The sequence below is a fragment of the Myotis daubentonii genome, chromosome X (genome assembly GCF_963259705.1).
Source record: "Myotis daubentonii chromosome X, mMyoDau2.1, whole genome shotgun sequence".
NCBI lineage: Eukaryota > Metazoa > Chordata > Mammalia > Chiroptera > Vespertilionidae > Myotis > Myotis daubentonii.
In genome coordinates this window covers 107792842-108081199 of record NC_081861.1, presented here as the reverse complement: position 1 = coordinate 108081199, position 288358 = coordinate 107792842, and the positions used below count along the sequence as shown (strand labels likewise).

At 37.4% G+C, this 288358-nt stretch overlaps 2 protein-coding genes across 10 annotated transcripts; one reads left to right on the top strand and one right to left on the bottom strand.

The window, feature by feature from the left end:
* The first annotated feature begins 120180 nt into the window (after positions 1-120180).
* On the top strand, positions 120181-191582 carry POF1B (POF1B actin binding protein). 3 transcript variants are annotated; one of them, XM_059679111.1, is made up of 17 exons: positions 120183-120600; positions 135482-135556; positions 137814-137894; positions 146311-146412; positions 151666-151848; positions 161950-162080; positions 165953-165980; positions 167501-167575; positions 173513-173605; positions 174437-174550; positions 175617-175769; positions 176160-176279; positions 177567-177695; positions 178528-178610; positions 186243-186357; positions 189439-189876; positions 190120-191582. In XM_059679111.1, exons 1-16 carry the CDS (start codon positions 120316-120318, stop codon positions 189442-189444), a joined length of 1773 nt encoding a protein of 590 aa, XP_059535094.1. In that variant the 5' UTR covers positions 120183-120315; the 3' UTR covers positions 189445-189876; positions 190120-191582. The 3 variants fall into 3 exon arrangements, with proteins under 3 accessions (XP_059535093.1, XP_059535094.1, XP_059535095.1); XM_059679112.1 differs by lacking the exon at positions 137814-137894; XM_059679110.1 differs by lacking the exons at positions 189439-189876; positions 190120-191582 and having other exon boundaries at positions 120181-120600; positions 186243-186387.
* A 3840-nt stretch (positions 191583-195422) lies between these two features.
* On the bottom strand, positions 195423-237454 carry ZNF711 (zinc finger protein 711). Of its 7 annotated transcripts, none has more exons than XM_059679104.1 (9): positions 235590-235716; positions 234441-234700; positions 233974-234081; positions 223456-224007; positions 204324-204476; positions 203505-203642; positions 199919-199960; positions 198593-198736; positions 195423-198097 (listed from the first exon to the last, which is right to left on the bottom strand). In XM_059679104.1, the coding sequence occupies exons 3-9, from the start codon at positions 234053-234055 to the stop codon at positions 196920-196922; spliced, it is 2289 nt and encodes a 762-aa protein (XP_059535087.1). In that variant the 5' UTR covers positions 234056-234081; positions 234441-234700; positions 235590-235716; the 3' UTR covers positions 195423-196919. The 7 variants fall into 7 exon arrangements, with proteins under 7 accessions (XP_059535087.1, XP_059535086.1, XP_059535092.1 ...); XM_059679103.1 differs by having other exon boundaries at positions 234446-234700; XM_059679109.1 differs by having other exon boundaries at positions 199919-199957; positions 234446-234700.
* Between the last annotated feature and the right edge of the window lie 50904 nt (positions 237455-288358).

Sequence of the window (288358 nt, the reverse complement as noted above, 5' to 3'; positions counted from 1 at the left end):
GAGGCTTTGTTCAAAACAGTTTATCTTTGGAAAGCATTACTAAAATTTCCAATCTAATGTTGCAAATTTATTTAACTAAAAATGAAAAAACAAAGTTCTCAGAGTTAACAAATAACTCTGAAAAGCTCTAACTCCCTATAGTGGCTGCTCTTCATGACCTTTCAATACTGAGATCATCTGACATCACTAGAGTGAGACAGTAATTTGGCATGATGTCCAAATAGTTAATGGTAAAAATAAATTATGGGTGGAAAAATAGAAAATCATGTTTTTGAGACCATTCCACTAAAGTAATCTACAAATTGCTTAAGCATAAAAATTCTTGAAAAAAATAACATAAAGTTTACTAGAATATATATGTAGACAAAAAGGGGCCAAATGCTAACCTGACTAGCTCAGGAAAGGCCTTTATAATGGCCTTGCAAACTTAGAGACCTAGAGTAACCACAAAGGATGGTCTGAAATTAAACTTTTAAATTAAAAAGCAGTCTATGGTGGGTAGTCATGTCTTAGGCTGGTATATTCTGAGCCTATTGTCTTTTTGTATCTACAATAACATACTTTTGGAATGTCAGGGTAACTTGTAACTTCCCCTTTTTAGGACCCCTCAATTTGTGTTATAAAGTCATTCATATGTTTGTGTTTCACATGCTGTAAACATAATTAAGGAATCATTTAAAACAACTGGCCCATTATTTCCCATTTTAAGTACTTCCAATATAAGCAATCACCAGGAAGTCATTAGACTGTATATCTACATATTTAAAATCTCTGTTTGCACAATAAAGTGTAATAGACTAGAAAACTTGATGTGCCTGTTTTGAGAATATGACTGGAACAAAGTGTCTAGTTTTCAAACCATCTACTCTTAATTATGAAAGTATTGTTTTAAATTCACTTTAGAAGAAAAATCAAAGGTCTAATGAGGTGATTTACTCATATATGCTAATAACAATGGCTGCTAACATACTGTCATGTGATCATAACAAACAAAAAACCTTCTTGAAGTTGCTTCTACCTTTAACTATTTTTCAGTAAAAGTATCACAATACTGGGCTTCAGATAACTCCATTTAATCCCTATGTTTGATTTTAACATCTGTATAATTGATTGGCCACAATGTAACAGAAACAGCACCTACCAAAAACATCCAAGAAGAAGGGCAATTCTTATTATGACAGAAACATCGAGTCTTCTTGAATTCAGAAACAGATACAGCAAGACAGAAAAAAAAACCAATAGAATATAAATATTGGTCATTAACTGAGACAATGTCTGCATCATAATACTCATTCAGTCTTCTTCATTGGGAATAGTGGTTTGGGGTATTCTTATCTAGTGTTGAGCAAACTGATGCCATGTGTTTTATTTTATTACAGCTTCAGAATCATTAAAATAACATGGCCAGGTGTTATCATAAGGATAGAAATAATTCATGAAAAAGAAAACATTTATGTGCATTATCTTTTTTTATTCTCAGCATGATTCCCTAAAGTTTGGCTTTCTGTCTTCCCTTTATGGATAAAAGAAACAAACCAACAACAACAACAAAAAGAAACTGAGTGGGGGGTGGACAGGCAATTGGGTGATAAGGACACATATGTAATACCTTAATCAATAAGGGGAAAAAAATTTAAAAAGAAACTGAGGCTCAAAGAGAATAGGGGACTAGTTTGAGAGCTATATTTCAAGCTTAGTTTTCCTAACACCAAGTCTAAGACTTTGTTCTTTATCCAGCAGCTTTGTCTTCATATCCCATTATTGATGTTAACTTCCTTAAATCACCTAGTCCCTTTGAATGTATTGTTTTCCAACTGAAAAATTTGTCATGGGGTATGGAAAATAAGGATTGAATCTCAGTGGTTCAAATCTGTGAACCAAGGATTCTTTGGGTAGAAGTGGAGGAGAACTCAAAAAATATTGCAAGGAGTACATAAATTCATATGCCAGTTGAACATAGTCTTTACAGTACATAAATAACATATATTGTACATATGTGTATATAAATGCTGCTGAGATTAATAAAATACACATGCAGCCAAAACTGATATTAAATTCATTGTAGGTTTTGTTATTATGTATTTTCTCAAAATGGCTACTAAAAGTGCTACTATTATCTTGAGAGTGCCACCATATTTTGCAATGTTGAAATGATCTGTATATGGGAAAAATTGGAAATCTCTAATCTAGATTATTTAGAAAACACCTTTGAGCTTGAAAATTCTATAAAATTATTGTTCAAACTAGGTCTTACTCAGTTATAAGGACAAAATAGGACTTTAAATATATATATTTTTATTGATTTCAGATAGGAAGGGAGAGAGAGAGAGAAACATTGATTGGCTGCCTCCTGCATGCCCCCCACCGGGGGTCAAACCCACAACACGGGCATGTGCTCCTAATGGAATAGAACACGTGACCCTTCAGTCTACAGGCCGATGCTCTATCCACTGAGCCAAAGCAGTGGTCGGCAAACTCATTAGTCAACAGAGCCAAATATCAACAGTACTTCTTCAAAATAGACTCGCCCAGGCCGAAAACCGACTTCAGCGCATGGGCCACGAAGTTTCAATCCCACTGTACGCGCACCCACACGTGGTATTTTGTGAAAGAGCCGAGCCACACTCAGGGGGCCAAAGAGCCACATGTGGCTCGTGAGCCACAGTTTGCCGACCACGGATAGGGCCAGAATAGGACTTATTGATTGTGATCCATCTAGCTGTGCAATGATTGACTCATAGTACAATTGATCTGATTAATAACCTAAAACCAGCTTGAGTATGTTTTCATTGAAGAAACTAATCAAGGAAGGTTGCGAGATTTGATAGAGTAGTGGTTTCTAAAAGGAATATATCATTATCTTTATAAATCTCATATACATTTATTATCTTTTGATTTTGAGTTGTGGGTAGGATAAAACCAGTCAACTATATTGGTACTAGCCTTTGAGGGGCTTATAGGAGATCTTTACTATTCTACTGCCCTTATCCTTTTAAAAATATGTCAAGAATATGACCAATTCTTATAACCTACTCTGGTCCATATTAACATAATCTCTTGCCTGTAATAATAAAACACTTTCCAAATGGATTTCCTTTCTTCTGCTAATGTTCCTACTACAGTATATTCTTTAAAAAAAAAATTTATTTCACTGTTGACAGTATTACATATGTCTTCCACTTTCTCCTTTTTGTCCCTCTCCACCCAACCCCCACCCCACTCCAGGCCTTCCCCTGGCTGTCCATGGGTTATGCATATATACATAAATGTTCTTTGGTTAAGTGCTTCTTGTCCCCTCACCTCCGATGCCTTATCCACTGAGATATGTTATTCTGTTTCATGCATCTATTCTATGCTCAACACAAAAGCCAGATTAATCTCTTTAAAACAAATCAGATCATGCCATTCTCCTTCACAACTCTTCAGTAATGTCTCCTACCATTCAAAGTAAAATCAGTCTTTCAAGCAGTCAAATACCCCTTTTCTGCTACATTTCTGTTGTATTACTCTCTCCCTCTACTTGGTTCTTACATTTCAGCTGTGCCTGCCTCTATTTCTGGAACTAAAGTTTCCAGGAGATACTTGTTACTTTGTGCTACTGGTTTTCTATGGCTACCCTGCAGTAAGTTATAGTGGTCTGAACAGGTGAGGGCACTTGTTAAGTGCAGCAGCTCATATCTCAGGGCTGGGCATTAATACTTTGATAAGAAGTTCTATTTGCTATGGATTCATTATAAATGAATATAACTTATCAGGTAAATAAGTAGTGGTAAAATTAACTAACAAGGCTCCCCTGTTTGTTTCATCTAGTATTTCCCAGATACCTTTGACTTTTATGTTTTATATTGATTTTTATCATTTTATGATTTGAAGGTCACAACTACTCTTAAAATCAGGAAAAATTGACAGACATAATGAATAACACAGGTCTTAATTTTGTGCTTGGATATTACACATTGTTCAAACTGGTGTGTATAATAGTTAGGAACAGGTTACAACAGGCACTTAATTATTTGCCATACAAACACATTACCAGGGCAGTTTCTGTAGGCACAGCTCCAGTAGCAACGTGAGTTCATGCTAAATCATACTACAACACAGTGAAGTGTGAGAAAGAAACTCCTAAACAAATTTTTTCATTAACATTTTTGCTATCATCATGTGCATACTAAAATAGAGATATCAGTCATTCTCCAAGTTCATGACTCTTATCTCAGAGAGGAATTATCTGGTATTCAAATGTCAAATCAGCTATACCTCTCCAATCATGCATTGTACAGAGTACCGTCCATAAACCAATCAACAAAATGTAATTTAACATAAAATAAAAAAGAACTGAGAAGGAGTGGCTGGTAAACAAGAACATATGTAACGATACAACTTTGAGAAACCTGTTTTTACGTGAGACTTGATTTGAATCATCAAAGCTCAGCTATACTTAAGGGGGAAAAAAGCAGTGGCAGTAGATGATGAGAAAAGGCTTGGGTAGGGAGTGAGCCAGCTTGAATATTATGATTACATTCTTGTGACTCTTTGTTCAGGAATGGATTTATTGGGCGTAAATCATTTAAGAGGGATATTTTATATAACTTCCTCAGAGCCAGTTGCTAGGACAAAAGAAAGGAAAGAAGGAAGGAACAAAGAGAGGGAAGGAGGGAGAAATAAAGAAGAGAAAGAGGAAGGGAAGAAAAGAAAGAAGGAGGCAGAGGAAAATAAGTAATATTTATTTTCTGTTTAATGCTAAGTGCTCACACATTTTCACTTAAGTGCTCATAATAACCCAACAAGGTAGGAACTATTCCTTTATTTTGAGAAGGGGAAACTAAGGTTGTAAAAGGATAAGGTCTTGCAGATTTTAAGTAGCTCTGTCAGAATTCAATCCTAGGTTTGTCTGACTCCATACTCATGTGATAATTCTAGTGTGTCACACTTCTGTGATAACACTAACACAGAAATTTGGTTTGCAAGCCATGGTCCATGTGGGTCCCACAGGTGTTCCACATGCTAACTTATACTATTAATTAAAATAATATGACAATGCCTATTCTCTAGTTCCTGTTGTGAATTCAGAATTTCTATTTTTAATAAATATGCAGACATAACCTCATTGCATCTCATGAAAAGTAGAGCTTTCCCCAATTCTGGGAAAATTTGGCTGAGTTTTTTCTAGAAAAGCAGGAACAAGTGGAGTAGTTGGTCCATAAAGTCCTTTGCATCATCAAAAGGGCGAATGGACTGAAAATATTTTAGAACAACTTATGCATATGTATTTTTTGCTCTTTTTAAATTTTAAGTACAGTTGGTATACAATATTATATCAGTTATATTAGTTTCAGGTATGCAATATAGTGATTTGACAATTTTACACCTTACAATGTGATTACCCCATTAATTCCAATAATCCTCTATCACCGTGCAACTTATCACAATACAGTGGGACCTTGACTTACGAGTGTCCCGACTAACGAGTTTTTCCGAGATACGAGCTGTCTCTCAGCCGATTTTTTGCTTTGAGTTGACAGAGTAATTTGAGTTAACGAGCTCCTTAACGAGCTGCGTCACGGAACAAATTAAACTCGTAAGTCAAGGCCCCACTGTATTATTGACTATAGTCCCCTTCCCCTTTTCACCATACATCCCCTCATTGCCTTACCCTCTAGCCAGGTGTATTTTAAAACTAAATAAAGGGGGTCATTTTGAGCTTTGTAAGTATTTTGGGGTGGTTTTTTTTGGGGGGGTGCATTTTGTTTTCTTAGAAATGAGAGCATTTTCTAACTTGGAAGCCACAATGTTCTTGGCCCATCATGACATTGGGTACCATTAACTAAGTTTTGTGCTTCTAAATTGCTTTTGTTTTTAAGAATTTCTTGATACTCTTATAACCTGCCTTCAACTTTGATCTTTACTCTTTCTGTTTGTCAGGTGCACACAGGATTATCTTTTTCAGCCTTCTGTCACCAACCTCTATTACTTGGTGGCCATGTACTTGGAAAAAAGGCCACATGATCTTTCTGGCTCCACTCAATGTTTAAGGATACCCTGCTTCCTTTGCTTGCATCCCGTAAACTATTTCCCTCATCCTATTTACTGCAGCAAATGTCTCCTTGTTTTATCTCCCGGTGAAACTCTTCCTATCCAAATGGTCTGTGATTGGCTGCCTTTCAAATCTTTCTCCCTCTCGTCTTTAAATAATGGGGCTAAGTTATACCCAAAGCTTGCCCTAGAGACTATTTCCTAAGCACCTTGCAAAAATACCAAATAAAAATACCATTTTAAAAGAGGCATATTTTTTATTTTAGAATGTAAGCTCCTCAAGAGCAAGGACAATGTTTTCTTGTATGTTCTATTGTACCTAGTGCACTGTAAATGCTCAATAAATATTGATGATGTGAGGCAGTGAATCTTGATGATAAGGGGGAGAAATCGAAATCCCAAATACTGTTTTGTTGCTTGTTTTATTATGACTTCAGATTAATTGGGAACTATCAGCCCTTTGGACAATTGTCCTAAATATTACATTCAAATAAAAGTGCAATGGAGAAAAAAAGAAAAAGAAAGAGAAACGAGTGCACATGTACCACTGAAGTTGTATAATTTGACAATGAGACAAGCTTCAAAATTATAATTTTGGATCGTAGCACTGTTTTGAAAATAAATAGTCATAGTTTATTGATTGACTCCTGGGTTTGCTGCCAGATTTTCTTTCATTATTTTTTTCTGTATTGATCTTGTAACAACTAAAAACAAATAAAACATGCACATGGAAATCCAAACTATAGCAAATGTATATAATGTTTCTTTCAGGGATGATGGAAATGTTCTAGAGTTAGATTGTGGTGATGATTGCATAACTCTGTAAATTTAATAAAACTTATTTACTCACACACTTAAAATAAGCAAGTTTGTGGTATGTAAATTGTATTTTAATAAAGCTATATTAAAATGGATTAAGTGTAAGAAATCCAAATTATACAAGACTACAGAGTAAAAAATAAAAGGTAACATTTAAGATTAATTAAATTGAGATCCTTAAGATCAATTATCTACTATATACTTGGTAATATTCTAAGTGTTTCACAGGTATTATCTCAATTTATACTCATCTCAATCTTATGAGGAACGTGGTATTAGTGACATCTGCATTTTACACATGAAGCAACTGAGGCAAAAGGATTAAATACTTTCCCAAGATCACATGACCAGCAAGTTTTGAAGCCAGCATATGTAATCCAGGTAGTTTGATTTCAAGCACCTTGCTCTTAACATCTCTAATGTTAATTAAATTCTAGACAATTTTAAGACCCAGCCTTTGTGCCTCTGCCTTGGTGCAGCCATCTCCAGGGACCCCTTTTGCATTAGTACTCAATATCACACAGTTTTGTTTTTAGCTTGTTTCATATATTTGTGTGTCATTTTAACCAGCTAGACTAATTGAAGACAAAAAGAATACAAATAAGTCATTCTTTTTTTCTTTTTCATTAAATTCATTGGGGTATAAGTCATTCCTTTGTATCCTCCACAGTGCTTAGCTTACAGCCAAATATGTGACTAATAAATACATGCTTATTAACTGACCCTTTAGAAAAATTTACTATTATGAATATACAATCTATCTATACAATAACAGTAAAGAAGAGACTTGAGGCAATTTTGTATATATCTTACGCCAAAAGCTCAGCAATTGAGGGATTAGAACATTTAATTTGAGCACCAATATTAATAGTGACATTAACTTGTATACATATATGCATAACCCATGGAGATAGACAATAGGATGGTGAAGGCCTGGGGCAGGGGGTGGGGGCAGGCTAGAAGAGGACAATGAGTGGGGGGAAAAGGGGACATATGTAATACTTTCAACAATAAAGATTTTTAAAAACTAGTGACACTGATTAAACTCATTAGATAATTGCTCTCTTATACTTTGAGAAAAATATTTCTGGTATCAATACAACATATATATTGTGCCCACTTCATGAAGGATATACAGGGTGTCCCCAAAAATATATACAAACACTTTGAATAATTATAAAAGTGGTGTTTATCAAAGTACTAGAGGCCTGGTGCATGCCTTTGTGCACCAGTGGGGTCCCTCAGCCTGGCCTGCACCCTCTCACAATCCGGGACCTCTCGGGGGGATGTTGGAGAGCAAGTATCAGCCTGATCCCCACAGGCCAGGCTGGGGATGTAGTAGTTCGCAAAGTGGCAGGTGGCCCAAGAGGACCCCAAGCCCAGCCCAGGTGCTGCGAAGCTCCCGCCTGCCGCTGCAGTCCCTAGGTAAGCTCCTTGAGCTGTGTTCCCGCTGTGGGAGCACACTAACCACCAGGGGGAAGCTCCTGCGTTGAGTGTCTGCCACCTGGTGGTCAGTGCACATCATAGCAACCGGTCAAACGGTCAACCAGTCGAACAGTTGACCAGTCACTTAGGGTTTTATAGATATAGCTATTTCATTTTCAAAATTGAGCTATCAGCTGTTAAAGTGTGTATACATTTTGGGGGACATCTTGTATATGTTTAAGCCTTTAATATCCCACTGTTCTTCTTGATCCAAATGAGATGATGGAGTAATTGAAACAGCCTCCTATGGAGGTTCTCTTGGTACTTCATTGACTGAGAAATTAAAATAAACATTTCTTATACAGAATTTCTCTGAAAAATTAAACAAAAGTTTTATAATGAGGTTGCAGTGCAAGAAATTCTGTGTAAAAATAAGAAAATATGTAAACATGTCCCTTGCTCTTTGGAAGTTATTATTATTTTTAAGATTCAAAAGTTTTCTAACATGGATGGAAAAGATAAACATCCCATTTTTAGCAATAGCTACTACTGGGGAGTGGATTGGGATAGGGATGGGCAGGTCTAACAGACCTGCCTCTTTTTACTGCATATGCTTCTGTAGTGTTTAAATTGTGTGTAGTAAAAATGTGTTCATGCATTATTTGTGTAACCTTGAAAAATAAACCAATCATTTCAAATAAAAGGAAACTTTTTAGCTTTCTGATTGCTATTTTAAGTGGTGACAGTTTTTGATAAAAAGTAGTTAGAAGGTATTGCTAAAAAAAAAAAAAAAAGTGAAGAGAAACCCAGTATGTAAATCTCTCTCTTTCTTCTTCAAACACCCTTTCTTCTTCTCAGCCCCTCCCCTCATATTATCCATACTTTGGGAAAATGGAATCAAGACAGATTTTGCAAAACAGATGGCTGGCTGGTTAAAGAGCTGAGGTTTTCAATTGACCAAAAGTTTAAGTGATTATTGTCCTACTATTTATTTATTTTTGAGCTTGAAAAAGAGGTGTTTAAATAAATTAAAGTTTGCAGTCAGAAAAGGAATCAGAATGTTTTTCAAGTAAAAATTTAAAAAACATTTTAGTTTTGTTTCCTGACAATAAAAAAGAAGAATAGGCAGAGAATCTGTACTATCAGAGTAATAAAGATGCCAAATTCCTATAATTTCCATTTTCAAACATATTTACTCATAGTAATTGGTCTTCTTTGCTTGAACTATTTTCATGGACAGGTATAAATTGCCATTTTCTAGCACTTAGTGAATAATTTCCATGTAGTTTTGTAAGAACTCCTCACTTCAAGACTTATTATGTTGCATTAGGGCATAAAGCCAACTTGAGGCTCCAAGTTGATTATTTTCAGATGTTCTTTCCAAAAAAGTGATGTAGCCAGGACCAAGAAAAAAACAAAATAAACAAGACCATCCTTATTGTAGCAAAGCTAGCTGTGCAATTCTAATTTCCCTTGTGCTAAATAAGTTGAACAAGCAATTCTGTTTTATTTGCTTTCTAGAAATGAAAGATATAAGCTGTCATTCCCTTTCCCCCTCATCCCCACTTTGCTTATGACCTGCCCATAAAGGAAATCATGACAAATATAGGCTTTGTTTGTCAGGATCTTAGATGTGACCTTTAATCATGCTTTATAAAAAACATCAGGGCTCCTAGCTCAGGAAACTTACTTTAAATATTATTTTGCATAAATTTAAAAGTACAAGAAATAGCAATCACATAATAGCCATGTAAAACAATACAACTAAATGCAAATATAGGCCATTGTAGCCCACATTGAATCATTCAATATACCTTGAAACCAATCCACATAATGACATCCTGGATTAGGAAAGTTAGAAACCCAGCTAACTTTGCTGAAGGGAGAAAAAGAGCAGGCACACTCACCTCTCCAGACAAGAAGGATGCAATATACTAAGACTTTGTAGCTATTCCCTGACTTGGAAGAACACTGAATTAAAAGCAAAACACAAGAACAACAATGAATAAAATCTGTGTCCCCAAAGATGTCCTTTTCTTTTGAATACCCATGTCTCACCTAAGTCCCACTCAAATTTATAATGGAAATCACATACATTATGTCTCTTCTGAAGATATTGCCAATGTTCTTTTGCTCTCTCTGATTAATTCAAACAAAGCACACATTGTGAACAAACATCTACTAGAATCCCTGACTTTTAAGGACTCCGCTACTTTGTCTCTCAGGCTCCAGTAAAACTGGAATAATCAAATGGGTTCCCCCTTTCATTCTTCCTTCCTTCCTCCTTCCTTTCCTTCATTCTTTCTGTCCTTCCTTCCTCATTCTTTTCTTTCTTCTTTCTTTTATGCATATAACAAGTAATTATTAAATACTTATTATGCATCAAGTACTGGCTGGGTGACAGTATGTGAATCAGACCAAGCCCCAGTATTCCAGGAACTCTCAATGTATGGGGGCATCCAGAGTAAATCTATAATTATGATACAATGTGATAAGTACCAAAATAGGTGAAATATGAAATGTTCTATAAGCATGAAAATTATACTTATCCAAAATCAGAGAAAAAGAATAAAGTTAACACCCCCTGGATAAATATGACCTAGTCTATATTTTACTGTATGCTAAAATCCTTTCTGAGTTTATTAAATGAATGTCTCTGTTTAGCTACAGAATGGAAAATTAATTTGGGGAGGGGCAAACTGTAAGAAGAGGGACATGTTAAAAGATTGTTGCAATAGTCCATGTAAGAAATAATGGCACTTGATTTAAGGTAATAACAACTGGTATAAAAAGAGACTAATAAATTGAAGACTTTTAAGAAGATAGAATCAATCTTATTCAGCAGTTAATGAAATGTAGGATATGAGGGAGAAGGATGAATCAAAGATGAATCCAGATTGTGAATTGGGCAATGAGATAGGCGGTGTTTGTATTTGCTGAGACAGGGAACACAGAAGAATTGAGAGTGAGAATGGAGATGAATTCAAGTATGAATGTATTTTACTTGAGATGGCTGAGAAACATCCAGGCAAAATGTTTGGTAAGCAACTGGATATTTAGTCTGGAATCTAGGAGAACTATCTGGGATAATTGATAGAGATTTGAGAGCTATCAATGCAGATAGTTTTTCAATAATGAGAGTATATGAGATAATCTAGAAACGATATGTACAGTAAGAAAAGAAGACCCAGGATACCAACATGGTCCCAAATCACAGACTTGCCAATTTACAGAGATGGCACATCAACCATAATGTATATGTTTTTCTGAATGCTTATGAAGTTATTTATCCATTCATTCAATGAGCATTTATCAAGTACCTACTATGGGCTATACATAAACAAATATAAAAAATACACTTGCTGTCATCATTACAGAACTCATGGGTACTGAGAAAGTGAAAACAAAAGCTGTCATGAAGGTGCCCATTTGCCTTCAACAAAAGTACTTGACAAATATCCACAAATGACCATTTTTAATTAATTAATTTATTTATTTATTATTATGTTTTTATACTCACCTAAGGATATGTTCATTGGTTTTTAGAGAGAGGGAGGGAGGGAGAGAGAGAGAAAGAGAGAGAGAGAGAGAAATATTGATGTGAGAGAGAAACATCAGTCAGTTGCCTCTTGTACGGCCCTGGTGGGGAATTGAACCGTCAACCTAGGTTTGTGCCCTGACTGGGAGTCGAACCCACAACTTTTCATTGCACAAGATGATGCTCCAACCAACTGAGCAAATAATCCTTTAAAAAAAGAAAATCAAATGTTGTAATCCAATTATTTTATCATAATTAGTAAAGAAAACGAAAAAAAATAGTTTGTCACATTGCTTTCAGAAATTTCATGATATAATCCTTTGTAAAAGACAAAATTTTAAACAGGTTTTATATCAGAACAAGTGGAAAAAATGAAACCTAGCTCTGCTCTGGCCTTGCATCAAATTGCTTATGGCTCCACTCATTGCATCCTTCAGTACTCATCCACACTGATTAAGCACTATTCCCCAAGAAGTTTTCTGGGACCATCCTACACAATGATGATGATAATCATAATTTAGTCTTCAATTGAGAATCATATTAACCAAATCTAAAAACCACTTCATGCTGACCTAAACTATGTTTAGAAAAATTTTGTCTTTTTTTATTATTAACTACAGTGTATACTGTTAGAGCTAAAAGACAAGATTATAACTGGAAAATATTGTCAGCAATATTCAATACATGGTTTAGTATTTTTATATATTTTTTAAATTTATAGTAAACCAGTAAATACACAGTTTACTCTAATTTACCACAAATGAACATAAATATTACATTGACCTTTAATTATAAAACTTGTTCTACTATAACGTAGTATAAGCAGGGCCTTAACTTAATAATAGGTACACATTGTTGTTGACTCAGACACTTTAGTGTAAGAATTTTGGTACTTTTGTTTTGCTCCTTAATCATTTCATAGACAAATTTTATCCTAAAAGGGAGGGGGAACAAATGCAATAAACAATGCTTTACAATAAGTTCTCTATAAAAATCTTATATGGATACTTATAAAAGAAAAAAGAAAGTTTCTGAAGATGCAACTTCCTATACTTGTGCTTACACTGAAGTGTTAAAATTATGACACATTCTCAATGTTCCCAGTTGTTGCCTCTACTCAATCTTTTTCAGGCACTCTCATCATGAAATACCCTTGACAATTGGACCATGTTTATATTTTAATCAGAAAATCCATGGTGAGTAAAGGAGCATCTAGTGGAGACTCCAAAGCTAAGAAAATGTGGTAGGGCTTTTTGTAATTCACTTTTTGGTGTTTTAGTGGAGAGATGAGGGGAAAAATGATCCTTGGGTAGAGGTAATAGCTCAGGTATTTTAAATGTCACAGTATGAGCTTTACTGAGCTGGCAGAAATGCCACCTGTAATTCTCATAATCACAGAAGAAGCAGTAATTAATTATTTCACAATGCTTGATACAGACACACCCTTAATGTCCTTGTTTTCTCTACTCCATCTCATTTCCTAATAAGGTCTAAGCAGGAAGCTCTGCATGTGGATGTCCATTGATTGGGTTCTGAAGAAAGTTGAAGTCTATTTGGACAAAATTATGATGCACACAACTTTTGTGTTAGAATTCATAGCCTGTTCTTTCCCTCTTGGAATACAGTCATGAAATAATGACTTGTTACAGAAGACTTCTAGAAAATGTAATGGTGTGAGCCAAAGGAGTAATTCTCAGGTGCTAATAATTCAGTGTATGGTGGCAAACAGCTAGAAAGAATGTATTCTGGGTAGGTACGTCACTGAAATGACATTCCCTGAGTCACTCATATTTCCTATTATAGATATTACCTGGGCACTTTTCAGCCCTTTTTAAAATATTTTTGAACTATTATAGCATTTGGTCTCTCCTTTTCTCAACCCTTCTGGTTCCACTCAGGAGATGCTTCAGCCACAATTATTCTCTCTCTCTCCCTATGATTTTCCTGAGGATCTAGCTAGCAAGAAAGTCCACATTTGCCCTCTGTAGCTCTCTAGTTCTGTTAGAGACCTCACCACATGAACCTAGGGAGTCCTTTATATTCATAGCGTAGGTACCACAGAAATAGCTACTATATTGATGAGGTCTTTTTGCTTCCCAAGGTCTTCACCTCATGCCACAATTACTGTGAGGTAAACAGCATTATCATAGTTGTTCCAGTGAAAGAAATTCAAGTTGAAAAACCAATGGGTCATCGATGGAACACAGAAAAGACTTGGGAGTCTCTTAATTCTCTCTAGTATGAAGCCCATGTTAAATAGTTTCTCAGCTTCAGTAAAGTTTCTCAACTTTAATCAAGAGGGTATTGAGTGTTCTATTTTATTTATTTATTTATTTTTGTAAAATTATATTTTATTGATTTTTTACAGAGAGGAAGGGAGAAAGATAGAGAGTTAGAAACATCGATGAGAGAGAAACATCAATCAGCTGCCTCCTGCACATTCCCTACTGGAGATGTGCCCGCAACCAAGGTACATGCCCTTGACCGGAATCGAACCGGGGACCTTTCAGTCTGCAGGTCGACGCTCTATCCACTGAGCCAAACCGGTTACGGCGAGTGTTCTATTTTAATACTTACATGGATATGTTCATAATTTAAGTCGTCATTGATTTTACTTTCCATTATAGTTCCCAAGACTGAAACACTGGTAGGGCAAAAATGTTTGTTTCTGATAACATTTAAAATTGCCCTAATTTCATAATTGCCAAAATTTTTATTACAGATGAAGAGTAGACAATTAACTATATTTTCTTTTCCCCACTGCAATACTAATTTCAATTACCAGCCTAAATTAAAATTCTAAATATCTTGGAGAAATTATCTAATTCAATGCAGTTTTATAATAATTTATTCGGCTTTTTTCTCGATTTGCAGAACTTTCAAATTACCGTGGTTTCCATAAATGGCATATGTTATTGTGATTCCTCCTTTCAGTTCATTTACTTCTTCAAATATTGTCATTTTTAGACTGTTTATTAGCAAATAACTAACACAAAGAAAGAAGGCCACTTCTGATTGAAAAGTTTGTTTTAAACATTACAGTGTCATTGACTCAGAATCTGTTCATTTATAGAGTCCTTTCAAAGCCACATAATTTCAGTAACCAGAATTAAAAAAATTGATCTCAATTAGAGAAATAATACTCAGAACCCAAAGTATAAGCCTTGGGGAGCAAAGATGGCTGTACTTTCACAGGAGGTTGAATGCCCTCCCAGCCACGGACTGGATTTACAGTTAAAATACAGCACAGTCAGCTTGGAAAAACAAGACTAATTGGACATATTTTGACTAAGGAGCAATGAAGAAACACATAGATACTGGTAAGAGAGGGGGAGTCACGGAAACAGGGAGCCCCCCAGAGCCAGTGCTCAGCTGGGAGACCAGTAGGATATTGGCTGCAAAGCTCCCTCCCCGTGGGAGTGTGGACTGGCGTCCAAACGCAAGGATTTCAAAACCTGAGCAGTGGAGACTGAAAGGAGAAACCGCGCCTTGTCAGGCAGAGGGATCCAAGGGAACAGTTTGCATGGGAGGTGAAGTCCCTTACCTTCCCAGTGAAAGAATGCACCTAATGGCAGAAGCCCAGGCAGCAGATATTCACTCAGGGAGCTGACTGCTAGAAAGGCTGTACTGCAGAGTGTGGCTCCGGAATAGAAAGGGACCCTCTGCTTCCCTGCATTGTACAGAGCCCCAGGAAGCATCTAACCTGTGTAGCATGGGGGGAAAAGAAAGAGAGCCCTCCTGTCTTCAGAGAGAGACTGGAGTTTCCAGCAGATCAGAGCACGGATTTATGACCTGCACTGAAGTGAGCTGGCTTCCAGAGCAGAGCTGGGAATCTCTGCCCCAGCTTTACTGAGATCAGCTGTACAGATCTGTGTGGGGCTGACTTTGTAATTCCCCCTGCTTGGACTTGGAGACACAAGGACTCTGGGTCCTCACAAAGCAGGTTTTCTGCTGGTTCCTTTCTGAATATGTTTTTTAATCTTTGGACAGCCTGTATTGAGGAGACAAACCAGCTAAAGCTGGGCTTTGTGTCTGCAACGTGGAGAGGCAGAACCTAGAATCTTTTTTGAGTTAAACCAGCCAGAACTGGGAAAGGAGAGGTGGAGCATATGTAACTCTCCTGCAGGCTAGGAGCACCGCCTCCAACAGGAAAGGGGTTGGACCAGCTCTCTGAAGCCCCAGATAGTGCACGCGCGCGTGCGCACACACACACACACACACACACACACACACACACACACACACAGTTCAGTGGGGGGAGGGAGAACAGCTCATTCCAAGAGTAAGACTCTCAGGAATGATTGATGATTGTTTGGGACCGGGAAGCAGACGACAGGCTCCTGGGAGTCTCTTTTAAACAATCCCACTAAGTCCAGGCCAGCTGAAATGGCTCACACAGAAAAAACAGCAGGTTGTATCCAACATGAACCTGCATCAGGACATTTTAGGGTTAACTAGATTGGTGGATATGGTAGAGACTGAGAAGTTGGCTTTGTAGCAGAGTTTAATTGACCCTCAATGCCTGACAGCAAAATCTCTAAACTACGCTATCCTGCATCTGCTCTAAAGACTCTCTTTGAAGGTACTGGAGAAAATCCAGGCAACCATGTGGAGCAGGTGGAATAGCTAATGATGGAGGCTGTAGGCAGAGAACCTCAGATGGGCCAGCTACAAAAGGACACCCAGAGCCAAACTTGGACAGCTCCTGACGTTGGCTTACACAAAAGTTTCTCTAAGGAGGCCTGAAATCATCATACAAAACGGTGAGGCCCAGTGGAACTTCACTTGACTGGCTTTGGTTGTTGTGGTTTTATTGTTGTTTCTTCACTTCTTAATTATTTTTTCTATTTTTGTTTTGTTTTGCTTTGCTTTGCTTTGCTTGCTTTTATTATTGTTGTGTGTTTTTTGTCCCATTTTCAATATTTTCTTGTTCTCTGCATTGTTGCTCTGATATTATTATTATTAAAATGGTTAAGTTTATTGCTTTTCTCCTTGTTTCCTCTATATCTCTTATTAGCCTCCTTCCTTAATCTATCTTTTTTCTTTTTTCCCCTTTTCTTTTTCATCCTTTCTTTTGCTTTACTTTTCTCTCTCTTCTTGATACAATTGCATTTTTTTCTTTCTCTGACTTCTTATCCTTTTTTTTAACCTTTTTTGTATTCCTACACTTACTCTTATTTTTTGCTCTTCCCTTTTACTTTTCAGAATCTTTTGCCTGTCCCTTTTATCTCCCAGTAGCTTTCATATTTATTATTATTATTATTATTACTATTAGCAATAATATCTTCTTTCTCTTTTTTTACCTTAGTATTTGTGTTCTATCTTCTCTTTCCTAATTCTCTTTTCTCTTTGGTTCTTTCATTGTGCTTTTCAGGATATGTTGATTATTCCAGTTTGTTTCCTGTTGGTTAGGTTTTGTTTTGTTTTAACCTGTCAGCACCTATACAACAGCTCATATGACGTGGTGGTGGCTGAGCCTCAGAGTTAACCAGCCTGAAAGGAGAGTACTCCCATGAACAAGACAACAGCAATCTAGACCCAATCACAACAGAAAAGTTCAAATAACCCACAAAAAGAACATGCCTAGAATACAAAGCTCAGAAGTACAAGGAAAATATACATTTAGGTCCCATTAGACATTCATAACAAAAGCCTGCCCCACAAGACTGGGAGTCATAGCAAATATATATAATACATAGATACAAGCACAGAAAGACAACTAAAATTGGGAGGCAAAAAAACAACCCCCAAATTAAAGAAAAGTAGGAATTGTCAGAAAAAGACCTAGAAGAGATGGAGACAAGCAAGTTATCAGACAGATTGCAAAGTAATGGTTATAAAGATGCTCAAGGAACTTAGTAAGAATTACAAGAAATGTAATGGGAACTTCCAGGAACTTAATGGAATTAAAAGGAACTTAGTGAAAGCTATATGAGCACAAAAAATATATATAGATATTATGAATAAGAACCAAGCAAGAAAGAAGAAAACTATATTTGACATTAAGAATAGATTAGGAGGAAATAAAAGCAGGCTTGATGAAGCAGAGGATTGAACAAGTAATTAGAAGACAAGAAAGAAAAAAAACCACCACTCAATCTGAGCAGCAATAAAAATACTTAAAAAAACATGAGGACAGTTTAAGGAAACTTTGGAACAACATGAAATGAAACATTTGCATCATAGGGGTACCAGAGGAAAAAGAAAGTGAGCAAGGGATAGAGAACCTATTGAATGACAGAAAACTTCCCTAAGCTGGTGAAAGAAAAAGCCACAGAAGTTCAGGAAGCAGAGAGGGTACCAATGAAGGGGAACACAAAGAGACCCACTCCAAGACACATCAAAATTAAAATGGCAAACATTCGCTTTGGTGGTTCAGTGGTAGAATTCTTGCCTCCCTAAAATGGCAAACATTAAGGACAAAGGGAATTTTAATGGCTGCAAGAGAAAGAGAGACTCAGTAACCTACACAGGAGTTCCCATAAGGCTATCAGCTGATTTCTCATTAAGCCAGAAGAGAATGACATGAAGTATTCAAAGTAATGGAAATCAAGGAATTGAAACCAATAATACTCTATTCAGTTGGGTTATCATTCAAAATATATGGTGAAATAAAAAAAATAATAGACAAAAAAAGGCTAAAGGAGTTTATTACTACTAAACAAGCATTGCAAGAAATGTTAAAGAGACTGCTATAATAAGAAGAAATATATATAAAAACATAACCATAAAGAATAAAAGTGGTGCCCTGACTGGTTTGGCTCAGTGGATAGAGCATCAGCCTGCAGACTGAAAGGTCCCAGGTTCAATTCCAGTCAGGGGCATGTGCCTTGGTTGGGGGCACATCCCCAGTAGGGGGTTGCAGGAGGCAGCTGATCAATGTTTCTTTCTCATCAGTGTTTCTAACTCTCTATCCCTCTCCCTTTCTCTCTGTAAAAAATCAATAAAGTATATTTTAGAAAAAGAATAAAAGTGGCAATGAATATGTGCCTATCAATAATAATCTTAAATGTAAATGGATTAAATACTCCAATCAAAAGACATAGGGTAGCTGAAGAATAAGAAAACATGAGCCATATACTAGTATATGATGTCTACAAAAGACCCACCTCAGAAAAACATGATGCACACAGGATGAAAGTCAAGGGATGGAAAAAGTTTTCCATGAAAATGGAAATGAAAAAAAATCTGGGGGAGCAATACTTATTTCTGAGAACATAGACTTTAAAAAAGGCCATAACAAGGAAAAAAAAAAAGGCCATTACATAATACTAAAGGGATCAATCCAAGAAGAGGTCATAACCATGGTAAACACCTATGCAAACAATATTAGAGCACCTAAATATATAAAAAAGCTCTTGGAGGAATTTAAGAGAGAGATCAACAGCAATACAGTCATGGTAGGGTAATTTAACATCACATTGACATCACTGGGTAGATCTTCCAGACAAAAAATCAACAAGAAAACAGAGACCACAAACAACATACTAGATCAGATGCATATAACTGACATTTATAGAACATTCCACCTCAAAGCTTCAGAATATAGTTTTCTGAGGTGAACAAGGGACATTCTCAATGATAGACCACATGTTAGCACACAAAATAAGTCTCCACAAGTTCCAAAGACAAGAAGAAAAAAATAAAATGCACCCAAAGGATTCAAATCATATCAAACATCTTTGCAGATCACAATGGCATGAAACTAGAAATCAACCTCAATAAAAACATTCAAAAACATTCAAACACATGAAAGCTAAACAGTATGTTACTAAACAATAAAAGGGTTACCAATGAAACTTAAAAAAATAGAAATAAAAATACTTTATGGAAAAAAATGAAAATGAACACACAACAACCCAAAACATGGGACAGAGCAAAAGCTGTGAGGGAAGTTATAGTATTACAGGCCTACCTCAAGAATCAAGAAAAAACTCTAATGAACTATCTAACACTACAAATAAAATAATGAGAAAAAGAACAAGAAAAACTGAGAGTATGTAGAAGGAAGGAAATAATAAGGATCAGGGCAGAAATAAATGATATGGAGATGAAAATAAAATACAAAAGATCAATGAATCCAAGAGCTGATTTTTTGAAAAGATAAACAAGATTGATGAACACATAGCCAGATTAATTAAGAGACAAAGAGAGAGGACCCAAATAAATAAAATCAGATGCAAAAGAGGTGAGGTAACAACTGATACCACAGACTTACAAAGGACTGTAAGAAACTATTATGCTCAACTATATGCCAACAAGCTGGACAAACTGGACAAAATGGACAAATTCCTAGAAAAATACAATCTTCCAGAACTGAATCAGGAAGAATCAGAAAACCTGAATAGGTCAATAACAATTGGAGAAATTTAAGCAGTAGTAAAAAAAAATATTCCCAGTAAATAAAGCCTTGGTCTTGATGGCTTCACCAGGGAGTTTCACCAAATATTCAAAGAACTAACACCCATACTCCTCAAACTATTCCATAAAATCCAAGAGCAAGGAACATTTCCAAGCTCTTTTTACAAGGCCAGTGTTATCCTAATTCCAAACACAGATAAAGACTCTACAAAAAGAAAAAAATTACAGGCCAATTTCCTTGAGTAACATAGCTACTAAAATCCTCAACAAAATATTAGCAAATTGGATCCAGCAATATATTAAAAAGATCATACACCATGACCAAGTGGGATTTATTCCAAGGATGCAAGGTTGGTGCAATATTCACAAATCAATAACTGTGATACATCACATAAGCAAAATTAAAAGACAAAAACCACATGATCATATCAATAGACACAGAAAAAGCATTCGGCAAATTCCAATAAAATTTTTGATAAAATCTCTCAGCAAAGTGGGAAAAGAGGGATCACACCTCAACATAATAAAGGCCATATATGACAAACCTACAACCAATGTAATTCTCAAGGGGCAAAAACTATAAGCATTCCCCCTAAGAACAGGAACAAGACAGGGATGTCAATTTTCACCACGCTTATTCGACATAGTACTGGAAGTCTTAACCATAGCAGTCAGACAAGAAGAAAAAAAGAAAATTTGAAAGGAGGAAGTAAAATTGTCATTATTTGCAGATGACATGATGGTATAAATAGAAAACCCTAAAGACGCCACCAAAATACTACTAGATTTAATAAATGAATTTGGCAGTGTAACAGGACACAAAATTAGCTCCCAAAAATTGATGGCATTTTTATACACCAATAATGATCTCTCAGAAAGAGAAACCAAAAGAAAACAATGATTTTAACATTGCAACAAAAAATTAAGATACTTAGGCGTAAACTTAATCAAGGAGGTAAAAGACCTGTACTCAGAAAACTCCAGGACATTGAAAAATGGAGGAATATATAAACAAGTGGAAAAATGTACCATGTTCATGTATTGGTAGAATTAACATCTTTAAAATGTCCATTCTACCTGAAGAAATCTATAGATTCAATGCAATCCCTATGAAAATACCAATGGTATATTTCACAGATCTAGAACAAATGGTCCAAAAACTCATATGGAATCAAAAAAGATCATGAATAGCTACAGCAGAACATAGTTGGAAAGATCACAATATTGGATATCAACTTATACTATAAAACCACTGTAATCAAACCAGTCTGGTACTGGCACAAGAACCGGCATAGAGGTCAAAGGATCAGAACAGTGAACCTGTAAGTCAACTGAAGCAATTATGCTCAATTAATATTTGACAAGGGAGGCAAGAGTATACAATAGAGTAAAGATAGTCTCTTAAGTATATGGAGGTGTAATAATTGGGCAGGTACATGCAAAAGAATGACACTAGACCACCAACTTACCCCATACACAAGAATAAATTCAAAATGGATAAAAGAGTTCAATGTAAGTCATGAAACTATAAACATCCTATAATAATATGTAGGCAGCAAAATATTAGAATTTAGCATAGTTTTCACAGATATATTTCCTAGGGCAAAGAAAACTAAGGAAAAAATTAAAAAATACGACTGCATCAAACTAAAAAGCTTCTGCACAGCAAAAGAAACCAACATCAAATTGAAAAGGGAACCCACTGCATGGGAGAACATTTTTGCCAATTATACATCTGATAAGGGATTAATCTCTAAAATATATAAGGTACTCATACATCTCAACAAAAGTAAAATAAACAGTGCAATTAAAAATGGGCAGAGGACCTAAATAGATACTTCTACAAATGAGACATGCAGATGGCCAAGAGACATATGAAAAATGCTCAATGTCACTAAATATCAGAGAGATGCAAATTAAATTGACAATAAGGTACCATCCCACACCTGCCGGAATGGTTATCATCAATAAATCAATGAACGACAAATGCTGGCAAAGATGTGGAGAAAAATAAAGCCTCATATACATTGCTGGTGTGAATACAGATTGGTGCAGCCACTACAGGAAACAGTGTGGGAACTGCCACTTGATGCCGTGATCCCACATGTCGAAATATATCCTAAGAAGGCAGAAACACCAATCAGAAAGAATATATGCACCCCTATGTTCATAGCAAAATTTACAATAGCTAAGATCTGAAAACATCCTAAGTGCCTATCAGTAGATGAATAGATTTTTAAAAAGCTGTGGTATAAGCCAGTCAGATAATGACAAGTATCCCATGACCTCACTTATATGGGGAACCTAATGGACAAAATAAATGGATGAACAGAATAGATCCACAAACATAGAAGCATAGAACAGACTGTGTAATTTCAGTGGGAAGGCAGGGGAAGGTGGGAAGGTAGGAAGAGATCAATCAGAGAACTTATATGCATAACCCATAGACACAGATAATGGGAGGTAAAGGCCAGGGTCAAGGGGTGGAGGTGGGTTACAAGAGGCCAATGAGGGTGGGAATGGGATCTATGTAATACTTTCAACAATAAAGATTTTTTAAACATCTGTGACACTTTTACATGATGGAATATTATGCAGCTGTAAAAAAGGATCTCTTACCATTTGAGACAGCATGGAGAGACCTAAAGAGTTTCATGATAAACGAATTAAGCTAATCAGAGAAAGAAAATATCACATGATCTAACTTATATGTGGAATCTAATGAGCAAAATAAACTGAAAAATAGGATAGAGCAGATGGTGTGGAGGCATGGAACAGACTGAGAAATATCAGAAGAAAGGTGGGGGGTGGTAAGAGATTGACCAAAGTTTTTGTATGCATATATGCAAAGCCCATAGAGAAACAATACTCTGGGGGAGGCCTTAGGAGGGGGCTGGAGCAGTTGAGAGTGTCAATAGGAGAAAAAAGGGTAAATTTATAGTACTTTCAACAATAAAGTCTAAAAAAGAAAAATAAATAAATAGCATTGAGCATCATGGTGACAAAAAGTATGTCTTAATTTGTAAATTGCTTATTGAATGTAACAAGCATATAGAGATCCAACTTTGTTACACTTTATTGTTCCTATTGTTCCAATAATGTAAATAGAGCTAGATAACACTGTAATCATAACAATGTTATAAATGTCCAAGTTATGAATGATTATATGAGTAACTTTTTAATGACTTCGCTTCTTTTGGAGAGAATGTTTTCATTATTCAATAGCAACAAACTTCTAGAGATTACTTTTTAAGAATATAGGACTTGGGACAAATTCCATCACATAAAGCAATTCTGTGTAGGCCAAAATAGTATGTTACCATAGCAGTGAATATGGTTATTAATGTAAAACATATGGCTTGGAAAAAAAACTGCATTTCACAGTAAATTAGAGCTACATCAAGGATTTGAGAGGTCTAATTATTTCTCAGTAGCCTGTCTTCACTCTAATCACAACAATAATAGGATGAAGCTGAGCTCATGTTGTATAAAAATAAATTTCTTTAAAAAACCTATTTTTGGAGAGTCAAGATGGCAGCCAGCAGGGCAGCGGTGAGGGAGAGAGTGTGAGTGAGGGAGGGAGTGAGAGGGGAGTTTGTGGATGTGTGGGTTGTATGTGTGAGTGAGGGACAGTTGGATACTGCAGGAGTCTCTGGGGCTGGCAAACCAGGCTCTTGTAGATGGAAAGCCCCTGCTAATGCTGGCAGCACTCCCAGGGCTGCTGGCTCTGGCACAGAAGCCATGAGATCTTGAAAGGGAGAGCTGCAGTGACTGGGATCCTAGCCTCACCACCACCCAGACTGGCCTCAGACACCATATTGGAACCTACAGCCACTCAGGCCAAAAAAATTACTACCTCATCTGCAGACCCACAGACACCAGGACTGTAGCCTCCTTGAGTCTCAGAGTGCAATCCTCTCCCACCAAACTGCAGCATCAGCCACACACACCATGAGTCCTGGCACCTGGACCCACCAGTGACATTCAGGGTGTATGACTTTATCACCCAACTGCCACTTAGGTCATGGGCCCCATGCATCCCAGTGCATGGGCCCCCTGGTGAATCTCAGAGTGCACGATCCTCCTGCCAAGCCCGCCGCTTCAGCCACAGGCCCCGCAGGACTCCACGCCTTTATCCTTCTCTGAGAGCAAAAATGGAGAGACAAAGTAACAACCCCCAAAGGAAAGAAAAGGAGGAATTGTCAGAAAATGTGCTGAATGAAATAGAGGCATGTAATACATCAGAAAAGGAATTCAGAGTAAGGGTCATACAGTTCATAAATTGGCTGGATAAAAAAATTAACAACTTATGTAGAAAATCAAGAATTATATAGCTACAATAAAAAACACAATGGAAGCTTGAACACTAGACTAGAAGTGGAAACTGAATTAGTGAGTTAGAAGACAAGGCAAAGAAACACACCCAATCTGAACAGCAATTGGAGAAAAATATTACAAAGCAGGAGGAGAGGCAGAGGAGCTTTGGGACAACATGAAATGAAGTAACATACATATAATAGGGCTGCCAGAACTACAAAAAGAGGAGCAAAGTTTAGAAAACCTATTTTAAGTAATAATGAAAGAAAATTTCCCTGACTTGGGGAAGAAAAAGTCACACAAGCACAGAGAGTTCCAAACAAGATGAACCTTAAAAGACCCACACCAAATACATCATAATTACAATGGCAAACATTAACAACAAAGAGAGGATCTTAAAAGCTGAGAGAGAGAGAGAGAGAGAGAGAGAGAGAGAGAGACCTACAAGGGGTCTCCCATTAGATTATCAAATGATTTCTCAACAGAAACACATCAGGCCACAAGGAAATGGGATAAAGTATACAAAATGATGCAAAGCAAGGAATTGAATTTGAGAATACTCTATATAGGAAGGCTATCATTCAAAATTAATGGGGAAATCAGGAACTTCACAGACAAAAAAAAAGAGCCTCAAGGAGTGTATCACTACCAAGCCAACAATGGAAGAAATGCTAATGGGACTGTTGTACAAAGAAGAAATAGATTAGGAAGAAGGAACACAGGCATAAATAATAAAAATAGCAAGAAACAGCTATCTATCAATAATAACCTTAAGTATAAATGGACTAAATGCTCCAATCAAAAGACACTGAGTCACTGAATGGATAAGAGAACATGACCCATATATATGCTGTCTACAAGAGACCCACCTAAGAACAAGGGACTCACACTGACTGAAAGTGAAGGTGTGGGAAAATATTTTTCATGAAAATAGAAATGAAAAAATATTAAGGTAGCAATATTTATATCTGACCAAATAGACATCAAAGTGAAGGCCATAACAAGAGATAAGGAAGGCCACTTCATAATATTAAAGGGATCAATACAACAAGAGGATATAACCCTGGTAAACATATATGCACCCAATGCAGGAGCACCCAAATACATACAAAAATTGTGGAAGATATCAAAGGAGAGGTTGACAACAATACAATCATAGTAGGGGACCACTGACATCACTGGATAAATCCTCTAGATAAGAAATCAACAAAGAAACAGCAATCCTAAATGATTCACAGATCATATGGACTTAATTGACATCTTCAGAACATTTCACCCCAAAGCTAGGGAATATACATTCTTCTCATGTGCGCATGGGAAATTTTCAAAGATAGGCCACATATTGGGACACAGGCAAAGTATTTTCATTATCAAACATCATCTCAGACCACAATGACATAATACTAGAAATCAACTACAATAAAACAAACAAACAAACAAAAAACTTCAAACACTTGGGGACAAAATAGTATGCTAATAAATAATGACTGGATTACCAAAGAGATCAAAGAAGAAATTAAAAACATCCTGGAAACAAATGACAATGAAAGCACAACAATCCAAAGTCTATGAGACACAGTGAAAGCAGTCCTGAGAGGTAAGTTCATAGCTCTACAGGCCTACCTCAAAATAACAAAAAAAAGGTAACAAATTATATAACTCTTCAACTTAAAGAATTAGAAAGAGAGCAACAAGGAAGGACCACAGTGAGGAGAAGGAAGGACATAATAAAGAGCAAAGGGGAAATAAACGACATAGAGACCAAAAAAAAAAAAATAGCAAAAAAACAAACAATACAAAACATCAATAAAACCAAGAGGTGGTTCTTTGAAAGGATAAACAAGGTTGATGAACCTCTAGCCAGGCTCATAAAGAAGCAAACAGAGGGGACCCAATTAAACAAAATCAGAAATGAAAGAGGCAAAATAACAACAGACCCCACAGAAATACAAAGAATTGTAAAAAATACTATGAACAACTCTATTCCAACAAACTGGTCAACCTAGAAGAAATGGACATATTCCTAGAAAAAATATGACCTTCTAAAACTCAATCAACTGAATAGGCCAATAACTATGGAGGAAATTGAAGCAGCCATCAAAAAACTTCCAGCAAACAAAAGCCCTGGGGCAGACAGCTTCACAGGGGAGTTTTACCAAACATTCAAAGAAAAAATAACACCAATCCTCCTCATATTACTCCAAAAAATTAAAAAGAAAGGCACCCTTCCAAGCTCATTCTATGAATCCAGCATTACCTTAATACCAAAATGAGATAAAGACACTACAAAGAAAGAGAATTTTAGGCTAATTTCTCTAATGAACATAGATGCTGGAATCCTCAACAAAATTCTAGCAAATTGGATCCAGCACTACATTAGGAAGATCATACACCATGACCAAGTGGAATTTATTCTGAGGATGCAAGTATGGTACAATATCTACAAATCAATAAACATGATACATCACATAAAGAAACTGAGAGATAAAAATCACATAATATCAGTTGATGCAGAAAAAAACATTGAAAAAATCCAACACCCTTTCTTGATAAAAACTCTCAGTAAAGTGGGAATAGAGGGATCATAACTCAACATAATAAAAGCCTTATATGACAAACTTACAGCCAACATAATATTTACTGAGAAAACTAAAACCATTTTTCCTAAGAACAGGATCAAGACATGGATGCCCACTCTTAGCACTCCTGTTTGACATAGTACTGGAAGTGCTAGCCATAGCGATCAGATAAGAAGAAATAAAAGGCATCCAAATTGGAAAAGTAGAAGTAAAACTGTCATTATTTGCATATGACATGGTTTTGTACATAGAAAACTCAAAAGACTCCATCAAGGAGCTTCTAGGCCTAAGAAATAAATTTGGCAAGGTAGCAGAATACGAAATTAACACCTAGACATCTATGCCTTTTTATACAACAATAATGAACTCAGAGAAAGAGAAACTTTTAAGAAAACCATTTTCCATTGCAACCAAAAAATTAAGATACCTAGGAATAAACTTACCTAAGGAGGTAAAAGACCTGTACTCAGAAAAAACACAGGACATTGAAAAAAGAAATAGAGAAAGACATAAACAAATGCAAGAACATACCATGATCATGGATTGGTAGACTCAACATCATTAACATGTCCATACTAATGAAAGCAATCTATAGGTTCAGTGCAATCCCCATTAAAATACCAATGGCATATTCCATAGACCTAGAAAAAACTTTCCAAAAATTCATATGGAATAAAAATTTTAAAAAAAGACCCCGAATAGCCACAGCAATCCTGAGAAAGAAGAACAAAGTTGGAGGGATAATAATACCAGATATCAAGCCATGCTACAGTGCCACTATTCCCAAAACAGCCTGGTACTGGCACAGGAATAGACATATAGACCAATGGAACTGAACAGATAACCCAGAAATTGATGCAAGCCATTATGGTCAATTAATACTTGACAAAGGAGGCAAGAGCATAAAATGGAGTCAAGACAGTCTCTTCAATAAATGGTGTTGGGAAAATTGGACAAATACATGCAAAAAAAAAGAAAGAAAAGAAAAGAAAGAAAGAAACTAGACCATCAACTTACACCATACACAAAAATAAACTCAAAATGGATAAAGCACTTAAAAATGAGACGGGAAACCATAAAAATATCAGACATATGTCGTAACAATATCTTTACCAATATAGCTCTTAGGACAAAGGAAACTAAGGAGAAAATAAGCAAATGGTACTACATCAAAATAAAAAGCTTGCACAAAAAAAGAAACCATTAAGAAAACAACAAGAAAGCCCACTGTTTGGGAGAACATATTGGTCAATGTTATCTCTGATAAGGGCCTAATCTCCAAAAATTTTATTTATTTATTTTACTTTTTTTCTTTATTGGATAAGGTATTACATATGTGTCCTTATCTCCCCATTTCCCCCTACCCCCCACTCATGCCCTCACCCCCTGGTGTCTGTGTCCATTTGTTAAGCTTATTGCATGCATCACCCTTTGGTTGATCTCTCCCCCTTACCCCCACCCTCCCCTACCTTCCCTCTGAGTTTTGACAGTCTCTTTCTCTGGATCTGTTTATGTTCATCAATTTATGTTGCTCATTATATTCCACAAATAAGTGAGATCATATGATATTTATCTTTCTCTGATTGGTTTATTTCACTTAGCATAATGCTCTCCAGTTCCATCCATGCTGTTGCAAATGGTAAGAATTCCTTCATTTTTACAACAGCATAGTATTCCATTGTGTAGATGTACCACAGTTTTTTAATCCATTCATCTTCTGATGGGCACTTAGGCTGTTTCCAGATCTTAGCTATGGTAAATTGTGCTGCTATGAACATAGGGGTACATATATTCTTTCTGATTGGTGTTTCTAGATTTTTAGGATATAATCCTAGAAGAGGGATCACTGGGTCAAATGGAAGTTCCATTTTCAGTTTTTTGAGGAAACTCCATACTGTTCTCCACAGTGGCTGCACCAGTCTGCATCCCCACCAGCAGTGCACTAGGGTTCCTTTTTCTCCACATCCTCTCCAGCACTTGTCATTTGTTGATTTGTTGATAGCCATTCTGACAGGAGTTAGATGGTATGGCATTGTTGTTTGATTTTCATCTCTCAAATAATTAGTGACTTTGAGCATGTTTAGATGTCTCTTGACCTTCCTTATGTCCTCTTTTGAAAAGTATCTGTTTAGTCCGTTGCCCCTTTTTTGATTGGGTTTTTTATCTTCCTTTTGTTAAGTTGTATGAGTTCCCTGTAAATGTTGAAGATTAAACCCTTATCGGTGATAACATTGGCAAATATGTTTTCCAATGCAGTGGGCTTTCTTGTTGTTTTGTTGATGGTTTATTTTGGTGTACAAAAGCTTTTTATTTTGATGTAGTTCCATTTGTTTATTTTTTCTTTAGTTCCCATTGCCCTAGGAGCTGTATTGGTGAAGCTATTGCTTTGGCATATGTCTGAGATTTTGCTGCTTGTGGATTCCTCTAAGATTTTTATGATTTCCCATCTTATATGTAAGTCTTTTATTCATTTTCAATTTATTTTTGTGTATGGTGTAAGTTGGTGGTCTAGTTTCATTTTTTGCATACACCTGTCCAATTTTCCCAACACCATTTATTGAAGAGACTGTCTTGACTCCATTGTATGTTCTTGCCTCCTTTGTCAAATATTAATTAAGCATAGTGATTTGGGTATATTTCTGGGTTCTCTCTTCTATTCCATTGGTATGTATGTCTGTTCTTGTGCCAGTACCAGGCAGTTTTGAGAACAGTGGCTTTGTAATACAGCTTGATATCTGGTATTGAAACCCCTTCTACTTTGTTCTTCTTTCTCAGGATGGCTGCAGCTATTTGTTTTTTGTTTGTTTGTTTGTTTGTTTAATTCCAGATGAATTTTTGGAGTGCTTTTTCTAGATCTGTGAAATATGCTGTTGGTATTTAAATGGGTAGTGCATTGAATCAATACATTGCTTTTGGTAGTATGGATATTTTAGTGATGTAGATTCTACCAATCCATGAGCACGGTATGTTCTTCCATCTGTTTATGTTTTCCTCTATCTCTTTTTTCAGTTTACTGTAGCTTTCTGAGTACAGATCTTTTACCCTCCTTAGTTAAGTTTATTCCTAGGTATCTTTTTTGTGGTGTAATGGTAAATTGGATTGTTTTTTTAATCCCTCTTTCTGTAAATTCACTATTGGTACATAAAAATGCCATAGATTTCTTGTCGTTAATATTGTCTCCTTTTATATTGCCAAATTTTTTATTAAGCCTAATAATTTTTTATGGAGTCTTTAGGGTTTTCTATGTATAGTATGATGTCATCTGTGAATAATGACAGTTTTACATCTTCTTTTCTAATTTGGGTACCTTTTATTTCTTCTTCTTGTCTAATTGCTATGGCTAGCACTTCCAGTGCTATGTTGAACAGGAGTGGTGAAAGTGGGCATCCCTGTCTCATTCTTGTTCTTAGGTGAAATGGTTTTAGTTTTTCCCCATTGAGTTTAATATTGGCTGTAGGTTTTTCATATAAGGCTTTATTATATCGCGTTATGATCCCTCTATTCTCACTTTGCTGAGGGTTTTTATCAAGAAAATGTGTTGAATTTTGTCAAATGATTTTTCTGCATCATTTGATATGACTGTGATTTTTATCCCTCAATTTGCTTATGTGATGTATCACATTTATTTAATTGTGGATATTGTACCATCCTTGAATCCCCAGAATAAATCCTACTTGGTTATGGAGTATGGTTTTTCTAGATTTGCTAGAATTTTGTTGAGGATTTTGGCATCTATGTACATGAGGGATATTGGCCTGTAATTCTCTTTCTTTGTGTTGTCTTTATCTGGTTTTGGGATTAGGGTAATGCTAGCTTCATAGAAAGAGCTTGGGAGTGTGCCTTTCTCTCAAATTTTTTGAAATAGTCTGAGGAGGATAGGTTTTATTTGCTCTTTGAGTGTTTGGTAAAACTCCCTTGTGAAGTAGACTGGCCCTGGGATTTTGATTGCTGGAAGCTTTTTGGTTACTACTTCAATTTCCTTCATAGTTTTCAGCCTATTGAGATTTTTAGATTCTTCCTGATTGAGTTTTGGAAGGTCACATTTTTCTAGAAATATGTCCATTTCCTCTAGGTTGTCTAGTTTGTTGGAATAGAGTTGTTCATAGTATTGTTTTTTAACAATACTTTGTATTTCTGTGGGGTCTGTTGTTATTTTGCCTCTTTCATTTTTGCCTAATCTCCAAAATTTACAGGGAACTCATACAACTTAACAAAAGGAAAATAAACAATGTAATGGAAAAATGGGCAAAGGACTTAAATAGACACTTTTCTAAAGTGGACATAGAGAAGGTCAAGAGACATGAAAATATGCTCAAAGTCACTAATCATCTGCGAGATTGCAAATCAAAATGACAATAAGATGCTATCTCACACCTGTCAGAATGGCTATCATCAACAAATGACAAGTGATGGCGAGGATGTAGTGAAAAAGGGACCCTCGTGCACTGCTTGTGGGAATGCAGACTGGTGCAGTCACTGTGGCAAACAGTATGCCGTGGGCAAACTACGGCCCGCGGGCCGGATCCGGCCCGTTTGAAATGAATAAAACTAAAAAAAAAAAAAGACCGTACCCTTTTATGTAATGATGTTTACTTTGAATTTATATTAGTTCACACAAACACTCCATCCATGCTTTTGTTCCGGCCCTCCGGTACAGTTTAAGAACCCATTGTGGCCCTCAAGTCAAAAAGTTTGCCCACCCTTGGATAGAGTCTCCTCAAAAATTTAAAAATGGAACTCCCATTTGACCCAGTAATCCCACTGATAGGAATATATCCCAAGAGTTCAGAAACACCAATCAGAAAGGATATATGCATCCCTATTTTCATAGCAGCACAATTTACTATAGCTAATATTTGGAAACAGCCTAAGTGCCCATCTGCAGATGAATGGATCAAAAAATTGTGGTACATCTACATAATTAAATACTACACTGCTGTAAAAAAGAAGGAACTCTTATTATCTACAACAGCTTGGATGGACATGGAGAGCATTTGCTTAGCAAAATAAGCCAGTTGGAGAAAGACAAATATCACATGATCTCACCCATTGTGGAATATAATTAGCATCATAAACTTATGAACAAAAGTAGATCCAGGAACAGAGAAGCATTGAACAGACTGTGAAACTTCAGAGGGAAGGTAGGGAAGGGGGGGTTAAGAGATCAACCAAAGGACTTGTATGCATGCATATAAGTATAACCAATAATCACAGACTCTAAGGGGATATGGGCATGTTCTGGGGGATGGGGGTGGCCAGGCAGAGGTCAAAGGAGGAAAAAGAAGACATATGAAATACTATATGTAATATTTTAAACGATAATGAATTTTTTAAAAACCTATTTTTTTCCTAGAGGAAGTAAACAGATTCCTCTATATGCCATGGTCCACAATTCCATCATGTCATGACTGAAAAAACTGCAATACACTAGAAAGACATTTCCCTCCGAGCTCATCCACAAAATTTCTCTTCTGTTTTTCACTTTTTTCTTATATTGCAGTGATAATTTAGATATCACCACAATTGATCAGTTATCTAGTAAACATTAGAGCTCATTCTGGGGGAAAGGAAGGAAAAATAAACAAGCAAGCAAAGACTGAACTTCCTGTAAAATTTTATCTTTCAACTAAAGGCCCAGTGCACAGATACGTGCACTGGTGGCATCACTCAGCATGGCCTGTGGGGATCTGGCCAAAACTGGCAGTCCAATGCTGCATGCCCCTCCTGCCTGCCACTCTTGCCTACCGCTCCTGCTCATCCTGGCCCATTTTGCCTGCCACTGCCTCTGCTCAGTAGGCTCGCTGCCACTCTGCTGTGGTCTCCAGGCTGCGGTGGCCAGCCATGAGCCCTGTGTCTGGCACCTGTAGGTTAGCTGAGTTACGCTCCTGCTGTGGGAGAACACTGACCACCAGGGGGCATCTCCTGCATTGAGCCTCTGCCTCCTAGTGGTCAGTGCATGTCATAGCGACCAGTCAACCTGTTGTTCAGTCAGGTAGGCTTTTATATATATAGATAATCACTTGGGCTTTTATCTATATCTATATCTACATATCAATATATATCTATATATATCTATATATAAATACTGATATATATCTACATATATATATCAATCTATATATATATATATACATATCTATCTATATCTATCTACAGATATGTAAATCTGTAGATAGATATAGATAGCTATGTATAGCTATATATAGATAACTCTAAGTAAAATCTTCAATATTGATCATTTAAGATAAAAAATATATCCTCAGACTATACCAGGGATTGTAATTGGTTTACTAATTCTATTACACACACACACACCACAACTATCATAGTATTATTGTGTAGTCCAGTGAGAATGAAAGGGAAAAATTATTTTCAATCTATATTTAGTGCATATTTTTTCAACTTCAGGGGACACACACAAAATAACTGAAAATTTGATAAAAATGAAATAAAAGTCACAGGTTGATAGAATTATTTTAATGTGCATTCAAAGTTTCCTTGTTCATGTTACAAGTTAAACTCTTATAATTTATATTCTGGGGAGATCATACAGTGAGGCTTCTGCTACTCCCCCAATCTTCAAAAGCAACAAGCCAAAGCCAGCGGCTCACAATGTAAAGTATGAGTGCACCCTATCTCCACCCCAATTTTCCCATCTCCATTTTCCCATGGTGCTCTCCTCTACTCATTTTTTCTGCAATTTGAAGTGGGCTTAAGTGCTCTCATGAATAATCCCCTTGCAGAACCCTCAATACTGCCATGTTTCATACTTTTAACAAGGAGACTAAGTAGGGGGAAGGGCATTCTATTCAACATCATAAACCCTGTGTTTTAAGCCTGCTTTGATTGGAAAAAATACTCTTCATTTTTTCTCCTCTGTAGCTAGTTTTGATAATTACTATGTTTTTTTCAGGCTAACATTCCATGATTCATCAGTGCTTATTTGTCTCATTTACTTACTGTTGTTTTATTTCCAGGTTTCCCTTTTTTTCCTCCTCATAAAGCTACATTAAACAATGTGATATAAAGAATTAGAAGCCCACTTAGGTGCTTAATTATGAAGTAAGCAGGACTCATATTCTGAATAAATGAATCTGCAAAACAGACAATTGCTCTGCAGAGTAAAATAATACCATCATCTCAATTAATGACCTTTAATTCAGACACTCTTGATTAAATAACTCATAAAACCAACACACACTTACAAATATGAATTACAACAGCTAACAAATGTAGTGAGAATCTATTTCTTAGAAAACAAACGAACAAATAATTGACACTTGTCATACATAAGACTGTCCCAGGACAATTTTTATTCAATATGCTTTTTATTTCATGTCAGAAAAGAATTGAAGTGTTAAAGACAGGGTAGCTGTCATAAGTGGCTGGTATAGGGGACACTCCAGGTATCTTGTTGATGATGGTGATAGCAACTATCATTTACTGAGCAAGTATTTTTCACTAAGCAAGTGTTAGTGTACCATGTATATGGGATTATCCATATTTGACAGATAAGGAAACTAAAGCTCAAGAAGACTAAATAAAGTTACTGAAAGTTATAAAACTAGTAAGTAGTTGCTGCAGTTCTGGGAAATAGTAATGTGCTATTTCTGGTCTATATCTGCCATGACCTTCGGGCGGGTTCAGGATCTAAAGGAGTCTCCGACGCACAAATGAAAATGCTATACAAGAAATATGAATTTAGAAGGCATGGGAGTCAGGTGGAGATCTCTTTCTTGAGGCACACAGACTTCTGGCCTGGTCCGCTATTTATTTACTTGAATACACATTTGCCCTTTAGCAATGCATACAGACACATCAAAGGTAAAGTGTGGTAAACAGTAAAAGGATTATCAGGTTAGGGAATTGCCTTGAGCCACCACTATCTCAACAGACTAGGTGCTTAGAGTCAGCCCTGCTAACACCCAAGGTCCATCGGCCTTCCGTGTTCCTTGGTGCACTCTTGTGACAGTATCGGCAAGTGGTGGCTTCCCGCATATATCTTCTGAGACTCAGAGTAGGGGATACACAGGAACATAAATCAGTTCATTGTTCCTGAGGAATCTTTTTCATGCCCCTTATTTTTCTCTCTGAACATCCTTTATGTTATGAAGGTCCTCCATTTTGAGAGTTTTCTAGTAGGAGTCTGTGTGAACCTTTACACTCCATCCCTTCTATCACTTTTTATGTCTCTTTGACTATCCCCCTCTGTAAACATGTTTCTTTGTCTCTCCTAGTCTCTCTCTCTCTCTCTCTCTCTCTCTCTCTCTCTCTCTCTCTCTCCCTCTCTCTCTCTCTCTCTCTCCTCTCTCTCTCTCCATATTTCTCTCTAAGTAGGAGAGAGAACTTGAAGTCACTATGCTGAAAAGATAAATAAATGTGGAACCTATCATTAACTAGCCTCTAAACCCAGTGGGAAACATCTGTGGACATGCAGCTGTGTTTAAAAGTCATAAAAGTGGAGAGTAGAATGGTGGTTGTTAGGGGTTAGATGTGGGGGAAATAAGGAGATGTTAGTCAAAGGGTACAAGGTTTTAGTTATGTAGGATGAATAAATTTGGGATCTAATGTACACTGTGGTGACTATTCTTAATAATGCTGTATAGTATGCTTGAAATTTGGTAAAAAAGTAGATCTTAATTTTTCTCACCACAAAAAAGGTAACTATGTGATGTGATGTATATAGTATGTTAGTTAGGTTAGTTGTGGTAATCATTTCCCAGTATATATGTGAATACACTGTATACCAAAACATCATATTGTACACATTAAATACATACAATTTTTATTTGTCAATTATACCTCAATAAGTCTTGGAAAATAAGTAAAAACAAAGAAATAAAAAAGTGCTCAGGGAAAAGCCTTTCTGAAGAGGTAACAACTGAGCAGAAATATGAAAGAAAACAGCAACAAGCTATGCAACGGTCTGAGAAGATAGCATTCACAACATACAGGAATGCTGGGGTCCAACCCCAGCAGGTCCAGGGGTCCCCAAAGGTGTGGATGGAGTCGGCGAAGAAGGAATGACACGGAGACAGCGTTCAGATGATCAGCAGCCTAGCCAGGATCTCTAGCCAAGTTCTGGTCAGGATCTCCAGCCAGGTTCTGTGTCCATGTTCTCTTGCTAGGTTCTCCAGCCAGGTTCTCCAGGTCCTCCAGCCAGGTTCTGTAGCCATGTTCCCTCGCTAGGTTCTCCATCCAGGTTCTCCAGCCAGGTTCTGTAGCCATGTTCCCTCGCTAGGTTCTCCAGCCAGATTCTGTCCAGGTTCTCCAGCCAGGTTCAGTCACCAGGTTCTAGTCAGGTTCTTTTGCCATGTTCTATCCAGGTTCTGTCTCTAGGTTCTTCAGCCAGGTTCAGTCACCAGGTTCTAGTCAGGTTCTCTTGCCATGTTATATCCAGGTTCTGTAGCCAGGTTCTGTCTCTAGGTTCTCCAGCCAGGTTCTCTCGCTAGGTTCTGTCGCCAGTTTCTTTTGCCATGTTCTCTCCAGCGAAGTTCTTCTGTCTCTAGGTTCTGTGTAGGTTCTGTGTCTAGGTTCTGTGTCTAGGTTCTGTGTCCTGTTGTCTTGTTACATCTGTATTTATACCAGTTGATTCCAATCCTATCAATCTCTATTCCAAAGGTTAGGGCATTTCTTATCTCCATTCCAGGGAGTAAAGATTATGTAGCTTAAGCATGATTGTTCATAGTGAAAGTGATTAATTACCCGCCTGGCACTTAGTTAAGGGGTTTTATTCCCTCCCTAACTTCAGGGGAAAATCCCTACCTGGGGAAACAACCTTTCTCAGAGAGGTGACCTTGGTTAAAACACATAGGGCCAAGAAGGTGAGCAAACATATTAAGAACAGTATGCCATATATGCCAGGTCCCTTGAAACAGCAAGGATGGACCGGCTCCTGGCACAGGAAAGCAAGTGTAAAGAATCTGAATCAAAGAATGAGTTTTTGTGTTCTTGGAAAAGTAGTAACACAGTGGTGGTTGGAAAAGAGTGAGTGGAGGGAAGAGTAACAGGAAAATAGGTCAGAGAGGGTTGTAAGCCCTGGTAAATGAATTTGAAACTTATTCTCAGTGCAGTGGGAAACCATTGGATTATTTAAAGAAGGAGGTTGTCATGATGATATGGGTTGTTTTGTTTTGTTTTTTTTAAATGTATTTTATTGATTTTTTTTTTTTTTTACAGAGAGGAAGGGAGAGAGATAGAGAGAAACATCGATGAGAGAGAAATCAATCAGCTGCCTCCTGCACATCTCCCACTGGGGATGTGCCTGCAACCCAGGTACATGCCCTTGACCGGAATCGAACCTGAGACCTTTTAGTCCACAGGCAGACGCTCCATCCACTGAGCCAAACTGGTTTCGGCAATGATGATATGGGGTTTTTAAAGATCAATCTAATTGCTATGAACTGGATAGTTTGTAGGGGTCAAGAGTAGAAACAAGGAGACCAATGAAAGGCTACTGGAGGTTAAGTAGGCAAAAGTTCATAGTGGCTTGGACTGGGAATATAATAGTGGAGATGGTAAAAAATATTTTGATTTTGGATAAATTTTGAAGGTAAAACTGACATGTCTTGTTGATGGATTGGACCAAGTGTATGAAGAAAAGATAAGGGTCAAAAATGACTCAATTTTTTTTTACTCTAGCAGTTGAGTAAATAGTCACATTTATTGACATAGGAAATACTAAGGGAGGAGCCTTTTGGGATGGGGAGACTTAAATGTTCTATTTTGGCCATACCAAGTTTAAGTTGCCTTCAAGCATAGCTTTCATAGGCAGTTGAATATATGAGTCTGGGGGCCAGAGAGTGAGGCAGGGCCCATGATACATTAATTAAGCAACCCCGCTGTGATAAAATTGAGATAAGAACCATACTAAAAAATCTATACTAATAAAAGGGTAATATGCTAATTAGACTGGGAGACCTTCCTGGAGACTGGCCAGGGAGGGCAGTTGGGGGCTGAAAGGGTGAGGGCTATGCCCTCCATCTTGCCCCAGGGTGAGGGCTACGCCCTCCATCTTGCCCCAGGGAAAGGGCTACGCCGTCCATTTTTTTTGGCAGCAGCCTTAACCATGTGCTCGGCAAGGAGCTTCTCCCCGAAGCCCAAGCCTCTGCTAGCCACACCTAGGATTTCTTTAAACTAACCAATGACAATCAAGGGAAGTGCACGCCATAGATACGACCACATCCTGTGTAACAAGACACCAACTTGCGCCCGGCCAATTGGCAGGGCCCACAGTCCTTTCTCCTCCCCTTACTCCAACACCCCTATAAAACCTCTCTCCACACAGAGCTAGCTCTTTCTGCTGCTTGCCGCTGCGTCAGTGAGTGTGGTCGGGGAGCCAAGCTAGCTCGAATAAAGACTCTGCTTTTGCATCAGACTCAGCTGGCTCCCTGTTGGTCTTTTGGGGATCCTGAAAGCTGGGCATAACAGGGGCCATGAGGCTGTCTGGGGAGGGCAGTTGGGGGCCATGAGGCCATCAGGGGAAGGCAATTGGCAGGGGAGGGCCGTTGGGGGTGATCAGTGGGGGGGGGCAGTTGGGGGCAAGCAGGTCGGCAGGCAGAGTGGTTAGGGGTGATTGGGCAGGCAGGAAGGTGAACAGTTAGGAGCTAGCAGTCCCAAAATGCAAGAGGGATATCCGACTGCCGATTTAGGCCCAATTAGGCCAAAACCGGCAGTTGGACATCCCCTGAGGGGTCCCAGATTGGAGAGGGTGAAGGCTGGGCTGAGGGACCCCGCCCCATGCATGAATTTCATGCACTGGGCCACTAGTATAGTAATAAAAGGTTTCTTGACCAATCAAGAAACCTATAATGGAATTTGTAATATAGTACAACATATGTCTGCAGGGCAAACTTAGGAATGTTTATGAATAAAAATGTTTGTACAAGTGATTATAATTTATTCAAAGGTAACATATTGCCAACATACCTAAGGGGGTTAAAAAATAAACCTTTACTTGAGAATAAGGTGGAGGTACTACAGCATTTCCTGAAAGGTCTGGGAAAGTAGGATTAATGAAAAGTCATTAAATAAATAAATAAAATATATAGAAGCAAAAAAAGGAAAGGCATGATTTTTTTCCTCTTGACAAAGATTTTAAAACTAGGACTGTATTGGGCATATTTAATTTAAATATTTTCTATTTAATATTTTTAAGATTATTAAGATTATTAAAAATATTGGAGTCATTTTTTACCCTTATCTTTTCTTCATACCCTTAGTCCAATCCATCACCAAGACATGTCAAAAAAGAAGTGAGTGGTGCATTTAGTATTTATTAATGTACTTGTCATTCTAATTTCACTGCCATTGTTAGGGGAAAAAATTAGAAATTTAGAAAACAGGTAGCTCACACAGTCCTATTGCAATTATCCAGATTCACAATAAGCTAACTCAGGAAACTGGAACAATAAAGCTTGTCATTCATTCAGTCAAGCACATGAGATCATGGAACCAAAAAAGAAGCACAGCTTGAGCAAGAGGTTGGGAACTGGTTGGGAACTACACCAATTAGATGGAGCATGATTTCCCAATAAGCCAGTGGTTCTCAACCTTGGCTGCACATTAGAATCACCTGGGAGTCTTTTTAAAATCCTGATTTCTGGGCCTCATCCTCTGGAAAATCTGTTTCTTTGTTACTAATGTTGTGGCCCCACTCCATAACAAAGAAACAGAATTTCCGGAGGATGAGGCCCAGAAATCAGGATTTTAAAAAGATTCCCAGGTGATTCTAATGTGCAGCCAAGGTTGAGAACCACTGGCATAAGCACTGTTCCACAGTTTTTCTTAAAAGTGGCTTCAGCTACAACTTAACCATTTCCTGTGAGAAGCAAATTTGTTTCTTTTTTTAAAAATTTCTTTATTGGTTAAGGTATTACAAATGTGTCCTCATTTAACATTGCCTCTTTCTCATGTCATGATGCAGATAAATATGAGCATACACGAAAATATCTTTAGCACACATAATGATAATAAAGTATACAAGAAAGTGCTTTGGTGTGTTGAAATCAAAATATACAACTTCTTGGAATTTACAGATGCCTGAGGGTAACAGATGCATTTCAAGAGATTAAGACGGAAAAATGTTGCAGTGCCTCTACACCAGGGGCTGTTTTTTCCTTGAGGGAAGGGTGGTAAGGGTAGGTATAAAAGCTTGAGAATTCTTATCATAACACCAGGCACCCCTAATCTGTTTCTTTGATAACCATCATGACTCAGTAGTCCTGGCTTAGTCTTTAGCTCCTATTTTAAATAACAAGGTTCAGAAGTCTTAACATTGTGCAGGTGGGAAAGTCAATGAAAATGGAAAACTTCTTAGGATGACTGCAAATAGCTGCAATTTAACTCTATGCTTTTTCTTTTAATTTTCTTCTTTTTTTCACTTTTTGGCTTGGAAAAAGAGTGCAGATAAAACAACATGAAGAATGTGGATATATGCATTAGGAAAAGGTTTTGGAGAGGTTAATCCTATGGGAAGGATTAAAAAAATCCTGCAAAAAGATTATTTCATATAAGTTTGAAAAGCATTTTCTGCAGCTTTAAGTCCTTGAGGAAAAGCACAATATTTTTTTAAAAAGTAGAAACTCATAGGCACTTGCTATTGTTTTCTGATATTTTGAGATAATCTTATCACCTAACTTCTCATTCTGTTTTCATTGTTTGCTGGTATTATTAAATGGCAAGGTAACAGGCATATGGATGGCCCAGAATTTAACATGTTTGCAAAGATCTGTTTAGGGTGTTTTTTTGAGAAACCAGGGTCCTGGATTTTATGCAGGTTGTCGCAGCACAAAAAAAAAGTGGAAAAAAATGGCCATTTAAACAGTTAAACTTCCAATATTACTTCATTTTCTGCCATTCTCCAGGCAGTGTCCTTGGTTCTGTGCTCCTATTGGTTCCTCAGCAGAGGTTGCTGCTGCTTACAGTAACAACCTTATTCATCTTGTATCTCCAGCTTTTACTAGTAAGACAGAGTTTTGCCTTGAGCAAGTGTTTTACTACTTGTCTTGAGTCCTACTTCATGCCAGAAATTTTTCTAGGTGCTATGAGATAAAACAGGGGATAAGAAAAATCATGTTTCCCAAAAGCATAAATTCCAGGTGGAGGGTGGAGCAGGAGAGATGAACAAACAAAGTATCTGTTAGTGATAAGTGTTATAAGGAAAATAATGCAGGAAATTGAGGTAGAGAAAGACAGACCCTTATAATTTTAAGGATATAGTTAAGGAAAGGGCCTCTCTGAGGAGAAATTTTGGCATAGACTTGAATGAAGTAAGGGGAGGAGTCATTAAGACATCTGCAAAGATTGTAGTAAGGCTGCATTATAGGTGATGGAGCAAGTCCAAAGGTTCAAAAGCCCTAAAGCATACTTACTGTGTGTGCACTTAGAACAGCGAGAAGCCCAGTGTAGCTGAAACACAATGAAGATAGGAGAAGTGCTAGGTGGTAAGGTTAAAAAAGTTGGGGCCTGATCATGTAAGGACATATACATAAGTAAGTGTAGTGGGAAGCCAATGGAATATTCATTTTGAGAAAAGGAGAGAGGGAACATGATCTCATCTAATTTATAGTCTTGTTACTGGGGAGATGATGAGAACTTGGTTCCTGTTTTCTTGAGGGAAAGATTTCAATCAAGAGACAAAGTATAGGAAAGCAAGCGAGAATTTACTGGTCCCAGCAAAGACACACTTAGGTCAGTGAATCAAGGAAGAGAACAGAAGCAACAGGAGAGCCTAGGCTGGGCTGCTTTGGCTCACTGGGAAGTTAGAGAATAGGGGGCCTTGGAGACAGGTTCCAGGGTGTTAGCCTGGGACCAGCTGCCGCTGCCCCTTGCTCCCCTGGTTGCAAGTCTCATGGGGTACCTTAGAAGTTAGGAGATACATGCCTGTGGGGGGAGGAGAAGTGGAAAGGAAGGGCAAGGGCATGCTCCATTAAGGGAGAGTTCCCTGGGACTTAGCTGCCACTACCCATTGCTCCATCTAATTGACCCCCCTCCACCCTCTCCCCCAGTGCAAGTCTCCTGGAGTCCTTTAGATCAGCGGTCACCAAGCGCTGCAGACCACCAGTTGGCAACCGCTGCTTTAAATGTTAGGGGATACATGCCTGTTGGGGAAAGAGAGGGGCATGGGAATGGCACAGGCATGCTCCCTGGAGAAAGATTGTGCTGGGACCTTCATTTTCAGGACTTTTAAAGGCTTTTAGGGGATGTCTTAGAGGTGGATCAATAGAATATTTACCAGCTTTATGCTGCTATACCAAAATGAGATCTATTCTCTTAATTTGTCTGTCCTTGGGTGTGGTTGGCAAATGGCACTAACTGGATTTCTGTTATCTGTCTCCATGAATAGAGTGATTTAAGCTACTTACCCTCTGGTTGGGGAGGAGGAGTGCAAATCATTTACTCTTAAGTACCCTTGTTTTGGGGAAGATGGGATTTACTAGGTGGCTGCAAACTGCTGTTTAACTGTCTGTCTTAGTTTCCCAATTCTACTTGTCCTGGAATTTTCCTACCTTCCTACTGTTCTATAACAGTCTGGGTTGGAAGATGGGGAGTAGGCATAAAGGGAATCCCAGAGATCAAGTAGAAAGTCAGTGAAAAAATGGATGGTGGCTTGGACTAAGTGGTTGTTCTATTGGTGGGGTGTCCTCTATGTCTCCACCTGTTGCTGGTGGAAGTGGGCTGTTGAGATGTCACAAGAAAAGTAATTTTCTGAGGCTTGCATGGGACAATGATATTTATTTGCATGGAATCAAAACCCTGAGTTTCCAAGGTCCCATATCCCTCTGTCCCACCAAGGAAAAAGTCCAGCTCTGTCTTCAGCACAGCTAGGATAAAGCCATTGCCCAGAATTCCAGTTCCATGTTTGCACAGTACAGTTCAGCATCTAGCTAGCATAGCTTGTGTTCCCAGGTATAGTCTACTACATGTGGGGTCTGTATGGCCATGAGTGATGCAGTTTCTTGGACCACATAGCTATGGAGAGAACATGGGTGAGTGCAAAGAAGCAGGACCAAAGCCAGATGAAAAAGAGATAATTCTTTGTCTGGGGATTTTAACCTGAGATTCCATGCACTTGTAGTGGTTCCACCTTCTCTAGTCAATCCATGGTTTCCTGGTTAGACTGACAGGCAAGTATTTTCCCTCATCATCCTGACTTTACTGCACATGTGCTATCTCCCCTTTATTAGATCTTTTCCTCCAGTGATCTGCAGGGAATGAACTCATGGTCCTTGAGGACTGCAAAGTTGCAGCTTCCTGGTGAATCTGCCCAAATGACATGCCTACAATGTCTGGCCTTTCCTTTGCTTTCTTCTTAGTATTAATAACTAGCTAATTATAATGGTAACAGTTTCACTGGAATTGGTGAGAAATGGTCTGATGTGAGATATATTTTGAAGGTTATCAACATCTACCAAGATTTTACTATTCTTTATTTCCCAAATTTCCTTATTATCCCCACATCTGCTTATAAAACTACTAGGGGCCTGGTGCACAAAGATTCGTGCACTGGGGGAGAGGGTGGAGGGGGGTCTCTCAGCCTGACCCGCACCCTCTCCAATCTAGGAGCCCTCAGGGGAGCCCTCTCCAATCCGAGAGTTTCTGTCTGTCTTTGCAATCGTATGAGCGAATTGTCTGAGACCCCCAACCCAGTTTGTTTTGTTGCTCACAGAATAATAGAGGCATTTTTTTTTCTTTGCTCCATTGGTGGAGATTTTCTGGAAGTTTTAAGATATCTTCCCTTTAATTTTTCCTAGACACTCTGATTTTACTTATGTCTCTCACCTTTACTTTCCCTCCATCCCCAACAGCAACAGTAACTTGCTCCAGGTTCACTTTGCTCTAGTGTCTGAGATCCATCTGCCACCAGAACTATGATTCCCAGCATTCCTGGTGCTCCCTGTGCTCTGGGCTTCCACTTCCAGTCCTGGGGCTGCCATCAGAACTACGATTCCCAACATTCCTGGTGCTCCCCGGGCATTGGGTTTTCCCTGAGGGAGCCACTTCCCCCCAAGGGAGCTACTGAGGGAGCGACCGAGGGAGCCACGTCCCACCAAGCTGCCAGCTCTCCCACTCTGCTCTGTGTATTCAAATTACCCACCATCTTTGTTGGGTTAATTTACATACTCGCTCCTCATTGGCTGCTGGGTGTGGCTTGAGCGTAGTGGAGGGATAGTTAATTTGCATGTTTCTCTTTTATTATATAGGATGGTCTTATCTTTGCCTGGGAATATATGACTGCTGAAATATTAGACTTTATTATCCCACTTTCTGAATACAATAACCTATAATCATTTCTATTCTCTCCTTCACTTCCTTATGCTGCACTCATATTTCACCTTATGAATATTTCTGATCTTTTGACTACATAGCTTTCTATCAGATTACCAGACCCCTTTGATCTTTCCTTCTTCCATCAATCAGCCTGGACTACATTATCCACCATCTTATTTACTATCTGATATCCATCCACAAGACTGTTCCTTCTATTTACCTCTCCTTTCAAGTCACCCAGAAACTCCCCACCTACAGTCTCAGCAAACTATCTCACCTCCTTCACAAGGGATCAATCTAGAATCTCTAAACATGTCATTCTATACTGATAAACTTATCTGCACCCATATCCATTTCTCCCTGTTTTGCATTTTCCTGTTACCTATTCTTGTTCCAGTACAAAGAACTCCTTTGCTTGTGCTCTGTATATTATCTTCTCCCATTTCAATGTCTATCACATATTCCCTCCCTCAAGGTTTCTCAAAGAGGTCCTCCCTCAATCCTCTATTCTCTCTATCAAGCATATAATATCTTACTTTCTATATAACCATTGTGTGGAAATAATAGTTTAAATTCACCACTGTTCACTCTTCAACCTCCTTTGATTTGGTGTCCTCTTATCACTCCACTGAAATTTATTTTGCTAGGGTCACAATAGGCCTTCCAATTGCCTAACTGAAGGGACTAATTTTAGTTTAAATTAAAAATAAAAACCATACTTCCTTTGTCTAGCATACAAGGCCTTTGGTGATGTGGCCCCTATTTACATTTCTAGGATCATCTCCCTATCTCCCTCTACACATACTTTTCTCCAGCCATGTTCAATGATTTTCAATTCAAGAGTACAATAATTTTGAGGGGCCTAACACTTTTATGCAATGTTTTTCTTTACTGGAAATGTCTTGTTTACCTGATAAAATTTTGATTCAAGACTAGACTTGTCTGGCCAGTGTTGCTCAGTGGATGAACCTATGAACCAGGAGGTCATGGTTCAATTCCAGGTCAGGGCACATGCCCTGGTTATGGGCTCAATCCCCAGTAGAGGGCATGCAGGAGGCAGTTAATAGATGATTCTCTCTCATTATTGATGATTCCATCTCTCTCCGTCTCCCTTCCTCTCTGAAATAATAAAAATTTATATATATATATATATGATTAGACCTAAATTAATAACCAGATGACACCTTATCAGATCTCCCTTGGCAAAGATGAACACATCCAATTCATATATAGCACTAATCGCATCGCTGTAATATTTCATTTACAAGTCTTTTTCCCCCTTCAGATTGTGAGATCCTGAGGGTAAGGAGGAAGCAACATTCTAATTCTCTTTATATCTTTATTTCCTCAGAACTTAGAACAACATATATTTGATGTTTAGTATATAGTGATGAATATTAATTTTTATCAATAAACATTTACTCAGGATCTAAAATTCTCAGGCACTAGGTAAGTGTAAGTCAAACAGAGTTTATGACATGGTTTTGGCCCTCAAGCAGCTTCCAATCTAGTGAAGGTAACAGAATTAATAAAAATAAATGTAAATATATAAAAATAAGGGTATCCTACATTAACTGCCAAGTGGGTGATAAAGTCAAGTGCTATGGGACTATAAATGAAGAAAGACTGTGAAGAAGGAAGAAGTAGCCTGGGCTTGATAGTCTCAGAAAGCTTGAATTTGGTCCCAAAAGACTGACAGAATTTTGTCCAATAGAGTAAAGAAATAGCTTCTTTCGACAAAATACATGGAATAAACGATGATGCCAAGGCAGGGATGCATGTGCTGTGTTCAGGGAACTAGGAATAGAAATATCCGATAAGAGTGGAAAGTTCAAGGCATAGTTCTACTACTTTCTCACTATGTGATCTTGAGCTTCTTAACTACAAGTAAAAGGGATTATTATGTTACCTACCTTATAAGGCTGTTAGGAAAACAAATAAGTAAGTAAATAAATAAGTGTGTGTGGGGGGTGTGAGTGTGTACATATGTGTCTCTGAACAACAGTAAGCACTAAACAAGTACCTGTGTTATTATTATTATTAGGGAAGAAGGAGAGATAAGGGAATATAGATTGAAGCCAAATTCTAGATGGCTCTAAATGCTAGAGTGGTTCTTATTTTATCCCCTAGTTCAGTGGTCGGCAAACTCATTAGTCAACAGAGCCAAATATCAACAGTACAATGGTTGAAATTTCTTTTGAGAGCCAAATTTTTTAAACTTAAACTATATAGGTAGGTACATTGTTATTAACTTAATTAGGGTACTCCTAAGCTGGCCTTTGCTAAAAATGTCCTCAATCTGATTGAGGTACATTCGCTGAGGTCGACCCCTTCCAACTCTCCCATCCACACTCGTTTTGTATACTTGTTTCGTCTATCTACTTTCATTCATCCTCTCTACATGTCCACCCTCCACTTCTTCTAATGCCACTTCTTCAAAATAGACATGCCCAGCCTGAAAACCAACTTCTGCACATGGGCCACGAAGTTTCAATTTCACTGTACATACATGCCCACACGTGGTATTTTGTGGAAGAGTCACACTCAAGGGGCCAAAGAGCCGCATGTGGCTCGGGAGCTTCGGTTTGCCGACCACTGCCCTAGTTCATGGAACACTCTCCTTTGAGCAGGAGAGTGTCCCATATAAAATATTGTTTTAGAAAAATTGATGTGAGAGTGTTATATAGGATAGATTTAGAGGTAGAAAGATTACCATATTTTTCCATGTATAAGACGGCCCTCACTTTTCCAATCAAAAATTAAGAAATCAATGTTTTAAACATAAAACAGAACACATTTTTATTTAGTAATTACCACAGGTAATGTTTACATGCCAATACTATGATATTATGCAGCACATCACTTTATTCAGCCTCTGTTGCATCACTGCTCTCTTCTTCATCACTATTAGTTCCAGACATATCAATTTCTTCAACTTTTGTTGTATCACTGCTGTCTTCTGAGTTGCTGTCTCTATATGTGAGATCATCTCATAAACTGGTGGCATTTTCTGAGCTGACTTTGTCTGTGTTCTCATGGTCAACCCTTCTCTCCTCATGAAATTGAAGCACCTTTTTGCCTTTCCTGTAAAATCAACAAATGTTCATTTCACTTTCAAACATTCTTGCCTGACATTGAATAAGCTTGGTTGACACACATAAGTCACTCTGGCTCTGCTCCATAATCCAAGTCTTAAGCCTCTGCTCCAAGTTTGCTCATTTTGCTGGTTTTCCTCTTAAGGCTTACTTCTTTTTTTGACATCTTAAGGAGTTGTTCTTCCTGTTTTCTCTACTGTATGATTATTTGCTCAGTGGGAGGAGGTCCAAATTGCCTCTTTGCAGCTCTCTTTCCATGCTCTTTTGCATAGCTGGTTACATTCAGTTTGAATTTTGCAGAGTAAGACAATCACTTACCAGTATTTATCTTTTTATTTTTTTGACATCTTTATGGGCTCTGAATGCTCTGGTCCCTGTTGCATCTGTGCACTCTCCACCTCCACCTCCAATTACAGTATCATCTGATGTCAGTAACCATAAGGCTAGTGATTGGAGGAAGCCTGTTTGACAAGGTATGGATAACTATGCACCTGCATGGCTCCCTCCTCGGCTGACTTTCGTGTATAAGACACCCCTCGATTTTCAGTCTAACAATTTTAGAAAAAAAAATAGCATCTTATACATGGAAAAATATGGTAAGTAGTACAATCTCTGATATTTCTTGTAGCAATATTTTTTCTGATATATCTCATTGGGCAAGGGAAACAAAAGAAAAATAAACAAATGAGACTACATCAAACTAAGATAACTTGCTTCTTCAAAATCATGTAATCATTGATTTGGAACAAACCTTGGACGTTCACTAGAGTTTATCAGAGTGATGGCCCATAGTATGGATCCTTCAATTACTTGTTTCATGATGGACTTAATAAATGAATGAATGCATAAATACACCTAGTGCAAGAACCCTTCTACAGAGTTTCCTGCCAGGTGGTCTTCCAGCCTCTGCCCGAACACTTCAAGTGACAAGAAACTCACCAACACCTGAGTAATCCATTTCAACTTTGAATAATTCTAATTATTAGAAAGTTTGGCCTAAGAGAACTAAAATGAATCTCCTTGTGGCTTTCACCTTTTTATGACTCCTCTTGGTAATGCTTGGAGTCATGACGAGTAAATCTAATTCTTCTTTACTATCCCTTAATATTTTGGAATACTACTATTATCTCAGCTTCCCCACTCTGAGTTGTCTCCAGTCATATTGGCTCCAATATTTCTACCTTCTGTAGTATACTCCATATGGACATACTTTTCCAGACTTCAGATTTGACACAAGTAAAGTAAGACTTGCATATTTTTGTTAACAATAATAATAACTAGTGTATCAAGTGTTTATATTTAACCTAGTGTTAAGCATTTCACATGGATTTTTCTCATTTAATACTTGCAATAATCCTATGAGAAAGTATTATTATTATTATCATTATTATTATTATTACCCTGATTTTACAGATCTAGATGCTAGGCTTTTACTAATGCCCCCTATTCACTGTTTTTGTTGTGTTTTATTTTGTTGCATTAGTTAATTTAAAGGATTCTTGTGATCAATAAAATTATAAATCTTTTCCTGATTAATTGCTGTAAATTCTCTGATTTTCTAAACTAAACGTAGAACTTTATATGTGTACGTATTACATTTCTTATCAGTTTCATACTGTTTTTTTCCTCTTCATTTTTTTTCTGGATGGGATGCATTTTTTTCTAGCATTTTTATAAAATTATATTTTGATCTAGGTAAACATTTAATGTCTTTTGTAATATTAATTTATCATTGAGAATGTTAACTACCTTTGCCAGCTTTGTTTCTTTTCTATGCATGATAAATTTGCCTCTGCATCTTTATCCAAATAATAATAATAAAAAAAGCTAAAGAGAATATGTCATAAACAGAGCTCTGTAGCACATTTAGTAAGTCTTTCAAGAATAACCCAAATCAACACTGCATGAGTTCACTTTTAAAATACACATAACTACTATTCAGCTTTCATTTTATCTTATTGACTAGGACATTATGAGAAACTTTGTAAAATGACTTGTTGAGAATAAGATATACTATATCTGGGACATTCCCTTTTCTACCTCATCAAGAAAGGATATGAGACTCATTTGATGTGACTTGTTACCAATAGGCCTTTGCTGTCTTCTAGATCTCTTCTGAGCATGAATAAATCATCGATAATATTATATTATTGTATCTTTTAAAGGATCAAGATTAAATTTATTGGTTGATATTTCCCAGAATCTAACTCCAGTCCTTTGGCATTTTTACAGATTTTTATGATTTGCTCAAAATTATTGATGCTGGTTCAGCAACCCAATCAGTAAATTGTATTTAATTTATCTGAATTTAAGTATTATATCTACAAAAGGAGGCCTAATGATATCTTGCTATTGTTCCCTGTCTCTTAGGTTTCTTTGCTTTCTTTACTTCAAAGATATAGTCTGATTTTTTTTTATATGAACACCCTAGTTGTCATTCTGTCCTGTCTTATTTCTCACTGGGTAAGACAAATAATTTGTCATTGGCAATTATCTAAACAAAAATAGATTCTAAACTAGAATGTTCTCAAGATGAGAGCAATTTTTTTGGTATTTAGTGGCATCATCTCTCAGTTTTATTTGCAATTAAGATAAAATAAAGCTAATGTCATCTAATCACATAAACACATTAAACAAATGTGATTCTGTAAACCATTGTAAAGCAAAATCTACTATGCTTACAAGGGAGGAAAATATTGAGTAGGGGGAAGTCACCAAAGTAAAAAGTCAGACACCAAAACTATATGAAGTAAATCTATTAAAATAACAAAAGAGTCTCAAAAGCAAGCAAGAAAAAACTGAGAGACTCAATAAAGATCTTATAGTTGATGATGAATGGACACTAGAAGGAGCAACTGTCTAAAGAATTAAGAGTGAAAAATAATTGAAATATTAAACATTTCAGAAATCAAAATGATGGATTTAAACCCTAGCCAGTTTGGCTAAGTGGATAGAACATCGGCCTGCAGACTGAATGGTACCAAGTTTGATTCCAGTCAAGGGCACATACTTTGGTTGCAGGCTCTAGCCCCTGTCAAGGCATGTGCAGGAGGCAACCATTTGATGTGTCTCTCTCATATCAATGATTCTCTCTCTCTCTGTCTCTCCCTCTCTCTTTGACTCTCACTCTAAATATCAATGGAAAAATATCTTCAGGTGAGGATTAACAAATGAACAAACATAATGATGGATTTAAGAACAGTGGAAGTGAAAATTTAAAGGAATCAAAAGAAATCAGAAGTTAATTCTTGGACATGCAATTTCCACAGTAGTAACACTAGCATTATTTCTCCCTATAATCTCCTTCTTTAAATTCTAGTGATGAATAATTTCCTGTATTTGCAAATGATTTTATTTATCTTATAAAATTAATTCATCTGCAAAAGAGTCACAATCAAATAATAATGTGGTAAGATTAATGAGTGTGTCATATGATTTAATGACAGGAGCATAAAGAAGTATATGGTGAGGAGAGAAACCAAGATGGCGGCATAGGTAAACACTGGAGTTTGCTGCCTCGAACAACCACTTCAAAAATACAACTAAAAGACGGAAAGGACATCATCCAGAACCACAGGAAGGCTGGCTGAGTGGAAATTCTACAACTAGAAGGAAAGAGAAAAGCATACTGAGACTCAGAGGAGGCACAGTGCGGAAGTAAAATACTGAGGCACAGAGGCACACATGGAACAGGCTGGTGGCTGAGGGCGCAGTTGTCGTTTTCAATCAGAAGGGAGTCTCAGGCTCTGAGCTCCAGTTCCAGGAGAGTCTCTGGGGACCCGGACTCATATGGGAGAAGCGGGACTGTCTGGCATTGGTCAGAACTCGAGGGCAGCTTTCTCTCGGAGGGGCTTGCAGCAATTACTGGGACATTGAGAAGCGGAGCCTCTGAGGGCAGCCATAACTGCTAGCCCCACCCTGTTGATCCCGTGGGACCTGCCCTGCCCATGCCCTGCAGGGAGGCTTTTGCTGGATAGCCTAAGGCAGAGGCTAGATTAGCACCTCCCTAGAGATCCAGGAGCCAGGAAACCCAGAAGTCAGAGTGGGACCATTCAGTTTGCAGCTCCATGGAAACATAAAGGACACACTCAGGGGGCAGACTCAGTGAGCACCAAAGCCCCATTGAAGCAAGTCTTGCTCCGGAGGGGTGTATCCAGCACAGAAGTTCTCCAATTGCAGACACAGCTGATTCTCACAGCCAATTGGCCTGGAGGTCAATTCCTCCCAGTGATACCTACAACAATCAAGGCTTAACTACAACAAGACCATGCACAAAGACCACAAGGGGGTGTACCAAGAGTGTCCTCCTCAGGTAATTGGGGAGGTTGAACTACTGGGCCCTAGAGGACACTCAGCACAGAAAAACACTTTATCAACACAGGGAAGCCTAAAAAATGCAGAGACAAAGAAAAAGGACACAAAAGACAGATATGGAGGAAAGCAAACTACTGGATATAGAGTTCAAAACCACACTTTTAAGGTTTTTCAAGAATTTTCTAGAAACTGCCGATAAACTTAATGAGACCTACAAGAAATCTAATGAGACCCTCGAGGTTGTGATAAAGAACCAACTAGAAACTAAGCATACACCGACTGAAATAAAGAATATTATACAGACTCCAACAGCAGACCAGAGGAGCGCAAGAATCAAGTCAAAGATTTGAAATGCAAAGAAGCAAAAAACACCCAACCGGAAAAGCAAAATGAAAAAAGAATCCGAAAATTTGAAGATAGTGTAAGGAGCCTCTGGGACAGCTTCAAGCGTACCAACATCAGAATTATAGGGGTGCCAGAAGAAGATGAGAGAGAGCAAGATATTGAAAACCTATTTGAAGAAATAATGACAGAAAACTTCCCCCACCTGGTCAAAGAAATAGACTTACAAGTCCAGGAAGCGCAGAGAACCCCAAACAAAAGGAATCCAAAGAGGACCACACCAAGACACATCATAATTAAAATGCCAAGAGCAAAAGACAAAGAGATAATCTTAAAAGCAGCAAGAGAAAGAAAGTCAGTTACCTACAAGGGAATACCCATATGACTGCCAGCGGATTTCTCAACAGAAACTTTGCAGGCCAGAAGGGAGTGGCAAGAAATATTCAAAGTGATGAATGCCAAGAACCTACAACCAAGATTACTTTATCCAGCAAAGCTATCATTCAGAATTGAAGGTCAGATAAAGAGCTTCACAAATAAGGAAAAGCTAAAGGAGTTCATCACCACCAAACCAGGATTATATGAAATGCTGAAAGGTATCCTTTAAGAAGAGGAAGAAGAATAAAAAGGTAAAGATACAAATTATGAACAACAAATATGCATCTATCAACAAGTGAATCTAAGAATCAAGTGAATGAATAATCTGATGAGCAGAATGAACTGTTGATTATAATAGAACAGGGATATAGAAAGGGAATGGACTGACTATTCTTGGGGGGGAAAGGGGTGAGGGGGATACGGGAAGAGACTGGACAAAAATCGTGCACCTATGGATGAGGACAGTGGGTGGGGAGTGAGGGCGGAGGGTGGGGTGGGAACTGGAAGGAGGGGAGTTATGGGGGGGAAAAAGAGTAACAATTGCAATAATCTGAACAATAAAGATTTAATTTTAAAAAAAAGTTAATCTGAAAAAAAAGGCTCAAGTAGTACATCACCACCAAGCCTGTGTTACAAGAAATGCTAAAGAGACTGCTATAATCAGAAGAAGTAATAGAGACAGAAAACTAGGCATACAGAATTAAAATGGCAATAAATAAGTACCTATCAATAATAACCTTAAATGTAAATAGATTAAATGCTCCAATGAAAATACATAAGTTAGCTGAATGGATACAAAAACATGACCCAACTATAAACTCTCTATAAGAGACCCACCTCAGAACAAAAGACACACACAGGATGAGAGTGAAGGGATGGAAAAAATTTTTCCATGCAAATGGAAAAGAAAAAAAACTGGAATAGCAATACTCATATCTGGCAAAATAGACTTCAAAATTAAGGCCTTATCAAGAGACAACAAAGGTCACTATATAATACTAAAGGGATTGATCCAACAAGAGGATATAACCCTGGTAAACATGTATGCACCCAATATAAGGGCACCTAAATATATAAAAGATTCTAGAGGACTTTAAGGAAGATATCAACCACAATAGAATCTTAGAAGGAAACATTAACTTTGCACTAACTTCACTGGATAAATCTTTAAGACTAAAACTTAACAAGGAAAGAGTGACTCTAAAAGAAACACTGGATCCAATGGATTTAATTGACATTTATAGAACCTTTTACTCCAAACCTCTAGAACAGCAGTTCTCAACCTGTGGGTCGCGACCCCTTTGGGGGTCGAACGTCCCTTTCAGAGGGGTCGCCTAAGACCATCAGAAAACACATATATAATTACATATTGTTTTTGTGATTAATCACTATGCTTTAATTATGTTCAATTTGTATCAATGAAAATACATCCTGCATAACAGATATTTACATTATGATTCATAACAGAAGCAAAATTATAGTTATGAAGTAGCAATGAAAATAATTTTATGGTTGGGGATCACCACAACATGAGGAACTGTATTAAAGGGTCGTGGCATTAGGAAGGTTGAGAACCACTGCTCTAGAATATATATTTTCAAATGCACATGGCTCATTTCACATAGATAGACCACATGTTAAGACACAAAACAAGTCTCTACGAGTTCAAGAAGATTGACATCATATCAAGCATCCTCTCAGATCACAGTGGAATAAAATTAGAAATCAGCTACAGTAAATACACCAAAAACATTCAAACACATGGAGACAAAATAGCATATTATTTAACAATGAATGGGTTACCAATGAGATCAAGAGAGATATAAAAAAAAACTTCCTAGAAACAAATTAAAATGAACACACAACCCAAAATGTCTGGGACACAGCAAAAGCAGTCCGGAGAGGGAATTTCATAGCCCTACAAGCCTACCTAAAAAAATAATAAAATAAAATAAATTATTTAACCCTACAACTTAGAGAACTACAAAAAGAACAACAAGAAAATCCTAGAGTAACTAGATGGAAGTAAATAATAAAGATTAGAGCAGAAATAAGTGACATAGAGACTAAAAAGTCAATACAAAAAAATCAATGAAACAAAGAGCTGGTTCTTTGGAAGGATAAACAAAATTGATGAACCATTATCCAGACTCATCAAGAAACAAAGAGAGAGGACCAAAATAAATAAAATAAAAAACAAAAGCAAAGAAGTAACCATTAACACCACAGAAATACAAAGGATTATAAGGAAATAATATGAACAACTATATGCCAAAAGCTGGACAATGTCGATGAAATGGGCAAATTCCTAGAAATATACAATCTCCAAACTGAATCAGGAGGAATCAGAAAACCTGAATAAGCCAATAACAACTGCAAAATAGAAGCAGTAATAATAATAATTTTAAAAAAAACCTCCCAGCAACAAAAGCCTAGGTCCGGATGACTTCACAGGTGAGTTTTACCAAATATTCAAAGAGAACTATGACCTATACTCCTCAAACTTTCCAAAAAATCCAAGAGGAATGAACACTTCCAACTTCTTTTTATAAGGCCGGCTTTATCCGAATTACAAAACCAGATAAAGACATTACAAAGAAAGAGAATTACAGGTGAATGTCCCTGATGAACATAGATGCTATAATCCTCAACAAGATATTCATAAATTGGATCCAGCAATATATTAAAAAGATCATAAACCATGACCAAGTGGAATTTACCAATATTCCAGGGATGCAAGGATGGTACAATATTTGCAAATCAATAAACATGACACATTACATAAAAAAAATTGAAAGACAAATCACATGATTATATCAATAGATGCAGAAAAAGCATTTGACAAAATCCCATTTTTGTTAAAAACTCTTAGCAAATTGGGATTAGATGGAGAGTACTTCAACATGATAAAGGTCATCAATGACAAACCTACAGTGAGTATCATATTCAATGGGCAAAAACTAAAATCATTTTCCTCAAGAACAGAAACAAGACAGGATGCCTGCTTTCACCACTCTTATTCAACATAGTATTTGAGTCCTAGCCACATCATTCAGACAAGAAGTGGAAGGCATCCAAATTAAAAGGAGGAAGTAAAATTCTCATTATTCACAGATGACATGATATTGTACATAGAAAACCCTAAAGACCACCAAAAATCTACTAGATTTAATAAATGAATTTGGTAATGTAGTAGGATAAAAAATCAACACCCAAAAATCGATACTTTTTTATACACCAATAATAAAGTCTCAGAAAGAGAAACTAAATAAGCAATCCCATTTACTATTGAAACAAAAAAATAAAATAAAATAGTTAGGAATAAACTTAACCAAGGAGGTAAAAGACTTGTATTTGGAAAATTACAGGACATTGAAAAAAGAGATAGAAAAAAAGATTGAAACAAGTGGAAGAATATACTGTGTTCATGGATTGGTAGAATCAGCATCATTAAAATGTCCATACTACCAAGGCAATCTACAGATTCAATGCAATCCTTATTAAAATGCTAACAGCGTATTTCACAGATCTAGAACAAATGCTCAAAAAAATTTTATGGAACCTAAAAAGACCCCCAATAGCCACAGCAATCTTGAGAAAGAAGAACAAAGTTGGAGGAATCACAATACAGACAGTTCTCAGGTTAGGTCAGACTCAACATATGACGTTTTGTGGTTACGTTGGCATCTCCCATTTACAGCATTTATAAAAAAAAAAAAAAGTTCTGTCATTTCAACATATGTACATATGTGCTTTATGTTTTTTATTATTTATTTACCACAAGTAAAGGTCAGGAATTGTTATCTTTTTTTGTTTTATTTTACTGTTTCACTTCATTACTGCTATGTATGTGCTCCATATGCGTGACGTAGGTACTTATGTGGGTGGGTTCTGACCTATGTCAAAAATCACACTATATCGTGCCGTAGGAACAGATCTCTGACATAACCCGAGGACCTACTGTATCAGATTTCAAGATATACTACAAAGCCACCGTAATCAAAACTTCCTGGTACTGGCACAAGAACAGGCATATTGATCAATGGAATAGAACAGAGAACCCAGAAATCGACCCAAGCCATTATGCTCATTTAATATTTGACAAAGGAGGCAAGATCATACAATGGAGTCAAGACAGTCTCTTCAATAAATGGTGTTGGGAAAATTGGGCAGATACATGCGAAAAAATGAAGGTAGACCACCAACTCACACCATACACAAAAATAAACTCAAAATGAATAAAGGACTTAAACGTAAGACGGGAAACCATAAAAATACTAGAGGAATCCACAGACAGCAAAATCTCAGACATATGCCGAAGTAATTTCTTCACTGATAAAGCTCCTAGGGCAATGGAAATGAAAGAGAATATAAACAAATGGGACTACATCAAAATAAAAAGCTTTTGCACAGCAAAAGAAACCATCAACAAAACAAAATAGAGCCCTCTGTATAGGAGAACATATTTGGCAATGATACATCTGATAAAGGGTTCATATCTAAATTATATGTGGAACTCACACAACTTAACAGAAAGAAGACAAACAATCCAATTTAAATGTGGGAAAAGGTCCTAAATAGACAATTTTCTGAGGAGGACATACAGTTGGCCAAGACACATAAGAAAAAATGCTCAAAGTCACTGATCATCAGAGAGATGCAAATTAAAATGACAATGAGCAATCACATCACATCTGTCAGAATGGCTACCTTCAATAAAACAACAAATGACAAGTGCTGGCAAGGATGTGGAGAAAAGGGAACCCTAGTACACTGCTGGTGGGAATGAATACTGTTGCAGACATTATGGAAAGTGTATGGAGCTTCCTCAAAAAATTAAATATGCAACTGCCATTTGACTTAGTGATCCCACTTCTAGGAATATACCCTAAGAAACCCAAAACACTGATCAGAAAGAATGTATGCAACTCTATGTTCATAGCAGCACAATTTACAAAAGCTAAGATCTGAAAACAGCCCAAGTGTCCATCAGTAGATGAGTGGATAAAAAAGCCGTGGTACATTTATACCATGGAATGTTGTGCAGCAGTAGAAAAGGAGACTCTCTTATCCTTTGAGACAGCATTGGGAGACCTTGAGAGTATCATTCTAAGTGAAATAGGTTAGTCAGTGAAAGACAATTATCAAATGATCTCACTCATATGTGGAATCTACTAGTAAGATACAGAAACATGGAAATATGGAAAAGAACACAGAATCTCGGAAGGAAGAGGGGAGAGGGTGATTGGGTGGGTGGGACCTCATATGCATATATGCATGGCCCAGGGATATAGACAATGGGATATTGAGGGCCTTGGGTGGGGGGCGAGGGCACGTTGGCAGTGGTCAATGGGAGAAAAAGGGGGGCCTATGTAATACTTTCAATAATCAAGAAATATTTTTTTAAAAAATAACAGTTTTAAAAAAAGAAACAGACTTTTGAGTGTTTAAAATTGACAGCTGGCTGATGGGCAGAGATGGAAGACAGGGATACAAAAGTGTACCAAACCAGCCCTGGGCCCAAGGCAGCTAACAAACCTACTCTAAATGGAAGATTGGTCCCTCCTTGTATCCAAGGCTTGTGGAGACAGACACAAGAGGTGGACCAGTGGATCATTTGAACTTTCAAGAAGGGTGCTAAAGCCAAAAGATAGTGCCTGATAGTGGCCAGCATCTAAGTACCGAACAGGAAACCCAGAATTAGCAGACAGAACAGAAGAGTAGAGTCCTACTCCAGCTTATATGTGCCATTAGACTCTGGTGAAATGATCATTTCACTTTTATTTTTTGTTGCATCTTTTTCTTCCTCTCTTCTAATATTTTCTCCTGTTTTACTTCTCCTTTCTCCTTTTTAGTTGTTCTCTTTCCTTTCTTTTTCCCCCATTTTATAATTAATCTTCTTTATCTATCTGCTGTATTGCTTGGTTATTACTCTAGTCTCTGTTGTTTTGTTCATATCTAATTTTCATCTTCCTTGACCCTACTCAATTTCCCTCTTTTCTTTGTTTTCACAACTCAATTTTTAATTTTTTTCTCTCTTCTCTTTCTCTTTTCTTCTCCTAATTTCTTAACTTGTTTCACTTCCTAAATTTAGGCCTATCTGCTCTGTCTTCTATTCTCCTTTTCAAATTTTTTTTTATCGTCTTCTCATTTCTTTTCTCCCTACTTTAATCTAAACCATGGTCCTTCCCCTATTTTTCTAATTTTTTATTCTTATTTTCTTTATTTAAGCTCTGCATCTACAGATTCTGTCCTCCCTCCATTCTGGGTATTTTTTGTTTGTGCTTTTTAGTTTATTTGTTCATTTGTTTGCTTTGTTGTGTTTCCCCCCATATTGTTTTTTCTTTTTTTCTAACATTCTTGCTTTCTTTTCTCTTTCCCAATTCTCTTTTCTCTGGTGGTCAATTTTGTTGGGGCTATAGGGGTCTTGTGTACATTCTTGTTTTGCTCCTTCTGGGTCATGTTTTGTCTTGTTGTATTTTATGCTGTATGGTCAGCACTTCCAAAATGGCTAGCACGGTGTGGTCAGGAGTGAGCCACATAATCAGCCACCATGAGAGAAGATTCCATCCATGAATGGGACAATTTTATTTAAGACCCAACTACAACAGGAGAACACAAATATCTCAAGTACGGGGCCTTCCTAGAACACCCAGCCCAGGAGACATGAGAGACTGAATTGCTAGGCCCCATGAAACATCTAATACATAAAACCAACACAAAAATCTGGTAAGTGTAGCAGTTTGATAGAATATAGAGAAATAAATACAAAGGAACAGCAATAATGGGGAGACAAAGAACAACACCCAAATGAAAGAAAAGGAGGAATTATCAGAAAAGGAACTAAATGAAAGGGAGGCAAGTAATTTGTCATTGAAATAATTCAAGGTAATGGTTATAAGGATGCTCAAACATCTGAATGAGAATTACAATAAACTCAATGAGAATTAAAAGGAGCTAAATGAGAAATGCACCAACATGAATAAGAATCAAAAGGAAATGAAGAGTGACATGGCTGCAATAAAGAAAACTATGGAAGGTTTCAACAGTAGACTAGAAGAAGCTGAGGATTAAATTAGCGAAATAGAAGACAAGATAGAAAGAAACACCCACACAGAGCAGCAACTGGAAAAAATTATTTTGCAAGAGGAGAGCGTAAGGTAGCTTTGGGACAACATGAAACAAAACAACATCCACATAATAGGGGTACCAGAAGGAAAGGAACCTGAGCAAGGAATAGAAAACCTATTTGAAGAAATAATGACAAAACTTCCTAACTTAGAGAGAAAAAATTCAGACAAGTGCAGGAAGCACAGAGTCCCAATCAAGATGAACCCAAAAATACCTACAGCAAGACACATCATAAGTAAATTGGCAAACATAAAAGACACAGAAAGAATATTAAAGACTGCAAGGAAGACACAGCAAGTTACCTACAAGGGATTTACCATTAGACTATCAACTGATTTCCCAATAGAAACACATCAGGCCAGAAGGGAATAGAATGAAGTATACAAAGTGATAAAAAGCAAAGTACTGAATCCAAGAATATTCTACCCACAAAGGCTATCATTCAAAATTTAAGGTGAAATCAGGAACTTTGCACACAAAAAAAGGCTAAAGGAGTTTATTACCAAGCAAGCAATGCTAAAAACACTAAAGGGGCTGCTATAAAAAGAAGAAATAGAGGTCCCTCCTACTTTGTTCTCCTCTCTCCGGATTGCTGCAGCTATTCAGGGTGTTTTTTTACTCCGGTTGAATTTTTGGAGAGTTCGTTCTAGATCTGTGAAATATGCAGTTGGTATTTTAATGGAGAGTGCATTGAATCTATACATTGCTTTGGGTAGTATGGACATTTTAATGATGTTGATTCTACCAATCCATGAACACGGTATGTTCTTCCATCTGTTTATGTCTTCCTCTATCTCTTTTTTCAGTTTCCTGTAGTTTTCTGAGTACAGGTCTTTTACCTCCTTAGTTAAACTTATTCTTAGGTATCTTAATTTTTTTGTGCAACGGTAAATGGGATTGTTTTTTTAATCTCTATATCTGTAGGTTCACTATTGGTGTATAAAAATGCTGTAGATTCATTGGCATTAATTTTATATCCTGCTATCAAGCTGTATTACAAAGCCACTGTCCTCAAAACTGCCTGGTACTGGCACAGGAACAGACATTTAGACTAATGGAATAGAATGGATAAGCCAGAAATCAACCCAAACCACTATGCTTAATTAATATTTGACAAAGGAGTTAAGAACATACAATGGAGTCAAGACAGTCTCTTCAATAAATGGTGTTGGGAAAATTGGACAGATACATGCAAAACAAAAAATGAAATTAGACCACCAACTGACACCATACACAAAAATAAACTAAAAATGGATAAAGGACTTAAACACAAGATGGAAAAACCATAAAAATATTAGAGGAATACACAGGCAGCAATATCTCAGACCTATGCTGAAGCAATATCTTCACTGATACAGCTCCTAGGGCAATGGAAACTAAAGAGAAAATAAACAAATGGGACTACATCAAAATAAAAAGCTTCTGTATAGCAAAAGAAACCATCCACAAAACAACAAGAAAGCCCACCGCATGGGAAAACATATTTTCCAATGTTATCACCAATAAGAGTTTAATCTCCAACATTTACAGGGAACTCATACAACTTAAAAAAATAAAGATAAACAAACCAATCAAAAAATGGGCAACGGACCTAAATAGATACTTTTCAAAAGAGGACATAAGGAAGGCCAAGAGACATATGAAAACATGCTCAAAGTCACTAATCATCCAAGAGATGCAAATCAAAATGACAATGAGATACCATCTCACACCTGTCAGAATGGCTATCATCAACAAATCAACAAATGACAAGTGCTGGAGAGGATGTGGAGAAAAAGGAACCCTAGTGCACTGCTGGTGGGAATGCATACTGGTGCAGCCACTGTGGAGAACAGTATGGAGTTTCCTCAAAAAACTAAAAATGGAACTCCCATTTGACCCAGTGATCCCACTTCTAGGGATATATCCCAAGAATCTAGAACAGCCGTGAGCAAACTACGGCCCACGGGCCAGATCCGGCCAGTTTGAAATGAATAAAACTATTGAAAAAAAAGACTGTACCCTTTTATGTAATGATGTTTACTTTGAATTTATATTAGTTCACACAAACACTCCATCCATGCTTTTGTTCCAGCCCTCCGGTCCAGTTTGGCCTTCGAGTCAAAAAGTTTGCCCACCCCTGATCTAGAAACACCAATCAGAAAGAATATATGCACCCCTATGTTCGTAGCAGCACAATTTACCATAGCTAAGATTTGAAAACAGCCTAAGTACCCATCAGAAGATGAATGGATTAAAAAACTATGGCACATCTACACAATGGAATACAACACTGTGGTAAAAAAGTAGGAATTCTTACCATTTGCAACAGAATGAATGGAACTGGAGAGCATTATGCTAAGCAAAATAAGCCAGTCAGAGAAAGATAAATATCACATGATCTCATTCATTTGTGGAATATAATGAACAACATAAATTGATGAACAAAAACAGATCCAGAGAAAGAGACCGTCAAACCTCAGAGGGAAGGTAAGGGAGGGTGGAGGTAAGGGGAAGAGATCAACCAAAGGACTTGTATTCATGCATATAAGCCTAACTAATGGACACAGACACCAGGGGCTGAGGTCATGAGTGGGGGGGGGGGCGGGAAGGGGGATAAGGACACATATATAATATCTTTATCAATAAAGAAATAAAAGAAGAAATAGAAAGGGAAGAAAGAACACAGGCATAAAGAATAAAAATGGCCACAAATAAGTACCTATACATAATAACCTTAAACATAAATGGATTTAATGCTTCAATCAGAAGACATAGGGTAACTGACTGGATAGGAAAGCATAATCCATATATATATTGTGGAGAGCGGCTACAGTGTTTGGACAGGTTCAAGCCTCTGACTAATGAGAAGGCACAGTCCTTTCATGGCAAAGTCATGTGCAAGTCCCAGTTTGGAGGGCAAAGCCCTCCCAGCACAATTATAGCCAGAGGCTATAGTTGTAAGCTTGAACCCATGGTCCGAATACGTGGTCCTGTGTGTCTGAGTAATGTGGGCTTGCTACAGTTCACATGCATGTAATTGAGTAGATTACAACATTGTTAACATCTTGACCATGCCCTTACTTTACCTCAAGGAATCTGGCTATAAAATAAAGACTTGGCTTGTGGGCGCTGTCGCCGTCTCTCCATCAGAGACCCAGCTTTCATTCTCTTGTCTGTCTTTTCTAAATCCTTCACTGCCCCCACTCAGGTTCACTCTTGGCCATGCTGGCGTGGCACAATATATGCTGTCTACAAGACACTTTGAAGTCTGTTTTTTCAGATATGAGTACTGCTATCCCAGCATTTTTTTCATTTCCATTTTCCTGGAAAATTTTTTCTTAACCTTTCACTTTCATTCTGTGTGAGTGCTTTATTACAAGGTGGGTCTCTTGTAGATAATATATATATGTGTCATATTCTCTTATTCTTTCTGCTACCCAATGTCTTTTAATTGGAGCATTTAAGCCATTTACATTTAAGGTAATTATTGATAGGTACTTTTATATTGCCATTACTTTTTTAAAATTTTTAATTGTTTAAAGTATAACACAAGTCTCCTTTTTTTGCCCATTGACCTTCCCCAGCCACCCCAACCCTCCAGCACATGCCCTCACCCCCCTACTACTGTCTATGCCCATTGGTTATACTCATATGAATGCATAAAAATCCACTGGTAGATCTCTTACCCCACCCCCCAGCCTTCCCTCATAGGTTGGACAGTCTGTTCAATTCTTCTATGAGTATGGTTCTATTTTGGGTCATCAGTCTATGTTGTTCATTGTATTCCACAAATGAGTAAGATCATGTGATATTTATCTTTCTCTGACTGGCTTATTTCACATAATGCTCTTCAGTTCCATCCATGCTGTTTCAAATGGTAAGAATTCCTTCTTTCTTACAGCAGCGTAGTATTCCATTGTGTAGATGTACCACAGTTTTTTAATCCACTCATCTGCTGATGGGCACTTAGGCTGTTTCCAAGTCTTAGCTATTTTAAATTGTGCTGCTATGAATGTAGGGGTGCATATATCCTTTCTGATTGGTGTTTCTGTTTTCTTAGGATATACTAGTATTCCTAAAACTTGGATTAGGGGTCAAATGGAAGTTCCATTTTTTATTTTTTGAGAAAACTCCATACTGTTCTCCACAGTGACTGCACCAGTCTGTATTCCCACCAGCAGTGCACTAGGGTTCCTTTTTCTCCACATCCTCTCCAGCACTTGTCATTTGTTGATTTGTTGATGATAGCCATTCTGACAGGTGTGAGATGGTACCTTATTGTCATTTTGATTTGCATCTCTCAGATGATTAGTGACTTTGAGCATGTTTTCGTAGGTCTCTTGGCCTTCATTATTTCTTCTTTCAAAAAGTATCTATTTAGGTCCGTTCCCCATTTTTTGATTGGGTTGTTTGTCTTCCTTTTGTTAAGTTGTATGGATTCCCTGTAAATGTTGGAGATTAAACCCTTATTGGTGATAACATTGGCAAATATGTTTTCCCATGCAGTGGGCTTTCTTGTTGTTTTGTTGATTGTTTCTTTTGCTGTGCAGAGCTTTTTTTTTTGATATAACCCCATTTGTTTATTTTCTCCTTAGTTTCCATTGTCCCAAGAGCTGTATTGGTGAAGATATTGCTATAGCATATGTCTGATATTTTGCTGCCCCTGGAGTCTTCTAAGATTTTTATGGTTTCCCGTCTAACATTTAAGTCCTTTATCCATTTTTAGTTTATTTTTCTGTATTGTATAAGTTAGTGGTCTACTTTTGGGGGGGGGGTTTGCATGTATCTATCTAATTTTCCCACACATATATTGAAGAGCCTGTCTTGACTCCATTGTATGCTCTTGCCTCCTTTGTCAAATATTAAATGAGCATAATGGCTTGGGTTGATTCCTGGGCTCTCTGTTCTGTTCCATTGATCTATATGTCTGCTCTTGTGCCAATACCAGTCAGTTTTGAGAACAGTGGCTTTGCATTATAGCTTGATATCTGGTATTGTGATTCCTTCAACTTTGCTGTTCTTTCTCAAGATTGCTGCAGCTATTCAGGATCTTTTTTTATTCCTAATGATATTGTGCAGTGTTTCTTCTAGGTCTTCAAATTATGCCATTAGTATTTTAATGGGATAGCATTAAATCTGTAGGTTGCTTTGGTAGTATAGACATTTTAATGATGCTGATTCTACCAAGTCATGTACACAGTATATTCTTCCATTTGTTTATATCTTCCTCTCTCTCTTTTTTCAGTGTCTTATAGTTTTCTGAGTATAGGCCCTTTACCTCTTCGGTAAAATCTGTTCCTAGATATCTTAATTTTTTGTTGCAATGGTAAATGGGATTGTTTTTTTAATTTATCTTTCTGTGAGTTCATTACCTATAATAAAAGCGTAATATGCTAATTAGACCAGATAGCCAAACAACCTTCTGAACGTCATTCCGGATGTCCTTCCAGATGAAGATGTGGTGGGGGGCTAAAGCAGAGGCAGTTAGGAGAGATCAGGCAGGCAGACGTGCAGTTATGGGCAAACGGGCTGGCAGGCAGAGTGGTTAGAGGTTATCAGGTGGGCAGGCAGAGTGCTTAGAGGTGATTCAGCAGGCAGGCGAGTGGTTAGGGACAATCAGGCAGGTAGGCGAGTGGTTAAAGGCAAACAGGCAGGCGGGCAGGTGAGCAGTTAGGAGCCAGTGGTCCCAGATTGCGAGAGGGATGTCTGACTGCTGGTTTAGGCCCAATCCCGCGGCTGTTGGATACCCTCAAGGGGTCCCGGATTGCGAGAGAATGCAGGCTGGGCTGAGAGACACCTCCCATGCATGAATTTTGTGCTCTGGGCCTCTAGTTGGTGTATAAAAAAGCCATAGATTTCTTGGTGTTAATTTTGTATCCTGCTACATTTCTGAATTCATTTATTAAGCCTAGTAGTTTTTTGATGGAGTCTTTAGGGTTTTCTATGTACATTTATTGCCATTCTTATTCTTCATGCCTGTTTTCTTCTCTTCCTTTTTCTTATTCTTACTATAGTCCCTTTAGCATTTTTTGCAGTGCTGGTTTGGTGGCAATAAATTCTTTTAGCTTTTTTTGTATGAGAAGCTCTTTTTTTATATATAATTAAATCTTTATTGTTCAGATTATTACATTTGTTACTCTTTTTTCCCCCCCATAACTCCCCTCCTTCCAGTTCCCACCCCACCCTCCGCCCTCACTCCCCACACACTGTCCTCATCCATAGGTGCACGATTTTTGTCCAGTCTCTTCCTGCATCTCCCACACCCCTTTCCCCCCCAAGAATAGTCAGTTCATTCCCTTTCTATGTCCCTGATTCTATTATGATCACCAGATTATTTATTCACTTGATTCTTAGATTCACTTGTTGATAGATGGATGTTTGTTGTTCATAATTTGTATCTTTACCTTTTTCTTCTTCTTCCTCTTCTTAAAGGATACCTTTCAGCATTTCATATAATACTGGTTTGGTGGTGATGAACTCCTTTAGCTTTTCCTTATCTGTGAAGCTCTTTATCTAACCTTCAGTTCTCTCTTGCTGCTTTTAAGATTCTCTCTTTGTCTTTTGCTCTTGGCATTTTAATTATGATGTGTCTTGGTGTGGTCCTCTTTGGATTCCTTTTGTTTGGGGTTCTCTGCGCCTCCTGGACTTGTAAGTCTATTTCTTTCACCAGGTAGGGGAAGTTTTCTGTCAGTATTTCTTCAAATAGGTTTTCAATATCTTGCTCTCTCTCATCTTCTGGCACCCCTATAATTCTGATGTTTGTACGCTTGAAGCTGTCCCAGAGGCTCCTTACACTATCTTCAAATTTTCGGATTCTTTTTTCATTTTGCTTTTCCGGTTGGGTGTTTTTTGCTTCTTCGTATTTCAAATCTTTGACTTGATTCTTGCGCTCCTCTGCCTCTCAGAGTCCCAGCAACCGCTGCAAATCACGGAGAGAAAGCTGCCCTCTCATTCCAACCGATGCCAGAGAGTCCCGCTTCTCCCGTTTGAGTCTGGGTCCCTAGAGACTCGCCCAGAACTGGAGCTCAGGGCCTGAGCTTCCCTCCTGATTGAAAATGACAACCGTGCCCTCAGCCACCAGCCCGCTCTGTGCGCACCTCTGCACCTTTGTATTTTCTGCACTGCGCCTCCTCTGAGCCTCAGTATGCTGTTCTCTTTCCTTCTAGTTGAAGAATTTCCCCTCAGCCAGCTTTCCTGTGGTTCTGGGTGATGTCCGTTCCATCTTTTAGTTGTATTTTTGAAGTGGTTGTTCGAGGCAGCAAACTCTGGTATTTACCTCTGCCGCCATCTTGGTTCTCTCCTCCTGTGTAGGTTCTGTGTCTAGGTTCTGTGGCCAGTTTCTATGTCTAGGTTCTGTCAAGAAGCTCTTTATTTCACCTTAGATTTTGAATGATAGCCTTGTGGATAGAGGAGTCTTGGGTTCAGTACCTTGGTATTTATTACTTTGTATACCTCATGCCTCTCCCTTATGGTCTGAAGTGTCTCTATTGAGAAGTCAGGTGACAGTCTAATGGGAGCCCTCTTGTAGGTTACTTTTTGTGTTTCTCTCACAGCCTTTATGTTTCTTTCCTTTTTAAATGTTTGCTGTTTCAAATAAAATGTACCTTGGTGTGGGTCTTTTGGAATTCATTTTCGTTGGAACTTTCTGTGTATCCTGAATTTTATTGATTTTTTCTTTCACCAGATTAGGAAAAATTTCTGCCATTATTAATTCAAATAGATTTTCTATTCCTTTCTCAGATTCTGCTCTTTCTGGCACCCCTATAATGTGAATGTTGTTATATTTCATGTTATCCCAAAGCTCCCTTAGACTCTCCTCCTGCTTTTTATTTTATTTTTCCACTTGCTGTTCTGAAGGGATGTTTTTTCTACCTTGTCTTCCAAATCACTGATTTGGTTCTCAGCTTCTTCTAATCTACTGTTGAATCCTTCCAGGGTATTCTTTATTTCAGTTATGTCATTCCTCATTTCCAATTGATTCTTATTTAGGGTTTCCACCTCTCTTTTCATGTTGGTGTAGCTTTCATTAAGCCCCTTATAATTCTAATTAGGTTGTTTATAGTTCTCACTGAATTTTTTTAACGCCCTATTATTCTGAAATCTTTATCTGACAAATTGTTTACCTCCATTTCATTTAGTTTGTTTTCTGGTGATTCCTTATTTTCTTTCATTTTGGAGGTTGTTTCATTTTCTCCCCATTTTTGCTATCCTTTTTTTTGTTTATATGTATTAGATCAAACTGCTATGCCTCCTAGATTTTGTGGGGTGGTCTTATGTATTAAGTGTTTTGTGGGACTCAGTGGTGCAGTCTCTTAGACATCCTGAGCTGGGTGCTCTAGAATAACCCTTTATGTGAGTTTTCTGGGTTCTCCTGTTTTAGTTGGGTCTTGAATGTTATTGCCCCACTCATGATGGAGTCTCCTCTCAGGCTGGCTATGTGGCTTACCCTGACCACATAGTGTGAGCTGTTGTGGAGGTGGTGACAGAAAAGAACAGAATACAACACAACAAAACATGAAACAGAATAATTAAAACAAAAACATACACAAGACCCCTACAGCATCAACAGAAGCAATCACCAGAGAAGAGAGAATTAGGAAAGAGAAAAGAGAGCAAGAATGATAGAAAAAAGAAAGAAAATATATGAGGACAAAACAAAACAACAAACAAGCAACTAAAAAGCACAAAGCAAAAAAACAATGAAAATGTGGGGAGAAGGAATATGTAGATGAAGAACTGAAATAAATAAAATAAGAATGAAGACTTAGGGCAGTAGTTCTCAACCTTCCTAATGCCACGACCTTTTAATACAGTTCCTCATGTTGTGGTGACCCCAATTTCATTATTACAAATTGAACATAATTAAAGCATAGTGATTAATCACAAAAACAATATGTAATTATATATGTGTTTTCTGATGGTCTTAGGCAACCCCTGTGAAAGGGTCATTTGTCCCCCAAAGGGGTCGTGACTCACAGGTTGAGAACTGCTTACTTAGGGGAATAGGGAAAGGAAAATGGTTTAAAATAAAGGAAAAAATGAAATGAAAAAAAATGGAAAGGAAAATAGAGGCGAAATCAGATAGATCTAAAATAAGAAAAGTAAAGATGAGATATAGAAAAGCGTGAAAGAAAGGTGAAAACCATTAATAGTTAATCAAAGAAAAAAGAATTGAGGATAAGGGAAGAGGAAGATTAGATATATAAATGAAACACTAGAGACTAGAATAATAAATCAATAAAGCAGATAGATAAAAAAATAAATTGAAAAGGGTAAAAAAGTAAGGAAAAATAAAAAAGTAAAGCAAAGCAAAAAGGGAATAAAGAAGAGAAAATTATAAAAAAGTGAAGTGGTATTTGTTTCAGCAGTTTAGTGCCCCATGAAGGCTCCCTTTGGATTCTACTCTTCTGTCTGCAAATTCTGGGCTTCCTATGAGGTATTTAGGTGCTAACTGTTAGGTTACGTGGCTCAGTAGGCGGCGCAAGAAATAGAGTCCAGTGAATCAGAAAAGAAAGGAAAGGAAAAGGTTTATTCTGCGTCCCCGGGAGACCCATGTACCCCCAGGACAGGGCACGTGGATTCATGCCAACAGGGAGGGGGGCGCTTTTTTTATACTGCAGTTGGGTGAGGGGCGGGGACATGAGCTGAGGAATTCTCTGCCGCAGGGGATGGGCGGGGCTATTCAGAAGAAGTCCCTATCTGTGTGGGGGTATGTGGATTCAGGGAGAAGAAGCTGGTATCTGTGTCTGGCACGTTGATCTGTGAGAAATTCCAGGGGAAGTTCATTATTTCATCACATGCCTGCATGCATCCGAACCTGGGCTCTCTCCGACCTAACACTAACCACTGTCAGGAACTATCCTTTGGCTTTTAGCTGTTTGTTTGAACCTCTAAGTGATTCACTGATCCACTGTTTGTGTCTGTCTCCACAGGACTTGGTTGCAAGTAGCTGGGTATAATCTGCTCTGTAGAGTAGCTTTGTTAGCACCATGGATCCCAGGGCTGTGTCAGAAAACTTCCCCTGTTCTCTGGGCTCTGCCTTTGCCTGCTAACCAGCTTCAATCTCAATCACTCAAGGACTTTAGGTGGGGGAGGTGCTGTTTAGCTTTTAGGGTGGGTGTGTTTCCTGGAACAGAGCTAATCTCTGTGAATCACCCAAAATATTACTCTGCCCTGGGCTCAACAGAGATCCTTGTATGGAGACCAGTTGTGTGGGCTAGAAACTTGGAGGTTTATCCGCTCTCTCATGTGTGTAAAGTACCAGTCTGGTTCCCATGATAGTGGGGGTGAACTGCCCCTCCTCCAATCCAGTCAGTGAGGCTCCTGAGACTGTTCTAACTGGTAGGCTTGGCCTCTGTTTTTGTTTCCTCTGAAAAGGTCAAAATGCAGGGTGTGGCCTCAGGGCTCCTGAGGGTGGGACAAGCTGTATTACCTAGGGGAGGGTTTTTTTGTTTTGTTTTGTTTTTTCTTTTACTGCCCTGTGGCTGCTGGGAGCAGCTAGCTGGTCTCAGCTCTGGTGCTCTGGGCTGTGGAGACCAGCTCTGGTGCTCTGGGCTGTGGAGTTCCAGGCCTCTATCTTCTGAATAGCTGGGAGCTCCCTCCTCACTCTCGGCTAGACCTGCCACCCCTGGAACCTGGGTCAGCTCCTTTCACAAGCTCACCCTTTCTACCAGTCTCCAGGTGTTTTTTCTCCTTCCTTGATATAAGTCTCCTCCTCAGATGGACCTCAGTTGGTAATTCCAGGTGAATGTTCTCCAACTTAGTTGTATTTCCAATCTGGCCCTGGGTGGGGCTTCACAGCAGGTCTGCCTATTCACCTAACATTTTTCTCCTTCCTCTGAGACAGTGGTTCTCAACCTTGGCTGCACATTAGAATCACCTGGGAGTCTTTTTAAAATCCTGATTTCTGGGCCTCATCCTCTGGAAATTCTGTTTCTTTGTTACTAATGTTGTGGCCCCATTCCATAACAAAGAAACAAAATTTCCGGAGGGTGAGGCCCAGAAATCAGGATTTTAAAAAGACTCCCAGGTGATTCTTAATGTGCAGCCAAGGTTGAGAACCACTGCATAGTCTGAGGTGTTTTATATGCATTCATAAATCTCAAGTACCCACTTTCACAGGTGGTTCCCACCACTCTGTCTGCCATTCCTACTCTAGTTTCTTGGTCACTTGAAGCTTCTATATAATATACCTTTCTTGACTATCAATACTTTTCCATTGTTCCTTATACCTCATTTTAAATGTAGCTGCTGCTTCTATTATTTATCTCCTTTAATCTCCCAACAATTCTTTGAGATACATACTTTTGTTATTTTCATTTTGAACCTGAAAACATAAGACAGAGTAGGGAATGAGGGAGGATGACTGGCATTACCTCAGAGTTTACTTAACAGTTATTGTTCTGAACTTTTTACATATGTTCTTAATGACCTTTAGAAACTTTCTAATACTACACAATTAGAAGATTGTAAGGCCAAACTTTGAACTCATGTACTCTGATTTTAGATTTGAGAATCACTATGTAGGCTGTGATTCTGGCAGCTATCAAGACAACAACAGTGGAAAGGCAGCCAAAGTATTAATAACTTTAACAAACATCAAAATGCCCACATATACCGAGCCCTGTGATCTGGCCCTCCTTTCCTGATCTGGAACCATTCATTCTGCACACTGTGAGCCAGAGCCCAGGCACTGGGGACAAAATGACAGGTCTGCCCTCAGGGAGTTCCCCAGCATGCCCTGCTCTCCATTGTTCTCCTCACTCGGGTAACACGGGACACATCTTTCCAGACACTATCATTTCTCTCTTCCAAATAAGAATTACTTCACTAGAACAGTCACACTAACACATGAATCTCCCCTCTCCCCACCTGAACAAGAGAAATGAGAAACAGACACAATTTTAAATGCATATGTACATATGTGTGTTTCTTATGCACCCCCTACTTACCAGCTATTTCACATACATTATCTCACCTCATCGTCACAACAACAATCCTGCAAGGTGGAGCCATCCCAAGGACATAGAGGAGAGAAAGCTAGAGGCTCACTCAGAGATGGAGCTGGTTTGAACCAAAGCTGTCTGCCTACAGAGTATATGCTCCTTTTACAGCCCCAGGCTGCCTCTTAGCTCAGCTGCCGCCCTGCTAGCTCTGGCCCCCTCCTTCGCCTCGATTTGTTCTTTCACATATTTAGATTCCCTGCATTCTTCCTGTTTGTGTGGTCCCAGAGGAGGCCAACCTCTCCCAGACCAGTGACAGCAGCAGCAGCAACATCCTAGGCTAGTGGTTCTCAACCTTGGCTGCACATTAGAATCACCTGGGAATCTTTTTAAAATCCTGATTTCTGGGCCTCATCCTGTCCTAGGCACTTCCTCCGACTCTCTGATTAGCTTGTCTTAATTACACCCAGGCTGGAGCAGTTCCGGGGCTGCTGCAAAGCAAGCAGGCTCACTGGTCCGTCTTAAAAAAAAAAAATGCCCACATAATTTGTGACCACATCTCAAACTGGAGGTTGTTGATCTGCTGAGTTATTAATTTATTAGAGGCCCAGTGCATGAAATTCGTGCACAGGTAGGGGGTCCTAGGCCTGGCTGGCGATCAGGGCTAATCAGGCCTTTCGGCTGCTGGTTGGGGCCTTCCTTCCCCAGCTGCCAGCTGCCAGCCAGGGCCTTTCTTCATTCTGTGTCACCCCCTGGTGGTCAGCACACATCATAGCAAGCTATCGGTCTCCCAGTCGAACTCCTGCAGGGACAATTTGCATATTAAGCTTTTATATAGAGAGATTAGTGGGTAAAAAGTTACTTTTTTATAATTTGTATAATTCCTATGACTCCAAACATTAAACGATATAAGCTGAAAAATTTTCAAGTGTAGAGTTACTAATACAGTGTAAGTCTATATTTTCTGTATAAAGTTCTATTAGTGAGCTATTCACAGTTACTAATCAATATGTAAGCTCTTAGTAGAATGAATACTTTGAAATTGAGAGTAAGAAATATCCTGTAGCATATGGTTGAAGAAAGAATAGTCACCAAGACCTTTAGCAGGAAAGAGCAATAAAAATTTTATTCAAATATTGGTAATGGCATAATCTCCTTTTAGGACCTGGCCCCTTTTTTATTATTCTTTAATTAGTACTTTTTCCTTTTGGTTAGCATATTGTTGCATAAATTAGTTTAAGGCCATAGGCCTTAAAAAAAAAAGGCAAAAAAAGACCATAGGCCTTAAAAGTTTGTTGACATTTTATATGAAAAGCAAGCAAGTTTCAGTTACTCTTGTCATATATTTACTTTATGGGGAAATATGTCAAATATAGTATAATATTGCTTGGGAAAAGGTTGGTTGAACCTACTTTATGAAACAGTGATCTGAACTTAAGTATAAATTCTACTTTTGAAATATAAGAGTATATTTGATTCTTAGCAACATAATATAAAAAGACTGTATAAAAAGACATAATATAAAAAGAATTTTGCATACCCAGCCAATATAAAATTTATGATTACACTCAGCCTGAGGGGAAAAAATGAATACTGTGGCTTGCTCTCTCTTTGGTGGCCTGTGATTGTTTTTTTGTGGATATACTTACTGAGATCCACTGGAAGGATTACTGTTTTTCTCCTGACTGGACCAACTTAACAAGGCAGACCCAATTCCAGGCCAAACTGAAGAATCCTATAATGATGTCCAACCTCCTTTTCTGCTCTCTGAATATGTTTTACCCTTCTTGAGATGTGAGGAATTAGCATCTTTTCTTTTGGGCTAAGTGAAATTATAGTTTGCTTTTATTTTACTAATACAGTGTAAGTCTATATTTTCTGTATAAAGATCCATTAGTGAACTATTCACAGTTTTGCAGGACTCTGATTTCTAATTTTCATCCATTACCTAGAAAAATATCTGGCACAAAGTTGAATACCCTCAGTATATATTTACTGCTTGGCTTGATCAGTGAATATATATTTAATTGAAAGACTACTTTGAGCTAAGCCTTGGAAGAAGCCTTATGGAAGAGTCAAGAGAAAATAATGACTGGATCCATTTTGTAAAGGAATTTAAAAACTAACTTGTGCAGAACGAAATTGATACAATTTCAAATAATTTATTGAAAACTATCCAAAAACAGCATATAATTACAGTAGCCATGCCTTATTCTCTGGGTGTATGTTACAAGACCCCGAGTGGATGCCTGAAACTGTGGATGGTACCAAATCCTACATACAGTTTTGGCAAAAGTAGGTTTACAGTTGTGAATAGTTGAAACACAGATTATTCTTGTATTATTATTTCTTAATTCTTATTTATTTGTATTGAAACTATAAACCTGATTTTGCCCACCTCTGTATATTATGTTTTTTCCTGTACACACATATCTATAATAATGTTTAACTTATAAATTAAATACTAGTATGCTGGGGTCCAACCCCAGCAGGTCCAGGGGTCCCCAAAGGTGTGGACGGAGTCAGCAAAGAAGGAATGACACAGAGGCAGCGTTCAGTTGATCAGCAGCCTAGCCAGGATCTCTAGCCAAGTTCTGGTCAGGATCTCCGGCAAAGTTCTGGCTAGGATCTCCAGCCAGGTTCTGTGTCCATGTTCTCTTGCTAGGTTCTGTCTCTAGGTTCTGTCCAGGTTCTCCAGCCAGGTTCAGTCACCAGGTTCTAGTCAGGTTCTCTTGCCATGTTCTATCCAGGTTCTGTAGCCAGGTTCTGTCTCTAGGTTCTCCAGCCAGGTTCTCTTGCTAGGTTCTGTCTCTAGGTTCTGTGGCCAGTTTCTGTCCAGGATCTTTTGCCGTGTTCTCTCCAGCGAAGTTCTTCTGTCTCTAGGTTCTGTGTCTAGGTTCTGTGTCCTGTTGTCTTGTTACATCTGTATTTATACCAGTTGATTCCAATCCTATCAATCTCTATTCCAAAGGTTAGGGCATTTCTTATCTCCATTCCAGGGAGTAAAGATTATGTAGCTTAAGCATGATTGTTCATAGTTAAAGTGATTAATTACCCGCCTGGCACTTAGTTAAGGGGTTTTATTCCCTCCCTAACTTGGGAAAATCCCTACCTGGGGAAACAACCTTTCTCAGAGAGGTGACCTTGGTTAAAACACATAGTGCCAAGAAGGTGAGAAAACATATTAAGAACAGTATGCCATATATGCCAGGTCCCTTGAAACAGCAAGGATGGACCGGCTCACAGCACTAGTATAGTAAGAGATTAGCAATAACTGATAATAAAATATAACTATTATAACAATGTATTATAATAAAATTCAGGTAGATGTTGTTTTCTCTCTCAAAATAACTTATTGTACTATATTCATATTTTCAATCAAAGGAAGCACTTTATGGCTTGTCTTTGGCATATCTGAATTGCCAGAATCACTACTTTTGAGCTTTGGGACCATTATTAATTAAAATAACGGTATCATATATAGTATAAATACACTGGATAAAGGGATGATTCATGCCCCATGAGGGATGGACTGGAACAGCTTGAGATTTCATGTATCAAGTAATTAAAAATTTATGAATTGTTTATTTCTGGATTTTTTTTCCTTTATTGATTAAGATATTACAAATGTGTCATTATCCCCCCATTGTCCCCATACCCCCACTCATGCCCTCATCCTCCGGTGTCTGTATCCATTGGTTATGCTTATATGCATGCATACAAGTCCTTTGGAATTTTTTATTTAATATTTTTGGACTGTGATTGTCCATGAGTAACTGAAACCATGGAAAATAAAATCACTGATAAGGGGAGACTACTACAGGTGTAAAGTTAAATTTCACAAGCTAAATGTTCTAAGTGTTTACATAGAGCTTTAAGTTGCTTTTGAGTAAATGGAACATTAAATTATTCATATTACCAATGAATTAAATATATTTACATATTCACATAAACATTACACCAGGCTAAATTTTGCCACTTTAACTGAAGTTCAGTCAATATTTTTACTTTAACAGATAATGAACCAGCTCTTCTCTGGATCAGTTGGAAATGTGAATATGAACATATAAAAATGATTATAAATTATTTTAAAAGAAACATAGCTTATAACTTGCAATTTTATAGCCATTAAATATAGCTGTAAATTATAAAATACTTTATATAGGATTTGATTTAGTGACTAGATTTTTAAAAGAGAGTTTTAAATTATCATAGCCAATGTTTGAAAGGTAGTTAGTGCTATTAAATATGCCTTTGTTATTTGAGGGTAACTTAATCTTGTCAAAAATGTATTCACATTATTACTTTGCATAGAAAAATATTACCTCCATAAACATCAAGAAACTAAACTTAAAGGCAATTTCCCCCAAATGTCTAAATTTTATCAGTGAACAAAGCAAACAAAAATGTTATGTCCTCACAGAGCTTATATTCTAGCATGTAAGGTTCATGAGATTTCAACTAAATTTAAAAATGAAGTGAGGATGGGAAACATTTCCTTTACCCAAAGACAATAGCCTTTTAAATGGCCATGCTACAAACTAATTTAGTAAGATATCTTAGGCCTTATATTGCAAAAGAATACAAGACAGAAATATTCATTCCTAATTTCCTATCACTCTTTTATTCTCTTTGTCTCTGTACATACACTGTATTTCATTGTGTGTGTGTGTGTGTGTGTGTGTGTGTATTGTGTGTATTTGGGGGTCATAAAAGGAATGGATAGTTTTTGTATCCCCTTGTTTCTTAAAATTCTTTGTCTCTTTTTAATTTGTTTCTGTCTGTCTCTTAATCAATTGTATGTCTCTCAACAAGGAGGTTGCTACTTTACTAAGATCACCCAATTCATAAGACAAAGTCCAGGTATCAAGACTCTAAATCATTGGATATTTTCATTATACCACAATGTTTCACATTTGTCTCTTTTTTTAAAAAGCTAGGAATCCAATTTTAGCTAATATGGACTAAACACACAGCAGTCATTTTATCTTATACATGCAACAATAAAACATTTTTTAAAGTCTCTTAGGCAAATCATGTGCTGAACAGAGGCAGAATTCTAATATGGCTCTCCAAGATTTCTAGCCTCTGAAGTAGACATACTTTCCATCAGTTATTCAATCTAAATATAATCAAAGTGATGTTGTGAAGGTGTTTTGCAGATGTACTAATGTCCCAAATCAGCTCACCTTAAGATAGAGAGATTATTTGCATAGATCTGATATAATCAGGTGAGCCCTTAAAAAACAAAGTTTTGTCTGAAAGCCGGAGATATTACCAGTTGCAATGATTAATGACCGCCAGCTCTGGAACTGAGTAATCAGTAAATACCACAACCCTGAAAGAACACACCGGGGAAAACTGATGAATATTCTGCTGAAACCCTCCCCTAAGATTCCCACCTGAGAGAGAGAGAAAAACCCTCAAGACAAAAATCCCAGCAAATGCTTTCCCTCCTGGGAGCATGCCTTTCCCTTCCTCCACTTCATCCCCCACAGGCAAGCATCTCCTAAATTCTATGGGACCCTATTAGACTTGCAACCAGAAGATCTATGGGCATATCTAAGGCCTCCTTTTCCATAATTCACAGTAAACTAAAGCAGCCCCACCTTGATTGAATTTCTTTCCTATAACATTTTTAGAAAACCAAAGCAGCCCGGCCCAGCCCAGGCTTTCCTATTGCTTCTATGCTAAATCCTTCCTTGTTTCACTATCCCCAGTTTTAATAAATGTACCCTCAAAGTAAAAAAAGGAAACAAAAAGCTAAACATTTGGTGGAGGAGGGTTTGTGTTCTATTGCTGACCTGAAGATGGAAGAGCCACTTGGCAATAAATGCAGACTACATCTGGGACCTCAGAGCTGTCCTTGGCTGGCAGCCAGAAAGGAAATGGAGACCTCATTCCTAAACCACAAAGATCTGAATCCTGCCAACAAGAATAAACTTGGAAGTGGATTGTCCCTCAGAGCCTCCAGACTAGGACTCAGTCCAACTGAAATTTTGTGATACTCAGAGCAGAGAACTCTGTCATGCCATACCAGATTTATGACCTACAAAATTGTGACCTAATAAATGAGTACTGTTTTAAGATGCTAAATTTTGGTAATTTCATATGCAGTAATAGAAAATCAGTATACAATGTGTTAGTTTGCCATGGCTGTTATAACCAAGTACCACAGACTGAATGGTTTAAACCAGTGGTCGGCAAACTCATTAGTCAACAGAGCCAAATATCAACAGTACAACGATTAAAATTTCTTTTGAGAGCCAAATTTTTTAAACTTAAACTATATAGGTAGGTACATTGTTATTAACTTAATTAGGGTACTCCTAAGGCTTAGGAAGAGCCACACTCAAGGGGACAAAGAGCCGCATGTGGCTCGCGAGCCCCAGTTTGCCGACCACGGGTTTAAACAAAAGAAAGTTACTTTTTTCACAATTCCAGAGGGTCAAAGTCTAAAATCACAGTATTAGTTTGGGATGATTTCTTATGAGGCCTTTCTCCTTGGTTTTTAGATGGTTTCCTTTTAACGGTTTTCACATGATCTTCCCTCTGTATATGTCTGTGACCTAATCTCCTCTTTTTATAAGGCTACTGGTCATATTGGATTATGTCAATTTAATTTAGTCACCTCTTCAAAGACTCTAACTTCAAATATAGTCTCATTGTGAGGTACTAAGTGTTAACATTGCAACATTTGGATTTAGAGGTAATGACACAATTCAGTCTATAACACATGGGGAGACTAGTTAGTAGATTTTTGTGGTAGTCCAGAAGAGAAATAACAGTGACTTGGACAAGAACAATAGAGTTGGAGATAGTAGTAAATTAATTCAAAAAAATTTTAAATGAATTACTTACAGGGCTTGCTGATAGATTATATGTGGACTATGAAAGAAAAACAGGGGGAGATATCTGTAATACTCTCAGCAATAAAGATTAAAAAATGTTGCTTTCCTGAGCAATTGTAAGGAAGAAATGTAGTAGTATTTGTGCTGGAGGAGACTGAAGCAGGTAAAGGATTCTTCAAAAAGAAATTAAGGTTTTATTTTGGTTATCTTCAGTTTGAGCTTCCTATTAGGCCAGGTGGGGATGCCAAGTAGACAGTGAAAATATGAGTATGGAACTCAGAGGAAAGGCTACAGATATAAAGTTGAAGTTTCTTGGCATTAAGATGGTATTAAGGCCATGGGACTAGAAAGGAGAAGGGAGTTGGTTTTTCTTTAAAGCATAAAACATGAAATGTCAATGTTATTACAAAATAATAAATGAACACTATATTTTTGTTTGATCCAGCAAGTAACCTATTTAAAAGATACCAGTAGAGTTCATTATTATCCTAAGTTAGAAAGAAGTTTTCAGATTTCTTTATAATATTCAATAGCCATAATAAGAAATCCATGGGCTGAAAAGTTCAGTGGAGTGGGAGTTGGGAAGGGGATTAGAGGAGGTACAATCAAATAAAGATAATATTGATGTCAAAGTACCAGGTACTTGAAAGTAAGGCTAAGGAGTTCAACTTGATTATGCAGAAGAATGGTGATACTAGAGAGCTTTGAGCATACTCCTTGCAAATAAAAATGATGTTTTGAAAAGATAAATCTGGTGCTAGTACAATGGATGGTTGGGAAGAGTGAAGGTAGGAGTGTGGGAGACATGAATTTAGAGGTAGAGAGACCAATTTAAGGTTATTATAGGAATTCATGCAGCATTATCAGACAACAAAGATTCAAAGAGTCAAAAAGAGAGATACTATATTTTTCTTTGTTAAAAAAGTATTTAGTCCAAAACAGAGTAGGTTCTTAAAAAAATACTAAATTTCTGCCCTCTATCTTTGGCCACATCTCCAATAATTAGGCCTGTGAGATACAAATTAAATACTTCCTTTAAGATTGGAGTAAGATAAAAAAAAATTGAATCTCTACCAGTATGTCAGTATGTGTTGTAACCAGGGTTGGATATGAGACAAGCAATTAACAATCTTGAAATATGCCTTAGTAAGGTATCCCTGAGACAATTTCCTTTGTGGACTCTGTACCTCCTGAAGTAAATGTTACTGCATAATGTCATTTTATTTATTTGTTTGTCAGACTCATCCATAAATTAATTGAAGCTATAGTCCTTAGATATAAAATTCATTAAGGCAACTTGATTGTAATACAGAAATTTGAATTTAAGTACCAATACTAAGTTTGAAATATGTTTATGGTTTGCCATTGGCTATCCTATATAATAAAGAGGGAATATGCAAATTGACCATCACTCTGCCACAAAGATGGCTGCACCCACAGCAGAGGCCAAGTTCCTGTAACGAGGCTTAACGAGCAATCAGCAGGGACCTGAGGCTGCGCCCTCCCTGCCCCCATAGGGCTTGACAGGGGACCTCAGGCGACGTCCCCCACCTGGCAGGGCTTGACATGGGACCTCAGGCCACGCTCCCTGCCCCAGCGCCAGGCCAGAGGACCTTAGGCCGTGCCCCCTACCAGGCAGGGCTTGATGGGGGACCTGAGGCTGCACTCCCTGCCCTGGCACTGGGCCAGGGGACCTGAAGCCATGCCCTCGGCCTGGAGGGGCTTGACAGGGGACCTCAAGGTGCTCTCCCCGACCCCAGTGCTGGGCCAGGGGACACAGGCTGCTCTGTTCCCCTCGCTCTGGGCCAGGGGACCTCAGGCCATGCCCCCCACCCAGTGAGGCTTGACAGGGGACCTGAGGCTGTGTCCCCCTTCTGGTGGGGTTTGATGGGGGACCTGAGGCTGTACCCCCCATCGGGCACTGGGCAGGGGAACCTGAGGCTGCGCCCCCCCGCCCAGCAGAACTTGACAGGGCACCTCAGGCCATGCCCCCCGCTTAGCAGGGCTTGACAGGGGATCTCAGACCAAGTCCCCCACCTGATGGGGCTTTACGGGGGAACTCCAGGCATGCCCCCTGCCTTGGCCTGGGCTGGGGGACCTCAGGCTATGCCCACCACCTGGCAGGGCTTGATAAGGGTGGGACCAGCCAGGTCTGGATCTAGCCCAATGGGGGGCGGCCAGGTCTGGGTCTTGCACAATTTTGAGTCTCATGTGGGTGGGCAGGGACTTGACTCTCAGTCCCGTGATGTACCCCAGACTCTGACAGGAGGAAGATTTTCATATACTTTTTACTAATTTTCTTTCATCTCTGACACTTCTATTATAGAGAAAGGGCAAATAGCAATATTAAAATATTTCCTCTAATCCCCTCTTAATGTGCACAAATTTTGTGCACCGGGCCACTAGTGTAATATAAAAGGTACATATATATAACATAATGCTGATAAATAATGTGCATAGCAAAGTTGGGATATATATATATATATATATATATTAATAAAAGACAAAGATGCTAATTGACCATGTCTTTGCTATGCCCTAAGCCACACCCACCAGCCAATCAGAGTGACTATATGCAAATTAACCCAACCAAGATGGCAGCCAGCAGCCACAGAGCTGGAGCAAGCAGGAGGCTTAGTTGCCCCGGCGATGGAGGAAGCCAAGCTTCCCTCCTGCCGTGAGCCGGCTGTGGCCTCCACTCATGGCAACAAAATTTCAATTATAGAAGACAAATAAATCCCAGATACCTGCTTCCAGCCAGCCTCCACTGGGAGCTTGGGTGGCAAACAGCCATTAGCCCCTCACCCAGGCTGGCCACACCCTCATGGGGTGAGGGTCCCCCTGAGGGGCTTAGCCAGCCTGAAAACAGTCATCAGCCCCTCACCCAGATGGCCAGGCACCCCAGCAGAACCCCCCACCCTCAAGCGGCTGTGGCCAGCCTGCAAACAGCCATCAACCCCTCACCAGGCTGGCCAGGAACCCCAGCGGGGATCCCCACCCTGAAGGGGCCATGGCCAGCCTGAAAACAGCCATCAGCCACTCACCCAAGCTGGCCACACCCTCATAGGGTGAGGGCCCCTGCTGGGGGGCTTGGCCAGCCTGCAAACAGCAATGAGCCCCTCACTCGGGCTGGACAGGCACCCCAGCGGGGACCCCCACCCTGAAGGGGCTGTGGCCAGCCTGCAAACAGCCATCAGCCCCTCACCCAGGCTGGACAGTTACTCCTATATAATAAAAGGTTATTATGCAAATTGACCCTAACAGCAGATCTACTGGGAATGACTGGTCACTACGACACACACTGACCACCAAGGGGCAGATGCTCAATGCAGGAGCTGCCTCCTGGTGGTCAGTGCGCTCCCACAGGGGGAGCTCTGCTCAGCCACAAGCCAGGCTGATGGCTGCCAGTACAACGGTGGTAGTGGGAGCCTCTCCCGCCTCCTCAGCAGTGCTAAGGATGTCCAACTGCAGCTTAGGCCTGCTCCCCGCTGGCAAGTGGGCATCCCCCGAGGGATCTCAGGCTGCCAGAGGGATGTCTGACTGCCAGCTTAGGCCCAATCCCCCAGGGAGCAGGCCTACGCCAGCAGGTGGTCATCCTCCGAGGGGTCCCAGACTGCAAGAGGGCACAGGCCGGGCAGAGGGATGCTCCCCCCCCCCCGAGTGCACAAAATTTTGTGCACCAGGTCTCTAATATATATAGGCCTTCCCTTCCCTTGGCTGCTGGCACCAGTTTTCCTCTGGAACCCGGGACCCAGGCCTTCGCTCTGGCTGGACTCCGGCCAGAGCCCCCCACAGCCGTCAGGCTTCGCGGCTCAGCTGATCCCAGGGGCGTGAGTGGCTCCACTGATCCTGGGGGTGTGAGGCCTCGCGGCTCTGCTGATCCCAGGGGCGTGAGTGGCTCCACTGATCCTGGGGGTGTGAGGCCTCACTGCTTGGCCAGCTTCAGGTACGTTTGGCTTCGCTCCACCACTTGGAGTCTACATATGCAAATTAACTGCCATCTTTGTTGGAGGTTAATTTGCATATCACCCTGATTAGCCAATGGGAAGTGTAGCGAAGTTATGGTCAATTACCCTTTTTGTCTTTTATTAGATAGGGTATATATAATTTTAGAGGATAGTGGTTATTTCAATGATTTTTTAAAAATATATTTTATTGATTTTTTTACAGAGAGGAAGGGAGAGAGATAGAGAGTTAGAAACATCGATGAGAGAGAAACATCGATCAGCTGCCTCCTGCACATCTCCTACTGGGGATATGCCCGCAACCCAGGTACATGCCCTTGACCGGAATCAAACCTGGGACCTTTCAGTCCGCAGACCGACGCTCTATCCACTGAGCCAAACCGGTTTCGGCTATTTTAATGATTTTTATATTGCTACCTTTATTGATGTTATTAATCATGTCCTTTATTATTTGTATTTCTTCTCTTGGTAAATAGTATGTTCCTTCATCTACATATCTACTGGGATCTCAGATTAGGATTCTTTTTTTTGATTTCTTTAACAATTTGTAATCAGAATGCTAACATTTTCATATTTATTTCTCCAAAATTCCTCTTACATCTTATATTAATATTTTGAATACATATATATTACACAATTGTTTTAGCTTCTGTATTAAAGAATACAAAACAAGGTATGTGGGCTAATTTTATTCAGGCTGCCAAGCCTCTTGGTGTCTGTCCACACTCATTAAAAGTCAGTAAGAGTCAAAACTTGACCTGGTGACCCTGTAAAGTCAAGGGTCCAGGTCAGTCTGAAGCAACAGATCATAAATCTAGTTGGGCTACTACTATATCCCTAGTGGAGATTCCATTCTTCCCCCAACTACTTATCAAAGCTCTCAAATACCTTGGAAACTCTCAGGCTATCAGACCATCTCCACCATTCTTTCCCAATCCTACCTGGAGCACTGAGGACCACCCCATTGTCCCCCTCTGCTTGGTTCCCCATCCCACAACAGGCCTTCACCACCCTACTTTCTGTGTTCATATTTAAGATCTTTGGTGAATCTCTTCCCACCCCTTCTCTCCCCTTCTCTCTGAGAATCATTAGTCTGCTCCATGTTTCCATGCCTCTGATTCAATTTTATTCACCAGTTTGTTTTAGTCATTAGATTTATTATTTGTTTATTTTGATTAGATAGATATGTATTTATTGCCATTTTATTGTTCATATTTTTTATCTTGTTTTCTTCTTCTTCTTCTTACTCTTTTTAAAGAATACCCTTCAGCCGAAACCGGTTTGGCTTAGTGGATAGAGCGTCGGCCTGAGGACTGAAAGGTCCCGGGTTCGATTCCGGTCAAGGGCATGTACCTGGGTTGTGTGCACATCCCCAGTAGGAGATGTGCAGGAGGCGGCTGATCAATGTTTCTCTCTCATCGATGTTTCTAACTCTCTATCTCTCTCCCTTTCTCTCTGTAAAAAATCAATAAAATATTTTTTTTTTTTAAAAAAAGAATACCCTTCAACATTTCATGTAATACTTGTTTGGTGGTGATGAACTCTAGCTTTTTCTTGCCTTGCTATTCATCACTTTGGATATTTCTTGCCATTCCCTTCTGGCCTGCAAAGTTTCTGTTGAGAAAATAGCTTGACAGTCATATGGATGCTCTCTTGTAGGTAACTGCTTTTCTCTTGTTGCTTTTAAGATTCTCTCTTTGACTTTAGCCCTTAGCATTTTAATTATGTTGTGTCTTGGTGTGGGCCTCTTTGTGTTCCTCTTGTTTGGGACTTTCTGTGCTCCCTAGTCTTGTAAGTCTATTTCTTTCACCAGGTAGGGGAAGTTTTCTATGATTATTTCTTCAAATAGATTTTCAATATCTTGATCCTTCTCTTCTCCTTCTGACATCCCCATAATGCGAATGTTGGTACACTTGAAGTTGTCCCAGGGGCTCCTTACACTATCTTCATATTTTTGGATTCTTTTTTTTCTTTTTGCTCCTCTGATTAGGCATTTTTTGCTTCCTCATAATCCAAATCATTGATTTGATTCTCAGAATCCTCTACTCTACTGTGGAATCCCTATAAATTATTCTTTATTCAGTTAGTGTATGCTTAATTTTTGACTGGTCCTTTTTCATGTCTTAGTCCCACTAAGAACCTTGAAAGTCTCATAAAGATCCTTGAGTAACCTTATAATCATGGTTTTAAACTCTGTATCCAGTAGTTAGCTTGTTTCCATTTCTTTCACTACTGACATGTTTCTTTGTCTTACATTTTGGCTGCTTCCCTGTGTTTGTTTCCATGTACTAGATAGAGCTTCTATGTCTCCTGGGATTGGGTGAGTGGCCTTCTATAGTAGGTGTTCTGTAGGGCCCAGTGGCTCAGCCTCCCCAGTCACCTGAACTGGGCACTCTAGGTGTGCCCCTGTGTGGGCTATGTGCAGTCTTGTAGTTGAGTCTTGATTGCTATTGTCATCTCTGTGAGGAATTGACCTCCAAGCCAATTGGTTGTGAAGACCAACTTCAACTACAGTGGGATTATTGCTGTGCAGGAAACACCCCTATGGAGCAGGACTTGCTTCAGTGGAGCTTTGTTGCTCACTGAATCTGCCCCTTGAGTGTGTTGCTTATGGATGTGTAGAGTTGTAATCTGTTATGGTCTGAAGCTGTCCACTGGGTGCACTGGCTCTAGGGCCTCCAGGGAGGTTCAAAGTCAACCACTGTCTGGGGTCCCCCACAGGATCTACAGAGGGATCTGAAGATTGGTGCTATTTGTATTGGGCTTGGAGGTGCCCACGTGAGGCCCAGCTGTGAAGCAAGGCAGGCTGGTGCCAAGTCTTAGGCCTTTTATTGGTAGGTTTGGAGCATGCTGACACCAGCTTCAGCTTGTTTGAGAGATTTTAGCAAACTCTGAAGCCTGAGCAAGGACAGGCCATTCATATGGAAAAGCTGCTGCAAAAAGCTTGGATGGGGCTTCAAGTTCAGTGGTGCAGGTGTCTCAGGGAATTACCACAGTGGAGCAAACAGTGTGGGCCATGCTGATGGAAACTCAGATATGGCTGCCAGTCAGGCCTGTAACAAGGGAGGTCCCAGCCCAGGAATAATGACCCCTGCAAGCACCCCCGCTTGGGAGAAAGCTGCCCCCAAGTTCTTGCCTGGATGCCAGACAATCCAGTTCCTCCTCATGTGTGTCTGGGTTAGAGGAATTGAATCTTAATAAGTTCATGGTCTGGCCCTTTAAAAGGAACATCTGGGTCTCCAGTAGCTTTCATGTCACTCTGCTAAAATTCCTGCTGGTGTTTACAGCCCATAGTTATGGAGACTTCTCTTCCTAGCTCTGGGACCCTGGTCTGGGGCTCTGGTGTGGATCTGGGACCCCTTGCTTCTCACAGGCAGCCTCCGCAAAGACGATCTCCCTCCCAATTAAAAAGATGGCACCCCTCCATGTTGGACCAGCCCATTCTGTGCCTCCACCCATCCTATCAGTCTCAATGTGCTTTTTTCTTTACTTCTCTAGTTATAGAACTTCCATTCCACCAGCTTTCAGGCAGTTCTGGATGATGGTTGTTCTGTATTTTAGTTGCAATTTTGATGTGGTTGTTGTGGGAGGTGTTGAGGGCAGGTGTTTACCTATGCCACCATCTTGGTTCTCCTTTCATTGTTGTAATTATTTCTCCTAGCTTTTATCAGACAACTGCACAATGTTTATTGCTTCTATGAAATTTAAACAACTTGTATAGTTGCAATTTTTCATTGTGCAGTTTTTCCTTTGTAATTGGGTCGTTTTCTGCTCTGTAATACCTGTTTCAATAGTTCTACTCAATTTAATAATTTACTTTTATTCTTTAAATTTTTAATTTTTTTATTTTTTAAAATATATTTTTTATTGATTTCAGAGAGGAAGGGAGAGGGAGAGAGATAGAAACAACAATGATGATAGAGAATCACCAATTGGCTGCCGCCTGCATACCCCACACTGGGGGCCGAGTCCACACCCCGGGCATGTGCCCTTGGCCGGAATCGAACCGGGAACCTTCAGTCCGCAGGGAGACGCTCTATCCACTGAGCCAATCCAGGCAGAGCTAATATTTTTATTTTTAAACAAAATCTTATTTATGAAACAACAGTACTACTTAATATTTTAGGCTTAATAGTTTTTATTTATAAGCATCCATTGGATTCGTTTTATTCACTGTTTTCAAAGATTTTGATGCATATAATTTCATTTAAGTTATACATTTAGTATGATAACGGATATTGAAAATGCAACTATAACTAGGGATTATGTTGCAACATTCCTTAAAATAGATAAAAGCATACAGACCTTCAATGTTCAACAATATGGAGATTGCTTTATAATGCTTCCATAAATTGGAATATTATATAGCTTTTTATAAGAGTGAAAATTTTTAATATGCTACTGATATAAAAAGTTGCCTATGATAAATTATTTGAAGGAGAGCACATTAAATGTTTGTATATGCATATATATACATGTACTTATAAAGATTAGATGATAATAGATGATAGATAGATAGATAGATAGATAGATAGATAGATAGATAGATAAAACACATAATACACTCAAAACTGCTAACATTGTTTACCTATGGAAAGTGAGTTTGGGGAAAGATCACAACGATTTCAGTTTTATTTTATACCTACTGTATCATTTGCATTTTCTAAATAAGTGTGCATTGTTCTGGTAGTTTAATAAGTAAATATTAAGATAGAATGGAAGGGATGAAGAAAAAGGAAGGAAGGAAGGGAGGAAGGAAGGAAGGAAGGAAGGAAGGAAGGAAGGAAGGAAGGAAGGAAGGAAGAAAGGGAGGAAGGGAGGAAGGAAGGGAAAAAAGAAGGGAGGTACAAATAGAAGCAGATGCAGTCATATCATGTGGAAACATCTGGAAATTTAATCACTAGCTTCTCAATTTTGGAGAGTCAATAGCTGAAATAATCACCCAACTCATTCAATGCTATTTGCTGAACATCAAACATTTGAGAACCTCTTGAACATGGTAACATAGAATGAGATGGTGTTTAGGCTCCTTCCAAACTTGAGATTTTATTATCCTAACTACCAGTAGTTTGCTAAGAGATATAGAAGTAGAATAAAAATTCAGTCTTCAAGAAACTATCAAGCATTTATAGAGTAGTTAATATTTTCTTACAATCCTTTGTATTTATTTTTTGGTGTCAGTTTGAGTTAATTTTTTTCATATATGGGGATAAACAGTACACTAGTTTTACTCTTTTACGTGTGGCTTTCTAATTTTTCCAACACCATTTATTGAAGAGGCTTTCTTTTCTTCATTGTATGTTTTAGCTCATTTATTGAAGATTATTGGTCAAATACATGTGGGTTTATTTCTGGGATCTCAATTCCATTCCATTGGTTTGTGTGCCTGTTTTTCTGCCAATACCATGGTGTTTGTTTATTGATGCTTTGCAGAATAATTTGAAGTCAGGAAGTGTGATACCACTGGCTTTATTCTTAGTATTGTCTTTGTTATTCAGGGTCTTTTGTGCTTCCATACAAATCTGATCATTTTTTCTTCTATTTCCTTAAAATATGACACTGGGATTTTTATGGGAATTGGATTAAATCTGCATATTGCTTTGAGTAATATAAACATTTTAACTATATTGATTGTTACAATCCATAACCACGGAATATCTTTTGATTTCATTGTGTCTTTTTAAAACTCTTTTAATAAAGCTTTGTAGTATTTGGTATATAGGTCCTTCACATCAAATAATAATGTCAAGTTTATTCCTAGGTATTTTGTTGTTGTTGTTGTAATAACAAAAAAAGTGTTTTTTTTCATTTCTTTTTCTGAAATTGCACTGTTAGTATATCTGAATGCAGTGGATTTTTGTACATTGAATTTGTAACTTGCAACTTTACTGCGTTTATTGTTTCTTATAGTATTCTGGTGAAGTCTCTAGCATTTTTAGTAAAAGCAATCTTGTCATCTGCAAAAATAACAACTTTCAAAAATAATTCTTAATTGTTGAAAGTATTTTATATGTCCCCTTCCCCCCCCCCCCCCGCTTCCAGCCTGCCCCTGCCCCCGCCCCCTGCCACAGGCCTTGACCACCTCATTGTCTGTGCCCATGGACCATGCATATATGCATATGAGGTCCTTGGTTGATTACCTCCCACCCGCCAACCCTCCCTTGCCTTCGCTCTGAGATAATGCATTCGGCTCCACGTTTCCATGTTTTTGGATCCACTCTGTTCTTCAGTCTATTTTGTTATTTAGATTCTACATATGAGTGAGATCCTGTGACACTTGTCTTTCTCTGACTGACTTATTTCACTTAGCACGATACTCTCCAGGTCCTTCCATGCTTTCTGGGCCTCATCCTCCGGAAATTATGTTTCTTTGTTATGGGGTGGGGCCACAACATTAGTAACAAAGAAACAGAATTTCCAGAGGATGAGGCCCAGAAATCAGGATTTTAAAAAGATTCCCAGGTGATTCTAATGTGCAGCCAAGGTTGAGAACCACTGTGGTAGAGACTTGTTTTGCATCCTAGCAAGTGGTTATCTTTGAGAATGACCCACGTGTACTTGAGAATAATTTATATTCTGCAGCTTTGGGGTGAAATGTTCTATAAATGTAAATTAAATACATCTGATCTAGTATATCATTTGGAGTCTCTGTTTCCTTATTAATTTTTGGTCTGGAAGATTTATCCAGTGAAGTCAGCAGGATGTTAACATTTTCTACTATGTTTTGTTGTTGCTCTCTCCCTTAAAGTTCTCCACAATTTTTTAATATATTTAAGTGCTCCTATATTGGGTGCATATAGGTTTACCATGGTTATAGCCTCTTGTTGGATCGAGCCCTTTAGTATTATGTAGTTAACTTTATTGTCGTTTGTGATGGCCTTCATTTTGAAGTCTATTTGTCAGAGATGAGTATAGCTACCCCAGATTTTTCTTTTTTTGTTTCCATTTGCATGAAAAAAATTTTCCCATCCCTTTTCACTCATTCTGTGTGAATCTTTTGTTCTTAGGTGGGCCTCTTATAGACAGTATATATTTCGGTCATGTTTTTGTATCCATTTAGCTACCCTTTGTCTTTTGATTGGAACATTTAATCCATTTACATTTAAGGTTATTATTGTTAAGTACTTATTTATTTCCAATTTTAATCTTTTTATGAGTGTTCCTCTCTTGTCTTTATTTCATCTTCTTCTTACACCAGCCTCTATGGCATTTCTTTCAGTGCTTATTTGGTGGTAATGAACTCTTTAAGCCTTTTTTTCTTTGTGAAGCTATTTATTTCACCTTCAATGCTGAATGATAACCTTGCTAGATAGACTAGTCTTGGATTTAGTGCCTTGCTTTTCATTATTTGTATACTTCATGCTACTCCTTTATGTCCTGAAGAATTTCTATGAGAACAAAGATGACAGTATAATGGAATTTCCCTTGTAGGTAACATTCTGTCTCTCTCTTTTTCCCTTTAAGATTCTTTCTTTGTCTTTAAGGTTTGCCATTTTCATTATTATGTGTCTAGTTGTAGGTTGTTTTGAGTTCATGTTGATTGGGAATCTCTATGTTTCCTGAACTTGAGTGATTTTTTCCCTTCACCATGTTTGTGAAGTTTTCTGTCATTATTTCTTCAAACAGGTTCTCTATTCCTTGCTTGGATTCTTCCCCTTTAGGGTTCCTGTTGGGGGCCAGATGTAAGCTGGCAAGGTCCTTGCACCTGAAGGGGCTAGCAAGGCTGGGACTCTTACCCACACAATTTTCCCAGACTTGTTTGGATGGCGGTTATCAGAATAAGAGCAACCTTTGTAGAATGAGAACAGCCTTTCATAGTTTACCAAGAAGTCTGTAACTATTTACTGAGATATGCTGTACTGAGAACTTGTCCTTCTGCTGTGTCTCTCCCTTAGAGATTAAGAGGAACAAAGAATACATTCCTCTTGACAGACCTCCTATTCAGTGTGTTATGTATAAATAGGATTGTGTGGCTAATAAAGTTGCTTCAGTTCCCCGAGAACTGGAGTCCTCCCTATCCCGCTTTCCTGTCTTTCTTTTCTCAATTCCCACCTGCCTGCCTCAGCCCAGCTCAACCTGTCAGGCTGGCCCTGACAGGTTCCTTATGATGCAGATGTTGTTATGTTTCATGTTGTCACATAGTTCCCTTAAACCAGTGGTTCTCAACCTTTCTAATGCCGTGACCCTTTAACACAGTTCCGCATGTTGTGGTGACCCCCCAATCATAAAATTATTTTCATTGCTACTGCATAACTGTAATTTTGCTACTGTTATGAATCATAATGTAAATATCTGATATGCAGGATGTATTTTCATTGTTACAAATTGAACATAATTAAAGCATAGTGATTAATCACAAAAACAATATGTAGTGGCTAGGGGACTGTCTAGGACGGGGGGAAAAATGGACACATATGTAATACCCTTTGTAATACTTTAAGCAATAAAAAAGAAAAAAACAACGACGAGAAAACCTACTGTGTGGGAAAACATATTTGCCAATGTCATATCTGATAAAGGCCTAATCTCCAAAATTTATAGGGAACTCATACAACTTAACAAAAGGAAGATAAACAATCCAATCAAAAAATGGGCAAAGGACCTAAATAGACACCTTTCAAAAGAGGACATTCAGAAAGCCAAGAGACATATGAAAACATGCTCAAAGTCACTAATCATCTGAGAGATGCAAATCAAAACAACAATGAGGTACCATCTCACACCTGTCAGACTGGCTATCATCAACAAATCAACAAACGACAAGTGCTGGAGAGGATGTGGAGAAAAAGGAACACTTGTGCACTGCTGGTGGGAATGCAGACTGGTGCAGCCACTATGGAAGACAGTATGGAGTTTCCTCAAAAAACTGAAAATGGAACTCCCATTTGACCCTGTGATCCCACTTCTAGGAATATATCCCAAGAAATCAGAAACACCAATCAGAAAGGATATATGCACCCCTATATTCATAGCAGCACAATTCACCATAGCTAAGATCTGGAAACAGCCTAAGTGCCCATCAGTAGATGAATGGATTAGAAAACTGTGGTACATCTACACGATGGAATACTATGCTGCTCTAAAAAGGAAGGAACTCTTACCATTTGCAACGGCATGGATGGAACTGGAGAGCATTATGCTAAGTGAAATAAGCCAGTCAATGAAGGAAAAATACCACATGATCTCACTCATTCATGGATAATAGAGACCATTATAAACTTTTGAACAATAATAGATACAGAGGCAGAGCTGCCTCAAACAGATTGTCAAACTGCAGCAGGAAGGCCGGGGAGGGTGGGGGTGCAGGAGGTAGGGGGGTAAGAGATCAACCAAAGGACTTGTATGCATGCATATAAGCATAACCAATGGACATAAGACACTGGGGGATAGGGGAGACTAGGGGACTGTCTAGGGCGGGGGGGGAAATGGACACATATGTAATACCCTTTGTATTACTTTAAGCAATAAAAAAATCCCAATATGTAATTATATATGTGTTTTCCAATGGTCTTAGGCCACCCTTATGAAAGGGTTGTTTGAGCCCCAAAGGGGTTGTGACCCACAGGTTGAGAACCGCTGCCTTAAACTATCTTCTTGCTTTTTAAATTTTTTCTCCAACTGTTGTTCTAATTGGGTGTCTATTTCTACTATGCCTTCTAGTTCAGCTTCTTCCAATCTACTGTTGATTCCTTACAGGGTATTTTATATTTTAACTATGCATTTTTTATTTCTGATCGCTTCTTTTTCATGGTTTCTACATCTTTTTTCATGCTTATGAAGTTTTCACTAAATTCTTTATCATTATTATTAAGTTCCTTGTAGTTCTCACTAAGTTGTTTGAGCATCCATATGGCCATTAATTTGAATTCTATATCTGATAAATTACTTGCCACTGCTTCATTTATTTCCTTTTCTGGTCATTCCTCCATTTCTTTCATTTCACTGTTGTTTCTTTGTCTCCCCATGTTTGCAGATCTTCTGGGATGCTGGGTCAGGCATGCAAGTTTGTGGTGGCTGGTCCTCCCCCGCTGGGAGCATTGGGACCTAGTGTTGGTACCAGGCATTCCTGCTTGTAGCAGCAATGGTGGAGCCTACTGGTTGCAGTAGAGAGGCTGGTCATCTGGCACCACTGGGTCAGGTATGCTGAGTGGCTGCAGAAAGTCCATGCACCTCCGGGGACTTTAGGTCACATCTGTACAGTTGGGCACAAAGCATCTAGGCCAGTCCTACAGGGCGCCTGGTCAGGCAAGCCAGGTTGCAACCATAAATCTGTGCATCTGGGCCACTGAGTCAAGGCAGTGGGGCCAAGTGTCCCTTCTCCATATCAAGGTCAGGCACAACATATCAAAGTGGCAGGGCTGGGTGTGCCATGTCAAGCCCAGTTGTGCCATGTTAAGAAGGCAGGGCCATTTATCCAAAGGCTCTGGTTCAGCCTCGCCAGGTCATGGTGTCAGGCCTATGCTTCCAGGGGTGTCAGGTTACAGCAGTGGAGCAGTGCACACTTATCTGTAGTCCGAAGGTGCTGGGTCATGGCCAATTCCCACAGCCTTCTCCTGAGGATGTCCATGTAGATCCTCCACTCACCAATCTCAAGCAGTGCTGGGGTCCAACCCCAGCATGTCCAGGGATTCCCAAAGGTGTAGACGGAGTCGGCGAAGAAGGAATGACATGAAGACAGCGTTCAGTTGATCAGCAGCCTAGCCAGGATCGCTAGCCAGGATCTCCAGCCAAGTTCTGTGTCCATGTTCTCTTGCTAGGTTCTGTCTCTAGGTTCTGTGTCCTGTTTTCTTGTTACATCTGTATTTATACCAGTTGATTCCAATCCTATCAATCTCTATTCCAAAGGTTAGGGCGTTTCTAATCTCCATTCCAGGGAGTAAAGATTATGTAGCTTAAGCGTGATTGTTCGTAGCTAAAGTGATTAACTACCCGCCTGGCACTTAGTTAAGGGGTTTTATTCCCTCCCTAACTTCAGGGGAAAATCCCTACCTGGGGAAACAACCTTTCTCAGAGAGGTGACCTTGGTTAAAACACATAGTGTCAAGAAGGTGAGCAAACATATTAAGAACAGTATGCTATATATGCCAGGTCCCTTGAAACAGCAAGGATGGACCGGCTCCCGGCAATGCATTACGTGCGTCACCACAATGGACCCAGAGAAGCTCCTTGTCCCATCGTTCCAAAGACTTAGAGTTGTCCCGATGACAGAAAAGTGGAAAAAAAGAAGAAAAGAAAGTCTATGCAAGGGACTGAGGTGCCAACATGGGGTCAGCTGAAGAATTAACAACTGAGGCCCAACAGATGGTAGAAAAGCAAGAAGTGGAAGCTACTCTCTCAGCCAAGTCCGAGGACTCTTGAGTAAATCAGCAAAAGAAACTTTCATTTAGCAGAAACTCACTTATTTCATCAAATGGACTTACTTACAGGAGCCTGGAAGGAATCTGATGTACTTTTAACCTGGGGGAGAGGAGGTGCATGTATATTTCCACAGGATGCAGACTCACCTGTGTGGATTCCAGACCATCTCTAATCCGACCTTATGTCACACCACCCTCCGTCTCCGCCTCATCCTCCTCCTCCCCAGTATTATCCATATCAGCCAACCCAGAGGGCACAGCTGACTCCTCCCCGGACACCGACACCACCATCAAGCACGGCCCTGATGGACCCTTTGATGCAGCCCTTCAACTCGCTGATGCTTTGGGAAGCGCATCACCAATGATGCCGCCTGTAGCCAGATCAACAAGGACAACCAAACCCCCTACTTGAGGACAGCTGAAATCCCTTGACTGAAGAGGCCAGCAACCTTCTACAGGAACAAGGCTCCTTGTGCACTCCATTCACTGTGTTTATAGCTATGCTCGCTATCATTGCTTGTCAGTCTTCTTCCGAGTCTTAAACAACCCAATCCAAGAGGTGGCCGCTGATTTACATGCGCTATCATTTAAAAAAATGAAAAAGGGGGAATTTGCCGGGAGCTGGTCCATCCTTCCTGCTTGACACAGTCGCTGCAGGGAAGAAACATTTGCACAGCATATGTTTCAAGGGACCTGGCATATATGGCATACTGTTCTTAATATGTTTGCTCACCTTCTTGACACTATGTGTTTTAACCAAGGTCACCTCTCTGAGAAAGGTTGTTTCCCCAGGTAGGGATTTTCCCCTGAAGTTAGGGAGGGAATAAAACCCCTTAACTAAGTGCCAGGCGGGTAGTTAATCACTTTAGCTACGAACAATCACGCTTAAGCTACATAATCTTTACTCCCTGGAATGGAGATTAGAAACGCCCTAACCTTTGGAATAGAGATTGATAGGATTGGAATCAACTGGTATAAATACAGATGTAACAAGACAACAGGACACAGAACCTAGACACAGAACCTACACAGAACCTAGAGACAGAAGAACTTTGCTGGAGAGAACATGGCAAAAGATCCTGGACAGAAACTGGAGACAGAACCTAGTGAGAGAACATGGCAAAAGATCCTGGACAGAAACTGGCCACAGAACCTAGAGACAGAACCTAGCGAGAGAACATGGCAAAAGATCCTGGACAGAAACTGGCCACAGAACCTGGAGACAGAACCTAGCGAGAGAACCTGGCTGGAGAACCTGGACAGAACCTGGCTGGAGAACCTAGCAAGGGAACATGGCTACAGAACCTGGCTGGAGAACCTGGAGAACCTGGAGAACCTGGCTGGAGAACCTAGCAAGAGAACATGGACACAGAACCTGGCTGGAGATCCTAACCAGAAATTCACTGGAGATCCTGACCAGAACTTGGCTAGAGATCCTGGCTAGGCTGCTGATCAACTGAACGCTGTCTCCGCCGTGTCATTCTTTCTTCGCTGACTCCGTCCACACCTTTGGGGACCCCTGGACCTGCTGGGCTTGGACCCCAGCAAAGCAGTGAGAAGCATCCAGCCCAGCAGTGTGTGACAGTAGCCAGCTGTTCCTCCATCAGTGGTACCCAAACAGCCTGCTTGCAGTTCCCACACTAACCCAGATGTTCACCCACACTCACATCCATGCACACTCTGCCTCCCGCATACTCACCGCCTCACACTCTCACCCCCACTCCAGTTTTGCCCACTACCATGTTGTCCTCCCACCTTCCTATCTAGGAAGCTCTTTGTTTTTCCTTCAATTTTAAATGATAACATTGCTGGGTAAAATAGTCTTGGTTGTAGGTGCTTGCTTTTCATCACTTTGTATTACATGCTAATATCTCCTGGCCTGAAATCTCCTGTTAAGAAACCAGCTGACAGTCTTATGGGAGCTCCCTTGTAGATAACTAATTGTCTTTCTCCTGCAGATTTTGAGATTCTCTTTGTTTTTAAACTTTGCTCTTTTATTTATGATGTGTCTTAGTGTCACCTCTTTGGATTCCTGTTTTTGGCATTCTCAGCACTTCCTGGACTTGTGTGTTGTTTTCCTTCACCAGGTTAAGGAAGTTTTTAGTCATTATTTCTTCAAGTAGGTTCTCCTAGCACCCCTATAATATAGATGTTAAACTTCATGTTGTCCCATAGGTCCCTTAAACTATCCTCATTCAATTTTCTTTTTGCTGCTCTGATTATATTTTTTTCTACCTTGTCTTCCAAATTGTTGATTTGATCCTCTGCTTCATGCAACCTAGTTTTTATGCTTTCCACAGTGTGGGGTGAGAGGAAGGCCAGAGAGTGGGGCATTGGTTTTCCCCCAGGGTGATGCCACATAAAGGGAAGTGTTCCATCCAAGAAAGATGGTGTCTACAGTATAGGAGAATAATAATTCAGTACAGGGATCATAGCGGCTATCCCCCAGCTCCCTCCCCAGAGCCACAACCCCAGATCCTCCTCAGGCAACTATCGTCCACTCTGCTCTCCCCTCACTGGAACCCAGGGTGAGTGACTTCAAACAAAATTTTGTGCATTGGCCTTTTAAGAGAGTGTCTGTGTCTGCAGCAGACTGTCTCTCAGTGGCAGACAGAAACCCCAGAATGGGGTTTCACAGCAGAATGTTATGTGGGTACCTATTCCTGGCTCTGGTCCTCTAGGTTGGGGAGCCAGGCTTGGGGTTTAGGCCCCACACTTCTCCATAATCTCAGCTGCTGCCCGTTGGAGTAGAGCCAGCCCTTTTTTCTCACATGTCTGCCCTTCTTATCAGCCTCAATGTGGCTTCTTCTGTAAATCCTCATTATAAGACTCCTCTTCAACTAGTTTTCAGTTGGTTATTCAGGATGACTGTTCTTTAATTTAGTTGTAATTCCAGTTTGGTCCTGAGAAGAGATAAGTATAGCTTCCGTGTACTCTGTTGCCATATTGAAATCCCCTAGTTATTTCTAATTTGTTGCAAGATTACTTACACTGAAACAAATGAGAATTTTCATGTTTTGTGTTTGTTTTTATTTTATTTTTAATTTACCTTTATTGTTTAAAGTATTACAGCTGCTCCCTCTTATTCCCCCATTGACCCCCCCCCACATCCCCCAGGTCTTCACCACACTGTTGTCTATATGCATGTATTATGTATATATGCATATAAGTTCTTTGGTTAATCTCTTTCCAGCCCCCACCTTCCCTCTGAGATTCACCAGTCTGTTCCATGCTTCTATGTCTCTGGATCTATTTTGTTTACCAGTTTATTTTTGTTCATTAGATTCCACATATAAGTAAGATCATGCAATACTTGTCTTTCTCTGACTGGCTTATTTCACTTAGTGTAATACTTTCCAGGTCCCTCCATTCGGTCTCGAAGGATAAGAGACCCTTCTTCTTTACAGCTGCATAGTATTCCATTTCATAGATATACCACTTATTTTTATCCAATCTTTTTTGGATTAATGGAACAGAACAGAGAACCTAGAAACTGACCCAAGCTTTGCACACAATTAATATTTGACAAAGAAGGCAAGAGTGTACAATGGAGTAAAGACAATCTCTTCAATATATGGTGTTGAGAAAATTGGACGGGAACATGCAAAAAGCTGAATCTAGACCACCAACTTATACCATACACAAGAATAAATTAAAAATGGATTAAAGACTTACATGTAAGTTGTGAAACCATAAATATCCTAGAAGAAATTATAGGCAGCAAAATTTCAGACATCTCTTGTAGCAATATGTTTGTGTTTGTTTTTAAATGGGAGAAAATTGAAATATAGTCATGGTTGTTCTACTTACAAGTTACTTATTTCCCCTAAAGAAAGGCATTAACAAACATCAATATACTTGTATAGTGACACAAATGCACATTTAGTAGGACTTGAAGAAAGATCTTGAAAGGACAGAGAAACAAGGAAAATGACCTCCCAATGACTTCACCTTATTCTCAGAGTAAATGATAACTACCTGATAATAGATACCAATTTCTTTGGCTATAACTTTTTAATAATTCATGGCCTGACAGTTAATGCTAATCCTCCCTTTCAAGAAAGTCTTATGAAAATATTCTCCAAAGAGACTGATTTATTCCCAAATGTACCATCAAGAAGTCAGAGTTCCAGTGCTAATGCTATCTGGATTTTTAAAAATAGTTCATTAGTATTTTTAGTTGTAATATAGTAAAATTAACTTCTCTATTGGTTTAATGTTCTATGAGTTAATGCACACAGGCATTCTTGTAATTGTCACCACTGATAGGACAAAGAACAATTCCAATATCTCAAAGAATTCCCTCATGCTGTCCCCTTTATATTCATACCCTCTTCCCAGTACTAATCCATTGCATTTATTATCCTTGTAAATTTTTGTCTTTTCCAAAAATTCATAAATGGAATAATATAATATGTATCATTTTGGGTCCAAATTCTTTTACTAGTAAAATTAAGTGTCATTCATGTTGTTACATATTCAAAATTTATTCCTTTTTACTGTTGAATAGTACTGCATTATACAGATGTACAACAGTTGAAGGGCGTCTGGGCTATTTCCAGTTTATGGCACTTATGAATAAAATTGTAATAAATATATTTGCATGCATGCTTTTTTGTTAACACAAGCTACAATTTCTCTAGAATAAATACCTAGAAGTGCGATTAATAGGTCTCACAGTAAGTGTGTATTTAATTCTTCTATTTTCTAGAAGAGATTGTATAGAAAATATATGAATTTTTCCATAAATGCTTGGTGGAATTCAGCATTTTTCTTTTTGGAAGGTTTACTATTATGGATTCTAGTTCTTTTATAGATACAGGGTTAATTGGTTTGTCTATTTAAAGTTGGATGAGTTCTAGTATTTTGTGGTTTTCAAGGAATTGACACATTTCATCCAATTTGGAGAATGTATATGCATAAGAGTTGTTCATAGGATACTTCATTATCTTACTAATGTCTGTGGAGTCGGTAGTGATATCTCCTCATTCATTCATGATTTTGGTTATTTGTACTTTCTTCTTTCTTCATCTTGTTAGAGAATTACCAATTTTATTGATTTTTTTTCAAAGAACCATCTGATTTTATTGATTTTATCTATTTTTTGTTCTTAATCCATTGATTTCACTTATTATTTATGATTCCCTTTCTTCTGTTTACTTTGGGCAAATATATTAACATATATTATAATGTTATATATATATAACATTAAATTATTCCCTATATATTTTTTTCTACATTAGAACACAGATATCTAGAACATAATAATAGGATTTTACCTTTTAACTAAGCTTTTACACCATAGCCAAGCTTTTTAAATTATAAATGACTGCTTTACAATCAAGCTTCATTCTACCTTCTTGTTAAGTTGCTTGAGCCTTCTCTGTGACTATGTCATCTGGAATTTTCCCGCTTCTGTTGCCTCATATAATACTTTATACTATAATCTGATTTCTATGTGCAAAACCTTGGCTAGCCTGTTCTTCCTTTATCCCTAATAAAACCTAGAGCATAATGTTAAGAATTGCTATTTATTTTGTAGCTACTAGGTACCAGGCATTATGCTAAACAATTTACATGCATTTAATCTAATCTACACAAGTCCCTGTTAGTAGTTATCCATTTCATTAAAAATAACAGGAGCCCAGAGAACATGATTTGCCAGCCCATCCATAGAGCTAATATGTGGTAGAGCCCAAATTTAAATTCAAGCCTGCCGGATTGCAAAGCTACATTCAACACCATACTATTTAGCCTTCTGGCATACTCTAATATTCTCCTTTTATTAAAATAAAATTATTTTGTTTTTAATATTAGAATAACTTTCGTACCTATTACTAATGTACAACTACATAGTTTGTTCTTATACTAACTTCTCCATATATGTATAAATGTTTGACTTTTACCCAGGGTTGTAGCTGAAATCTACTTACTCATATAATTTAAAGACATACTCCTGAGATGCTTACAATTTTTTACCCAATACATTGGAAGTCTTGTTTCTCTGTTACTACCATCTTCCTCTTTTGTCCAAGTCTGCCTCCAACATACTGGTATAATTCAGGATTTTCAAACCTTAGTGTACATCAGAATCACCAGGAGGGCTTGTTAAACAGATTGTTGGGCCTCATCCCCCAGAGTTTCTGACTCAGTAAATCTGGCGGGAGGCCCAAGAATTTGCATTTTTTAAAACTTCCCAGGTGAATCTGATGCTTCTGGTTCAGGGACCTCATTTTGAGTATCACTGGTATGTGATATGGCTGATTAAATGGTCTTTGGTATGTTTTTTTAAAATATGTGTTATAATTGAACAATATTTTATTTTTATTTATTTATTTTTAAGAGAGAAGGAGAGAAATATCAATGTGAGAGAGAAACACCGATCAGTTGCCTCCCACACACACCCTGACCAGGGATGGAACCTGCAACCTGGGTATGTGCCCTGACCTGGAATCAAATCTTCTACCTTTTGGTGTATGAGACAATCTTCCAACCAACTGAGGCACACTGGCCAGGACGGTCTTTGGTATGTTCATATTATATTGGTAGAATAATAAAGTAGATATAAATTCCCACTTACTTTATGAGTTTAATTTAACGCATATGAAGGAAAAAAGTATAAAGATGAAAATAAAATCTGAAGAACATAAGTCACTGAAGTTATTCCACATTCCATCACCAACAAAACTTTAAAATCTACACATTATTGACCCATTCAGGAGGTCACAGTGTACATCATTTTATGAAAAGATATAAACAGTTTTGTCAATAAAACTACCTCTCAAATTATATTCAACCAAGAATTTATTAAACTCATTTGGTCACAAAACATTTCTTTCTATGTAGAATACACTGTGAACTAGTGTTATTCAGCACACACTTTGAGAAAAGCTATTCAAAATAATATTTTTACAGGAAAGGTCAGGCATCCCTGGGGATCTACCAGAATCATAGAGACTAGGCGCCTGTTCAATTACATTCAAATAATACCGAGGAGTTGTTTACTCTTCCCACAATCTAGGTCTGGTTTCCTCTAGTATGGCTCTTGGAACATTGGATTTATTTCTGAGCAAAATTATGCCACAGGTAAAATTTACATAATGGCAGACACAAAAACAAAGGGGATACCAAAGGTCTTTCCACGGATCACCTAACTCTATTCTAAGTATGTGTAGCATCAGGCACCTGATAATCTCATATAAAGTTATTGGGTTTTTTGTTTGTTAATAATCGCCTGAGGATATTTTTTTGGTGATTTAGAGAGGGACTGGAAGGGAGAGGGAATTACAAAGAGACAGACACATTGATTGGTTGCCTCCTGCACACACCCAGACTGGGGATCGAACCTGCAACTGAGGTACATGCCCTTGACCTAAGTCGAACCTGGGATGCTTCAGTCCACAGGTCAATGCTCTATCCACTGAGCAAAACCATCTAGGGCGTGATATAAACTTTTGACTTGAATTGATGTCAGACTAAACTGTTTTAAACTTTGCCATTTATTTCGTTTTAAAAATCAAGACAATATTTTTTCATATCTGATATTCTGAAACATTGCCCAGTCTAAAGTTTCCCAACAGCAGTTAAGCAAGCTCAACTTTAAGTTCTGTCAGAAGACTGGAATGGAGTTCTGCTGGATCAAGTAACTTGGACCTGTTTAGTAAGACATGGGTGCTTTTATACAATCATCTCACCACCATAGACTCCATTCCCTCTGACCAATGCTTGTTGACCCTTTCTGTATGAACATGCCCCTCATTTATCATAGCGAAGGCAGAAATAGAAAGACCTGAGTAATCAGTTTATCCTTTGCCATTATACCATTAGCCTCAAGGAGTGAAACAGGGCTAGAGATATATTTGAGCATCATCCCATAAAACAAGAGGTGGAGTATAGGATTAGATATAGACATAAAAACTCCACTGCTCACAAAACAAAACATAAAAACAAGCAAATAAAAATCTCTGCTGCTGATGCTGATGAAATTCATTTGTTCTTACATTTATAATTACTTATATTGTTTAATATTCTAAGACAGTTCTGTACATCATCTTTGATAAATTAATTACTGATCTGTTTACCTTAATGGTACCTTAATGGTTTTAGGTAAGTAAGCTTTTCAAAATCCCAGGCCTATAGCCTCAAGGGACATTCATATTTGCTTTTCAAAGCCTACTATTTCACAAAAATCATGTCACACCATCTGTAAATAATATATTTAAAAATATTATATCTGGATTGTGCCTTACAATTAGCAAGCATTTTCACATTTGATCCCATAAAAAATTTTATGAGGTTGGTAAAGACTTTTTCAGATGGCCATAAAAAGAGTTTAGTCAAAATGCAAATCACTTTTTTTGTTTTTTTATTATCAATATGTATACAGCAGACATTCCTGATCCTTATTGCATCCCTTAATCCAACCATCAACATGAGAAGTTTCATATTCTGCTTTATTTATGTCTTTAGTTATTTGACTTTTTTACTATTTTTTCAATTATGGCTTACATTCAATATTATTTTGGGTTAGTTTCATATACAACATAGTGGTTAGGAAAGGCTGTAGTAATCAAAACACCATGGCACTTGCATAAAAAGGGACAGAGTAGAGAGTCCAGAAATAAACCCACATCTTTATAGTAAATTAATATTTTACAAAAGAGGCAAGAGCATACATTGGTGTCAAGACCGACTAATCAATAAATGGTGATGGGAAAATTGGACAGATACAAGCAAAAAAAAAAAAGAAACTAGACCACCTTCTTACACCATACACAAGAATAAACTTAAAATGGATTAAAGACAAATATTAAACTAGAAACAATAAAACTCCTAAAAGAAAACATAGGTAGTAAAATTTAGAATATTTCTTAGTCATATTTTTAGTCATATTCTTCTTGGGCAAGGGAAACAAAAGAAAAAGTAAACAAATGGAGCTACATCAACAAAGTATTTTTACACAGCAAAGAAATCCATCAACAAAACAAAAAGACAACTCAATAAATGGGAAAGATGTTTGTCAATGGTACATTTGAAAAGGGGTTAATATCCAAAATTTATAAAGAACTCATTCAACTCAACATCAAAAAAAACAATCTAGATATGGGCAGATGACCTGAATAGACATTTCTCCAAAAAGGACTTACAAATAGCTAATAGACATATGAAAAAAAATGTAAATTTAAAGCCACAATGAGATATCACCTCATACTTGTCAGAATGGCTATCATCAATAAATCAACAAACAACAAGTGCTGGTGAGGATGTGGAGAACAGGGAACCCTGATGCACTATTAATGGGAGCGCAGATTGATGTAGCCACTGTGGAAATGGTTATTTGAATTTTTAACAAATGAATTATGTTACAATCAGAAACAATAAAGATTTTAAAAATCTATTAGGACTGAATTAGCTTTTCAAGGGATATCACTTCTAAGGGGAAATACAATTTATTATCATTAATAAGTTTTTTTGGGTACTGAACACAAAATATCTATATTACTGAGTGAAACAAAGTAAGTGCCAGAAATGTAATTAAGGATTCTCTGAACAAATCTGGAGCTAAGAATAAGGATTCAATTCTTACTATCCCAGTCACCAACATTGGAGGGGTAACATCGTGAAGTTGGCAGAATGCACACTGTCAATCTATTGTTGTTGTTTGTGTAAAGTAGAAAACAGGAGAAGTACCATTATAAAATAGTCAAATCTATTTATTCATAAAAATAGGAGAGCATTAACATAATCTGTATATAGGAGAAATAAAACAATTAGAGATGCAGATCATTGAAGGCACACATGTATTTTCAGAGAGGAAGCAGAAACTTTGGTGAGAATGATTGATAAAACTCTCTGAGGTTAGTACGGTTGTCAACACATGCTTCATAGTTACATGTAGTGTAACTTGCAGTTAATGCCTAATCTCATTTCTTATATACTTTATGAGCTCCAAGCTCTCTCTCTTTCTTTCTCTCCAACCCTTCCCTGCTCCAGCAATTGGGAATAGTGATAGATCAAGTTCAAGATTTAGATGAGGATGTCAGTTTCACACAATTTTTGCCCAAATGCATCTAGGTGGCTGCCTTCAAAATACAATATAGCAAAGAAATATGGAGGAAAGGTGTGGTCACCTTTTAATGGATGAAGAAATTTTTAATCTTCATTTTAGTCTCTTTATTTATTAGGTCACCTCTTAGTTGCAGAATGTGTATGTGTTCATATGTTGTTGTGTGTGTGTGTTTTTAAAATACATATTTTATTGATTTTTTACAGAGAGGAAGGGAGAGGGATAGAGAGTTAAAACATCAATGAGAGAGAAACATCGATCAGCTGCTTCCTGCACTCATCCTACTGGGGATGTGCCCGCAACCAAGGTACATGCCCTTGACCAGAATCAAACCTGGGACCTTTCAGTCCACAGGCCGATGCTCTATCCGCTGAGCCAAACCAGTTAGGGCTGGTGTGTGTTTTAAATTAAGAGTTCAACAATTAGAGCTAACTGGATGACCCCATTTAACACTTATACCCTGGTCACACATAAAACTTATTTAAAATGCTACTGCTAATGATATTCAAAATTTATTGATTTAATATTTTGCCAGGCTGTTTGGCATTAAATGTGTTTCTAATTAAGTTTTCATTGATTACTGAGGAACAACATTAAAATAAAGATTACATTTGGAATCTCAGCACATGACACACAAATTTAAATGGAAATATATAATAAATTATTTAAAAGAGTTTTTAAGGTCGATTTTCAGCATTTTTGACACTTCTGTACATAAAACATCCAAATATTCCTTTTAATGTAACTCATGAGGTAGCAGTTCAAAACTGTTTTTTTTTAATTATTCCATCTAGAAGACTTATTAGATGACCAGAAATAAGCTACAATAAAAACAATTTTAAAAAGTCAAACACTTAGAAGCTGAATAGCATACTATTAAATAATGATTGGGTTACCAAAGAGTTCAAAGAAGGAATTAAAAACATCCTGGAAATGAATGACAATGAAAACACAACAATCCAAAATCTATGGGACACAGTGAAAGCAGTCCTGAGAGGGAAGTTCATAGCTCTACAGCCTACATTAAAAAAATGGTAATAAATTATGTAAATCTACAACTTAAAGAATTAGAAAGAGGGCAATAAGAAAAGCCCAGAGTGAGTGGAAGGAAGTAGATAATAAAGAGCAGAGCAGAAATAAATGACATAGAGACCAAAAAAATAATACAAAAGATCAATGAAACCAAGAGGTGGCTCTTTGAAAGGATAAATGAGATTGATCAATCTCTAGCCAGGCTCACCAAGTATCAAAGAGAGAGGACCCAAATAAACCAAATCACAAATGAAAGAGGCGAAATAACAACAGACCCCACAGAAATACAAAGAATTGTAAAAAAAAAAAAATACTATGAACAACTCTATTCCAACAAACTAGACAACCTAGAAGAAATGGACATATTACTAGAAAAATGTGACCTTCCATAATTCAATCAGGAAGAATTTAAAAATCTCAATAGGCTGATAACTATGGAGGATATTGAAGCAGTCATCAAAAAGTTTCCAGCAAACAAAATCCCAGGGCCAGACAACTTCACAGGAGAGTTTTACCAAACATTCAAAGAGTAACTAAAACCTATCCTCCTCAGACTATTTCAAAAAATTTGAGAGGAAGGCACACTTCCAAGCTCTTTCTATGAAGCCAGCATTACCCTAATCCCAAAACCAGATAAAGACAACACAAAGAAAGAGAATTACAGGCCAATATCCCTCATGAACATAGATTCCAAAATCCTCAACAAAATTCTAGCAAATCAGATCCAGCAGTACAATAGAAAAATCATACACCATGACCAAGTAAGATTTATCTTGGGGATACAAGGATGGTTCAATATCTGCAAATCAATAAATGTGATAAATCACATAAACACATTGAGAGATAAAAATCACATAGTCATATCAATTAACAGAAAAAGCACTTGACAAAATTCAACACCCTTTATTTTATTTTTTACCATTGTTCAAAACTTTCATTTTTTTAAATTTAATTTTATTTTTTATTATTTTTATTTTTAATTGTTTTTTGCTTAAAGTATTACAAAGGGTATTACATAAGTCTCCTTATTTCCCCCACCCTTGACAATCCCCTGGCCTCCCCTACCCCCCAGTGTCTTATGTCCATTGGTTATGCTTATATGCATGCATATAAGTCCTTCGGTTGATCTCTTACCACCCCTCTTCTGCCCCCCTACTCTCCCCGGCCTTCCTGCTGCAGTTTGACAATCTGTTTGAGGCAGCTCTGCCTCTGTATCTATTTTTGTTCATAAGTTTATAATGGTCTTTATTATCCATGAATGAGTGAGTTCATATGGTATTTTTCCTTCATTGACTGGCTTATTTCACTTAGCATAATGCTCTCCAGTTCCATCCATGCCGTTGCAAATGGTAAGAGTTCCTTCCTTTTTACAGCAGCATAGTATTCCATCGTGTAGATGTACCACAGTTTTTTAATCCATTCATCTACTGGTGGGCACTTAGGCTGTTTCCAGATCTTAGCTATTGTGAATTGTGCTGCTATGAACATAGGGGTGCATATATCCTTTCTGACTGGTGTTTCTGGTTTCTTGGGATATATTCCTAGAAGTGGGATCACAGGGTCAAATGGGAGTTCCATTTTCAGTTTTTTGAGGAAACTCCATACTGTCTTCCATAGTGGCTGCACCAGTCTGCATTCCCACCAGTAGTGCACAAGTCAACAACCTTTCTTGATAAAAACCCTCAGCAAAGTGGGAATAGAGGGATTATACCTCAACATCATAAAAGCCTTATATGACAAACATACAGCCAACATCATAATCAATGGGCAAAAACTAATATCATTTCACCTAAGAACAGGAACAAGACAGGGATGCCCATGCTCACCACTCCTGGTCAACATAATACTGGACATGCTAGCCATAGCAACTAGACAAGAAGAAGAAATAAAAGGTATCCAAATTGAAAAGAAGTAAAACTGTCCTTATTTGCAGATGTCATGATACTGTGCATAGAAAACCTTAAAGACTCAATCAAAAAATTAATAGACTTAATAAATGAATTCAACAATGTAGCAAGATACAAAATTAATGCCCAGAAATCTATGGCATTTTTATACACCAATAATGGACTGACATAAAGAGAGATTAAAAAAAAATCCACTTACCAGTGAACCAAAAGAAATGAAGAAACCTAGGAATAAACTTAACTAAGGAGGTAAAAGACCTGTACTCAGAAAACTACAGGACATTGAAAAAAGAGATAAAGAAAGACATAAACAGATGGAAGAACATATCATGTTCAGGGATTGGTAGAAACAACATCATTAAAATGTCCATACTACCCAAAGCAATCTATAGATTCAATGCACTCCCCATTAAAATACCAAAGGCATATTTCACAGACCTAGAACAAACTCTCCAAAAATTCATATGGAATAAAAAAAGACCCCAAATAGCTGCAGCAATCCTGAAAAAGAACAAAGTAAGAGGGATCTCAATACCAGATATCAAGCTACATTACAAAGCCACTGTCCTCAAAACTGCCTGGTACTGGCATAAGAACAGACATATAGTAGTAGACCAATGGAATAGAACAGAGAACCCAGAAACTGACCCAAATCACTATGCTCAATTAATATTTGACAAAGGAGGCAAGAGAATACAATGGAGTTAAGACAATCTCTTCAATATATGGTGCTGGGAAAATTGGACAGATACATACAAAAAAATGAAACTAGACCACCAACTTACTCCATACACAAAAATAAACTCAAAATGGATAAAGGGTTTAAACATAAGATGGGAAACCATAAAAATCTTAGAGGAATCCACAGGCAGCAAAATCTCAGACATATGCCAAAGCAATATCTTCACTGATACAGCTCCTAGGGCAATGGAAACTAAAGAGAAAATAAACAAATGGGATTACATCAAAATAAAAAGTTTCTGCACATCATAAGAAACCATCAACAAAACAACAAAAAAGCCCACTGCATGGGAGAACATATTTGCAAATGTTATCTTAGATAAGAGTTTAATTTCCAACATTTACAGGCAACTCATACAACTTAACAAAAGGAAGATAAACAATCCAAAAAAAAATGGGCAACTGACCTAAATAGATACTTTTCAAAAGAAGGCATACAGAAGGCCAAGAGACATATGAAAACATGCTCAGAGTCACTAATCATCCAAGAGATGCAAATCAAAATGACAATGAGGTACCATCTCACACCTGTCAGAATGGCTATCATCAACAAATCAACAAACGACAAGTGTTGGTGAGGATGCGGAGAAAAGGAAACCCTAGTACTTTGCTAATGAGAATGTTGACTGGTGCAGCCACTGTGGAAAACAGTATGGAGTTTCCTCAAAAAATTAAAAATGGAACTGCCATTTGATCCAGTGATCCCACTTCTAGGAATATATTCTAAGAAACTCAAAACACCAATCAGAAAGAATATATGCACCCCTATGTTAATAGCAGCACAATTTACAATAGCTAAGATTTGGAAACAGCCTAAGTGCCCATCAGCAGATGAGTGGCTTAGAAAACTGGTACATCTACACAATGGAATACTAAGCTGCTGTAAAAAGGAAGGAACTCCTACCATTTGCAACAGCATGGATGGACCTGGAGAGCATTATGCTAAGCGAAATAAGCCAGTTGGAGAAAGATAAATATCACATGATCTCACTCATTTGTGGAATATAATGAACAACATAAACTGATGAACAAAAACAGATCCAGAGATAGAGAAGCATTGATCAGTCCATCAAACCTCAGAAGGAAGGCAGGGAAGGGTGGGGGGAATGGGAGAGATCAACCAAAGGACTTGTATCCATGCATATAAGTCTGACCAATGGATACGGACATGGGGGGGGTGAGGGTACAAACTGGGAGTGGGGGGCATTAGGGGATAAGGACTCATATGTAATACCTTGACAAATAAAGAATAAAAATATAATTATCTAGCAGTATAATATAGATAAGAGCTTAGACTCTAAAATGAGGTGCCCTATTTTCAAATCTCAGACCTATCACTTACTCATTGTCTAACTTCGGGAAGTTTTCAACCTTTCTGTGTCTGTGCCTCAGTTCTATAACCAGACAACCAATGGGTCTGGGCTGCCTGTTATTACTTGAGAAAATTAAGCAGAGACAGGATTGAATCATATATGAGCATTCACTCAAATAATGCTATCAGTATGGAAGAGTAGCAGGTCATCCACAAAAACCTGATCTGCCTCTCCACATAAGCCAGGTGCTTATATTGGGTAGAAGGCAAGAGAGAGCAAGAATTACAGGCATGGGAAAGTAGGCAAGGTATAATGGTTACAGGTTACAGGCCATGCAGCCTGGGAGGGCGTGGGGAGTTGCAGAGGGCAGATGCCTCCGGGACTAGATTGTTTAGCCACAGGTTGTAAATCTTTCCATAAGGGTAGGCAGTTCTCTGGAAAGGAGGATGGACTGCATTCCGATGTAAGCTCCATGTCCCAGGTCATACAACTCTCAGACAGTTTAGAATGTGCTTTCTGTAATCAAAACAAAACCATCACGGTTAACAGCATGATTAATATTTCTTATAATTATAGCTAGTCCCCAATATTTTATTTCTGCCCCTAACAGTTCCTCACCTATAAAACCTCATAAAGTTGATAGGATGACAGAAAATCCATGTAAAACTTCTTTTACAGTACTTAGGGATAGTAAGTGACCAGCAGTGAATCACTATCTTTTGTTCACCCAGCAGATAAAAGCTGATGAGCCAGCTTCATGATATTCACCTCCTCTCCAAAATGGTGGTGGTAAGCTAGATTCAATAGTGTATATACACACAACAAAGCTACCTCTTTCGGAAGATACACTCAGTGGGTACTGTAGTGTTTAGTGATGCTGAAGTATCTTGTGAGGCAAGATATGGTGGGTAAGTAGGCATTATGATTGTAATTTCAAGTACTAATGAATGTAAGTGCTGGGCACATTTATTTTTTTTACTTTAAAAAATATTTTTTATTGTTGATAGTATTACAGTTGTCTCCCATTTTCCCCCCTTATCTCCTCCTCCAGGTTTCTTTTGCTCCAGTCTTCACCCGCCTATTGCATTGTCCATGGGCTATGCATATAATTATGTAAGTTCTTTGGTTTATATCTTCTCATTCCCACATTTCCACATAGAGTTATGTCAGTTTGTTCCAAGCCTCCGTGCTTCATATCTTATTTTGTTGGTCAATTCATTTTGTTCACTAGATTCCACAAATAAGTGAGATTATGTAATATTTGTCTTTCTCAGATTGGCTTATTTCACTTAGCATAATATTCTCCAGGTCCATCCATGCTGTCCCAAAGAGTAAGAGATCCCTCTTTTTTACAGCTGCATAGTATTCCACTGTGTAAATGTCCTACAGTTTTGTATCCATTGATCTATTGATGGACACTTGGGCTGTTTTCAAATCTTAGTTATTCTAAATAACACTGCTGTGAACATAGGGGTACATGCATTCTTTCTAATTGTTGTTTTGGGAGGCTTTATTATATATTCCCAGAAGTGGGGTCACTGGGTCAAATGGAAATTCCATTTTTAACTTTTTGAGGAAACTCCATACTGTTTTCCATAGTGGCTGGACCAGTCTGCATTCCCACCAGCAGTGCACAAGTGTTCCCTTTTCTCTACATCCTCACCAGCACTTGTTGTTTGTTGATTTTTTAATGATAGCCATTCTGACAGGTATGAGGTGATATCGCATTGTGGCTTTAATTTGCATTTCTCTGATGATAAGTGACTAAGCATTTTTTCATGTCTTCTGGCCATTTGTATGTCCTCTTTGAAGAAATGTCTATTGAGGTCTTCTGCCTATTTTTTAATTGGATTGTTTGTGCTCCTTTTGGTGAGTTGTATGACTACTTTATATATTTTGGATATTAATCCTTATCAGGTGTATCATTGGCAAATATCTTCTCCCATAAAGTGGGCTCCCTTTTCATTTTGATGGTGGTTTCTTTTGCTATGCAGAAGCTTTTTATTTTTATGTAGTACCATTTGTTTATTTTCTCCTTAGTTTCCTTTGCTCTGGAGATATATTAACAAAAATTCTTCTATGTGAGATGTCTGAGATTTTACTGCCTATGTTTTCTTCTAAGATTTTTATGGTTTCATGCCTTACATTTAAGTATTTTATTCATTTTGAATTTATTCTTGTGTATGGTGTAAGTTGGTGGTCTAGTTGTATTTTCTTTTTTTTTTTTTTTGCATGCGTCAGTCCAGTTTTCCCAACACCATTTGTTGAAGAGAATGTCTTTACTGCATTGTATGTTCTTGCCCGCTTTGTCAAATATTAATTGATCATAATGGTGTGGGTCAATTTCTGGGGTCTTTGTTCTGATCCATTGGTCTATATGCTTATTCTTGTGCCAGTACCAGGCTGTTTTGCTTATAATGGCTTCATAGTATAGTTTCATATCTGGTATAGTGATTCTTCCAACTTTGTTCTTCTTTCTCAGGATTGCTGCAGCTATTTGGGGTACTGTATGTTTTCATATACATTTTTGGAGTATTTGTTCTAGTTCTGCGAGGTATGCTGTTGGTATTTTAACAAGGATTTCATTGAATCTATAGATTGCTTTAGGTAGTATGGACATTTTAATGATGTTAATTCTACCAATACATGAACATGGTATACATGTCCATATGTTTGTATCTTCATTTCTTTATTCAAGGTCCTATAATTTTCCAAGTATAGGTCTTTTACCTCCTTCATTAAGTTTATTCCTAAGTATCTTATTTTTTGTCGCTGTTGCAATGGTAAATGGAATTTTATTTTTAGTTTCTCTTTCTCAGAGATCATTGTTGGTGTATAAAAATACAATCAACCTTGTTTATCTTTTCAAAGAACCAACTCTTGAGTTTATTGATCTTTTGTACTTTTTTATTTTTGTCTCTATGTCATTTATTTCTGCTCTGATCTTTATTATTTCCTTCCTTCTACCTCATCTGGGCTTTATTTTTTTCTGTTCTCTTTTAATTTCATTTAGTTGTATGGTTAGATAGTTTATCAGTGTTTCTTCTTGCTTCTTGAGGTAGGCCTGTAATGTTATGAACTTCCCTTGCAGGACTGTGTTCACTGTGTCCTATGGGTTTTGGGTGATTGTGTGTTCATTTATTTCCAGGAAGTTTTTAATTTCTTGCTTGATCTCATTGGTATCCCATTCATTGTTTAATAACATGCTATTTAGCCTCCAAGTATTTGAGTGTTATTGAGTTTTTTATTGTAGTTGATTTATATCTTCATACCATTGTGATCTGAGAAAATGCTTGGTATTATATCAATCTTCTTGAATTTGCATAGACTTGTTTTGTGTCCCAACATGCAGTTTATCTTTGAGAATGTCCCATGGGCACTTGAGAAGAATGTATATTCTGTTGCTTTGGGGTGAAATATTCTGTAAATATAGGTTAGATCCATCTGATCTAGTGTGTCTTTTAAGGCCTCCATTTCCTTGTTGATTATTTCTCTGGAAGATCTATCCAATGATGTCAGTGGGGTGTTAAAGTTCCCTACTATGATTGTATTGCAGTCAGTCTTTCCCGTAAAGCTAATCAAGAGAATTTTTATGTACTTGAGTGTTCCTATATTGGATATAATGTATATATGTTTACAAGGGTAAACTTTTCATATTAAATTATTCCCTTTAGGATTATGTAGTGGCCTTCTTTTTGTCTCATTATGGCCTTTGTTTTGAAGTCTATTTTGTCAGCTATGAGTATTGCTACCACAGTTTTTCTTTCCTTCCCATTTGCATGGAGTATTTTTTCCATCCCCTCACTTTCAGTCTGTGTATCTTTTGTTCTGATGTGGGTCTCTTGTAGACAGCATATATATATGGGGCTTGTTTTCTTATCCACTCAGTCACCCTATCTCTTTTGAGTGGAGCATTCAATCTATTTACATTTAAGGTTATTATTGACTAATGGCCTGGTGCACGACATTCATGCACATTAAAAGGGGATTAATTAGAGGAAATATTTTTTTAAATATATTTTATTGATTTTTTACAGAGAGGAAGGGAGAGGGATAGAGAGTTAGAAACATTGATGAGAGAGAAACATTGATCGGCTGCCCCCTGCACACCCCCTACTGGGGATGTGCCCACAACCAAGGTACATGCCCTTGACCAGAATCGAACCCGGGACCCTTCAGTCTGCAGGCCGATGCTCTATCCACTGAGCCAAATCAGTTAGGGCAAGGCAATATTTTAATATTGCTATTTGCCCTTTCTCTATAATAGAAATGTCAGAGATGAAAGAAAATTAGTAAAATGTATATGAAAATCTTCCTCCTGTCAGAGTCCGGGGCACACTATGGGACCCAGACTCAAGTCCCCGCCCACCCACGTGCGCCTCAAAATCACGCAAGACTCAGACCTGGTCGTGCCCCCCCTATTGGGCGAGATCCAGACCCAGCTGGTCCCATCCTTGTGAAGCCCTACCAGGAAGGGGGTGCAGCCTCAGGTCCCCTGGCCCAGCACTTGGGTGGGGGGCATGGCCTGAGGTCCCCATCAAGCCCTGCTGGGTGGGGAACATGGCCTGAGTTCCCCTGGCCTTGTGCCAGGGTGTGGGGCATTGCCTGAGGTCCTCTGTCAAGCCCCATGGGGTTGGGGGTGCATAGCCTCAGGTCCCTGCTAATTGCTCATTAAGGCTCATTACTGAACTCCACCTCCACTGTGGGTGCAGCATCTTGTGTTGCGGAAACCCTGCCTCTACTGTGTGTGCCTCCATCTTTGTGGCAGAGTGACAGTCAATTTGCATATTCCCTTTTTATTATATAGGATAGGTATTTATTGGAATTTTTATTTTCTTTATACCTGTCATCCTCTCTCTTTCCTTCTCTCCATCTTACCACAGCCCCTTTGGCATTTCTTGCAGTGCTGGTTTGGTGGTAATAAACTCCTTTAGCCTTTTTTTTTTAAGGAAAAACTCTTTATATCTCCTTTAATTTTTAATCATAACTTTACTGGATAGAGTTGTCTTGGATTCTATCCCTTGCTTTTTATTACTTTGTATACTTCATATCATGCCCTTCTGATCTGAAGTGTTTCTATAGAGAAGTCAGCAGACGTTCTTTTTTTTTTAAATTAAATCTTTATTGTTCAGATTATTACATTAGTTACTCTTTTTTCCCACCATAACTCCCCTCCACCCAGTTCCCACCCCACCCTCCGCCCTCACTCCCCACCCACTGTCCTCATCCATAGGTGCACAATTATTGTCCAATCTCTTCCCTCACCCCACACCCCTTCCCCCCCCCCAAGAATAGTCCATTCCCTTTCTATGTCCCTGATTCTATTACAATCACCAGTTCATACTGTTCATCAGATTATTTATTCCCTTGATTTTTAGATTCACTTGTTAATAGATGTGTATTTGTTGTTCATAATTTGTATCTTTACCTTTTTCTTCTTCTTCCTCTTCTTAAAGGATACCTTTCAGCATTTCATATAATACTGATTTGGTGGTGATGAACTCCTTTAGCTTTTTCTTATCTGTGAAGCTCTTTATGTGGCCTTCACTTCTGAATGATAGTTTTGCTGGATAAAGTAGTCTTGGTTGTAGGTTCTTGGTATTCATCACTTTGAATATTTCTTGCCACTCCCTTCTGGCCTGCAACGTTTCTGTTGAGAAATCAGCTGACAGTCGTATGGGTATTCCCTTGTAGGTAACTGATTTTCTTTCTCTTGCTGCTTTTAGGATTCTCTCTTTGTCTTTTGCTCTTGGAATTTTAATTATGATGTGTCTTGGTGTGGTCCTCTTTGGATTCCTTTTGTTTGGGGTTCTCTGTGCTTCCTGGACTTGTAAGTCTATTTCTTTCACCAGGTAGGGGAAGTTTTCTGTCATTATTTCTTCAAATAGGTTTTCAATATCTTGCTCTCTCTCTTCTTCTGGCACCCCTATAATTCTGATGTTGGTACGCTTGAAGCTGTCCCAGAGGCTCCTTACACTATCTTCGTATTTGCGGATTCTCTTTTCATTTTGCTTTTCCGGTTGGGTGTTTTTTGTTTCTTCGTATTTCAAATCTTTGACTTGATTCTTGCGATCCTCTGGTCTGTTGTTGGGAGTCTGTATAATGTTCTTTATTTCAGTCAGTGTATGCTTAATTTCTAATTGATCCTTTATCACAACATCGAGGGTCTCATTAGATTTCTTGAGGATCTCACTACATTTATCGGCGGTCTCATCAGTCTTCTTGAAGATCTCACTACATTTATTGGCAGTTTCACCAGTCTTTTCGAGGGCCTTATTAAGTTTATCGGCGGCTTCTAGAAAGTTCTTTAAAGACCTTAAAAGTGTGGTTTTGAACTCTATATACAGCAGTTTGCTTTCCTCCAGTTCTGTCGTTTGTGTCCTGTTTCTTTGTCTCGGCATTTTTTATGCTTCGCTGTGTCGATAGAGTTCCTTTCTGTGCTAAGTGTCCCAATTACCTGAGGTAGACACTCTTGGTGTACCCCCTTGTGGGCTTTGTGCACAGTCTGTTGTAATTAAGCCTTGATTGTTGTAGTTATCACTGTGAGGAATTGACCTCCAGGCCAATTGGCTGTGAGAATCAGCTGTGTCTGCAGTGGGAGAATTTCTGTGCTGGAGACACAGAAATTCTGGGGCTAGACTTGCTTCAATGGGGCTTTGGTGCTCACTGAGTCTTCCCCCTGAGTGTGTCTTTTACGGTTCCACAGAGCTGCAAACTGGATGGTCCCACTCTGACCTCTGGGTTTCCTGGCTCTTGGATCTATAGGAAGGTGCTAATCTAGCCTTTGCCTGAGGCTATCCAGCAAAAGTCTCCCTTCAGGGCTTGGGCGGAGCGGGTCCCACGGGATTAACAGGGCAGGGTGAGCAATTATGGCTGCTTTCAGTCTTGCCCTCAGAGGCTCTTCTTCTCAGTGTCCCAGTAATTGCTGCAAGCCCCACGGAGAGAAAGCTGCCCTAGGTTTCTGAGTGATGCCAGACAGTCCCGCTTCTCCCGTATGAGTCTGGGTCCCTAGAGACTCGCCCGGAGCTGGAGCTCAGAGTCTGAGACTCCCTCCCGATTGAAAACAACAACCACGCCCTCAGCCGCCAGCCCGCTCCGCATGCACTCCGCACCTTAGTATTTTACTTCAGCACTGCGCCTCCTCTGAGTCTCGGTATGTTTTACTCTTTCCTCCTAGTTGTAGAACTTCCACTCAGCCATCCTTCCTGTGGTTCTGGATGATGTCCATTCCGTCTTTTAGTTGTATTTTTGAAGTGGTTGTTCGAGGCATCAAACTCCGGTGTTTAACTATGCTGCCATCTTGGTTTCTCTCAGCTGACTTTCTAATGGAAGCTCCTTTGTAGGTAATGTTTTGTCTCCATCCCTTGCTGCCTTTAAGGTTCTTTCTTTGCTTTTAATGTTTGCCATTTTAATTGAAATGTGTCTAGGTGTGGCTCTATTTGGCTATATCTTGATTGGGACTCTCTGTCTCCTGAACTTGTGTGACATTTTCCTTCACCAGGTTGGTGGAAGTTTTCTGTCATTATTTCTTTAAATAGGTTCTCTGTTCCTTGCTCACCTGGTTCTCATTTTGATATTCCTATAATGAAGATATTGTTAAGTTTCATGTTGTCCCAGAGCTCCCTTAAGCTATCTTCCTGCTTTTTTATTCTTTTTTTCTTTTTTTAAAAAAATATATTTTATTGAATTTTTACAGAGAGGAAGGGAGAGAGATAGAGAGCTAGAAACATCGATGAGAGAGAAACATCGATCAGCTGCCTCCTGCACACTCCCCACTGGGGATGTGCCCGCAGCCAAGGTACATGCCCCAGACCGGAGTCGAACCTGGGACCCTTGAGTCCGCAGGCTGACACTCTATCCACTGAGCCAAACCGGTTAGGGCATTATTCTTTTTTTCTATTCGCTGCTCTAATTACGTATTTGTTTCTACCTTGTCTTCCCAATTGCTGATCTGATCTGCTTCATCCAGTCTACTTTTAATTCCTTCCACTGTGTTCTCAATGTCAGATATATTATTCTTCATTTATATCTGGTTCTGGTACATGGTTGCTACTTCCTTTTTCATGCTGCTATAGTTCCCACTGAGTTCCTTATAATTCGTACTAAGCTCCTTAAACACCTTTAGAACCATTACTTTGAACTCTATAGCTGATAGTTTGCTTGCCTACATTTCATTTTATTCTTTTCCTGGAGATTCCTTTTTGTTTCATGTGGGGGTTGTTTCTTTGTCTCCCTATCTTAGCTGTCTCTTTGTATTTTCTCCCATGTATTAGATAGAACTGTTATGCCTCTCAGTCTTTGTGGGATGGTCTTATGCAGAAAGTGTCTTGAGGGATCCAGTGGTGCAATCTCTTTGATCTCCTGAACTTGGTACTCTAGGAATGCCCCTTGTGTGTGTTTTTGGGCTCTCCTTTTGTAATTGGGGCTTGACTGTTGATGTCCCATTCATGGGAGGGATTTCCCCTCCAACTTGATGCCAACTACAGGCTCAACCCCAACGTCATTGTGCCAGCTGACAGAATGACAGAACAGAAGACACAACAGGACCAAACAAAAAAACACCATGAAAATTAAACTATGCAATGCAATAAGAACAGGAAAGACTAAGAAGGAAAAAGAAGAAAAAGCAAAGCAAAGATAAAATAAAAGAATACTAAAAGACATGTGATCAAAGACTAAGAGGGGATATAAAGAAAAAGGGAGAAAGGAGAAGAAGAAGAAATGGCTATATGGAAGCAAGGAGGAAGCCAAAAGAACTAGTATAAGAAGAAAAAAGAAAAGGAACATAAAATAAATGAAATAATAATAATTAATTTAAAATGCAGTAATAAGGGATACATTAAGATGTTGATAGGAAAAGTAAAATGGAAAAAAGAGAAAAATAAAATAAGAAAAATTAATAATAACAATAAGAATACACAAAAGTACAATAGAATCAAAGGAAAGAAATTAGAGATATGTAAGAAGAAAGAGAAATAAGGAAAAAACCACACAACAAAAACAAAATAAATCTACTCACACACACACAAAAACAAAACCACACACAGACAGTCAAAAATCTTTGGGTCTGCTATTTGTGGAGCTCACTGGATTTTTCTCTGATGTTATTGAATCTGGTCCCTTGGTGTGTCTATCCTGGGCCTCCTCAGAGCTTCTCTGGTGCAGGTAAATTGGAGTCACTGTCCCTTTCTGGCCCTGGGCCACCTTATTGAGGTCTGAGAGTTTGAAGCCCCTAGTAGTCCAGCTGGCAGGGACTCCTTAGCCCAGAGGTTGCGTCTGCCTCAAGTGTCACGTCTTGATTGTCCTTGTTCTGAGCTTACTTCCTTGTCCCATGGAGCTGGGCTCTGTCTGGGTATCCTGGTCTTGGCTGGGATGGTTTGATCAGACTCATGTTGGGGGTGGTGCCAGTAGCTTGTAGCGGGGGTGGGCAGGCTCTTCCTCTTTTTCTAATGCCTCAACTATGCCTGGTTTGCTGGCACCTCCTCTCTGTCACCTGCAGGGGCACAGATTTCCTGCCCCAGCTGTTCCTTCTTGCCTGAGGTTACTGCAAATTGGGTCAGAAGCAGCTGTTTTGTCAGCGGGAAAGAGGAGATCTTCTCTGAATTCCAGGTGGGCAGGGCTGATCCTCCTTCCTGGACCTACTGTCCAGCCCCCTTTCTGTTCACCATCAAGAAATAGAGGGCACCCCAGGTTCAATGTTGGGTGTGTCATGAGCTTAGTGTTGGCTCCCGTGTAGTCTGGCCCTGAGCTCAGTTACGTGGCCCTTCCCACAGGTCAGAGGAGCTTCCCAGGTTGCATGATGGTGGGGTGTTAGCACTACTCTATCCAGGGACTCCAGCCTCAGGCTTCCACTGCTGCACCGACTCTGCAATTTCCACAGCCAGTGCCCTTGAGGCCTCCTCTCTCATTCTCAGGCACTCCCGTCTCACCTACAGATCTGCAGCCTCTTCAGTCTCCTCAGGTCTCAATTCTAGTAGGTCCAAGTCAGGGGAGGCTACATCCACCTCCTAGCCTTCAGCACAGGTCCTGCCTCTGAGCCTTGGCGGTGGAACTGAGCAGCTCTAGGGCAGCGGGGGCAGCACAATAGCAGTGGCAGTGGGTGAGTACATGGCAGGGACGAGAGTCCTGCCAGGTCAGTGGAAGTCACACAGCGGTGGCATAAAGTCCAGGATAAGTCCCTGTTGGGCACATGTGTTCAGGCTGGGTGCATGCCAGGCCTGCAGAGGTTCTGCCGATGTCTGCAGCTGGTGTGGTCAGGGTCTGGGTTGTCAGTGCTGAGCATATCAGGTAATCAACCCTCAGGACTTGCCGAACCCTTAACTAGGTATTTTGAAAGTAATCAAACTCAGTGTTTCCTAGGGAACAAATACAATTGAGGTACATTATTTTGTAAAAAAAAAAAAATGCAAAAGAATAAATCTAAATCCTAAAATGCAAAACATTTGTGAAATTGTTAGATTTTTTTTTAATAATATATAGAGACACTGATTTTTTTATATATATATTTTATTGATTTTTTACAGAGAGGAAGGGAGAGAGATAGAGAGTTAGAAACATCGATGAGAGAGAAACATCGATCAGCTGCCTCCTGCACACTCCCCACTGGGATGTGCCCACAACCCAGGTACATGCCCTTGACCGGAATCGAACCTGGGACCTTTCAGTCCGCAGGCCCACGCTCTATCCACTGAGCCAAACCGGTTTCAGCTTGTTAGATTTTTTTACCACTCCCCATGTATAAACAGACAATCATTTAGACAAATCTACTTCAATGTAAGTTAGAAAGTCATACTAGGCTCGGAGCAAGATAAACAGGTCCATAAATTACAAAGAGTTGCCAGATGGAGACCCCATAGTAATCTCCCTTAACTGCAATTATCAGTTGGATTTTACAAAGAATCCAAATTTATATGCGAATTAGCATGTCCCTAGGCTAACACCATATTTAGGTCTGGGACTTTAATGACAATAATCACACCTTTGCTAAGCTTCAAAAGAACCAGGTCAAAGTCACTTCAGTGTCATGTTTGTGACTTTTTATTCTCTAATAACTTTTGGCATGGGCATGTCTTTGTCTGCCTATTTACAGTTAAAGTGAATTTCCAAGCCTGTGGACTTGGCAGCTCTGGCTTCAGACCTAAAATTCCACATTTCTGTTCTTCCAGATTCCCTTATCTACTGGGCAGCCTTGTAACTATCTCCATGGCAATGCAGGGCCTCTCCTGGCAGGTAAACCTGTCTGGTGAATCCGCCCATCAGAGGCGTGTCAGTACCATTTCCTGGAGCAATCTCACAGGGTGGCTCCACTTTCCATTAGTGTTCAAATACTTTGCTGCCTCCTCTGCAGCTGCCAGACCTGCTCCTGCTGCTGCTGCTCAGGTAATTCTCATTTCCCCCTGGCACCACTATAGACAGAGGTGGTTGGTAAAAGGCTTGTACATGTACCTGCCTGTCTGCCTTCCTATCCTTTCCTTTCATGATCTCTCTGTCTCTCTCCTTCTCTGTTTTGTTCCTTAGGGAGAACATCTGGTGTGTACCTTACTGACCACCGAAAAGATGATGAGTTCAAGCTATTGGAACGAGATGAACAGCAGCAGCTGTGGGATTCAGCAACTCCCAGAGGTGCTGCAGTGCCAGCCTCAGCATTACCACTGCTACCATCAGTCAAGTCAAGCCCAGCAGCCTCCAGAAAAAAATGTAGTGTATGAGCGAGTGAGGACCTACAGTGGACCCATGAATAAGGTGGCTCAAGCCTTGGATCCCATCGGCTCCCGGGAAGTGCTCTCCCCTCTCAAAACTTCTTCATCCTACCAAAATTTGGTTTGGAGCGACCATTCCCAGGTACCACAAAGACAGCTGTCAGGCTAGTAAGAGAGGGGCAATCTTGAACCTCATTTCTTTTTTTAAAAAATTAAGTTCTTTATTGTTTAATGTATTACATAAGTCTTCTTTTCCCCCGCATTGACCTCTCCCCGGCCGCCCCAAACCCCCAGTACATTCCCTTACCCCCCATCCCATCTGTGTCCATTGGTTATGCTCATACGCATGCATACAAGTCCTTTGTCATTTCTTTTCTTTCTGTTTCTCTGCCTCTGTTATAAAGAATGTTATCTCTCAGTGGAATACAGATACATATTCAATGTACAGTAAGTCAAAATTTCATCTCTTGGCTATTCTTTCATTTACTCATGCCTGTGGTTGTTTGTAATCAGTTCCCGTAATTTTTATAATTTAACTAGAGCATAGGATGGCTCGTATTTTGTTGCATTTGATTGGAATATCTGATCTGAGGTAGTCTTTTGCTCCTGCCACAAAGCAATCCTCAACTTGAATACGATAATTTTTACAGAACATTTTTTTGTTAATTAACTTCATAACAGAAATAAATAGATTTTTTGTATCAAATATAATGGCTCAGGGTCAATGGCATGTATTGTGTGACAAGCAAATATTTGTGTTCAGCAAATAGTATGCTGTTCTAGGATAAATGACAGGCACAAAAACCTGTTTGAATTGCCATATGTGTTTCATATTCTGGAAATGACACATTTCTCTTGCATAGCTAAGGTGAATAATTTATGAATATTGGTAAAAGAGTATTGAAAGAGTGGATATCGGATAAGGAAGGCAAGATGTAAACAATTGCTTATCTGAAAACTAAAAAGAGTGGAACTCTAAGACACCCTTTAAAATTAAATAAATGTGTTTGTAAAGGGGTTATTTTAGCATCAAGATCTGTACTAATAATCATGCCAATGAATGTAAAGGAACATTGCAAGACTATATAAAATTAACAGCTCTATGTTTTCATTCTTTGACCTTCTTTACATTAAATTTTCATGTTTTTAAACTTTCTGGAAACTTCTGTCCAAACTGAAATTATGTTTTTCAAGATACAATTTGTACTGTAAAGAGCTCAAAAAGAAAGAGAGATAAAAGAATACAACCATTGGGATATTATCCTATGTTGCATTATCATACCAATCTGGAATAATATGAATTATTTTCCCTAAAACCTCAATTTCTTGTCAAATTGCTAGAAAAGGCAAGATGAATTAATAGATAAAAATTAAAAAGCTGAAATTTGGCAAATCATAAATATTGACTACAGAATTTTTAGGAATGCATTTTATGGTATGCTCTTTAGTTCAACTTACCTTTGTAATAATCCTGGGACCAATTTAAAGTCAGATATAAAGCAACATTTCTCAAGTATATAATAAAACTATTTTTAAATAATTTTAGAGAAAATATAAATAACTCAACAACTACAGAGGCTACAATATTACTCTTTTCTTTTACCTCTAATTTACTTTGAGAGGAAAATGTGAAGAAAAACCCATGATCTACTGTTGGTAATTTCTTAGTTGAGAAAAACTCCACCTATGTTGAATTCAAAGGGGAGAAAAATATAAAGTTTAAAAATACTAGTGTATATAAGTGATAATAATGCAAATGTACATTCCAATCATCTATATTAGATGCTAATTAACAACTAAGTGGGTGTCACCTGTGTTTTTAAGTAGCCTCAAAACAATGAGGTCAAAGACAACAGTTACCATTATCATAAGAATGCTAAAACCACCCTATCTGTCATAGTTATTTAAACAATTAACCTCTTTTCTTGTCAAATTGCTAGAAAAAGCAAGATAAATAGGTAAAAAATTAAAAAGCTGAAATTTGATAAATTATGAATATTGACTACAGAACTTGAGGAGTACATTTTATTGTATGCTCTTTAGTTCAACTTACCTTTGTAATAATCCTGGGACCAAGCTGGCCGAGCTTTTTACAAGTCTTTCCTTCTTCTTACCTGATATTTGTTTAAGTGATGATTAGGAGACTATCTTCATCCAGAAATGTAGTTCTCCATAGGGGGCTCTATAAGAAACCCTAGGGACCAAAAATATGGCCACAGAAACTAGGATAAGAGATTTGAATGGATGTTGTAAAGCCTGAAGTTATTTGCAATTGAAAGGAAAGAAAAGTAAGGGCTGGATGAAAATGATCCAGGTGAAATTTTAGATATGTGGTAAACAACAACAACAAAAAGTAGCTTCATTCCCTTAGTGAAACAAAGAAGAGAGAAAATTTGACCAAAACATTTAAAATTGAGTTAGATATCAAAGGGGATTAACAACGCCACTAAAAGATAATTTGTCAAAAAACTTTTAGATAGTTGCCACAAAGAATGTGACTAGGAAGCTTTTCTATTTTATTTTTTTCTCCCTATTTATTGGAAGGATGGCATTGTGTAAAGTAGAACCTCAATTTGATTTGAAATTACCTTCATGCTAACAAAAAGGTTAAGATATAACTGGGTAAGATATGGTGATAGCTTTGTTATGCATTATGCCAAGCACAAGCAAGCAGGACATATTATACAAAATTCTTTTTTGTTTGTCTTATGTTTTAATAAAGTCTCTTAATATGCTATGTTTCAGAGACATTTTGAGTTGGTATGTGGCAATTATTCTGCTGCTAGAATTTGTGACCATATCACCTAGAGAAATGGTTGGACATCATAAATTCAATTAAACTTTTACTTTAATTGTTTTTAGCATTTTGGTGTTTGGATGACATTCAGAGAATTCATATGATTTTTTTAAAATACATAATTGCCAGTAGTAAAATATGTTCTTTTTTGAGAAATCAAAATTGATGCTACTCTGCTTCCTGAATCTTAATTTTAGCTTATATTTTGAATTTTAGTTTTAACCAAATGTTTTTTGCAGCACTTTAGTATTTTCTATATCTGGCTTTTTAGTATATGTTTTTTCTCTATCGCCTTCTTGTGCACTAAAATGATGTTTATAGATGTAAATGTATTTTCAATTTCTCCAGATATATGTTGCTTTCTTTTTTGCCAATAACTGATCAGCTATATTTTATGATTCTCTTGGTTATTATTTTGTCTGATTGATAGAGTGTTCCTCAGAGAAATTTTAATATAGAAACCAGTTGCTGGTGAAATATTCAAAATTGATGATAGAATTAAATTACCAGGTTTATTTATATGAACAGGTAAAATCAATCACAAGTGAAATAAAGGTCATAGATGCATTTAAAACTGAATATGATACTGTGAATAAATGTATTTCTAAAAAACACATAAAACAAAATAAAAAGCTTCACGGCTCAACCTTTCTAAAAGCTTAAATATTAATCTACCATTACAACTCAAAATTACATACTGTCTCAAATGAGTAGCATTGATGTTAATTACTCACTAGACATGTATTTTTCCATTCCATTAATTTAATTTTTCATGAAGTTCAAGGAATTTTCCATGTATTCAGAGGAGCTCTGTGGTGTGAGAGAGAAATAGATGAAAATATGTTTTTAATGCCAGTTATTCATTGAACAGATATTTATTAAGTGTCTATTATATAGAAAGCACTGTGATTATTGGGATAAATACCACTTGCTATCTAGGGAGAGGCCATATTACAAACAGATATACAGGACCTAGATTTAGGTATTCCATATATCTATATTTCGTTTTTAAATTTTATTTTGTGTTTTGGCCATCTCTCATTTTATTGAATACACCAAATTTGGGTGAAAGAAGGAACCTCTTAATGTATGTGTTATATGGATTACCATTCTTTTGAATTTGAAACTTGCAAACAAATTTAACTCTAGAGAGCGGCCCAGGGGAGAATGGATGTTTATAAATGGTTTCTGCTCTCAGTAATTATTCAGCTGGGATTATCTTTGTTACATTATTTTTTTCCCTTTTCTTTTGTTACAAAGATTGTGAATAGCTCCCTTATTGTGCCAGGATTTCTATAGACTATCAGAAATTTTTTCTGTTCTGTGGGGAGGGACATGGTGCTTTGATAAATTGTTGTTCAAGGGCGTGGTTTATTCAAAGGTGTGGTCACTAAAGTGAATGATTGTTCAGGGAAGTAGGTTGCCTGCAAAAGGAATGAGGTCATAGGATAAAGAGGCACACATTTTCAACCTTGGTCATCCCCTTTGTGTTTACAATTAAATTAAGCCATACAAATTGTGAGTGTACCTAATTGTTGGATGAAATTGTCCATGCCAGCTGTCTTTGCCTTTTGTTTAAGGGAGGTCTGATAAATTTCTGGGCCTGTTTTCAGTCAATGGCACTCACACAAGCTGTTAGTGTGTGTGTGTGTGTGTGTGTGTGTGTGTGTGTGTCAAGGTAGGGGACTTGAGACAAGGGGAAGGGGGTGAACTTGTCCTTTAACTGTCTTGATCCAAATTTTCTTTCTTGATAATTCATGGTAAAACAACTAGGGTATCTGTCATGCTTTTAAACCCCATTTAAAAGTGAAAACATTTCTAAACTAGTCTATTTGAGCTAACTTTTTCTTCATACCAGCAGCTATTTCAATAGTGATAATTTTTGACTTCCAGTAGAGCATATATACTTCTCATTTTTTTAAAGACAAAAATCACGTACTGCAAAAAGACTGTATACTGTATTTTCTGTCCTAGTTTCCTGTAGGAAAATAAGAGAAAATATATTGGAATGAGTCTCTTAAATGAGAATTGCTATTGGAAGAAAGGGATGAGGGGAAGTAGTTCTATTACTAGTACATTCTAGTAATTTTTATCACTTTCTTTACATGAGAACAGAATCAGACTTTAATTAAGGAAGTGTTTGTTTCATCTACAGACAGATCATTGTACTTTACAAGTTTCTTCCTGTACAAAGTTCAGAATAACATCTCAACAATAACCTAAGGCAGGTGTTTAACCACATCACTGGCTTTGAAAGATTCTAACAAAATATCTCCCATACTATTCTGGGAATTTATGCAAATGGAAGTTTACCTTGGCCAATTTTTTCAGCATAAATGTCAGGTGGCTTTTAAACATATTGCCTATTTGGAAACTGTTCAGCCTAGGATGTCCCTATTATTACTTTCAGTGATTCTCAGTCATTAGGACTGATAGTAGCATCCACAAGGGTCCCATGACTTTCTTCTTCAAACATTATATTATTTACTAGTTTCCAAGTAAAGTTTTAAAACTTAAATTAGACAACATGAAAACGTTCCATGTTCATTTCAATAAGCTTCCAAATATTTAGAGAACCAAATCCAGCACTATGTATGTAATTTCCTCTGTTTATTACCTGATTCTCATTCCTAGCCATCTCACCATCCCTCCTGCATCTATTGCACCAAGGTCTTTAACTCTTAGATCAGAGTTATCAATAGGAAAATGAAAACTAAAAGTTATTTACTGAAGAGGTTCATATTTTGCAGAGACTAAAGATCAGTCACAGATAACATTGTGTGTAGAAAATGCCCATACAAGTGAATCTACGTGGAATGTGTCTCTGGAGAGTTGCAAATAATAAATGTTCAGTGGTGACTTTGACAGAAGCAAACTATGACACTCGGCCAGGGGTCCTCAAACTTTTTAAACAGGGGGCCAGTTCACTGTCCCTCAGACCGTTGGAGGGCCAGACTATAGTTTTAAAAAAACCTATGAACAAATTCCTATGCACATTGCACATATCTTATTTTGAAGTAAAAAAACAAAACAGGAACAAATACAATATTTGTATTTGCATGTGGCCCGCGGGACGTAGTTTGAGGACCCCTCTGATCAGTGCTAGAGCCCAGTGTAATGGCTAAGAGTGTAGGCTTAGGTTTTAAACTTTTTGGGTTTAATTCCTGGTTCGAGGGCTATATGCCTCAGTTGCCTTATCTATAATATGGGGAATTAACATCTAACTCATAGGTTTGTTGTTAGAGGCAAATGCAATAATGTACGGTGAATAACACACAGCACACTGCCCTGACACATAGTAAGTGTTAATGCTGCATTACCTAGAATAAATTACTTGACTTCTCGGGGCCTCAGTGTTCTCATTTGTAAAGTGAGGACAATAATACCTTCCTTCAGAGGTGTAGTGAATATTGAATAAGATAACATGCGAAGGTGTCCAACACAATGACTGGCACAGATTTGGCACTCAATAATTTTTTCCATTGGTATTATTATCTTATAAAATGTATCCTAAAGCCCCTACCTGCACAGACAAAATAAGTTAATAAACTTAATGACTAGACTATAAAGTTAGAGTTTCTTTCACACTGGAAAGATGAGGCAAACACATATGCTTGAAAAGCTTATTACGGCTCTACTAGCTAAGAAAGACTAATAAGGAAAAGCATTAAAGCAATTTCTAAAATTCATGGTATATGATCAAAAGACTATAACAGTAGGAATATATTTATAATATTTACTGGCATATCCTTTAGAAAGAGTAATTTGGAAGTTCTCATACTCTTAGAGTCTTAGAACTTGAGCTTCAATATTTGAAATAGAGTTTTTTCATGTTATTTTTTCTTTTTTCCTTTTTAAATCGTAGTGACACTGAGCATGAAAGCTTGCTTGCAGTCTGCCTCTTACCTAATGTTTTCTGTATAAATGGACTCCCAATAGGATAGAATGTGACTATTTACATTTAAATTAATTAGCATCAAATAAATTTAAATAGGCATTCAGTTCCTCAGTGGCACTGGCTACATTTTGAGTGCTCAACAACCACATATGGCTAGTTGGATAGTACAGTTAAAGACAATTACAGAGAGGCCTACTGGAAATGGCAGATCTATATATTCAAGCTGCTCATTTAAATATAAAAATGCCTCTAAGATCATCACATTCAAAGAAATTCATGATGGTACAAATGTGTGATCAAAGTGATGCCAATTTACATAATCAGCTATAGTGGGCTCATAGGAATGAAACAAAAAATGAAGGTACACATTATCAAAGTATAAGTTTAGAGTGACTATTTCAGTACAGGAAGAATTAACTTAATAAACCTTCAATAAAAAGAACTTGAGTGAAAGATTTTCATGTATGTATGCATATATCTATACTTTTGTCTGTCTGTGAATTTTTCCCTGAACCTCATTTTTTGACAGAGCAAATGGTTAAAAAGAGGAATAAGATGAAAAATATCTCCTCTTAAAAATGCATCTTCTTTTCTTTTGGGACTATGAACTGTGTTTCATAGTCTCTCTGAAACTGCCTATCTCCCTTAACCTACTGAATTTTTAAACTTCAGTAAAAGTTCAAATATCATAACCATTTTTAAAAGATGAGATAATCAAGGCACAGAGATGTTATATGACTTGCTCAAGTTCATACAACTAGTGTATAGTAGATCTAGGATTTAAATCTAGCAGTCTATCTCCAGATCTGTACTTGTAACCACAACAGTATACTGTGTATTCCTTGTCTACACATTTGACTTTTATTTATGTTACACAGTCTCCAATATCTGATTCCCATTTATACTTTGGGGTCATTTTCTTATAGGTGCTCCCATTATGAATCACTTAAAATCTTTTGGGACATAAGCTTGGGCATAAATAAATAATGTAAATGAACATTTCAATTCTTTAAAAATATTATGTTATTTACCAAGAAGGCAGATATTATTGTTGCTGTTCAGGGTTTTTATATTATTCTCATACATTTTATTGATTACTAGAGGCCCGGTGCATGAAATTCATGCAGGGGGGGGGTGTCCCTCAGCCCAGCCTGCACCCTCTCCAATCAGGGACCCCTTGAGGGATGTCTGAGATCGGGCCTAAACCATCAGTTTCCCTCTCACAATCCCTCTCACAATCCGGGACTGCTGGCTCCCATCCACTGGTCTGCCTGCCTGCCTGATTGCCCCTAAGTGCTTCTGCCTGCCAGTATGATCACCCCCTAACCACTCCCCTGATGACCTGATCGGTGCCTAACTGCTCCCCTGCTGGCCCTATTGCCCCCAACTGCCCTCTCTTGCTGGCCCTATTGCCCCCAACTTCCCTCCCCTGCAGGCCTGGGTCCCCCCCAGCTGCCCTCCCCTTGATGTTAAAGGACCTCCTTAGGATAGTCCCATCCTATTTTTATAGTCCTCTCTCACAGTACTCAACTCCTCCTACCTGATGTTCCAGACACACTATATTACTCTCAGTTTCATAAATAAACTGATGATTTTGCTTCCTTCCTACCCACCCCACTTTGTTCACTCTATCCCTCACTCTGGCAACATTCACTCTTCCCTCATATTTCTGCTGGAATTCTACCTATCCCTCAAAATCCATCTGGAAAGCCGTATACTTTAAGATATCTTCTCCAGCCCTGAATCTTCTTACCCTCTCCTCAATGCAATATTGCACTTCCAAATTTATTCCAGATGTGGTCTTCATCTTAAAGCGAGTATCACTTTTAATCATTTAACTATATGTACTTATATCAAGTATTATAATTTCTGTTGTCTTTCTTCCCCCAATCATGATCTGTTGAGAGTTGAGATTTTTTAAAAATCAAAACACAAACACAAATCAAAATAAATGTTTGGAAGAATAGAATGAAAATTTTGCCTCTCCACTTGTTCTCCTCCCTTCTCCGCTCGCCCCCTGTCTTTGTGATTAAGGCTTGCAAAAATGTATGAATGTGGCTGTCAGCACTGGCTTTAATAAAGATATATGACAAGGATTATTTGTGGGTTTCACTCTTCGATTCCCTCTTTTTGAACTGAAAATGGGTAGTAGGACACAAATTGTCTTTTTATAAAAGTAAACAACACATTAAACGTAAGGAGCTATTTTAAAAGTCAATTAGTATTCTATTCTGGTTCTCATGTTCCTTTAAGCAACTGGATTTCACTTGTTTATTTTTTATTTATATTTTCCCTATGGACAAATATTTATGATTACTTCTTTTATCAATGCTTTAAAGGGTTAGTGATTCTGATCTCTCATTATGTCATTTCCCTGGGATTTGCTGTGATACTTCCTGTAAACAAATTAGCTTGAAGGTGTTAATTAATTTGCTTAGAAAGGCAGTCCCTCTACCTCCCCTGCTACTGAAATTCTAAGTAAAGTGTTTTTATTTATTGAATTTTAACTGGGTTATTCTGTAATTGATTTAGTTATGTGCTCCAAAATTCCCTCATAAAACTACTAATAATGTTCAGTACTTGTCCACACACCAAAATACATTTAGAACTTTCCAAGGAAATATTTTTGTCCTCAAACATATTATTTACCCATTTCTCTTCTAACACAGGCTTCAGCTTGATGCATAGATTCCTGCATAAATTATTTTAAAATCTTTACAAATGTAGTTACATCTAAGAATAGTTCTCTAGAAAACTATCTCTTAGCTCTCAGAACTTCCATAGTAAGTTCTTATAGTTCTTTTTTATCTCTTCCAATACCATTACGTAAGAAATATTGAACAAATAACTTTGTTGCACATGTAACCAATCCAGTAAAAATAATGCCTTATATAAATAGATGGTACATTTTATTTTTCAAAATTCTTTTACATACATTTTTACTCACTAGAACTCCAAATATTAAGTAGAAAAAGCATTATTACAGACACTGTACAAATTGTACAGTATTCAAATAAAAATATGCATTGTGTGTTATTTCTCTTGGACAAATAAAGGAATCAAGGCTCAAATAGCTCAAAATAAATTTTCCAAGTCATACCAGCTGGTTAATGAATGCCCTGGGTGTAGAAACTAGTTCTTGATATTTCTACTGTATCAGCTATCTCACTTAACCTACTTACTAAAGTATTTTCAGTTTAAACAAGTTTATATTTATTGATTTCAGCAAATCATTTGATGATTACCCTTACTGTATATTTTTTCCATTCCAATGTTCCATTATCAGGACAGAAAGTATAAAAAATATATTAGAGGACAAAAATAGTTTCTGATCTGATTTTATTGGTCCTGCCCTGAAATAATCATGCTATTTAGAGAGTATGTGCTGTTTTTAATATTTTAAAGGAGCATGTGCTAAGTCTTTAAGGTGTGAAGGAAAATAACACCTCTCCAGCTCCTGTTTTCCTTCATTTCTCCACTGCACTGAGCTACTCAAAAGTTCTCTCACTGAAGTAAATAACAGGGAAACTTGCTCCTTTTCCATTTAATATGATTTTCTAACTCTGAAAAACAGCTGTTTTAGCAAATAGAATAAAGATAGTATTGTGACTAGCTGTGATTTAGGGTATATCAAGGTATGGACAATTATCTCGAGTGACATAATGAAATTATCCCCCAAAGCATACTGATTTCAATCCACTTTGATCTTAGAATTAATAATTCCATATGTAGTTTATACAAGGAGGAAGAGCAGGAGAAAGAGGAGCAAAAGGAGGAAGAGGGATGCTACAACTTTCCCAAAGCTGAAAATTGTTACTTTAGGCAGTATGGGAAAAGAAGACCTGAATTTTATACTAAAGCTGAGCCCACCTAATTACAAACAAAATTATTTTTCACTATACCTCTACCCAAAAAAAGTTGACAACAAGACAATATTTATGTATTTAGCAAATCTGAGGCACAGGAATAAATGGCTGAATACTATGCTGAATATTTGATTAAAAAGGTAGGGCCTTACTTGAAAAATTGAAGGACTTAAGTAATATGAGTACTAAGTAAAAATTTTCTTTTTAGTTTAGAGGCTTCAGAGTACACACTATAAATATATGGCACAGTTTATAGAAATCTATTTGATTTCTAGAAGTTTAAATTATTTAATCAGAGCCATTCTCTCACACAGTCACTTTTGGGTGGCTCTCTTGTTTTCAGGCACCCAAAAATTGCCTTTGACAGTAAATAATAAAAAGGACAAATATCTACCCCCCCTATTATAAGGACTAGTCAAATTTAAGAGTAGAATTATGTTCTATAACTTGAAAAGCAGAAAATATAATGACATATGCTATATATGTGGTAAAGTATAGTAATTAAGAGCGTGAGTTCTGGAGTCATGGTACTTAATTTTCAGCTCCAGCACCTTAGTATTAACTGTGTGATCTTCATTTGGTTACTTAACCAATCTCTCTCTAACTTTATTCATATGTAAAATAAGGGTATAGTAGAATCCTCCTCATGGGGTTGTTTTGAATATTAAGATAATCTGTGTAGCTCTAGCTGGTTTGGCTCAGTGGATAGAGTGTCGGCCTGAGGACTGAAGGGTCCTGGGTTTGATTCTAGTCAAGGGCACATGCCCAGGTTGGGGACTCAAACCTCAGTGAGGGGCATGCAGGAGGCAGCCAGTCAATGATTCGCTCTTATCATTGTTTCTAGCTCTCTCTCTCTCACTCCCTTCCTCTCTGAAATCAATAAAAATATATTTAAAAAAAGACAATCTGTGTAACATATTTGTCACAGAAAGCTTTTAATAGGTGATAGTTATCATCATCAAAAGAAAAGACTGACAAGTTTAAAGGATTTGAAATTGTTTTGTCTCTATGGAAAAATATGTTGGGAATGATCTCCTATCTTCACAGAATATTAGAAATACAAAGGAGAGTTTAAGATCCTCTAATCCACACTAGCACACACCTACATACCATTTCTCACACGAGGAAACTGAAGCTCAGGGAGATGATGTGAGTTGTTTGATGTCACACAGTTATCTAGTAATATAACTAGAAGTAGAACCCAGGGCTCCTGACTCCATGTATAGGTCTCTTTCCACTATATTATGGTAGTAATCACCACTCACCCCTTCCCCAAATTTTAATTATTTTGTTAATTTAATAAAAGGCACCCCAGGGGCTGTGTCACAGAGAGCATAAGAACAGAAGATGTAACTATTTTTTTTAATTTAATGACTTCAACATGAAGGATTTAGGTAAGCTATATACAGATCAGGGACACTTAAAATTAAACACTGAACAGGTTATCAAGAGGGCAAGTTAAACTCCTATTCCTGGGGTGCCTTTAAAACTAAGGCATCCTCTTCATTCACATTTTTATCAATTCCTATGGAATGGGTAATAGTTATTTGAGGGATGACTTGCTGCATTTCTGCCTAGAGCTAGATACCACTGGAGTGCCTTCCATTATCAAGATAATGTACATTTTGGACATTTACTCAGACCATCAAACCTAATTCTGTAGATTTCCAGGGAAAAGAGTTTTCTTTAGCAAGTCTTTCTGGAATTAATAAACTTTATATTCAGATTGCTTTTCCACCTTATAACCAGCCTAATACTACTACAGTTTTTCACCCTGATCAGTATCATATATCTTAATGTTCTTTGAGGCATATCAAGCTACCACCTTAATATTTTGCTTTTTGTAGCTACCCCATTTGTTCTGTTTGTTTTTTTTTTAATGAGGATTGCAAGCCATATTTGCCTAGATCAATTCTAATAATAGACTCAAAATAATTAAGTTATAATCTTAATTAATAATTAATAATGTCTTAATTATTTAAGAATTAATGTGTCAGCTTTCTAAATATAAGAAATTTGGATACTTTATTTTAGGATCAGACTAGTTTTTGTGCAAATGTACCAATTCCCCTTTTAAATATTTGCTACCTTAGCAGCTGAATAAAGTAACCCTGCCTATACTATGATAAATAAATGTCCTAAAGCTATGATATATATATATATAGATAGATAGATATAGATATGGATATTGATAGAGATATGTATGTGGGGGGTTTTGTGTGTAGGCCTACTTGTGTTAATTTCTGAAAATTTATAAAACTTCACAGCACACTCTTTTATCTTAAAAGCTAGCTCACTTGGCCAATAAGTTCCGTTCTGTTTAATGTCCTGATGTCATCAGATTTGAATTGGTTAAAAAGAGGGGGAAATAACTACCATTTATAAACCTTGTACCAGGTGTCAAGCAGTGTCCACAAACTGTCTTCTTGAAGTGATCCCAGTATTAGTAGCCCTGGCCAGAAAAACCTAAGAGCTGCGGAAAAGCATCCTCCAGACATGAATACTTTTATGCATTGCTAGTGGATGTGTATGAGTATAGCCATTTGGGAATTGAATTGGGCAGTATCTGTTAAAACAAACAGTACACATACTCTGTGCCCCAGGAATACCACTTCTTTGTGGTATTTAAGAGAAATAATCACACTGCACAAGAATTCTCATTGCAGTATAGAAAAACCCAGAAATAATTTAAATTTTGGTAAATAAGGTAACAAACAAACATTATAGAACATTATGTATTAATTTAAAATAATGACTTGAAACATATTTAATCTATAATACAAGAGATATATTGTTTGTATTGTTTGGTTAATGTTTCAGAATAATAAATGAATAAATGCTATATATATATATATATATATATATATATATATATATATATATATATATATATCTGACAATGATGGTTACTTTTGGGTAAGGGATTTTGATGCAGGGAGCATGGTTAAGGGACGGTCTTTGACTTCATGGAAAAAGATCTGTATACCATTTTATGTTACAATGTGTCTATGTACTATTGCATAACTTAAAAGCACCCCTTTTTCCCCTTATCTCTCAGAAGCTGCTTTTGTTAGATCTGAGAGCCAAACCCACCTGAACTTAGTTGTATTTGTAACCATTTTCCCAAACCGAAGAACATGTACCTGCTTGGTCTGCTATCTTAAATTTTCTGCCTTTTAAAGCATTTTCCTCAGCAACCAGCAGGAAATCTGGAAACACATTCAAAGGCTTCCTTGTAACATTAAGCTCGAATTTTGGTCTTGATATAACAGGGGGAGGGAGAATGAAAATGTTACAAGTTGAACCAAAGGAAAAGAAAAAGAAAAACCATGGTGTGCAGGACATTTGGCAGATTGAGTAAATGTATGTATCTGGGTTTTTGTTTTGTTTTGTTTTTTGGTTTGTTTTTTTTTTAAATATATTTTATTGATTTTTTTACAGATAGGAAGGGAGAGGGATAGCGAGTTAGAAACATCCATGAGAGAGAAACACCGATTCAGCTGCCTCTTGCACTCTTCCTACTGGGGATGTGCCCGCAACCCAGGTACATTCCCTTGACCGGAATCGAACCTGGGACCCTTGAGTCCGCAGGCCAACTCTCTATCCGCTGAGCCAAACCAGCTAGGGCTATGCATGTATCTGTTTTAAGAAGAGCATGTCACACCTATATTATTGTACTTCCATATAAGTCTGTCAGTATTTCCTCTGTAAGTCCATATTCTGATATTCAATAGCTTCCTTGTTCAAAAAAATACTTTTATCATTATAGGAATATATCCTGGAGTTGTGTCAATTGTTGTAAATTATAGTAATATATAAAGAGATTAAGTAATACTATCAACTCTTTGCAACTCTTAAGAAAGCTATGCACCTTTGTTGATTTGAGAAAAAATCAAGAATGTTGAGATAATCAATAGAGTGACTTTTATCTACTCATTAATAAAATAATACTCTCACTTTCATGGATTGTTTTTAAACATCAGAACCTACTCTTTGAAATTAAACCAGACGCAGACCAAATAAAGCATAATTAAGGGTCAGCTGGAAGGAATCTATGGGGAGTAGTCTTAGTTGAGTTTGCAAAGGGAATTTCCTATATTGGTTTGAGAATTTTTACATTTAACATTTTTTATTGATAAATTTTGCATATTGTTATTTTCAGACATAGTATACATTGGGATGTATATTAACAGAGATAAAAAAAGAAAAAAGAATGCAACCTAAAAATACAAGAAGAATGCATTATCATGAAAGCACTGTTGAAATTATTTTCTTATTAGGTTACGTGTAAAGTTGACAAACGAATTCAGTAATGTGCTCTTTGGATAGATAGACATCATCTAGGAAAGCATAACATTCTTATTACTGATAAATTGGGTTATCATAAAAATAAAGAAAATAATGCATTCAAATGACATAAATCAGTAACAATTTTTGAACTCCTTTTTGTTTCTCTCAACAGGAACTCCATTCTCCAACTCTGAAAATATCTACTTGTACCCCAAGCACTCTACACATGACCCCAACTACTGAGCAGGTAAAAGATTTTATAGATTAGATTTTATTATTTTCTTTTAATGTAAGCCTTGCTCATATGCTTAAACAATCTTTAGACCCTCAAGGGTTTTACGCATTCAAAAATGCCAGGGACATAAAACTAGAAAGGGAATTCTCACATATGAGCATTAGTTCAGCCCATCAAAGAATGTGAAGCAAGTGCTAAAATAATTGCTGTGAATTGGGATTTATCAGTTTCATTGTCTACTCAATCTAATTGCTTTTAGTTTGAGTGTAGTTTATTTTTAGCCAAGGATCTCCTTATGATTATGTATATTTTAAGGGTCCTTGATTTGAGCACAAAAGAAGTTCACAGATCTTGGATTGATTGAGGACCTAACTGTGTGAATGTTAGTACTATGAGTTTACATTCAGAGAGAATAACTTATGCGGTCAGAACTAACCCTTCTCAAAAGTGTGTGCTTTAAAAGGCACACAAGGATCTAGATTCCTTAGTATGTATGACCTAATATCCATTTTTAAGATTATTCTTGAGCCTAAGCATTAGATCTTTAAAAGACACAATAATAATAATACTGAAATGCCATATTAACATATATGTGTTTAATGAGCTAGTCACCATATCTCAAAAAGTAGATTCTAAGAACATAAAATATAAAACATCCAAATTGTGTTACTACATAGTAGGGGAGTATAAAGTGTATGGGATTTTGAGGATAAGAGAAAGATGAGGTTTCAGGGTGTGAACTTGGACAGTATAGGCACAGATGTACAAAAACTGGTCCCTAGAATTTGGGTACAGTAAGGAAAAGGTGATATTATGTAGAACAAAAAAGATTATCAAAGAAAAGTTTGCCTACCTCATCCCAATTTGGCCTAACTTGGAACTAGGTCATTTGGAGTTATGCTTAGTGCCAAGTATGTACCAAATATTGTACAAAGATGAATTAGACACCATTATTATTCTCAAAGAGCTCACAGACTAACCTGGGTCATATACATGACAAAACACAAGACAGGGGTATAAAGGCTATAACTGAATTTAAAATGGAGTCTTATGGGACCACCAAGATATAATTACCTCAGAAAAGTGGGTCCACTTAAATCATAGTGCTGTTCACTATACTTAAATCCTGTCAGAAAATTGCATTCACTGATATTTCTCATAATAAAAGGACTTTAAAATTGGGGTTACTGTATGTTTTATTTCTGACAATAAAAATATGTTTATTATAGAATTGTGGCACTATAAAAGAATATGAAGAAGAAAAAAATAAAACTCCTTCATGATCTCCTCCCTTACCTAGAGATACTACTCTTAGTATTTTGTTTCCTTCCATTCAAATAAAAAATTGTGATCATGCCATATATGCAATTTTATATCTTCATTTTCACGTAACCTTATATAATATTGTGAGCTTTTTTCATGTAAATTTTCATTACTCAAGGTGGTTATTTTGATGGCTACATAGTTTTGCCTACATGTGATTATTTAATCTTTCCCTTCACCATAGGAAAGTGCTCCTGCTACTGCACCCTATCAACATTATTATTTTAAAAATTTCTCCAGTTAAAACATGGTGTTCTTTTGTTATGTTTATGGATTCCTAGTTTGGTTGAATACTTTTGTTATTTAATAACCATTTGCTTTTCTTCTATTATATGCTGTTTGCTCATTTTTCTATTAGTGTGAAGATTTTCTTGTTACTGAGGTATAAAATCTCTCATTGTATTAATAATATTTACTCTTTTTCCTTCAAAACTTTGCAAATTACTTTGTTTTAGTATTTTGTCTTCCTTTTAATGTTATTTATGGCCCTCCCCACCACTACACTGAAGATTTAAGTGTTTAAGTACACATACACACACACACATACACAGTTTTCTCTTTGCATCTCCTTCCATTTTTAAAAAAAATATAGGTTGTCCTTTTCAAACAGATATAATTAATAAATGTTATGCTATATTTTTCAAATCATGTGGAAGCATTTATAATGCAATAAATATTTTGAAACTCTCATAAAATATAATTTAGAAGGTGTGATGAATTTACCATGAAATTAGTATAATAGAAATACCTAGCACAGTGCTCAGCACATAAAATATGCTTTCATACATGTTTTTGAGACTGAAATTAACGACAACACTAAGTCAGATGTCATTATTTATGCAAATGACTAAAACTTTTACTCTGAAAATTGCTCCCTGTTATTATTGATGGCTCCAAGGTCACTAAATAACTATAATTATATGCATTTTTTATCTTTTCTTCACAGGAACTTCATTCTCCAATAGTAAAAGTCACTACATATCCACAGACCACTATTAGGAGATATATAGTACAAAATCCTGAACAGGTAATCGATGTCACACAAAAATCTTGTCCCAACCTATAATTCCTTAGATGTGTGAGTCAGTTACCATATCCCTAAAATCAGTTGTTGGACTTTCTTCTGGTTATAAAGTTAATTCTTAATCACCATAATTCTAGACAATCATGTGCCCATACATTCTGACTCAGAGCTGTAAGAGTTCCAAGAATTATATAAATCATTGGGTTATAAAATCTACTTCATAGCCCCACCCCTGTGCCACAAAGGATTTCTGTGCACTTTGAACCAAAGAAAAAGGGACAAAGTTCTTTCATAAGCTTCATATAAAAGCTATCAGTTGTGCCCTAGCTAGTTTGGCTCAGTGGATAGAGAATTGGTCTGCGGACTGAAGGGTCCCAGGTTCAATTCTGGCCAAGGGCACATGCTCAGGTTGCAGGCTCAATTCCCAGTGGGGGGCATGCAGGAGACAGCCAATCAATGATTCTCTCTCATCATTGTTTCTATCTCTCTCTCCTTCTTCCTTCCTCTCTGAAATCAATATATATATACAGCTATCAGTTGTTATATCACAGGTTGGAGTATTTAGTATATTTAAATATGCCATTGAGATATGGGTTAGAAGAAGGAAATGAAAAGTTCAAAAGTGTCCCCATGCCTTTGTTGCATATAGTGTATGAACTTTTGTTCCCATTGATGGGCTGTTGAAAACTGCATAATTATATAAAACATATGACCTTATATTTTACAAACTAGGATATTGTTACCTATTTTGAGGATAAAATTAAGAAAACTTTCCCCCCGCAGTAATAAGCCTTCCTCAAACACACCACACACACACACACACACACACACACACACACACACACACACACACCTGCTCGCACACGTGCAGCCAGACATGGCCCTTCTTTAGCTGCAACAGGAGGTTTTCCTATTGGGTTACAAATACAAGAGTTTCACAAATAGAAACAGTGTGGCACAGATAGTAACACAGCTGTTCTTTGCTTTGCTCTTTATTATATCTCTTCATTATTGCAGAAAACAACCCTTCCCTTTTTCACAAAATAAATTTGATCACTTGCTTCAGCTGTGGTAAGCAAAGGGTTAAATTAGGTCAACACACTTGGTACTATTCTAGGTAGATGAGGAGGGTGTACTATTCTTTTGTTTGTATCAATCTCCCATCTTCTTTATTTTTAAATCACTTTCTCATATTTCTTTAGCCAGGGAGGCTGGTGTGTGTGTGTGTGTGTGTGTGTGTGTGTGTGTGTGTGTGTGTGTGTGTGTGTGTGAAAGAGAGAGAGAGAGAGAGAGAGAGAGAGAGAGAGAGAGAGAGAGAGAGAGAGAACCTGTGAGCATGCATTCTCTGTCTTGGGGGTGATTGTTTCAAGTATTTGCTTGAGTTTCCATAAATATCAAAAGAGAACTGCTTGCTTCTTCTTTTGCAGAATCAAAAGCAACAAATATGAAAATTGTGTCAGGGAGGAGGCCATAAGGATGGCGTGGAAGATGAGAGTGTGCCTCTTTTGCACACAAACTAGAGAATGTGTATATTAGGATGCATATTTTATTTGATAACTCTGGCTTTCAAATAAATAATTCTAAATAGTGCTTTTTTTCATAATGTGAGAATTGCTGTTAGGATATGTCCACAGAGAGATTTAAAAAATGAAATCATTTGAATTCCACCCACTTTGCCAGCACTTCTTATGTGACTTCAAAAAAAATTATCTTTATTGTTGAAAGTATTAAAGATGCCCCCTTTGTTTTTTCCCCCATTGACCCCTTCCACCTTGCACCCGCCCCTTCACCACACTGTTGCCTGTGTCCATGGGTTACGCATCTAGGCATATAAATTCCCTGTTTAATCTCTCCCCCCACCTACTCATCCCTGCCTCCCCTCTGAGATTCATCAGTCTGTTCCATGCTTCAATGTATCTGGATCTATTTTGTTCATCAGTTTATTTTGTTCATTAGATTCCACATATGAGTGAGATCATGTGATACTTATCTTTCTCTGGCTCTTATGTGACTTTGGATAAATTATTTAGTTAATGGGGAAAAGGAAGAATGAATATTTATTTGAAATATATTCCTTGCTAGGCAATTTACATATTTTATCCCATTTAATTCTAAAAAGGTGAGAAAACAGAAGCACAGATAAATTAGAAGGATGTATTCAAGTGTGTAACATATTTGTAACATTGCACTTGCTTATTATTATGGCTATGTTCAACTACAAAGAAGCAAATAATTTCTTTGCGAGAAGAGGCTATAGAGGGTTAAAGAAAAATAATAATTTAATGCTTTTACCTATTTCCATTATTGAGAAATAAAACGAATTTCAATCTGATGCTTTGTAAACAAAAATAATCTAACCGGTTTTACAGAGCAGTTGAAAATCCTGTCTAGATATATTCTGCATTTTATTTATCTAAGTGTATGCCTTTTTGTTTGTTCTTTTAAATTTCCCCAGGAATAGATTCTGTCTTAATTACAATATTTATAGTAAGCTGAGCCTTCTAAGTGGCAACTTTATCCTCTTTCACCTCCCAGTTTCTCTAATCTTTACTTATCCTCCCTGTAATTAAACTGATGCCATTTCACTTTCCTCAATATGATTTCCTTCAAATTCTGATGAGCTGTTTTATTTTTGGTTGTTCCTGACTTTCTTTACTCTTCATTTATTGTCATTTTAGTCAAAGTATTTATACATTACGATATATAACTTGACCCAGAAATCAGAGAAGTATTTGTTGCTTTAAGTAGTCAGAGTCCTGTTGATATTACTCAGTTTCATTAATTTTCCAGTGTGGAGATCCTCCTGTGGGGAGGGTACTGCACAGCCTTCAGATAAAAAAGGGAAATAAGACATGGTTCCCAAACCAATGTAGTTTACAATTGTTTTCAGGAAGGGAAATAAGATATAGCCACAAACATCTATGTAAAATACATGGTGAGGTGCATGATAGATGCCATGAAAGAAATACTGATGAAGTCTTATTGAAGTTTAAAGGTTGGAGATAACATATTTATTTAGGGGGGGTGGAATTAGGGAAGGATTTATTGTGGTATTTAAGGCATTTTTACAATTAACACTGTTTTTAGTATTATTTTACTAATAAGGGAACTAAAGCTTAAATAAGTATAACTTGCTCAGTTTTTTTTGTTTGTTTTTTGTGGGTTTTTTGTTTGTTTTGTTTTGTTTTTCTCTAAATCTATCACTCGTTATCTTTTTCACAGTTATTCTGGGAGTAGTTTTGATAAGATCTGATGACTTATATTGGATATAGGGTTAAAAGAAGAACAGTCAAACATGATCATAAGCTTTTCAATTTTAGATACTGGGAGTATGGTAGCCAATTAAAAAGATGAAGAAGTTAGGGGAGAAGAAGCTGGTTTGGGAAAGTGGAAGATTTGATATTTGTTTGAACCAGTGGCATTTGAGGGGAATGGAACAGAAGATGCTCAACAGACAGTTAAAAATGACTTGGAGAAAGGTCCCATTTGAGATAGAGACTATGGTAGTTATTCCTCTTAAAATTATTATTATTGTGACTGTGGGAATGGGTGAGATAACTAAGGGGTAATGGAGAGGGTTGAGGTTATAATCTTGAGAAATTCCTACTTCAAGGGACTAGAAGGAAGGAACCATTTACACAAGCAGAGTATCTGCCACAGAGGGAGTGAACACAGAGTAACTGAAACAAGTTTAGAAAGGAGGTGATCATCTGTCTAAAGTGACAAAAAGGTCAAGGAGAAGGATGCTTAAGAATAGAGTTTGACCATTAACAACGCAGTGGTGATATTTGAGAGAGCATTTTTGGTATACCCATGGAGGCAAAATCCAGATGCAATAAGTTAATGGGTGAATAGATCAAGAAGCAGGGGAAGAAGTAAGTGAGGATTATTATTCCACAAAAGGTATTGGTCATAGGAAGAAGAGAGGAGATAGTAGCTAAAGAAGAAAACAGAATTATGAGAGATTTGTAGACAGATGGAAAGAACCAGTTCATACGGAAGACTAAAAGACTAAATGGGGACGACTGGGATAAGATTCTGGAAGAAACATGAGAAGATAGGATTCCAGGTACAGATAGAGAAGTGAGTTTGAGGGAGGGGGGGAAGAGGAGTATGTCTTTCTCTATAATGAGAGGAAAATGAGTGAATCTCATTGGATAGATTATCTTGGTTTTCTCAATAAGTAAAAGGAAAATGAGGGATCATGAGCATAGAGGATTGAGGAAAATTAAAATATTTTAACCATAATTATAGATAATTTGAGAAATGCAAGTATGACCATGAAGATTAGGAGGGTCTCTTAAATTTAGATGAATTTGTATTGAGCTTAATCAGCCAATCTTTTTTTTTTTCTCTCTCCAGCAAGGTTTCATGACCTTGGAACAGTAAAGTAGGTGTTGGGGATTATGGACTTTGTTAGATGTGAGAACTATTGTCAAAGGTCTTAAAAGTAACAATTATAATTATAAGATCAGGCATCTTTGAAAACACCTACTAATTTTTAGGGTGTATCTGGCTCCAATTCAAATGTACAGATAGAAAAAAATAAGATGACAAAACAGTAAAACTGTCCAGTAGCACATTTATGAGAAATCTATGACTTTAAATTTATTTTGTTAACCTGTTTCACTCGGAATGATGTGTTCATAGTATCATTTGGTTTTACCTTCTTTTCAATTTGGGGAAAATAATAGTCCCTTAAATTTGAAAGTATTTTTTTTTCAAATTTAAAATAATGGCATTTAAAATAATAATGCCCACACTTATTTCAGAGAGAATCAACACTGTCACCACCTAAACCTTTTTTCTTCTTGAAAATAATGGTTCAACATTTACTAGTACAGTAAACTTTAATTCACATAGAACATTTCATTATTTTTGCTATATTTGTTTTTTGCCTCTTAGAAGATGCATATATCCTTAAGATAAAGGTTCAGCTCATCCCTTCTCATCCAATCATCTGTTCATTTGCTATGTGGTATTCAGGATGGATAAAGTCCCTGTACTCAATAGGTCTACTTTAGTATATTTTTTAACTTGGTATCCTAGAAAAGTTTTAACAAGATTCTCATAAATTATTTTAAATCAGTATGGATTTTAAATATTATATTACTACTAGAGGCCAGGTGCACGAATTTGTGCACCAGTGGAGTCCCTCAGCCTGGCCTGAGGGATTGGGTCAAAACCAGCTCTTCGACATCCCCCAAGGGGTCCTGGATTGTGAGAAGGTGCAGGCCAGGCCGAGGGACCCCACCAGTGCACAATTGGGGCCAGGGAGAGATGCAAGAGGTTGGCCAGCTGGAAGAGACGGCGGGAGGGCACCAAGGCACGTCCGGCCCCATCTTGCTCAGTCCCAATTGGCTGGAGCCCAGCAGCAAGCTAACCTACTGGTCAGAGCATCTGCCTCTTAGTGGTCAGTGCATGTCATAGTGGCTGGTCGACTGGTCAACTGTCTGTTCCCTGGTCGTCAGTGCATGTCATAGCAAGTGGTTGAGCTGCCTTAGCTTATCATTAGCATATTACGCTTTGATTGGTTGAACAGCTGACTGGATGACCGGACACTTAGCATATTAGGCTTTTATTATATAGGATATTATTAAAAACTATGTCATTTGTATATTAAAATTATGGATGAAAGGTTCTTTAAAATATATTATTTTGCTTGATATAAAGTTCCCTGCATTATTATCCCTATGAGCCTCAGAGAAGGAAAATTACTTGTGCAAGTTTCCACAGCAAGCATGTAGTATATACAGGAATGCATACAGGTTTTATGACTCCATAATTTTTCCCATTACACTTGCTGCCACTAATTTTAGTCCAAATTCAATCCTTTGCAATTCTCACCTGTTGAGTTTCTGAATCTTTTATACCTTCATTCACCTTCCCACTGTTTCCTTTTTTAGTTGTATATTAAATTTGTTGGGGTGACATTAGTTAATAAGATTATATAGGTTTCAGGTGTACATTTCTATGATACATGGTCTGTATAGTGCATTCTCTTCTCTTGATTTTATGACATTTTTCTTTTCTGATTCTCATACTCCTTAAGACTTGTCTAGTTCTGTGTTTGAGCTCCACTTACCTTTTCAACAATGGCATGCTTTTACTAGAACTTATAAGCATATGATTCTGAAATCCAAAACTGTAGCCATGAGATCCTTATTCAGTTCCAGACATGTTTTCAACTGTGTGCTGGACATCTATATCTGAATGCCCATCTGCACATTTTTGTAAGAGTCTTTTTGCTAGTTCTTTGCAATAATTTAACACATGCTTAAGTGTTTACTATGTACTATATACCTTATTAAGTGCTATGAGAAACAAAACCATGAATCAAACCTGGATTCTTGGGAGCATATAAAACTCAAAATGTCTCAACTTTTTTTGTGGGTTTTTTTTTTGTCATCACTGATCATATCATATATTCCTCATGTTCAAGATCTCAGAGTCATCTTAGAAAAGTACTGTCCTTAATGATTTAGGACAATCTGCTAACTGTTCTCCTCACATGTATCCTTTCCTTTCTCCAATTACTCTTCCCAAAGTTCACTGCACACCTAAGCTTCTCACCTCTTACTACTTGCAGAACCAAGCCCCATCTGCCAAGTATGTTCCCTGTATGTAGGGAATATGTTGTATGTAACTTACACTTTTCCAATATTGGTGCCTTGACTTATTTTGTTTTCTTCACTTAGAATACTATTTCTTCCATTTCTTCATATTCAAAGCATAACTTAACTTTCTCTCAAATGCCATCTGATCAAAGTAATGTACCGACCATTGCTAAATGAAATTCCATTTTGTCTCCTGAATTCCATCCCATAAGTTATTTCTCTGTACCTTTTACACTTACGACTTTCTACCTTGTATTATAGATATTTATGTTCATATATTATCTAGACCAGAGATTAGAAAAACTTTTCTGTTAAGGGCCATATAGTAAATATTTTAGGTTTTTCTGGCCACATAGGGTCTCAGTCCTTCCTTTTATTTACAGGCCTTTAAAAATCTAAATACCATTCTTAGCTTGAAGACATCACAAAAATAGGCTGCTGGTTATAGTTTGATAAATTCTGATCAACATTTAATGCTCCTGGTAATAATCTAAGTATGATTCATGCTTTATAACACTGAGCAAAGTATATTGAGCATAGTAACCTTTTAAACATGCTACAATGATTGCAAGTAACTACCCAAAAGGTGTTGTTGTTTTTTCAAAAACAAACAAGTATAAAATAGCTTCTAGGGAATTTATCTAAATATATCCATCTTTACATTTAGTAACTCATCAGCTAGTCAATTTTAATTACTTATATGCTTTTCAACCAAAGTATCCCAGGTCATTTAGTTCAAGCACTCTTTATTCAAACATGAATATAAGAAGTATATATAGCTTTGTGTTCAAAAGTGTCTTGTGTTCTCAACAACCAGTGTTTTAGTTCTATTATTCTAAACTATATTACAATAGCAGACTGCAAAAATGCTAGAACCTTTTGTTGATTTTGAAATGGTCCTAAATATGTTAACTAGTAACAACCTTGGCCAATCCCTTTCTAAACTGTTCCTGTGTCCCAAAACAGATCAATGCAATTTTTGGTTTGTAACAAAACAACTCCAACTCCCCATCTACAAGTTAAAGACTCATGAAAACCAAAAGAAGGGAAAGGAATATATATAGTGCATGTTACATTTATTTTAGACTCCAGATATAATTTCAATAGCTCTTTCCTGGTTTCTTTCATATCTTGAACATGTCACCAGCCTTTATTTCACTGGCTGACATCTTCTAAGATAATACTACATCAATTTAGTTGATTATATGGAGATACAGTGGCTCTTAAAACCTTTACTCTGTTCTCAGTATTCAAAACATATTGTACTGAGAGCCTTAGCTTTGATTATCATCTCAAATAAGAACTGTACACTTCAAGGGTACCCAGATTGAGTTCCAGGAAAAGAAATTATGTAATATAGTTCTACCTACTTTGTGGCTCAGTGGTGATGAATTATGTTTATTTTGCATTTCTCTAATAATACTTTTACGGGGAGTGAAACCTGCCCGAGAACCAAATTTAAATGAGGTTGACCTCATGCCTGTCTACTTCAGAGAAAACTCTGAGAAAATTATACCTTGCCTTAGGAACAGAAACAAATTCTCTTTTCCACCCCTTTATAATTTCCCCAAAACACTGTGTTAGGCCTCGTTAAATGTAGTAGGAGAGATCCAGATTTTCTGTTTGAGAAAATAGGCTATCTTTATTACTATTTCTTTACATCTCTCAGACTTTATTGAAATATCTCTTCCTATAGTCTGCCACTACCTCAGAGTTTATTAAAGACTGTATATTTACTTAAGTTAATGTTTCCCTGAAAAGGTACCTTTCAAAGCACAACACAGTTTTTATTGTCTTTATAGGAACCACTGTCTCCATTCCTAAGAGGAGGCCATTTCTTCCCAGGAAACAATGTTATTTATGAAAAAACAATAAGAAAAGTGGAGAAGCTAAATATGGATCAGGTATGTAAAATTTGTTTTAAGGCTTATTTTGTAAGTATATACTTTTGAATTATGAATACTTTAGTAGAGCTTAAATGACATTCAAATGTCAAGTGCTAGACAAGACCTCTGAGTCATAATACTATCTTATTATGTCTGCAGCACTTCATATCATCCTTAACACTTTCATATCCATTTCCTCATGTGAAATATTATTGTCCCTGTTATACTGAATGGGAAACTGAAGTAAAGATATGTCAATTCACATAGACAATTAATGGTAGAATCTGAACATAATATAAATATCCCATGCTTTGTATGTTTCTTTTAAACTGGTCTCACAAAAATCACAATTTAAAACATTATAATTTTATTTTAATTCATTTAACATAAAATGTTAAATTACTATATATGAAAAATATTGTATACTATAAAAGTTCTAGAAAACGAAAGCTTCAAGTCACACTTTTAAAATTCCATTGAACTTAATAAGTACAGCAAGCATGTCAAACTCGCAGTCTGTGGGCCACATGCAGCCCACAACGAATATTTTTGCAGCCCAGCCAATATAATGGTAAGAAACGTTTTAATAAAAATTTTGTAACTTAATTTTTATAATATCCTGTTATACATAATTATTAATAACGGACTACAACATTCACTAATGATTACTATAATCATGTTGCATTTATTTCCTTTACGTGCTTTACGTGCAGGCACATCATTTCTCTCCACTAATACTAGAATATTTTAGCAGCCAATTGTCACATCTACAGTCTTGGACTGACTTGTTTGGTGTGCACAACAGGAAATATTTCACTTTCGTAGAACAAGAAAAATAGGTTTTTTGCATTATGCTTATTAATTTGTGCAGTTATTCAGTGTCTGGTAAGTTAATGTTCAAGAAAAAATATTAATTTTTATTTGAATGTTCTATTATTTTATGTTAACAATGACTCACTTATTTCAGCCCTTTGTATTCAACATGTCTCTATCGAAATAAACCTACGTTTCTATGAAAATTGAAACTTTTGTTTTTTTGCGGCCCACATACCGTAAACTTAAACCTTGTTTACTTAGCCCGTGTTAGTCTTGGAGTATGACATGCTTGAAGTACAGGGTACAAAACTGCAGCTCTGAAGGCCCAGTCCTTCAAAGCAGAGTTGTTACTGTAACCTGCAGAGGTTTCCACATGACCTGTTTGGTGGATTCAAGCATGCCCAGCCCACACAAAGCCTGAGACTTATCTCCTGGACATTCTTGAACTAGACAGTGTGTTAATTTCTTAAGGTTGCTGTAACAAACTACCAAACTCTGGATGGCTGAAAACAACAGAAATTTATTTTGTCACAGTTCTGAAGGTTAGAGTTAGGGTATCTCAGTGTCGGCAGGGCCATGCTCCCTTTGAAAACTTTAGAGAAGAAACTCTTCCATGGCTATCTTCTAGTTTCTGGAGGTAAGGGTTCCTACACTTACAGATGCATAACTTTAATCCTTGACCCTTAAGCGGCATCTTCATATCCTTTTCCCTTTGTGCATGTCTGTCCCTTCATATGAGGCACTAGTCATGTTGAAGTAGGACTTATCCTAATGACTTCACTTTAACTTGATTATACCTCTGTTTCTTAATAAGGTCACATTCTGAGGTACTGGGGATTAAGACTTTAGCATTTCTTTTAGGGGGAGCAAGGGGCACAATTCAGCCAAAAAATAGGCAGTTAAATAATACTGAATTAATTTCAATCACAACATATTTTTTCATATAGGAATGAAAGATTAAAATATACTAAATTTTCCTTTGTAATTTTCTTGGTATGAGAAAATTATTTTTCTGAGCATTTCTGGGCAGTTGTTACCATATTTATAGAAACTAATGTATATTACTTAGATGTTGCCCAATAAAAAATAAATAGGGTAAACTCATATTTATAGGCATCCAAATCTTTAAGATTCTGGGGTGCTTGTAAAACTGTATGTAGTCTGAAGGGTACAGTACACATATCTTCCAAAGAACAAGCAAAATATTTCTGAACATTATGATTCCAAATAGAAAAATTTCATCAACTATGTCAGTTCTTCAATGGGCACTTTCCTCAAGCTATCAAATTATATCATTTTTCCTTTATCGAGCTGAACTGCCAAAATAATAAGTTTAGCACATTTTCAACAGCAAGGAATGGTTGAGGCACATCATTTCATGATGCTTCCAACTTCTTGTTTCAAAGAGAATAAATAAACGTTTTCTAAATTTTTGTCCCTAGAGGAAAGAATTGAACACCCTGTACATTATTATTGCTTTGCATCTGGATTAATTAAAGAAGAACCCCTTTAAGAGAACACTGCCACTACTTACTATTAACTTATATATTTACATTTCTATTTCCACTTTTCTCATGAATGACTTAACTGATTTGGGAGTTTTGGAGCTACCATGGAGATTTCCCAAGGTAAAAGGAGCCATTCATATAGGATAAACTACAATTGCTTTGTTGTAGTTGAATTTCCTCAGTGATAGAAATACAGTGAGATGATCTGGATAAAGCCAGAATCTGTACAAACCTGTTTAGTATGACATGAGACTAATTCAAATAAGATTAGCTCTTAGGCGATGGGACCTGTCCAAGAAAGAGGTCTTTGCATTAGAAGGCTGTTAAAATGGTACCAGTTGCAAGATATTATCCAATTCATATGAATTGTACTCTATATTTTTTCTCTATCAATGAAGACAAAATATATGATAAATCAAAAGTGTTTGATCTCTTGCAGGTTAAAAACTCAGCTTATAGTATGCTTCAAAAGTATGAGAATATCTTGCTTTGGAACAACAATTTTAGTAGTCATGTGTGAGAATTGAAAACTGAGTACCTGCTAAGACTTCAGTGGTTCTAGTGAGTGGGTACGAGGCCAAATAGGTTCAGGGAAACCACAAAGCACCCCAAATGGAGAGACTATTCCCATTCTATTCAAGAGGCAATGGATACTTTAATAAAGGAAGATGAGTGAGAAATTAGTTTTGTTTTCTTTATTATTCTTTATTGATATGTCCTTTCAAAGTGTTTCCTAACTTGTTTTTTTGAAGAAATACATTATATTTTTTTCAGGAGAAATTCTATTTCAGTAGTGTATGAGCTTCCCACTGTGTGAAAGTTTTCTCAGAGTTCAGACTTTCACTGACTTTATCCTAATCCAATGTGTGAAGGTATTTTGTAACATTAAAGAACAGATAATACATTTACCCCCTGAATTTGTGTAAGAGTTCCTGATTAGTATACAGCCAGACTTCTAAACTGTAGACATCTTAGTGCTTGTATGTTTGTAAAGTAAGTCATATTGGAAAAGAGCCTATAGAAAATGATTCTATGAACTGATTCTATGATCTTTAGTATCTATATGTCTACCAATTCAGTTTCTGTTTGTAAAATGTGTTTCTTTAAATATTTTTCTTTCTTTCAAAATACTTTTTCTATACATGAAATGATAATTAATACACATAGCTAAAAACATCAAGGCATAAAATGTATTAAGAGGCACAAAAAAGTATAAAAAGAGAATAAAAATGCATACAGTGAATAAATAGCCTATCTATCCTGATTCTCTTGTCCCTCAGTTCATCTTCTCAGGCAGTCACTCTTAAAAGTGTTTTTGCTCTGTGCATTTCAAAGCCATCATATATATTTTTAAATATACATATATGTACATTTTTAAAAATGTTATACAAAGGGAGCATACTATATTGATTCTTATGCATCTTGCTTTTTCCATTTAACATAGTTTAAAATTGTTTCATACAAAAACTGAAGATCTGAAGTGTTTTATTAATACAAGTCAGCTTTCCACAGTCAAAGAAAATAGGGCACTCAATTTATACTTTTGCAGTTAATTGTATGTGCATGAATATATTACTATAAGTCAAAAAGTATTATTTTTTTCTTTGAAAATTGGCTTTCAGGTGCCTGTTATCAAAGTAGAACATTAACAAAAAAAGTGCAGGAAATTCAAATAAACCTGAAAGCCCTCAAACTGAAATAACCAAATATCTTTTTTATTCTGTGCTCTATACTTATGAGGAGGAAAAACCCTCCATGACAAATGAACAAGCAGATAGCAAAGATTTAATTAAAAAACAAGTTACAGAACATATTAATGGCAGTAAAAATTTAGCTTAATGTTCTAAAAGAACTCTGATATAGAAATCATGAGTTCCAGTCCCAATTTTGCCACTGATTAGTTGTGTAATTTTAAGATAATCATCCATTAGTTCATTTATTCTTCATAACAACCCAATGCGACACATATTGTTTCCACTTTTACAAAGGAGGAAACTGAGGCTAATAAAGATTGCATATGCAGTTTCTCAAGATCACACAGTAAGTAATAAAATCAGACTTAGAAGACATATTTTCTGGATCTGAATTTTCAGTCACTGTTTTTGAATATTTTTTCTTAATTCATACTCAGTTTTCATAAGCGTAAGAACTTTCTCCACCTCCACTGTGATTCCTAACATTGAAAATCACTACATTATATTATTTTCTAATTTTATAATTCATCTACAGCTTCAGAATTATAGTATTATTAGGTAATTAGGTGCTGAAGTATCTGTTGAATCATCAAAAAAGAGGACTTAATATTAATATTCATTATAGTTTTAGTGATAACTATTAGTGGAATATTAATTTAATCAGAACATTCAAGTCCCTGACCCATTTAGGTAAGTATTTGGATGGTCACAGCCACTTGATCAAATAAAAATAGAATTCAATAAAATTTCCCCCAATGGAATACTTTAAATTTGATGAAAGTAAACAAAATAGAAACAGATCCATAGGCACAAAGGGAAGGAGTGTTGGGGAACTGAGTGATAAAGGTGAAGAGATTATGCCAAAAAAAAAAAAACGCAACAATCTCATAGACACAGACAGCAGTATGGTGATTGCCAGAGAGAAGTGGGGGAGGGGGGAGGGAGAGGTTGAAGGTTTAATGGAGGGATAAGTGGCGACAGAAGGAGACTTGACTTGTGATGGTGAACACACAATATACAGATGATGTATTATAGAATTGTATACCTAAAACCTATATAATTGTATTAACCAATGTTACCTCAATAGATTCAATAAAATTTAAAAAAGAAAAGAAACAGAAAAAATCACTTAGTAAAGCTACAAATCCTAGGGCTTCAAATATCTTGTGAAAGAAAATTTTAAAATAGTTTCAGTTGGGTTTTTCTTGATCAGTAATTTTTATTCTCAATGACTCTTTTGGTATGTGTTTTAGGAATTCTATCCTCAGGTTCAGTGCCATCATCACATTGTCCAACAGCCCCAGATCATCCACTCTCCTCATTGTCAACAATCCCATTCTAGCCAGCAAATCCAAACTATCACAGGAGGTGACTCAACATCTACAAGCATTGGAAATGACCTTTGCCATGGTGAATCAAGCCATGTACATGAACAGGTAAGTTCAATTAACTGATACCTTACAAAATTGAAATAATACCCTTAAACACTTCTCACTCTGTACAAGTACCCATATTAAATTTTCATCAAAATATTGAAAAGTTATGTAACTAGGATTTGTAATTTGTTACAGTATTTTAAAAACTAAATTTCCTTTTCCTCTCAGAACACAAAATATTTCAGGTCTATTAATGAACTAAATCTATGAAGGAATCATGAATTGATTAATAAATTCCTGATTTATAGCTGATCCTCAGGTCTAAATTGGGTCTAATGGTTGTAAAACCATTAAATATTTTTAAACATTAAATACTTTCATGAGATATGGTACTTAAATGAACAGTGATTTGCAAATGATATTATTGAAGATTATTATAATGGTCTCATTTCACAGGCTGGTAATTACTTCCTATATGTCTTCTTTGAAAATATGGTATATTAAGTCAAGTTAAAATGTATATAATTTATTGTATATTACATAAACAAAATATAAACTAAAATGTAGTTTCTAAGCATTAATCTCTTGTGATATAATTGCCAGTGACTAATTTATGTTCTGAAAACTTTGGAATCTTGTAAACATCTGTTATGCAAGTGTTAAAGGAAAAAAGATTTTCTTGTATCTTGGTAAAGTTAACAACAGGAACAATGAATAATCAACATCATTTGTATGTTTTCAGATGTCTTTTCTAGTAAAGAATAACTTGCTCAAATTGACCCTTTCATAGGCAACTCTTAGTAAAAGACAAAAGGAGAAAAATAAGAAAAAATAAAGGAACCTGTCCACATAAGAATTTGATTGATTTATATTAAATATACATGATATTACTTCTAAGGGCTGTGAATTTGAAATATGCACTTTATCTGTATTTGTCAAAAAGAACCACAAATAATTTAAAAATCCACCATTTTCAATCTATAAAGCCTTAGAATGATATTTTCTCTGAACCATCTTATTAGATTAAGTCACTTGAAATATAGCTAAATCTTGTAATTTGCTTCAGTTTCTTCATTTTAAAATAAAGATTTTACATCACTCATTTCTTAAAGGCTGTTCTAAGAATAAATTATGTTTTGTATGCTAAGCACTTACCATAGTTGAGTGCTATTGGAAAGTACTTAACAAAATAGTAGTTCTTAGTTTTTAGTAGCAATTATTATTTATAAACATTAAATCTTCATGCCAGGTCCTATGAAAAATACTAAAGTGGGTAAAGCATTGTCACATTTATTATAAGTGTTTACTATCTAATATGGAAATGACAAACTTAAAACATAACACAAAACTAAGTGTCTTCTGTCATAACAGAGGAACAAGTAATGTGCTTTGAGAACAGAAGAGAGAAGAAATTAATTTCAGCTGGAAGGTCAAGGAAAGCTTTGTTGAGGAGGCAGGAATTGAACTGGGCTTTGAAGAGTGAGCCAATTTTTGTATATGGTATTGTGGTGTGGCATAGAGTTGACATCCTAAGAGGGAATTACCTGAAAAAAGTTATAGGTTTGGGAATTTACATTTTGGGCTTCAGGAATAGGTTTACAGTTAGTGGTTTGGTTTGTATGGAAAGGAAGACAGAATGAGGAGTACTAGATCATGGGGCTCAAATGTTAAGTTTAAAATGTTGAACTTTATTTGGTAGGCAGTGCAGAGTGAGTGAAGGTTATTAAGTAGGAAAATACTGATAGGTGTGCTTTAGGAGGTTAATCCTAGCAGCTTTGTACAAGACAGATTGGCATACTGATTAATTTTATTCTCACAGTGATCAGATGAAGGTGTCATAACAATAGGTAGGGAGTGAGGGACAATTATCAGAGATGGGAATAACATGCTAGGATTAAGAATCTTGACTAGTGGCAATGGTGATGCTATATTCTTTCATTAGCTCAGTACAACTAATAATATATTTGACCAGACCAGATATTGTCTATTTAAAAAAATGGGTAGAGTTGGGTAACTAATATATTACTTTCTATTTTATTATTCATACTTCAGTTTGAGATTTGTCAAATGCTGGTGGCTTTTTTGTATATATAACATTTTTCTAGTTTTTCAATAGCTTCTGATGATAAAGTTGAAGTGCTGTTGAAAATAGAACAGTGCCCTGGGAATCTTAGATGTGGTAATTCTACTTGTATGGGGTTACATAGGATTGGATACATTCTTGGTCAGAGTGAAGAGTAACCTGACTGTGCAAATCCCATGGACAAGGGATGACAGGGAGTGAGTTGTCTCACCTAGGTTCCTTGGTGTTTATATGTCTCTTCCACCTGGCAGAAGTCTCTTTAAAGAGTAATAGAGCAGAAGTAAGTTGGGCTTTTTAAAAATATACATATTTTATTGATTTTTTACAGAGAGGAAGGGAGAGGGATAGACAGGTAGAATAATCGATGAGAGAGAAACACCAATCAGCTGCACACCCCCTACTGGGGATGTGCCCGCAACCAAGGTACATGCCCTTGACCAGAATAGAACCTGGGACCCTTCAGTCCACAGGCTGACGCTCTATCCACTGAGCCAAACTAGTCAGGGCAAGTTGGGCCTTTTTAAAACTAAAGGTGGGCCCATTTTTAGTTTGTGTTTAGAGTTCAATTGTAAGTGGAGGTAGCATAATAAGGTGGGAAAAATATAGCCTTTAAATTCAATTATTTAGGCTTATAAAAGCCTGTGCTGTATGATCTGAGGTGTTTGATTTAACTGAAGTAACTGACTTAACTGAACTGAACCTCAGTTTCCCCATCTATAAAAGAGGTAGAATCATACTTAATGTGTAGTGTATCTACAATACAGTTCAATGAGATAAAATATCTAAAGTACCTGGCTTAGTGTCAAGCACAAAGTAGATGCTCAAATGAATGTCCAATTTTCTATCTTCTCCCTCCCTGAACACCATGCCACAAATCTTTCCAAGCATAAATATATGAAATTGTATTAATATTTTCTCATTGTAATGATATTTTTAAATGAAACTAAAATGCTTTCCACGAAGCAAAATATATTCAAATATTTTTGAAAATAAAATGTGGAAAAACTTGGTTTCAAAATATTTTTTAGAAAACGAATCTATGTATGTTTTCATGGTTTTCCCTAGAAGTATCACAATTTTTGTTTCAAATTCAAAACATCACTAATCACATGTCTTTCCTGGAGACATTAAGAATAACACACTGTGATCATTTCCCTGCCATTAGCAAGAAATAGATAATTTCACATATGTTAGTGACAGGGGGAAACTCAGCTGAACTCATTTTACAAGTTGTCATACAGGTGGTGGTTATTAGAAAAACTCAAGTAATTATGTATATTGTATGTGCAATTCTTTTCCACTTGGCTCAAGGCTTCCAAAAAACCTTTAAGAGTCATGGGAGGATACAAAAAGAACAATTCTGATTACTTGGATAGTGCTATTGCCAAAGGAAAATACTCCAACTTGGATGTTTTTCATTTGAAAATTCAATTTATGTCAATATCAAGACAGCATAGATCTTAGTGTCAGGTGTTTTTTTCTGGAAAGTACCCAGGCAGCTTTCCACAATGCTTATTTAACATAAGTCCTTCACTAATGATGGAATCTCTGGGCCTTTTAGCTCTATGAACTCAGAAGCTTCCTTACTTATTAACACGTGACTCATATCCCCCTCCATATTAACTGCCTTCTTCACCCCCATTATTGAAAATGAATGTCTTTTATTCAGACCTCTGTCCCCTGCTATTGTTTCCAAAAATTTAATTCATATCTGTGTTGAGCCCATCTTTTCCAAACACGACCCTTATCTGTGTCCCCCTACCTCCTGCTCTGGTGCTCCTTTGAACTCTTGTTTTATGGCAAACAAGAATTGCTATTTATTAGCTCTTTAAAATATTTTTTTATTTTTTTAATTAGAGTAATGCCTGTAATGCTTAAAATGTCAAATAATAAAAGATATATAAGAAACAGCAATTCCCTGTTCCAACCTTCTTCATGCACACCTGATCCCCCAGAGGCAATCATTTTCAACTCTTAGCTTTTTCTTCTGGTACTTACCTCCATACACCTAAATAGTATGCATATACTTATGCTGCTATTTCTTGATTTATTGAAGTTGTATATTATCTCTTAATAATTCTGACACATAGAATTTAGTTCTATAAATCCCAAGTTTTGTCTAAATCAGTACTCAGTGTTTATGCTACTATTGACATGAAAGTATTGTTTGTTGCTGAACCAATTTGCGTACTGTTTTGCTTCTTTTATTAGTATAACTATTTTTGCTGATATTAATATTTTCCTATTTTTTATTTGTTTCGTTTTCTATGTGTCTTCTGCTAATTCTTTTCTCAAGGCAATTTTATACATTTAAGTGTTCTGGTTTTTGTTGATCAATCATCTCTGTTTAAAACCCTGCAATCCGTATACACGAGCCCTCTTGACTTGTATTACCACTATCTACTGACCTTCTAGCCACTCTCCCTATCCTTTCACAGTTTCATTGGCAGGCTTACAATCTTCTCCATTTCCCGATGACCCCTGACCTGTAATTATCTATGAGAACTTCACCACTCATATATATCAGTGGTATTTCCCACACTCTGTCCTCATGGTTCTTCATTACCCTCATTTTTTTTATTATTTCTACTACATCCTCAGCCCTCATAGACTGATACCAATCTTTTAAATATCCTTCTATCTTTATTCCAATAGCAAATTGTCCATATGCCTTAAATTAAATAAGACCATTATTTATATGATGGTTTAACATTTTACCAAAAGGAAAAAAAAGTAGGTATTAAGTTACCTACATTTTCCAGTTGAGAAAACTGAAGTTCAGAAAGTTTAAGCAATATAATTAATCTAAAACTAGGAAGTGGGAACTCCACTTTTGGCCCCAATTTCCATTCTTTTTTTCACTTCAGTGGTTTGCTGCCTAGGTCTACTCATATAGAAAATTAAATTAGGGTTTTATTTTAATTACAGAGCTGTTGTTAGGAGTAAAGTCTTCATTTTAGAATTGTGATTGTTATACAGTACATTCAATTCAGTGACATTTGTTGAAAATCTATGTACCATGTACTGTATAATGCAACATAGTTTTACTGAAATATCTATAGAGATTAAAATAGCAGTGAAAATTTTCAGAACCTAAAATTCTGACATTTTCTCTAGCCAAGATTTCTTCTTGTGGTACAAAATTTCTTCTTACTATGTTTTTTACCCTATTAGCCAAAAGACATTGTGCCTAAAATGTATTTAATTTAATGTCTACTCAATTAACTGTGATCTCAATCAGTCTAACAGTTATTAACTGTCCCAAACCAAAGCAAAATAAATGAAGAAGTAACCTTATTTATCTAAAATCTTATCATATCATAGTGTGGTGAAAGCCTGGGAGGGGCGTGCGCAGGGTGGAGAGGGTCAGTGGGGAAAAAGGGGACATCTACAATCCTTTCAACAATAAAGATAAATTTAAAAATAAATAAATAAAATAAAATGTTGCCATATTATGAGCTTTGGGGGGCTAATAATTTATACTTTGTAAATCTTTTATTAATCCTGATGTTTTTTGTTTTTATGTAACAAAAAGTTACTACCCACTAAGGTCTAAGCAGAACAAACTTTGTTACTTAACATGTCCATGATCTTTAAGAGGATTAGACATTTATGTATGATATCTTTTCTATAACATGGCATTTTAAGCGCTTTATAAGTCTGCTGAGCAACCTTTCTAAATATGTGAAAAATGCACACACTTAAGCCAGTTACCTAGTGGTCATAAATTTAATTAAGCCAACACCCTATACTACTGGTTTGTGACTGAATCTTGCTTACAAACTCTCCATAATCCTGAGCAACATTTCTCACAAATGTGTGCCATTAAGTTTGAGGGGAAGGAGCAGGCAAGAATATTTAGATAGCTCAGCCAAAACTCTATCTATTCTGTGCCTACTATCTGCAGGGCTCTATTATCACTACCATTAAACTTTGTAAATATGGTTGGTCAAAATTATCATTTTTAAACATCAAAGTTAATATAAAGTAGATGGTTGCAAGAAATTCCACTCCCAGAATATCATCAACCACAAATAAGAAAAACAAAACAAAACTGGAACCAGAACAAGAACTTCCAAGGCAATAGTGAGGTGAGGCCCAAGTTTTCCCTTTACAAAGTACTTCCTTTCTACAAATTCTCTGAGAAATGATCACTAATTTATCTCTGCTTTCATACCTAACATTGTTGCCTTGCCTTGTGTTTGTGGCAGCAATTCTAATCAAAGTTGTGTGTTTGTGTGTGTTTTACCTACAATCAGAGACAAGATGTTAGATTGCTTGGCCATTATTATAGTCAAATAGTTAACTAATTAAAGAATCTTTAACTTTTTGTAATTTTTGAGAAATATCACATTTTGCATATCTGAAAATTACTATTCTTCAACACAGTTTGTATCCCTTCCCTGTTTATATATAAAAAAGTTAAATCTATTATCCAAAATTGACATTCAAAATAGCTCTCACTCATTAGGCAGAGAGTAGATATGGGCTATGCACATATCTCAAATATCTTATCAACTCACTATTGTCACAGAGAGAAAACCTCTACCCAGTTTTCTATCATTATTCTGACCCCAAATTCAAGTTGGCTTGGGAGGCTCCTGATATTGGCTTTTTAAAGGCAACCAGAGGATGGCTCTTATTACTCTCAGTTTGCAGATTACATTTTCATGGTGTCATGTTATTTTATTATGAATTTTTCATTATTCCTCTGTGAGAATTAAAAAATGTGTTAATGTATATATATGAGCATGACATTGAGCCAATTCTAAAAAGATATCTCAAAACACACCTGCAAACAGTTAAAATAAAACTAAGAAGGGGACTCTTTCCCCCTCCCCACGTGGGAGTCTGTACTTGTTCTTCAATAAATCTTCACCTTTGCTATACCACCTTCCAAAAAAACCCCACAAAAAAACCTAAGAAGCTCTAAAGACTTGTGATTTAGTAAATGCAAAAAATTGTGAACTGGCACATCACCGTTCATGCTTAGAAAATGTCATCTTATTGTTGAGCATAGTCCTGTCAAAGATTTAACAGTAGTTTAGAAGCTGACTTCTGTCTGTCCTCTCTCCTCCAAACTTTTGAACCCAACTGGGTTTTGGATTTTACTGAGTGTACTCAAATGTTATTGTAAATAGTAAGTTGTACAAAACTGAGAATGAATATATATACAAAGGAGTGAAATTGTGTTCCCTTCTTTTCCACCTTGACATGTCTTTTTCCAAAAGAACTGATTCTTTAATTCTAATGTTCTAACCCTTTCTCCAGCTGATTCAAATTTATTATTTGAATTTCAGGCATACTTAGCATAGTTTCACACTAATAAAATCAAACAACTAACCTCCAAAATAATGCAGTTAGGAAGATTGCAATTCCAAAGTAACTCCTTTGGAATTGCAATGAAAACAAACAGAAGAGGTCATCTGGGGAGGCAATATTGTGTAGTGGTTACAAGACTGCATTACTTCATTTAATATTTACATAAAGTTTACAGCACAATGCCTGGCACATGGTAAGAGATTAATAAACAGTAGTTATTAATACCATTTCTCAAAATAAAATCACATACCTTTAGTAACTTTTAATACTGCTTTCTAAATATGAAACACACAATTAATGTAAATCATTCCTTGTCCTGAGCTCTGTAATTCTCTATTTAGGTACCTACATTTTCCACCACATCCAAATCACATAAGTAAAAATTTTAATAATGGCATTAAGATTCATGTGGGTGAAGTCTTATGTACATGAAAGATCTACTAGTATGAAGTGCAATGCTAGGAAAATATTTGCGCAAAAAGAAATAAATATTTCAAGACAATCTGAAATGATGGAAGTACTATGTCAAATGAATCAAACTTGAAGGAAAAAAGAAACAATTTTCACATATGATGAAGGGATTACAATCCCCTATTAGAAAAAATGTGCAAAACACTAAACATATCAAATCAGTTGTTTGGAGATTCTAACAGGGGAGCTCAGTACTTGAATATCCTTGGCTAAATAAAATCTTTCTGCTTGGAAAACTTAGTTTTAGAAGGGGCACACATAGAGAGGTGAGGCAGGAAAATAGTATCTATTTGGCCAGCTACAGCAATGAAATAACCTAAGGATCAATGGAGTGATATTGACATGACAGCTAGATTTTCCTCTTATCTAGTTAAGCTTGATTTTTTTCTTTTAAAAAATGCTTTTTTTTATTGATTTCAGAGAGAGGAAGGGAGAGGGAGAGACAGAAAAAACAATGATGAGAATCACTGATCGGCTGCCCCCTGCATGCCCTCTACTGGGGATGGAGCCTGCGACCTGGGCTTCTACCCTAACTGGGAATTGAACCATGCTCAACCACTGAACCACACTGGCCAGGCTTGATTTTGTTTTCAATTACAGTTTACTTTCAATATTATTTTGTATTGGTTTCCTGTGTATAGCATACTGGTTGGTTAGACCATCATTTACTTTACAACATGTTTCTCCTGATATTTCCATTACCCACCTAGCCCCATACATAGTTATCACAATATTATTGACTATATTCCCTATGCTGTACTTTATATCCTATAACTATTTTTGTAACTACCAATTAGTACTTCTTTATCTCTTCTTTTTTTCCACCCAGTTCCACAAGCCCCTTCCTTTTGGCAACCACCAAACAAAATCTCAACAGACACATAAACATAGAGAGCAGACTCATGTTTGGTGACTATGCATTTAAAGGTTTTATATTGAATACATACAACTTATTAAGTCTATGGAATTTTAATATACTGTGTAATGAAGCCTACTCTGTTTAGGAAACAATCCTTCTCTAATAAAGCAACTTGAAAGGGTACATGGACAAGATAACATTGTAATGTATTCATTCAGACTTTTAAAAATATGAAAAATGTATATCTTAATAAAAACATGATCACACTATACTGTATATTGAGTATGGCTTTCCCTCATTTATCTATTTTATAAATGGATTATAATATCACAGACATAATTGTGAAAGCTCATCTTTGTTTATTTTGCAATTCTTCCATTTGCCTCAGCATGGGTGATTTTTAGGGTCTGCATCCAGAAGATGGGTTGAAAAGGAAATATCATTGGCCAAATTTGAAGTATATTTATTATACATATACTTAGGAATATGTGTGTTTATAGGGCACCTTTGGTCCCACATGCAATATCAAAGATGGTCTGAAATGCAGCTTAAGTTATTAACATCCAAGTAGTGTTGTTTTGGAGATCAGAGGCAAGGTGGATAAAAAAGTAGAAAAGATTGGGACCAAACAACATGAATTTATTAGAATAGATCTTATTCAGGATATTACTCAGAGTATTTTGTGTTTAGGATTTGAAAAGTTTCCTGGGTCTAAGAATTTTCTACATTTGGCCCTATGCCACTCTTTCCAATGTCAAATTGATTGGATATTCAATCCAAATAATAAATGCCGCGGGGAGGTCAATGGGGGAAAAAAGGAGACATATGTACTACTATTTGTAATAGCTTAAACAATAAATTTAAATTTTTAAAATATAAAAAAGATTTAAAAAAGAAATACATAGAAACACATTACATTAAGGTTTATTTAATCTAACTTTAAGATATACTAATAAATCAAACTTTCACTGAGAAGATGCAATTCCAAATGAAATTAATTCTTCTATAGTCAGTATAATTCAAGGAATTCACATTTTCTTTTCCAAAATGGGACAGATGGGTAAGCCATGTGGTGATAATGCACAATTCAGAGATTTTCATTTACTTGTTTTACTGCTTTACTTAAGCATCTATGTTCCAGAATTTTTATATAAATTATTCAAGTTTTGCATTTATTAGGTCACTTAGATTTGTATGAAATGAAATTTAAAATGTTATCACAATGTTGCTTTACTTTAAATTCATCCCATATTGAAAAATGTATACCCCAGATGCAAAAAAAAAAATTGTGGCTTGATTCATGAGGTGACTTTGTAATTAGTTACTTGTATTAGTCATTATTTCACATTTTTCATTTCATATCAAAACATCTGTGAATTTAGAAATACTTAATATTGTTTATAATTGAGGTTGATGTTTTCTTCAGGTGATAATTCAAGATGATGGCCCTGAAAAATTGGATCCCAAATATTTTGGAGAGTTACTTGCTGATCTAAACCGCAAAAATGCAGATCTCTATCACTGCCTGTTAGAACATTTGCAGAGAATTGGAGGAAGGTATGGTTAATATATTATTTGCTTTGATAGTGTACCTAATCAAACATTTATAATACTGTAGTATTTCTAACAGACTATTTTTAGAGCCTTTTTAGGTCCACAGCAAAACTCTAGTACTTTTAATGGAGAAACAGCACAATTATATATGCAGATATAGCAAATGTTTCATTTTTAGAGTTAATGTACTTTATGAAAATCATCAAAGAGATCACACCAGCCCTTCTAGGATCAGTAAAAAAATTCTATATATATTCTTCTGTAATGTATTTTGGTGGCAAATGCAGCCTCTTGGACAAGATACAATCCTACTGCCAGCACATGAGTCCCATCTTCAAAGCTAAGCCTTCATTACTCTTTATACAAATCAACACCTTCTCTGATTACCTAAACAACTGTTTCACAGATTCATCCATTTGTATAAGTCACTACTTTAAAACCTTTCCCCCTTACTCTGAGTAATTATTTATTGTCTACTCTATACTACACTCTGTGCTTTTTTAATATTATCTAATTGACACAGTTACCCTCGAAAGTTTCAAATGAAGACTCAAAGAGAAAGTTATTGACTTAAGGTCACATACCTTCTAAGTGCTTGAGATGAATTAAAACATTTTGAGTACTCTTTAGCTATAAATTATGACTTAGCTTTTCTACAAAGTCTTCCTTAGATATTCATTTTGGTCTTGGTGCTACTCTTCTGTACATTAATAATGTCCTGTGAATGTTTGTATCAAAGTGTCACATTATAAAATCGAGAGCATATAGAGACATAATCTTAAGTACCCTGATTCTAGATCCATGTACTTACAAGCAGCATCAGCATCATGTGAGAGCTTGGAAACAGACCTACAGAATGAGAAACTCTGAGGGTAGGGCCCAGCAACAAGCACCCCAGAGGATTCTGATACATTCTCAAGTTTGAGAAGCATTTGACCTGTGGCAGCATTTTCAACCAGTGTGCCACAAGAATTTTCAAAACATGCAATACCTGACTACTTAGTCAGGGGCACTGACCTCTTTCCTTTATATTGTCAAATAAACACATATGTAATACCTTAATAAAGAATAAAATAATAAAAAATGACAACAGCCAACACACCAGTAGCCGTCCAGTGTGAATGAATCAAAATTATACCTGTATTTTTGTCAGAATGGCAGAAAATAGAATATATATTTTTGGTGTGTCACAGAATTTTAGTAATTAGTTTATGTGTGCAATGAGATTAAAATGATTGAAAATCGTTGGCCTAAGGCTACAAAAGTGGCAACGTCTGGGACTAGTACCTATACTCTGAGAGCCTTTCTCTGTGGGCAAATCACTTGACTTTTCATTACTAGATATGTATTCCAAAATGTTTAAAATATTGCTGACAATTTTAAGAAATTATCAAAAATTTGAATCATCAAATTTCAAAGGTCACAGGATTTAGACCAATTTTATATTGTGCAAACTTTGCCTTGAAACAATTATGTTTGTATAAAATACAAGATAATATTTGTGTTTTGTATTGCCCCAAAAGAGTTCAGAGCATGTGGCCTTGACAAAGTCTCTGTTAAATAAAGATTTACAGAATTAGAGTTCAATTTATTCTAAATTTATAGTCTCATACTAAATAAAAGTAGAAGAAGTAGCTATACAAGGAAAGTTCAATTATTTCATAATAATCATCCAGGTAAATTTTAATCTGAGGTCTCTAACGAACTTTCTCTCATGTGAAGGTTTTGATAAATATACATGGATGATATAAATGTGTAATTAAAGACTGCAAAGCTTTGAATTTAATTCCTAGAGTAGCTAACAAAAAATGTTGAAAGCTAGCATCTGCAACATTAGTAAACGCTCCAGGATGGAGAGGAGTTTATATGTTTCTGTTTGTCATAAGGTTGTCAGTTTCTTTCTCTTCGTTCTTTCCCTTTCCTTCCTTTCTCTTTCTTTCTTTCTTTCTTTCTTTCTTTCTTTCTTTCTTTCTTTCTTTCTTTCTTTCTTTCTTTGTTTCTCTTTTTTTGTTTGTTTTGTTTTTCCGTGTTACATTTCTTTCTACCTAGGAGATGAGATGGTATAAAGTGAGTGCCACTCTATTTCTCACACAATGTAATTTTAGACACCAACTGCCAGTGCTGAATAGAGATGTAATCCACAATGACCTTTCCACCTCCCTGCTCTGCTCTTTTTCCACTTTCTCCCTCCCTCCCCTTTTGTCTCCACTTCTCTTTCCAAATTACAATTCAGCAAGGAGTGTAATCCTTGGTCAAAATTTGACCCAAAATTTCAGGGTCAAAATTAAGGAAAGCTGTCTCATTAAACCATTCTGGTTACTCTTTAATATTCCAGTGCTTCTTGCTTTATTTCTTTGTATTATTTTCTTATTTGTAGAAAAAAGTAAGGGACTAGAGGCCTGTGTACTAGGTCGGCATTAGAATTGGAATTTTAATAAAGTGATGATTCCAGTTATCAGTAGGGCAAGACTACTAAAACTGCATTGTGATTCATATTTTAACTTGTTTTACCTTCCAATATATGCATGTAATTACTTTAGTAAAATATTAAATAAGTAGAAGATACTTTATTTTGTTTTGCTATGGCCTCCTCACAATTTCTATTTTGGGGGACAACACAGAAATACCACATGCATACATATATACATACATGCATATGATTGCACAAATGTAGTCATGTCTTGGGAAATGGAATCTTCAGTTCTTCTCCACATTAGCTTGTATATTTTTATAAATGCATACACAAGGTTTTGCCCAGTGAGTGACCCATTTATTTCAATTAGCAGTATATTACTCATAAGCACTTACTTAGAAGGTAAATGTAGGAAATATAGGAGCTATTGTACTAGCTTAATATCTCTAAATCACTTTTCTGTTTTACTGAGGATATGTCAATCATATATTTATGATTTTCTAAGACTGTCTGATTTTAAGATATTCTAGCTTGCTGTCAGAACATGTGTAGTGTTTTTGTTTGTTTGAGAAGTATATTCACTAAATGTATTTTGGGCCCAATTCTTCCACTAAGTGCAGAGAGAGCAAATAGGCAAAAATAAAGGCCTGTCTGTTGCCACTGACAACATTAGAACTGTATGCTTCCCAGCTTTTACCACTCGCCAAAGAAGCAAGTGGCAGACTGATATAGTCACTAGCAATTCTCTTCCAGCTTTTGCCTTCCTAATACGGCTTTAAAAAGGGGTTGCATAAAAGAGGGCAACAGGGGACATCTGTAATAGTGTCAATAAGTTTAAAAAAGGGGCCTTCCAACCCTCATTTTGATGCTGGAAATTATATTATTATACTAAAATTTTGGTCATGTTGCTTAAGGTCTGTCCCTATGCAAATATTCAAATACCCTTTAAACTTTGTCTCTGCCATTTATATTGTAGTGTATATTGAATGAATTTCTCAATCTTGTTTTGCAAGTTTGGATTTTGATAATACTTGAAATCACTGGAATCAGCATTGAAAAGGAGCAATACAAAGAGGAAGAGGATGTATAAATAGACAACAACTATTATCATTATTTATTCACTCAGGCAGTATTTATTGCCAAGCACTGAGGACTTTGACATCCAGCCTCAAACAGACTGGTGTTAATGGATGATACTAACCAATTCTGCATATTCTGTCGGTTTGTTATTTGGGTATTGCTTATTTTTAACAGATTAGCTAGTTACAAGAAAATTATCTTTACATTTTTGAAGTGACATTTCAGTTATTTTAAAATTTTTTTATTTGGACTATAAATTGAATTGGTGCTTTTATGATATATTGAAAAGTGAGATAAAGTAATTAAAACATTAGCATTTATGTATGATCAATGTACATATTTCCCTAAGGTTGTCTATCTTTTTTTTTTTTCATTCTTGCAGCAAACAAGAATTTGAGTCCACAGATGAGGTAAGTGTAAAAGAGAGTTAAAAATCAAACATGGAATAAGAAATAATGATCATTTTGCTTTTAATGTGATATAGCCATTTATGTCTTTGTGATGGCTGTAAAAGCAATAATCTGAAATCAGTCACACAAAAAATGTTTTATCAGCTGTCACTTTATGATTTAATTTGTCTTTGATTATCAGGATATTTAAAATTTAATTGACCACATATTCTCTGCTTTATAAAAGTAAAATATATATTAACTAAATAAATAGCAAATTTAGTTTTAATGTACTTTGAAACCTTGTATGTCCTGTGACAAATAGCAGCTCAAAGCATTTTTTTCAAATATTAATTCTATTATATATGCACATTTTGTTAATAATTACTTTTAATGGAATAAGTCATAAAATAGAGAAAGAATATATTTCAATGTAACAAAGCACAATGGCCTCCTTCGTGCGAATTTTTATCTTTGTTTCCAATTTATTGATATACTGGATTTCATTTTTTTCAGTAAGCTCTAAATTGCCTTTAAAAATACTGACTTCAATATAGCCTCTCACTTAAAATTAGTTGAAGATTCTCAGTGTTGCTGTGGCAACATCATCTTTCAAAAATCACCACAGTTCTATGTAAATTTCCATAAACCCTTAATATTATTGTATTTCTCCAAATTTTTATTGTTTAAAATTAACCTCTAAAATGTCATATCTAACACACAACAAAAATTCCAAAAGGTTTTCAAGAGATACACTGAAATAAAGTGTCTCATGGGATTTAAGAGGCCATCCTCTTATTCTGATTTTTAAATTTGTTTTATTTTTAAAACCTCACCCTAAGATATGTTTCCACTGATTTTAGAAAGAGAGGAAGGGAGAGAGAGAGAGAGAGAGAGAGAGAGAGAGAGAGAGAGAGAGAGAGAAAAGAGAAACATAAATTGGTTGTATCCCATATGTGCCCCAACCAGGATCGAACGTGCAAACTTTTGGTGTACAGGACAATGCTCCAACCAACTGAGAACAGGGCCATCCTCTTGTTTTTCAACTGCTCTTTTGAAAAAATAAAAATGGAACATTTGGTTGTCCAAAGCTTTTCCCTACAGTGCCTAAAATTGAGGGGTTTTCCCATGGTGTGTGTAGTATAATCTATTTTAAAATATTTTTATTGATTTTAGAGAGGGAAAGAGAGATAGAAACATCAATGATGGGAGAGAATCATTGATTGGCTGCCTCCTGCAAGCCCCCTACTGGGGATCCAGCCCACAACCCAGGCATATGCCTTTGACTGCAATTGAACCCGGGACCCTTCAGTCCGCAGGGCAATACTCTATCCACAGAGCCAAACCAGCTAGGGCTAACTTTTAAAAGTAAAAACTGATTAGGCTAGAAATGAAATTTGTAGCAACTATTACATGAAAAGTGAAATAAGTTTTTGATGTCCCTAAAAATAAGCCCAATGCACAAGTCTGTGGACTGCGGACCCTAAGATTAAAATAATAATGTGTAACTGTTCAATGGATAACATTCTCTTTTCTTATAGTCAGAAGACATTGAATCCTTGATTCCCAAAGGATTGTCAGAGTTTACAAAACAACAAATTCGCTATATTTTGCAGGTGAGATGGTGTCAAGAGTGGGTGTGAGAACAATACTAACAAACCTTTAGGTTAGAATGGTTCCCTTAATTAAGAACAGAAATTTTCAAATAAAAATCCTTTTTCACAAGAATTGATTATACTGTATTTTGATTTTAAAAGGATTACATTATAGTCTGATCAGATCACAAACACAAGTAGAATATGACTAACATACAGGAAAGCATTCAAGAAATAAAGGGTGGGGCAAACGTAGGTTTACAGTTGTGAGTATGTGAAACACAGAGTTTATCTTATATTATTATTTATTTATTTATTAGTGTATTATTTTCCATATGAACAACTGTAAACTTACTTTTCCCCCATCCTGTTTTACTCCTCAATGTGGAATGCCCTTAGTCTCTCCTCACTGCTGTAGCAAAACCTGACTTATATCTGTTGCCCTCCTTTTCTCCTCCTCTACCCGTCTCCACCATACTTCTGCCAGTGAGAGATGGAAAAGCAAGTGCCATGCTTTTCTTAAATTGTGGGAGGCTGGAGACCCCTGGAGCAATATAATGAAGGGAGAGATAGACCAAGATAGGTGCTGTGAGAATATGACTAAAAAGAATACATGTGTTTACAAAAAAGGGTTCTGAAGACAATATCTAAATTTGATAGTTGGTCTCAAACTTTTGTTTATCTAAATTTTGGACTTGGTGTTATATTTGTAAAAATTAAATGAAATATTATTTTTAGTGGTATGCATTCTGTATAATAAAGAGAAAGTGGTATGGGGCATACATATGCTCTGCAGAACCTGAATCTTGGAGAAATTCTTAATATTATCTCTGGAGGTGGGATGCTCATCTAAAGTGCATTCATAATTTATTTCTGCAAAAAAAAAAAAACCCAACCCAAACTCCTTCTATGAATTTTTGCATCTAAGATTATGAGAGACATTGGTCTGTAGTTTTCCTTTCCTGTATTATCTTTAGTTTTGTCGTCAGGATAATAATAAAACTAGCTTCATAAAATGAAATGAAGAGGGGTTCTTCCTTTTCTATTTTCTGGAAGATAGTCATAGACTTGGTATCAAGTCTTCTTCTATTTATTTATTTTTTATTTATTGTTGAAAGTATTACAGATGTCTATTTGTTTGTTTTTCCCATTGACCTCCTCCACCCCACACCCGCCCCTCCCAGGCCTTAACCACTCTATTGTCTGTGTCCATTTATGCTTATAAGTTCCCCAGTAAATCACTCCCCACCCCCCAACTCCACCTTCCCTCTGGAATTCACCAGTCTGTTCCATGCTTCTACGACTCTGGGTCTATTTTTGATCATCAGTTTATTTGGTTTATTAGATTTCATATATGAGTGAGATCATATAACACTTATCTTTCTCTGACTGGCTTATATCACTTAGCATAATATTCTCCAGGTCCATCCATGCTGTTGCAAATGGTAAGAGTTCTTTCTTTTTTGTGGCTGCATAGTATTCCAAATGTACCACAGCTTTTTTTATCCACTCATCTGCTGATGGGCACTTAGGCTGTTTACAAATCATGACTATTGTAAATTGCACTGCTATGAGCATGTTAGACAAGTCTAACATATTCTTTCTTTTTTTATTCTTTATTGATTAAAGTGTTACACATATCTTTTTCTCCCATTGACCTCTACCCAGCTATGCCCACCCCCCAGCACATGCCCTCATCTCCCTACTGTCTGTGTCCATTAGTTAAGCTTATATGGATGCATACAAGTCCTTTGGTTGATCTTTTACCCCTCCCCCTCCCTTGCCTTCCTTCTGAGGTTTGAGGGTCTGTTCGATGCTTCTCTGTCTCTGGATTTATTTTTGTTCATCAGTGTATGTTGTTCATTATATTCCACAAATGAGTGAGGTCATGTGATATTTATCTTTCTCTAACTGGCTTATTTCCCTTAGCATAAGACTCTCTATGTCCATCCATGCTATTGTGAATGGTAAGAGTTCCTTCTTTTTACAGCAGCATAGTATTCCATCGTGTAGATGTACCATAGTTTTCTAATCCATTCATCTGCTGATGGGCACTTAGGCTGTTTCCAAATCTTAGCTATTGTAAATTGTGCTGCTATGAACGTAGGGGTGCATATATCCTTTCTGATTGGTGTTTTGAGTTTCTTAGAATATAATATTCCTAGAATAGGGATCACTAGGTTAAATGGCAGTTCCATTTTTAACTTTTTGAGGAAACTCCATACTGTTTTCCACAGTGGCTGCACCAGTCTGCATTCCCACCAGCAGTGCACAAGTGTTCCTTTTTCTCCACATCCTCTCCAGCACTTGTCATTTGTTGATTTGTTGATGATAGCCATTCTGATAGGTTTGGGGTGATACCTCATTGTTGTTTTAATTTGCATCTCCCAGATACTTAGTGACTTTGAGCATTTTTTTCATATGTCTCTTGGATTTCTGTATGTTCACTTTGGAGAAGTGTCTATTTAGATCCTTTGCCTATTTTTGATTGGATTGTTTGTCTTCCTTTTTTAAAGTTGTATGAGTTCCTTATATATTTTGGAAATTAGCTCCTTATATCAGATGCTAGTATGTCTGGCAAATATGTTCTCCTATGCAGTGGCTCTCTTTTCACTTTGTTGATGGTTTCTTTTGCTGAGCAGAAGCTTTTTATTTTGATGTAGTCCCATTTGTTTATTTTCTCCTTAGTTTCCATTGCCTTAGGAGCTATATTGGTAAAGCTAGTGCTACAACATATGTCTGCTATTTTGCTGCCTATGGCTTCTTCTAAGATTTTTACTGTTTCATGACTTACATTTAAGTATTTTATCTATTTAGTGTTTATTCTTGTGTATGATGTAAGTTGGTGGTCTGGTTTAATTTTTTGCATTTACCTGTCCAATTTTCCCAGCACCATTTATTGAAGAGACTGTCTTGACTCCATTGTATGCTCTTGCCTCCTTTGTCAAATATTAATTGAACATAATGATTTGGGTCAATTTCTGGGTTCTCTCTTTTTTCAAACATTTGGTAGAATCCTTCTGTGAAAATATCTGGACCCGAATATTTGTTTGCCAGGAGTTTTTAAAACTCTAAATTCAATGCCTTAATAGTTATAGGTCTATTCAAATGATCTGTTTCATATTGGCTGAGTAGTATGATTGTCAAGGAAATAGTCCATTTCATCTAAATTGTCAAATTTATATTATTATAGTTGTTCACAGTATTCCCTTATTATCCTCTTGATGTCTGCAGGGTCTGTATTACTATCCCTTATTTCATTGCTGATACTAGTAATTTGTGTCTTTTCCCTTTTTTCTTTGTCAGTCTTGCTAGAGGTTTATCATGCTTATTGACTTTTTTCCCAAATAACTAAGTTTTATTGATCTCTTCTACTATTTTCCTATTTATGCTTCAATTGATTTTTGCTCTTGTCTGTATTATTTACTTCCTTTGCTTGCTTTTGCTTTATTTTTCTCTTTTGTGTCCAATATCTTGATATAGGAAGTTAAATTATTGATTTGAGACCTTTCCTATGTTCTTTATAAAAAATATTGGGGTGACATTGGTTAATAGAATCATATAGGTGTCAGGTGTAGATTTCTATGACACAAGATCTATATATTGTACTGTGTGCCCACCACCCAAAGTCAAATCATCTTTCATCACCATATATTTGACCCCCTTTACCCCTCACCCATTTCCCTCTGGCAAGCATTTAGTGATATAAATATCCTGTCATCATGGCTTTAGCTGTGTCCCACAAATTATGACATATAATTTTATTTCCTTTCAATATATTTTATTGGGGTGACATTGATTAATAAAATTATATAGCTTTCAAGATTCTAAGTTTATCTTTCATTTTAAGAAATCTGACCAATTTATCTGGGCATGAATTTCTTTGGATTTATTGTATTTAGACTTTTCTCAGCTTCTTGAATTTGTATGTTTTTAGCTTTTGCTAATTTTGGGAGGTTTTCAGTCGTTATTTCTTCAAATATGTTTTCAGCTCCACCCTTTCTTCTTTCTTTCAAGGACTTTGATGACATGAATGTTAGATATGTTTTATACTGCCACAGGTCTCTGAAGTTTTATTCAAAGTTTTTTAATCAGTGTTCAGATTGAGTAACAATTCCTATTGTTCTACCTTCGAGTTTGCTGATTCTTTGCTCTGTATTTCCCTTTATTTTTAGTCCATCCACTGAGGTTATTATTTTTTAGTTACTGAGCTCTTCAATTCTAAAATTTCCAATCATTTATTATTTATATCTTCTACTTCTTTTCTAATTTTTTTATTTTATTGCTGAGACTTTCTATTTTTTATTTGTGTCAAGCTTGTCATTTCTTGTTGAAGCATTGTTATGATGTTTGTTTTCAAATTCTTTTTAGACAAGTCTAACATTTTTGTTATCTTGATGTTGACATCTATTAGATTTTTTTCTTATCAACTTGAGATTTTCCTGATTCTTGGCATGAGGAGTGATTGTTTAAAATTGAAACTTGGACATTTTGGTATTATATCTTTGGATCTTTTTTAAATCTTCTGTAGTAGCAGGCTTCCTCTGATATTGAAACAACAGGGGAAGTGAGGGTACTGTCTGTTACTGCCAGTTGGGGCTGGAAGTCCAAGTGCCCACTTAGTCTTTGTTGACACTGATCAGGAAATTTGCTTCTTGTTCCTCCAGAACATGGGTAAGAATTGTGGCCCTCTACTAGGCACCCACCTTTTTAGGACCTGGTATAAGTAGGAAAGAGTACCTTATCACTGTTCCCACTTGGCTTCTACTGACACGGCAAGTTGAGTGGTATCATTTCCTTACTCTCCACTAAGCATCCTCAGACATCACCCTAGCAAGAAGGTGGAGCAGTATCTCATTACTGCTGAATAAGGTGAGAGCCTAGGTTCCTTGCATAGTCTTAATTGACAACACAGTGCTTATGCCCAGGGGGAATGAAAGTTTCATCTTTCCACCCTACCTTTTCTCACACTAATCTGGTGGGTGGTGTTGCACCTTTTTAAGGCCTGGTGAGGGGGAAAATGTAGGTTTTCTTCCTGGCTTTTGATGGTTTGGGTAGGAGTAGAGTTGTAGGGGTTTTTTTTCTATGGTATTTAGCTAGAGTAGAGTGATTATTATTTAAAAGTTCTTCACCTGGCTAGACTGCCCGTTTCATGGTCCGTTGGCTACAGAGATCAGGCTGTTCTAGGGACTTTTGTTATTTGTACCCATGTGTGTTTCTGAGTTATTGATTTCCACAAAACCAATCTGTGATATATGAAGAAAGCAAGAAGGAAGAAAACCCAGGAACTCACTTCTGTGTCATTCTTCAGGTCCCAGTGTTCCTAACCAGACTTCTTTCTTTTCTCGTTTCAGGGTCTTTTTATACATAACAGCCAGGGCTTTAGTTATACTTAGCAGGAAAAATAGGGAAAAGTATTTCTATATCATCTTTCCAGAAATGACAATTTCATTAAACATTTTTTTTCCTTTGAAGAAAGTAATTTCTCCTTGTAAAAGGGCTTTTCTCCCACTTCTTTAAAATTGGAGATGTTTCTATACTTTAAGGTTAAACTTACCTAGTATTATTTTCTTCTCATCTTAAGACAAAATCCATGCATTTGGCAGCACACTTAAGAAGATGTATTTTATTATTTGAAGGTTGACTTGCCTAATCTTTTCTCATCTTTAAATAAACAATAAAAGTAAATTTGAGAATTTTCTGAGAAATTTCTGTCTTGTGAAAAGGGTGATACTTCATCATGGAAAAAATAATAGACCCCGTTCTAATTACATAGCTATGATTGCTTCAGGAGACTTGCTTGAATTATTTATACATGTTATTAACAATATTGCCATATCGAAAATAAAAATGTTAATAAGTTTGCTTATAAGAAAAGAAAACTAAGATCACTATCACTGATATTGCTTATTTTTAAATGCTAGTAAAAATAAATTATTAATTGTTTTCTTCCTCCAGATGAGGGGTATGTCAGATAAGTCACTCCGGCTAGTGCTGTCCACATTCAGCAACATTCGGGAGGAGCTTGGACATCTTCAAAATGACTTGACAGTAACATTTATTTTGATTTTTTTCCCCAAAGTTTTTCTAGTTCCCACCTTCTTAACACAGAAGTCAAGGCACTCAGTCTACCTTTTAAAAATTTAGTAGAACACAACATTATACTTACCCAAATGTAGTTATTTTCCTGAAACACTTAACTGAGCCTGAGAGGAGAAAGGAATTGCCCCACTAAAAAGGAAAAAAGTTGGGAATGCACTTATTAATTAGTTTACCACTAAAGTAATTTACAGCTTAAAGCAAGGGAATAGCTTGTAAAATTAGAATAATCTGACTCATTGAATGGGAATTTCCCCATTTTCTGTAATAATAAAGCATACTATGAATTTCTTTGAATACTTGAAAACTTCTTTTTTCCAAGCATTTAGCTTTTTTTATTTTAATTTGTGTTCTTGGTGCCATCAGCTAGGTACATTCATAATGCTTTTCATACGATGAATAACTGCTTGAGGACTTTGGAGTGGAATTTTTTGTTTCTGGGTTCCAATGAAAACATTTAGACTCTACTTTGAAAATTCACCACCTGCTAGGATTAACAAGAATTCTTTTTAGATTAAGGCAAAACATTAAAATCATTCAGAAGTTTCTGTTTCATTGCACTTTGAATTACCCAATCCATCAAGTTGTCTCTTTCAATGTGCAGGTTTTTAAAGTTTCAATACTGTCGTATCTATATTTTGCTTAACTTTTAAGAATTCTGCCTATTAAGCAACTACAAATGAAAAGTATTTATTTAAACCTGCAATGTAAATAAGTCTTTGTATTATGTAACTTGGAAAAGGTTTTTTTAATTCTGAATCATAACACATAATTTTATTTTAGTCGCTGGAAAATGACAAGTTAAGACTTGAAAAAGACTTGGTTTTCAAAGAAACTCAAATAAAAGAATATGAAGATCTCTTGGCATCAGTGAGAGCAAATAACCGTCAGCAGCAGGTAACTTGACATCTTTGTTGATGGAAAACTAGATTGAAGCCTTTTCCTATGCATAATTACTGACACATTGGCGTTCTGAGCTCAATCCAGCCAGTGGTCGGCAAACTCATTAGTCAACAGAGCCAAATATCAACAGTACAACGATTGAAATTTCTTTTGAGAGCCAAATTTTTTAAACTTAAACTATATAGGTAGGTACATTGTTATTAACTTAATTAGGGTACTCCTAAGGCTTAGGAAGAGCCACACTCAAGGGGACAAAGAGCTGCATGTGGCTTGCGAGCCGCAGTTTGCCGACCACGGATCCAGACACAATTAAAATATGATGGAATAATTTGTTCCTATAAGAATTGAATAGATTTGGCTATTTCTAATGACTAAAAAGACTCTCAGAAAAAGATAACCATATGTATTTTAGATATAAAGTTTATACAGTCCACATTTACCTATGCTGGTGGGTGACAAGAACTGCATAAATATTGAAAACCCAAGTTCACTCATGGATTTAATCTACAATGTGTCATAAAATCATTGGGTTTTTGTTTTTGATTTTTGTTTTTGTAGATCTTAACACGTGTTTGTTCAATGAATAAATGAAAGAGTCAACTCTAGAAGTGTTTTCCAGATGTCTGAGCAGAGTTGATTCCTAGGAAATTGTAATGAGTCTCTAAGGCTAATCCCTTCCTAATCTTTACTCCCATGACAATCCCAAATTTTCATACAGCTTCCATTTGTCACATAAATAACTAGGCATATGGTTATTTTTGGTGTCTTCTAGTAGGCAGTGTATAGCACTGTCAAGAGTAGCAAGTGTGAGATTGCTAAATTGGTACAACGAAACTTCATCTAGTCTTGATTCCTTCTCACTCAAGACAGGTAAGCCAGAATAAGGGCAAGAATCTAGTATTTTACATGGCTGATTTAACTGACAATTTAAGGACCAATATTTAAGAAAATGAGGCATGGAAAAATATTTACTTTATTTAATAGAATTAATCAACTAAAAGAGCACTCTTTCCCCCAAAGTAGAAACCATTTGTCTTATTTACTTGTATCTTCTTTACAGCAAGGACTTCAAGACTCAACTTCAAAATGCCAAGCATTGGAAGAAAGCAATCTCTCTCTTCGACATACACTATCAGACATAGAATATAGATTAAAAGAGCTGGAATACTGTAAACATAATTTAGAACAAGAGAATAAAAACCTTAGAATTCAGGTATTAAAACTTTGTTCTAAATATATGTTATTACCTTAGTTATACTATTGTGATGTTAGCATTGGCAAACATATATTATATTATATATATTTGTAATTATATTGTGTATATTATATATGTATATATATGTATATATGTGTATATATGTATACATATATAGATATAATCCTATTCATTTTGAGAAAATACATGGACTGCTTTCTGATGTTCTTGTGTGCAGTTAGGTCTTATCTCACTGCCATTTGGGCTGTATAATGCAATTCCTAAAAAATGCTCTCATTATTTCAGTTTTTTACTTAATCATGTGATTTTAATATAATAAACCTTGTAATATAATATATATTTCCTTCATAACAATCCAATTACAGAAAGTTATCTTGTCTTGAGTAGGTTTCTGAGACATGCACAGGCCCTATGCTACAGGCTAAAATGGATGAGATTGGCAACCATTACAAGGAGATGCTAAAAAACTTAAGAGTGGAGAAAGATAGAGAGATCTGTAAGCTAAGGGTAAGTTGATGCTACACTACATAAATACACAGGTCAGCACAACATTTCTAATAAAATAATGATGGTTTCACATTGAAAGCTACAAGGAAAAATCAAGTGAAAGTTTTAATAATATGCCATAGAATCTTTTGTTTAAATACATATCACTGTGTATAGAACATTGCTAAATTGTTCTCTAATTTAGCTTAATCTCCTCTAGGAAATAAAAATATATTAAGTTTAAGCTTTTTGTTTTTAATTTTTATCTATTTTTTATTCGATAGCAGGAAGACAGGACACTTTGTGAGCTTGCCTACAGCATGCTTATGCAGGCAAGAGCAACATTTGAGATTAACTAGCAAAGCCACAGTTGGATTCATAAAAATCCTCACTTCACTTTGAGGAATGATACATAGCAAGACCCTTGTTAAGCACAAGCATAAAAGCAGTGTTGAATTGTGTATGTGTAATTGGTATAAAAGTATTATATTTGTGAGAATAAGTATACATTACCTTATCTTGTAATTTTAGGTCAAATTGACTAACTCTTAATTTATTGATTCCTAAATGTAGCTAAATATACTTAAATATTTTAATAGAAAAACTGACCACAGGTCTTTCTCTCCAAATATCACTGTACAATCCTGACCAAAAATAAAAAATGAAACAAAATATAATTTGTTCAAAAGTCTAGTGATTTTTCTAGCAAATTTCTTCCACTAGTTTCTTTTTCATCTCCGCATTACTAATAACACTTCAACCTAATAACCATCTATGCAGACATTATATACTAAAGAGGAAAATGGGCAGGATTTGGAGTCAGAAGATCTGTATTAGAGTTAGTTGCAGCTATGTTTCTTATTAGCTGTATAACTGTGTCATTTAACCTCTCTGGATCTCATCTCTCTGTTTTGTAAATAAGTATTATAACAATACTTATTTCACAGGGCTGCTGTGAGAATTGAGATAAGTCATGCAGGAGTAATATTTTGTGAATTGCAGATCATGATATAATATTCATTATTATTATTGAGTTTTCCTTAATAATAATTTGAAGGAATCTAAAGCTTTATTTTAATAATTGTAGCCTAAGAATGCTACCTACATAATGCCTAGCCCTAAATAGCAAAGGCACTTTTATAAAGATGAGAAATTTCTAATTTGCATTTTAATTCATATTTTATATTCATAAAGTTTTTCATATCATAGCTAGCTATCTGGCTTTATGTCACTTAACCTCTCTAGAATTCAGTTACCTATTTTGCAAATGAGAATTATAATCATTCTTATTTCTTTTTAAATTATTAGACTCAATTAAATCAGTATCAAAAAGATGTTTCAAAAAGAGAAGGAAGTTGCAGTGATTTCCAATTCAAGATTCATGAACTGACAAGCTTGCTGGAAGAGAAGGATTCCCTTATAAAGCGTCAGTCAGAGGTAAGAAAGGAAGGAATAGGGTACAGAGGAACAATGCAATTCAGTCCTGTAGGATAAATATTTCCCATGCATTAGAGGAGAACACATTTCTAAGACTCACTTTATTCATGAAGTAGAATGTGAGTGCAAAGAGGTGGAAAATTCATACTTCAGGAGAAATAATTCAAATGAAAGCTAGAATTGAAGCACAAATAAGTGGCACTGTGCGTTTTAATATTTTTAAGACTTTGATTTTATTATCTCATTAGCAATAAAACTTCCATAAGACTGTGAGCTCCTTACTAGATTATTAGTTGCTTCAGCAAGGGACTGTATTATATTTTTCTCTGTATCTGTAGCATATAGCCAGGATCTGTTATAAAATCAATATCAAAGGAAGGAACTACCAAAAATGGTGGGTAATGTTGTATTGCTGTTATTGAACAAATGGTACTTGTAGTAATGTTCAGTGATTCACTATCATTAGAAAACAATACCTGCTTCCATATTGAAGTTTCAGTGCTTTCTCTTATGGCTATGCTAGTCAAGTATTTTAGGAAAAAACTTTCACATCATCTTGAGAACTATGTCCATTTAATATCATGTTATCCCTCAAATATAGAAATCCTCTACCAGTTAGTGGATTGCTACATAGATATATAATGTACCTTTTGGGGTACCATGAAGCAAGAATCTGTAGTATTCAACAAATGGAATTAAAACATTTGACCTAAAGGTTAACAAGGAAGAAAAACAAGTAATTATTCTTAGTAACCTTATTAAATGATTGAACATACTTCTTACCTCATGTTTCTACTGTTTTCAAATGATTATACTACCTTTTATTTGTAAGGAACTCTCGAAGTTGAGACAAGAAATATATTCATCTCATAACCAACTCTCCAGTGGTGGAAGGACTACAATTACTACTAAAAAGTAATGTATTTTAATATGACTTTGGTTATTTATAATCCAAGTTATAGCATTATAATTTATATGTAAATTATATATGTATATCCCTATCTCTATATTTTATCTATCTATCTATCTATCTATCTATCTATCTATCTATCTATCTATCTATCTATCACTTATCTAATCTATCTATCTCTGTATCCCTAGACAGAGTTTGATGTCTTCTGCAGGACAGTAATTCTACTAAAGAGTAAATATTCACAAAAAGACATCACTATTATGGTCAATAAAATTCTGTAGAACACCTTTCCTGTATTTACAATATATTAAGTACAATGGAAGTGAAAAGAAAATAATTGATTGTTTAACAAACTATATGAGTCAGGACTCTTTCAGTTGCACATGCCAGAAACCCAACTTAAACTGGGAGTTAGATAATTCACTTAATTGGTATTGCTTGGTGTTTACATGGATTCTTGTGTTGAAAATACATTTTCGAAAGCTTTCTCTGTCTCTTGGCTATGCTCTTTCCTGTGTAGATGTGATTCTTAGGCAGTGTCTTCCCTCAGCAATATGACCATAGCATACATCCCAACAATTTAGCATAACAAAATAGAAACTGATCCTTTATGAATAAACTAGGGGCCCAATGTATGAAATCATGCACCTTGAAAGGAACTGTGGGCCACAAGGCTGCAGCGGGCACAGGGGTGGGTCTCGGCCTCTCCTACCACGACCCCCGGTTCCCTCTCTGCTGGCAGCCCCGCTCCCATGACTGCCACTCCCATGTGCTGATGGTGCTGGCCCCGTTCGCACCCGCTGATGGCACAGAGTGATTGGGGCCAGCGCCAGCAGCAGGTGTGAGCAGCGGCTGCTGTCCCGATTGCCCCTCAGGAGCAGGGGGAGGTGGAGAAGCTCTTAGGGGTGATCGGGGCCAGCAGCCACCACTCGCACCTGATGCCAGTGCCAAGTGGTCGGGGCCAGTGCGGGGCACTGGCAGCAGGTGCAAGTGCCAGGCAGGACCATGGCGCATGGGAGCAAAGAATTTTCAGTAACCACCAGAGGCTTGCCCCGATGACAGTGACCAGCACCCTGTCTTGGTCTGAAGCCCCAGCTCACCTGCTCCACCATCCCACTGCAGCCTACGCTCACCATGTTCCGCACTCTGCCGCTTGCTGCTGAAGCCCGCCATGTTTCACGTATGACCCCTGGTGGTCAGCACGCATCATAGTGACCAGTTATTCGGTTGTTCGGCCATTCAGTCTATTTGCATATTGGGGTTTTATATATATAAACTAGGGGCCTACTGCACGAATTTGTGCACCTTGCAAGAAACTGGGGGCACGAGGCTGCAGTGGGCACAGGTGCAGGTCTCAGCCCATCCTCTGTGCCCCCACCTGGCCCCTCCCATTGTGGCCCTGCCCCCCCCCCCCCCCCCCGTCCCCTGTCTGCCTGCAGCCCCGCTCCCACCGTCACCTTTCCCACACACTGATGGTGCTGGCCCCGCTCACACCTGCTGATGGCGTGGAGAGATTGGGGCTAGTGCCAGCAGTGGGTGCAAGCGGGGCCGGTGCCTTCAGTGAGTGCAAGTGGCTGCTGCTACCCCAATCGCCCGTCAGGTGGAGGGGGAGGTGGAGAAGCCCTCAGGGGCGATCAGAGCCAGCAGCTGCCGCTCACACCCACTGACAGCGCCGAGCAATCAGGGCCGGTGGTGGGCGTCAGCAATGGGTGCAAGCAGTGGCTCCAGTGCCAACAGTGGGTGTGAGTGGAGCCAGTGCCGGCAGCAGGTGCGAGTACCAGGAAGGGCCGCAGCACGCGGGGAGCAAAGAATTTTCAGTAACAACCAGATGCCCCGATGACAGCAACCAGCTCCCTGCCTTGGTCTGGTACCCTTGCTCATTTGCTCCACCATCCCTCCATGGCCAACGCCTGCCATGTTCTATACACGCCCCCTGGTGGTCAGCACGTGTCATAGTGACCAGTTGTTCAGTTGTTCGGTTGTTCCAGTTGTTCCACCGTTCAGTCTATTTGCATATTAGCCTTTTGTTATATAGGATAGTTATAGCAAAAGTCTATTTTGGATATTTCATATAAATGGAATGATACAAAATGTGGTATTTTGTGACTGGATTCTTTCACTTTGCATAATGTTTCTAGATTCAACAATATTTTAGCATGTGTCAGTACTTCATTGCTTTTTTGTTACTAAATAATATCCCATCTAATGAATATACAACATTTTATTTATCCACTTATCAATTTATGGACATTAAGGCTGTTTAAAATTGGGGGCCATTACAGATTTGTGTGGACATATACAGTATACTACAAAATGTATAAATCTAAGTCTAGTTAGCATCTTTCACCACACAGTTATAAATTCTTTTCTTGAGATAAGACATTTTTAAAATATGTTTTTATTGATTTTTAGAGAGAGAGGAAGGGAGAGGGATAGAGAGATAGAAACATCAATGAGAGAGAAACATCAACAATCTGCTGCCTCCTGCATGCCCCTACTGGGGATCAAGCCTGCAACCTGGGCATGTGCCTTGACCAGGAATCAAACCACTGACCTCTGGTTCCTGGGTTGACTTGCAACCATTGAGCCACACAGCTGGGCAAGATAAGAAATTTTAAGATCTACTTTTTTAGCAACTTTCAAATATACAATACTTTTATTAACTATAGTCGCCATGCTGTACATCATATCCCCAGGACTTACTTATTTTATAACTGGAAGTTTATATCACCTTCACCCATTTCAGAGTCCACCCCTCCACCCCCTCCTTTGGCTACCACCAATCTGTTCTCTGTTTCTGTGAGTTCATTTATTTGTGTGTTTTTTAAATTCCATGTATAAGTGAGATCATATGGTATTTGTCTTTCTCTGACCTATTTCACCATGCATAATGTCCTCAAGATCCATCCATTCTGTCATAAATGGTAAGATTTCCTTCATATTTATGGCTGTATAATACTTCACTGTGCGTTTGTGTGTGTATACATTAATTGCTGTGTGATATGGTAGATCTATTTTTAATTTTTTGAGGCACTACCATACTGTTTTTCACATTGGCTATACCAGTTTACATTCCCACAAATAGTGCACAAGAGTTCCCTTTTCTCCACATCCTTACCAACACTTGCTATTTCTTGTCTTTTAGATAATAGCCATTATAACAAATGTGAGGTGATAACTTCTCTTTCTTATTTTTGAAAATTGTGTATTTCTTTCTTTGATAATTGGTTTGGTTGGAGCTATATCAATTTTATTGATGTTCTTAAAGGACCAGGTTTTAATTGGTTTTCCTCTACTGCTTTACCATTTTATTTTTATTTTATTTTTTTTTAAATATATTTTATTGATTTTTGACAGAGAGGAAGGGAGAGAGACAGAGAGTTAGAAACATCGATGAGAGAGAAACATCGATCAGCTGCCTCTTGCACACCTCCTACTGGGGATGTGCCCGCAACCAAGGTACATGCCCTTGACCGGAATCGAACCTGGGACCTTTCAGTCCGCAGGCCGACGCTCCATCCACTGAGCCAAACCGGTTACGGCTGCTTTACCATTTTAAATTTCATTGATATTTTATCTTTATTTTCTTTTTTATGTATATTTTCCACTTAATCTTCTCTTTTCTAGTTTCTAACCTGGAAACATAGGACATTGGTTTTAGACCATTGCTAATATAAGCTTTTAATGCTACAGGTTTCTATTTAACCAGTGCTTTAGCTGTATCCCCCAATTTTAAGTTGTAGTTTCATTTGCATTCAGTTCAAAATATTTTTAAATTTCCCTTTTGATTTGTTTTTGGGTTATTCAGAACTGTATCCTTTAGTTTCCAAATCTATGGGACTTTTCTAGATATATTTATGTTATTGATTCCTAATTTATTTTCATTATGGACAGAGAACATATCTTGTATTCATTATAATCATTTTAAATTTATTGAAACTTGTTTTGTGGCACAGAATAGACTCTTGGTAAGTGTTCCATGTTCTTGAAAAGAATGTATAACCTATTGACGATAAATGGAGCATTTTATAAATTTTACTTAGCTCAATTCTATTGTTCATAGCTTGTATATCTTTTTAATATTCTTTATTGTTTAAAGTATTACATATGTCTCCTTTTGCCCCCATTGACCTCTCCCCAGCCACACCCACCTCCAAGCACACTCCCTTAATCCCCCTAGGGTCTGTGTCCATTGGTTATGCTTATATGTATGGACACAAGTCCTTTGGTTGATCTCTTACCACACCCGCCCCCCCCCGGCCCCCCGCCTTCCCTCTGAGGTTTGACAGTCTATTTGATGCTTCTCTGTCTCTGGGTCTATTTTTGTTCATCAGTTTATGTTGTTCATTATATCTTAACTGACTTTCCGTTTCCTTCTAATATCAATTATCTTAGAAGGCATGACAAAATGTCCGATTCATAATGTGAATTTATTTCTCCATTAATTTCCATCAGGTTTTTTTGCATGTATTTTGACTTTCTAGTAGGTGGTGCATAAACATTTAGGATTGCTATGTCTTATTGAATAAAAATTAAGGATTGCAGTATCTTGTGGATGAGTTGACACCTGTGTCATTATTAAGTGAACTTCTATGCTTCCTGGTTTGAGGGCTACTTCATCTGATATTATAACTATTCTAGCTTCCTTTTGATTACAGATTGTAGGATAAATGTTTCTATTCTTTTTAGTTTATTCTATTAATTTGTTTATATTTAAAGTTTTTTTTAAAATAAATAACTAGAGGCCCAGTGAGTGCATGGATTCATGCACCAGTAAGGTCCCTCAGCATAGCCTGTGGGGATCAGGCCAAACCCGGCAGTCCAACACTGCCTGCCAGTCCCGCTCATCCTGGTCCACTCAGTCCTGATCAGAAGAGGCTAGCACCACCATAGCAGCGCTAGCCAGCCAGCCAGTCAGCTTTGAGCCTTGTGTCTGGCGCCTGTAGGTCAGCTGAGCAGCACTCCCGCTGTGGGAGTACACTGACCACCAGGGGGCAGCTCCTGCATTGAGCATCTGCCCCCTGGTCAGTGTGCATCATAGTGACCAGTCATTCGGTCACTTAGACACTATACACACACACACACACACACACACACACACACACACACACACAGTTGGATCTTGTGTTTTTATCCTAAGTAGCAATATTTGCCTTTTGATTGGAGTGTTTAGACCATTTATACTTAATGTGATTATTATGTTTGAGTTTAAATTTACCATCTGGCAATTTGTTTCCTATTTGTCCCATATTGCCTTTATTCCACTTTTCCTCTTTTCTTTTTTCCTTTTAGATTAATTAATCTTTTTTATTATTGCATTTTATCTATTTTATTAGCCTATTAGGTATACTTCTTTTTTATAATTGTAAAGGATTAAAGTATTTTTTATCTCATCACAGTCTACCTTCAAATAAAATTATTATGCCTCATCACATGTAGCATACAAACTTTATAATAGTATACTTCCATTTCCCTTCATGATCTTTTTGGTGTGTTTTTTTTTTTTTTTTTAATCCTCACCTGAGGATATTTTTCCATTGATTTTTAGAGAGAGGGAAAGACAGAGAGAAATATCGATGTGAGAGAAACACATTGATTGGTTGCCTCTTGCACGAGCCCTGACCAGGGCCAGGGTGGGCAGGAACCTGCAACTGAGGTACGTGCCCTTGACCTGAATCAAATCTGGGACCCCTCAGTCCACAGGCCTACACTCCATCCACTGAGCCAAACTGGCTAGGGCCTTTTTGGTATTTTTGACACATATATTTACCTTTACCTATATTATAAATTCCCAATACAATTTTCCTTTCAATTGCCAATTATTTCTAAAGAAATATTAATAAGAAAAATATCTAATCTTGTTTTAAATTTACCCACATTTTTTTTTCCTGTTACTATTCATTCTTTTGCTTAGCTCCAAATTTCTATCTGATATCATCTTCCTTCTGCCTGAAGGACTTCCTTAAACATTTCTTGTCATGCTGGTGAAGACTTCTCTTGTGTGTGTGTGTTTTTTTTATATCTGAAAACCATCTTTATTTTGCCTTCATTTTTCAGTTATTTTTACTATGTATAGAATAGTAAGTCAGTAATTATTTTTTCCATCAATACTTTAAAGATGTCATTCCACTGTCTTCTGACTTTCACTGTTTGATAAGAAGTTAGCTGTTTATCTTATGATTGTTTTCCTCTTAATGTTCTTTTTTTTCTGGCTGCAAGAAACTCAATCACTGGTTTTCAACAATTTGATAATAATGCGCTTCTCTGTTTTTTTCTTCATCAGTCTTTTCCTTGATGTCCATTGAGCTTCTTGGATCTGTTTGTAGTATTCAAAAACTTTGGAAACAATTTGTTCATTATTTCTTCAATTACTTTTGTCTACTGCCAATCCTGTGGGTCTTCAATTGCACACATTGAGCGAACCTGATATTTTCCATAGCTAACTCATATTCTATATTCTTCAGTGTTTTTACTCTCGTTTTATTTTGGATAATTTTTCTTGATGTCTTCAAATTAACAGTATTTTCTTCTGCAGTGCCTAAAATGGTGTTAATCCCATACAGTGTAACTTTCATGTAAATAAGTTCAATGTAACTCTTTATATCCTTCATTGTTCTCCTCATATTGTTCATGCCTCCCTCTGTTTTGTTTGTTTTTTTTTTTTTAGTATAAATTTTATATTCCCTTGCCAACTTGTTTCTTTTATCTACAATTTCTTGGTCTGTTTCTACTAATTTATTTTTCTGTTCATTATTAGTCATATATCCCTGCTTCATTGCATGCTTACTAATTTTTCATTGAATGCCATATATTGTGATTTTTCATACTGGATTTCTGAATATTTTTATATCACTAAGCATTTTGTGGTTTTATTCTGAGATAAAGTTAAGCTACTTGGAAATAGTTTAATACTTTCAAGTCTTGCCTTTAAACTCTATTAGAACAAACTATATAGTCTAGGACTAATGCCATCCCACTACTAAGGCAATAATCTCCTGTAGTCTCTGCTTGTTTTTCCCCATACTAGTTTTTTCCATTCTGGTTAGTGGAACAAACTATTCCCATTACTATGTGAGCTCTAGGAATTTCCATACTACTCCTTTCCAGTGGCTCTTTCCCAAGTCTTCACATGCCTACAATGATCCATCCGTACTCACGAAAAGATTTGTGGTCAACCCTCTACAGGTCTCCTGACCTCTCTTTATCTATGTATCTCTCTCCTGTCTATTATTCTGCTCCACAAATTCTGGCTGCTTTGGCATGTTTTACTTGAAATTTTGTTACCTCAACTTGGTGAAACTGCTAGAATCTGTTTGGCTTCCCTTTTCCTATGCTGTGATCAAGGAAATCTCCAGGCACTTTTAGGGCTTATGTCATTTGCTTCCCTTCGTTTTTATCACTCTTTCATCTGCCTGTGGTCCATTATTTCCAGAAATAGAAGTACCTCCCCTTACTCTTTTTAAAAATAATAGTAGTAAGTCTTTGTACATTAACAGGGGATTTTTAAGAAGAAAACGTTAAAAGTCTTGCAGAGAAAAATTATTTTAATAAGGGGAATCAAATTAGGAGTGACTACGTAGGAATGAAAGTTATTTTCATGTGCATCTTGTAAACTAACTTTTTTTTCTGTGTAGGTACAGAACACAATATCCAATCCTAGGACTCCTGTATGACGACTATGAATATATACCACCAGGTAGTGACACACAGACAATTGTGATTGAGAAAACAGAAGACAAATGGACTTGTGTAAGTTCACTTTAGTGTATCTAGTCCTATTAGTACTAAAATGCATGTATATTCTTTATATATAACAGCCTTTAAAAATTCTGGTAAAATATCAGAATAAACTAAAATGTTACAGAATATTTTTTCCTCTTAAGACTTTTCCACATTTCCCTTACTGATATGTAATAAGAGATAATAAACTTTGAAATGATTCATACATGGAGCATTATAATTAATTATCTAAACTGTAATAAATTAGATATGATTTTACCCCAAATAGGAACACAATTAACATTGGGTTTTATTTCCTTGCACACCTTAGGAGTTATTGAAATGATTCTATTAAAATTTTCCAAAAACCTTATTGTTTCTGAAGCAGGTAGGAAATATTATAGATGATTATGAAGGGGAATTGAAAATGGAGAAGCATGTTTTAATAATACTTGCAATCATATATGTCCTGTAGATTCTAAATTTTTAAGATTTGAAAGAGAAAAGGTCTGCCTGTCTTTCTAACTAGATTATAAGATTATCCACCTTTAAATCCCATAGTTATAGTTAAATTGATGAAGAGTACTTTAAATGTCATGTATTCTAATATCTACCTTCTACGACATTCTCCAGGATGACAAGATGATACAGACCTTAGCCTCTTTCTATATACAGTAGTCCAATACATTAGTAAGGGGGACAATTACTAAAACCCTCTTTTTCTGCAGGACTGAAAGCTACTCTCCTAAAACTTTTCTACTTATTAACCTATTAACCTTTAAAGTAATGAACATCAAACAAAGGGTATATTTTTTCTAGCATAGTGGTTCTCTACCAGCAGCAATTTTTCCCTTTAGGGGACATTTAGCACTGTTTGGAGACATTTTTGTTATTGTTGTTAATCCTCATCAGAGGATATTTTTTCCATTGCTTTTCAGAGAGAGTGGAAGGGAGGGAGAGAATAAAAATTTTAAATAATTTTTAAATGAGGGGGGGGGAGGGAGAGAGAGAGAGAGAGAGAGCTGTGTGAGAGCCCAGACCAGGGGCAGGAGCAAACCCGTAACCCAGGTACATGCTCTTGACCGGGAATCGAACGCTTTAGTACATGGACCAACATTCTAACCACTTAGCAACACTGGCCAGGGCTGAAGACATTTTTTGCTTTCACAACTGGGGATTGAGTACTATTGGTATCTGGTGGGTAAAGACCAGGGGTGCTACAATGTACAGGAAAGTCCCCCACCACAAAGAATTATCTAGCCCAAAGTGTTAATAGTGCCGAGTTTGAAACACCCTACTAACACAACAGAATGACCTTGAGGTTCTTTTTCTCTCTAATTACATACGCCTATAGTACTGCCAAGGGGTTGTAACAATAATCCATTGATAGTAATGGGAATGTATGATATTCCTCAAATACAATGAACAGAAAAAAGCTGAGATTCCAAGCTTGGAAACTATACAGTATCTGACTTTAACACTGTGAAAATGACAGCCTTTGCCTTGTTAAAAATTGCTTAGGTACTAAAAGCAGATAGCACTAACATATGGTTATTAAACTCAGGCAGTGGTTATCCTTGAGGATGGGTACTTAGTGGAAGTGAGCATAAGGAAGACTACTAGGGTATTAATAGCATGCTGTTTTTTGATCTGTGTGATGGCTGCATGTGCTCAGTTTGGGAAAATTCATTTAGTTGTACACTTATATGTGCACATTTTTCTACATGTTTATGATACTTCAATAAAAGACTTAAAATGCTTAAATAAGCCACAAAATACAATAGATAAATATATAAATGTCAATCAATTGCAGAACCTTTTGAAGAAAATTTAAAATCACAGATTTATAGTTAATAAAATACTATATTTGTATAGTTAATAAATAACTGCAGGTGTAGAGTTAATAAAATTAAGCATCTATTAAATAACTCCTTTTAAAAATTACCTTTTGGTTGAACAAACTCAACTATTTAATTAAAAAAAAATTCAAAATTGTTTAGCTTTGAAGCCCTTTTCTAACTACAATTAAGCCATTAATCTTGTATAAGTGGTTGTCTATCATCTATAAAAGCAATCAACATTTAGTAACCCCAAAATAAAAATAATTTGAGCTTTGACATAGGTGTTTCTTAGGTTATTAATTAGTTGAGAGTTACTAATTACTACTTGTTAACTAATAAAGGGTACCTGATAGCCCAAGAACCACATGAGCAGCAAGGGAAAGTCAGTATAGGATTTAAAATTTGTCACTGAGAGGTTATTTGATGTTGAAATTTAAGAGTGAAAAGCAATTGCTGCTACTAACTATATGTACCCCAGGGGTTACATCAATGTGAAGATCTGTCAAATAGTATTCATTACTACTGTCCCCATTAAAAATGTGTAGCAATAAATACCAAACCTGATATCTTAAAGGACTAGATACTGAGAGTTAGTTCAAAATCTATATTTATTAACAGTTAGAGACATTTGGATATATTTAACCTCTAAATAGACATCAAGGAAGAACTCTACTGAATCCTCCCTCCCTAATGCTTAAAATAATTTGAAATATATACCTAGACTAAAGTTAGACAAACCACTGTATCATTAAATCTATACTAATAAAAGGGTAATATGCTAATTAGACCAGGTCGACCGGACATCTTCCTGTCGTCCTTCCAGACAAAACCGCAGTGGCGGGGGCCAAGGCAGCAGCAGTTAGGGGTGATCAGGCCGGCAGGGGAGAGCAGTTGGGGGCAATAAGGCAGGCAGGCAGAGTGGTTAGGGGCAATCAGGCAGGCAGACAGGTGAGCGATTAGGAGCCAGCGGTCCCTGATTGCGAGAGGGATGTCTGACTGTGGGATCGGGTCTAAACTGGCAGTTGGACATACCCCAAGGGGTCCCGGATTGGAAAGGGTCCAGGCCAGGCTGAGGGACCCCTCCCCCCATATAAAATTTGTGCACCGGGCCTCTAGTATACATATAAAAGAGCACCACAAAATAATAGTGCATTTCATTTGGTTTTATATCTATCAATTTAAATCACTTTTCAAAACTGTGTTCATACCATGACAATGTCTAAAATCAATTATCAGCCAGTTGTAAACTAACTTTTTTTTTCCTTTCTAGCCATGAATGACTCTCAAATTCAGAAGAAGATTTTGGGGGTCTGCATCAGTACTTTAATTTTTCCATAACAAAAGGCCAATCAAAATTTTGAACCATGCCACTACCCAGTGAATCAAATGGAATGAATTAGTCCTGAAGATGAGTTTCTCCAACCATTTATGAGGCCTGAATCTACATTCTTGTATTAATATAGCAATATATCACTTATTTAAACTTCCATAGCAGTCAATATAGGACATAATTCACTACTTTTCAATAGAATGCTTCCTAGATACTGAATTAATTTGTTGGGGCAGAGATTTTACAAGTTATTCCACTAGAAGATCTTCTCTGATATTAGATATGCAATTCAGCTACAAGGATTGATACTGTTTATTACCAAAAAAATAGGCAAACTATTGGATTTTTTTTTTAAAGTTTAGTGCATGGTCTATACCAGTGATGGCGAACCTATGACACATGTGTCAGAGGTGACACGCGAACTCATTTTTTTGGTTGATTTTTCTTTGTTAAATGGCATTTAAATATATAAAATAAATATCAAAAATATAAGTCTTTGTTTTACTATGGTTGCAAATGTCAAAAAATTTCTATATGTGACACGGCACCAGAGTTAAGTTAGGGTTTTTCAAAATGCTGACACGCCGAGCTCAAAAGGTTCGCCATCACTGATCTATACAGTATATATTTGTTTTTCTCACATTGAACCTATGACTAAAAGAGCTGCTTCATTACATGCTATTTATACCTCTTAGAGACATAACTAAACCAAGGGTGATGGTTAGCTTCATTAAGTAGGGAAGTGGGATATTTTTTAAATAAATAAATCCACTAATTTGCACATTGTAATATTATGGTTCTAAGTACATATCAATGGCTTGGCAAATCTGTTCTTTCAAAGCATATCATCCCCCAAATGAGCTCACCCACTTCCTTGAAAACATATAACAATATATTGTAGTAGTGGGTAGAAAGAAAGTAGACATTTTTATAGTAGAATATATAATGTGACATTGAAATATTGCATAAAGGCTTAAGAAGTAAAAAAGAAACAACAAATTATTGATATTTGCATCTAACTTGGGAGAAAGAGCTTTTATAGTAGAGTATTTACTGAACTTAGAAGTTGGTTGATTAATTTGGTTCTAATGACCTTACAAAGTGAACGAAAGTATTTTCTAAGTATATTAGTAGATAGGAATGAAATTTCTTAATTTCAAGCCCTCTGCTTAAAGTTAAGAATTAGCAAAAATTAAAATGTTTGCATTTGACAAAATATAAATTAAGGCAACAAATATATATGGGTTACATTTAAATAAGGTTTTGCACTGAAATATCTCTGCAAATATCTGTATAGAACCTATCATGTTTTATAATTATACTTTAATAATTATTCATTATACTATGTTAAGATAGGAACAGATGAGGCACTACACTAAATCAAACCATAATAAGAAAAATGCTTTTAATACTCATAACTTCCAAATAGGTTTTGATACAAAGCTAAAGTCTTATTTTGTTATCTTAATACTTTGACTAAAAGGTCAAGCTCTCTAATATGGATTGATACAATTCCAATTTTATCAATATTTTGTGATAGAAAGTGTTAATATTTTTCATGAGCTAGATAGTCCTTACATTTTTTCCCTTGGTGTGGGAATAACAGGGCAGTTTCCCTTCTGCTAACTACTCATATATGTACCTGTAAGAAAATTATGCCATATTTTCTAGCCATTACATATGATATAAATGGTGGTTTTTAGTAGCCTAATAGAAAACTACCACCATAACTTTTTGAAAATTAGAACTGTCAGCATGTCATTGGCTTACTTGATCTAAGCATAGTGATTGAATGGAGTTGTCATGACAAGGTACTTATTGCACTTAATAAATTTAAATGTATGTATTTCTTTTCCAATTTCTGATTAAGATCAATAAAAATAGTAGTGATTTCTTTTCCCTCACAATTTTCGCACAGCTTCTCTCTGAAAATTGCAACAACAAAAATGTTGTCAGGTGAGAAATGCCTATTATCTAATTTCTATTTGAGTATGTTTCACTTTAGATGTCAAATAAAATGGAGACTGCAAGAAATGCAAGACAAGTTATTTAAGTGTCTAAATAAAATATGTGAAGTATCTGTATGTTTTTTGTGGAAGTCCTCGTAAGAAACATGCAGGATAGGTTTTTAGCTTAGCTATACATTTTTGTCAGGAAGTTGCTATCATGTGAATGTTAGAACTAAAAACACCCCCTTAACTGAAAAAAACAAAAAGGCCTGATGTGAACTATTAGTGACGACAATTCAACATAGCTGGACCTCTGGTTGTTGCAGGTTTCTTATTTAAAAGCCTAGTCTTATAAACCTAGTCTTCTAATTTCCATAACTCATTTATTGCAAATATGATTCCATAAAGCATTCTTCCCATCCCTGTAATAGTATTTTAACTGTAATACATTTTCTTAACACAAACAGTACAAAAGGATCAAAATGAAGTTTAAAAATTTTCATCTCACCCCTCAATTTGGATTACCTAAACAAAAAGCCATTCTCACTTCTTATTATTATAATCTACAAAGATGTGTAGACATAATTCTTTTGAAAGTAAGAAAACTTCTCTACAAGGTTCTTTCCACCACCACACACCATTGCTAAATTTATTGGATTTTTATAGTACTTTGTTTAATAAAAAATATAAAGTATTTCATGCTGATACTTGGATAAAATAGTAAATATAAGTTTTAAATTAAATAATATAATAAATAATTCCGTTTTAATAAAATTGTTAATATTTAGTGTCAAAATAAGACATTCATCTTTTGAGTCTACAAAGGAACACTAGAATTGCTAAATGAAATAATTATATGATAGCCAGACAATCTTGGTAACCTTGTTGAATTGGTCTCTTGTGGATGAAATGTTAAGTCCAGGGTCTTTGGTTTGGTTTCCCAACCAATTACATTAAAATAATTTTTTGTTACTAAATTTTATGTTCCAGAGATCCTCTATGTTAAGGAATAGCTTTTGCAATATAATGCTGTGATTCAATATCTGGTTTGCTAACACAATCAGTGTTGGATGCTCCTAGCTCATTTGTACCAAGATATAATAAGTCAGACCAATTTCTTAAAATAGGAAAATATATAGGCTTTATGAGGTAGTTCTCTAAAGGAGTCTGATGAGCCAGCCATGAGTAGCTGTTATTGGGACCTAGGATGACAGGGTTTTGGGATCAGATAGGTAATGATTGGGACTTACATATGGGCAAAATGGGATAGTTTAAATATTGCCAATTGGTCCGAAATTTAAAATGAAGCAGAGCTCTCTTTGAAATAGTTATTTGGGTAATGTTCAAAGAGAAAGGCTACACAACTGGAACAAAGCAGGTGAAATATTTTTCATTTGGGATTATCTAGTGCTACAGTCTTGACCCTACAAGTGTCACAATTTCTTTTCCAGAGCCTCTAAACTGCCAATAACACTAGCCAGTTCTTATCTAGGATCTAAGGTTCTAAGAGACCTTCTTAAACCAGTATCAAATTTACAAGCTAATTATATTTTGAAGAACAGAATGGAGCCGAACAAAGTTAGAAACATTCTCTAATCCAATGATATTCTAGAGCACTGATTTTCTGCATATTCTCCAAAAGAATCCCTATTAAGAGCCAAAAAACCTTATTGGATAGAATTAGGACAGCATTTTTTTTTTATTCTCACCAACACATCTGAACAAGATGTCTGAACAAAATATCTAAACAAGAGGATTATTCTGTTCCTCTGACTTTATGTGAGATGAGTCATTTTTTTCTGTAAGTAGGCATACTTAAGATTAAGAATTTTGCTATATATTCTTTCAAAAAATGTCTGGGATTTACTTCAAATTAAACCAGTGAGATTAGGGGGCTTCATAAATCAGTTAGGTAGGAGGGTCAGAGAGGAGTGAGGAAGAATATAAACGAAACAAAGTTGGCCACAAAATGATGACTGAAGCTGGGTGGTGGCTACATACTGTAGGGGTTCATTATATTCTTCTATTTTTATTTTTATTCTTTTTAAATATATTTTATTGATTTTTTACAGAGAGGAAGGGAGAGGGAGAGTTAGAAACATCGATGAGAGAGAAATATCGATCAGCTGCCTCCTGCACACTCCCTACTGGGTATGTGCCCACAACCAAGGTACATGCCCTTTACCGGAATTGAACCTGGGATCCTTGAGTCTGCAGGCCAACGCTCTCACCCACTACCATACATTTTTTTCCAATCCTCACCCAAGGACATGCTTAGGGAAAAGAAGGGAGTGAGAGAGAACCGAGGATAGGACCCAAAACGAGTTGGCCTTGGCCAGGAATCAAACCATCGAACTAGCAACCTTTTGGTACACAGGATGTCTTGGCCAGGAATCGAACATCGAACTAGCAACCTTTTGGTGCACAAGATGACGCCCAACTGACAGCCATCCTAGCTTGGCTCTATCATATATATTTTTAAGGACAGTTTAAGTTTCAAACTGGTGGTTGTCCTATATAAGCATGAGTTAAATTTAAGAGCTGTCCCTGAGCGACAATAGCAATTGACAGTAGCAATCTTTTCCTCTCTATCATGGTATAGGCCATTTAGAAGTGAAAATCAGAAAAATCCATTTCCACAAAATGGTCCTGAACTGTTCTGGGAAAATGCTTTTAAAATAATTACCAAGTTATTTCTCTTTCTTATGATGGTACTTTGATCTGCATTGTTAGGGTGAAATCTGTTTTGTCATAAGACAGGTCTGTGCCAGTAATATTTGTATTTTTAAGACAATTTTGTTTGTAATATAAGCTAAATTTTTATTTGTTCCATCTTGAATGAGGTTTTCTAGACCCAATTTATAAGTGAAAGAAAGAAAATCCATCTATTTTTCTCCAGCTTCACTGTAACCACAAATAATTGGAAAATCTCTTTATATGGATCTCTACTTCCTTTGTCTCCTCTACAATATATTCCTTACACAACCTGCACAGTGATCTTCAAAATGTAAATCATGTTACATATTCCCTTCCTTAAAACTCTCCAATGGCTTCCCATTTCAAATTCTCACAGGTTTCATCTCTCATCAGTCCCCCTTACCATGATCCAGCCAAAGCTGGTCCATCTCTGGTTATTTGCATTTGTACATTTCTCTGCCTTGAATGCTATTCCACAGGATATTCATATGACCTGGCTCTTCTTTTCACTCATGTCTCAGCTCAAATGCCATGTCCATCGCTATCTGTTTAAACAAAGTTGCCAGAGTGTACCAGAATCACCCTGGGGACTTTTATCTTAACACCTTATTACTCATATGGAGCTTACTAGAAATGCAGAATTGAAGGCCCCATCCCACACCTACTGAATCAGAATATGTATTTTAACAAGATCCCTAGATAAACTATATAGATATTAAAGCTTAAAAAAGCACTGGTCTAACATGTAATGACTAACATATTCTTTTTTGTTAGTGATCATTAAAGGACAATTAACCAAATTGACAGTCTTAAGCAATAGTGCTCTTTAGGTACATTAATTCTACTGAATGATAACTAGTTTGAATATAGATTATTTTTATGCTCATTCGCAGAAGTCTTTCCCAAGTACTTAATAGTTTTCCTTTAAAATGTATTTTGCTCTATTAGAAACATAATTTTAGATTCATTTCTCAAGATTGTGTTACTTAAGCAGGTTAAAAATATTTAGTTTTCTCTATAATATTAAATATCAAGTCTTAAGATGGGCACTTTTATAGCATTCTGTCATGGTTTTAGCAAAAATTTATATTTTTGAGGAATAATCAGGTCATAATCATTATAATTTTTCAAATTCTTAACTTGTATTGTTGCTAATGCACAAAATTCTACATGTTAATCTGCAGACCAAATTGCCTAAGAGCAACTTTAAGTGAAAAGTCTCTTAATAAAGAATGAACCTTACAGCAAAACTTTAAATAAATTTGTACAACCTTGAAGTGCAATAAATGCTTTTTATTGTATGCTCATTTCAATGAGTAACATTTAGAAATAATCCCACGTAACAGAGACAATCTTATTTTACAGCGTGTACATCATTTACAGTCACATAACACACAATTTTAGATTTTCCAAATTTAATATTCTGAAGTTAAGAAAGATAAAAAATTTATTCTCAAGAAACTGATTCTTATCTGGTGCAAAAAAACAGAAAGGTGAACATTAGTTGAAATACAAAGCCACAATATAGTATGAAGTAAAATTACATTTTAATAATGTTGAACAGCTGAGTGTAAACATGAAGCAACTAAAACTTAAAAGTACACATCATATGCAATACATTTATGAACAGGATTTCATTAAATTTCCCTAAACCAGCTTTTTATATTAAGCGCCATTTTGATTTCCAGCATGCTAACACAAAGCGTTGTTAAAGGGATGCATATTTCAAATTTATACACTGTAAACTGAATATCCACTTCTGAATTCTATTGGCAGCACAGTGTTTTGTTAAATACTGCATAAACACTGCCTTGTACTGAAAATGCATGTTAATTATATGGTATATATATAGATTTTAAAAATCAAAATTTTCAAGAATGGCATAAAATTGCACCTTTAAACATTAGAGCAAGTAAGGCTAGAACCATCATACTTGCTAATTGTCCTAAAAAAAACCTAAACATTATAATATTTAAGAAAACTGAGTTCTCTCAACTTAATCTTTAGATCATTAAGAAATATAGTGCTAACTTTGTTTGCAACACTACTGGTTGCATTCGTTTTAGAAAGCCATATTTGACTCAAATATACGCTTGTCATATATGCCATACTGAACAATAACCAACTCAAACAGCATAAAAAAGGGAACTTTAATCCTTAGAGTTTAGCACAGAATGCTTTATTTTAAACATCCTGTCCTGTGATAAAATTTTAGCAGCTCTGAAATTCTTTTTAATAGTATTGAATTAATCTAACCTGTTTTTCAGTAAAAGTTACTTTAATGAATACATAAACTTTTAGATTTCTGGAATTCAATTTCCAGGTACCATATAAAAGGCTCAATGACAAAATGCCTGATGGATCACTGCATTTTATTTCCCACCCCATTTCTAAAATTGCATAAAAGTGAGGCTTGTCATAGCAAAGCATTGCTAAACTCCTAAATTATGTAAGATTTTTTTCAGAAGCATGTCTCTAGTATGATCAGCCAAATAAAGTCATTATCTTTACTCTTCCCTTCTGTAGTTTATGCATATAATCCTATTAAATTGACACTTAATAGGTTTTTCTACAACCATTCTATGGTGCTTCTTAAATTCTTTAAGTAATTTTCAAAGGGCTATGAGACACCCTGTCAATTCAAATATTTTTAATACAAAGAATGCAAAGTTATGATTTAATATCAACTTTGTAACCAGATGAAAAGGTTTATGAAGTTTTACTGCCATGTAGCATATCATATTTTCCAGAGTTTCTTTCTTTATATTGGTCTTATTACATAAGAGCCTCCTTGTGGTGTCTCATAATATGCTGATTTTTTTCTGATGGTCTTCGGAATCCCTTTTTGCAGAATTCACACCTGTGTGGATAGTCTTTTGTATGTATTGATATCACATGTCGTTTAAAGCCAGATGCATCTGTTGTACTGTACTCACAATACTCACATTGGTAAATCTTCCTTCCAGTGTGGGTCTTCATATGCTTTTTCAGCTCATTTTGTTGTCTGAACCCTCTCTTGCACCTTTTACACTTCAATGACTGATCCTTAGTATGAACTGAAAGGATATGACCACTAAGAATAAATGGATCTGATGTTTTAAAGTCACAGTGCCTACACTGATGAATCTTCCTACCCTTATGGATATCACTATGCTTTTTGAGCTCAGAAGGACGATGGAAACCTTTATCACAAACCTCACATTTGTGAGGAAAATCCTTAGTGTGGACAGATATGATGTGCCGCTTTAGGTCACTTGAGTTGGTGCTCTTATGGTCACAATGAGGACACTGGTGTGTCTTATGTCCTTGAAATAAATCCAGATGGCGTTGAAGCTCCCTTTCATCACCAAATGCTTGGGGACAATGCTCACATTTATATGGCAAATTGTTACCATGCTTAGACTTAATGTGAGTTTTCAGATTTGATTGATCTGCACACCTGAAAACACAATACTGACATTGATATGGCTTCTCACCAGTATGGGTTCTCATGTGTTTTTTGAGTTCAGAAGGATGTCGAAAGCCCTTCCCACACTCAACACAAACATGTGGAAAATTCTTGCTGTGAACAGCCAGTAAATGTCTGTTTAATAGTCCTTGTTCTGCAGTTTCATAGTCACAGTATTTGCACTTGTGCGTCTTCGGCTCCTTATCTCTTAGTATAAGTTTATTTGAACTCAGTGGACTAGCCTCTCTGTATCTTCGTGTATATTCTGTAAACTCATGGGTTTTGTCAACTTTGTTTATAAGCTTATGGCTTTCTAAGTGGTTATGGAAACTCACTTTCTTGTTAGTTGTAAAGTCACAATCTGTACACTGATATTTTTTTCTCATCAAATGATCAGGATGATTCTTCATGTGTCTTTTCAAGAATCCCCTTGATTTAAACTTTTTTGTGCAAATATGGCAAGGATATACTGTCAAGGGTTGTCCATCAGGGCCTATTATAACAGCTAGATTAAAAAAATAGGGAAGTTGTGACATTTAGCCAGACTGTTTAAAAAGATTTTACAACAAAAGTGCCAATATTCACACTGTGAGAACTATACTAGTGGAATAAAATTTTCTAAGATAAAATGCACATTAAAAGCAATTTATGATAAAATAGCTCACACAAATTAATGAGCAGCACTCTGCTATATATTATTCATCTGCCAAAATACTATATCACATGCAATTTGTAAACTAGAAACAGGTACCCTTTATTGTAAAACCAACCTGACAATTCCCTTTTAAAACACCATTTGGGTAAAGAGCAAACAAGTATAGTTTTATTAAGTATGAGTCAAACACATTTAAAGAAACACAACTATTTAGATCAAACACAAACAGGTATGTGGGAGTAGAGCTATACTATAAACAACTGATATTTTCTCCAATTACAAAAAAAAATAACTCCACTTTTCAAATTATTATAATATCAATAAAGCAAAGTATTAGTATTTTACCTGTTTGCCACTGCCTCATTTCTCCTCGTCTCCTCTTCTTGGCTTTTTGTTTAAGTACTTTATTTGTATTAATGCTATCACAAATTTGAAGGTACTGTGCTGCTGTACTACTTCTGTTTTCTAATGTTGAGTCCAAAGTATTTCCTGAAAAATTGATACACAATTAAACTACATATCGTTATACATTTTTGGATTTTGTTAGATGAATTACTAGAGATTACATGGCATCAGGTTGCCCTTATGGTACTGAATTTAACATTGTGGTATTACATTCCACAAAGTATACCTATGTTATCCTCTTTTACACTCTTATATACACACACACATGTGCAAACACTTTAAATAAACTGACAAGGTGAACATAATATAAAAAGTTGTTATGACCCTAAATAAAATCTTGGCATCAGATCAATTTATCACCAATGAAGGCTGATGAAATTAAAGAGATTTAGAAAAGAAATACATGTGTCAGTGAACCTATATAGTCATGGTGACTGTGTGTAACACATAAACATCTCATATATACGCTTTAGAATAGTTTACTTAATGTGAAAAGTATTAAGATGCATTTTAAGATAGATGTGGCAGGCAATGTCAGTGTGATCAGTGTATACAGAATAAAGCACTTAATAAAATCTCAGTTGTCACAAATCTGTTGTGTTATGCAATTTAGTTGAAAAATGTAGACCAACAAAACTCTTTAGATTATATGCTGTAATTTTTGCCACTCATCAATTCCTCTGAAATCTATATTTCAATATAGAGATTAAAATACCTCCTAAGGGCAAAAATGGAATAGACATACACTTTATCATAAGAAAAAGTCTCTTTGCTTAAGAAAAGAAAATGAACTATTAACCATGGTATAACACTATATAGAGTGTGTTAAAATAAAAAAAAATTAAGCTGACACATGGGTTTTATGTACCAGTTACATAAATCTACTGGCTGCAATAAAAAAATAGAAAACAGTTCTGCCCCAAAGAAGATATTAATAAATAGTTGATTATCATGGACAAGTTTTACACTTCTGTCAAAATAATTGATATTTTGTATATTTTTTCCATAACAGCCTTTTATAAAGCGTGTGGTAAGTTGCCTGGTATTGTATTTTAAGGTAAATGTAAATTAACAGCATTCACAGAATAATACAAATTATTTATGTAACTAATAAATAGGCAAATTCCTCTGTAACTAATTAGATATGGTCAGGCAAGTAAAAGTCCAAAAAATGTGTCTGTACATATAAACTAATAACTCTTCATCTGCCAAACAGTATACAAATTTGGCTATTTGACTTACAACTCACATATAAAGCTCTCTCACCTTGACAATCTTCATACCTTCTTGAAACTCTTCTTTCATCTACTAAAATAAAAAAAGACTAATTAAAAACTGATATGTTGAGTATAATGATTACTAGCAGATCACATCTTAATCTATAAAATCTTACTCTGACCACCATTCCTTGAATTAAATTTTGTTGTTGACTTCTTCCATCCCATAGATTAGATAATTTCACACACTGAAAATAAGGCCTGCTATCAGCATCCTTGGAACTGTAATGTCCAGAAAAATCTTACTTTCTAAATAAAAACTGGGTAGATAATTCTGCAGAGTACCCTTAAAATTGAAGATTTTCAATGAAAAACTCTTGAATGAATACACCTTTAGAAAAACCAAGTTAAGATAAATTAATACATTTGAACACCAAAATTTTTCAGAGTATACATGGACCATCTTGTAAATTAAGTAGGAACAAAATAAAGTAGAAAGAAAAAATAACTTGATAAATTTACTTTTTATAACCTGGGTTTCTGTTCCTTTTCAAAACCTCAAAATCTTATTATCTGTGGTGTTAATACATGAAAATACGATTTTCCAAAAGGGGAAGAATTTTCAAAGGCTATCCCTATTTTAGAAAAATTAAAAATTTTATGGCACTTACTTATATCGGTAGGATTTTAAATAAATCCTATTTGAAAAGCACAATGCATTAAGCAAGGTTCGTATTAAATATATTTTATTGATTTTTTTTTACAGAGAGGAAGGGAGAGGGATAGAGAGTTAGAAACACCAATGAGAGAGAAACATCGATCAGCTGCCCCCTGCACACCTGCCACCGAGGATGTGCCCACAACCAAGGTACATGCCCTTGACTGGAATCGAACCCGGGACCCTTCAGACCGCAGGCCGACGCTCTATCCACTGAGCCAAACCGGTCAAGGCAGCAAGGTTCGTTTTAAATAGCCCAATATATGTGGTAGGAAAATCATGTAGGTAACTAGAGATGAATCAGTCCACAGCAAAACATCTATAATAATAAAAGCGTAATATGCAAATTGGACGAACGGCCCAACAGCAGAACGACCGTCCAGACGAAGCAGGAGCTGTGAGGGCCGAGCCCCTTGAATGATTTTGTGCATTGGGCCTCTAGTTTTATAATATTAGCCAATTCATAAAGGGTATTAGCACAACATATTTAATGACTTAAAGGCTGGTCAAATGAGATATGTTATGTACTTATCAGGGGAAAAAATGTCAATGTCCTACCATATGCCACAGCCCAGACAACAGGGGCAATTGTTTTATTAACATTAGAGTCCTCAAGCTGAGTTTCCGGGAGATAAGTTCCTTCCTCTTCCCCTACAATGATTTCCATATACTAGTAAACTTCATCTGCTATTTCAGCACAACCTAAATTTTAGAAATAATTGCTTGTTTATAACCCTAAATATTTAATAAATGGGTAAAAATTCCAAACAATTTAAATCTTTTAACTTTCATTATTTCAATTTGGTTAATTTAAAAATTACAATAGGCAATTTAGAAGCTAGTGCCACTGGGAGAAAATAATTTATCAAAATTATTTTTCTCCTCTTAGAGCCTAGTCCTCCTATAAAAATGGCTTTTAGATTATATAAAATATGTGTGCTTGAAATATATTGACTGATTTTATAGTCCATTGGCATAACTATATTAAAAGAATTGTATTCCAGCCCTAACCGGTTTGGCTCAGTGGATAGAACATCAGCCTGAAGACTCAAGGGTCCCAGGTTCGATTCCGGTCAAGGGCATGTACCTTGGTTGCAGGCACATCCCCAGTGGGGAGTGTGCAGGAGGCAGCTGATCGATGTTTCTAACTCTCTATCCCTCTCCCTTCCTCTCTGTAAAAAATCAATAAAATATATATATTAAAAAAAAGAATCGTATTCCATAATTCTGCCTGATAGTTATTTGGAACTCAGAAAGCATTTCCTGTAGCATCAATACTAGAAAAGTGGCCCATGATTATCTCACATATTGCAACTTACATACGGTACTGTATATTCAATGAAAATGGTAAAAAATATTAATAATGAAAACATTTTAAATTAAAGTCAAATATACATATATACATATATATATATTACATGTCATATATATATATATATATATATATATATATATATATATATATATATATATTGTTGGTGCTCAAGAATATGTGGATGCCCTTTCAGTCAAAAGATAGGATTTTCTGAGACTTTATTAAAGGAAAAAAGCAATAAATGAGATTCATTAAATTGTCTTGAATTTATGATTATCCTTTCATTCACATAATGAGATCTTCTGTTCCCTATAGAAGAAACAAGGGACACATGTGGGGAAAAAGTGCTCCTCTTCTTCTCAGTTTCTGTTCTTTCAATTAACCAGAAAAAGTCATTGGTGTAAGTTACACACATTCCCATGGAATTCTGGAATCAGGTAACCTAAGTCTCCATCTCCCACCTTCTACCATGCCCCTTTACTTACCAATGATGAAAAAATAAAGACTTTAGAGACCAAATAGAAATTATTTCATTTAACTCTCTACCTCTTCAATCAAATCCTTTAGACAAGTTTGTTTCAATATTTTCAGGTATAGTATATTATTCATGTTTGGAATTAGAATCCAGTTCTCTGTGGCTTTTAAGGGAAGGAAATTTGAGGAGTGGGGATCAAAATGCAGTATAGGTAAAGATGGGTACTGTCAAGGTAATGCACTTAAGTGGAGGCTCTTGCCCTTCTAGGGCAAAACAAAGCAGTTTTTGTTTTAGTATGGCAAGAAGACAGAAGAAGCCTTAGGGAAGGGCTGCATTCCTACAAAGAAGTGAGAAGAAAGTAAGCAGAGAATAAAATGTCTTCATAAGGAAATGGCAGGAAAGGAAATCTGAGGATCTTTGATCACTCTGTGATACTCAGCCCTAAGAAGCCTTAAATAGCAACTACTTGGAGACTATCAAAGGAATCATAAGTAAAGATCCTGGCAGCTTGACTTGGAAAAATACTTACTCAACCAATCCCTCAGGGATAGTAGGCAAACAACCAGTTTTCCCTTTCACTGCTAAATCCAGATAAAGGCCAACAGTGGTAATTGCCATGTGGAAAGAACAGTGGCAGTAGAGTAATAGATAGGAATTCAAACCCTACCTTCCTCACTTAATATTGGAATGACCTTGGGTAATTACTTAACTTCCCTGAGCATTTTTTTCCTGTATAAAACAGGGATAATACCACCTACTTCACAGATGAGGTGTGAGAATTAAATGAGATAATATACACATGACATATCCATTAACACAGAGAAAGTAGATTCTCCATAATTCCCTGTATCTTTGTGGGTTCTACTGAAGCCAGCAACAGTATATTGCTGATCTCTGTATCCCTGGTATCTGGACATACTATTTCATATTTGCTAATTTGAGCAATACATGTATGTATGAATAATCAAAAGGACCATTCCCTTTTAAATTATTTTAGCAAAGGGTCAAGCTTATTTTTAGTGACTTTTTTTTCCCTATATAGTGCTTGTATTTCTGGGAATACTTTATTTTTTAAAAGAATGCATGATGGCTACTAATAAGTCACTCCAGTGCCTTTTTGTTCTTACTGATATCATCTTCTTCTTGAGAAGAATCTTTAACCGCCATGTAAACCATCTTCTCCCGTTGCATTCGGCTCTGGTCAAGCACTCCAGCTACAGAATGTCCATTGGTGTACTCACTCTCTGTGACAATTTCTGTTCCACCTTAAAAAATTAAAACACATATCAAAATAGAGAAGTATCATGGAATAATTTCTTAAATTACTGAGAATATAATAAATATTTTTTAGAAAAATATTGTTCCAAAATATTCCAATATAAATTTCTAAATGTCAAGAAAATTTTCTTATAATTTACAGTTTAACTTTTTATACATCACTGACAAATAACAAATATAACACATCACACTTATACGCCAAGCATTCTATAAGACCTTTACATGCATTTACCCATTTAATCTTCACAAAAGCCCCATGAGGTAGCTATTATCATTATGGCTTACTTTACGGATGAGAACACTAAGGCAGAAGGAGGTTAAGTAAATCACAAAAGGCCACTCAGCTAAATGGCAGAACTAGGACTGAAATCCAAGCAGGCAATTCTAGCCTGCCCTTAAATACTCATTATAATTTTCACCAATAAACTAAATCCTCTCCACTCATTTGTTTTAATATATCAACTGTAATATTCTACTCATGTTTGAAAGAACCTAAGTATGATATATTCTCAATTCCTGTTTCATATTTCATATGCATTTTATATTCTATCCCCAAAGAAACCTATAAAAAAATCTGCACTTTTAAGTCAATTTATGTATAGTCTCTAGAAAAGATAAGAATAAGTTCTAATTATTGACTATTACAGCAAAAAACTAAGTCTTTGTACCTATTTCAACATCATCTTCAGCCTCAGCTTTAAATATATACACTTTTATTACTTCTGAACCAAATCCATCTTCTTTAACATCTTGTGAACCATCACTGCCGATTTTTAATGGTGTGTTCCCCATATGCTCCAATTTCCCCCCAACATCATCCACTGTAAAATATAAAAAAGTATATATCTCAGCAAAAAGTAACCGACATTTAGTGGGTGTTAAGCATAAGTGCAATAAGAAATAGCATGTTAACCACCTACCCACTGTATTCATTTAATGACCTATTATACAACCATTAAAAGTGGTATGTTTCATGAAAAAAAGGTGTACAACAGATATACTACATGATGATCACATTATATAAAAAACTATTCACAGGTTTCAATTTATATATATATACATATATATGTACATATATAACACTTAATACCTATATAGCTTTAATTAAAATGGTTTGGGAAAGATAAAATAATCTTTCTTCACATTCAATATTTTAAGTTAAATCCTTATACCAAATTTAATAACATAAAAATTAGAACATTCTAACAAATGTGAGGTGATACCTCATTGTCGTTCTAATTTGCATCTCTCAGGTGATTAGTGACAGAGCTTTTTCCATGTCTCTTGGCCATCTGTATGTCTACTTTAGAGAAGTGTCTATTTAGGTCCTTTGCCCATTTTTTAATTGGATTGTCTGTCTTCCTTTTGTTAAGTTGTATGAATTCCTTATATATTTTAGAAATTAACCCCTTATCAGATATATCATTGTCAAATATGTTCTCCTATGCAGTGGGCTCCCTTTTCATTTTGTTGATGTTTTCTTTTGCTGTACAGAAACTTTTTATTTTGATCTAGTCCCATTTGTTTATTTTCTCCTTAGTTTCCCTTGCCCTAGGACAGTGGTCGGCAAACTCATTAGTCAACAGAGCCAAATATCAACAGTACAACGATTGAAATTTCTTTTGAGAGCCAGATTTTTTAAACTTAAACTATATAGGTAGGTACATTGTTATTAACCTACCTATATAGTTTAAGTACTGCTGATATTTGGCGCCACCATGCGCTGCGTCTCCCGTCGTCCGACTGACTGACACCCCCCACTTCTTCTAACGCCACTTCTTCAAAATAGACTCGCCCAGGCCAAAAACTGACTTCTGTGCATGGGCCACGAAGTTTCAATAGCACTGTATGTGCGCGCCCGCACGTGGTATTTTGTGGAAGAGCCACACTCAAGGGGCCAAAGAGCCGCATGTGGCTCGAGAACCGCGGTTTGCCAACCACTGCCCCAGGAGATGTACACTGTCAGAATGGCTATCATCAACAAATCGACAAATGACAAGTACTGGTGAGGATGTGAAGAACAGGGAATTCTATTACACTGCTGGTCAAATGCAGACTGGTCTAGCCACTATGGAAAACAGTATGGAATTTGGTCAAAAATTTAAAAATGGAACTGTCATTTGACCCAGTGATCCCACTTCTGGGAATATATCCTAAAAAAACATGAAACACCAACCAGAAAGGATATATGCACCCCTATATGCAGCACAATTTACAATAGCTAAGATCTGGAAACAGCACAAGTGCCCATCAACAGATGAGTAGATAAAAAAGCTGTGGTACACGTATATCATGGAATACTACGCAGCTGTGAAAAAGAAGGATTTCTTACCGTTTGAGGCAGCATGGAAGGACCTGGAGAGTATTATTTTAAGTGAAATGTGCCAGACAGAGAAATACAAGTATCATATGATCTCATTCACATGTGAAATCTAATGAACAAATTAAACTAATGAACGAAATAGATCCAGAGACATAGAAGCATGGAACAGATTGAAGAACCTCAGAAGGAAGGCAGGGGTGGGTAATGGGGTAAGATTAACTGGGAAACTTATATGCATATATGCATAGCCCATGGACACAGACAATAGTGTGGTGAAGGCCTGGGAGGGGCAGGTATAGGGTGTATCAGGTCAATGGGAAAAAATGGAGGGGGGAGCCATCTGGAATACTCTCAACAATAATTTTTTTAAAAAAAGTAGTGGTCATAAAATATGCTCACATAAAAATTCCCAAATTTAAAAAGTTGTATTTCTAAAACCAAGTAACATATGGAATTTAGGATTGGAAAAAAAGAGGGAATACAGAAAATACCTGGTTTTATAAAAAGGGCTTTTCAGAAATCATTACAAAATAAAATCTTAGTACACATCTTAATTTCTGCTGATTCAATGAAAGGCAACTTCAAACCAGAAATTTAGTACATTTCTAGATTTACCAACATATGCTATACTTCAAAATCATATACATAGGTAAAGCAATATTATTTGAGAATATTACTTACATTTTAAGTATACTTTAAAAATTTGATTCTTTGCCATACATGCAGCCTTTAAGAATATTAGTTTCACATGAATACTATGTACAAATTGTGCAATGAACATAATACACTCCCTTCTTTTACTACAAATATTAAACAATATATTCCCACCAAAAATTAAATGCTTACCATTTTTTATTTTAATGTTTGTCCCTAAGAAACTGAAATGTAATCTGAATTGAAAATCTGTTCTTCCCTATTGTATACATCATAGTGCCGAATATGAAACATAAAATTGTGAAGTCTGACTACATCTAAACAATTCCAGAAGTACTAAAAACAGAATAAAAAGTGACACTATACAATCATCAACCCATTACTCTTAATAAATGAAGATCAACTTTATGTTCTTTGTTTCATGTAGAATAACTTCCTTATGTATTTCCTGCAATAAAGGGTTTCTGGTGATAAGATCCCTCAGCTTCCATATGGATGGGAACATTTTTATTTCTCCTTCATATTTAAAGGATAATTTTGTTGGATATATTATTCGTGGCTGGTAAATTCTCTTTCAGACATTTAAATATTTGGTTCCAATCTCTTCTGGCTTGTAGAGTTTCTGCTGAGAATTCTGATGAAATTCTGATGGGTTTTCCTTTGTAGGTCACTTCTTTCTTTTCCCTGGCTGCTTTGAGAATTTTTTCTTTGTCATTAATTTCTGACAGCTTCAGTAACAAATGCCTTGGAGAGGGCCTCTTTGGATTGAGGACACTAGGTATTTGGTTTGCTTCTTGGATTCAAAGATCTAGTTCTTTCCATAGGTTTGGAAAGTTCTCATCCACTATTTGTTTGAACAGACTCTCTATTCCATGCTCCCTCTTCTCCTCTCCCAGAATGCCTATTATTCTAATATTGCTTTTTATAATGGAATCAGATAGTCCTTGTAGGGCTCTTTCATTTTTTCTTCTTTATGCTCCCATCTCTCTCTTGTTAATTTCTAGATTCCTATCTTTGATATTACTAATTCTTTCCTCCATCTGATTGGCTGTTTTCTATGCTCAGTAGTTTTACTCTTTTTAAAAAATACATATTTTTAAAGAAGGGAGAGGGACAGAAAGATAGAAATATCAATGATGAGAGGGAATCACTGATTGCCTGCTCCCTGAAAACCCCATTACTAGGGATAGAGCCTGAAACCTGGGCATGTGGCCTGACCAGGAATGGAACTGGTTCATAGTCTGGTGCTCAACTGAGCCATGCTGGCTGGGCTCAGTAGTTTACTCTTAAAACATTTTTTGTTGTTGAAAGTATTACATAGGTCCTCATTTTTCCATTAACCTTTTCCATCCTGCTCCTGTCCACCCCCCACCCAGTAGTTTACTCTTAATCTCCTTAACTGTACCCTTCATTTCTAGGATTTCTGACTTCTTCTTTAAAGTTTCAATCTCTTTGGTAAAGTACTCATTTTTTTCATTGATTTGTTTTCAGAGTACATTGAATTGCCTGTGTGTATTTTCTCACATTTTATTATTTTCAGAACTGCAATCTTGAAATCTGTCATTTATATCACATATATCCATGTGTTCCAGCTTGCTTTCTAGAATTTTTTTCATTTTCTTTCTGATTATCCTCATTACCATGGTTATTCATGGTATTTGAAGTTATTCTTTGCCTAGGCATTTATATCTGTCCATATTAGTGAAGAGGTTTTCCTACTATTTTCTACTAGATGGCACTGAATTGCAAGATTTTTTTTACCTCTGTGGTCTCCCAGGCTTGACCTCCACAGCTTCCCTAAGACAATACAGATATGCTGCTTGGAGGTGGAGTTTGTTTTGCCCTCACTGTAATCACAACACCTGACCTCTGTGGGGTCCTGCCCCAAGTACTCCTCCTGGGGATCAGTCACAGAGGGATACATACAGTGGTTCTACTGCAACAGCTCTTGGTTTATGGATAATATGCTCCTCAACCCAACTCCCAGGGCAACAGGAGGAGAGCTTTGGGAGTGGTGGGAGGGCTCAGTGGTTGTGCTTCTTATCTGAAATACCACGCCCTGGCCCAACAGTGGATTTCCACATGGCAGGACCCTGTGCTCTGTCAGGAGTCTGTTGACTCAGTCACTGTTCATTCCAATTGCTGCTCGCCCTGCTGAACTGCCCTTCCCCGGCAGTTCTCTGTTCTTCAAGCCAAAGGAAGCTCCTGCTACCACCAGCATCCTTCCTCTCCTGGGTGGGTGGTGAGCTCCTGCTTGCAGGGTTGCATCTGTGGGCCATCTTCACTTTCCTCCATTCTTGTCTCCCCATTTATTCCTGGTTTCCCACCTCTAGATGTTTCAATGTACTGGTCTCTCAGGCATGCGTCTGTGTTGAGCAGGGATTTCTTTGTTGAGAAATCCTTATAGTTGGTTAACTTTTTGACATTTATAATTTGTGACGAAAACATAAAAGAAGAGGGAGAAAAGTCTGAACTAGCAAAGGAGGATGAATATCAGATGCACTCAAAAGAAAAAATACTAGAGTATATATACAAGTTTATTTTTACAAACCTAATAGTAACCACACACACAAATCCCCAAACCAGGATACATAGCTTCAAAAGAGGAAACAAAGGAAAGAAGTATAGAATACAACCAAACAAAAATAACAGAAACAAAGGAAAAGAACCAATGAAGGCACAGAAATACCAGAAAACAAAAAATGAAATGGCTATACATAATCCTCATCCATCAATAATTACCCTAAACGTAAATAGTCTGAATTCCCCGATAAAGATGCACATAGTAGCAGAGTGGATTAATAAACAAAACCCAAACATATGCTACCTATAAGAGACACATTAAAGCTGCAATGACAAAGGTAGATTCAAAGTAAAAGGGTAGAAAACGATTCTCCAAGCAAATAACATCCAGAGAAAAGCAGGTACAGCCATACATATGTCTGACAGAATAGATTTCAAGATGACAAAGATAACAAGAGACAAATATGGACACTTTATAATGATAAAAGGGACACTACATCAAGAAAACATAACACTTCTTTAATATATATATGCACCTAACCAGAGAGCACCAAAATATATAAAACAATTACTCACAGAACTAAAGGAGAAACAGATCAAAACACAATCATACCTGGGGACCTTAATACTCCATTGAAAGCTCAAGACAGATCAACCAAACAGAAAATTAATAAAGAAATAGTCTTAAATCAAACACTAGACCAAATGGACATAATTGACATATGCAGAACCTTTCATCCCGTAACATCAACCAAAGGACTTATATGCAAGCATATAGGCCTAACCAATGGACACAGACAACAGGGGGGTGAGGGCATGAGAGAGGGGATGGGGGGTAATGTGGGGATAAGGACACATATGTAATAACTTAATCAATAAAGAAATTTTTAAAAAGAGAACATGAGAGAAGATGGAAGGAAAGAAGGAATGAAGGGGAAAAGGCAGGCAATTAAGACAGGGAGAAAGGGAAGAAAAGCAAGAAAGAAAGGAATCAGTGTGATATGTTTATTGATTGACTGATTTCAAACCATAGCATCTATGTGGTACAAATCTGTTCTTTAATTTACTTGGAAGGAATGGATGAAAAATAAAAGCCTGAAAAAGTAAAAAAAAAAAAAACACACACACACACAAAAAAACCATCAGATTATACAATCTTCTCCAGTGCACATAGGGCATTCTCAAGTATAGATCATATGTTGGGTTCTTAAACTAGCATCAACAAATTCAAGAAGATTGAAATTATACCAAATGTATTCTCTGACCACGATGCCTTGAAATTAGAAATCAACTGTAAAAAGGAAGTAAAGAAATCCACAAATATGTGGAGATTAAACAACATACTACTAAAAAATTATTGGTTCAAAGAAGAAATAAAAGATGAGGTCAAAAGTTATATAGAGACAAATGAGAATGACAACACAATATATCAAAACTTCTGGGATGCAGCAAAAGCAGTAATAAGAGGGAGGTTTGTATCACTACAGGCCTATCTCAAGAAACAAGAGAAATCCCAAGTAAACAACCTAACATCAGATCTTAAAGAACTAGAAAAAAGAAGAACAAAAGCAACCCAAAGTCAGAAGAAAGGAAATAATAAGAATTAGAGCAGAACTGAATGAGATAGAGAACAAAGATTATACAAAAAAATCAATAAAACAAAGAACTGGTTCTTTGAAAATATTAATAAAATTGACAAATCCCTGGCTAGACTCACTAAGGAAAAAAAGCAAAAAGGCCCATAGAAACAAAAAACAGAAATAAGAGAGAAGTCACCAGGGACATCATAGATATACAAAGGATCATATTAGAATATTATGAAAGACTATATGCCATAAAATTCAATAACCTAGAATAAATGGATAAGTTCTTATACTTATATAACCTTCCTAATCTAAATCATGAAGAATTGGAAAATCTAAATAGACCAATAAGTAGTAAGGAAATTGAAACAACCATCAAAAACCTCCCAAAAAAGAGTTCAGAAACAGATGGCTTCACCAGTGAATTCTACCACGCCTTCAAAGATTTAAAACCTGACCTTCTCAAACGATTCCAAAAAATTGAAGAAGCAGCAGCAATACTTCCTAACACATTTTAGGCCAATATAACTCTGATACCAAAATCTGGCAAAGATAACACACAAAAAAGAAAACTACAGACCAATATCTCTGATGAATACAGATACAAAAACCCTAAGCAAAATACTAGCAAACCAAATACAACACTGCATCCAAAAAATAATATAATACACCACAATCAAATCAGGTTCATTCCAGGGGCACAAAGATGGTTGAATAACACAAATCAATTAATGTAATACACCACATTGACAAAAGAAAGTATAAAATCATATGATCTTATCAATAGATGCTGAAAAAGAATTTGATAAGATACCTCTTATTTATGATTAAAACACTCAATAAAATAATAGAAGTGTACCTCAAAATAATAAAGGCTATAAATGATAAACCCTCAGCAATATCATACTCAACGGCAAAAAACTGAAAGCTTTTCCTCTAAGAACGGAACAAGACAAGGATGTCCACTCTCACTACTCTTATTCAACATAGTGCTAAAAGTCCTATTCAGAGGAATAAGGAAATAGAAATAAAAGGCACCCAAATAGGGAACAAGTAAAATTGTCACTTTTTGCAGATGACATGATTCTGTGTGTAGAAAACCCTAAAAATTCCACCAAAAAGCTATTAGAAACAATAAACAAGTACAGTCAAGTTGCAGGATACAAAATCAATGTGCAAAATCCATTGCCTTCCTATATACCAGTGGTTCTCAACCTTCCTAATGCCGCGACCCTTTAATACAGTTCCTCATGTTGTGGTGACCCCCAACTTCATTGTTACAAATTGAGCATAATTAAAGCATAGTGATTAATCACAAAAACAATATGTAATTATATATGTGTTTCCCGATGGTCTTAGGTGACCCCTGTGAAAAGGTTATTTAACCCCCAAAGGGGTCGCGACCCACAGGTTGAGAACCGCTGCTATGCTAACAAACTTCAGAAAAAGAAATGAGAAAAAAAAATTCCTTTGCCATTGCAACAAAATAATAAAATACCTAGAAATAAACTTAAAGAATGTGAAAGACCTATATACTGAAAATTACAAAGCATCATTAAAAGATATTGAAAAAGACACTAAAAATAAAAAAAATATCATGTGTTCATGGTTTGAAGAATCAACATAGTTAAAATGTTCATATTACCAAAAGCAATATACAGATTTAATGCAATCTCCATCAAAATCCCATATCATTTTTTAAGAAACAGAATGAGAAATCATCAGATTTTTATGGAACCACAAAAGACTCCAAATAACCAAAGCAATCCTGAGGAAAAAGAATGAAGCTGGAGGTATCATACTAACTGACATCAAATTATACTACAGAGCTAAGATAATCAAAGCAGTATGGTATTGGCAGAGAAACAAACACACTCATCAATGGAACAGAATAGAGAGCCTAGCTATAAAAACACATGTATATGGACAGGTAATTTTCAACAAAGGAGCCAGAAACACATAATGGAGTAAAGATAGTCTCTTCAATAAAAGATGCTGGGAAAACTGGAAAGCCACATGAAAATGAATGAAACTGGATTACGTTTTGTCCCCATGTGCAAAAATTAATTCAAAATGGGTCAAAGACCTAAATATAAGACCAGAAACAATAAGTTACATAGAAGAATATATAGGTACCAAATTTATGGACCTCGGTGAAAGAGAACATTTTATGCCTCTGGTGGAGGCAGACTAAGGGCAAGAAATTTAGGTAACTGCAAATCAAAACTGCAGTGAGATACCACCTCACACCTGTTAAGAGTGGTCATTATCAACAAGACAAGCAATAACGTGTTAGAGAAATTATGGAAAAAAGGGAACACTTTTTCATCATTTGTAGACTGATACAACCACTATGGAGTCCGGTGAATCCTCAAAAATTCAATAACAGAGCCACCATACAACTTAGCAATTCCTCTCTTGAGTATATACCTGAAAAACTTGAAATCATGTATTCACAAAAACATATGCACCCTATGTTCATTGCAGCATTATTCACTGTGGCCCAGACATGGAAACAACCAGTGTCCTACAATAGAGGACTAGATAAAGATGTGGTACATATACACAATGGAATACTACTCATCCATAAGAAAGAATGAAATAGCACCATTTACAACATCATGGATGGATGGATCTTGAGAATATTATGTTAAGTGAAATAAGTCAGTCAGAAAAATCTAAGAACCATGATTTCACTCATATGTGGAATATAAAACTGAAATTCGTGAACACAAACAGCAGTGTGGTGGTTGCCAGAGGGAATGGGGTAGGGTGAGGAGGGGGTCCTAATATATGTTGACTGGAGAAGATTTTACTCTGTGTGGTGGGCACATGGTACAATATACAGATTTTGTAACATAGAAACATACACCTGAAAACTATATGTTCATGTTGACTAATGTCACCTTAATAAATTTAATTTAAAAATCTAAATGGGTCAAAGTCTAGATTTTCCCTACCTCACTTTGAAATTTTATACATACATTTTCAAAAATAGTCCTTTTGCCTTTCAAAATGGTGAAAAACAATAAATTCCAGAAATTATTTTACAATGCAAAGTTTAACTTTGTGATTAAATATAAACTTAATACTATTTAAGTGTTCAAACTATTTGTCTATGACAGAAAACACCAAAACGATCAATATAAACAAGTTAAATATTTTCATTCCTTCATAGCTTCTAATTCTGTTCCTTCATTTCTGGCAAATATTTTTGGGAAGCAATGAAACAGATTCAAAAAAAAAAAAAAAAAAAAGATGAAGCCCGGCTCACATGGCTCAGTGGTTGAGCGTTGACCTATGAACCAGGAGGTCATGGTTCAACTCCTGGTCAAGGCACATGCACAGATTGCGGGTTCAATCCCCAGCATGAGGCGTGCAGGAGGCAGCTGATCAATGATTCTCATCATTGATGTTTCCAACTCTCTCCCCCTCTCCCTTCATCTCTGAAATCAATTTTAAAAAAAGATGATGAAGTATATATTATTGGTTTAATAGATTCTCTTTTAAAATAGTGTATTATGCTCAGTGAAATAAGTCTGTCAGAGAGAGAAACACCATAGGATTTCACTTATATTTGGAATTAAAGAACAGAATAAACAAATAAACAAATAAAATTGAAATAGAATCATAGGCAGAGAATGGACTGGGCTTTCCCAGAGGGGGTGGGGCGTGGGAAACTGGAAGAGGTGAAGGAATTAAGAAGTACAAACTTGTAGTTACAAAAGTCATAGGAGATGCAAAGTACAGCATAGAGAATATAGTCAATAATATTGCAATAACTATTTATGGTGCCAGTTTATTTCCAGGCACTCTATTCTGTTCCATTGATCTTTATGTTTTTATGCCAGAACCAAGTTGTTTTGTCCTTGTAGTATAGCTTGATTTCAGGTATTTTGATAACTCCAACTTTGTTCCTCTTTCTCAAGATTACTGAGACTATTCGGGTTCTCTTATGGATACGTGTAAATTTTTTTGATTATTTCTTCTAGTTCTGTGAAATACACTGATGGTATGTGATAGGAATGGTACTGAGTCTATAGGTTGATTTGGTTAGCATTGATATTTTAATGATGTTAATTCTTCCTATCTATGATGGCAGTTTATGCTTCCATTTATTTGTATTTTCTTCTATTTCTTTCTTCAGTATCTTACAATTTTCCCAGTACAGGTCTTTTACCTCCTTGGCTAAATCTATTCCTACATTGTTTTTCTTTTTGATGCAGTTGTGAATGGGATAACATTACCTTCACTTTTTCATAATTCATTATTGTTGTATAAAAATGGAACCAATTTCTGAATATTAACTTTGTACTCTGATAGTTTAATGAATTCATGTATCAGTTCTAGTAGTTTTTGGTGGAATCTTTAGGGTTTTCTATATACAGCATCATGTCATCTGCAAATGATGACATTATTATTTCTTCCTTTCCAATTCAGATGCCTTATATTTCTTCTTCTTGTCTGACTGCTTGTGACTAGGACTTCCAGTATTATCTATAACAGTGATGGCGAACCTTTTGAGCTCAGCGTGTCAGCATTTTGAAAAACCCTAATTTAACTCTGGTGCCGTGTCACATATAGAAATTTTTTGATATTTGCAACCATAGTAAAACAAAGATTTATATTTTTGATATTTATTTTATATATTTAAATGCCATTTAACAAAGAAAAATCAACCAAAAAAATGAGTTCGTGTGTCACCTCTGATACGCGTGTCATAGGTTCGCCATCACTTCTCTAAAATAATAAAAACAAAATATGCTAATTAGACTGGACATCCTTTTGGACTACCTTCCTTCCAGAGAGAGCCAGGGTTGCGAGCAAGAGAAGCCCAGGTCCCGGGTGCCAGAAGGACGCCAGTGCCAGCAGCTGGGGGAAGGCAGGCCTACTCTTGCACAAATTTCATGCATCGGGCCTCTAGTGTTGAATAAGTGGTGAAAGCAGATATCCATGGCTTGTTCCTGATCTTAAGGAAAACATGTTAAGTTTTTCATCACTGTGATCTTGGCTGTGGGTTTGTCATAAACATCCTTTATTATGTTGAGGTATGTTCCCTGTATTCCCACGTTGCTGAAAATTTTTATCATAAATGGGTGCTAGATTTTACCAAATAATTTTTCTATTGATATGATTTTTATCCTTCATCTTGTTTATGTGATGTATCATTTTTATTGATTTGCAGATATTGTACGAACCTTGCATCCCAGGAATAAATCCCATTTGATCATGGTGTATGAGTTTTTTAATGTATTACCAGATATGATTTAATACTTTGTTGAGGGTTTTTGCATCTATGTTCATCAGGGATACTGGCCTATAATATTATTTCTTTTTAGTGCCTTTATCTAGTTTTGGAATTAGATAAAGCTTATTGTATATGCTTGGCTATATAAAATAAACTTGGAAGTCTTCCCTCCTCCTGAATTTTTTGGAATACTTTGAGAATAGGTGTTATTTCTTTGAATGTTTGGTACTATTCACCTGTGAAGCCACTAGTCCAGGACTTTTGTTTGCTGGGAGTTTTTATTACTGCTTTGATTTCATTAGTTTTAATCAGTCTGTTCAGATTTTTCTATTTCGTTTAAAAAACTGATAATTTTATGCTGTGACTCAACTTTTCTTTTTATTTAATTTTTTTAAATGTTGACATTATTGCAGGTGTTCCCCTTCAAACCCATCTTTGTCCATCTCCACCCTCTCTGGCAACTCCCTTCCTTGGCCTTTACCAAATTATTGTCCATGTCCATGGAGTATGCACATATGTTCTTTAGCTATCTCCTTCACCTTTTTTATCCAGTCATCACCCACCCTGCACCCCTTGGGCACCAGCCAGCGTGTTCCACATATTCATGCTTCTGGTTCCATTTTGTTCATCATTCCACATATTAGTGAGATAATCTGTTCCTTATTATTCTTTTTTGTTAATTTTCACGAGGATATTTTTCCATTGGTTTTTAAACAGAGTGGCAAGGAGGTGGTGAGACAGAGAGAGAAATTTCGATATGAGAGAGACACATCTATTTGTTGCCTCTTGCACATGCTCCAATCAGGGATCAAGCCTGAAACCTAGGTACATGCCCTTGACAAGAATCGAACCAAGGACCCTTCAGACTGCAGGTCGAAGCTCTATCCACTGAGGCAAACTGGCTAGAGCTGTTTCTTCTTGAATCATTTTTGGAGGATAGTATGTTTCTAGGAATTTATCCATTCCTTCCAGATTATCCAACTTCTTGGCATATAGTTGTTCATATTTTCTTATAATCCTTTGTATTTCTGTGATGTCAGATGTTACTTCCCCTCTTTATAATTTCTGATTTTATTTATGAGTCCTCTTTTTTTCTTAATGATTCTGATTAAAGGTTTATCAACCTTGTTTATCTTGTCAAGAATCAGTTCTTGGTTTCATTGATCTTTTGTATTGTTTTTTAGACTCCCTTTCATTTATTTCCACTCTGATCTTTCTGTCCTTCTACTAACTTTGCCTTTGTTGTTCTTTTTCTAGTTCCTTTAAGTGTAAAGTTAGTTTGAGATTTTTTTTGCTTTGTGAGGTACATTCAAGGTCAACTGCCACCCACTGGGTGCTCTGGGACTTTTGTGGTAGAGTAGTGTCTCAAGGAGTCTTTAGGGTAAGGCCAGCAGAGATCATCAGGCCCAAAGAGATCAAGATTTGTCCATGAGTAGGGAGGGCTCTGAATAGGAACCGTGGCACCAGTTGGAAGTGAGAGGGAAAAATGGACCCCACCCAAGAGCCACACAATTCATTTTTTCTCAGAGTATGTCCGGACTTCCTGGAATATGTTCTGCACCTACGGACCAGGCTGGCCAAGTTCACTGACAATACTGCAGGATCATCAGGAGTTGGGAGGGTAGAGATAGTGGTTCTCCTATTGTTGAGCTAGTGGACCTCCCTTGAGGTGTGGGAGTCACAGCTACCCTTGCATGCCAGGGGCTGCTCTGTTGCTCTGGCAGGGGTGCAGGGGAAGGGAGGTTGTGGGTGGCAAGGGTTGGGGGAGGGGTTCCTCTGCTCTGGCAAAGGAGGTGAGGGGATAGCAACTTGGTGTATGTATGGGTAGATGGTGGAGGGGGTTGGGGGAAGGGGCTCAATTGTTTGAGGAAAGGGGAATAAGACAGGTGCAGTAACTCTTTTGTGAGAGAGAGAGAGAGAGAGAGAGAGAGAGAGAGAGAGAGAGAATGGCAGCGTGATGGAAGCAGTGTGGTGGAGGGGGGTGCTGCTAGTAGTTGGGGGAAAGGGTAAGGTTGAGGTGGTGGTGGCAACAGCTAAGGCACCACTTCCTGCTCTATTACCCAATGCACATAGGGCCACTGTTCTTGGCAATCAATGACTTTATAAATAGATCCTCAAAGACTCTTCTTAATGCATTTAGTATTCAAAATACCCCAAATTCAAACTTAACCTTTTTGCGTGTTATAAGGTTTACAATATTCAAGTCTCACAGTGCTGTTTCTCAACTCATATGGCATTCCACTCAGCAATAAGCAGGTGACATTACATACACGACAGAATTCTGTTAGCACTAAATATAACCTAAATGAGTAAGGTGCAGTGTTAGCCAACACTGTAAAGTGTTAACGTTCGATATTTTTTTATAAACCATTGACACAATGTGATCAAAATTTCATTTTAGCAAAATATATAACATTCCTTTTTAAAGCTAAGTAGGCTTTCTACTGTACCCCTTTTATGTTACATCCCAAAATTATATGGTGGATATAATATTATCAGTATACAGTGTTTGATGTACCACAGGGATGGGGTCAGGATATGTGTAAAACATTTGTATTTCACAATGCTGAAAAAAAAATTAGTAACATTTTATTACAAAGGTATTCTATACCTAGGTATATACCAAAAAGATCTGAAAACATATAGTTGCACAAAAACATGTACATGATTATTCATGTTGGCATTATTCATTATAGCCAAAAAGTAGAAACAACCCAAATGACTATGATTTATCAAATGGATAAATAAAATGTATATCCATATAATGAATATTACTTGGTAATAAAACTGAAGTACTGACATGCTACATAGATAATCTTTGGAAGCATTATGCTAAGTGAAGGAAGCCAGACACAAGAGGCCACATAGTATACACTTCCATTTCTATGAAAATTTTAGAATAGGCAAACTTATAGTGACAGAAATTGAAGCAGTGGTTACCTAGGAGGCGTTGAAGTGGAGGAGGTGACTGATAAAAGGTATGGGGTTTCCTTGTGCGGTAAAGAAATATTCTACAATTGATTATAGTAATGGTTGTGCAATTCCTTGAATATACTAAAAACCACTGAACTACACATCTTAAAAGGTAAATTGTATGGCATATGAATTATATCTCAACAAAACTATTATATTAAAAAGATTATAATAGGTATTTACTTTTCTCTTTTACCCATAAAGCTAATGAGGTTGATGTTATCTCCCCTAAAGGCCCTATCAAGATATTGTGCTTTGTATAAAAATATGCTCCTGAAAGAAATATAAACTGATTTTATAGGTCAAAAGTAATTTAAATGCAGCATATTAGTTCATCATTTAAAGAACTTCCCTCCTTCAGTGATGCTTTTTATAAAGGAAATCAGCACCTATAAATGTCTTAATGGGAGTTTCGTATTTTAAAGAAAAACAAACCTAGGGTAACTCTGTCTTAGATAAAGTTATGCTATTAATATCCAAGTTACTTTTATCTTTATTGTTGAAAGTATTATAGACTAGAAGCCTGGTGTACGGATTTGTGCACTGGTGGGGTCCCTTGGGTGGCCTGCAGAGATTGGGCCGAAACTGGCCCGGTGCATGGATTAGTACACCAGGGGGGCCCCTCGGCCTGGCCTGTGGGGATCAGGCAGAAACTGGCTTTCCAACATCCCCCGAGGGGTCCCAGATTGCGAGGGCACAGGCCAGGCCGAGGGACTCCACCAGTGCACGATCGGGGTCAAAGAGGGACTGCGGAAAGGCTCCAGGGTGTGTCCAGCCCATATCACCCAGACCCCAGCAGCAAGCTAACCTACCGGTAGGAGGGTCTACCCCCTGGTGGTCAGTGCATGTCATAGTGACTGGTCAAACTAACGGTCGGGCACTTAGCATATTAGGCTTTTATTATATAGGATGGTCCCCTTTTATCCTAATTGACCCCCTCCAGCCTACTCCCACCCCCTCCCCAGGCTTTCACCACACTATTGTCTATGTCCATGGGTTATGCATATATGCATATAAGTTCTTTGGTTATTCTCTTCCTACCCCCTCCCTTCAGTCTGGTATACATCAGTCTGTTGCATGCTTCAGTGCCAGGAGCCGGTCCATCCTTGCTGTTTCAAGGGACCTGGCATATATGGCATACTGTTCTTAATATGTTTGCTCACCTTCTTGGCACTATGTGTTTTAACCAAGGTCACCTCTCTGAGAAAGGTTGTTTCCCCAGGTAGGGATTTTCCCCTGAAGTTAGGGAGGGAATAAAACCCCTTAACTAAGTGCCAGGCAGGTAAGTAATCACTTTAACTACGAACAATCATGCTTAAGCTACATAATCTTTACTCCCTGGAATGGAGATAAGAAACGCCTTAACCTTTGGAATAGAGATTGATAGGATTGGAATCAACTGGTATAAATACAGATGTAACAAGACAACAGAACTTAGAGACAGAACCTAGACACAGAACCTAGAGACAGAACCTAGCGAGAGAACATGGCAAAAGATCCTGGACAGAAACTGGCCACAGAACCTAGAGACAGAACCTGGCTGAAGAACCTAGAGACAGAACCTGGCTGAAGAACCCAGAGACAGAACCTGGCTGAAGAACCCAGAGACAGAACCTGGCTGGAGAACCTAGCGAGGGAACATGGCTACAGAACCTGGCTGGAGAACCTGGCTGGAGAACCTAGCAAGAAAACATGGACACAGAACCTGGCTGGAGATCCTAACCAGAACTTCGCTGGAGATCCTGACCAGAACTTGGCTAGAGATCCTGGCTAGGCTGCTGATCAACTGAACACTGTCTCCGTGTCATTCCTTCTTCGCCGACTCCGTCCACACCTTTGGGGACCCCTGGACCTGCTGGGGCTGGACCCCAGCACTTCAGTGTCTCTGGCTCTATTTTGCTCATCAGTTTATTTTGTTCATTAGAGTCCACATATAAATGACATTATGTGATACTCGTCTTTCTCTGACTGGCTTATGTCACTTAGCATAATACTCTCCAGGTCCCTCCATGCTGTCTCAAATGGTAAGAGATCCTTCCTTTTTACAGCTCATAGTATACCATTGCATAGATATACCATAGTTCTTTAATTCATTCATCTACTGTTGGGCACTTGGGCTGTTTCCAGATCTTAGCTATCGTAAATAACACTGTTATAAACACAGGAGTACATATATTCTTTCTGATTGGTGTTTCAGGCTTCTTAGACTATATTCCTAGCAGTGGGATCACTGGATCAAAGGGCAGTTCCATTTTTAATTTTTTGAGTAAAGTCCACACTGTTTTCCATAGTAGCTGTACCTGTCTGCCTTCCTACCAGCAGTGTACTAGCGTTCCTTTTCCTTCATATCTTCGCCATCATAAAATAATAATAATGACGATGATGATGATGATGATGATATCCAAGTTACTTAGCACAAGTGGAAGAACCTAACCATCTAAGATAAAGGATTTGTGAAGTGTGGCCTGAAAGCAGAAAAAATTCAGATGCACCTCAGATATTCAGAGAAGACAAACTCTACCTCTAAAACTCAGTTACTGACAAGATTTCCTTATAGGATTATTCAGGGATCCAGAAATAAGACAAAGGTATGTTTTAAGTTCTCAACTTTATCTCTTAGATATTTTGAAAATCTCTATCTTGGAAAAATAAGCAAACAATAGGACTTTAATGTTAATTTAACACCGAATCCTTTCAAGGCAATTTATTCTCGAATTCCTAAAAGATTCAATGGCCAACAGAAACCAAGAGGTAAACAAAATGAAGTAAATATTAAGAGATGGATAAAAAGAAAAGCTATATAAAAATAATAATAAAATAAAACATGAAAATGGAAAGAAAGAGTACCTAGTTTTATTTGAGTATTTTAACCTTTATAAAATATAGTCTAGGACCTGGGTTGTGGGAAAATGGGTGATATAAAAAACTTCATTTTTGTTTATTTGTATATCCTGCTTTCCAAAATTAAAAAATGCTTAAGTTTTAAAGGGATTTTTTTAAATGTTGCTGTTTCTCTACTAATGAATAAGGAATTCATTAATCCCTAGTTTAAATTCCTCTTAGAATGACCCTGCTGCAGTTCCAATATTATTCAAGCAATATACTTTTTTTAAAAAAAATAATTTTCAGCCTACTTAGAGTAGGACAGAAATTCTCTACATTTGTCAATATAGTAATATCAACATAAATAATATAAACTAAAATATTCTAGAAACTTAAAAAAAACCCTTTTATAGAATCAAATTATAGATGATATGTTAAGGGATGACTATTTACATTACATATGATGTTCAAATTTTAGACCATGTTAACACTAAAGAGTTTAATTTGACAAGTACCCATTTTAAAGGCATAATGAATTTGTGTTGGTACAGAAAGACTACTGACTTTGCCATACCATTATATACAAACATAACTGTAGGTTGTTTTTTTATGTAAGATTAAATGTAAATATGGAGTTGCTTTAGTAATCCACATTAGTTTAAAAATAGATAGTAACATTTACACAGTCTTTTAGTAGCTTGAATCATTCCCTTAAAAACAATGTAAATATTCAAAATTGCATATAGAGAAAAAAGTTAACACACTAGACTTCATAATCATATTTAAAATTAAAGTAATCTAATTTTTTTCATTTTAAATTCACTGATACACACATATAATAATCACTGTATGCATACTTACATACATACATATACTCTAGCTCCCAATCAACCATTTTGTAATTTTATAAAGAAAAGAACAAAAATCCTCTACGGAAAAGTGAAGTCTTTACCTAAGCTTTACTACTTCCAGCATGATCCCTTCAAATTTATAATGTATATACCCACTTCTATCTCTAGCTCCATCTATAACTTATCATTAGATTTTTATTATTGTTGCTATTCAGGCAAACGCACCACTTAGAATGAGAACAAGATATTTCTATCTTCCTCCTCCAGATAGAGTGTCTTAAGGACATCGTAAAGCAGTCTGAAATAAACACACGTATTTACACAAACAGAAAAAAAACACACAGGGAAAATTGTAGAACACAATCTGAGTTTATAATTTACTTTTCAAGTGTTGCATAAAAACTAATTACACATTTTTGAACATATTATGCTTAAATTCCTAAGCAAAACTGAACAACACCAATACCTGCCATATTAAAATTAAAGCAATGGCTACCTAAAATAAATTTCCCATTTTAAAATACATATATTTACCATTAAAATTCTGTATCAGTTAATGTTCTTGCTGTACTTTCTAAATCTATATTTCTGTTCTAAGATATTACTAAATTATGTTATTTTATTTTGGATATGAATATTCATTCAGTAAATTAAAAATATGAGCAAATTCAAAAAAGCATGTCAACAATAGTTTTGAAAATTTTCTTTTAAAAAAAATTACCCCCATGATTTTTATTGAGTAAATCCCTCATCCCACAAAAACTTTCCAGGTTATATATAAATCAATCTCTCAAGTACTTATGAACTTTATGTTCCACTTACATGATATCATTAAGTAGTCTTCAGAAGTGCTCTTGACATCCTCCTCCTCATCATCATCATCATCTTCAGTTTTAATAGTAACTGTAGATCCAGGAACACCACCAGCTGTTTGAATCACAGTTTCTGAATCTGAATTAGTTACAAGAACCTCCTCCGATACCATTGTGGGAGAGTCAACTCCTGAAACACAATCTTGGACCACATGTTCTAAGTGTCCATCAGGACCAGTAACAATGTCAGCCACAAAAACCTGCTCAGGTACTCTAACGGCTTCTGTAATTAGCTCAGAAGTCAAGATGTGATCACCATCATCTTCCTCTATATCCTCTTCAATAGCGACATCAGCTTCAAGTACAGCTTCAGGAACAATTACACCTTCTGTTACTACATCGGTCTCAGTGATGATATCAGGCCCATGAACAACTTCAGCTGCAAGGCCATGATCAAGAGTTATCCCATCATCTGTGACAACATCAGAAACTAATACAGCCTCAGGAACTGAAACAACAATATGGTCTCCATCGATATGCGCAGTACCAGCCATTCCAGCCACTATAATATAAACAATTATTCAAAAAGTAGTTATATTATTAGTTAAAAGAACTGTACTTAATATGTTAGATGACATAAAATATTTTAAGTAAGAAATAGTCCTGGCCAAACTATCATTAAAAAAAAATCACTGATAATTGGAGTGTAATAAAAACCATCACCAATCAGGAAGGGGGTGAAAACAATGTTCGCCAAATCTAAATTAGAACCTTAAAAATGATGTATTTTATTTTCAAGTAAAACATAAAGTCACAGTGATATATCACTACACACCAATTAGAACAATTGAAATAAAAAACAAATAACAGCACAGGTTAGTGAGGATGTGGAGAAAGTTGATATCTCATATTTTGCTGGTGGGAATGTAAAATGTAGCAGACACTCTGGAAAATAGTTTGGCGGTTTCTTATAAAACTAAACATGTACTTACCATACAACCCAACACTTGGCTCTAGGGAATTTTCCACAAAATTATTAAAACCTATGTTTATACAAAAAACTACACATAAATATTCCTAACACATAAATATTCCTAACAGCTCATAGTAACTATTACTCATAGTAGCAAAATATTGAAAATAATCCAAATGTCCTTCAGCAATGAATGGTTTGCTAAACCAATTCTGGCACATCCTTACTATGGAATACTACTCAGCAATAAAAAAGGGACAAACCACTGCTACATTCAACAACCTGAATGAATCTCCAAAAAATTATGCTGAGTGCAAAAAGGCAATTACCAAAGTTTACAATACTGTATAATGTATAAATGGAGTAACTTCTATAGCATTCACAAAATAAAAAAACTACACAGCTGGAGAATAGATTAGCAGCTGCCAAGTGCGGGTATGTGTGTGTGAATGTATTGGCATAACATATATATGGTAATGGGACAGTTTGTATCTTCATTGGGGTGGTGTTTACACAAATCTATATGTGGGTTAAAACTACATAGAATTATACACACGCACACACAAATGTACGTAGAAAAAAATGGTAACAACTGAATGAAGTCCATACTCTACTTAATAGCAATGCACCAATATTAACACATTGTTTGCGGGTAGTTTTTATCGCGCGCTAACAGGTGGCGCGGGCCATTTTTGCTATTTTTTTGTGCAAATGGCAACGTTCAGTAAAATTATGATAACTTTAGTTTACGTATTTATACGTTACCCGCATTCTACCGCTAGTCTATAAAAAACGTATTAATACGTGTCCCACGCTCTACTACACTGGTAGAACGTATAAATACGTAAAACGTGTAAACACGTTTCCCGCATACAATGTGTTAATTTCCTGGTTACGATATTACTAGAGGCCCAGTGCATGACATTCGTGCACTTGTGAAGGGGGTGTCCCTCAGCCCATCCTGCACCCTTTAGCAGTCTGGGAGTTCTTGGGGGATGTCTGACTGATGTCTTAGGCCCCATGGGGAGCAGTCGGACATCCTTAGTGCTGCTGCGGAGGCGGGAGAGGCTCCTGCCACCGCTGCTGCGCTTGCTAGCCATCAGCCCTGCTTGTGACTGAGTGGTGCACTGACTACTAGGGGGCAGCTCCTGCGTTGAGCGTCTGCCCTCTGGTGGTCACTGCACGCCATAGCAACCGGTCATTCTGCTGTTTGGTCAATTTGCATATTACCCTTTGATTATATAGGACAACAGCTCATGGTAACTTAGTTATAAAGATATCACCATTGGAAGATGAGTAAAGGGTAAATGGGAACCTATGTATTATTTTTCTACTGGTGAGACCAGTATTTTTAAAAATTAAAATTAAAGTTAAAAGGAAACAAACATAAAAAGTGCTAGCTCATATGTTAAATTAGGTGAGTTTAAAATGACAAGCTTAATGTATTATAAAGTACGTATTACAAGCATAAAAGTCCCTAAACTTCGCGTACCGGTTTGGCTCTGTGGATAGAGCGCCGGCCTGCGGACTGAGGGGTCCCGGGTTCGATTCCGGTCAAGGGCATGTACCTTGGTTGCGGGCACATCCCCAGTAGGGGGCGTGCAGGAGGCAACTGATCGAACTCTCTCATCGATGTTTCTAACTCTCTAACCCTCTCCCTTCTTCTCTGTAAAAAATCAATAAAATATATTTAAAAAAAAAAGTCCCTAAACTTCCTCATCTTATCCTAAATAATAAAAGCGTAATATGCAAATCAACCAAACTGCAGAATGACTGGTCACTATCATGCACACTAACCACCAGGGGGCAGATGCTCAACACAGGAGCTGCCCCCTGGTGGTCAGTGCACTTCCACAGGGGAAGCACTGCTCAGCCAGAAACCAGGCTCACAGCTGGTGAGTGCAGCGGTGGTGGCGGAAGCCTCTCCTGCCTCCGCTGCATGTGGGCAGTAAGGAGCAAGGGGTCCCAGACTGCGGAAGGGCACAGGCCGGGCTGAGGGACGCCCCCTCTCCAGTGCACGAATCTCGTTCACTGGCCCTCTAGTAAGAAATAAAGCCTCCTTTGACACCTGATTGTGGGGGATACAACAAACTATTTTCACACAAAGATTTCTTTTGATAAAATATTATACATATGGCCCTAGCTCAGCTGTGGGCAAACTATGGCCCGCGGGCCGGATCCGGCCCGTTTGAAATGAATAAAACTAAAAAAAAAAAAGACCGTACCCTTTTATGTAATGATGTTTACTTTGAATTTATATTAGTTCACACAAACACTCCATCCATGCTTTTGTTCCGGCCCTCCAGTCCAGTTTAAGAACCCATTGTGGCCCTCGAGTCAAAAAGTTTGCCCACCCCTGCCCTAGCTGGTTTGGCTCAGTGGAGAGTGTCGGCCTGCAGACTGAAGGGTCCTGGGATTGATTCTGGTCAAGGGCATGTACCTCAGTTACAGGCTTGATCTCCAGCCCATCAGGGCGTGTGCAGGAGGCAACCAATTGATATGCCTCTCTCACATCAATGTTTCTCTCTCTGTCTCTCCCTCTCCTTACCACTCTGTTTAAAAATCAATGGAAAAAACATCCTCAGGTGAGGATTAACACACACAAAAATTATACATATGGACTCCAAAATGTATTATATTCTAAATTAATCTGTAGGGAAAAAAGGTTTAAATAACTTGGGCACCATGGTAAACATCAGCTCCGACTTCCCTTGTGAAAGTGTGAAACTTTCCTTCATGATTTCTGTTAAATTATGCCTCCCTCAGTAAACACTTTAATAAAGTTTGTGGACCAGATTATACCAAATTATCTGTAAGAATCCAGTACAAACCTTTTTCCATATAATGATCACTTTCTATAAAGTAACTAGAGCCCCAGTGCACAAATCTGTGCACTGGTGGGGTCCCTCAGCCTGGCCTGCGCCCTGCCACAATCTGGGACCCCTGGGGGATGTAGTAGTGCGCGAAGCGGCAGATGGCCAGGGAGGAGCCCAAGCCCAGGCCGGGCGCTGCTCCCGCTCATCCTGGCCCTGCTGCTATGGAGGCGGGAGGGTTGCGCTGCCGCAGCTGTGCTTGCCAGCCGTGAGGCTGACTGTGGGAGCACACTGACCACCAAGGGGGAGCTTCTGCGCTGAGCGCCTGCCCCCTGGTGGTCAATGCGCTTCATAGCGACTGGTCGTTCAGTGGCTTAGGCTTGTGTGTGTGTGTATGTATATGTATGTGTGTGTATGTATATATATATATATATAGACTAGAGGCCCAGTGCACAAAATTCATGCATGGGGGGGGGGTCCCCTCAGCCCAGCCTGCACCTTTTCCAATCCGGGACCTCTTGGGGGATGTCCGACTGCCAGTTTAGGCCCAATCCCTGGCCGTCAGGCATCCCTCTCACAATCCTGGACCACTGGCTCCTAATCGCTCACCTGCCTGGTCGCCCCTAACTGCCCCCCTACCCACTGGCCTGATTGCCCCTCACTGCTTCTGTGTGCTGGCCTGATTGCCCCTAACTGCCCTCCCGCCAGCCTGGTCACCCCTAACTGCCCCCTGCTAGCCTGGTCGCCCCATGCAGCCTGCTCTTCAGTCGTTTGTCGTTCCTCACTAACCCCCCTGCTGGCCTGGTCACCCCATGCAGCCTGCTTGTTCAGTCGTTTGGTTGTCCCTCACTAACCCCCCTGCCGGCCTGGTCGTAGGCAGCCACCTTGTAAGAGCGTGAGGGTAAATTTGCATATTACCTTTTATTATATATGATGATACCTGAAAGAGTGCTATTTGCTATAGAGTATTCACTATTATAAACCAATTCATTATGGCAGTTAGTTAACAAGTTTGGTAGGAGACCAATGGACACTGTTAATACCCTAACCCATAAAAAAATAAAATAAAATAAATAAAAGTGAGAAGGGAAAGCTGCCTTTCAACCCTTCTGTATCTATCTCACTATTCTCAAACTGTCACCTAAATCACCACATTACCCTAAAAGAACAGGGCCTCAATCTTGAAATCTAGTAGACAAAAGGAGTGTGTGTATACAAGTAGTTCTTTCTCTTTACTTGTTACTCCAGTGGCCATTTTGGAGACAGGGAGGGCAGGTTTCAAATTTAGCATTCAACCAGACTGTCAATATCATTTTTTGCAAGGAAAATGTAAATGTTAAGTCTACAAAATGAACAGTATGAAAATTCTATGTATATAAAGAATAAATTAATATTTTATAAAACTTCTTCACAATTCAAACTTAAATTATAGGAAATTCCGTTTATTTTAGAACACTGCTGGAGGTTAGGAAAGGATGGTATAATGCTAGTGCTGGCCTGAGTTCAGATTAACCTGGTTGGGAAGATTCTAAAACAGATGGAGTAAGTGTTTTTCTGTTCACTTAGCCTCTACTCTAGTAGGAACTAACAGGTCAAAATAAATCCTATCTAAACCAAAAGGTATCCAAATATCCTTTCTTACCCTGAACTAGATAATCTCAAAGATCTAAGAATCAATGAGTTTTCCACAGGGTACTGGTAGATTACTCAGACCAAGATCCAAGACTTCTATTAAATTTTGCTCTTTCTTCTTCAACTCATCTGTTAGATTCCTTTGAATTTTTAAACAGTCACACATTTACCTATACAATAGCTATATTTATTGAGCACTGACTATGCACCAAGCAACTTGCTAATGCTTTTACATACATTATATCTCACTTAAACCTCAGAACAACTGTATAATAAGGTGAGTTGTAATTATCCCCATTTTAAATAAGAACTATGGTTAGGAGTGGTTAAATGAGCTTGCCCTAGGCTCAAGCTGGGAATTAAACTCTTTGACTCCAGACTCAACTTTATTTTTTTAAATATATTTTTATTGATTTCAGAGAGGAAGGGAGAGAAGGAGACAGAAACATCAATGATGAGAAACACTGATCAGTTGCCTCCTGAATTCCCCCTACCAGGGATTGAGCCCACAACCTGGGCATGTACCTTGACTAGCAATCAAACCTTGACCTCCTGATTCATAGGTTGACACTCAACCACTTAGCTACACCAGAGGGCTAGACTTTATTTTTATACTCTTTAGAAGAGAAGAAAATTTATTTACCCTAGAACTTTTTAAAAGGTTTTATAGGATTAACCAAGTGAGTAATTACTAAAGGAATAGTTTGAGAAAGAGTAAAAATATTGATCATTTACATTTCAAGGCATTTAGCAAGCAGCATTAAAGGGCATTAATAATTTATCTCACTAGGTAACAAAATTATATACAGTAAGAAAAAATCATTTAAAAAGTATGACATAAATTAGATAACCAGGTAACAGTAAGAAACAAGTAATCACTTTAAGCATTTCCAATTTACCAAAGTTATTTCATTTAAATGTGAATACTTGGAATTTCACTATGGGGTAGCATAAAATTTGGTATTTGTTAGGTCTATCTTGGGCCATTGTCTAAGGTTGTTTTTCTATTTAAGTCCCAAAGCAACATAGACTTTCTGCAGCAATAAAATCTTAAAAAACTATTAAATTCAGTAGCACAGATTCCAAGGGCAACCATTCTACTGAAACATGACAAGGTTATTACATAATTTGTTGTAAATATGTAAATATCAAATATCCTTAAAAAAATAGTGTAATTAAAAAACTAATTTAATTTCTGAATTAAATTCATGTTTCAGATTATTTTTCCCCCAAATAAAAAATGTTAAACTCTTTTATATAGAAATAAAATAAAAAAACAACTACTACAAACTGGGAAACTTATTTAAAACTAGGGGCTCAGTGCAAGAATTCATGCACTGGGGGGGGGGGGTCCTCTCAGCCCAGCCTGTGCTCTCTCGCAGTTCGGGACCCCTTGGGGGATATTCGGCAGTTGGACATCCCTTTTGCAGTCCAGGATCTCTCTTGCAGTTGGGGACCCCTCACTCCTTACCACCCGCCTGCTTGCTGCTCCTTACCACTTGGCTAGCTATTCCTTAGCACTGCCTGGGAGGCGGGAGAGGTTCCTGCCACCGCCACTGTGCTTGCCAGCCATGAGCCTGGCTTCTGGCTGAGCGGTGCTCCAGTTGATTTGCATATTAGGGTTTTATTATATAGGATTTGCAGCATAAAACAATATTGATCTTATATGATTAAAAAGCACTTATGTATTTATAGTAGCCATTACATCCCAACCAAGAATCTTATGGAATTTAGAGATTTTGTGCCACATAGTGTATTTACTTGGCTAGCTCTACTTGTGTATGCTAAACTGTTTCACTAATATCATTAATTTATGTGATTGTAAATATCTAAGTTTTTATGTTTGCAGAAATTTAAAGAGAGTTTATCTAATTTTTAATTAAATTTTAGAATTAGGAAAGTTTAATGGATGGAGGGAAGACTAAACACAGGGAGGGGGAGGCTGTTTTCAGAAAGAAACCTAAAATAACAGAGCTAAAATTTCCATTGTCGAAAATCCTACCAATAAAGGTCCCTTTAGGTTTAGAACAGTTTGCATTTCTTAAAATAACATAAGAAATGAAAAGACCCATATATGAAATTGAGCTCAGAACTGCAGATCAAAAAATATATAAATATGTTGATCATTATATCCCACATATGAATGAGATCACGTGATATTTATCTTTCTCCGACTGGCTTATTTCACTTAGCATAATGATCAACATAATTTGATGAACAAGAATAACTCAATCTAGAGACAAATGGTAGGGGAGGGAGGGTTAGAGAGCAACCAAAGGACTTGTATGCACGCATATTAGCATAACCAATGGACACAGACACTGGGGCAGTGGGGACTTGCCCGGAGGTAGGAATGGCTGTGGGGAGGGGGGGTTCAATTGGGGGAAAAGGAGACATATGTAAAACTTTAGACAATAAAATTATATATATATATATATATATATATATATATATATATATATTTCCTTTCTATCTTCTAAGATTTCAGAATTTACTAAGGACAAATGGAAACCTAACTTATACTTTAGGTTAACATCATTGCTAAACACAAATGAGTGAACATTACCCATTTCTGATCTAACTAGATAGCCAACAAAATAATTTAACAAAAAAATGTAAAAGCAATTTAGTTGCCATCAATTTTTGTCTAGATTTAAAAGAGCATAAAATTAAATTAAAAAGGAATTTTAAAAGAATGCATCATTTCAAAACCAATAATCACAAAATTCTACTAGGAAACTGAATCATGAACAACTGTATAACAAAAAACTGTGGCTTTAATTTTTTTATGGTATAAGTAATTTGATTTACTCTATTAATTTTAGAAAGGACTTTAAATTAAAGATCTGGAAGTAGTTCTCATACTTGCCCATTTTATTACTCATAAAAAGTAAGGGTATAATGAATAAAATTTTGCTTCCTTTCCCATAACATGTTTACATGAGTATAACTGTGTCTATGTGTCTTCTCCCCAATTCAAATAAAGGTACTGTTTGATGAGCTGTTTATCCTGTGGTTTCATGTAAACACTGCCACATTCCTCAAGGGCACTCATACTCTAGTCTGAGATGCAAAGCTTTAGGTTAAATACAAAAGCATTCTAATGCATTAAAAATATTTAACAAGACAAATGTCTGCCAACTGATGAATGGATAAACAAATTTAGCTTACCCATGTAGTAGAGTATCATTTAGCAGTAAAAAGAAATGAAGTATTAATCTATGTTACAATATGGATAAAACTTGAAAACATTATGCTAGGTGAAAAGAAGCCAGGCAAAAAAGGTCACATATGGTATGATTCTACTTATATAAAATATCCAGAACAGGTAAACCCATAGGCAGGAAGATGGGGGGTGGGGTAGAAAATAACTGCTAATAGGTATGAGGTTTATTTTTACCATGACAAAATGTTCTGAAATTAGGTAATGGTGACAGCTGCACTTTGTAACTATACTAAAAACTACTGAATTGTATTCTTTAACATGGGTGAATTGTATAGTATATTAATTATATCTCAATAAAAATAAATAAGAAAAAAGAATGTACATAAAAATATGTCAATACACATATTCTACTTCCCTAGCAATGAAAAGGAAATAAAGTATTAGATATAATAAAGGATTAATTTACCATCAAAAAATAACATTGAGGAGGAACAATGAAAAGGAAGTTAAGAGGAACACCAAATATTTATCAGCACTGATCAGATATTTTTTTCAATCTTGGAAGGGAAATGCTACATTGCAGGTAACATTTTGTATTAAATAGAGAAAATGCTGTATTTCTTCCCATTTTAAAAATACCTATTATTAAAAGGTAACAAATTAAAGTTGGCATTTCAACCAAAACGTATTTAACATATTGAAGTTCACATGTTCCAGTATTTTAAAAACTATCTTTAGCAAAGAATTCACAAAATTATTTGTGAAATCTTACTCTTCAGCCCTTTGCCCTACCTCTAAAATGTATTCCTATACTTTTTTCACCCCAAATCACTTCTAAGTTGTTCATAATCAACACAATTCATTCTGACTCTTAGGATAAATCCATGATTTCTTTCTATTTCATCAATTAACTACACAGTCATCTTGATCTCCAACACATTTGTTCTTGAACTACACACTGTACCTTTAGTCATCAGGCAGAAATATCAAGGAATCAAAGAATTGGAGAATACCTTAAATGTTATCTTGTCCAACCCCTTCATACAAGTGAATTAAGTAATTTGCTGAAGTTTACACAGATAGTTAATAGGACTGGCAAGACTGGAATTCATTTCTTTTTTTTGGGGGGGGGGGGTTTGGCTTTACAATGGAACAAAATTAAGAATTCAACCATATTATCTAATTTCATCTTTGACAATTCCATAATACCTCATGTTTTGTTTACTTTTTATCCCAATTTACCATTTGTCTTTTTTACACTCATACTCTCACTGTGATCTTTTCTTCAACTTCTACTACTCTTATACTTCAGATATCTTATCTTCTATAATTCATATTGACCTTACCCAAATTCAGTTTCTTTGTGGACTCTCAATGGAGTCTTCACATTTTCATCAAAATGACTACACTTAAGAGACTACTGAAAAATGTTCACAAAAATAAAGAATATTTTCTTTTATTTTTTAAAATGTAATGCTATTAATAACAACTTTCTGAGAAAACAGTATCAGAATACAATTGATCACCTAGTGCACAATTTTCCTATATCACTTTATAAGCATCCAACTTCTTTAAAATGACTGAAGTATTTCCTTGTCCAGCTTTATTAACAATTCAAATTAAAATATATTTTAGAAATCTAACTTAATATTTCCTACATGTAAGAACTGATAGTTATTTATGCAAATTGAGTTTTACATTTCCAATGGCATATTACCACTATATTCCAAGTATCCTTACCTCAACTTTCCCACAAAATTTTAAGAATGGTTTTAAGTAGACAATAGACATATAGCTGTACTTTAATAAGTCTTACAAATATGTTTTCCTAGCAAGAGAACAATATTTTATTGTAACTCTCCCCTTCTGCAATGTAGTTTTGATATTTCATTTGTTCTGACTCTTAAAAAAGAAAGAAAAAGTACAACAAAGAAAATGCTTTACCAAAATCTTGCATAATCATGGTATGGGCCATTCTAGAGTCTGATGTGTACAATCCAAGACTGCCTCCTCCACCTGAATCCATACTTAGCAAAGGTCATTCACAAATCTCTGTAAAAGAAATGGTTTTTAAGTTTAAAAGCATGTAGGCCAGTCAATTGTTTTGAGAAAAAAAAATGCAATTGAAAACATGCCTCTCAACCAGGTGTGCATATTTCATTACAAAAGAAAACAAAACAAAAATCTTGATTAGATGCTTTATGTGACAACCATAAATTATAGAAGGGCCAAGTGGAAGTAAACCAAAGATAATGGAGAATGAGACACAGTAAGTGTGGTGAGCCATAGGGAAGTGAAAGAAGCAAGCAAAAGAACAACACTGTAGTGTTGAAGTTCCAGTTAAAATATAGGTTATAAAAGCAGAAGAAAAAGAACAGGATGACAACAGACAATAGTTGGGATATTTATACATTACTAGAGGACTCAGGTGTCTAGTATTAATGAATTTCATCCAGTGGCTCTCATCCATTTCTTCCAGACCCAGATCAGCCCTGCAGCGGAGCTCTGCAGATAAACGTGTTTCACCTCTGGCTCCAGGGGTTTTACTTATAATGTAAAATGTTCTATCCCAGTTTCCCGGGAGTTCTTTGGGTCAGTAAGGACTTCTGAGCTCACTCTACTACATTCTCTTGTCTCACAGTTTTGAGGACTCATGAAACATGACTGCTTCCTAAATATGGTAAAGATAAGATCAATCACATACAAACATTTTAGCAAATTGTCTCTTACAGAATATATAGTTTACTTGCAATTGTTGGATTTTTTTTCCATTAATGATTACTAAAGTCATTTTAGCCTCATATTAATTTTGAAAGCAAGGGATCAATATATTTCATTTCAAATGACTTATTTAAGATCACCAGATAGTATGAAACCTAAAGTTATGTGCTGTCACTCAACATATTTTTTATAACTACTTATGTGTATTTCCTCATCAAACCTAAGATTCTAAGTAAATATACCAAAAAATCTCTAAATTTTATGTAACAATTATCTCCTTTTTAGATAGGAGTGTTTAATAAATAGGACTATACTGCACAAAAGATGAGATTATATCATTAATAAACATTTTAGAAAGCTGCCATGTAAACTAACTTTATCCTTAAGTACAGGAGATCACTAAGATTATTTTCCTTGCCTTAAAGTTCTATAGATGTAGGAGAGTCTCACAGAGTAACTTCTATCAACATTTGAGTCATGTATATAAAAATCCTACAACATATCAAATATTTTAGATAAAATTATTTGGTTATGTGTGAGCAAAATTACAAAGTTTTAGAAATTCTTGGCTGTATTTTATCTTTTTTAAAAATACCACATTGTTTTCTGCCTTCAAAATGAAGTCAAGAGCAATCATAATAAACTGTGTGTTCAGAGGTAAGTTAAAATACCATGAGGACTTATTCTTAAAATTAAAAACATTGTACTATTTCAACTTTAATTAGAGCAATTGTTTTATTTATTACTAATAGAACAATTATAAATGTCTTTAAAATGTTTTAAACACTTAATTTTGTTTAGTTATTAAATAAGATAAAACACTATAATTTGTTAATCACCTTAATATAGAGTCTTGAAGAAACTGTAGATTTTTCTTACACTGTAAAATAAAATCTGCAGCAATTTCTTTTTTTTTTTTCCTTCTGAACTATATTATTTTCTTTGGGGGGGAAAAGTTTCCTTTACCTATTGTAAAAATACATTTAGAATTAGATATTTTAAAACATTTTAAACCAAAACTCTTACACAACTAAGAATTTTTCTTTACATTTTCAATTTGGGCTGATATGCTCAAATCTATTAATATAAAAAGTAACCATCTATTAATATAAAAAGCAAACATAGGGATTCCAACAGAAACGACTATCCATCCACTATGATATAAGCAACATTATTACACTTAGAATTCGACCACCTGATTAAAACAAAATCTTCTCTAAAGCACATTTTAAAAATCACTAGCAACTCCATATTTTGGAAAGCGAAAGAGAACCAACCAAGGGCAAGCTTAATCCTTGCCAGATCTATAGAGAAAAAGATGCACTAGCGCTCAGTGAAATGTAAAAATCTGAACACCTAATGCAACTATTATGGGAAGTGCCATGCTGTATGAATACCAAATAAATTTGAGCACATTTATTCCCATATAGGAAGTTTCAATAAGATCAATAATAAATAAGGTAGGAGAACAGCCAATAGATCCCTAGGCTTCTGAGTCTTCCCAAGAATCTATCTCGCTCCCATCTTTACTGAATGGAGGTAACCACCAAGTACGCTTTAAGTAAACATCTTTCCAGCAACGTAGGGGGAGCAGAAATCACATACACACACCAATGTTACTCTCAGCAATCTCCTCTACACATAGCTCATTCAGGACCTAGCTTCTCCGTGATGTAAATTCGGTAAGGCATGGGAGAGAAATCCTAAGACGGCAAAACAAGAGAATGTGAAAGTACTATTTGCAGGGATATGAGACAAAGGAGCCCTGGCAAGTAGCAGTATTGCAGCTTTGGACACAATCGTCTTCCCGCATAAGTCTGCCTTTCCCGAGACCATGCCAAGTTTCAATCGTTTCGAGCAGAACGCACACACGTGCCCTCATACATTACCCATCGGGCTGGATCCTTAACCGAACCAGAGCACCTTCGCCACGGAAAGACGGAGAACGAAGAGACCAGAAGACCCTTTCCCCTCCACCCTCCTTTCAGTCGCTGCAGTGGTCTCCACCGCCGCTACGCTCCCCACGCCGTGCAACCCATCCCCTCATCCTCCTCCCGCTCCCTCGGCCCCACTACATGGGAGAAGGCTGAGAACCAAAATGGTGGTGTGTTAGCAGAGGCTACACTTGCAGCACACCCCCCTCCCCCCCTTCCCGGCTCTGACGGCTCCCTATAGCCCTAAAATGCCCGATTCGGTCCCACCTCCTAGCAAACGCCGCCATCCCTCGCGAATTCCAAGGTTACCATTCGCGGCGGGCGGGGGGCGGGGAGATGTGGGTGGGGGCGCGAGTGAAAGGAATATTGGGGGGAGGGGGGAAGGTAGCAGATAAAATGCCGGGGGGACGTCGCATTCTTCACTTCACCGTTTTGTTTTCCGCCATTTTCCCGTCACCCAAAACCACCCACGGCTTTCAGGAGGGCTCTTGCCCCCAGGGGCTCTGGCCTTACGGAAAGAAAAGGTCCGCTGAGGAGGAGACACTTCCCTCAATTCCTCCAGCCACCGCCGAGGCTGAGGAGAAGAGCTGGGCGCTCGAGGGGGAGGGCAATTTAGGGACTAGACGCCACTTCCATTGTTCCCTTCGCCCTACAGTACAAGCCGTGCAAGCTCTCCTCCCCTCACAGGAGCGACACTGAGCGCAGGGGCCCCCAATCCCTCTATTTTCTCCTCAGGAGTCTCCTTACCTGCAGATGCCGCCGCCGCCGCCGCTGCCGCCGCCGCCGCCAGTAAAATTCTGACCGCGCTCCGGATTTCTGGGGGGAAAGGACGGGGGGGGGGCAGCTGTGGATCAGGAAGGTCCTCACATTCGGGTTTCCGAGGTCCTGCAGCCGGAGCCAATCACAAGCTACTCTGCGTCTGGGAGGCGCGCGGCCTTGTCCTCCTTTATATCGCTGCCGGCTGCTGAGGTTGCATTACGTCACGCTGCCGCTGCTGCAGGGCGAGGGGCCGGAGGGGGAGCCTGCGCAGGCGCGGGAGCCCGGGAAGCTCTCGCTGGGTTTGGGGCTTAGAGACCCCGCCAATCGGCTGTGGGGGCTGCAGCGCCGGGCGAGTCCGAGTCCGCAAGCCTGGATCTGGGCGAGCCCCCGAGGAGTTTCCTTGGAAAGATTTTCTGGTTTCCAGGTTTCCCAAGGGAATGAAAAGGGTAAGGGGGTGGGGGGATTATGGATCGGTGACTGAATGGCTGGCTACTCACTGAGCCTCCAATAGCTGTTGGACTACGTTTAAAAAAAAACAAAAATCGCCCCCACCCTCGAGGAGGATTTGGCCAATTAGGCTGACCAGAGTGATGAGGTATGCCTCTCCCCAGTAACCGACGTGTGTTTTGAGGTTTTCATTCCTCCCTCCCTCCCTTCCTTTTCTATTCAGCAACGGTAGACAATGGGTTGAAGATAGAGTGAAGAAAGGCATAGAAGGGAAAGGTGCAAGGGACCTAAATGAAGGGAATACTAAAATAGCTCCTAAATCTCTCACTTTGAACTTGTAGCTGCACAAAATGGGAGAACAGTGAGAAATTCAGTAGTGACTGGTGAGGAAAAAAGTGATGAGATGTGAGTAAAAGTTTGGATTTGCAGAGCTAGCTTTATACTGTATTCTGAAAATTTAGCTTTAGTACTATGAGCATTTGAAATAAATAGCGGTGTTTAAGCAGGGATAAGATAGGACCCTTTAAAAATAAAAAAGGTAACTCACTATCTTTGCCTAAATAATGTGAGTATTTTACAAATAAAACATGTTATTGTTCTCAGTTAGCTAGGCAATTTCTTCAGGTCTCTGAACCTAATACACCCCTGAAAGTTTTAAAAAAGATAGAGACATGATGTGAAAGCCCTAGCCCAGTACCTGGCTCATAGTAGACCAGGTATCCTCAAGCTTTCTCTATGCAGGGTCAGGTAGTAAATATTTAAGGCTTTGAGGGCCATAGTGTCTATGTCACAACTATTCAAATCCACAATTATAGTACAAAAGCAGCCGTAAACATTATGTACACAAATGAATAGGCTGTGTTCCAGTAGAACTTTATTTAGGGACACTGACATTTAAATTTTATGTCATTTTAGCATGTCATAAAAAATTCTTCTTGGAACATTTTTCAACTATTTAAAAATGTAAAAACCATTCTTAGTTGCAGGCCATTAAAAAAGGCAAAAATAAAATAAAGTATAAACGAGTTTAAGAAAAACAGATAGCTATCCAGATTTAGCCTGTGGTCTGTACTTTGCCAACTCCTATAAGTGTTAAATATTTACACTTTTACTTTTCCTCCTAGATGAAGAAAGGTATTTTTATGAGTGTATTCCTATACATGATGTGTTTCTATGTTGGATACTCTGGCAAGTTCTACTTGCAAGTTTTCCTACCAGTGACAATTCCAATAGGACATTGATGGAAGGAAGCTAAGAAAAATGGAGAGTTTTTACATTAATAACCTTTGTGAATGGTACACTGTAGTAGGAAGTTTTTAAAACCTAAAGATCATCTTTGCTCCTCTCTCTTTCTCCAAACACCTGGTCCATCAAAGTGTCTTTAGAATTCTACTTCCTTAATATCTGTGAAAGTCATCCTTTTCCCCCCCATTCCTAATGTCATCACTCTTACTTGGATTGTTGCAACACCTTCCTAATTAGTTTCTCTGTGTCCACTTGTTCATCAGATCCTGAAATCAGAAATCACCAAGTCATAAAACTATCTCAAATCAAGCCTCCCCACTACAATTTCACTTCAGCTGAAGCCCTCAATAAATGGGACTGTGCAAAAACTTCCCGATTCATTTTTCCTTCAAGTCTCCCTTTACTCCAGTTGGTATCTTTTCTAGTGTAAAGTCTACACTACCACAGAAATCATTTACATAACAAAACAAACAAAATTGATTATCTCACTCCTCTGCTTAAACATTGCTGTCAATTCCCATTAGAAGTCTAGGTTGATACCCAGGCAAGGACAGAAGGAGGCTTATGGGAATCCCAGCTGGGCAATAATGTGGAAGATAATCCAACATATGTTGTTTAGATATTTCATAGATATTTGGTAGATATTGATTCAAAGGAGTGCATTGAATGCTACATTAAGGATGGTTGTTTGTGCTATTATTTTAAATAGTTGGTTTTTCAAATCTCCTTCAGCGTTTTTGTAGTTTAATATTAACGCTAAGGCCAATAATATTAATTAGATGCCATAAACTCTTTGTAATTTGTATCTTGCTTTGTTTTGTAGCTTGCTCACTTCATTTCCCTCTACTCACTTCGGTAATCCTTGCTAACTAATAGTATTTTGTTATGTACATTTAGAAACCACATATTGCCCTCTTGTCATATGTTTCTGGAGTCAAAGTTTGTTATGATATATATTTCCTTTAACCTCAAGCTTCTCTATGAAAACTCTTAGCCTTCTTACTTTAATAATAACCTGACCATCTTCCAAGGAAATAATCTAAAATAAATTGACATAAGCACATTCTGGGTCATCAGACCACCCTATAACTGAACACTACCATACATTATCAACACTTACGTTTGTATTTGTATTTACAAGCACACTGACACCAGATAGTACAACTTTAATTGTTTTGGGTTAAATTGAAATTAAGGAGTCAGACTTTGTATGTAAATTATATTATCCTCTACCAGGTGTGCTGTATATAATACAATTACTTGGTAGTTAGAATAAACTGGCCTGGGAAGTGAGTCATCCCACAGTGTATGATAAGACAAGCTGCACTCAATGTGCCATTGTGGAGTCACATTCATGTTGTGAACTGTAATTTAGTTTCAGCAAAACAATATAATGCACAACATTAAATTAATCCTGTTAATTTATTAGTTTTGTTGTTTATTGTTTTAGTTTTATAATTGATAAGCACTATAAGCCTAAGGCACTTATTTATACGTAGCTCTACTCTTGTTTATGTTTAAATAACGTTATAATAAAACAATTTAAGTCAACATTGAGAGTACAAATTTTTCCTTTTAAATTAGTCTGTAATAAACAATACAAAATGATGCACAAAAGGGCTGGAAATACTATTCTACATAAAAAGTATTGGGGCTCTTAGGGGGGAATTGTTAATTCCAGAGTTGAGAGAGGAAATAAATAAGATGAGATTGTGTTTTATTGTTGAGTCTGTGAGCAAGAAAACAGTCAGACTAATGGGATAATGTCCAAAGTACATAGAGCACTGAAAAATAATAGTAACTACAAGTAATTGATTGAAACACATTGGATATAGAAAAAAATCCTGAATTCATAAAGAATACTGAAAGAGGGGAATAGAGAAAGATCCCCCTCCCCCAATCCCAGATAATAGTGGGTACTATTTGAAGTAAGACTAACACCTTATTCTGACAATTAGCAATTAAAAGAAAAGAACTCAGTATTTTCTGTTTTTTTCATGTACAAACTATTTCAGCTCAGCCAAATAGCCCATGTTTGATGACAGCAAGTTACTTTCACAAGAAATCCAATTATTAACTGTCAAAATATAGAAATAAACATAGAAAATGACAATTTTATAACTGCTAATAAAGTAAAAGATCAAGCAGTGATCATCAGTGGGTGAAATATTAGATGTAAAACTGATGGAAGCTTGATAAAGGAGCTCACACTGTCATCACCTGACCCCTCTAATCAGTTTCTTAGCATCTTCACTAGTATTTGGTATTATTACTATTTTTACATCAGCTGGTCTAATAAATATGTAGTAATTTCTCATTGTGGTGTTAATTTGCATTTGTCTGAGAGTTTTGATAAAAAAATTTTTCATGTGTTTATTTGCCATAACCTCTTTGGTGAAGTGTCTGTTCAAGTTCTTTGCCCATCTTTTAATGTGATTGTTTCCTTATTGTTGAGTTTCAGTCTTGAATGTGTGTGTGTGTGTGTGTGTGTGTGTGTGTGTGTGTATATATATATATATATATATATATGTATATGTATATGTATATATACATATATGATGTAACTCCTTTACCAGATATGTGATTTATAGATATTTTCTTCCCATCATCACCTGGTCTTTTTTTTTTTTTTTTATGGTGGCTTTGGCAGAGCCAACATTTTCCATTTTCGTTAAATCCAATTTATCAAATTTTTTCTTATATGGATTGTGCTTTAGTGTGTATTCTAAGAATTATTTGCCTATTTTCAGGTCACAAATATGTTCTGTTTTATTCTAAAAGTTTTATTGCTTTAGGCTTTATATTTATATCTATGAACTATTTTGATAGTTCTTTTTATAAAGTGTGAGATTTAGGTTGTGGTTTAAAACAGTATCCTTTCTCAAATGAGATTTTGCACCTTTGTAAACAATAAATGGCCATATTTATGTGCAATATATTACACATAGGTCTGTGTGTATCTATCCTTTCAACAAAACCACATTGACTTCTAAAAGGAACATAACTTAGTCATAATCAGATGCTCATTGTAAAGGGAAAGAAACCAATGAAAAAACACATATAAAGTGCTAGGGCTAAATTACTGAAAATTGTGTCTGAAATTGAGGTGTGATTAGGGATTTTATAATAATTCTTAAGTCTTATATCATGTAAATTCTATTTTCAGCCAGTCAAACATATTTGAAAACATGTTATGTTAGAAAAAGAGAAACTGCCTGTATTGTATTGTGCTCCAGGAGGCCACATGGAAGTGCCACAGAGGCTAAGGTCAGGGCCAGTGGCCAGAGCTGCAGGCCTCCCACCCCTATATCAACTTTCACCAAAACAAAGTTCCTTTTCTGCTTTCTATTCTGGATTCTGAACAGGATTTCTTTCAAAGAAAGAGTTCCCATGTAACAAAAGTCTGAAAATCACTGCCTTACCCTGATACAGTGTTTATATATAGTGGTTCAGCCTTTTAAAGGGACTATTTGGCAATATTTTTTAAAATCTAAATATTAGTACTGTTTGACTCAGCAATTTTACCTTTAACAATTGACATTCAAGGGCACAAAGATATATGTACAGAATATTTATTGCAGCATTGTTCATAATAGCAGAAGACTGAAAACAATGCAAACATTGTTAGCATAATGATATTCATGTATTGGGATTCTTAAAAGGATGAGATGGAAAGATGTTGAAGTATATTGCTAAGTGGAAAAAGGAAGTGATAAAACAGTATGATTCCATTTATAGGTCAAGTAAGTCAATAAATAAAACTATTGGCCTGGCCGGTGTGGCTCAGTGGTTGAGCTTCGACCTATGAATCAGGAGGTCATGGTTCCATTCCTGGTCAGGGCACATGCCCAGGTTGTGGGCTTGATCCCCAATGTGAACGTGCAGGAGGCAGCCGATCAATGATTCTCTCTTATCATTGATGTTTCTATCTCTCTCTCCCTCTCCCTTCCTCTCTGAAATCAATAAAAAATATATTTAAAAAACACACATTGACTTGATTTCTAAAATTGGGGAGTGTGATTCTTTCAACTTTATTTTCCCACAAAATGGAATTAGCTATTCTCATTCTTTTTTAGTACCACATTGTCTATATCTATAAAAAATTCTACTGGGATTTTGATTGATATTGTGTAAATCTGTAAATTTCTGAGGAAAACTGACATGTTTACTTATGTGAATTCTTTTAATTGATATAACACAGTATGTCCATTTATTTAGGTGTTCTTGTTTTATTTCATCAGCATTTTGTAGTTTTCAGCATTCAGATTCTATACATATTTTGTTAAGAGTATACCGAAGTATTTCTTTTTTTAATATATATATTTTATTGATTTTTCACAGAGAGGAAAGGAGAAGGATAGAGAGTTAGAAACATCGATGAGCTGCCTCCTGCACAACCCCTACTGGGGATGTGCCCGCAACCAAGGTACATGCCCTTGACCGGAATCAAACCTGGGACCCTTCAGTCCACAGGTCGACACTCTATCCACTGAGCCATACTGGTTAGGGCCCGAAGTATTTCATTTTGGGAACTATTGAAAATGTTTGGGATCAACTCAGTTTCTTTTTATTTTTGTATTTATATCAGATATATTCCAAAATCTGTGACATTTTTAGCCATCATTTCTTTGAACACATTCAGCGCCATCACCTTTTTCCAGTCCTCCTGAGACTTTGATTGTATGAAGTTTAGACATTTTGTTATTGTCCTACCTAAGGCTTTGTTTGTTTTTCCAATCTTTTTTTCTTTTTGATGTTCAGAGTAATTCCTACTGGTCTAACTTTAAGGTCACTGACTCTTTCCTATGTCATTTTTATTGTGCTCTGGAATCCAAAAGGTGAGGTTTAGTGGTATTTTTTTTTTTGGTTATTGTGTTTTTCATTTCCAAAATTTCCATTTGGTTCTTCTTTGTGTAGTCTGTTACTTTGTTGATACTTTCTTTTATTCTATTTTTTATACAGAGTTGTAGTTTACATACTGTTTTTCTTCCATACTTTTATTCCAAAAGAAATGAATTTACTTTAAGATTAATAAATACACCATTGTTTTATAAAATGGAGCATTAATTCCACTGATACTTTATTTTAATGTTTGATTCAGGAGTGTTCTTAATTGCATATTTGAGCATTTTTCTCATAGCTGCTTTAAAATCCTTGTTAGATAATTCCATCATCTTTGTCATCCCATCATTAGCATCTGTTGATTGTCTTTTCCCATATAAATTGAGATTTTCATGAATCTTCTCATGCTGAATAATTTGGATTTTCTCCTGTACATTTTGAGTAGTACATTGAGACTCTGGGTCATACACACACATGCGCACGCACGCACACACTGAGTGGCCAGATTATTATGACCACCTTACGATTGTAGGCAAATTAGCTATAATTTTGTGCTGAAGTTGCTAGAGGGCCAGACCATTATAAATAGGGAAGTAGGTTGTTTACCACAACAGAAGTGATTTTTTTTCTGAAGATATGGGTAAACAACGCTATTTAACAGCCTTAGAACGTGGGATATATATATATATATATATATATATATATATAGAGAGAGAGAGAGAGAGAGAGAGAGAGAGAGAGAGAGAGATATTTTTTTAACAGTTGATTTAGCTAAATCAAAGGAATGGGGAAGAATGAGAGAGAAAATTCTTTTCCCTTATTCTCTTTAACCTTCTGGAATTCTCTTTTCCTCTCCTCTTCTAGGACTAGTGGATTTCTCCTGGCTGTCTATCTCTGCCTCCCAGTGCACACTTTTGGATTTCAAGTTACATTGAATTCAGGTAAGGGACTCCTGGAAGGAGAAAAAAGGCACAATCCATTTTATTTTTATTCCTAGTTTTATTAGTATTAAACCTACATTAATAAGAGGGAAAAAATAGATTAATCACTAGTCCAGTGGGACTTTGAGTTCTGGTCCTCCTACTGATGTGTACTTTTCAGAGTTTTCAAATAGCTTTTCATGCAGTCTGTTCAGGTTTTATACTTGAATTGAGTTTGGAAATACAGAGAAGCATATGTTGACTCCTTCTTACCTAGAAAGAGAAGTTTCAAAGTAAACATATTAAATTGTTTGAAATGTATTCAAAAATAACATTTAAAAAATAAATCTTTATTGTTGAAAGCATTACATATATCCCCCTTTTCCCCCATTGACCTTTCCAACACTCCTTCCCCGCCAAGCACTTACCACCCCACCATCTGTGTCTATGGGTTATGCACATACATACATGAGTTTAGTGGTTGATCTCCCCTGCCCTCAACCAGCCCCTGCATTCCCTCTGAGGTTTGAGAGTCTGATAATTATCTCCATGTCTCTGGGTCTATTTTTTTATTGTCTAAAGATTTGCATATGTCTCCTTTTTCCCCAATTGACCCCTCCCCCAGCCATTCCCACCCCCGGCAAGCCCTCACCACCCCAGTGTCCTTGTCCATTGGTTATGCTAATATGCAGGAATGTAAGTCCTTTGGTTGCTCTCTAACCCCCCCCCCACTTCCCCTGGTATTTGTCTCTGGATCTATTTTTGTTCATCAAATTATGTTCATAATTATATCCCATATATGAGTGAGATCATGTGATATTTGTCTTTCTCTGTACTGGCTTATTTCACTTAGCATAATGTTTTCCAGTTCCAGCCATACTGTTGCAAATGGTAAAAGTCCCTTTTTTTTATAGCAGCTTAGTATTCCATTATGTAGATGTACCATAGTTTTTTAATCCACTCATCTGCTGATGGGCACTTAGGCTGCTTCCAAATCTTAGCTATAGTAAATTGTGCTGCTATGAACATAGGGGTGCATATATCCTTTCTGATTGGGGTTTCTGTTTTCTTGGGATATATTCCTAGAAGTGGGATTACTGGGTCAAATGGGAGTTCCATTTTTAAATTTTTAAGGAAACTCCGTACTGTCTTCCACAGTGGCTGCACCAGTCTGCATTCCCACCAGCAATGCAAGAGGGTTCCTTTTTCTACACATCCTAGCCAGCACTTGTCATTTATATGAGTTCTCTGTAAATGTTGGAAATTAAACCCTTATCTGGAATTGGCAAATATGTCCTCCCATGCAGTGGGCTTCCTTGTTGATTTGTTGATGGTTTCTTTTGCTGTGCAGAAGCTTTTTATTTTGATATAGTCCCATTTGTTTATTTTCTCCTTAGTCTCCAATGCTCTAGGAGCTGTGTCTGTAAAGATATTGCAACTACATATGCCTGCAATTTTGCTGCCTGTGGAGTCTTGTAGGATTTTTATGGTTTCCAGTCTTATATTTAAGTCCTTTAACCATTTTTGAGTTTGTTTTTGTGTATGGTGTAAATTGGTGGTCTACATTCTTTTTTTTTTTTCATGTATCTGACCAAATTTCCCAGCACCATTTATTGAATAGACTGTCTTGACTCCATTGTATGCTCTTGCCTCCTTTGTCAAATATTAATTGAGCATAATGGCTTGGGTCAATTTCTGGGTTCTCTGTTCTGTTCCATTAGTCTATATGTCCGTTCTTGTGCCAGTACCAGGCAGTTTTGAGAACCGTGGCTTAGTAATATAGCTTGATATCTGGTAATGTGATCCCTCCTACTTTGTTCTTCTTTCTCAGGATTGCTGCAACTATTTGGGGTCTATTTTTATTCCAGATAAATTTTTGGATAATTTGTTCTAGATCTTTGAAATATGCTGTTGGTATTTTAATGGGTATTGCATTGAATTTGTAGATTGCTTTGGGTAATATGGGCATGTTAATATTGTTCCTTCTATCAATCCATGAACACAGTATTTTCTTCCATTTGTTTATGTCTTCCTCTACCACTTTTTTCAATGTCCTGTAGTTTACCTCTTTAGTTAAGTTTATTCCTAGGTAGCTTAATATATTTGGTGCAATGGTAAATGGGATTGTTTTTGTCGTTTCTCTTTCTGTGAGTTTTATACACCATTATTGGTGTATAACAAGGCCATAGATTTCTGGTTGTTAATTTTGTATCCTGCTACCTTGCCGAATTCATTTATTAGTTCTAGTAGTCTTTGGGGTTTTCTATGTATAGTATCATGTCATCTGCAAATAAGAACAGTTTTACTTCTTCTTTTCTAATTTGGATGCCTTTTATTTCTTTTTCTTATCTGATTGCTATGTCTAGCACTTCCAGTACAATATAAAACAGGAGTGGTCAAAGTGGGCATCCCTGTCTAGTTTCCATTCTTAGGGGAAATTAGTTTAGCTTTTGCCCATTGAGTATGATGTTTGCTATAGGTTTGTCATATAAGGCTTTTATTATGTTGAGATATGATCCATCTGTTCCCACTTTGCTAAATGTTTTTGTCAAGAAAGGATGTCGGATTTTGTCAAATGCTTTTTCTGCATCACTTGATATGATTATGTGATTTTTTTGTCTCTCAATTTGTTTATGTGATGTATCATATTTATTGACTAGAGGCCCAGTGCATGAAATTCGTGCGGGGGGGGGGGCGGGTACCCTCAGCCCAGCGTGCACCCTCTCCAATCTGGGACCCCTCGGGGGATGTTTGACCGGCAGTTGGACATCCCTCTCGCAATCCTGGTCCACTGACTCCTAATCACTCACCTGCCTGCCTGCCTGGTTGCCCCTAACTGCACCCGCCCCCCCACTGGCCTGATCACCCCTCACTGCCCTGTGTGCCAGCCTGATCGCCCCTAACTGCCCCCTTGGCTGGCCTGGTCACCCCTAACTGCCCACCCTGCTGGCCTGGTCACCCCCAACTGCCCCTCTGCTGGCCTTGACATCCCTCATGGCCCCCTCGCCAGCCTGGTCACCCCATGCAGCCTGCCGTTCAGTCGTTTGGTCGTCCCTCACTAACCCCCCTGCTGGCCTGGTCGCCCCAAGCAGCCTGTTCAGTCGTCCATTCAGTTGTTTCAGATGTGATGGTCACTTAGGCTTTTATATAGAGAGTTTTGCAGATATTGTACCATCCTTACATTCTTGGAATAAATCCCACTTGATCATGGTGTATGATTTTTCTAATTTATTGCTGAATCCAATTTGCTAGATTTTTGTTGAGGATTTTAGCATCTATTTTCATCAAGGATATTGGCCTGTAGTTCTCTTTTTTTTGTAGTGTCTTTATCTGGTTTTGGAAGTAGGGTAATGCTGGCTTCATTGAAAGAGCTTGAAAGTGTTCCTTCATCTTGAATTTTTTAGACTATTCTAAGGAGGGTAGGTTTTTATTCTTTGGATGCTTGGTAGAACTCCATTTTAAAGCCATCCGGATCAGGGTTTTGGTTGGCTGGAAGTTTTTGACCACTGCTTCAATTTCATCAGTAGTTATTGGCCAATTCAGGTTTTTTTATTCTTCCTGATTGAGTTTTGGGAGCTTGTATTTTTCTAAGAATATATACATTTCATCTAGGTTGTCTATTTTCTTGGAATAGAGTTGTTCATAGTATTTTTTCATATTTGTTTGTATTTCTGTGGGATTGGTTGTTACTTCACCTCTTTCATTTCTGATTTTGTTTATTTGGGTCCTCTCTCTTTGCTTTGTGGTGAGCCTGGCTAGAGGTTCATCAATCTGGTTTATCCTTTCAAAGAACCAGCTCTTCTTTTTGTTGATCTTTTGTGTTGTTTTTTTTGGTCTCTATGTCATTTATTTCTGCTGTGATCTTTATTATTTCTATTCTGCTTACGCTGGGCTTTTCATTTTGCTCTCTTTCTAACTCTTTGAGATGTAGGGCTAGATAATTTATTACGATTTTTTCTTGTTTTTTGAGGTAGGCCTATAGAGCTATGAACTTCTCTCTCAAGACTGCTTTCACTGTGTCCCATAGATTTTAGGATGTTGTGTTTTCATTGTCATTTGTTGCCATCCTTCTTATTTGTTCTTTGATCTCTTTGATAACCCAATTATTGTTTAATAGCATGCTATTTAGCCCTCAGTTGTTTGATGGTTTTCCATTGTTATTATTGTAGTTGATTTTTAATGTTATGCCATTGTGATCTGAGAAGATGCTGGATATGATTTCTATCTTCTTGAATTTGAAGAGACCTGTGTCCCAATATGTGGTCTCTCTTTCCAAATGACCTGTGTGCACTTGAGAAAAATCTATATTCTGTGGCTTTGGGGTGAAATGTTCTGAAGATGTCAATTAATTCCATCTGATCTAGTGAGTCATTTAGGATTGATATTTCTTTGCTAATTTTTTGTTTAGGGGATTTGTTCAGTGGTGTTAGTGGGGTATTAAAGTCCCCTACTATGACTGTATTGCTGTAAATCTCTGCCTTGATAGCTTTCAGAAGTATTTTTATGTATTTGAGTGCTTCTTTATTGGGTGCATATATGTTTACCAGAGTTATATCTTTTTGTTCAATTGTTCCCTTTAGTATTATGAAGTGGCCTTCCTTATCTTTTGTTATGTTCTTCACTTTGAGGTCTAATTTGTCAGATATAAGTATTTCTACCCCAGCTTTTTTTTCATTTCATTCACCTGAAAAACCTTTTTCCATCCCTTCACCATCAGTCTGTGTGAGTCCTTTGTTCTGAGGTGGATCTCCTGTAGACAACAATTATATGGGTCATGTTTTCTTATCTAGGCAGCTACCCTGTGTCTTTTTATTGGGAAATTTAAACCATTTACATTTAAAGTTATTATTGAAAGGTACTGTTTATCACCATTTTTATTATTATTTTTAAAATATATTTTATTGATTTTTTACAGAGAGGAAGGGAGAGGGATAGAGAGTTAGAAACATCTATGAGAGAGAAACATCGATTAGCTGCCTCCTGCACACTCCCCACTGGGGATGTGCCTGTAACCAAGGTACATGCCCTTAACCGGAATCTAACCTGGGACCCTTGAGTCTGCAGGCCTATGCTCTATCCACTGAGCCAAACCAGTTAGGGCACCATATTTATTCTTTATGCCTGTGTTCCTCCTTCTCTTTCTATTTCTTCTTTTTACAGAAGACCCTTTAGCATTTCTTGCATTGCTGGTTTGGCGGTAATAAACTCCCTTAGTCCTTTTTTGTCTGTGAAGCTCCTGATTTCACCCTCAAGTTTGATTGAGAGCCTTGCTGGGTACAGTATTCTTGGATTTAGACCCTTGCTTTGCATGACTTTGTATATTTCACTCCATTTCCTCCTGGCCTGATGTGTTTTTATTGAGAAATCAGTCGATAGTTTGATGGGAGATCCCTTTTAGGTAACTTTCTGTCTTTCTCTGGCAGCCTTTAAGATTCTTACTTAGTAGTTAGTGTTTGCCAATTTAATTATGATGTGTCTTGGTGTTGGCTTTTTGGGGTTTATCTTGTTTGGGACTCTGTGAGCTTCTTGGACTTGTGTGAGTTGTTTCTTCCCAATATCAGGGAAGTTTTCTTTCATTTTTTCAAACAGGTTTTCTAATCCTTGCTCAGTTTCCTCTCCTCCTGGCACCCCTATTATGTGGATGTTATTTCATTTCATGTTGTCCCAAAGTTCCCTTAGGCTCTCCTCCTGGTTTTTTCTTTTCTTCCCAGTTGCTGCTCTGTATTTTTTCCTACCTGTCTTTTAGCTCACTGATGCATTCTTCCACTTCTTCTAGTCTACTGTTGATGCTTTCTATTGTGTTCTTTATTGCAGCAATGTCATTCTTCATTTCCTCTTGATTCTTACACATATTGTTGAATTTGTCTTCCATCCTTTACCGTGTCTTTATGACCATTGCTCTGAATTATTTCTCTGGCATATTGCTTGCCTCCATTTTGTTTAATTCCTTATCTGGTGATTCCTCCTTTTCTTTCATATGGGTGGTGTTTCTCTGTCTCCCTATGTTTGCTCCTCTCAGGGTGTCTGGTTATGTAGCTCTCTCTCTCCTGAATTTGCTTAAAGACACAAAATACAACATGACAAGACACAATACAGAGGGCACCAAACACAATGTATTCATGGTACCAATAACCCCAAATAAAGGTGATCACCAGAGGAAAGGGTATTAGGGGAGAGAAAAGAGTGCAAAATTATATTGAGAAAAGGAAAAATGTAAGAGAGAAAAAGAGAAGAAAAAATAAGGGGGAAAATATACGTACTAGTATATGGGGAGAAATCTCCAAAAAAACCAACAACTAATCCGAAAAACACTAATAAAAAACACCCAGAGAAGAATGCAAACCACAAAAAACTAATCTATAAAATGCAAACCACAAACACCCAACAACAAACACCCAGATGACTCTGGAGAGGTAGAGCATATTTCTAGAAGGTAAGGTCAAGGAATTGAATGAATGGGGAAATAATCACAATTCAGCATAGAGGAGGTAGAAAGAGAATGACTGTATAAGAAGAAAAGTAAAAACCAAATTAAAAAGAGATCAACCGAAGGACTTGTATGCATGCATATAAGCATAACCAATGGACATAAAACACTGGGGGATAGGGGAGGCCAGGGGATTGTCAAGGGTGGGGGAAAAAAAAGGAAACATATGTAATACCCTTTGTAATACTTTAAGCAATAAAACAATTTAAAAAAAGAGAAAGAGAGAGAAAAAATATATACGTATATTTAAAAATCTACACTAATAAAAGTCAAAGATGCTAATTGACCGCACCTTTGCTATGCCCAAGCCACGCCCACCAGCCAATCAGCATTCTTCTCTGGGTGTTTTTTATTAGTGTTTTTTGGATTAGTTGTTGGTTTTTTTGGGAGATTTCTCCCCATATACTAGTACATATATTTTTCCCCTTATTTTTTCCTCTCTTTTTCTCTCTTACATTTTTTCCTTTTCTCAAACTATATGCAAATTAACCCAACCAAGATGGCGGCCGGCAGCCACGGAGCTGGAGCAAGCAGGAGGCTTGGTTGCCCCGGCGATGGAGGAAGCCAAGCTTCCCGCCTGCTCTGGCCGACTGTGGCCTCCACAAAAGGCAACTAAGTTTCAATTATAGAAGCTAAATAAATGCCAGATACCTGCTTCTAGCCAGCATCCCCTGGGAGCTTGGGTGTCTGGGGGCTGTGGCCAGCTTGAAAACAGCCATCAGCCCCTCACCCAGATGGCCACACCCTCATGGGGTGAGGGTCCCTGCTGTGGGGCTTGACCAGCCTTCAAACAGCCGTCAGCCCCTCATTCAGCCTAGCCAGGCACCCCAGCGGGGACTCCCACCCTGAAGGGGCTGTGGCCAGCCTGCAAACAACCATCAGCCCCTCACCCAGGCTGGCCAGGCACTCCAGGGAGAACATCCACGCTGAAGGGGATGTGGCTGACCTGAAAACAGCCATAAGCCCCTCACCCAGGCTGGCTAGGCACCCCAGCGGGAATCCCCACCCTGAAGGGGCTACAGCCAGCCTGCAAACAGCCATAAGCCCTTCACTCAGGCTGGCCACACCCTAATGGGGTGAGGGTCCTCGCTGGGGGGTTTGGCCATCTGCAAATAGCCATCAGCCCCTCACCCAGGCTGGCCAGGAACCCCAGCGGGGACCCCCACCCTGAAGGGGCTGTGGCCAGCCTTCAAACAGCCATCAGCTCCTCACCCAGGCTGGCAATACCCTCATGGGGTGAGGGTCCCTGCTGGGGGGCTTAACAGCCTGCAAACAGCCATCTTCCCCTCACCCAGGCTGGCCAGGCACCCCAGCAGGACCCCCTTTCCTGAAGGGGGTATGGCCAACCTGAAAACGGCCCTCAGTCCCTCACCCAGCTGCCCAGGGACTCCAGCAGGGACCCCCACCCTGAAGGGGGTGTGGCCAGGCTGAAAACGGCCCTCAGCCCCTCACCCAGGCTGGCTAGGCACCCCAGCGGGACCCCTACCCTGATCCAGGACAACCTTCAGGACAAACCAGGCAGCCCCCACCCATGCACCAGGCATATAATAAAAGGGTAATATGCAAATTGACCCTAACAGCAGAACGACTGGGAATCACTGGTTACTATAAAACACACTGACCACCAAGAGGCAGATGCTCAATGCAGGAGCTGCCCCCTGCTGGTCAGTGTGCTCCCACAGGGGTGCCGGGAGCCGGTCCATCCTTGCTGTTTCAAAGGACCTGGCATATATGGCATACTATTCTTAATATGTTTGCTCACCTTCTTGGCACTATGTGTTTTAACCAAGGTCACCTCTCTGAGAAAGGTTGTTTCCCCAGGTAGGGATTTTCCCCTGAAGTTAGGGAGGGAATAAAACCCCTTAACTAAGTGCCAGGCGGGTAATTAATCACTTTAACTACAAACAATCATGCTTAAGCTACATAATCTTTACTCCCTGGAATGGAGATAAGAAACGCCCTAACCTTTGGAATAGAGATTGATAGGATTGGAATCAACTGGTATAAATACAGATGTAACAAGACAACAGGACACAAAACCTAGATACACAGAACCTAGACACAGAACCTAGACACAGAACCTAGACACAGAACCTACACAGAACCTAGAGACAGAAGAACTTCGCTGGAGAGAACATGGCAAAAGATCCTGGACATAAACTGGCCACAGAACCTAGAGACAGAACCTAGCAAGAGAACCTGGCTACAGAACCTAGAGACAGAACCTGGCTACAGAACCTGGATAGAACATGGCAAGAGAACCTTACTAGAACCTGGTGACTGAACCTGGCTGGAGAACCTAGCAAGGGAACATGGCTACAGAACCTGGCTGGAGAACCTGGAGAACCTGGCTGGAGAACCTAGCAAGAGAACATGGACACAGAACCTGGCTGGAGATCCTGACCAGAACTTGGCTAGAGATTCTGGCTAGGCTGCTGATCAACTGAACGCTGTCTCTGTGTCATTCCTTCTTCGCCGACTCTGTCCACACCTTTGGGGACCCCTGGACTTGTTGGGGTTGGACCCCAGCACAGGGGGAGCTCTGCTCAGCCACAATCCAGGCTGACGGCTGCCAGTACAGCGGTGGTGGTGGGAGCCTCTCCTGCCTCAGCAGCACAAAGGATGTCTGACTGCAGCTAGGCCTGCTCCCCGCTGGCAAGTGGACATCCCCTGAGGGCTCCGGGCTGCCAGAGTGATGTCTGACTGCCAGCTTAGGCCTAATCCCCCAAGGAGTGGGCCTAAGCCAGCAGGTAGTCATTCCCTGAGGGGTCCCAGACTGCGAGAGGGCACTGGCTGGACTGAGGGATCCTCCCAAGTGCCCAAATTTTTATGCACCGGGCCTCTCGTATGTATATAAAAGAAAATTTATAGAGTGTAGATAGGCCTGAGTTGGTGATTGAAACTAATTAAGCTATTAGTAGAAGAAGTGAGGAGAGGAAAAACAGAAGCAAAAAAAAAAAATCAGAACAAAAAAACAAGCAAACAACAACAAGACAGGAAGAAAAGGAAAAGAAAAAAAGGAAAAGTAAAAAAAAATTGGCTAGTGAAGGAAGAGAAGAGAGAAGTGTTCATGGACTTGGAGCAGGGGAGAGGAAATTAGATATATGAGCAAGATCAATTTTTAACATGGAGTAAAAAGAAAGGATAGAGAAAAACTAAAGCAGGAACAGGGTAAGAGAAACAGGACAAGAAAGGGGAAAAGTGGGGAAGAGAGTGTTGGCATAAAGGAAAAACTGAGATAGAGTAAAATAATGCTAAAATAAAAATAAATATAGAATATAGAACACTAATCCAAAAATTAAATAAAGAAAAAATAGATTAAAATAAAACTTAAAAAGTAAAATAATAGTAATAGTAATAATTAAAAATAATAGTAATAATTAAAAATAAAAATATAATAATAAAAGAAGTAAAATCAAGTGAGAAAAAAAATTTAGTTTCTTAAATAAAAGATAAAAAATGAAAAAGTGAAGTAGTGAAGGTCATTCACTTCAGTGGATCTTCAGTGACCTATGAGATCTGGTTTAAGATCCCTCTCTACTGTTCTGCCTGGCACATCTTTTTCCTGTCAGGTAGTCTGCACAGTGTTGAAGTCCCCTCTGATCTACTGCTCCTGTGTCATAAGCCACAACCATGTTTTCAAGCAGATGGGATCTCTCTGCTCACTTTGTTTTTCTTCCTGCCTTCAGTTGTATTTACACAAGCATCAATTTCTGACACAACCCCTGGGTGGTGGTGTTTTTGTATTAGTTTCCGGGATCAAATGGCCCCTCAACCCTGTGTTTAGATTCTTCTTTCCCTGCCACACTTAATACTGGGTTGGAGGGAGGAACTGACCCAGAGCTGGTTTCCTGCTTATCTCTCCTTATTCTGATCCCCAGTTTCCACAAAAACAACTTTCCCCAGCAGTCTTGGTGAGTGTTTTTAATTGGAAGATCCTATGCACTGGGTTTTTCAAGTAAAAGCAAGGGAATTATAAAGACAAAGCAACCACACCACCTCGCATCTTTTTCCTCCTGGCACTGTGCTGTTGGTATAGAAATTCAGGCTGCCTTTTTCGGCACAGTCTCCCATGTCTGTGGGCTTAGATCTAGATTCCCCCTCTGCAAGTAGCCCTGTGGACCCGCTTCCACATTCGAGGGCTACACTGACCACAAGGGCTGTGGATTTGGTGGGACGCGGTCTCCCTCTGAGAATCTCGTCCCCATTGCGTGCGTTTCTCCCTCTAGCCTGGATCCCATATCTCACCTCTCTCTAGGCCGGAGGTTCTCAACCTATGGGTCGCGACCCCTTTGGGGGTTGAGTGACCTTTTTACAGGGATCGCCTAAGACCATTGGAAAAAACATATATAATTACATATTGTTTTAGTGATTAATCACTATGCTTTAATTATGTTCAATTTGTAACAATGAAATTGGGGGTCACCACAACATGAGGAACTGTATTAAAGGGTCGAGGCATTGAGAAGATTGAGAACCACTGCTCTAGGCAATCTCTGACCTTTCTGTCCATGGATTGCCTTACTAGCTGCATTTAATTTGTCCGTTCTGGGTGGCTGTTATTTGATTCAGCTGTTCCATGTATCTGCTCTGTGAGAAGATGCAGGACCTGTCTACATATTTGGCCATCACCTTGTCCGCCCCTGGACAAACTTTTTAGGCTCCCGAGGTCAGGGAGACTGGAGTCTAGGTGTTCGTGGGTTTGCAGCTGAGGCAACTGGTCCCTGGGCATTGTGGTTGTAGGGTCCCGGGAGGTATCTGAGGTCTCCCTGGTTGAAGGTAAGGCTGGGCTTCTGATCACAGCCACTCTCCCCTTTAAGATGGTGTGGTCTCTGTGGCAGAGCCGGCCACTCCAGGAGAGATTTCAGTAGTAGTAGAGGCTGCCTGGCCAGGGGAGCCTGTTCGCCAGTCCCCAACAGTCCTGTGGAATATAACTATCCCTCACTCACAAATACAGACTCTCTTTGCACTTCTACGCACTCTCCTTTAGCTGTCTCACTCATATACTATCTTGCAGCCTGCCGTTCCATCGGCAGCCATCTTAGATCTCCTCTCTGAGTCTATTTTTGTTCATTAGTTTATGTTATTCATTAGATTCCAAATATCAGTGAGATCATGTGATAACCAAAGAATGCTCATTTATATCAAATACTCTTTTTAAAATTTAAATTCTTTGTTGTTTAAAGCATTACACATGTCTCCTTTTTCCCCCATTGACCTCTCCCCAGCCACTCCCACCCCCCAGCACATGCCCTCACCTGGCTACTCTCTGTGTCCATTGGTTATGCTTATATGCATGATTACAAGTCCTCTGGTTGATCTCTCACCCCACCCCCCACCTTCCCTCTGAGGTTTGACAGTCTGTTTGGTGCTTCTATGTCTCTGGATCTATTTTTGTTCATAAGTTTCTATTGTTCATCATATTCCACAAATGAGTGAAATCATGTATATCAATGCTCTTGGCAAACAGTTTGAGTATGATAATAGCAACTAATTGATCATTGTGTTTGGCAATATGAAAGTATTGGTTATCTTGAGCAAATATCATTTGGGAGAGTGCTAGGGAAAAAAGTCTGGTTATGTATTGAATAGGTTCAATACATAATTGGATGAGAAAAGTAAATATAATGACTAGAGACAAATCGAATTAATTAGTGAAGGTTTTAAGGACCTGAGGCATAAAAGTAATTTCATTCATTGAGTCAAAAAGTCATTCACTAATTCATTTACATATTCACTCAATAATGATTTAGTAGTAGGCACTTCTAGACACTGGCAATAAAGATGTGAACAAGATAATTTCTGCTCTCTTGGAGCTTGCATGCATAAAAATATCTAAATTTAAGCTACAAAAGGAGTGAACTCACATAGACCACTTACCACTTTAAAGACTGTGGACAAAAGTTTTAAACTCTGTACTTCAGTTTCCTCATTTGTAAAATAGGAATTTAAAGGATACTTTACCTTACAGCAGTGGTTCTCAACCTTCTGGCCCTTTAAATACAGTTCCTCATGTTGTGACCCAACCATAAAATTATTTTCGGTGCTACTTCATAACTGTAATGTTGCTACTGTTATTAATCATAATGTAAATATCTGATATGCAGGATGGTCTTAGGCGACCCCTGTGAAAAGGTCGTTCAACCACCAAAGGGGTCTCGACCCTCAGATTGAGAACGGCTGCCTTACAGTACTGTGAGCATTGATGTGAGAATTAAAATTGGGAATCCTCATCCTCTTCAGCACTTATTTGTTGATTGGTTTTGTTTTTCTTTATTGATATTACATATGTGTCCTTATCCACCATTGCCCCCCCCCGCCTGCTCATGCCCTCACACCCCAGGTGTCTGTGTCCATTGGTTACGCTTATTGCATGCATACAGGTACTTTGGTTGGCCTCTCCTCCTTGCCCTCACCATCCCCTGCCTTCCCTCTGAGGTTTAATGGTCTGATCGATGCTTCTCTTTTGTTCATCAGTTTATGTTGTTCATTATATCCCACAAATGAGTGAGAGCATGTGATATTTATCTTTCTCCAACTAACTTATTTCGCTTAACATGATAATCTCCAGGTCCATCCATGCTATAGCAAATGGTAGGAGTTCCTTCATTTTTACAGCAGCATAGTATTCCATTGTGTAGATGTACCACAGTTTTCTAATCCACTCATCTGCTGATGGGCACTTGGGCTGTTTCCAAATCTTAGCTATTGTAAATTGTACTACTGTGAACATACAGGTGCATATATTCTTTCTGATTGGTGTCTCTAGAAGTGGGATCACTGCATCAAATGGGAGTTCCACTTTGAGTTTTTTGAGGAAAATCCATACTGTTCTCTACAGTGGCTGCACCAGTCTGCATTCCCACAAGCAGTGCACGAGGGTTCCTTTTTCTCCACATCCTCACAATCACTTGTCCTTTGTTGATTTGTTGATGATAGCCATTCTGACAGGTGTGAGATGGTACTGCAATATCATTTTGATTTGCATCTCTCAGATAATTAGTGACTTTGAGCATGTTTTCATATGTCTCTTGGCCTTCCTTATGCCCTCTTTATAAAAGTATCTATTTAGGTCCATTGCCCATTTTTTCATTGGGTTGTTTATCTTCCTTTTGTTAAGTTGTATGAGTTCCCTGTAAATGTTGGAGATTAAACCCTCATTGGTGATAACATTGGCAAATATGTTCTCCCATGCAGTGGGCTTTCTTGTTGTTTCATTGATGGTTTCTTTTGCTTTGCAGAAGCTGTTTATTTGTTTGGTCCCATTTGTTTATTTTCTCTTTAGTTTCCATTGCCCTAGGAGCTGTATTGGTGAAGTTATTGCTTCAGATTATGTCAGGTTTTACTGCCTCTGGATTCCTCAAGATTTTTATGGTTTCCCAACTTACGTTTAAGTCCTTTATTCATTTTGAGTTTATTTTTGTGTATGGTGTGTTTGTGGTCTAGTTTCATTTTTTTGCATGTATCTGTCCAATTTTCCCAACACCATTTATTGAAGAGACTGTCTTGACTCCATTGTGTGCTCTTGCCTCCTTTGTCAAATTGATTTGTGAATTGTAGCCATTCTGACATGTATGAGGTCAGAGTTTTGACATTGTCGTTTTGATTCGAAGCTCCCAGATGATTAGTGACGTAGAGTTTGTTTTAATATGCATCTTGACCCTCTGTATTTCCACTTTTGAAAAGTCTCTATTTAGGTCCTTTGCCCATTTTTTGATTGGGTTGTTTATCTTCCTTCTGTTAAGTTACATGATTTCCCTATAAATTTTGGAGATTAAACCCTTATCGGATATAACATTGGCAAATATGTTCTGCCATGTAGCGGGCTTTCTTGTTGTTTTGTTAATGGTTTCTTTCACTGTATAGAAGCTTTTTATTTTGATGTAGTCCAATTTGTTTATTTTCTCCTTTGTTTCCTTTTTTCTAGGAGATGTATCAACAAACATATTGCTATGAGAGATGCCTTAGATTGTGCTGCCTATGTTTTCTTCAAGGATTTTTATGGTTTCACAACTTACATTTAAGTATTTATTCATTTTGAGTTTATTCTTGTGTATGGTGTAAGTTGGTTGTCTAGTTTCATTTTTTTCATGTACCTGTCCAATTTGTCCAACACCATTTATTCAAATGACTGTCTTTACTTCATTGTGTGCTCTTGCCTCCTTAATCAAATATTAAGTGAGCATAATGGCTTAGGTCAATTTCTGGGATCTCTGTTCTGTTCCATTGATCTATATGCCTGTTATTGTGCCACTACCAGGCTGGTTTGATTACAGTGGCTTGGTAGTATAACTTGATATCTGGTATTGTGATACCTCTAACTTGGTTCTTCTTTCTCAAGATTGCCGTGGCTATAAGGGGTCTTTTTGTTTCCATATAAAATTTTAGAATATTTATTCTAGATCTTTGAAATATTCCATTGGTATTTTAATAGGAATTGCATTGACTGTATAGATTGCTTTGGGTAGTATGGACATTTTAATGATTTTGATTCTACCAATCCATATACACAGTATATTCTTTCACTTGTTTATGTCTTCCTCTATCTCTTTTTCCAACATCCTATAGTTTTCTAAGTGCAGGTCTTTTACCTCCTTGGTTAAGATTCCTAAGTATCTTAATTTTTTTGTTGCAATGGTAAACAGGATTATTGTTTTTGTTTGTTTCTTTGTTTTTAAAGGGAACCCTGGTACACTGCTAGTGGGAATGTAGACTAGTGCAGCCACTATGGAAAACAGTATAGACTTTTCTCAAAAAATTAAATATGTTACTGGAATTTGACCCAGTGATTCCACTTATAATAATATATCCTAAGAAACTCGAAACACCAATCAGAAAGAATATATGCACCCCTTGTTCATAGAAGCACAATTTACAATAGCTAAGATCTGGAAACAGCCCAAGTGCCCATCAATAGACGAGTGGATAAAAAAAAAGCCATAGTACATTTACACCATAGAATACTATGCAGCGGTAAAAATGCATGATCTCTTTCCCTTTGAGACAGCTTGGAGAGACCTGAAGGGTATTATGCTATGCAAAATACTCAGAAAAAGCCAGTCAGGGAAATACAAGTATCACATGATATCACTCATATGTGGAATATAAAGAACAAAATAAACTGATGAACAAAATAGACCCAGAGACATAGAAGCATGGAAAAAACTGATGAATTTCAGAGTGAAGGCGCAGGTGAGTGGGTGGAGAGAGATTAACCAATAAACTTACATGCATATATGCATAACCCATGCACAGACAATAGTTTGGTGAAGGCCTGGGGCTAAGGGGGTGGGGCCACAAAGGGTCAATAGGGAAAAAAGGGGGACATCTGTAATATTTTCAACAATAAAGATAAATTTCAAAAGTTAAAAATTTAAAAAATAAAGATAAATAAGCCCTAAAAAAAACATAACTACCATGTGCCATAAAAATGTGGGAATCTTATAAACATAGTACAATGCTCAGTACATAGTAAAAACTAAGTAAATATTAGCAATTTTATTAGCCTTATTATCATCTTTACTAATAGAACACTTTTAATATGTCCCTTCTCTACATTCTCTACAGGGAATCTGAACTGCTTTACTCAAGGCTAAATATTTCTGAGTGTCTATACACTTGCTTATTTTTTTGTTTGTGCTTTAGAATAGTCCCTTAAAGATTGAGGGAGGTTGGGAACTTTGACTAATGGTGTTTTCTAATTTTCAATGTGTAAGTCCTCTCATCATAGGCAATTTTAAACTACCAATTTTACATAATTGAATGTAGACTTGGAAAGAAGTGTACACAATTGACAGTAGCACACCATTGAAATACCCTGCTATTTCCTCAACTCCTATAACTAGAATTCAACTCACTTCAAACCAAGTAAAATTTAGGCAGCTTATGGCCACTAAAGTACTATGTCACAAATACTTTAGAAGACACTTGGACAGTATCTACAAAAGCTGGACATATGTATATCTTTTTTTTTCTTTTAGTGTAGTTTCAATTTACTTTAACAGCTAAAGAACATTCCATCTTACATAAACACATTTTTAAATGTAATTGAAAGAAACAATGAGATTCCATATGGGGGAAAAAGACAATGAAAATGTGTGCATGATATGAACTTTACAGATTATAGCTGGAATGTTTGTACAGCTACACCATTTAATTGGTTAACTATCTTCCCAGAATTGTGAGCAATACAAGGGGAAGATTTCTAGGCTGTTCTTTTTTAATTTGTTTCTTTATTGATTAAGGTATTACATATGTGTCCTTATCGCCCCATTGTCCCCCATTCCCCCACTCATGCCCTCACTCCCCTGTTGTCTGTGTCCATTCGTTAGGCTTATATGCATGCACACAAGTCCTTTGGTTGATCTCTCCCCTTTACCCCACCATCCCCTACCTTCCCTCTGAGGTTTGACGGTCTAATCAATGCTTCTCTGTCTCTGGATCTGTTTTTATTCATCAGTTTATGTTGTTCATTATATTCCATAAATGAGTCAGACCATGTGATATTTATCTTTCTCTGACTGGCTTATTGCACTTAGCATAATGCTCCCCAGTCCCATCCATGCTCTTGCAAATGGTAAGAATTCCTTCTTTATTACTGCAGCATAGTATTCCATTGTGTAGATATGCCACAGTTTTTTAATGCACTCATCTGCTGATGAGCACTTAGGCTGTTTCCAAACATTAGCTATGGTAAATTGTGCTGCTATGAACATAGGGGTGCATATATCCTTTCTGATTGGTGTTTCTAGTTTCTTGGGATATATTCCTAGAAGTGGAATCACTGGGTCAAATTGGAGTTCCATTTTTAGTTTTTTGAGGAAAATCCATGCTGTTCTCCACAGTGGCTGTACCAGTCTGCATTCCCACAAGCAGTGCACAAGGGTTTTTTTCCCGTATCCTCATCAGCACTTGTCATTTGTTGATTTGTTGCTGATAACCATTCTGACAGGTGTGAGAAGGTACCACATTGTCATTTTGATTTGCATCTCTCAGATGATTAGTGATTTTGAGCATGTTTTCATATGTCTCTTGGCCTTCCTTATGTCCTCTTTATAAAAGTATCTTTTTAGGTCCATTGCCCATTTTTTCATTGGGTTGTTTATCTTCCTTTTGTTAAGTTGTATGAGTTCCCTGTAAATGTTGGAGATTAAACCCTCATTGGTGATAACATTGGCAAATATGTTCTCCCATGCACTGGGCTTTCTTGTTGTTTTGTTGATGGTTTCTTTTGTGTGCAAAAGCTTTTTATTTTGATGTAGTCCCATTTGTTTATTTTATCTTTAGTTTCCATTGCCATAGGAGTTGTATCAATGAAGAAATTGCTTCAGTATATGTCTCAGATTTTGCTGCCTGTGGATTCCTCTAGTATTTTGATGGTTTCCCGTCTTATGTTTAAGTCCTTTAAATCCATTTTGAGTTTGTTTTTGTGTATGGTATAAGTTGGGGATCTGGTTTCATTTTTTTTTGCATGTATTTGTCCAATTTTCCCAACACCATTTATTGAAGAGACTATCTTGACTCCATTGTATGTTCTTGCCTCCTTTGTCAAATATTAATTGAGCATATTGGTTCGGGTCGATTTCTGGGCTCTCTATTCTATTCTATTGATCTATATGTCTGTTCTTGTGCCAGTACCGGGCAGTTTTGAGAAGAGTGGCTTTGTAATACATCTTGATATCTGGTATTGTGATCCCTCTAACTTTGTTATTCTTTCTAAGATTGCTTCACCTTTCGAAAGAGGACATACAGAAGGCCAAGAGACATATGAAAACATGTTCAAAGTCACTAATGATCCGAGACATGCAAATCAAAACAACAATGAGGTACCATCTCACACCTGTCCAAATGTCTAGCATCAACAAATCAACAAACGACAAGTGCTGGTGAGGATGTAAAGAAAAAGAACCCTCGTGCATTGCTGGTGGAAATGCAGACAGGGAAATCATACAACTTAACAAAAGGAAAACAGTATGGAGTTTCCTCAAAAAATCAAAAATGGAACTTCCATTTGACCCAGTGATCCCACTTCTAGGAATATATCCCAAGAAAACTGAAACACCAATCAGAAAGGTTATATGCACCCCAATGTTCATAGCAGCACAATTTACTATAGCTAAGATTTGGAAACAGCCTAAGTGCCCATCAGCAGATGAGTCGATCAAAAAAATGTGGTCCATCTATACAATGGGATACTATGCTGCTGTAAAAATGAAAGAACTCTTACCGTTTGCAACAGCATGGATGGAACTGGAGAGCATTATGCTAAGTGAAATAAGCCAGTCAGAGAAAAATATCACATGATCTCACTCATTTGTGGAATATAATGAACAACATCAACTGATGAAAAAAAAAATAGAACCTGAGTCGTAGAAGCACCAAATAGACTTTCCAACCTATTAGAGAGAGAGACAGAAAGAGAGAGAGTGAGAAAGAGAGAGAGAAAAATATCGATGTGAGAGACACATGGACTGGTTGCCTCCTGCACATGACCTGGGCCAGGGATTGAACCTGCAACAGAGGTACGTGCCCTTGGCTGGGAATCAAACCCACAACCCTTCAGTCTGAAGGGTGGTGCTCTAATCTCTGAGAAAATTGGCCAGGGCAAGGCCAATTCTTCTTTCTTGTAATGAGATGGTGCAGATCAGGGAAGCGGATATAGCTTTCTCCTAACTCCTAGAAAACAAGGAGCTCTGGAGTTCTCTTTTGGTTCTTGTGTATCATAATGTTGGATGCCAGGAATCCCTTTGAGTACTACAAAAGTTGAACATTTCAGGAATACAGATTTCTCCTGCATTTCTTCTTTATGATTCAGCCATACCAGAATTACTTGCAGTTTCCTCAATTCAGTATGCTTTCTCAGATTTCTTTGCCTGTTGGTCCCTCTTCCTGGTACAGCCTCTATGTCTATTCCCCATTTACCAGAAGTGTCCCTATTCATTCTTCAAGACTCAGCTTAGGCATCTCTTTCAAAACAAATCTTCTCCCTTCCCCACGTCTAAGGAAAATTTAGGTGCTTCTTCATATTTTATCCCTTAGAACTCTAGAAGTATACCATACAATGAATTTTTATTGGGATAGTGTAGAAGCAGTTATCCTATTTAATAAAAGAGTAATATGCTTTTGAACGTTTTGGAACGTTCGTCACTCCGAGATAAAGATGGCTGCACCCACAGCCAGTAAGGAGGGAATGTGCAAATTGATGCGACAAAGATTGCGGCACCGGCCAGAGCCATGGAGCCAGCTGTAATGGGCAGGAGGCTTGGCAACCAAGAAGCCAAGTCAGACTTTTTGTTTTAAAATTTTTTTCGAGAGAAACCAAGATGGTGGCATAGGTTAATGCTGGAGATTGCTGCCTCGAACAACCACTTCAAAAAACAACTAAAAGACGGAACAGACATCATCCAGAACCACAGGAAGGCTGGCTGAGTGGAAATTCTACAACTAGGAGGAAAGAGAATATCATACCCAGACTCAGAGAAGGCACAGTGCTGAAGTGAAATACTAAGCTGCGGAGTGCGCGCGGAGTGGGCTGGCGGCGGAGGGCGCGGTTGTTGTTTTCAATCGGGAGGGAGTTTCAGACTCTGAGCTCCAGATCCAGGTGAGTCTCTAGGGACCCAGACTCAAACGGGAGAAGCGGGACTGTCTTGCTTCAGTCGGAACTCGAGGGCAGCTCTCTCTCCAAGGTTTGCAGCAGTTCCTGGGACTCTATGAGGCAGAGCCCCTAGGGACGGAACTGAGAGCAGCCATAACTGCTCTCTCCGGCCCGCCCTGTAGATCCCCAGGGACCCGTCCCGCCCAAGCCCTGCACAGAGCCATTTGCCGGATAGCCTCAGGCAAACGCTAGATTAGCACTGCCCTAGAGATCCAGCACAGAAGCTCTCCCACTGCAGACACAGCGGACTCTCATAGCCAGTTAGCCTGGAGGTCAAATCACCCCCGGTATTCCCGACAACAATCAAGGCTTAACTACAACAAGACTGCACACAAAGACCACTAGGGGGTGAACCAAGAAAGCATAAAAAATGCGGAGACAAAGAAACAGGACAAAATTGTCAATGGAAGATATAGAGTTCAGAACCACACTTTTAAGATCTCTCAAGAACTGTCTAGAAGCCGCCGATAAATGTAGTGAGATCCTCAAGAAATCTAATGAGACCCTCGATGTTATGATAAAGAACCAACGAGAAATTAAGCATACACTGACTGAAATAAAGAATACTATACAGACTCCCAACAGTAGACCAGAGGAGTGCTAGAATCAAGTGAAAGATTTGAAACGCGAAGAAGCAAAAAACACCCAACCAGAAACGCAAAATGAAAAAATCCGAAAATACGAAGATAGTGTAAGGAGCCTCTGGGACAGCTTCAAGCGTACCAACATCAGAATTATAGGGGTGCCAGAAGATGAGAGAGAGCAAGATATTGAAAACCTAGTTGAAGGAATAATGACAGAAAACTTCCCCTACCTGGTGAAAGAAATAGATTTACAAGTCCAGGAAGCGCAGAGAACCCCAAACAAAAGGAATCCAAAGAGGACCACACCAAGACACATCATAATTAAAATGCCAAGAGCAAAAGACAAAGAGAGAATCCTAAAAGCAGCAAGAGAAAGAAACTCAGTTACCTACAAGGGAATACCCATACGACTGTCAGCTGATTTCTCAACAGAAACTTTGCAGGCCAGAAGGGAGTGGCAAGAAATATTCAAAGTGATGAATACCAAGAACCTACAACCAAGATTACTTTATCCAGCATAGCTATCATTCAGAAGTGAAGGCCAGATAAGGCCAGATAAGAAGAGCTTCACAGATAAGGAAAAGCTAAAGGAGTTCATCGCCACAAAACCAATATTATATGAAATGCTGAAAGGTATCCTTAAGAAGACGACGAAGAAGAAAAAGGTAAAGATACAAATTATGAACAAGAAATATGCATCTATCGACAAGTGAATCTAAGAATCAAGTGAATAAATAATCTGATGAACAGAAAAAAAAAAGAAGCCAAGTCAGTCGGAGAGCAGGCGGGAGATGGAGGCTTGGCTTCCTTGGTCACAGCCAGCTCCGTGGCCGCCACCCAGACAAAGCCATAGTGGCAGGGCTGAGGCAGAGGTGGTTTGGGGTGATCAGGCCAGGAGGAGAGGGTAGTTGGGGATGATCAGGCCAGCAGTGGGGGAAGTTGGGGGTGAGCAGGCCGGTAGAGGGGGGCAGTTGGGGCCAAGAAGGCTGGAGGGGGGCAGTAGAGGGGTGAGCAGGCCAGCAGGGGGGCAGTAGGTGGTGAGCAGGCTGGCAGGGGGGCAGTTGGGGGCAATCAGGCCAGCAGGGGTGGTGCAGTTGAGGGCAATCAGGCTGATGGGGGGGAAGTTGGGGATGAGCAGGCTGGCAGGCAGAGTGGTTAGGGGCGATCAGGCAGGCAGGCAGGTGAGTGGTTAGGAGCCAGCAGTCCGGGATTGCGAGAGGGTGCAGGTTGGGCTGAGGGACACCCCCCTCCATGCACGAATTTCATGCACCAGGCCACTGGTAAGACATAATACAAAAATATCCTGTGTACCTTTTACTCAGTTTCCCCTAATGGTAACATCTTATATAACTACTAGAGGCCCGGTGCAGAAATATTTGTGCACTCGGGAGGGTCCCTCAGCCTGGCCTGTGCCCTCTCGCAGTCTGGGACCCATCAGGGGATGACCACCTGCTGGCTTAGATCTGCTCCCTGAGGGATTGGGCCTAAGATGGCAATCAGACATCCCTCTGGCAGCCCAGCAGCCCTTGGGGGATGTCCACTTGCCAGCAGGGAGCAGAGCTAAGCTGCAGTCAGACATCCTTAGCACTGCTGAGGAGGCAGGAGAGGCTCCTACCACCACCGCTGTACTGGCAGCCATCAGCCTGGCTTGTGACTGAGCAGAGCTCCCCCATGTGGGAGTGCAGTGACCACCAGAGGGCAGCTCCTGCATTGAACGTCTGCCCCCTGCTGGTCAGTGTGTGTCATAGTGACCAGTCATTCCCAGTCTTTCTGCTGTTAGGGTCACTTTGCATATTACCCTTTTACTATATAGGATAGAAGCCTGGTACACGGGTGGGGGCTAGCTGGTTTGCCCTGAAGGGTGTCCCAGATCAGGGTGGGGGTCCCGTTTGGGTGCCTAGCCAGCCGGGTGAGGGGCTAATGGCTATTTGTAGTTAGTCACACCCCCTTCAGGGTGGGGGTCCCCACTGGGGTGCCTGGCCAGCCTTGATGAGGGGCTGATGGCTGATTTCAGGCTGGCCACACCCCCTTTAGAGTGGGGGTCCCCACTGGGGTGCCTAGCCAGCCTAAGTGAGGGGCTGAGGTCCATTTTCAGGCTGGACAGCAACTGAAGCTCCCAGCCACTCCTTTTTTGCTTTTTTTTTAAAAAAATTCTGGGATTTATTTACCTTCTATAACTGAAACTTTGTTGCTGTCACTGGAGCTGAGAGCTGGCTCCAGCTCTGAGGCCACGGCCTGCTGAAATCAGGTATCTGGGGTTTGTTTAGCTTCTATAATTGAAACTTTGTTGCTGTCACTGGAGCTGAGAGCCAGCTCCAGCTCCGTGGCCACTGCTGGCTGAAAGCAGGTATCTGGGGTTTGTTTAGCTTCTATAATTGAAACTTTGTTGCTTTCAGAGCTTAGAGCCGGGCTGCAGCAGGTGGGGAACCTTTGCTTCCTCCATCACTGGAGCAAGCAAGCCTCCTGCTCGCTTCAGCTGCGTGGCTGCCGGCCACCATCTTGGTTGGCGGTAATTTGCTTATCACCCTGATTAGCCAATGGGAAGCGTAGCAAAAGTACGGTCAATTACCCTTTTTGTCTTTTATTAGATAGGATAGTACGATATAGCAAGCAGGATATTGACATTAATACAATTCACTGATCTTATTCAGATTTCCCCAGTTTTATTTGTAATCGTGTGTGTGTGTGTGTGTGTGTGTGTGTGTGTGTGTGTGAGAGAGAGAGAGAGAGAGAGAGAGAGAGAGAGAGAGAGAGAGAGAGATTTAATTCTACGCAATGTTTTCATATGTGTAGGTTCTTGTATCCACCACCACAAGTCAAAATATAGAAAAATTCCCTTCACTGCAATGGTCCCACTTGTTTCTCTCTTATAACCATAGCAAATACTTTCCCACCTCTTGCAACCAAACCCCTGACTAACACTAATCTGCCCTCTTTCTAAAATGTAGTCATTTAAAAAATGTTATAAAAATGGAATCGTACAGTATGGAACCTTTCAGGATTGGCTTTTTGAGTTCAGCTTAATTCTTTGGAGATCCACCCAAGTTGTTGCATGTATCTATAGCTCATTCATTTTTATTGATGAACAGTATTACATCATATGGAGGTATCACCATTTATTTATTCACCAGTTCAAGGACATTTGGCTTTCCCTACCAGTTTTAGACTACTACAAATAAAGCTTCTATTTGTGTATAGGTTTTTATGTGAACATGTTTTCCTTTCCCTTGGATACTCAGGAGTGGAATTGCTGTATATTGTGAAAGAACCAGGAAAGTCCTTCCCCTCTTATCAGGAAGTGAAAAAAAATATCCCAGAACCCTGTTCCCATCATACTCCCCTTTAATTTCATTGACCAGAACTAGCTTCAAGAGAGCCTGGAAAATGAGGACAAGCTTAGACATCCCAAACAAAATTGTGATTCTGTTAGCAATGGCTAGTACTTCCAATACTATGTTGAACAGGAGTAGTGAGAGGGGGCATCCCTGTATTGTTCCTGTTCTTAAGGGGAATGGTTTTAGTTTTTGCCCATTGATTATGATGTTGACTGTGGGTTTGTCATATATGGCTTTTATTATGTTGAGGTATGATCCTTCTATTCCTACCTTGCTGAGAGTTTTTATCAAAAAAGGGTGTTGGATTTTGTCAAATGCTTTTTCTGTATCAATTGATATGACTATGTGGTTTTTATCTTTCAATTTGTTTATGTGATATATTATGTTTATTGATTTGCGGATATTGTACCATCCTTGCATCCTGGGATAAAACCTACTTGGTCATGGTGTATGATCTTTCTGATGTACTGCTGGATCTGATTTGCTAGGATTTTGTTGAAGATTTTGGCATCTATGTTCATGAGGGATACTGGCCTGTAATTCTCTTTCATTGTGTTGTCTTTATCTGGTTTTGGTATTAGGGTGATGCTGGCTTCATAGAATGAGCTTGGAAGTGTTCCTTCCTCTTGAATCTTTTGGAATAGTCTGAGAAGGATAAGTTTTAGTTGTTCCTTGAATATTTGGTAAAACTCCCTTGTGAAGCCATCTGGCCCCAGGCTTTTGTTTGCTGGAAGCTTTTTGATTACTGCTTCAATTTCTTCCATAGTTATTGTCCTATTGAGATTTTTGGATTCTTCCTGATTAAGTTTTGGAAGGTTGTATTTTCCTAGGAATATGCCCATTTCCTCCAGGTTGTCTAGTTTGTTGGAGTAGAGTTGTTCATAGCATTTTTTTTTAACAATCCTTTGTATTTCTGAGAAAGAAGAACAAAGTAGGTGGGATCTAAATACCAGATATCAAGCTGTATTACAAAGCCACTGTTCTTAAAACAGCTTGGTACTGGCACAATAACAGACATATAGATCAATAGAATAGAATAGAGAACCCAGAAATCGACCCGAACCAATATGCTCAATTAATATTTGACAAAGGAGGCAAGAGCATACAATGGAGTCAAGACAGTCTCTTCAATAAATGGTGTTGGGAAAATTAGACAGATACATGAAAACTAGACCACCAACTCACACCATACACAAAAATAAACTCAAAATGGATAAAAGACTTAAACGTAAGATGGGAAACCATAAAAATACTAGAGGAATCCACAGACAGCGAAATCGCAAACATATGCCAAAGGAATTTCTTATCTGATACTGCTCCTAGGGTAATGGAAACTAAAGAGAAAATAAACAAATGGGACTACATCAAAATAAAAAGCTTATGCACAGCAAAGGAAACCATCAACAAAACAACAAGAAGGCCCACTGCATGGGAGAACATATTTGCCAATGATATCACCGATAAGGATTTAATCTCCAACAGGGAACTCATGCAACTTAACAATAGGAAGATAAACAATCCAATCAAAAAATGGGCAATGGACCTAGATAGACACTTTTTGAAAGAGGACATACAGAAGGCTGAAAGACATATGAAAACATGCTCAAAGTCACTAATTATATGAGAGATGCAAATCAAAACGACAATGCATTATCATCTCACACCTGTCAGAAAGTAGGGGAGGGTGGGGGTAAGGGGAAGAGATCAACCAAAGGACTTGTATTCGTGCATATAAACCAAACCAATGGACATGGACAACAGGGGGATGGGAGCATGAGTGTGTGGGGGGGAGGTTGAGGGTTAATGGGGGGGATGAGGACATACTTGTAATACCTTACCCAATAAAGAAATTAAAGATAAAAAAGAGAGATAAAGCTACAAAGAAGGAAAGAAAAGCACTGACAGTATGTAGTATACAGTATCTCACCCTCCTCCCCTCCCTTTCTCTCTCTTTTCCACTGATTCATGCCCGCTTTTATCTTCTACTTTCAGACATAAAAGTGTGCAATTCCTTCTTCATTCCTATATTTAAAAATATATTATTTTCCTCTAGATCTGAGTACATGGTCTTTCAGTATTGACAGGCAAAATATCATAAAGCTAAGGCTCTTGGCATTGAAATACTAGTCTACTACAGCTACCAAGACTATTCCATAATATCAGTAATGAATTCACCAGTGAGAAGTACTATTGCTTCAAGGAAGTCTGTGAAAAATTAATTTAATGTTAATTTAATATATAACTCATTTTAATTATGTTATCCAAAAACAGATAATAAAAGTGTTTTGTAACTGCTCAATCCACGTATACAGATATTAAACTGTTAAAACCTAGGATCCCATCAGAAATCATAATATATTCACTAGTTCTGTATTTCAAAAGCAAGCATGCTGTTGCCAACTGTCAGCTTTCATAAAAGGAAAACAATTATGTGATTTGCAGTCTTCGGACTAACACAGATTTTTTTTTTCTTATTTAATGACCATAATTGGACCTTTGACAACACAACATGGAAAGACTGGTAAGCTTATTAGGACTTCAGAGTTTCAAGAAAATTTTAACAAGAGAAAAGGTGCTCTGATTTCTTTACAAATGTTAAAAATTACAGATATTTTTTTAATGTAGGCCCATTTGTTTATTTTCTCCTTAGTTGCCTTTGGCCTAGGACAGTGGTCGGCAAACCACGGCTCAAGAGCCACATGCAGCTCTTTGGCCCCTTGAGTGTGGCTCTTCCACAAAATACCACGTGCTGGGGAGCACTTACAGTGCGATTGAAACTTCGTGGCCCATGCGCAGAAGTTGGTTTTCAGCCTGGGCAAGTCTATTTTGAAGAAATGGCATTAGAAGAAGTGGGGGGTGTTGGTCGGTCAGTCGGGCGACGGGAGACAGGGCACAGGTGGGCCGCAGGATACGCAGCGTGGGGGAGGTGCGTAAATTGTAAGGAATTTAATTTTATCAATAAATATTACTGTTATTAAGCATGATATCAAGTTTTATTCAACGTACCTATAGTTTAATAAGACTTAAAACTTTAAGTGAAGTTTATTAAGTTAATTTTAGGAAATGTTGTGGAATAAAAGAAGATGTAGTGTTGAGGATTGAGAAAGGTATGCTGAGATGGTTTGGACATATAGAGAGGATGAGCGAAAGGAGATACACGAAACAAGTATACAAGACGAGTGTGGATGGGAGAGTTGGAAGGGGTCGACCTCAGCGAACGTACCTCAATCAGATGGAGTATGTTTTTAGCAAAGGCCAGCTTAGGAGTACCCTAATTAAGTTAATAACAATATACTTACCTATATAGTTTAAGTTTAAAAAAATTGGCTCTCAAAAGAAATTTCAATCGTTGTACTGTTGATATTTGGCTATGTTGACTAATGAGTTTGCCGACCACTGGCCTAGGAGATGTATCCATAAACATACTGGTGTGAGAGATGACTGAGATTTTTCTGCCTATGGTTTCTTCTAAGATTTTTATGGTTTCGCAACTTACATTTAGGTATTTTAACCATTTTGAGTTTATTGTTGTGTATGATGTAAGTTGGTGGTCTAGTTTCATTTTTTTGCATATACATGTCCAATTTCCCCAACACCATTAATTGAAGAGACTATCTTTACTCCATTGTAAGTCCTTGCCTCCTTAGTCAAATATTAATTGAGCATAATGAATTGGGTCCATTTCTGGGGTCTCTATTCTGTTCCATTGGTCTATATGCCTGTTCTTGTACCAGTACCAGGCTGTTTTGAGTACACCAGCTTTGTAGTATAACTTGCTCTCAGGTAGTGTGATCCCTGCCACTTTGTTCTTCTTTCTCAAGATTGCTGCAGCTATTCAGCTTTTTTGGTTCCATATAAAATTTCTGAGTATTTGTTCTAGGTCTGTGAAATATGCTATTGGTATTTTAATAGGATTTGCTTTGAATCTATACATTGCTTTGGGCAATAGGGACATGTTAATGATATTAATTCTGCCAATCCATGAACATGGTATATTCTTCCACTTGTTTATATCTTCTATCTCTTTTGTCAGTGTTCTATAGTTTTCTGACTACAGGTATTTTATGGCCTTGGTTAAGTTTATTCCTAAGTATCTTAATTTGTTTGTTGCAGTGTTAAATAGGGTTGTTTTTGTTGTTTCTCTTTCTTAAATATCATTATTGGTGTATAAGAAATATATCAATTTCTGGGTGATAATTTAGTTTCCTGCTACAATGCCAACCTCCTTTATTAAATCTAGTGGTTTTTTGGTGGAGTCTTTAGGTTATTCTATGTACAAAATCATGTCTGCAAATAATGAACATTTTCCTTCCTCCTCTCCAATTTGGATGCATTTTATTTTTTCTTCTAGCCTGATCACCATGGCAAGACTTCTAGGACTATGTTGACTAAAGTGGTGAAAGTGGACATCCCTATCTTGTTCCTGTTCTTAAGGGGGATGCTTTTACTTTTGCCCATTGAGTATGATGTTGGCTGTAGGTTTGTCATATATATCCTTTATTATGTTGAGGTATGATCCCTCTATTCCCACTTTGCTGAGAGGTTTTATCAAAAATGGCTGTTGGGATTTTGTCAAATGCTTTATTGATATCATCATGTGATTTTTGTCTTTTAATTTATCTGATGTATCACATTTGTTGATTTATGAATATTATATCAGCCTTGCATCTCTGGAATAAGTCCAACTTAGTCATATTGTATGATCTTCTAAATGTATTACTGGATCTGATTTGCTAATATTTTGTTGAGGATTTCAGCATCTATGTTCATCAGTAATATTGGCCTATAATTCACCTTTTTTTATAGTATCTTTACCTGATTTGGGGAGTAGAATAATGCTGGCCTCATAAAAAGAACTTGAAAGTGAGCATACAAACCAAGATGGTAGCATAGGTAAACACTGGGAATTGTTGCCTTGCACAACCACTTCAAAAATACAACTAAAAGACAAAACGGACATCATCCAGAACCACAAGAAGGCTGGCTGAGTGGAAATTCTACAACAAGAAGGAAAGAGAAAAGCACACTGAGACTCATAGGAGGTGCGGAAGTAAAGTGCAGAGGTACGGAGGTGCACGTGGAAAGGGCTGGCAACTGAGGACGCTGCTGTCTTTTTCAATTGGGATGGAGTCTCAAGCTCCCAACTGCTCTGAACTCCAGTTCTGGGCGAATCTCTGGGGACCCAGACTCATACGGGGAGAAACTGGACTGTCTGGCATCGGGCAGAACTCGAGGGCAGCTTTCTCTCAGAAGTGCTTGCAGCGATTACCGGGACACTGAGATTCAGGGCCTCTTAGGGTAGGACTGAGGAGCAGCCATGGCTGCTTTCTCCACCCTGTTGATCCCCTGAGAGCCCACCCCACCCAAGCTGTGCACAGAGGCTTTTGCATATGAAAGGCCTGGCCCTTTGCAATCTGAAAATTACCTAACAAACTGCAGCTGGGTCAGAGAGACCCAGAACTTCCAAAAGAAGGGCCAAGGCCCCACAGCAGCTTGCATTGCTTCACAGCTGGGCCTCATCTGGGCACCTCCAAAACCCAAACAAAGAAGAGGAATCTGCAGATCTCTCCAAAGCTCCTACTGTGTAGCCTCAGGCAGAGGCTAACTTAGCACCTCCTTAGAGATCCAAGATCCAGTGTACCCAGTGGTCAGAGTGGGACCATCCAGATTACAACTCCTCAGATCCATAAGGGACACACTCGGGGCAGACTCAGTGAGCACCAAAGCCCCACTGAAGCAAGTCTTGCCCCAGAAGGGTGTCTCCAGCACAGAAGTTCTCCCACTGCAGACACAGCTGATTCTCACAGCCAATTGGCCTGGAGGTCAATTCCTCCCAGTGATACCTACAACAATCAAGGGTTAACTACAACAAGACTGTGCACAAAGCCCACAAAGGGGTGCACCAAGAGTGTCCACCTCAGGAAATTGGGGAGGCTGAGCCACTGGGCCCTATAGGACACCTAGCACAGAAAGCCACTCTATCAACATAGGGAAGCATAAAAATGTGGAGACAAAGAAACAAGTCACAAATGACAGAAATGCAGGAAAGCAAACTACTGGATACAGAGTTCAAAACCACACTTATAAGGTCTTTCAAGAATTTTCTAGAAACCGCCGATAAATTTAGTAAGACCCTCAATAAGTCTAGTGAAACTGCCAATAAATTTAGTGAGACCCTCAAGAAATCTAGTGAGACCCTCGAGGTTATGAAAAAGGACCAACTAGAAATTAAGCATACACTGACTGAAATAAAGAATATTATACAAAGTTCCAACAGCAGACTAGAGGATCGCAAGAATCAAGTCAAAGATTTGAAATATGAAGAAGCAAAAAACACCCAACCAAAAAAGCAAAACGAAAAAAGAATCCAAAAATATGAAGATGGTGTAAGGAGCCTCTGGGACAACATTAAGCGTACCAACATCCGAATTATGGGGGTGCCAGAAGAAGAGAAAGAGCAAGACATTGAAAAAGTATTGGAAGAAATAATGACATAAAACTTCCCCTACCTGGTGAAAGAAATAGACTTATAAGTCCAGGAAGCACAGAGAACCCCAAACAAAAGGAATCCAAAGAGAACCACACCAAGACACATCATAATTAAAATGCCAAGAGCAAAAGACAAAGAGAGAATCTTAAAAGCAGCAAGAGAAAAAAAGTCAGTTACCTACAAGGGAGTACCCATACAACTGTCAGCTGATTTCTCAACAGAAACTATGCAGGCCAGAAGGGAGTGGCAAGAAATATTCAAAGTGATGAATAGCAAGAACCTACAACCAAGATTACTCTACCCAGCAAAGCTATCATTTAGAATTGAAGGTCAGATAAAGAGCTTCACAGATAAGGAAAAGCTAAAGGAGTTCATCACCATCAAACCAGTATTATATGAAATGCTGAAAGGTATCCTTTAAGAAGAGGAAGAAGAAGAAAAAGGTAAAGATACAAATTATGAACAACAAATACACATCTATCAACAAGTGAATCTAGAAATCAAGTGAATAAATAATCTGATGAACAGAATAAACTGGTGAATATAATAGAATCAGGGAGTGGACTGACTACTCTTGGTGGGGGAGGGGTATGGAGGTTGCGGGAAGAGACTGAACAAAAATCCTACACCTATGTATGAGTTCAGTGGGGGGGGGCGGTAAGGGCAGATGGTGGGGTGGGAACTGGGTGGAGGGGAGCTATGGAGGGAAAAAGAGGAATAACTGTAATAATCTGAATAATAAAGATTTAATTAAAAAAAAAGAACTTGGAAGTGATCCTTTCTTTTGGATTTCTTAGTACAGTTTGAGGAGGATAAGTGTTAGTTTTTCTTTCAATGTTTGGTAAAACTCCCATGTGAAGCCGTCTGGACCAGGACTTTTGTTTGGTGGGAGTTTTTTGCTTACTGATTCAATTTCATCAGGTGTTATTGACCTATTCAGGTTTTCTCCCTCTTCATGTTTCAGTTTTGGAAGAGTGTATTTTTCTAATAATTTGTCCATTTCATCCAGGTTGTCCACTTTATTGGCATAGAATAGTGCATAGTATTTTTTTCCAATACTTTGTATTTCTGTGGAGTCAATTGTTACCTCACCTCTTTCATTTCTGATTTTATTTATTTGTGTCCTCCCTCTTCATTTTTTTTTATGAGTCTGGCTAATGGTTCATCAATCTTGTTTGTTTGTCTTTTTAAAGAATCAGCCTTTGGATACATTAATCTTTTGTATTGCATTTTTAGTCTCTATGTCATTTATTTCTGCTCAGATATTTATTATTTCTTTCCCTCTACTTATGCTGGACTTTTCTTCTTGTTCTCTTTCTAATTTTTTATGTTGTAGGGTTAGATAGTTTATTAGAACTTTTTCTTGTGTTGTTGTTTTTAGGTAGGCCTGTAATTCTGAACTTTAATCTTAGAACTGCTTTTGCTGTGTCCCATAGATTTTGTGTTTTGTTCTCATTTTATTTGTTTCCAGGAGGTTTTTTATTTCTTCCTTGATCTCATTGGTAACCCATTTAATATCATGCTATTTAGCCTCCATGTGTTTGATTGTTTTTGAGTCTTTTTACTATAGTTGATTTCTAATTTCATGCCATTGTGATCTCAGAAGATGCTTGATATGATGTCAATCCTCTTTAACTTGTAGAGACTTATTTTGTGTCCTAACACGTGGTCTATCTTTAAGAATGCCCCACGTGCACTTAAGAAAAATGTATGTGCTGCAGCTTTTGGGTGGAATGTTTTTTTAATGTCAGTTAAATCCATCTGATCTAGTGTGTCACTTTAGGTCTCTATTCTCTTGCTGATTTTTTTTTTTTGTCTGGAAGTTCTATCCAATGATGTCAGGGAGGTGTTAAAGTCTCCTATATTGAGTGCATAAATGTTTATCAGAGTTATATCTTCTTGATGGATCAATCCCTTTAGTATTATGTAGTGACCTTTATTGTCTGTTTTTATGGCCTTCATTTTGAAATCTATTTTGTCAGAAATAAAAATTGCTATGCCTGCATTTATTTATTTATTTATTTATTTATTGGTGTTTTCATTTCCATTTTTTTTCTATCCCTTCACTTTCTTTTTTTCCCATTCCTTTACTTTAATCTTGTGTGAGTCATATGTCCTCAGGTGGTTCTCTTGTAGACAGCATATATTTGAGTCATCATTTCATATCCATTCAGCTACTCTATGTCTTTTGATTGGAGCATTTAATAAATTTACATTTAAGGTTATTATTTATAGGTACTTATTTATTGCCATGTTTATTCTTTATGCCTATGTTTTTCTCTATATATATTCTTATTATTATAGCTGCTCCTTTAACATTTCTTGCAATGCTGGTTTGGTGGTAATAAACTCCATTACTTTTTTTTGTCTGGGAAGCTCTTGATTTCACCATCTATTTTGAATGATAGCCTTTCTGGATAGAGTAGTCTTGGTTACAGATCCTTGCTTTTCATTACTTTGAATACTTTATTCCATTCTCTTCTGGCCTATAGTTATTCAGCTGACAGCCTCATGTGAGCTCCCTTGTACATCACTGACTGTGTCTCTTACAATCCTTAAGATTATCTCTTTGTCCTTAACATTTGCCATTTTAATTATGATGTGTCTTGGAGTAGATCTCTTTGGGTTCACCTTGATTGTTACCCTCTGTGCTTCCTGAACATGTGTGGCTTTTTCCTTCACTAGCTTAGGGAAGCTTTTTATAAAAATTTTTTTAAAATAATTACTCTTTTTTTTAAAAAAAAATCTTTATTGTTGAAATTATTACATAGGTTCTTTTTTCCCTGCATTAACCTCTTCCAGCCTGCTCCCATCCTCTTACTCCCACTCGCAGGCCCTCACCACCCCATTGTCTGTGTCCACAGGTCATGCCTATACGCATACAAGTTCTTCCCACCCACCCTAACCTGCCTTCCCTCTGAGGTTTAGCTGTCTGTTCATGCTTCTGTGACTCTGGGTCTATTTTTTTCATAAGTTTATTTGGTTCATTAGATTCCACATATGACTAATGAACCCCTACCCTGGCCCTGACCAATCAATAGAGACCAGGACCCTGAACATACACACTTTGAAAAGCTGATCAATAGTCTATTGATATTCTTCCCAAATACTTTCCCTAAACTCCCAGCCTTTAAAAACACTCAAGATGAAGGACCCAGCATGCTCTCTCCATCCCTGGAGCACACTTGCACCTTTCCCTTGCCCCTCTTCTTCCCCCACAGAACTGCATTTCCTAGTCTAAGGGACGCCTTGAGACATGCAACCAGGGCAGCAATGGGCAGTGGCTCCTCATCCAGAGATAACCCCATGAACCTGTCCCCAAGGCCACCAGCAGCCCTGCATTGGCTCACTTTTCCCCCTGTAACATTTCTAGGGAGCCAAAGCAGCCCCACCTAGTCTCTCTCCTGTTGCTTCTTCTATCCAAAGCCTTATTCCTGTCACTGTTTCCAGATTTAATAAATGTATTCACAAAATTTAAAAATTAGATATTTTTTAGTATCTGCATCAGCACCAGACTGACTAGCTCAAGACTTCATGTTATATGAGACTAGAGGCCTGGTGCATGGAATTCATGCACTGGTGGGGATTGGTGTCCCTCAGCCCAGCATGCACCCTCTCCAATCCTGGACCACTCACGGGATGTCTGACTGCTGGTTTAGGCCAAATTCCTGCAGGATCAGGCCTAAACTGGCAGTTGGATATCCCTCTCACAATCTGGGACCGTTGGCTCCTAACCGCTCACCTGCCTGATTGCCCCTAACTCCTCTGCCAGCCTGCCTGATCGCCCCTAACTGCTTGCCTGCTTGCCTGATCACCCCTAACCACTGCTGCCTGCCTGCCTGGTTGCCCCTAACCTCTTGCCTGCCTTCCTGATCGCCCCTAACCACCTCTACCGCGTCCACCACACCTGGGACCCAGCCTTCCCTCCTCCGGCCAGCCACAGGCAATCGGACCCGGGCTTCCCCAGGACAGGCACCCGGAACCCCGGGCAGCTTCGCCCAGGCAGGCACCCCGGACCACAGGCGGCTTCACCCGGGCCCCAGCTTTGTCAGGAAGGACATCTAAAATGAAGTCTGGATGACGTCCCGTCTAATTAGCATGTTACCCTTTTAGTATAGATAAGGGAACCGTCGCTTGAAGCTACTGGAGTCATGTTTTCTCCTACTTGCTTGCATATGTAATCCTAACAGGCACAGTGTGATAAAGAGATTAAGAGTTAAATCATGACTGTTTCTGTCCTGAACAATGCAATAGTCATAATAATGTCCTGCTCCCAAATCCACCCAGGTCATAATCCCTGGAACCTTTGAATATTACCTTAAAGGGTAAAGGGGAATTCAGGTTTCAGATAGAATTAAGGTTGCTAATCAGTGGACTTCAACATACAGAAATTATCTTGGATTTATCTGGGTGGACCCAATGTATTCCTTTTTAAAAATTTTTTTGATTACAGTTTATATCCAATATTATTTTGTATTAGTTTCATGTGTGCAGCATAGTGGCTAGACAATCATGTAGACAATATTAGGGGGATCACTTTGTGTACAGACAAAGTGATCCCCCTAATATTTCCAGTACCCATATGCACCATCCATAGTTATTGCAATATTATTGGCTATATTTCCTATACTGTACTTTACATCCCCATGACTTGTTTATAACTACCAAGTTATACTTCTTAATTTCTTCACCTTTTTCACCCAGTTCCCTAACCCCCCAATCCTCTGGCAACCATCAGTCTGTATGAGTCTCTTTCTGCTTTGTCATTTACATTGCTCTTTAAATTCCACATATGGTACTTGCTTTTCCCAATGTAATGCCTGAAAGTGGAAGAGGGAGGCAGAAGAGTTTGGAATGGTGTAATGTGAGGACTCAATCCACTATTGCTGGCATTGATAGGGGCCAGAGCCAAGAGATGTGGCAGCCCCTAGACGGTGGAAAAAGCTATGGATTCTCCCCCAGAGCAGAAGGAATGCAGCCATATCCATACCTTGCTTTTAGCAATTCTGACCTACAGAATTGCAAGAGAATAAATTTGTTATAAACCAACTAAATTCCTGATAACTTGTTATAGTAGCCAAAGGAATGCAATGCAAGCAACTAGAGAGATAAGCTTACTTTTTAAAATATTAAGGTTTTAGTGCTCTTGAGATATTGAAGTGGAGATGTCCAAGATATCCAATAGGCAAATGACCACATGGGTGGGTCAAAAAGATGTAGACTGCAAATATAGAATTGAGTGATATTGCAGATGATAATTAAAATAATAGAGACAAATTAAATTGCTTTTGGGGAATGAAGAGGGTAAAGAGAAAAAAGGCCTAAGTGCAATAATTAGTGAATTAAGTAGAGGGAGAAGCCAACAAAAGAGGATGCTTAACAGTAAAGAGTTAGGCATAAAACAAAGAGAGTCTCACAAAACCAAGGGAAGAGAATGTTTCAAGGAGGGTCATTGGTGATTAATGTTGATGAGAGGTAAAATAAAGACTAGAAATTATATATTAGATTTTGTGACACAGAGATAATCAATGACCCTAATAAGAATAGTTTGGATAAGGTAATATGTGTAGTAGATATTCAAGCTAAATTTGTGTGAATTGAGGGATGAAGGAAAGAGAAATAAATTATGACAGGGAGTAGACAACTCATTCCAGAAGCTTGACTGTGAAGGAAAGTTGTAGGGGGATATGTTATCAAGGGTTATGTTTAACTAGGTCCTCCCAGAAGCAAACATCAAAATGGTATCAGAATATGCAAGGATTTATATTTTTAGGGGAAACACCTGTTGAGAGAAAATGGGGAGGGATCTCCAAAAGTCTGGGAAAGTCTGACACTGAGTGAAGGAGAAAGGGATGGAAATTTGGAAGTGTCCTGGACTGCTGTGCAATCTAAGGAAGGTTCAGCAAAGCCATTAGGGAGTCTTCAAGCCAAAGTCAGCCATTAGGGGAGTTCCATAACTCAGAAATGAACTTATATTACTTTCTTTCTTTCTGGGGGAAGGCATATCTTCCAGGCAAATGCAGGGATTAATTTCAGAGCACAATAGCTTGGGTCTTTGGTTAGAAGGCTCTGAAGCACATTCTCATGGCCTCCATAGAGGGGTTTTATTTTTTACTTTTTTTAAAAAAATTATTTTATTGATTTTATTTTTTAAATTTATTATTGTTGAGAGTATTAACTATAACCCTTCAATATATTTATATAACCACTAAAATTTACTTTAAATAAGGCATTTGAGATCTTCCATGACATAGTCTTTGACTACCTCCTCAGCCTCACTTTAACACTCCTTGAAGATCTTCATACTCTATGTTGTTTTCAGTACAGTGGGGCCTTGACTTACGAGTGTCCTGACTAACGAGTTTTTTGAGATACCAGCTGTCTCTTGGCTGATTTTTTGCTTTGAGTTGACAGAGTAATTTGAGTTAACGAGCTCCTTAAGGAGCTCCTTAATGAGCTCAGTCTCAGAACGAATTAAACTCATAAGTCAAGGCCCACTGTATTGTGCCTTTTGCTTTGTCTCAAAAATTCTCCCCAATCTCCCTTCATAAAGCTAACTCCCACTTACCTTTTATGATAGCTTAGGCATCACCTCATTTTTTATGGCTTTCTTTCTCCACTATTATCATCACACTTCTCCCTAGGCTTGGTTAATTGTTCTTTGAAATTTCCTACTTGTATACATTTTCATCATTGTATTGGTCACAATGGAAAATGATAAGTGATTTTTGTCTCTGTCTTTTCTACCATTCTGAGCTCCAGGGACTATCTCAGATTCATCTTTGTACCTTAGTAACTAACTAGTGCTTGTCACATAGTTGGTGTGAAATGAGAACTTTTAATAATCTTTATTAAGAGAATTTCAGATGTCCCCCCTTTTTGAACCCATCATCCCCCTCCACCAGGTTGCTGCCCTACCCTAGTCCTTTACCACCCTAAGGAATAAAAGAAAATAAGAAGAAATTGCCGGGAGCCGGTCCATCCTTGCTGTTTCAAGGGACCTGGCATATATGGCATACGGTTCTTAATATGTTTGCTCACCTTCTTGGCGCTGTGTTTTAACCAAGGTCACCTCTCTGAGAAAGGTTGAATCCCCAGGTAGGGATTTTCCCCTGAAGTTAGGGAGGGAATAAAACCCCTCAACTAAGTGCCAGGCGGGTAATTAATCCCTTTAACTAGGAACAATCATGCTTAAACTACATAATCTTTTCTCCCTGGAATGGAGATAAGAAATGCCCTAACCTTTGTAATAGAGATTGATAGGATTGAATCAACTGGTATAAATACAGTTGTAACAAGACAGAAACACTCAGAACTCAGAACACAGAACTAAGAACACAGGGCTTGGAAGACAGGACCAAGAGAGACAGAGCCTAGGCACAGAACCTACACAGAACGTTCTCTAGAAACAGAAGAACTTCGCTGGCGAGAGCATGCCGGAGGATCCTGGACCGGGACTGGCCTCGGAGCCTCGAGGCGGAGCCTGGCGAGAGAGCATGGCAGGGGATCCTGGACTGAACCTGACTGTGGAGATTGGCAGGAGAGCCTGACTAGAACCTAGTGACTGAACCTGACTGGAGAACCTGAGCAGAACCTCTCTGGAGATCGAGACCAGAACTTGGCTGGAGATCCGGGCTAGAGATCCTGGCTGGGCTGCTGATCAACTGAACGCTGTCTCCGTGTCCTTCCTTCTTCGCCGACTCCGTCCACACCTTTGGGGACCCCTGGACCCGCTGGGGTTGGACCCCGGCATCTGGCGCCCGAACAGGGACCCCTAGGTAAGCCCCGCACTCGGGCCGGATCGGACTCCATCGTAGGAAGAAGGTGGATAGTCTTCGCCGACTCCGTCCACACCTTTGGGAACCCCTGGAACAGGATTCCCTTAGGTAAGCCCCCCCCCATTGAGAACCTCCACACTCGGGACGGATAGGACTCCACCAGGGTACTGCAGACCCCCCTATAGAGGATAAGTAGGGTAAGAAGGTGGATAGTACAGAACTTAGTTTGAGAAGATGTGCCATACTGAGTCCAAAGAAAGAAGACTCTGTATTGATCTTTAGATTAAGAAGATGTGCCATACTGAGTCTAAAGTAATAAGACTCTGTATTGATCTTTTAACACATATGCTTGCTAGCAGAGGAATTAAGGTTACTCCCAGTCAGACAGAAGTATATCCATGCTTTTCTGAGGAAGGAAAGGTGCTGGAAAGGTAAATGTAGAGGCATGGGAGAAGGTAGGCCCAAGGAGCCTTATCCTTAACCCCACTGCAGCCTTTCTACCCTGGGAAAGTGCAGGATTGGCAAGCTCTCCCTGGGATGATAGATCAGGACTCAGGTAATAGCGGAAAGCGCCAATCCTACTCTTAAAATGGATATAAGAGAGCATTTCAGGTTTTTCTTTTTAATGCCTGCTTTTAAAAAAATAAAAAAGGGGGAATTTGCCGGGAGCCGGTCCATGCTTGCTGTTTCAAGGGACCTGGCATATATGGCATATGGTTCTTAATATGTTTGCTCACCTTCTTGGCGCTGTGTTTTAACCAAGGTCACCTCTCCGAGAAAGGTTGAATCCCCAGGTAGGGATTTTCCCCTGAAGTTAGGGAGGGAATAAAACCCTTCAACTAAGTGCCAGGCGGGTAATTAATCCCTTTAACTAGGAACAATCATGCTTAAACTACATAATCTTTTCTCCCTGGAATGGAGATAAGAAACGCCCTAACCTTTGTAATAGAGATTGACGGGATTGAATCAACTGGTATAAATACAGATGTAACAAGACAGAAAGAGACAGAGCTTAGAAGAGAATTCAGAACACAGAACTTAGAACAGAATCAAGAAGACAGAACCTACACGGAGCCTAGAGACAGAAGAACTTTGCTGGAGAGAGCATGCCGGAGGATCCTGGAGAGGGACTGGCCTCAGAGCCTAGAGACAGAGCCTAGCGGGAGAACATGGCAAGGGATCCTGGACTGAACCTGACTACAGAGATTGGCAGGAGAACCTGACTGGAACCTGGACACTGAACCTGACTGGAGAGCCTGGACAGAACCTGGCTGGAGAACCTAGCGAGGGAACATGGCTACAGAACCTCGCTGGAGATCCGAAGCAGAACCTCTCTGGAGATCCAGACCAGAACTTGGCTGGAGATCCGGGCTAGAGATCCTGGCTAGGCTGCTGATCAACTGAACGCTGTCTCCGTGTCATTCCTTCTTCGCCGACTCCGTCCACGCCTTTGGGGACCCCTGGACCAGCTGGGGTTGGACCCCGGCAAGAAATAAGGGAAGAAAAGAAAGAAGGGAAGGAGCAACCAAATCTTGGAATAATTCCACTGCCCCACACAGTGTACAGAAATAATTGAGCAATTCTTAGTTTATTTTAAGGAATTAGTTTATAATCAAATTGCATTTTTCAAGTATAATGTATTATTTATACTTGAGGAAGTATAAATAATACATTTATACAGTAATGCTGATGATTTGGTGCAATTCATTATATTTATACAGTAGATCAAAAGTATTCAATATATTCTATAAGCAATTTGCAAACAATCATCTGTATATTTCACTGAGCACTTTATAAATATACCAGCGGCCTGGTGCACAAAAATTTGTGCACTGGGGGTGACCCTCAGCCCAGCCTGCCCCCTCTCACATACTGGGAGCCCTCAGGGGATGTCCTACTAATGGCATAGCCCCGCTCCCTGCTCCCCTTGGGGAGCGGGCCTAAGCCACAGTCTGGCCTCCCTTTGTGGGAGGCGACTGGAATGATCAGGGGAAGGCACCAGCCCCATCACCCTGCTGCTGCAGCCACTGCCAGTCACCACAGCCACCAAGGTGTTTTCATCAACACGGACTCCAGTCCCTTCACAATGAAAAATGACAACTTTCTTTTTTTTTTCTTCTAGGTTTAGGGATCATAACTTTATTTATTTTTATTTTTTTTTATTGCTTAAAGTATTACAAAGGGTATTACATATGTGTCCATTTTATCCCCCCGCCCTAGACAGTCCCCTAGCCTCCCCTATTCCCCAGTGTCTTATGTCCATTGGTTATGCTTATATGCATGCATACAAGTCCTTTAGTTGGTCTCTTACCCCCCTATCTCCTGCCCCCCAACCCTCCCCGGCCTTCCCGCTGCAGTTTGACAATCTGTTTGAGGCAGCTCTGCCTCTGTATCTATTATTGTTCAAAAGTTTATAATGGTCTCTATTGTCCATGAATGAGTGAGATCATGTGGTATTTTTCCTTTATTGACTGGCTTATTTCACTTAGCATAATGCTCTCCAGTTCCATCCATGCCATTGCAAATGGTAAGAGTTCCTTCCTTTTTACAGCAGCATAGTATTCCATCGTGTAGATGTACCACAGTTTTCTAATCCATTCATCTACTGATGGGCACTTAGGCTGTTTCCAGATCTTAGCTATGGTGAATTGTGCTGCTATGAACATAGGGGTGGATATATCCTTTCTGATTGGTGTTTCCGGTTTCTTGGGATATATTCCTAGAAGTGGGATCACAGGGTCAAATGGGAGTTCCATTTTCAGTTTTTTAAGGAAACTCCATACTGTCTTCCATAGTGGCTGCACCAGTCTGCATTCCCACCAGCAGTGCACAAGTGTTCCTTTTTCTCCACATCCTCTCCAGCACTTGTCGTTTGTTGATTTGTTGATGATAGCCAGTCTGACAGGTGTGAGATGGTACCTCATTGCTGTTTTGATTTGCATCTCTCGGATGATTAGTGACTTTGAGCATGTTTTCATATGTCTCTTGGCTTTCTGGATGTCCTCTTTTGAAAGGTGTCTATTTAGGTCCTTTGCCCATTTTTTGATTGGATTGTTTATCTTCCTTTTGTTAAGTTGTATGAGTTCCCTATAAATTTTGGAGATTAGGCCTTTATCAGATATGACATTGGCAAATATGTTTTCCCACACAGTGGGTTTTCTCGTTGTTTTGTTGATGGTTTCTTTTGCTGTGCAGAAGCTTTTTATTTTGATGTAGTCCCATTTGTTCATTTTTTCTTTAGTTTCAAGTGCCCTAGGAGCTGTATCAGTGAAGAAATTGCTTCGGCATATGTCTGAGATTTTGTTGCCTTTGGATTCTTCTAGAATTTTTATGGTTTCCTGTCGTACATTTAAGTCCTTTATCCATTTTGAGTTTATTTTTGTGTATGGTGTAAGTTGGTGGTCTAGTTTCATTTTCTTGCATATATCTGTCCAATTTTCCCAGCACCATTTATTGAAGAGACTATCTTGGCTCCATTGTATGTTCTTGCCTCCTTTGTCAAATATTAATTGAGCATATTGGTTCGGGCCGATTTCTGGGCTCTCTATTCTATTCCATTGATCTATATGCCTATTCTTGTGCCAGTACCAGGCAGTTTTGAGAACAGTGGCTTTGTAATACAACTTGATATCTGGTATTGAGATCCCACCTACTTTGTTCTTTTTCAGGATTGCTGCAGCTATTCGGGGTCTTTTTTTATTCCAGATGAATTTTTGGAGAGTTCGTTCTAGATCTCTGAAGTATGCTGTTGGTATTTTAATGGGAAGTGCGTTGAATTTATAGATTGCTTTGGGTAGTATGGACATTTTAATGATGTTGATTCTACCAATCCATGAACACGGTATGTTCTTCCATCTGTTTATGTCTTCCTCTATATCTTTTTTCAATGTCCTGTAGTTTTCTGAGTAGAGGTCTTTTACCTCTTTAGTTAAGTTTATTCCTAGGTAGCTTAATTTTTTTGGTGCAATGGTAAACGGGATTGTTTTTATAATCTCTCTTTCTGAAAGTTCACTATTGGTGTACAGAAATGCCTCAGATTTCTTGGGGTTAATTTTGTATCCTGCTACATTGCCAAATTCATGTATTAAGTCTAGTAGCTTTTTGATGGAATCTCTAGGGTTTTGTATGTATAATATCATGTCGTCTGCAAATAAGGACAGTTTTACTTCCTCTTTTCCAATTTGGATGCCTTTTATTTCTTCTTCTTGCCGAATTGCAATGGCTAACACTTCCAGTACTATGTTGAACAGGAGTGGTGAGAGGGGGCATCCCTGTCTTGTTCCTGTTCTTAGGGGAAATGGTGTTTTTGTCCATTGAGTATGATGTTGGCTGTGGGCCTGTCATATATGGCTTTTATTATGTTGAGGTATGATCCTTCTACTCCCACCTTGGTGAGGGTTTTTATCAAAAATGGGTGTTGAATTTTGTCAAATGCTTTTTCTGCATCAATTGATATGACCATGTGGTTTTTTTCTTTCAATTTGTTTATGTGATGTATCACGTTTATTGATTTGCGGATATTGTACCATCCTTGCATCCCTGGGATAAATCCTACTTGGTCATGGTGTATGATCTTTCTGATGTACTGCTGGATCCGATTTGCTAAGATTTTGTTGAGGATTTTGGCATCTATGTTCATGAGGGATATTGGCCTGTAATTCTCTTTCATTGTGTTGTCTTTATCTGGTTTTGGTATTAGGGTGATGCTGGCTTCATAGAATGAGCTTGGAAGTGTTCCTTCCTCTTGAATTTTTTGTAGTAGTCTGAGGAGGATAGGTTTTAGTTCTTCCTTGAATGTTTGGTAAAACTCCCCTGTGAAGCCGTCTGGTCCTGGGCTTTTGTTTGATGGAAGCTTTTTGATGACTGCTTCAATTTCTTCCATAGTTATTGGCCTGTTGAGATTTTTAGATTCTTCCTGATTGAGTTTTGGAATGTTGTATTTTTCTAGGAATTTGTCCATTTCCTCCAGGTTGTCTAGTTTGTTGGAGTAGAGCTGTCCATAGTATTTTTTAACAATCATTTGTATTTCTGTGGGGTCTGTTGTTATTTCGCCTCTATCGTTTCTGATTTTATTTATTTGGGTCCTCTCTCTTTGCTTCTTGGTGAGTCTGGCTAGAGGTTTGTCAATCTTGT

What these genes read in the sequence shown, in the direction of transcription:
- POF1B (XM_059679110.1), top strand. Translation starts at nt 120,316, where the DNA reads ATGATGAGTTCAAGCTATTGGAACGAGATGAACAGCAGCAGCTGTGGG. An exon ending in AAATTCGCTATATTTTGCAG is followed by an intron (nt 167,576 to 173,512) that starts GTGAGATGGTGT and finishes TTCTTCCTCCAG; the next exon opens with ATGAGGGGTATGTCAGATAA. An exon ending in TTATAAAGCGTCAGTCAGAG is followed by an intron (nt 177,696 to 178,527) that starts GTAAGAAAGGAA and finishes TTTATTTGTAAG; the next exon opens with GAACTCTCGAAGTTGAGACA.
- ZNF711 (XM_059679107.1), bottom strand. Translation starts at nt 234,055, where the DNA reads ATGGATTCAGGTGGAGGAGGCAGTCTTGGATTGTACACATCAGACTCT. An exon ending in AGACTACTTAATGATATCAT is followed by an intron (nt 204,477 to 223,455) that starts GTAAGTGGAACA and finishes TATATTTTACAG; the next exon opens with TGGATGATGTTGGGGGGAAA. An exon ending in AATGAGGCAGTGGCAAACAG is followed by an intron (nt 198,098 to 198,592) that starts GTAAAATACTAA and finishes TTTTTAATCTAG; the next exon opens with CTGTTATAATAGGCCCTGAT.